Source organism: Antechinus flavipes, chromosome 2, assembly GCF_016432865.1.
Source record: "Antechinus flavipes isolate AdamAnt ecotype Samford, QLD, Australia chromosome 2, AdamAnt_v2, whole genome shotgun sequence".
NCBI classification, from domain to species: domain Eukaryota; kingdom Metazoa; phylum Chordata; class Mammalia; order Dasyuromorphia; family Dasyuridae; genus Antechinus; species Antechinus flavipes.
The window spans coordinates 18,660,600-18,894,326 of NC_067399.1; the positions used below are offsets into that span (position 1 = coordinate 18,660,600).

At 36.2% G+C, this 233,727-nt stretch overlaps 2 protein-coding genes across 3 annotated transcripts; both read right to left on the reverse strand.

Annotated features, from left to right (window-relative positions):
* Positions 1-16,054: 16,054 nt before the first annotated feature.
* Positions 16,055-146,405, reverse strand: ADAM7 (ADAM metallopeptidase domain 7). Its single transcript, XM_051973505.1, has 25 exons — positions 146,286-146,405; positions 142,324-142,444; positions 136,865-136,968; positions 127,421-127,497; positions 124,935-125,013; positions 120,405-120,481; positions 118,735-118,921; positions 116,132-116,170; positions 109,307-109,378; positions 104,795-104,964; positions 103,815-103,899; positions 100,544-100,674; positions 96,670-96,844; positions 94,490-94,579; positions 91,001-91,196; positions 88,279-88,381; positions 85,600-85,786; positions 80,448-80,528; positions 79,534-79,612; positions 78,232-78,337; positions 78,010-78,103; positions 75,458-75,523; positions 74,748-74,804; positions 73,751-73,845; positions 16,055-16,199 (listed from the first exon to the last, which is right to left on the reverse strand). Exons 1-25 carry the CDS (start codon positions 146,403-146,405, stop codon positions 16,055-16,057), a joined length of 2,736 nt encoding a protein of 911 aa, XP_051829465.1.
* A 29,962-nt stretch (positions 146,406-176,367) lies between these two features.
* On the reverse strand, positions 176,368-209,538 carry ADAMDEC1 (ADAM like decysin 1). 2 transcript variants are annotated; one of them, XM_051974165.1, is made up of 14 exons: positions 209,378-209,533; positions 203,845-203,963; positions 202,020-202,096; positions 200,298-200,376; positions 198,338-198,414; positions 196,986-197,166; positions 196,672-196,728; positions 194,196-194,267; positions 192,088-192,251; positions 189,850-189,931; positions 188,517-188,647; positions 186,792-186,969; positions 185,595-185,680; positions 176,368-176,880 (listed from the first exon to the last, which is right to left on the reverse strand). In XM_051974165.1, exons 1-14 carry the CDS (start codon positions 209,427-209,429, stop codon positions 176,877-176,879), a joined length of 1,359 nt encoding a protein of 452 aa, XP_051830125.1. In that variant the 5' UTR covers positions 209,430-209,533; the 3' UTR covers positions 176,368-176,876. The 2 variants fall into 2 exon arrangements, with proteins under 2 accessions (XP_051830125.1, XP_051830126.1); XM_051974166.1 differs by lacking the exon at positions 176,368-176,880 and adding an exon at positions 183,195-185,491 and having other exon boundaries at positions 209,378-209,538.
* Between the last annotated feature and the right edge of the window lie 24,189 nt (positions 209,539-233,727).

The window sequence follows — 233,727 nt, forward strand, 5'->3', positions numbered from 1 at the left end:
AGTGGTGGTAGAGCTGTATGAGTGGAGGAAATTTCTATTCTGGGAATTTCACATTCATGCCTAGGAGATTACTGATTACAGATCTGAACTACAAAGACAACAACCACCCAGTTCTCGCTTGTCTGGCTCTACAATTTTATCTGTTTGGGGTAAATCCTGAATAGGAAAAGGCCTCCTTCAGTGGAGATTACATTGTTGGAGAGTTGGCGAGTCTGAGAAGTTAAAGGTCACCTTGTTACCATTCAACTACCCTGTGTTCAACTTTGAAGTTGAATGCAGATTTTCCTGTTGCCAAGGCCAGTCCTCTGTCCATGGTGATCACTGTGTCTCAAGACTGTAACCTAAAATTCCCTATTTGGGAAAGATCTAGGGGATCTTCTAATCTAACTCTTCATTTTACAAAAAAGATAACTGAGGGGTAGACATGAGGATCCCTTGCCTGAGATCCTTTGTAATATTGCATAGTATACTTTTTGAAACATCATCTTGAGAAGAGCCCATAGGCTCCATCACATTGCTTCCAAAGGATCTGTTACACAAGATTAAGAAGCCCCACAGAGGATCATGTTACCTGCAATGAACAAGATACCCACTGGGATTACCCTTCACTCTCACATATTCCAACCTACAACAATTATAATCTCTTCCTTCTCCTTCATTTTGCCTTTGAATCTCATGAAGCACCAAAATCAACCCATTCATGGATTCACCGTGGAATCTTTTGCTGCATTTATGTCTCTGTCACATCCCTCTAGGGCATTTAGGGGGCACAGCGGTTAGAGTGCCAGGCTGGAGTCAGAAAACCTGAGATCAAATCTGGCCTCAAACACTAGCCATGTAACACTGAGCAAGACACTTCAGTTCTGCTTGCCTGAGTTCCCTCATCTGTAAAATGGGGATAATAATAGAACCTACCTCACAAGGCTGTTTTGAAGATCAAATGATAGTTACAAAGTATTTGGCACAGTGTCTTGCATGTAGTAAGTGCTCAATAAGTACATATTGCCTTTTTTCTCTTTTAAAATTCTTTTTGTTAAGGCAAATAAATATTTTATTTAACTTTCTTTTAAATTTTCTTTACCTCCTTGAACCAGGTCCTCATTGACTTTGGAATTCAGCTATTATAATGACTCACTAACTCATGTTCTCTGCCATTTATTGCCCTTCCAAACTATGTTTCATTCTCCTGATAGAATCACTTTCCCCCCTCACATATAAGTAAGTTCCTTTCATTCTTCTCCTCAGAACCTTTCAATGGCTACCACAGTCTGGCTAAAAAAGAAAAAAAATATACAATAAAATCAACTTAAATTAGTAACTCAATTCAAAGTCCTTTCTAATATGGATCGAATTTCTCTTTTTAGCCTAATCTCACATTTCTTTCCTGTATATCTTTTACTCTCTGGAGATAATGAACCAAGCATCCTTCCCTGAGTATACTGCCTGCTTTCCTATCTGGGGAATTTTTCTCTTCCTGGTTCCTATCTATGAAGTTGATGGATGCTCTTGCACTGGTGGTATTTAGCAGCAGACAATTTGTTTTCTTTTCTTTGTGTTGGGCAAAGAGAAAGAAAATCCATCCCTTTTTCAAAGCCAGAAATGTTGATCACTTTTGGAATGTTTTATAAATTTGTTTGGGGGTATAGAGTGGATACTTGAGCTTTTTTTCAACTCAGAGATTGATGACTCTATGAAGGTCAACTCTTGTCTGCTACCTTCTTTATTTCTTGCCATTTCTCTCACCTTTACAAGGGATAAAGAGTCAGCTTTACTAGACTATTTTCACTTATACAACTTCCTTTTTTTCTAATGTACTGATTCCAATTCGTAATATATTAGGGGGTGTGTGTGTGTGTGTGTGTGTGTGTGTGTGTGTGCAAATCCTATCTATCTTGGCAATTTCTTGAGTACATTACATATACCAGACATAAAATACATTAAAGGATAGATGACTTGATGTATTAATTAACTTTCTTTAGAAACTATAATGAATTTTCCTAAATGATTTCATTTCTTTATGTAAGTTTGATTTTGAAGATAAGTGCAATTTAATGATACTGCAATTAATGCAAACAATTTTTTTGGCCAAAAACAAAAACTGGTTTTCTGATTTTGAAAATAATTTCTAAATTCTGAAAGTGTTTAGTGTATTAACAATTTGCTGAAACAAATATGCAGCCTTCTATTGATACCAGCCTATTTTTAGAGATATTGATTCTTCTTCTTCTTTTAGTAGCATTAAACAATTGTTCTCATTTTGTTCTATCAGAGAAGTCATGTTTAAAATGAACAAACAAAACAATACCACCGTACATATTTGCCTTTAATACTTGGTCCTGATCATGTTGGATACATTATCCTTTTGAACATCTCAGTAACAATAATAATTTTTATAATAATAAAGAGACCTGAGTTTCAATTGATAAATGACAGACAAAACATATGTGGAGATTTGGAAGAGGGATGACTTTAGGAGGGAAGATAAAGTACTTTTATTTTTTATGTGTTGAGGTTTTGGTTATATCTAGATGAAGATGTCTAGCAGGTAGTTAGCAATGTGGGACTGAAACTCCGGAGAGAGATTGAAGACAGATATATAGATTTGGATATCTTCTGTACAGAAATGATAACTGAAACTAAAGAATATAGTAAACTCATTAATGATAAAAGTATAGAGAGAGAAGATCAGATTAGAGCTTTGGAGATGCCCACAAATGATGAGAATGAATATGGAGAAGATCTAACAAGGGGTCAGAAAAGGAGTGATCAGATAAGTAGAAGAAAAAACAAATGAGAATATGATATTTAGAAGCTCAGAGAAAAAATATCCTAAATTGTGGCTCTCAACTTTTGTTCTAGAATCTTTTTATACTTTTAAAATTTCTTGAAGATCTGCCCAAGAGTTTTTGTTTATATGGGTTATATTTATGGATATTAGAAATAAAAGCCAAGTTTCAATTTGTAGATCCTCTGAAATGGTTTCAGGGACCTCTGGGATTTTCTGGACTACACTTTGAGAACCACTATCCTAGATAATGAGCTATTTGACATTGTCACAACCAGGGAGACATGAAGTAGAATCAGGACTGAAAAAAGTGACTGGACAACTCCTACTCTAAAATACAATTAAATAAGAATACTATTATTCAAAAAGGCAAAAAAAAAGATAATATATTTAAAACTATGAAGACACTTGGAGATTTTTGGCTCAAAGGTTCCTATTTTATAGATGGATACATTTGAGACTCGATCTTAACTTGATTTACCCAGGTATTGCTAACTTTGAATCTGTAATGTTATATGTTTCACCATATTGTCTTCTGGCTATATATAGAACAAAAATATAGAGAGAGGGTGAATAAATTAGAGCAAATTAGAAAATCAACAAGCAAAATAGAGGGACAAATGGTTTGAGCATTCAAAAGGAATATCTATAATCAATAAGGGAAAGAGTGGATAAAGTCCTGGATTCATAATCAGAAAAACCTGGGTTCAAATCTGGCCTTCAACACTTATTAGCTGTATGATCTTGGGTAAGTCACTTAAATACTATATGTCTCAGTTTCCTCATCTGTAAAAACAGAAGTAATAATACCAACCACATCCTAGAAAAATGTTATGATATCAAATAAGAAAAATAAAGTGCTTTGTAAACTTTATCATATAAAATATTAATTATTTGTTGCTTAGAGTGAAAAAATCCCCAGACTCTAAACATATCTGAGTGAACAAGGAAAATGTAAGTTGGTTCTCCACTTGCAAAAGTGGATCACACCTTGAATTTAAGTCATCCCTTAAAGATGTTGCTTATTTAGAGGTTTGATGTGTTGGAAAGACATGTTTTTAGAGTTAGAAATCCTAGGTTATAATCATAGTTTTACGCCTATGGACATCATATTATTTTCTTTCAGTGTTTCCTACAAGAGATAACTCCCTGGTTAGAGGGAATGGGAGGAATTTATTTGTCAAAGAGGGCAATTTTAAAGCAAAGATAATAAAACAATTAAATAAATGAAAAAAAAAAAAAAAAAAAAAAAAAAAAAAAAAAAAAAAAAAAAAAAAAAAAAAAAAAAAAAAAAAAAAAAAAAAAAAAAAAAAAAAAAAAAAAAAAAAAAAAAAAAAAAAAAAAAAAAAAAAAAAAAAAAAAAAAAAAAAAAAAAAAAAAAAAAAAAAAAAAAAAAAAAAAAAAAAAAAAAAAAAAAAAAAAAAAAAAAAAAAAAAAAAAAAAAAAAAAAAAAAAAAAAAAAAAAAAAAAAAAAAAAAAAAAAAAAAAAAAAAAAAAAAAAAAAAAAAAAAAAAAAAAAAAAAAAAAAAAAAAAAAAAAAAAAAAAAAAAAAAAAAAAAAAAAAAAAAAAAAAAAAAAAAAAAAAAAAAAAAAAAAAAAAAAAAAAAAAAAAAAAAAAAAAAAAAAAAAAAAAAAAAAAAAAAAGCAAACATATATTGTATCTAGGATATACTGCAACATATCCAACATATAAAGGACTGCTTGCCATCTAGGGGAGGGGGTGGAGGGAGGGAGGGGAAAAAAATCGGAACAGAAACGAGTGTCAATATAAAGTAATTACTAAATAAAAAATTTAAAAATAATAATAATAATTATAGATAATATTAATATGCCACTTGAAGGTTTACAACATATATTACACATAGTATCACATTTGATCTTCACAGAAATCCTGGGAAATAGGTGTACTACCTGCATTTTAGAATTGTGGAAACTGAGGCAAACAGAGGTCAAGTGACTCTCAGAATAACATGGCTGGTAAATGTCTGAAGCAAGATTTGCACTAAGATCATGCTGACTCCAAGTAGAGGACCCAACTCACTGCATCACTTAGCTACATCTAATTAGGGTAGTTGGACATGGCCTTTTCCCAAGGAAAATGACCTTCAGATTTAACAAATGCATTACTACACTAGTTAGAATATAGGAGAGTAATTAATCTTCCTTCTGCTCAACTGAATCTATCTTAATTACTTCTTGAATTATTTTCACAACATGAATTATAAACATGACTTGCAGGTGCATTTCATGTTGCTCGCCCCAGGCACCAAATTTGTTATTTATGGCTCTGCTCCTAAAAACCTACTGAAGAAAGTTGGGTCTGCATTATTGTCCTAATGTTACAGAGGAAGTAGCTACATGACCTAAAGTTACAGAACTAATAAATAACAAAGACAGGACTGGACAGATCCTCTGGGTCCAAGTCTAGCTCAGAATCTAGCAGCAGAAATGATGCATTTGTACAAACTGAATTAATTGAGAGTGAGATGATGCATAAGCAAATACCCAGTACCTTTCCAGAATAAACCCAAGACAGATCAGTTTGGATTAGTTTCCCTTATTTAGAAAGAAGTAGTCTCTCTTTGCATTCCTATTAATTAATCCACAATCAATTATTAAGCATCCACAATTCAGAAGTCACATAACAAAATAAAATTCGATAGACAGAATCTTGAAATCCTGGATTCAAATCCTCTTTCACACTTGTTAGATTTATAACCACTGACAAAGTTACTTAACCTCTGCATGCCTCAGTTTCTTCATCTGTAAAAACAGAAGTAATAATACCAACCACATCCTAGAAAAATGTTATGATATCAAATAAGAAAAATAAAGTGCTTTGTAAACTTTATCATATAAAATATTAATTATTTGTTGCTTAGAGTGAAAAAATCCCCAGACTCTAAACATATCTGAGTGAACAAGGAAAATGTAAGTTGGTTCTCCACTTGCAAAAGTGAATCACACCTTGAATTTAAGTCATCCCTTAAAGATGTTGCTTATTTAGGGGTTTGATGTGTTGGAAAGACATGTTTTTAGAGTTAGAAATCCTAGGTTATAATCATAGTTTTACGCCTATGGACATCATATTATTTTCTTTCAGTGACTACAGATTTCAATCACTGGTAAATGAAAGGAGTGGATTGGATATCTCTTAAGGTCACTTTAATATAGCGCAAAGACAAACATCTCTTAGACACTGGTTAGCAAGCATATTCTTCTCTGTATTACTGGCAACTGGAGATTTTGAAAACAGGTACCTTTGGGCTACAGCAGAATTTTCTGGAGTGAAAAATCATGTTGGTGGAGGAGGAATAGTATGTACAGGGAGAAAGTGGGTTCTCTTTCAGATTTATTGAGTTAAGAAAATTGAGTGCCCTTACAAAAAGTCAAAGTAAAAGGATCATTTTACTCCATTACTTTGCCTCCCCATCATCTTGGTTTGGTTTCCTACATCCTTGATGTTCCCAGAGTACCCTGGTACTCCTTTGTTTAAAAAAAAAAATCTCTACAAATGCACTAGTCTGGATAGAGAGCTGACTTCATGCAGGTTTATTAAATTTAATGGAAATGATCAAAACCTCTCAATATAATTCCTGCATGTATTTTAAAAATCAATACCATTGTCCTTCATCCAACCCCAAGACAGATTGAGTTATTCTATACACTTTATATGAATTGGCAGGATGCTCTGACACAAATTAAAGGTTTTTTTGGTTTAAAAGTATACTCTTGCAATGAAAAAATAGGTTCATTCTATACCTCCTCCTATTTTCCCCCTATAAGCTGATTATTTGATAAATCAGAGCTTGAGCTTGGGATTGTTATTCACTGCAGGAGGCTTTTCTGTCCTGGAGTTCCTCTCTTGAATCACCAGTGTTCTCTTAGACATTATCTTTCCAATTGTCTCAGGAACAATCATCTTCAACTCTCATATTCCATAGCCAATCATAGAATACAGGATGGATTCAAAAAGGGAAGGAGTCTTCCTTTTTCAGATATGAAAACTGAGATTGGGGGCTGATGACACTAATATTTGGTATGGATAGCAAGGAGAAGACTCTGGACTTGAACCCAGATCCTTTAACTCTGGGAAAACTAGGTAGAATAATGGATAGAGCAGTGGGATTGGGATCAGGAATAGTCTTGTTCCAAAGTTTGAATCTAGCCGCAAACATGCCAACTGTGTGACTCTGAGTAAGTCACTTAACCCAATTTGCCTCAATTTCGTTACCTGTAAAATGAGCTGGAGAAGAAAATGGTAAACCAGTCCAATATCTTTGCCAAGAAACTCCACATCCCCCCAAAAAGCACAAAGAGTCAGACATGACTGAAAAACAGCCAAACAACAAATATCAGTGGGGCACTCAATCATTCTTGGTAATGTTACTTGTTTCTCTCCTTGGATTGTCAGTTTACTTCTCTCTGTATTTCTTTCCTCAAACTCCCAAATCATCCCTGTGTTGTGACTCTTTGTGAACCTCCTTTTTGGGGCTGTTTCTTGGCAAAGATACTGGAGTGGTTTGCCATTCCCATCTCCAGCTCATTTTTACTGATGAGGAAACTGAGGCAAATTGAGTTAAGTGACTTGCCCAGGATCAAATAGCTAGTGAATGTCTGAGGATGGATTTGAACTCAGACCTTTCTGACTCCAGACCTGGTACTTTATCCACTGTATCACTTATCTGATATTATACATTATAATTTATAGAAAGGTATGCGAATAAGCATGTATTAAACACAGACTATGTGCCAGACACTGTGTTAAATGCTTTATAAATATTTTGTTTGAGCCTCATGAGATATCGGTGCTATTATTATCTTCATTACATAGTTAAGAGAACTGAAATATACAAATATACAAAGTGGCTTGGCAAAGGTCACACAGCTAATAAAGCATCTGAAGATAGCTTCCTGACTCCAGGAAAACAGTGGTGCTTTCCCCATTTTTCCATATAGCTGCCTCATGTGATACATGATTCACTCAGATTTTTTTTAATTGCCTCACTTTTTATGTAACCTTAGGCAAGTTACCCGAATTTGCCTCAGTTTCCTTATCTGTAAAATGAACTGCGGAGGAAATGGCAAACCACTCCAGTATCTGCTGAGGAAATTCTAGATAGAGTTAGAGTCAAATAGGAGTGAAATAACTGAACAACAATAGTTATTTTAAATGAACTCTTTCTGCTAGATTTTATTTTTAATAATATATAGAAGTGCTAATTATTTATTGAGTTTATTTTATTTACAACTTGAGGAAATTGCTAAATTAATTTTTAATTGACTCAGGTTTCCTAAGTATTTTTAAGTAAAATGTTCTAAATATTTTATGTAAAAGATGATCGTTTTCTTTCATTTTTGCCTATGCTTATTCCCTCTTAGACAACATTCAGTTAAGCTCTTGCATGGGTATGTGGCTGGACAATATGTTTGTTGACTTGGAGTTGCAACAATTAGTCAGGCTTTGTATTGTAAAATACAGTATGGTAAAAGCAAGAATAGAGAAGATAGAGATTACACATATTTGAGGAAGATTAGATGAGAGAGCTTAAGGCATAGAGGAAGACAGTTAAAAAATGGAAGGAAGTTATAGTTCCTGAATCACTTAAATGAATGGTCATGGAAGTCAAGACTGAGTCTGGAAATGATAGACCTTGGGTCCAGAAAGATGTTCTCTAGCAGAATCTCTGAGTTGAATGAGACCTCAGAGTTGGATGAGACATCAGAGAATATATATAAGGAGTATGTATGTGTGTATGTATATATTTATATATACATATATATATAAACATATATCTATATATATATATATATACATATAGATATAAACATACATACATATAGATATAGATAGATAGATAGATATAGATATAAACATATAGATATAAACATATATACATAAACATGAATCCTTAGCACCTTAGACATCTAGAAAAAAGGAAAAACATTACTCCCTAATTCAGATCAACTGCTGTCTATCTCTACCTCCCTCATTATGTCCATGTGTAAGCCTTTATCAAGTGTAAGCCTTTATCTTTATTGGATTTCAGCTGATTCAATTTGGCTCATTATTCTGGCTTGCCAAGATCTTTTTGAAACGTTTATCTGAACTATTCGTTCTCCCAGATTTGTGTTGTGCACTACTTTAATAAGCATTAGATTTATATCTTTATCTAAGTCATGTGTGTGTCCAGACATAATGACTCCTTCTCTTGATACCAACTACAATTCATCTTACTGTTTGCCCTTTGTTTCCATGACATCACAGGACAATATCTTGATTTTTGAGTGAACGGATTTAAGTGAGGCAGAGTTGCACTAAATCATAAGCCATATGTTCTTTTCTAAAATCATCACAGGATAAAAGTCAAGATGAGAAGGTCCAGGATGTAATGGATGACCTTGGAGTCTTTGGTGTCTACCTGAACACTAAGCTTTCCATATTGTCTGCTTCTGATATTTTCCTGGATGTTGGAATAAATTGTGCTTATCTGTCCATTCATAGGGAAAATCTTCATATGTTTGGATAGACACCCCTCAATCTCACCAATGAGTTTAAGGGCTATGGGTTATCCTCAAACTGGTTTAATCTGTTTTTCAGGATAATTTTATCAGAAGATGGCTGCTGTGCATATTACAGCTTCTTGGAGCCAGAGGTGAGAACTGGGTAACAGGTAGACACCAAAGGAAAATGAGCAGTGCTGAAAAGGACTCAGCTAGCCCTCATACCAGGCAAGCTAATCCACTCTGAACACCCCTAACATCTCAATTGATTTTGAGAATTGGGGACTTAAGTGAATTGTTCATGGTCACACAGCTGATATACATAAGAAAAATAAAAAGAACTTAGAACCCAAAACCTTTCTGAATACATATACAATCATGTATTCAATACAGCATAGCTCAGGGCATAGGAAGATCACTGGGTCTTTCACTATTGTCTTTCAATTTTACATTAAAACAATCAATTACTTCCTTATGTACTTTGCTATTCAACCAACCTCAATACTAGTGCTTTTTTGAATAATAGCATCTTCTTTTCAAAATGCTTGCAAAAATACTTTTCAACATTCACCCTTGCAAAACCTTGTATTCTGTGTTTTTCTCCTTCCACTCCCCCACCTCCTCCCCTAGACAGCAAGCAAACCAATAAAGGTTAAACATGTGCAATTCTTCTAAATATATTTCTATATTTATCATCCTGCACAAGAAAAGTCACATCAAAAAGGAAAAAAATGAGAAAGAAAAAAGCAAGCCAGCAAACAGTAACAACAACAAAGGTGAAAATACTATGTTTTGATCCATATTTAGTCCCCATAAGTCCTCTCTCTGGATGTGGATCACTTTCTCTATCACAAGTCTATTGAAATTGGCCTGAATTACCTCATTATTAAAAAGGGCCAAGTCTATCAATGTTGATCATCATAAAATCTTGTTGTTGCTTTAATATTACTTTTTTTTTTAAATAAACCTCAAGTACCAAGGTCTCACTCATCTTGTGTACAAGAAGACATTAATAACTTTGTCAACTGCTTTGCTAACAGATCTGCTAATTACATATAAGCAGAAATCTCCTGATCTTTGAGTCTGGTTGTTTTATTAAAATTTTTGAGGTCAAAATTGACACCCGAAAGAGCAGTGAATAGGGTTAGTGTGATGACAGTATGAGATGGTAGAAGACACTGTTCTCTTTTTTCCCCTTTTTTATTAAAGCTTTTTATTTTTAAAATATATGCATAGAATATGTTTGACGTTCACCCTTACAAAATCTTGTGTTCCAAAGTTTTTCCCTCCCTTCCCCCCACCCTCTCTCCTAGACAGCAAGTAATCCAATATATGTTAAACATGCAATTCTTCTATACATATCTCTGCAATTATCCTGCTGCTCAAGAAAAATCAAAAGAAAAAGGAAAAAAATGAGAAAGAAAATGCAGTGCAAGCAAACAACAACAAAATAGTAAAAAATAGGATGTTGTGACTCACACTCAGTCCCCACAGTTCTTCTAGGTTCAGATGGCTCTTGTCCATCACAAGACCATTGGAACTCACCTGAATCTCCTTGCTGTTGATAAGAGCTATGTCCATCACAACTGATCATAGTATAATCTTGCTATTGCTGTGTACAATGTTTTCCTGGTTCTATTCACTTCACTTAATATCAATTCATGTAAGTCTTTGCAGGCTTTTCTGAAATCATCCTGCTGATCATTTCTCATAGAGCAATAATATTTCATAACATTCATATACTATAATATTCCCCAACTGATGGGGAGTTTCTAGTTTCTTGTCATGACAAAAAGGCCTGTTGCAAACATTTCTGCACATGTGCATCCTTTTCCCTCTTTTATGGGAATATGGGAATGTATCTTTGGGATACAAGTCCAGTAGATACACCGCTGGATCAAAGTGCATGCACACTTTGAAAAGCCTTTGGACAAAGTTCCAAATTGGAAGGGAGTGCTCTCTAGTAATTATTCTTAGATTCATTTCCAGTTCAGAATCTGAGAAACATAATCTGCTGATCTTATCTAGGGGGCAAACTTCCTGATCAATGGCTTAAGAGAAGTAGAACTTGAAGTCAGGACTTTGAGAAAAGTGATGAATAGGGAGGCTATGCTATTAGGAGAGTCATCAACATAGAATATTAAAGGATGATGGAACTCAGGGACTCAGTAGCTAGATCACCGAGCCTGAAGTCAACAAAAACTTGGATTCAAATCTTGTCTCAGACACTTGCCAGCTTTTTGAATCTAGGCAAGTCATATAACTCTTATTAATCTCAATTTACTCATATATAAAACAGGGATATAGTAGCACCTACTTCCCAGAATGGTGGTAAGGAATAAATGAAATAGTATTTATTAAAAAAACACAGCATAATGCCTGGCCTATTTAGTAGGTATTATAAAAAACTTATTCCCTTTTTTTCTTCTCTCCTCCCCCCCATCTCCTTCATTCACTTTACAGATGAGAACACAGATTTAAATGATTTACCTCAAATCATCCATTGCCATTGATAATGAATGCATAACTGAAAGAATGACACAAAATCAATAAGTCAACAAATAGCTATTGACATAAAACGGAAGCCAAAAATCTGGGGAAAGGCTGAAAAGGGTAGGACATTAAGGGATTATGGAAGAGAAAGTTTGGAGAGCTTGGTATGAAGCCTAGAGAGGAATGAAAACATGGTTGGCCTGGCCATTTATTTTAAAATGGTGTTTCTTTTTTTTTTTTTTTTTTTGTTCTCTCTCTTTTTTTTTTTATTTAATAATTACATTATATTGACACTCAATTCTGTTCCGATTTTTTTTCCCCTCCCTCCCTCCACCCCTTCCCCTAGATGGCAAGCAGTCCTTTATATGTTGGATATGTTGCAGTATATCCTAGATACAATATATGTTTGCAGAACCGAACAGTTCTCTTGTTGCGTAGGGAGAATTGGATTCAGAAGGTATAAATAATCCGGAAGAAAAACAAAAATGCAGATAGTTCACATTCGTTTCCCAGTGTTCTTTCTTTGGGTGTAGCTGCTTTTGTCCGTCATTTATCAATTGAAACTCAGGTCTCTTTGTCAAAGAAATCCACTTCCATCAAAATATGTCCTCATACAATATCGTTGTCGAAGTGTATAATGATCTCCTGGTTCTGCTCATTTCACTTAGCATCAGTTCATGTAGGTCTCTCCAAGCCTCTCTGTATTCATCCTGCTGGTCATTTCTTACAGAACAATAATATTCCATAACATTCATATACCACAATTTACCCAGCCATTCTCCAATTGATAAATGGTGTTTCTTGAAGGAACCAACCAAAAAGCTCCAAAAGGAGCCACAAGGACATGCTATTGTTACATCTTTACCAAAAAAGTTAGTGATTTTCATTTTCTGATGTGTACCCCAAATTTTGGGAGAATGCAGATTTCAGAGCTTTCATAGGTACCATGGATTTTAAAAATTCTACACGGGCAGTCTTTTTAGGAGAGATGAAAAATTCTCAAAGATGAAGGTTCAAATACACAAAGGGAAATTCACCTAATGAAGAAGAAAAATAAAAATTATATGAAGATATGGATGTGGAGGCAAAGAGAATTCATTAGGCAACACGGGTTAAAAAGATGAAAGTGAATGCATTTAAAAAGAATGAATAACATGACAGAAAAAAATGGATATGGCCTGAATGTTACCATTAAAATTGCTAACCACTAAGTGGTCATCATTTAAAAAAATAGAGAATTAGATTAGTTACTTTTTTCACAGATACCATTAAAGGGAGAGTTCTTAATCAAAGAAGGTAGAAAGGTGGTCACAGAAAAAAAAATCTTTTTAATTGTGTGAAATCGAAAAGCATTTTAATGAACAATGTCAATACAACTTGAATACTAAAGGAAGCTTTTGATTGAGAGCTCAATTTTCTATCAAGGATCTAAGGAGATAATGCTAAGTACCTGAAATACAAAATGTATAGGAGACTAATAGAAAAATATAAGACTAAAAGTTATCCCCTAGTGGATAAGTGGTAAAAGGACAGGAACAAAGACTTAACAAAAAGAACAATTGCATGCCTAACAAGTTGACAAAGATAAAAAAAAGATTGGAAAAGTTAATATTGGAGCCTCCATGCAAAAAAGAATTCTGTTAAAGTATCATTTTCAGAACTGTGAGGTTTGATCTTAATGAAAGTAATTTGGGACTGTACTAAGGAAATGATTGAAATGTTCATGCATTTTGACTCAGTAGATTTCTATATACTAGGCATAAACCCCCCAAAAAGTCAACAATAGAGAGAAAGATACCGCATATATCAAAATATTCATAGAAGTGCATTTTGTAGCTGCAAAGAACTAGAAATGAAGCAAATGTCATTGGGTTGACTAAATAAATTTTGCAACAGTAATGAAAGGAACTGTATCAGAAATGTTGACTATGAAGAATTTAGAAAATCATAGCTGTCTAACTCTGGCCAAGTCACTTCATCCTGCTTGCCTCAGTTTCCTTATGTATTAAATAAGCTAGAGAAGAGAATAAATAGCAGTATGCTCCAGTATGTTTGGCAAGAAAACTCCAAATGGGATGAAGGATAAGAAATGACTGAAACAATTGAACAGCAACACTCTTGTGAAATGATGGAAAATGAAGAAGAATTTTGAAAATAGTACACATAAAGGTATTAAAAGTGCAAATAGAAAGAACAGTGAAAACTATTAAAAGAAATGAAGCAAATGTCATTTGGTTGACTAAATAAATTTTGCAACAGTCTGATATTGAATGAAGAAAAGCAAAAATCACCTCCCAACTTTATTTTAGGGTTGGTGAACAATAATGGCGTAACTGTGATTATTATCAGATTTCATTGTTGTGCTTCTAATATTGTTGAGCTGCTCTTTTTTTTTCTTTTTTTTCTTTTCAGTGTTTCCTACAAGAGATAACTCCCTGGTTAGAGGGAATGGGAGGAATTTATTTGTCAAAGAGGGCAATTTTAAAGCAAAGATAATAAAACAATTAAATAAATGAAAATAAATACAATTTATTTATATAATTTATGTTATATAAATTATATAACTATACTTATATGTTATTATATAAATTATTAAAATACATAAACAAAATAAAAACAATTAAAATAAATGAAAATAGAATAAAATAGAATAGAATCCTGGCTATATTTCCTCTCAACTGCAAGATTAAGATTCTAGAAATGGATGCTATTGAAGTGATTATTCCCATTGCTCTCATCCTTAATCTTCTGAGGAGTTTTTGTCCTGGTCTTGGGACCAATAGATGAGCTAAATTTTCTCAATGGACTACTATGTCTCCTGCTTTTGACTTAAGAGAAGAAATTAAGAAACCACAATGGCCAGAGCAGGCATAAAGCAGCACCATGGAGTCATCCATGAGGGGTAGATGGGAGGTACCATTGCCAGGTTTATTGACACCTAGACAGTGTAAGACACACTATACGTGAACCACTCTTGGAGCATTATTGAATTCTATTTTGGTGGCAGATATAATCCATTCTGCATTGGCCTGCCTTTTTATTCCTATAGGGGAAAATGCCCCTTCAGAACCTAATGTCTCCTTTCAAAGCCTTAGGAAATGTTAATTTCACACTTTAAAGCTTTATTTACCCTTTCAAAGTTTGTTCTCCCCTTCCATCCCCAAGACATCCTTTCCACTAAGCCTGTAAATGAAATAAATATATCTGTTTATTAATGAATTCCTAAACTATCTATGCTATTACTGAATGCTACACTAGGCAATTGGAATTGTCATGGAAAGGAAGATGGGAAAACTTTAACTTTGGTTTTTGTTAGAGTAAAATTTCTGGGTGGGGCTTCAGGGTGAGAAATAGGCCTGCATTTCATTGTACAACTTTGAACCAGAGAGAATCCATTCACCTGCATTTTGCTGAGTAAATGAGGAAGCAACAATTACTGCTCAGTTGGCTAGTTGGCTTAATCATGAGGCAGACACTCAATGCCCTGGTTTCAGAAGAACACCTTCTTCCAAGGTGAGAGATGGAAGGAGGAGCACCTGGAGAGATGGCCAGGCCCCAATGGGTAAAGGAATGTTCTTCTTGGAGAAGAGAAGACTTGGGGGAAAAGAGGCAGCAGCACACCCCCTGCTTTTGAGACTTTTAATTTTTTTTTCTATTTAGCCTTGGAAGGCAGAAGTGGGGACAATGGATGGAAGGCACGATTAGCCTTCATGTCAAGAAAACAAAAGACAGACAGACAGAAATACAGAGAGAGAGAGAGAGAGAGAGAGAGAGAGTGCAGTTTCCTAACAGAGCATTACAAAATGGAAATCAGTTCCTGCAAAAGTGTATGAGAAATCCCCTTCCTTGGACAGCTTCAAGCAGAGGCTAGATGTTGTTAGATATGTTATAGTAAAGACTGCATTCAGATAAAAGACAAGTAAGAAGGCTATTGAGCTTTCTTTCACATCTTAAATTGTGGGATTTTGTGATTCTCTGATTTGTATAGAAATAAAAGACGATTCACCATTGTACTATTAAGATCCCAGCCAGTGACCTGAGCAATGTCTGAAAACAGTGCTATTGGTCTTGAGAAAGGCATCTTTGTTTCCCTGCAACTCAGGCCAGGCTGGTGGATCAGGGAAGTAATAAGATTCTCTTTGATTATGGTGTCAAGGGCATTGAGATGCTAGAGTCAAAGAGCCTCCTTCAGAGGGAAATTCGATTGGGGTCCCAAAATAGAAACCTATTATGGAAATGGGAAATCCACAGCCCTCCCCAGCAAGAGCAAATCTAACTGACCAGGCTGCATTCCCTGCAGATGGGAAAGGAGGAGGGGTGATTGCTGCCTCCAAGAGTCAGAGACGGCAGCTGCAGCTCTTTTGGCCATGATTCCTGCATAGCCAATGGGGTTACTGTGTCAGCGTCTGCAATATACCTGCAGGATCCAGAAAAGAAAGCATTAATTAAAACAAACTAACCCCAAAGACAGGCAAAAAGGGGAGCATAACATTCAGGTCTCTTGACATCCGACTGTTCCTTTATGTTTGTGAACAGCCTTTTGAAGGGCTTCTCTCTGCTTCCAACTACCCCTTGGTAACAGGGCACAATGACCTAATGAATAGAGGAACAGAGTCAGAAACAGAGTTTCCAAACCTGCCTTTCACACTGTATGACCATAAGCAAGAGACTAGGTTACCCTGGGCAAGACAATTAAAGTCTGTCACCTTCAGTTTCCTCAATTATCTAAAATATCTTGTTGCTATTTGTGAGATGGGGCAGCATCTTGGGGGAAAAAAACATACTAAAAGACAGAAATCACCAAAGATCAGACTTACACACATTATCTATCTATCCATGTGTCGATGTATCTGTGTACATATCTATGTATCTTTTTATGTGTCTATGTATCTATCTGTCTATGTATCTATCTATGTATCTGTCTGTCTTTGTCTATATATCCATGTATCTATCTTTGTATCTATCTGTCTGAATGTGTAGATATATATCTGCCTATCTTTGTATCTGTCTTAATGTGCATCTATGTATCTATGCATCTATTTTCTGTTTGTCTCCTATCTGTCTATTGTGTGTGGAGAGACAGAAGGATATAAATGGAGAGATAAATGTGTATCTACGCACATATATGTATACTATATACACACATATATTATATAATGTATATTATTTCTATATATTCATACATACATTATATGCTACATATTGTAAAATGTATTTGTTTGTATCCACATATATATGCATGTTTTGTATTATATATTATAGATGCACATATAGGACTTTAACATCTCCACAAATACACACAGATACAATATCTATACACATATATGCCATTCTCAGTTCCTGGCTTCTACTAACTTCTGTTAGATATTGCAGAAATAGTTGTCATTTGATCATGGAGTTCTGACATGTAAAGACTCTTGGAAAATTACTTAACCTATATCAGCCTCAGTTTGCACCTACCTCCCAGTATGGTTGTAAGAATAAAATGAAATGATAAATACAAAGTGTTTGTGCCAATTATTGACTCCTTGAGGTTATCCATACATCTGTCTTGAAAAGGTGGTTTTGAGGGAGAATGAACAAGGTTGATGTAGATTGGCGCAAAGAAGATCGCATTTGGAAAATCAAAGTCATTCCTCTCCATCTGTTCCTAGAAACTTAATCTGTTCCCAGAAAATACCAGCCCATCCATTTAACAGAGTTATTCTACTGGACATTATGCCGCATGGACATTAATCTTGGTCTACCACCATCTTTGAAGAATAGTAATTGCTTGTGACTCAAAGGGCAATAGAGAGATTCATGGTGGGTCCATGAAAGTTGTGGCACATTACCAAGGGCTATTTGTGTTCAGGACAAGTAATACACTATATCATCATGACTTCATAGGCCTGGAACTATGATGATATATTATGGTGAATTGGTCATACAGCATGAGTAAGAAACAACTGATGAGTAGTTGAGTGTTGTACTGAATAAGGGAAAGAGAAATACTAAAACCATAACAAATACAACTTGGAGAGAAATACCACCAAGAGTCATAGTTGGATTCTCAGGGGAAAATTAACTTTTTTTTAAAAAGTAGAACAAACCTCATTGGCGATAGAGAAGTTGCAATAGGCACAGGTGAAAGTGGCATTCAAAAAATGAATCATGAGCCCATTGCAACTTGGAAGCCATCATCCTTTACATTGCTGTTATGAGGAGTATGCATAGTTTCCAGTGTATTCTACAGAAAGTTTGGACAGACATGACCCCCATTGTGGCACACTAACTACAGATAACAAGATATTGGCAACTTGCTTGATGTTTTCAGCTTTACTCTAGACAAACTGTTTTCAAAAAAAGAATCTTGACTTCTTATTGGCCTGCAAGCTCAATTTGATTCAGCTCTGTGATATAGAAGCCAAGAAAGAGGTTGGGGACTTTCAAAAGTCATAGTGGCCAGGATGAGGGAGGTAGTGGTGATCCCATCCAGCAGGATGTCTGGAGAGTTGTATTCACTTTGGGGCACCATATTTAGAAAGGAAAGTGACATATGTTAGAGAATATCCAGTGTAAAACATTCAAAATGATGAAGGGTCTTAAAAATCATTTATAGGAACTAGGATATTCACAAAGAAAAAGAAAGAATCATAGTAGACATGATAAATGCTGGCAAGTATTCAAAGAGTTATCATGTGGATAAAGGACTAGATTTGGTTCCAAAGGGGGCAGTGGCAATAAAAGCAATGGTCAATTGTTGCCAAAAAAACATGAATTTAGATTTGATTTAAGGGAAACTTCTCAACCATCAGAACTGTAAGAAGTTGAATGGGTTGTTTGGAAAGAGAGTGGTTTTGCTCTCACCAAAAGTCTTCAATCAAAAACCAGATTTCACTAGTTTGGAAATATTTTCAAGTATATTTTGGATTGGATGGCCTGTGAAATCCCTCCCAACTCTGAAATTCTGTGATTTTCTGGGTTAAAAAATTAATTCATAATAATTGTAATTTAACAATAATATTTACTATGTGAATCTGATTTGGGGACATTATTTTCCAGGATCTGAATTCAATGAATTCAATTGAATTGAAGAAATATTTATTAAGTACCAACTGTATATAGTATTTTCCCGCTAATCCTCATGCTAACCACTGCCATCTTGAGTGATGTACCATGAATTTCAACTCTACTCAGCCCCTCCACTGCCCTGCCACCTTCCATTTTCCTGTCTCAGGGAAATGTGATTGATCGGAGCCATCTACATCATTTGAATGCGGGAGGAAGAGGTACTAAAAATGAAAACCAAAGGCTTGGCAGACAAAGAGGGCTGTATAAATGCTAAACATAGTAATAACCACTCTGGTCTTCTGAGGGATGTGGTGATTGGACTCTTTCTTGGATGCTAAAGCTTTTTTCTTCTTTTTCTTTCCCCATATGAGTCAATTCTGTTAGAAGGAAATTGTTGGGGGGGAGGTAGAAGTTGTGGGGTTGAGAAAAATTGATTCCTACTTTGGGGGAACAAATGAGGCTTATTTCTATAAGGAGTTAATGTGCCTGATTACATGTGAGGCCATGGATTTAAATTTTATTTGTGACATTTATTACCTTTGTAATTTTGGACAAGTTGGATAAGTTTGAAATTCAGTTTCCTCATCTATAAAAAGGTAGGAGGTCTTGAACTATATTGTTTTCCAGGCTTAGCTCTTTCTCTAGTAAGTCAAATGACTTACTAGATTTTTAGCACCCCCCCATTACAAAATAAGCCCAGACAATACATATATTTGTCTTGCCTATACATACATATATTTACATACACATATTCCTGGTTCAAAGAAGAAATAGCAGATGAACTCATTTGAATATAGAATATATGTGTTTTGCCTAAAATGGAAACTTTTCTGTCTTAACTGGACTTCTTTGAAAAACTTCTTAAAGCAAACAAAAACTCAAAAACTCAGAGGAGTTTCCATGAAGTTGAATAAAAGGTGATCCCAGATGAGAAGTCTTAGATGATGCTCACACAGTATGGTCTTCAGGGAACATCCCTTAACCTCTCTGAGACTCAGCTTGCCCATCTGCAAAATAAAAATAAAATAAAGATAATATTGCTATCGAATATGGAATCTTGTTATGAGGAAAATGCTTTGGAACTCTTAAATAATGTGAAATTATGTAAAAATCTTACCCAGCTCTTAATTTGAAGGTAGTTGTGGAAGTAGCCCTGAAGAAGTTTGAACTTCTGACTCTCCATATGTCTAGTGGGGCAGAGACCAATTCTTCTTGAGAGTTCTTACTCCTCTGATTTACGAAGGACATATTGGAACATACATGAAAACAGTTGAAACTATAGGTTTCAACCAAAACAACTTGATCTCTTAGGTTCTTTATTTGAGTTTTCCAAAAAATCTACTATTTCATCAGTGTAAGTCATCCTTTATGTAGGTTACAGTGTCTCTGTGACTTAGTAGGTGGTCTTTAAGAATTACAATGAAAAAAAAAATTTTTGGATAGATAGACAACAGCTAAAATTATGTCTCTTGCCTTACCTCAAGTTGTTCCTTTGGGTCCTAATGGTCTTTAAGAATTACAATGAAAAAAAAATTTTGGATAGATAGACAACAGCTAAAATTATGTCTCTTGCCTTATCTCAAGTTGTTCCTTTGGGTCCTAATGTTCATATCCCCTAAGTTGTATTTCATTATCCCAAACTCTGCATAGGTCATAGGAGGTACACATTAAAATGGAGGTACTTTTCCACACTCAGTCTATTATTATAAGATCTCATGAGCAAAAGTAGACATGTTCTTGGGCAGTAGTGTCAAGGAAGTCAGATATTAAAGGCAAGTCTTGACAGTGTAATTGTGAAAACTTGTATAAGTTAATGCAGAATGAAGTAAGTAAAACAAAAAAAAATGTACAATGATATCAGCCTTGTAAAAAGAAGGAACCAAGATTACATCACTATGTTGGCATCAGGGTACAGAGTATCCAAACTGCAGCTGATCAAACAAAAAAAGGATTTGGAAGGCTCTAGGCCCAAATAATCCATATGAACATTTGGAGTGAAAATGCCTCTAAATTTGTGCATTGCATATTTCTTTTGAACCACTACAAGTCTGTTTCTTCCAAAGAGCACAATTCCTTCTTTGTTGCATGTGTACCATGCTGGGTAAGTCCTGTGCTAGTATCTCCAATCTCACAATTAATTCCAAAATCCTTCAGAGAGATTCTGAGAGTGTCCTTGCATCATTCTTCTGGACTACATGTGAGGACTTACTTTGTGTGAGTTCTTCATTATATAGTCTTTAAGGCAAAATTACATTTGGCATTTGAACAATATGGCCAGCCCGTTGGAACTGCACTTTTGGCAACAGTTCACTTAGCAGCTCATTTTGAGAAAGGACTTTGGTGTCTTATACCTTATCTTGACAGAGAATCATCAGAATCTTACTAAAATAATTCAAATGGAAGTGATTCAGTTTCCCAAAATGGTGCTGGTAGACTATCCAGGTTGTACAGTCATACAACAATGAGGTCAGCACAATAGCTCCAAAGACTTTCAGTTTGGTAGGCAGTTTCTTCTCTCCCACACTTTCCTGCAGAGCATCCAAAACACTGAGCTAACTCTGCCAAAGTGTGTGTCAACCTCACTTTTTATGTGTATATGCCTAGAAAGTATACTGCTAAGGTAAACGAACTTATTACCCACAACATTCGAAATCTCTTAATTTGTTGTAACCAATGATCCCTTCCTTCCCTCCTTTTCTTCTTCCCTCCCTCCCTTCCTTTTCCTTCCCTCCTCCCTCCCTTCCTCCCTCCTTACTTTCTTCCTTCTATGCTTCATAATTTTTAAATCATATTTTAAAATACAGTTGCAGGGATACTTCCAAATACATTTATGAATGTATTTTCATTTATTGCCCATATATTTTTTGTGTTGAGTTTGGTTTACACATTATGTTCTCCATTAGTAGAATGTAAGCTCTTTGAGGACAAGGGATACTTCTCTTTCGTTGTTCATGGCCTCATATGGAATGACTAACAATCAAGGCATCTGCCTGGGTTATGGTCCTGGTCCTGGCTCTGCTAAAATGATCCAAGTGACTTAAAAAATTCCAATTTCCTACTATTGAAAGCTACAATCTAGCTAGTTCAACTACATTTTTCCCAGACAAGGAAACTAAGAATAAGTGAAAAAAATGTCTTGCCCAAAGTCATAGAAATCAAAGTAGCCAACCTGAAATTCCAATTCATCTCCTCTGACTCCACAGCCTTGTAACATTCCCTCCAAGGAGGAAACTTTCATTTCCTTTTCTATAAAATGATAGAGTTGGACTAAAAGATCTACCAGTATCCCTCCACATGGCCTTTTATGTTGTAGTGTTCTTTCTAGTTCTAATATACTTTCAAACTTTGACAATTTAAGCCCTAAATTTCTTCCCAGATCTGACATCCCATGCTCCTTCCCGATTTAGTCATTGTATGTTCTAATGTACCTTTCATCTCCAACATTATGCATTTTCATTTCTATATGATACAATGAGTTCTAAGGTCCCTGTCAGGTCTATTTTCTTTTGTTCTAAGCTCCCACCTAATAATGACATTTTGCAGTTTAAAATTTCTTATAGTTCTGATATTTCAAAGTCTTTAGGCTCTCCTGGCTCTAACATTCTATGTTTCAAGGTCTCCTTATTTCTGACATTCTGAAATTCTAAAAAAAGATGTCTTACAAGACCTAAGGATACATCCAAACAACAGGTTCTTCTGAGAGCTTGTCTCCAACTTTAAAGGTTGCTGGGCCTTTGACAATCAAATCTTTCTTTGCCCTACACTGCAGTAGTTCTCTTATAACAAATGAAACAACAAACAGTCACCAGTGCACAGTGCACCTCATTTTCCAACTTCTGCTAGTCTGCCCAGAGATGAAAATATGGGCAGCTTTCCTGCATAGCAACTAATCTAGGTACCAGGGACAGCTCCTTCTATGGAGATCTATGGGCCCTGAAAGTGCTGCAGACTCCTGGGGTGCTGCATCCTCCACCACCATCCATCTTTTTTGTCATCTCTCTCCTGCTGAGTGCGGCTCCAGCAAAGTGCCACTGAGCTTTATCAGAGCCCCTGAGTTCTGCTAATAATGGCTGGAGTTTATTGAATCCTTTTTAAAATAATTCATCTAAATCATCTCATTTGCTGTTCACTAGAACTCTTTGATGATCACTCAGTCATTCCTACTTTAGGAATATGGAAACTGAGGTGAAGAAAAATCACAGAATCCTCGATCCTAGAAGAGATCTCAGAAGTCATATAGTCCACCTCCCTCATTTTAAGATGAGGAAAGTGAAACCTAGAAAATGAAAATAATTATAGATTTGGAGACAGAAGGGACCTTAGATGCTATTTACTCAACCCTCTCATGTTATAGATGAGGAATTGAGAACAAAAGAGAATCAGCTTCAATAAATTAAAAATCCAGTAAATGGAAGAGGTGGGATTTTAACTCAAGTTCTCTTGCTCCAGAAAAGATGAGAGAATACGACTATATCTATATGGGATTTTGGGGAAGAATCTCACTAGTGAACTCCTTTGACCCACTTGAGGATATTGATCAGGTCTGGTGGGATCTGGAGATTCAAACTATTATAGATACCATTTCATGGAACACACTGCCAAAGCTAGAATAAAATATCAGTGATCATCTGTCCACAACCTCATTTTACAGATGAGGAAACTGAGGTCCAGAGTAGAGGAGGGATTTGCATAAGGAAATAGAAGTCCTGGGCTTTTTCCATTCCACTATAGATTTCTCTCAAATTGTTTTTAAATTTTTAATGACTTCCTCACAAAATCTGATCTTGTATGACTGCCATTCAAAATCCTCAAAAATCTGTACTACCCATCAAATCTTATGCTTCACTGTTTTATAATACTGACATCTATAACAATGAGATGATGGGGCTTTCTCTAGCACATAATAGTAGTAATAATAATTATTATTATGACTTTTAGTTCTTATACAGAACTTTATGGTTGCTATAGCACTTCACAAATTTTATCTTATTTTTTTCCTTACTACAATGCTGAGGTGGGTGCCATTATCATCCTCATTTTACAGATAAAGAAACCGAGGTAAAAAATTAGCAAGCTAGTAAGTATGTATGTAAGGCTGAAATTGAACAAAGGCACCCTGATTCCAGGTCTAGAGTCTTAGGAACTTGAAGAATATTTCTTGAGTTGATTTGAATGCCAGCTTCTATTTCTTCATGTGGGCTATTCCCTTTTTCTAGTACACCTTTCCCATGTTACAATGCTGTCATGCTCACTTTTATTAATAACTATTGTCAGGAATAATAGCTGATGTTCACAGAGGCACTGAGACATAGGGACAAGAATGACAGTCTCAGAGTCAGGAATTCATGGGCCCGAATCTAGCCTCTAGTCTGGCCGTGAGGCCCTGATCAAGTCACTTAGCCTCTTAGGGTGACCATAAAAATCCCTCATGCTCTCAGTTTCCTTCCCTGTAAAAATGAGGTGCTTAGCTTAGATGGCTTTTTGACTTGAAATCTATTATCTTAGGGCACTCCTCTTCCCTGACCCTACCTGAAGAGGAAAAAAGGAAATATTTCTAAATATGATTGCAGTTGTGCTCCAGAAATACTGACTGTGATAGAAGAGACTTCAGAGAACATCTAAGTGAGTAGCATGAAGGACCTGGAGTTCAAATCCAGCCTTTGACACTTAGTAACTATATTACCCTGGACAAATCACTTAACCTTTGTGTGTCCCAGTTTTTTCATCTATAAAATTGAGGTAATAACAGCATTTACCTTTCAGTTATTTTGAGAATCAAATGATTTAATAATCATAAAGCATTTTGCAAACCTTAAAGAACTCTAGATAGTAAATTCTAGGCTATTATTATAATAATTGTGTATGGATATTCAGGGAGATTTAGTACTCCTGATGTGAGAACTTGCCCAAAAGAACCATTTTTCTATCTTTGGTGTCTATCTATTACCCAACTCTCACCTATAGATCCAAGAAGCTGTAGCATGCATAGTGCCATATGTCAATAAAACGGATATAGCAGATGGGTTAAAGCAGGGAGAGGGTAACTGACAGCCTTCAAACCGGTTGGTGAGTCACAGAGATGTCTGCCCAAGTGTAAAAAGATTTCCCTCTGGGAAACAGGAAGATTAAAGCAATTTGTTCCACCCACATAGGCAAAAATGTTTGTGGCAGCCCTTTTTCTAGTGGCAAGGAACTGGAAACTGAGTGAATTCCTATCAGTTGGAGAATGGCTGAATAAGTTTGATATGTTAATGTTATGGGATATTATTTTTCTACAAGAAATGATCAGCAAGATGATTTTAGAGAGTCCTGGAGAGACTTAACATGAACTGGTGCAGTGCGAAATGAACACAATAGGAGGTTAATATACACAGCAACAAGAAGATTATACAATGATCAATTCTGATGGACGTGCCTCTTATCAACAATGAGATGATTCAGGCCAGTTCCAATGATCTTGTGATGATGAGAGCCATTTATACCCAGAGAGAGAACTGTGGGAACTTAGTGTGGATCACAATGTAGCATTTTCACTTTTTTTCTTTGTTGTGGTTTGCTTGAATTTTATTTTCTTTCTTTTTTTATTTTTTGATCTGATTTTTCTTGTGCAGCAAAATAATTGTATAAATATGTATGTGTATATTGGATTTAACATATATATTTTACCATGTCTAACATCTCTTGGATTACTTGCCATTTGGGGGGGGGACGATGGGAAGAATTGGAAAACAAGGTTTTTCTTTGGTTAATATTTAAAAATTATCCTTACATATGTTTTGAAAATTAAAAAAAAAAAAAACCTTCAATAAAAAATAAATTAAATAAAACAATTTGCTCCAATGTCCATGAAAGTGGCTGAAGCAGGTGATATGGGAGCTTAGAACTTGGTCAGACACCAAGGGCACTCCCTGAATCCTGGGTAATTGCCAGTTATTTTGGCTGATTCTGGAGGAGAGTGAAACTGACAACTTTGCACAGCTCTGTTTCATTTAAATCTATTTCACTTGAAAGTTGAAGCATCCCCCAGTTATGTCATTGGTTGTCTTCAGAAATGAAGGACAAATGACAAGAACTAATAACTCCATTGTCATCATGTTGAATGAGACTTCTCTCTACAAAATACATGACAAAAAGACAACTCTCATCACCATCATCATCATAACATCTAAAAAACTTAAATGAGAATTCACTTTACAAAATATATGCCAAATGGTCATCCAGTCTTTGTTTAAAAAGATCATTTCAGATGATCATGTATACATTTGTTTCTGCATATATATATATCTTCTCATTAGAAAGAAAATTCTATGAAGGCAGAGTCTGTGTACCTTCTTTTGCCCAGTGGCAACATGGTAATGGAGGGACTGGTTATCTAGCCTCAGAACCAATAAGATTTTGGGTTCATATCTAATATACCTGAGTCCTAGCAGTAGATACTGACTAACAAGCTTCTCAACACTTTATAGTCCAGAGCTTCCTTACTTGTGTTCTATGGACCCCCAAGGAGTTTTATAGGGATATGTATAACTAGAACTTTTATATTTTGATAAGTGCATTTCAAAGTAATCCTAAGTATTATATTTTATTTATTTTAAAACATTATCCTAAGAAATAATGGATAGACTTCACCAAAAGGGTCCACAACACAGAAAAATGGAACAAACTCTGCTCTTACCAAATCTTTAAGACTTTAATGTGTAAAAAATACACTGACCTGAATTGGTAGAGGGAGTTATTTCATTTTAGGATCCCAAATCCAATTCTCTATCCTTACCTTCTTCACCACTTCTCAGAAAACTATCTTCTAGGGAGTGATTGCTCATTGCATTGTACATATTTTTTGCCATATCTTTTTGTCATACCTGAGGCCAGATTTGAATTCAGGAAGATGAATCAAAGTAGTTAACTCCAGATATCATTCCTTCACCAAGGGAAGCTGAGACAAACTTTGTTTTGCCGTATCTTCTTTATCAATTAAACAATAAACATCTGTTTAGCTTTTATTATGGGCCAGGCACTGTGCTAGGCACTGGGAATGGGCAATCCAAAATATGAAATTAGTTTTAAATTTTATTTATTGATTTAAATGTTTTATTTAAAAAATTCAAATACATTTATTCAGTACATATATACATATATACATATATACACATACACAAAACCAACACTTCTCTGGCCCCTTTCTCAGTCTCACACCTAGCACAGTGCTGAACTCTTGGGAGGTGACTTTGCAGAAATTTCCAAGTGAGCCCTCATTATCAGCAGATATGACCAGTCAGAAAGATCTGCCATCTTTCAGAAGCCTAGAAGTTCCCGTAATTGCTTCTGGGGGCTGGGAAGGGCTGTCATTGCTGTAAACCATTGCCTCAATATCCTCATCGGGAAGTGGCTCATAGATTTCACTTGGAGAAGTAAAACTGTCACTCTTGCTCTATCTGGGTCATGTTCTCAGAGTTAAGTGCTTTAGGATAACATGGCCAGCAAAGTGTAAAAATTATCTCCTTATCCCAGATGCCAAACTTGCAAAAAAGTTCCAGAAAAGAGCATTATTATTGAAGTTAGGAGCTGTTCAATAGCAGGACGTCTGTTTCTGTCAGTCTTCAAGTGAGAATTTGTGGTTGTTCAACAAACATCATTAACTGCTGCTTATGTTCCAGGACCCAGGCTAATCCCGGCCAGACAAGGAAAGGCAAAAATACAGTCCCTCCGAGGGCTCACATTCTGATGTGGGACAAAACCTTCTACATGCAAGCTGTCATCAATTTATCCAAAGATAATTTTGTTTCCTGGGTCAGAATTAGGTAATGATAAACTCAGAAAAATGAAGGTACTTACTCTGTAGCTATCATAGGAAAGTAACTTAGAGATTACTCCATTTTATACTATCATTTTACAAATGAGGAAACTGAGTCTCAGCTATGATAAATGGCTCATCTAAGGCAACTAGCAATCACACATGTCTTATATATTAAGAGATATTCAATAAAAATTAAACTAGGGGACCTGCTGAGCTGAAAATAATTATGAAAGTAAGCTAACTCTGAAAACCACCTCCAACTTGGAGAGCCAGTTCTAACTTTGCTGGCTGATACCCAACTCTTTTCAGCATGCTGATACAGATAATTACCCTAGCAATTAAAGGAATAATTGCTAAATGACCTACCAAATATTCCAATAGAATAAAAGATATTTTAAGCTCCATCTCTAATTGCAAAAAATAAATCAGATTTTTTTAAAGAAATAAAGAAATAAAAAAAATGCCATACCAAGTCCTTTCTGAAGTTTGAAACACCATGGTTTCCTATAGGGTTCTATACATAGCCTACAAATCCTTAGAACCCCAAAAGGCAGATCTTCTGTAAGGTAACACTTCCTATGAACTTGATTGTGATATCCGTGAAATGCTTCAGTCTGTTGATCAAGGTTTGTCTCAGCTTCCCTTAGCAAGGGAATGACATTTGGAGGAAACTACTGTGATTTATCTTCCTGAATTAAAATCCGGTCTCAGATACTTACTGGATGTGTGATCCTGGGCAAATCATTTAAGCTTGTTTGGGTGGGTGGGTCACAAAGAGTTGGACAGGATGGAAATGACTGACACCAACACAGTGAACAGAGACTGATCTAAAGACAAGAAATGAATTCATATCTAAGCCTCTTATAAGTACATATAATTTGTTCTGCCATGTGCTTCTGCTGCAAATCACCAATATCTTAGGATATGGAAACTGGATGGGTATAGTCTCTGCCCCATACTCCCAGTTCAAGTCTGCTCAGTTACTCTCTAGTCTATTTTCAACAGCAACAACAAGCATTTATTTAGCAATTTAAATTTTGCAAAATACATTACAAACATTATCTCTAATACTGAAAACATCTCATTTAGTCCTTCTAGCAATTCTGAGAGGTAGGTACCATTATTATCCCCATTTTTTATAGATGAGGAAAGCAGACATAGGTTCAGACTTGCCCCGGCTCACTTAGCTAGTGTCTGAAGCACAATTTTAATTCAAGTCCTTTCTAACTTCAGCTCTAGCACCTCTATACATGGGGCCATATGAGTACCTTTTTTATGAAAACAAAATATTGAGGGAGAGGAAGCTTGGAAAGGGAAAAGGAGATAGACGGAGTATGTGTATGAGACACACAGAGAGAGACAGAGAGGGAGAAAAAGAGAGAGAGAGAGAGAGAGAAGGAAGGAGACAGGGAGGGAGGGAGAGAGATAGACAGACAGATAGATAGACAGAGACAGACAGAGAAAGACAGACCAACAGAAACAAAAACACAGAGAGTAAACTTTTCTGGCTTATAAACTAGGAGAGAGTAAAGCTCCTCAGATAAGAATTTATCATCCATCCATCTCCAATAAACCACTTAGTTTGTGTTCCCCGTGCCCTTATCAGCTAGAAGGCAGGCCCACATTTCATGGAGTCCCCAAGGTGACTCCATATAAAGACGCACAGTCTGTAATTTCATCAAAAGAAAGTTGATAGGGAGATTTCATTAAATTGTTCTGCCCTTCTCCTTACACAATCATGCAGAAATTAGATCGCAAATCTCCGACCCAAGGAGACACAAAATCCCAGGATAGGATTAAGAAGAAAACTGGCCATAAGCTGAAAGTTTGGATACTATTAGAGTGTACCCAGGCCCTTTCCTTGCTTTAAATCAGATTGAGTTTTCTAACCATCAAAAAATAAAAAAAATCAGATGCCTTGGAATTACAGCTTGTGGGAAAGGAAATTCTCTCCTCCTTCCATGTCCTGCCTTTCTCTCCAATTGTGCAGTATGGGGAGGATGCAAAGGGCCAAAGAAGGCAATTAACAGCTGGCATTGGATTGTTATCATTTTCATTGTGTATTACTCTCCATAAATCCACTTAGAATTTTCTTGACAAAGATAGTGAACGGGTTTGCCATTTCCTTCTTCAGTTCTTTTGACAGATGAGGAAACTGAGGCAAACAAGATTAAATTACTTGCCCATAGTCACACTGCTAGTAAGTGTCAGACTGGATTTGAGCTCAGATCTTCATCCAGGATCAGTGCTCTCTCCACTATGCCACCTAGCTACCTACATAGGTTAGAAGCAAATCTGAACCCAGGCTTTTCCCAGTACAAGTGCTTTTATCCTTCCACTGAGTTCTATGCTTCTCTACCTTTAAACATAATGGTTAAGGTGTTGGATTATCTGTTAAGAGATCTTGAATTCAAATTCTCCCTCTGAGATTTATAAGTTTTACCACCACAAGCAAATCACTTAACCTTTATGAGAATCAGTTTTATCATCTGTGAAATGGGAATAAAAATATCTGTAGCGCCTTACCCTGGAATGTGGCGTAAAAAGATTTTACACACACACTCACACACACACACACACATACATACATATACACATATGTGTATATGTATCCATATGTCTATGTACCTACATATTTATCTATTTATTGATCTATCTACGTATCTATGATCTATCTATAATATTATGAAAATGTCCGTTAATAGAGAGTCACATGCTTTTCTTGATATCTAGTCAGAGAGATATTTCCTTTGAAATCACAATTAACAATTGAGTATTTCCCTCTTTAAATGTGCTTTTAGACCTAGGGGAGAGCTGAGGTCATCTTGTTCATGTCCATTGTTTTGACAGCTGCATAAACTGAGACCCCATGACACTAAGTAATTTTTGTCAGGTCAAAAAAAGAAGGAAGTCTTCACAGTAAGAACTTGAACTTACATCTGCTGACTTGAGAGCCTGATTTCTCTCTTCTGTCCATGTCTGATTCACTGGTTTTAGAAAAGTCGAACAACTAGGTTTATTTGTCCCAGGTTAAACAAGCACAAGCAAAAAAGGACAGAAAAATAAATAAACAAAACCTTGTCTTTAAATGGACCTTTCTTTCAATAGACTGAGCACTCTTACCTGACAAGTAAAGAGAAACAGACCCTCATGTGGACTCGGCTGTCAACCTCTCAGCCAGAAAGAAAAATCAGAATAAGGAAAACAAAACTCACAGTATCGGCAAGGGAAAAACGTCATTAGGAATCTGACATTTGGGCCTTTCATCTGCCAATTATCTTGTGAGTGTTCAAAACAACTATTTTTTCTTCTGACATAACACGGATGCTGATGAGGATTATTTGTTATAGATCCACTTTCTATCTGTCTGGTCAATTCAACAACCATTAATTAATTCCAAGGCCTTCTTCCAGGGATATGAAAAAAAATGAAAACAATACACAGAGCCTTCCCTCAAGGAGCTTATATTCCATGGTTGGGGGGAGGGGGACACACTTTGTGCCTATGGAGGTGGGAAATAGAATGTAGAGCTTGGAGAAAGGCTATATCATCAATTGCCCTCAAATAGGGTATAAAGGGACTAATGACAATAAAGGCTGGACTAGGGGAGATTGAATGTCAGATTTGGAGTCAAAACTAAGTAATGGTACTGACTATAAAATAGCTTATGGTTTGCAAAGCCTTGAAGGAATACGCTATTATTATTATTATTATTTTATTCCCATTTTATAGGCGAGGAAACTGAAATGGACACAAGTTAAATAACTTCCAAAGGGTCACAAAGTCCATACATATCTGAGACAGGATTTGAACTCAGACCTTCATGATTCCGGATACCAGATTTTATCTATTGTACTACCCACTTGTGTGAATTTATGAGCTGCCTCAGGATCACCAAGTTCAAATCTTTCCTCAGAAATTTACTAGCTGTAGAATCCAAAATAAGTAACTTATCCTCTCTCTACCTCAGCTTTTGCTCTATAAAATGGGAATAATAATAGTACTTACTTGACAAAGATTTTGTGAGCAATTATCATATGTGAAACACTTTGCAATCCTCAAAGCACTGTGTGTATCTATTATTATTATTACCTACTTTTTTAGCTTTTATTCCTTCATTCATTTGAATTTATTTATAACTATTATTATTATTATTATCTGTCCTTCCTCTGACATTCTTTATTGTAGATTTTCCTAACTTTGATATTATGATTCTATAGAAAAAATATAGAAATATATTTTTGAGGAGGGGAGCACAACAGTTTACTGGTAAAAAGGAAAAAAAAACACAAGTACATATGTTCTGTTGGACAAAAATGTTTCCCCAATTTGAATAAATCTCAATCTCTCTCTCTCTCTCTCTCTCTCTCTCTCTCTCTCTCTCTCTCTCTCTCTCTCTCTCTCTGTCTCTGTCTCTCTGTCTCTCTCTCTCACTTTCTCTCTCTCTATCTCTGTACTCTACACAGGATACTATACCTTGATTGCCCAGCCCCTGTTTCTTACCACCTTATGGAGGTTTAAGGCTCTTAGACATTGCCCCTGGATCAGAAAGAGGTCTGTTATTACCACATCTCTACCATAGAAATGAGCCAGTTTCCTTAGTTTCCCTATCTATAAAGCACATTACCAGTCTCACTGATGTGTTAAATACTTTGTCAATCATAAACTTCAAGAGAAGCAATCAATTTCCTTTGTTATTGGAAGCAATACAGAATATCTCTGGGAAATGAACAGTGCAAATTGAATTGACATTGCAACCAATGTGAGAATGAGAAACTCTAGATCCTGAAATGGTGACCAGGAAGAAATGAAGCTTTGTTTTAGACAAGTGATCAGATAATGCAAGACACATCAGTTTTTTGATTTACAAATTGTCTCATAGTGAAAGTCCATATATCGAGTTCCTGTAGGAGGAGGAAGAGATGGATTGATGGCCCTGGGTGAAGGTCTATCAGCATGTACAAATGGAGCTGCATAATGAGTGGACTTCTCCCAGCAGGACAGCTCTGGCCTAGTTCTACATGATGCAGAGTGGGTATCATTTTCAAATGCCTCAAGTATATGGGATTTAGCTCTGTTTTGCCAGTTCCAGCCCAGATCCACCACCATCTGCTGAAGAGGAAGTTATTATCAGAAACTCCAAGTTCAACTCCCAGCATTCTTACTTGGTTGTTTGAATAATCCACGACTTACTTTTACAGATGGGTTTCCTAAGCCACAAAATGAGAGGGTTGGATTATATGATCTCCAGAGTCCTTTCTACCAATGAAAGCTTTGATTCTTGAGCTTTGGGGGATCCCAGTCTCTGCCCTCTCCCAGGGCTTTCCAGATGCCATTCCCCAAACCAGTATTTCTTTCCACTCACATCAATACTTTTTCAGCCTCCTCCTGACAATTTCTGTTTCTTTGTCAGACTTTTCTGCCTTTATCTTCTGTGAATGGAGCTTCCCAGGCCTTAGAGAACATAACCCACTAGTTTTTATGCCATGACTTTCACTTTATCACTCAACTGAAACTACTCTCTCTGAAGTTACCAGAGATCTCATAAATAGTACATTTAATGACCTTTTGGCAATCCTCTCCCATCTGACACCTCTACAGCTTCAATACTCTTCAGTTGCCCTTTTAAAAAAATTCTTTTCACCTTAAGATTTCTGTGACACTTCTCTCTCTTGATTCTTCTCTCACAGTCTAGTCAGTTCTTTTCAGCTTTGTGTGTGTGTGTGTGTGTGTGTGTGTGTGTGTGTGTGTGTGTGTGCTGAATCTTTATCCAGGTCACATTTTTCATGAATATCTCCATGGCTCTGCGTTCAGTCCTCTTCTATTTTTGTCCTATACTGCCTGGCTTAGTGATCTCATTAGCTCCTATGGGTTCAATGAGCATTTCTCTGCAGATGATTTCCAGAGCTATTTCTCTTGCCCTAACCTCCTTTCCTCAGAAGTCCCATCCTATATCACCAACTATCTTTTGAGCATCTTGAATTGGATGAATTAGACATTCTTTAGGGTTGCAAAACCAAAACTATCCAAAACAAAACATTTTCTTCCAAAATTCTCTTCTCTTCTTGAACTTCTTATTACTGTTGATTCTTATTACTATTATTACTATTGTTATTACTATATCTATCACTAATATCACTAATCTTCACTAGCAAAATTTATGTCATTCTTGACTTTTCACTCATACAGCCCACACATTTCACTTACTACCAACTCTTGTTATTTTTATACTATTTGACAGTATTTCTCATGTCTATCTATTTGTCTCTTTCCAAATGGCCTCCACCTTAGTTCAGTCCCCCTCACCCCTCACTTCTGGACTATTATAACAGTTTACTGCTTAGTCTTCTATGTTGGCATTCAACATTTGCTTCCATTATCTGCTAAACCTGCCAAAGTGTTCTTACTATTGTGCAGGTTTGCACATCACCATGACTATCCCACCATTTAATAAACTTCATTGCCCCCTTCTATGACTCTAAGGATCAAATGTAAAGTTTTCCTTGTAGATTTACTTGAAGATTGTTTTTCCTGTGAAAGAATTTTAAAGTATTCACAAACATAATTTTAAAATTCTAAATCACCAATAGGAGAAATGAAAATAAAAACAATCTTGAGATTTCACCTCAAATCCTGCAAATTGGCAAAATGATTTAAAATAGCAATACTTAGTGTTGCAGTAGTGGTAGAACTGTAGGTATACTGAGACATTGTTGGTGGAGCTGTGAACTGATACTACCATTTTGGAAAGTTATTTGTAATTATGCAAACACAATGACTAAAACATTCATATATTTTGAACTAGAGACTCATTTACTGCTCTTATAATCCAAGAAAGCCATCAAAAAGAAAAAAAAAAGTCCCTGTATGCTCCAAAATGTTTATAGCAGTACTTTTTGTGTTAGCAAAGAGTTGGAAATAATGTAAATGTTCATTAGTTGGGGAGTGGCTAAACCAATTTTTGTACATTAATGTAATGGAATATTACTTTGCTATAAAGAATGATATGAATGATGAATACAGAGTAGCATGTAATGATCTACATGACCTGATCTAGAGTGAAATAAGCAGAGGCAAGAAAATTATTTACAATAATAATATAAATAGGAAAAAATGACATCCTAAAAATAAAAAGTAAGTTTAAGAAAATTATGATGATCAAGTAGAACTTGAAAGTGAAAATAGGAGAGAAGACGTCTCACAGACTACTACTTCATGGAGATGAGATCTCTAAGGGATAATTCATTATACATCTTTTCAGAGTTTTTCAATATTTTGATCAGTTTTGCTGACTTTTTTCCTTTCTAAAATGTTATTTGTCATATGAGATGACTCTTGACGATAAGAAAGGAAAGAGGAAAGGAGAGAGGAAGGGATACATAGAATGCTATGATGACTTAAAAAACAGAAAATGTTCATAAAAACATATTTAAAATATTTTTCTATTGTATTATTCCATTAAAATATTTTAACAAATAATTGTCCTTCTCACAGGAAGTCCCATTGCCTATTATACACTTGATTTGCCTGTCTGGAATTATCTCCATGCTAACCTCTAACTGAACTTTTCTGGCTTCCTTCAAAGCCAGGCTCAATCTTCACCTTTTTTAGGATTTTTTTTTTCTATTTTCCCCTACCAAAAATTCTGCTGGTCTCTTCCTTTTAAAAATTACTTCCCAGGAAGAAACTCCAAACTGAGTGGATGCCCATCAATTGGAGAATGGCTGAATACATTATCATATATGAATGTTATGGAATGTTATTGGTCTGTAAGAAACAACCAATAGGATGATTTCAGAGAGGCCTGGAGAGACTTACATGAACTGATGCCAAGCGAAATGAGCAAAACTAAGAGATCATTATACATGCCAAGACTATATGATGATGAATTCTGATGGACATGACTCTCTTCAACAATGAGATAATTCATAAACTAGGAAACCATTTTTACAGTCAAAGGTTCGTATAAAGGCCTCATTTTTAAAATAGAGAATTGACTCTTATTTATAAGCAATAAAGCCATTCTCTAGTTGATAAATGGTCAAAGATATGAACAGACAATTTTCAGATCAAGAAATTGAAACTATTTCTAGTCAATATAACCAGTCAAGCTCACCAACGCCAGCTAATTGTGCATCCTAGGATCGAGCATAAATGTAGGACCTGCCAGGAAGAGAGTATAATGGTTCTGATGAGGTTTGGTCTTGGGTTCCCTCCCTTTCTGTAACCATCACAATGGAAGTGAGGGAAAATCAAGTTGAAGGGTGTCTATTTCCATCAGAATCCCAATCTAGGCTTCAATGTTGTACTTGGACTTAGGAAGACCTTAATTAAAATTCTGCCTGAGACATTTAGTATTTAGCCATATAACTGAGGGTAAGTCACTTAACCTTTCTCAGCCTCAGTTTTCTCATCTAATCTCATAAATTCAAATGATTGTTTGATAATCAAATCAATGCTATATAATCAATTATATAATTATATTATAATATTATATATGATATATCATATTTAATCATATGATATATAATATTATATTTATATAATCAATTTGATAATATATGCAAAGAACTGCATAAAATTTAGCTATTAAAAGTAACAACAGCAATAATCTGGGCAAACTACATGAGATACATACATACATATATACATATATATGGAGAGAGATTAGAGAGACAGCGTGAGAGGCAGAAACAGACAGAAAGAGAAAAGGAGAGAGAGAGGGAGAAAGACAAAGAGAAAAACAAAGAGAGAGAAAGAAAGAAAAAAAACAAAGAGAGAGAGAAAGAGAGAGAGAGAGAGAGAGAGAGAGAGAGACCCTCTCTCCAAGGGGCTTACATTCCAATAAAATGATGCACCATGTATATATACAATCATTTGAGAAGCAAGACAGTAATGAGAAAGTCTTCTTATGCTGAACTTTTAATGAAGTGAGAAGTCATGATTCACATATTCCCAGAGGACACAAGCAGGATGTCCAATTATCAAAGTCAGCACAAAAGTTACTAGAAGAAAGTAAGTTCTTTGAGGTTACAGAATGCTCCATGTTTCCAATACTTGGGATGTTCCAATGCATGTGACACAGTAAAATTAAGCATTGGTGGAGTTTTGGTGACATCCAGCCTAACCCTACATGTTAGTATCAGTGGTGATAACTTACAGTTTCCCATTCCTAGAAAATGTTGGCAGAACTGCATTGAACATGCATGATGTATGTCCCATAACAGCATGAAATCAGTGGCTGAATGAATCTTCCCAAGGAATAGTCATTCTAATGAGGAAATCCAAGCCTCAACCTATCACTACATAGATTATATATATATATATATATATATATATATATATATATATATATATATATATATATATATACTGTCCTTCTCTTAGAATACTTGAGTAATTTCCTTGAATTTGAGTCTACTAGTCACTTGAAAGTGCCAAACTCTCAATGACTGCATCATTCCCTGATTTCTATCAATTACACTGGCCAGAAAATTTGAAAATTATTAATGTTGGATTTTGAGAGTCCTTTGAATTTTGTGCTGATATGCCTGTGACAGTGAGCAGTAGTTTAGAATATAGAGGGACATAATTTTCCCTGTCTTCAGTTACCTAGTCTTTTCAGTTTGAAAGATTCTGAGTCAAAAATACTGGACACACAGTAGGTCCTGAATCTAAATTCAGATTCTATGATTCCCAAGGTCAACATTCACTTCATCAACAACACTGCATGATACTGGTTGTGTTTTGTGATTTAGGGACATGTCTACGTATGTATTTGCAAAATGTTTAATAACTAGCTCTCTATCTCTTGCTTTCTGTATGTGTGTATGTATATGTAGATATATATACACATAGACACACATATATGCATACAAATGTGAATGCCTTACACACTTTTAAATGTAATTTCATTTTTAAGTTTTCTCCATCATTTTCTTAAACCTTGATAAACAGAACAATAAATTAAGCCCTGATTTGTAGCAGTTGCCCATTTATATATGCTCATGCTCAATTTTTAATAATCATCACTCTCTAACCCTAGGAACAAGTTTCAAAACACCCTTGGAAATAACTCATCAGAAGAATAATGGTGATGAAAATGGGCCATTATTTCAGGGAAAAGACTGGTGTCATGAAAAGAATTTTGCATTTTGAAAGGCAATCTACCCCATTATCTTCCTCCTATTAAATTCTGAATTATTAAATTGTTCAAAAAGAGAAATGTTTGAGTTAAGAGTCTAAAATTTAATATCATTATCTCTATCATGATATTAATCTTGGTACATATATATGTTTATACATATACATTTAGATAACTGCTTTAATATGCTTTTCTTGTGCTTCTAGATATTTAATTGAGTGAATTTAATTTCTTCTGAAAAAGGATCCATAGTTTTCACCAGATTGTCAAAGGAGTCCCTGCTACAAAACAATTAATAAAATATATAATCTATATGTACACATATGTATGCATGCACATATGTTGAGTGACTATGTGAATTGTGCACATATGTGTTTGCAAGTGCAATTTCTTGGTTTCTCTTCTTTGTCACATCATAGACACATAATGAGCTCAATTGTCTTTGTATTCTGCAAAGATTTAAGGATTCCATAAGGATCCCAAGCCCCATATGCCATATTTTCATATGCCAGGGGGGACAAGTGCTCTATCTCTAGGGTAAAAACCTTCCACCCTTTTAGAATCAAAGAAAAAATGTGTGTTATTGATGCCAATCTGACAGGGATCTCTCCAATTACACTCCTTTGCTCTCCAATGACTTGGAGGTCTTCCTGATCCATAATCTCAGGGCTCACCCTTTGAAATTCTATCTGTGCCATGGGGCTCACTTAGTATTCTGGTTTTGTTTAAGTTTAGCCAAAGTTCAGGACAGTGTGAGATGCAACTAAACATATCTATAGATGTCATTCAAAAGGCCCAAAAATCAATGGAAAGTGAGACAGTTTTCCAGCCTTTCTACAGTGATCCCATCTGATGATTGATAACAATGAAGAGTCATATTGCATGATTTGCTTGTGATATTCTACTTGGGAAACTCATGATAAGGTATACGAAATTCTACTTGAGGTAATGATTTTTCTAATGTGTAGTTTCTGAGGTTCTATACCTTTCTCAGTAATGTATGTAAGGTGATGGTTTAGCTTAGGATTTTTATAACTGCAGGTATCATCTTTGTCAATTTAGGAAATGTTAATAAATTGACATCACTCATTATTGGAAAAACACATGCATACACACTTATATTTCAGACTTCACCATCATCCTACTTTACACTTTCTTTGAATCTTTGTGAATTGGGAGTATATATCCCTTGCTTTATGGACTGCCAGGTGGCATAGGAATAAAATGTTGGGCCTGGGTCAGGAAGACCTTAGTGCATATGAGATCTCAAATACATATTAGCTATGTGACCTTAAATAGGTCATTTCACCTTTGTTTACTTCAATTTCCTCAACTGTAAAATATGGATGGTAACAAATCTATTCCCCCCACCTAAATTTGTGAGGATCACATGAGATAATAACTATAAGATACCTAGCACATAGTAGATGTCATATAAATCCTTATGTTTTCCCTTTCCCTCTCTATTTCCCTATGCAATCTTAATTAGCATCTCAAGTAAGAAAGTCATAAGTCCTTCTCTAAGACTTTCATTTCTCTCTTAAGAAACTAACCAATTTTCTGGCATTTTTCTTAAACTCACTGGGAAGATTCAGACCTATATCAATCATCAATTATTTTGAGAATCTTAATTGTTACATCTTTTAATTTTTGCACATTTATAAGGCACATATCTATAGATAGATATATAAAAATTTATTTAAAAATCAATTAACAAGCATTTATTTTCTTTCTCTGTCTCTTACTTTTATTTCCTCTTCATAGTTGCATGTGGATAAAAAGAAAGTACATTTGATATGTATGCACAGTTAAATGAAAGCAGTTTCCACATTGACCACATCAAAAATATAAGTCTAATTTTACATCTCATACCAATCACTTCTGTATTACGTGTTGAAACATAATGCAATAGTATTGGCTCTTTGGTACCATGGTTGTAGTTCTTATCAAATTCATCAGTTTCTTAAGTCTTTCAGCATCATTTGTCGTTGGAATGTTTCCCTCTTCTTATTTTATTATGAAAACTATGAAAGAAAGTCTCCTTCTATTCCCAGAATTAATTTCATATTCCATAGCATTTATTATTATAAGTGTGATGTTCCCTAGTGTCCTTTTTGGTTAGCCTCTAGACCAATGTTCTAACTTCTATGCCCCTTAATTGCCATATTCAGCTATCATCTCTACTATTCCCAGCTTTTGACTTGGCTGAAATTCTGGCCTTTTTATACGACCATTTGATGTTTGTAGTCTTGTTTTTTGTTTGAACATATTTAAAAATGGCTTTATGCTGAGCCATGCTTTGTGCAAAGGTGCAGTTGTAGCAGATGACATGGTTTTGTGAAAAACAGCAAGAATGCAAAGATCAAATCTAAAGAGACCCAAAGAGATGGAGCTTGCTAATAACTAGTAATAGAATGGGAAGGTAGTAGGAGAGGTAATATCTGAGCAAACCTCCAAGAAAGATAAGAATTCCCCAAGAGTTCAAAAGTAATTCTGTTCCAACCATGTAAAATGATGTAGGCAAATGTTCAATAGCAAGAAATACAGATCTGACTTTGAATAAAGACAAGTAATACAAGTTTGGCTATAACAGAATACACAAGGCCAAGTTGGATAGGGAAAGTTGGGAAGAGCTTTCAACAATAGAAGATCAATGAATGTTTTACTTTAACCTTGAGACAATTTGCTCATCCCTTGTTAAATACAATGAGATTTTTTTTCAGAGAATAATTGCAAATGGCCTCTCTTATCTACCAGATCCTAAACAGCTACTAAATAATGACCATCAATTTCACCTACAAATTTCCCGAACTCATTTCTCATTTATAGATCTAAATAGAGATCCCAGACAATTCCCTTGGCTTATCACCCAGGATCATGTCTTCCTCTTATTACATTTGTATTCCTGTATATCTTTACTTTCCCTTATAATCACCATCTCCAATTGGAAACCATCAGGCTAAAGACATACAACCTCTATTATCTTTTCTGCACCAATGTTAATTATATCACAATCACCTTAGTTCCAGGCAGACTAGTTTTCCTTTCAATCAATCTACATATGATTTTTTGGGAGTTTTGATACATATTTTAGTTATCCATTGTGAAAGAGAAAAAAATTCTGGATTCAATAGACATCCCAGTTAAATTCAATAGTCATTCAGTTAGCAAACATTTATTAAGCTTATATTATGTGTCAAGTGCTCTCCTAGGTGCTGTCCTAAGTACTGGAAGTAATAGTAAAACAAGATATTCCTGTTCTCAAGAAGCTTATAGTCCAATGGGAAAACAATATGCAAACAACTATGTATAAACAAGATATATGTTAGAAAATTGGAGGTAATTTCTGAAGGAAGGCACTAGGATTGAGGAGGAATGGGGGAAAGCTTCTTGCAGGAGATAGCTTTTTTGGTGGTATTTGAATGAAGTCAGAGAAGCCAGAAGATGACAGTGAGGAGAGAGAGAATTCTGGACATCATGGATATTCAATGAAAATTTCTGGAGTCAATTGATGAAGTATATTCTTTGAGAAAACACAAAGAAACCAAGAATTAAGGGATGAATAGTATATGAGAAGAATTAAAGGTCATTGAATGTTCAATAGTGACTTTTATATTTTATCCTGGAGTTGAAAAACTACATGGGACATGTGATGTGATGTGCCTAAGGAAGATCAGTTTGGCAGTTGAGTAAAGGCTGGACTGGAATCGAGATAGACTAGAGGCAAGAAAACTCACAAAAATACTTTTTCTATCCTATGTTTGAAGTGCTAAGAACCTTGACCTCAACATGTAATAGAATAGAAATAATACAAGATTGGAAATCATGAAATGATTAACTAACTGTTTAATCCTAAACATTTTACTTTTTGTCTGTGTGCCTCAGTTTCTGTATAGGAAATAGACAATTTAATAATGAACTTAAGAATCTCATAAAATTATCATAAAGGTCAGAAGAGATATTGTTTGTGAAAGTGATTTTTAAAAAGACAATGCTATGGAAATAAAGATTTTTACTATTAAGTTATGGTGGAGCCAGGATCAGTCTGTGTCCTCCTCATGGGGCTATAGAATCAGTAGTGACTTCATGCTATCTCTTTTAGTCATCTCATACATTTTGATGGATTTAGCTATTCCTTCCAAGCAAATGTCCAATATATGCCTTCATCCCTAACTTCTCTGAGCTCCAAGTCCACAATTCCAACCAATTCTTGGACAACTTTTCTTAAATACTCTACTCATTAGGCAAAACTTTTGAGTTTATTTTGGCATCTTCATCTATGGTTATTGTTTAGGCTCACCCCAACTTTTTTTTCTGGATTTATGTTCTGTTCTTTATCTTTCTGTTGGAGATCTCAATAGCTTCCAAGAATTCAGGGGTTAATCGGAATATGTAATATCCAGATCCATTGGAGCAGCACTAATCTCCTGATCTCTAATCACACAAAACAACTGCTTTATGGATGTCTGTTAGACACCTCTATCTATCTCAGTTTACTCAAACTGGAACACATTATTACTTGTCTCTGAATCCTTCCCTCCTAAAATTTTCAACTGTTGTCTTGAATAAATCATTATTCTTCTAATCATCCAAGTTGTGAACCTTGTAGTCATCCATATGCTTCCTTTCACTTCCTCTTATATCTTCCATTGCCTTATATCTTTAAGCCTACATCTAAATATCTCTCATCCACTACTCCCAGAACTCTGGGAGATGACTATGAACCACTACATAGAATTCCCAGTCCCTCTATTTTTGTCCATCTGCATTTTTGATTTCCTTCACAGTCTAATTGTACACTATTCCAAAGTGTGATTCTCTTTGTACAGGAAAATAGCTGTATGGACATGCATGCTTATATTGTATTTAACTTATACTTTAACATATTTAACATGTATTGGTCAATCTGCCATCTGGATGGTGATAGAAGAAGGAGGGGAAAAATTGGAACAAAAGGTTTTGCAAATGTCAATGCTGAAAAATGACCCATGCATATATCTTATAAATAAAAACTATAATAATAATAATAATAATAAAAGAACTGGATTCAGATTTTTACCAGTTCTGTGATCCTAAGTCTGTAACTGGGGATAATAAAGACATATTTCTCCTTTTTAGGAAGTGTTGGGAGGACAAAAGGAAATAGATAATATCTTCAAATCTTGAAGTGCTACTTAAATGCTTGTTATTGTTATTATTATTTTACAAATTATAAAAATACAAACTCTCTAGCTTGGAATTTAATGATCTCCAAAATCTCTTATCCACCTATATTTCTAACTTTATTTCATTCTATTTTCCTTTATACACTCTACCTGCCAGTCCAGATGGATCATTTGCAATTAGGTGACAGAGAGGATAGAGGGATGGATTTGCTGTCTGAAGATCTAACTTCAATTCTGTCTCAGAAACTCACTAGACATGTGATCCCGAGCAAATCACTTACACTCTCTTAGGTTTCTCTATAAAATGGAGATAATAATAACAATACCTAACTTTCAGGGCTTTTGTGAGGAAAAATTGAATTAATTTATGTAAATTGTTTTGTAGACATTAAAGCACTCTGTAAGTGTTAAATAGCACCATCACTACCAAATGTCCCTACTACTACTACTACTACTACTATTACTACTACTACAACTACTACTACTACTATTACAATACTACAACTACTACTATTAAACTACCATGACCACCATTATTGCTATTGATACTACTATTATTGCTACTGCTATTTGTGCTACATCTCTCTACATCTCAGTTTACAATAACAAGTATTGTGAAATATTAAATATTTTGAAATATTAAAGCTCTAACTCCCTAATGTGCTTATCATAATATATCACACATTATTGTTAACTGTAAATTTGATATCACCTCTTGTTAGACATTAATGCCTATAACCACAGAGTCGTGCTTTACGTAAATTATGTCCCCCCCACAATGTTCAGCACAGTCAAGATTTAACAAATTTCCCTTATTATTTTTGTTTATGACAAAAATACAGAAAAGAGGTGAAAATAGAGCAAACAACAAATAGAGCAAAATCACTGGTATATGGATGATTCAAATTTAAATCTCCTCTAAGATAATTATTAACTATATGTCCCTAAGCAAATTCTTTTAACCTTTATTTGCATAAGTTTCCTTATCTATAAAATGGGTATAATAGCACCTACCTATCAGGCTTTTTTTGAAGATCAAATGAGAAAATAATCGAATCGTAAAGCACTCAGCACAATGCCCAAACATAGTCAGTACTACAGAAATATTACAGTTACTACTATTATTAATTACTGAAAGAGAAAATGTTCAATTTCAAGAGACAATGCTTCCAATGTTGAAATGCTACTTATAGGACATAGGGAATTTTTGTTTGTGAGCACGTTGGACTTGGGAGCCCACAAGCTATCAACTCTGAATATGTGTGATTCCACACATTCCAAACAGAAATCTATACCCTGGGTAAACTTAAGAAATCCCAAACTAGTGATTTTTCAGTTTCATAATGAAATATGAACTCATGAAATCAAAGGTTTTAAGGCTCATTGAATTCAATCTCCATCTTTGAAGCAAGAGGGAACCAAAGCCCAGAGCACAAATGAACATTCCCAACAGGAAAATGAGATCCTGGACTTGTGTCCTGGATGGACCTATGTATGCTGTGAAATTTTCTTCCATTTTGCAGTCTAAGTGACAAGCAGGCAGGAGGCTAATCTCAGGTCAGTGTGAGTTTGATCAAGTGTTGAGATTATGATATCGGACAAGAACATTTATTTTGTGTAAAGGAAGATGAGAAGAGGTGTTAGGGGACTCAGGTCTCTGTGACTAAGTGGTCTGAGTGAGTGATTTCTCCAGCTCTTCAAAGGAGCTAACCTAGGAGGGTGGACAGCTCCTTCAATGATGTTCCAGCTGGGATTTGGGCTGTAATCATTGAACTTGTTCTTCCTCTTCATAAATTTCACAACCTTTCTTGGCAATTACATTTTGTACTCTGGCATGCTGGGCACTTCATTAGGAATTAACTACTTGGGATAATTTCAGACGAGACACAGCCACCTTGAATCACAATTAATGAAGGGAAGAACATTTGGCTTCAGTACAAAATGCCCCGAGACAAAGCATTATTTATTTTATTCATCATCAGCTTTGGGGACCAAGTTGATACTCATTAGTGGGGAGAATAGTTGGGAAATTTGGGACCAATTTGCTCTGTAACCCTAGACAAATGATAATCTCCCTAGGGCATAATTTTCTGATTGGCATCTGGTAGAATTATAAGTCTCATTGGACAATTAATAGAGAGCTGGTCAGGATCTTATGAGTTGTCTGGCTTATTCATTTTACAGCTAAAGGAGCTGAAACCCAAAAGGGGAAAAACTTGCCTATAGTCATAAAGATAGTTGCACAATTGGAGTTTGACCCCAAGTCCTGTGATTGTAGACCTGTTTTGCTCCCCTGCATGATTGTTGTTATGTATTTCTCCATGATAATTATCTGTATTTTTTCTCTTCTTCCTCCACCCCAATTAGATCATAAAATCTTAAAGAACAAGACCTGAGGAGTTTAAATCTTTGTATCTTTTGCACCAAGCAATGGCTCTTGCCTTTGGAAATGTCATGTTAAGAACCCTAAATTTGAAGTTAGAAGAAGCATCAAATCTTGTTTTTACATGCTTTCCAAACAAGTCCAACTTCTACAGGAAACCTTTCCCAACCTTCTTAATTCCATCACCTTTTCTCTATTATTTCTTATTTATTATGAATGTAGATTTTTGTATACATTTATTTAAATGCTTCCTCTTCTATTGGGTTGTAAGCTTGTTGAGAGCAGACACTGCCTTTTGTTAGTTTTCTGATCCCCAGTGCTTAGTACAGTGACTAGCATAGAGTAGGCATTTAATAATGATAATTCAATTGGATTAAATTGTGTGATATTGAAGAAGTTAAATGTGTTTCCATACTCTAGTTTTCTGATCTGTCAAATGTTAAAACCATATTCCAAATAATGATTAAAATAATATATTAACTATGTTATACAATATATACATATATAATATATTATTCCATTACATATAATTTATATTAAAAATAATTTCTATGATCACTTCCATTGCCTCCATCCTATCTTTATCAATTACTTCTACTGCCAAAGTATTCAAATATATATGGTTTATAATAGCACCTACTTCCCAGGGTTATTGTCAGGATAACAAGAGATAATATTTGCAAAGTGTTTTATAAACCTTAAAAAGTAATGTATACACTATCTCTTTTTATTATTATATAAACCAGAAGAAAACAAAAATAAGAGGAAAAAAAATACTAACCCAATTTTCCTTCCTTCCTTCCTTCCTCTCTTCTTTCCTTCTCTCCTTTCCTCTCTTCCTTCCTCCCTCTCTCCCTTCTTTCCTTCCCCTCTTTCCTTCTTTCCTTCTTCTCTCTCTCCTTCCCTACCTCCATTTTTCCCTTCCTCCTTTCCTCTATTCCTCCCTCCCTCCTTTCTTTCCTTCCTTCCTTCCTTTCATTTTTCCCTCCTTCCTTTCCTTCTTTCCTGCTTTTTAAAGTAATTCTAAAAATATTCTTGTAATTTTTTAAATAAATAACATTTCTTTCCTCCACCCTAGCTTTTGATAATATCCCTGTTATAATCCAGTGATAAGACAGTGAGGTCAAATGATATAAACTTAAAACAACAACAACAACAACAACAACAACAACAACAACAACAACAACAACAATTCACAACATTTCCAGCAGTGTATTATTCTGTCAAAAAATTAAGTAAATAAATACATACTTTATTCAAAATATTTTACTATCATTTCCAATTTGATGGAATATTTTTATTTCTGTTTATAGATTAAGATTTTGACCTTGTTTCTATGTGATTTTCAACAATTTGCACTTCTTTTGAGACCTATCAGTTTATACTTTGAAAATGTATCTCCTAAAAATACTTAAATTCATAAATATCTGTGAGTTTTCTAATTATTCCTTCTCGATGCTTTTCATTTTTCTTACATAATACCTTATTTATTTGTATATAATCAAATTAATCTAATACATTATCATGTGTTATAAATTTAATGTTTTAGGTTCTTAGCTTTCAAATTCTATAAATCTAATACAAAGGAGCTAATAAAAACAAATTTTTGCTTATAAAATTGATAAAAAAATTGATATATCAGCCATGGAAGTAAGTACATACAGATTCATAAAGAACTGGAAGGGATCTTAGAAGCCTTTTAGTCCAGAATCCCTTAACTTGGGATCCACAAGTTTGTTTATTCTTAAAATTCTTATAATTATATTTATTATAATTACATAATTCCTTTCATAAGCATCATATTTTATCTTATATATTTTCTTTTTTTTTCTTTCATGTATTTTCAATGCCTTCTTCTAAGAAGTACTCCATAGGCATCACCCCATTCACTCTGACATTCAAAAGGTGTAGAGCTTCTTATCTAGTCCAACTCATTAATTTATAGAGAACAAAATAGGGACTTAGCTAGATTAAGGGGCTCATCCAAGGCCACATAATAAGTGTGAGAAATGGTATTACAGGGACCATGTCCTTTAACTTAAAATCCAGTATAATTTTTATTGCCTCTTCTATGTATTACTAAAATATCTATTAATCCATTAAGGATTTCCTTATAATACTTCTTTATGTGTGTGTTCATAATGTTCAATTAAAGATTGATTTAATTGTGAAAGAGGAAAAAAAAGGAATGATAAGGAAGCCAGGAAAAAAAATACAGCATTTAGTTTAAAAAATACAAAACAGCTAAACGAAATGAGGTGTTGCATTGTGCTCGAAGGGAGAAACAGTCCATAAATCTCATCCATTTAATAAACACTGCAGTGATTTTCATGTGTTAAGCAAAACCAAGGTCAGGTATTTGTGACATGGGCTGTCTTCCCAGACTTTTAGAAGTTTATTTTAAGCAGATGATAATTTAAAGGATTTTCCCTTTATCTTTCCTCTGCAGAATATGCGTACATGGGCACACATATAAACATGTATGCATATGTAGACATGTATGTATGTTTCCCTTTCCTTTTAATGAGACAGAAGACTATAAAATCACATCTATGACGTAGAAGGGACAATATAGGTCATCTGTCATAGTGGAGGAAAAAGAGCTATGACTCTAATCAGAAAAATCAGGTTCAAATCCCACATCTGGTGTTAATCCCTGTAGGAGGTCAAACACATTATGTAACCTCTGAATTATGGCTGCCTCTTTTCTAATGAGAAGAATTACAGAATGACTTCTGTCCCTTTGCCTCCAGATTTATTCGCCTATCTAAAAGCACAGATCCTACTCAAAGCATCCCCAACAAATGGATTTTCCATCTTATTGAAATGTTGATTTGATACTTCTCAAGGCAGCAGACAATGTTTGTATGTCTCAGAATACTTTTTCATATGTTAAGCCAAAATGTGTCTTCTTCAGTATGTCTTATATACAAAGTTGATTGAATTTTTCTTCTATATATCAATTTTTCCAGCCTTGTCTCTTTTTGCCCTTTACCTGGAATCTCTTCTGTACTCCAGTCTAAAAATGTTTGCTTCCCCAAATCAATCATAATGTAATTCAATTTTTTTGTTGTTCTTTAGTAGTACTCAATTATTTGTGAACCCATTTGGAATTTTCTTGGCAAAGATGCTGGAGTGGGTTAACATTCCCTTCTCCAGCTCATTTTGCAGAGGGAGAACTTAGATAGGCTTAAGTGACTTGCCTAGGATCACACAATGAGTAAGTTTCTGAGACCAGATTTAAACTCACATCTTCTTGACTCCAGACCCAGTGCTCTAACCTCTGTACCATCTAGATTCCTAAATATAATTTTTCTTCATCTTCTTTTTAACCTTTTAGGTTCATGAGCTTTCTGAGAACAAGAGATTATGTATCATGTATGACACACTTTCACAGAAGAATCTCTCTTGTATTCATGGTTGATCTTCCCACCCCAATAAATTTTGTGCTTTCAAAAGTCTAGGCAAGAATAAAACCCTTAGTTCCTGAATTCTAAATTGTAGCCTAGTAATGGTTATAAAAACATTGCTCTGGATTATTAAAATCACAAATTAGCTCTAGAAAATGATACTCTATTTGGTAATTTATCTAAATTAATCTTGATCCTTTATGTCTATATTATACAGAAAATTATATTCCTGTGACTACTTAGTTTATTTCACAGAGCAAAGACACAAGAGAAAATGATTTAGCACTTCTATATGAAGATCCTTCCTCCCCCACAGGTTATGGAAATGGGAGATAAAGGATTCCATGCTAGTGTCCAAGGGTTGGCTCTTGTTCCTGGAATGATATCAGGATAAAACTAGGATATGGGATAGCAAGATGAGAAGTGTCAAAAAGGTGAACAAATATATCATATCTGTGGTAGCTGGAAGCAAATCAAGGTATTACGAGAGGAGAAACCAAGTCAGTGACATTTAAAGGAGTCCTCTCCAACCTTTTCAATTAAATAATCAATGAACAAGTTTCATTAAGTTCTTCTTGTGTGACAGGCACAAAGATAATCTCTGGAGATCCAAAAAAAGGACAAAAATTATCCCTAGCCTCAGGGAGGCATAGAAAACATTTAAATGATGATATAAACACAAGTCACACTCAGAGTTGATGCTGGTTGACCTTAGAACCACTTATGAAAGGTCTTCTGCAGTTGATGATACTAGAAATGAGATCTGAATGAAATTGGAGAATCTAAGAGATATAAGCATGCAGAGGGAAAGCCCAGACACAAGATAAACAGGTGTAAAGAAGCTGTAGTAGAAAAATGGTTCAAGATTTGTTCAATGGATATTGTGTTGATAGCATACAATGCACAGGTTTTTCTAAGATTCCTTTATTTGTCACTTCATCTGGAATCATTTCTTTGAGAACTTCTAGGTTCCTAATCTCCAGGCATATCGCCCCCTGTTTCAGTTTCTTGTCCACTCTCAACTCAAGAGTGGAGCAGCAAGATGCTCCTATAGCTCTCAAGTGTGAGTATTATATGGCAAAATGGCAAGTAATATCTTTCCCCTTAGCATTCTCCAGAAAGAAATGACCAACAACCTTTTCGTCTCCAGGGCAAAGGAATAAATTGAAAGCATAACCACAGTAAATGGGGTCATCTGCTTGTAAAACAATCTACCTCATCCCTTTTTTTCCCCTCATGTAGCATCATCCTTGTATCTCAGTGCAGCTCTTCTTCCAATGGCTCACTGACTCGGTTTCTCCTCTTATATACCTTAGGGCTCCTCCAACTATTGCAGATATGATCTAAAATGCATGAGTTTGCTACACTTAAGTTCTCAGTATCTACCAGAGATATTGGACATGGAATGCCCCTAATAAATGTTCATATGTGCTTTGCTCTGAATGTGATACAGTTTGCTAATTATTGGTAGCATTGTTTTTATTTTGATCTAAATCCGTGGGTTCATTGGGGTAGAAAATTCCCTGCTCTAAGCCATAAAATGTTTGGTCTTTCTTTTCTTTATTCATTAGGAGCTGTTCTATAAGTTACAATCTCTTAGAATAGCCAACGATTATAAGAGCTTATGTCATCTACCCAGAGTCATACAGCCAGCAATTAGGAATGGAGACAGCACTGGACCTAAGGTCAAGAAGTCCTGAGTGCAAATCCAGTCTCAAGCAGTTATCTGTGTGATTGAGAGTGAGCCATTTAATTGCTGTCTGTCTAATTTTCCTCATTTGTAAAATGACAGTATTGCTGTAAGGATAAAATATGATAATGTTAATAAAGTGCTTTAGGAAACTTAAAGTGCCATAAATACTAATTATGTTGTTGGTGGTGGTAGTGGTTGTGGCAAGGTTGTTGGTGGTGGTGATGATGATGATGATGTTTCAGTCAGTGTTAGAGATTGTTATGACTTGGAGATTTACCCTGGATCCCTTGCCTCATGCTAAGGCTCAACTTGTCAACATGGATAGGGATAGAGACTGGATTATGATTCAAATGATGGAAGGATAGCTCAAAGGAGGAAACTCCTTCCTTCAATGCAGGTCATCACTTTCAGTTTTCAGTCATAGAGAGTTGCCTAGGGACCACTGAGGGGTTAAAATACTTGTCCATGGTCACATAATCAGTATATGTCAAAGGCAAGACTTGAACTCAAGATTTGGGGTTTGAGATCAGTTCTTTTTCCATGCAACCTCTTAGTGTCTATACACTTCTTAAAATATTGCATTTAGAAAGAAATTCAATAGTCCATGGTGAGTACCAAGAGGCTTTCAGGAATATATAGTATTTCTCTGAACATTTTCACCCAGATGAAATCATATGAAAATGATATCAAGAGAAACCCAGAAGGGGAAAGGAATTAAATGGGAGCATGTAACTATAATAATGAGGTTGGAATAGTGGGGCCAGGAGATTACTTACAGGCTGATTGAATACTGCTGAGATTTATTTCTTTTAGCTCTAGCATTGCTATCTCCTTGGATCATGAAAAGATCTTTTAAGTTCAGGGATGGCGGATAAATTAGCTATCAATCTCAGGGTAGTTTTTGCTGGACCATGATAATCCCTCTGGACACAGTCAATGGCGGGAGTTTAAACTGACTTTTAGCTTTAAAAATCTTTTGGTGGAAAATTGTATTTCTCTTCATCAGCCTTGTTTCCTTAGGGAGCTTCTCCTATTCAGAGCAGAGTCAGTGGTGTTCAGATGAATGGATGAGAATAATCCATTGGGATTAGAACAAAGACAGATTTTTTTTTCTTTAAACATGTCGGTCCTTTTAAGTAATTTCAAAAGGAATGGAACATTGTGAAAAATCCCAGAAGACAATCTTGTTCTTTTTCATATCTTTTGGTGATTCTTTCAATTTAATAAAATGTGCATTTATTTAATGCTTACTGTATACCATTTACTGGATTCAACCTCTACTTTCTACATAAAGCCCTTCTTGATTCTCCCAGCTGCTGGTGTCCTGCCTCCCCACTAACCCTGTGTGTTGTTTTGTATTTATATTTCTATGTATTTGTATTTCTATGGATGTATGTGTCTTCCTTATTAGGGTCAATCGATTATTTAATCAATAAGCATTTTTCAGCAGCCAATTAAGAATCAGACATTGTTGTAAATGCAGGGAATACAAAGAGAAATAAAAAAAATTAATAGTGGTCCTAACTGAGCTTCCATTCTAATGAGAGGAACAGCCTAGATAGTTGTATGGAAGATATGTGGAGAGGAATGTTAAGGTAGCCATAGAAGGCAGACTCTAGCAACTGATGTGGGGATAGGGGACACAAATAAAAGCCTTTATTAATGTGAGGCATTTGAACTTAGTCTTTAAGAAATCAGGAGTTTTAAGAGTTGGTGGTAAGAAAAAAAGAGAATCTTATTTGCAGAGTGAACACAGTGATATGGCATGGAAATCATTTGAAGACAAAGACTTCCATTTTTGTCATTTCCCCAATACATAGCTCAGTGTCTGACACATAATAAGCACATGACAAATTTCCATTCCTTGTCTGATTATTAAACATAAAAGTAAGTAACAAATGAATAAAATAAAACATTGGTACCTGTCTTTAGAGAGCTTACAATCCACTGGATGGATCCACAAAACAGGTTTAGATTTATAGAAATCATAATAGCCAGAGGAGGAGAGAACAATAAAATTTAGTGGAATCAGGGAATCCATCCACATGATCCTTAAGGGATAAGAGGATTACAACAAAAGAACATGAAGGTGATCACAGTGAAGAAATGGTGATGGTAGGGTGGGGTGAGGGACTCTGCAGAGGGACAGAGGTGGGGCAGTCAACACTACTAAGTCTCTTTACTGGGATACTGAGGATATGGAGGAAAATAATTTTAAAAATGGGGCAGGACAAAGAGGTAGGAGGAGGGAGAGAGTCCAAATCAATGATTTGACATGAAGAATGACGATTGATTTTTTCAGTTAGAAGTAATTGGAATTTTGGCAGCTACAGCTTGGAAATCAGCCCAAGTTCATTAATATCTTTGCTTTGTGATACAAGTATACTTTTTCCTTGTAATTCTCTTGTCTTTTTCCCAATAGAATTGACAACTTGGGAATCAATTTGGGGAAGTTAGTATGACATAGAGGGCAGAACACTGGCTGGGGGAAGTTAGTCAGACATGGAGGGCAGAACACTAGCTAGGGAGAACGTGGGAGGAGAACGTAGTTCTTTTCAGATCTCTGTTGCTACCTTGCTGTGAGATCTTGTAATAATTAACTTCACAGACTGGTGGATTCTAAGTGTTGGAAGGGAACGCAAGCATTGTCTAGGCTGATGGTAAACTATAGTTCAATTGATTGTTTTTATAAGGCTTACAAACTGGCTGGCAAGGTTCTATTTGAATATATTTGTAACTTTTTGTTGTATCCTCAGCTGTTAGAAAAGACCCTTGTCAATCAATTCTGACTTCTGAGAAAGGAAAGGGATCTTAAGAATGATCTCATTCATTGGTTACCAGAAACATAGATTTGACCCAGACACTGTTTGGATCAAAGTTGCTTCCCATTGCCTCCTGAACAAAGTACAGCATCAAAGTCCCTCTATAATGGAGTAGCACCCTTCCCTTCAATCTCCATCTCCCAGCACACACACACACACACACACACACACCCCTCCTATCCATACACTTCCAGGCAAACCAGATCACTCTCTTTACTATGAAAACACAGTTTATGTTCACAGCTCTCTTGCTTTCATCAGCTGTAAAATAAGATTGGACACCTAGATGGCACAGTGGATAGAGTGCTGTGCCTAAAGTCAAGAGGACCTGAATCTAGCCTCAGATGCTTATAGCTGTGTGAACCTGAGCAAGTCACTTAACCCTGTTTGTCTGTTTCATTATATATAAAACGATTTTTTAAAATGGCAAACCACTCTGATAACTTTGTGAAGAAAATCCCAAATAAGGTCACAAAGAGTCAGGTACAACTGAAATAATTAAACAATAAAATAAGATTGGATGAAATAGTCTCTAAGGTCTCCTTGAGCTCTGTGGGTGTGTAAATTATCTAAAACTTGAAATTAAGCAATTTGACTTTTCCTGCTGGCATGTGCTTTAGAGCGTTCATACCTTGACAATGATCGGTGTATCATCAGTAAACTAATATGTAGCTATAGAGTTCAAAGGCAATGACTTCTCTTAAAGTGATAATTCCCAAGTCACACATGAACTGAATGACACAACTGAAAGGCCTTAGAAAGTAGAATTTCAGAATAGAAGAGAACATTAAAACTAGAAGGGGCCTTAGAATATAGAATGCAGAGCAGTAAAAGGGCTTAGACCTTGGAAAATAGAATATCAGAGTTGGAAGGGATATTGGAACATAGAGTATTAGAATAAAATATGAAATGTCACGGGTGAGAGGGACTTTCCAATACATGCCAGAACTATGGAGACACTTAGAAAATAGACTACCAGAGGTAGAAAGGCCTTAGAGATCACCTAGTCTTATCTCTTTCCGTCATAATGATTATATTCATGATGATTCTTGATCCTTGAATAATTCAACTTTTGACAAAGGAAATAAACTGACTGAAGAGAGGTGAGAATTCTTTTTGAATTTCAGGATTGTGTTTCACAACCCTAACTCCCTAGAATTTAATAATCTTACATACATATGCAAGATAATGGTTCAAAGTGGAATTGATTGACACAGGCAGAGTTGTTAAAGCATTTCACTAATGCTGAAGTCTGACATCGAATTAATCAATACCATTGATGTGATTTGAATTTCCCCCTCAAACTTTGAAATTCAAAATTGATCAATTTTCCAGGCTGGTTTCCAAGAACCTTACCAATCAGTCTTTCATTTAACAAGTATTTATTGGATGCCCTTTATGTGATAAGTATTTTGCTCAGTAATTTGGAAATATTCCAATATTTAATCAGTAGAGATATTTATTCCAAAGATGCAAATTGCAACTCATTCTTTCCCATTCTGTGAAATTTTTATCAATGTCCTTCCACGTTTCATTACAAAAGTTCTCACTAACATTCTCCCAGTACTGAGAGAATACCTGCTTATCACAAAGGCCAATCTTTGGTAATTCCTTTTCCATGTAAATTGACTAGGCCATCTTAATCTCCCTTCAAAAATTATAAATACTTTGACGTGCTCTTTTATTATGGTTTTTGTAGTTCATTATTAGTTGTCAGAGCACGTTGTGCTCAGATTGATGTTGGAGGATAATCACCATAATTCATATTTCTACAATATGTTGTCTCAAAAAATATTTTTCTTGACATAACCTTGTTACCATATATTGATCTCTAATTCACTGATGAAGAACTTGAAAGTCTAAGAAAGGAAGTGATTTAGATGAGTTTTTCAAGTTCTCAGTCATGGCACTGGGTAGGTCAAGGGCGTGATCATCATGATTGAGCAGCTCACATTTTGACAAGGAAGACAAGAAATGCAGCATGGTACTATATGGAAAAAAAAAAACTTTGCAAACTTCAAAGTACTATAGGACAGTGGAAAAAAATAATGAGCACAACCAAAGGTTATAGGAAACTCTCTGTCTTTTTTGAGATTTACTGTTCAATCAATTGTCCAATAGATATGCATTTCTTAAGTTGCTTATTTTGAGCAAGGCACTCAGGAAGCAAAAAAGAAAAGAAGGAGAAAAAGAAACCATGCAAAGTAAGGAGGGAGAGAATGAGGAATTAAAAAAGAAAGAGACAAAGAGAGGAAAGAGAAAAGAGCAAAAGAGGGAAGAGGGAAGGAAGGAAAGAAAGAACGAAGAGACGGAGGGAGGACAGAAAGAAGAAGGAAGAGAGGAAAAGGGAGGGAGGAAGGAAGGGAAGAAGGAAAAAGGTAGTGAGGAAAGCAGGTAGGAGGAAGAGAGAAGGGAAGAAGAGAGTAAGAAAGGAATGAAGGCAAGGAGGAAATATGGGCAGAAGAAAGGAAGAATGGAAGGGGAAGAGAGCAAAAAGAAAGAAGTTTTAAAAATGCCAAAATGAAAGATACAAAAAAGAAAAGAAAAGAAGTAAAGAAAGAAAAGTGAAGAAAAGATGATATAAGAAAATCATTTCAACCCTCAATTAATTTACATTTTAGTCAGGGGATACAATATACAGCTATATAATTTAAAAGCAGTGTAGGTTCGAATAGCTGGGGTGAGGAAAGGTCAGAAAAGGCACGTGTAGATGGTACTGATTGAGTTCAACTTGGAAGGAAACTAGGGATTCCAAGAGGCTGGAGTAAGGGCAGCTGTTACAAAAGCTTGGAGGTGGAAAAGTATTATAAATGAGCAATAATAATAATAAAGACAGGAAGGGGATTATTGTGCACATAAAGGAAACTAAGGCAAAATGTTCTTCAAATTGAAGAGCTAGAAGGACTTTTGGGGGTCAGCTCATCTAATACATTTCCTTGACTCTTTCATTTGACAGATGGAAAAAGGAAAGATGCAGAAATTAAGTGATTTGTGCAAAGTCACACAGAAAATGAGTGACAGAGCTAGGATAATAATAATGAAGAAAAAAGGAGGAACAGATGAGGAGGAGGAGGAGGAGGAGAAAGAGGAAAAGGAGGAGAAAGAAGGTAAAGGAGGAAGAGAAGGAAAAAAGGAGCAGAATAAGGAGAAGGAGAAGGAATAAAAAACAGGAGCAGGAAAAGGGAGATTTTCATATTGCTTTAAGCTTCTCATATATACCATTAGACATATCTTCTAATTTTATATTCATAATAATCCCAGAAGGCATATGTTATTGTGATCCATTTTATAGATAAAGAAATTGAGGTACAGAAAAATTATAAAAGTTGTTCTGGGTCACACTGCTGGGAAGATGTGAGGCAGAATTAGAACTCAAGATCATCCTGATTGCAAATTTAGTTCACTATTTCGAACCACTTGTCTAAGCACCGTAAAGCCAACACAGATACTCTTTTTCCTAATGGAGGCTCATTGAACTGCCTTCCCTATTTTCAAATGGGGAGAACTTTGAGGAGGATTATACCCTGTCCCTGTTTCCCTCTGCTTATCAGCCAATAGAGTTCCCTCCTGAAGATCTTTTTTTTTAAAAAATTAATTAATTAATTTTTAAAAATTTAATTTAATTTAATTTTATAATAACTTTATATTGACAGAATCCATGCGAGGGTAATTTTTTTACATTATCCTTTGCACTCGCTTCTGTTCCGATTTTTCCCTTTCCTCCCTCCACCCCCTCCCCTAGATGGCAAGCAGTCCTATATATGTTAAATATGTTGCAGTATATCCTAGATACAATATATGTTTGCAGAACTGAACAGTTCTCTTGTTACACAGGGAGAATTGGATTTAGAAGGTAAAAACAACTCGGAAAGAAAAACAAAAATGCAAATAGTTCACATTCGTTTCCCAGTGTTTTCTTTGGCTGTAGCTGCTTCTGTCCATCATTTATCAATTGAATTGAGTCTTTGTCAAAGAAATCCACTTCCATCAGAATACATCCCCATACAATATTGTTGTCGAAGTGTAGTGATCTCCTGGTTCTGCTCATTTCACTTAGCATCAGTTCATGTAAGTCTCTCCAAGCCTCTCTGTATTCATCCTGCTGGTCATTTCTTACAGAACAATAATAGTCCATAACATTCATATACCACAATTTACCCAGCCATTCTCCAATGGATGGGCATCCATTCAATTTCCAGTTTCTAGCCACTACAAACAGGGCTGCCACAAACATTTTGGCACATACAGGTCCCTTTCCCTTCTTTAGTATTTCTTTGGGATATAAGCTGGATTAAAGAGTATGCACAATTTGGTAACTTTTTGGGCATAATTCCAGATTGCTCTCTAGAATGGTTGGATTCATTCACAGTCCAACCAACAATGCATCAGTGTCCCAGTTTTCCCGCATCCCCTCCAACATTCATCATTATTTTTTCCTGTCATCTTAGCCAATCTGACAGGTGTGTAGTGGTATCTCAGAGTTGTCTTAATTTGCATTTCTCTGATCAATAATGATATGGAACACTCTTTCATATGAGTGGTTATAGTTTCAATTTCATCCTCTGAAAATTGTCTGTTCATATCCTTTGACCATTTATCAATTGGAGAATGGCTTGATTTCTTATAAATTTGAGTCAGTTCTCTATATATTTTGGAAATGAGGCCTTTATCAGAACCTTTAACTGTGAAGATGTTTTCCCAGTTTATTGCTTCCCTTCTAATCTTGTTTGCATTAGTTTTGTTTGTACAAAGGCCTTTTAATTTGATATAATCAAAATTTTCTATTTTGTGATCAGTAATGGTCTCTAGTTTATCTTTGGTCACAAATTTCTTTCTCCTCCACAAGTCTGAGAGATAAACTATCCTATGTTCCTCCAATTTATTTATAATCTCGTTCTTTATGCCTAAGTCATGGACCCATTTCGATCTTATCTTGGTATATGGTGTTAAGTGTGGGTCCATGCCTAATTTCTGCCATACTAATTTCCAGTTATCCCAGCAGTTTTTATCGAATAATGAATTCTTATCCCAAAAGTTAGGATCTTTGAGTTTGTCAAACACTAGATAGCTATAGTTGACTATTCTGTCTTGTGAACCTAACCTTTTCCACTGATCCACTAATCTATTTCTTAGCCAATACCAAATAGTTTTGGTGACTGCTGCCTCCTGAAGGTCTTAAGATTTTTAGACAATCTGAGGCTTCCGAAGAAAAGTAGTAATAGGAAGAGCTTGGAAGAGACTCCCAGGCAGGTCTCTCAGTGAGAATTCCCTCCTCCTCAACCCAAAATCACCCATCCTCTCCGCTGCCTAGATCTTGCTTTCTTCCCCTTAATTTGTTATGGTGCTGGAAATTTACCAATTAGAGATTCATTTAGGTTAACAATTACCTTCTGAGAGAATTAAGGGATCTCTATAATTAGCTCCATAGAATATTAGCTGTGGAGAGTACCTTAGAGAACATTTTGCAAAAAAATCAGGAAACAACATGGTACTCAGAGAACTCAGAGAACGACTTCTCAGACAGCAGAATTTGGGTACTGGCAGAGCCAAGGTGAGAAATCAGGTGTCCCTGCTCCCAGCCATGATGATCAAATGCCCAGATCAGGACAGATGCTTAGACCATATGGGTATCACCTAGCAGGTTTCCAATTCAACAACAATTTTTTACAGATATGTTCTATGCCAGGCTTGTTTTAAGTGCTGGGGCTACAAATCAAAAGGTGAAAAGAGCCCTTGGAGTTTCTTACATTCTCTAAATATATATATATATATATATGTATATATATATGTATGTATATATATGTATATATACACATATATACATACTCATACATATATGTATATATGTATAACTCAATTTTATTATATTTATTAATTAATATATATTTATATAGTGTATATATAGTATGTAAAATAAATAATATATATAATTAAAATAAATTAAATGTTATTTTATTAATTTATTATGTTACAGTTTGTATTATATATAATTAATGATTTGTTAATTAAATTAAATTACAATTATTTATAACAATATATAATTTTCTTTATGATTTAATATATTTATACATAAACATATATTTTTAATTATATGAGAAGTTACATATAATTATTTTAAAAATAATAATAATAATAATAACTATTTTTATAATCCAAATATTTTATTTTATATATTAAAAACATTATTCCAAGAAGAGATCCATAGATTTCACCAGTCTATGAAGGGGTCCATGACAAAAAGAACTCACTGATCTTCGTTTTCTCTGGTCTCATGTGATTTGACAAAATCCCAAAGAACTCCATTGCTAGCTGTCCTACAGTCATGGCTTTAAAGTTGGAAGATTATAATTAGCCCATTCTACTTATATACTGAGTAGGAGACCAGTCTAATAAGGTTGAATAATTTACTCAAATTCACAATCTAATTAATGTCTCAGATGAGATTCAAAGATGAGATTCCAAGAGCATGGCTCTAACCACTAGACTGTGTGAGCTCCATGTTGCATATCTTGAAGGAGCTGCCAATATTTCAAGAAGCAATGTAGATGTCTGCAGTTTTCGGTTGTGGGTAATGAAGATTCAGACCCCTTTTGACTCGTCCTCTCCCTGTATTTTCCGAGTCTCTTGCTTCTTTCTCAGCTGACGGGGCCAAGAGGAGCACATGGTATACCCACTACTGACTTACGCAGCCAACCCATAATTCATCCCCACAGGCGAATTGTTGAATCACGCAATGTCCGGCCCTTGATGCTTTTAGCTCAGGCGGGCGCTAAATCACCAACCGGCATTAACCAAAGCTCCTGGGATTGATTTATTCTTCATCTAAACGGCGTTGGTGTGGTCTTGCTCCAGTCAGCCAATTTGCTCACTGCGGTACTTAGAAGATTATTTATCTCCCCCTCCCCTCTTTGCTCCTCAGCTCTCGCAATCCCATTGCCAGCCATAATATCATGTACTTTTAAAATGCCATTCTCCTAGGCGACCGTAGGATTTCAGCAAATTTGATCAGATTAATCTTTGGCACCTTGCAAGCGGAAGGCCACGGGAAGGAAATGGCCTTCCCCAATGTCATTTAATGCTCTGTAATTGAGACAAAAACCTAAGTTTCGTGTATCCCAGCCTGCCACTCCAGTTAAGTAACTGAGGCTGCCTCTCTCCTTAATTGGAACTTTTATATCAGGGAGCTGATGTTAGTAATGAGAAGCTAAGGAGTCCTTTAGGATAGGCTGTGAAGGATTTTAAACACTAAAACTGTCAGGAAATCTTGTTTTCTGCCAGGTAGTTGTAAGATTTCTCTCTCTGGTCTACTGTGAGTATAACGTTGTGTTTTAGATTTTTCCATTTCTTTCTCATTTTTGCTCTCAACATTTCAGTTCCAAAAAGTGGGAAATATTATTAGGCACATTATTCCAAGGGGGTTAAAGACCCATAGAGAGAAAAATATACAGTGCAATTCTTGTTATTATTACTATTTAGAGGAATAAAGAATGGAAACTAAGTGGCCAATTATTAAGGAATAGTTAAAAATATATGACCTATAAATTACTAGATTATTATTGCTAAAAAGAAATGGTGGCTTTGAAGAATTCAGAGAGATGTGGGAAAGAATTGTCTAAATTGATGTGTAGTGAGGTGTTCAACCGTGGAGAGATGATCTAAACTGACTATAGCAAGTCTTGGAGATCTCAAAAACCCCAAACTGAAAGCTGTGTGATTCTAATGGACACATTTACCCCTAAAGAGAGGCAGTGTGCCATAGTGGGAAGAAGAAAAGTGCCCTATTCAAATGATCTGGGTTCAAACCCACTTGCTGATATTTACTAATTCTGGGACATTTGGGTAATTCAGTTGACAAACATTTACTTTATTTGTCTCAGCTGTAAAATGGGAAGTTTAGACTAGGAAGCTGCTTCCAAATCTAAGATTCCATGGACACAGAAGGCAGTGGAGGATACCACATTATGATCTAGATCCTTTCAATAAATTGATCTCTGTACAGTATGACTTATATTTCTATGGTATCATTGTGTCATAAATTGAAAGATGGAAGAAATCTTAGCTGTCATGCAGTCTACCCCCTCCTCATTTTACAAAAGGAGCAACTGAAGCCCATAAAGGTCAAGTTACTTCCTTAAGGAAACACAGGTAATAAGCAACAGATGTTACTGTAACACCTCCAAACATCATTGGTGAGCCCGGGAATTGAGATCATTGCTGAAGAGTCTGGCTAGTTCCCTGGCTGTGAAAGGGGAGCATCCCGGTTTTGATAAAGCTCTGATCCTTCCTAGTTTTGTGTATCCTTGGCTAGATCCTTGCCTATTCTTAGTCTTTTTTCTCCTCCTCCTCCTCCTCTTCCTCCTTCTCCTCCTCCTCCTCCTCCTCCTTCTCCTCCTCCTCCTCCTTTTCTTCCTCCTCCTCCTCCTCCTCTTCCTCTACTTCCTTTTCTTCCTCCTCCTCTTCCTCCTCCTCCTCCTTCTCCTCCTCTTTCTCCTCCTTCTTCCTTCTTCGTCTAAGCTTTATGATCCCATGTCACTCAGTAGTGAGAAGTGAGAAGCAGACTGTCTCAGTGTATATCCCTCATCTTTGGGGATCCCATTTATGTGCCATTTCCCATCTGCAGAAATGATATTTTTACAAGAAAGTCCTTAGAAATGCAGAGAAAAATTAAGAGATTTGAATTCATTTCTCAAGACTTGTCTTATTCCTGTTTAGTTGGGGGTAACCCTTTCCTCCCCAGGCTTTTATTACTCCTCCCTCACTTCAAAGACTTCTGAGAGCTTAAAGTCCCCATCTCACCTCCCGCCCTGTTTTATATCAATCAATATCCATTACAACTCCCTGTCATTTAGACCATTTTCCTGAGTAGAGTTATTACTTAACTCTCGACAGTGACAGCTTCCATTTCTTCTGTAGACAACTGCTCTTGGATTTCCTAAGAGCTAGGAGTAAGCTGAGGGACTCTTGGTCCGTCAGGCACCAGGAAGCTTCCAATAAAAGCCTACGAGCCTAATCAATGGCCCCTCACCACTGGGTGAGGAGTGATTGATTGCTATTGACAGTGAATCTCTAAGTCATTGGAGTGACAAGGGCCTCTGTCCTCTCATCACATCTATAATCCATGAGACCGCTCTTGAGACAAAAGGAACAGCTGCGGATTTTTGATGGTCACTTTTGCAGGGGAAAGATCCATTGATTAGTCAGTCTGGCAAAATCAGATAAAATATGGGGCAGCCAAAAATGTTTGGGAGTCTTTCGGTACTGAGGGAAATGAGAAAGAGGACACTTGGGGTGGGAAAGAATATTAATAGTCATGTAGATCTGGGTTTTGTCACTTACGCAGTAGCTGGGTGACCGTGAACAAGTAACTTAGGGCGTGTGGGTCTCAGTTTCCTCTATTGGATAATGAAAACTTACATGGACTCAATGATCTTTAACATCCCTCCTGTGACCCTGTCAGCTTCAAGAGCTAAAAACAGATGAAACTGTGTGATGTTCTCTTCCCCTCTCCCCACCTCCCAGTATAGTATGACTATAGCACAAGTAAAAGGATGTCAGCCTTGCTGTGCTCTTCCCTGATGCTATCGATCAGGGAGCTGGTGCCTGTTTGTCTGGGGAGTACAGGCATGAGATGTCTGGGGTGAGGAAAGGAGGGGAGATGCTGTCTGGGTAGGAAGACATTAGCTGCTGGGTCTGTTGACCCCGTGTGTGGACAGGGAAGAGGGAGTTAGTGTAGTCATGGCAACCGCAGCCAAAGCTTGCTGGGAGTCTCGAGGGTCTGGGGATGATGAATTGTCATCTTATGAAACCCACTGGAAGCCAGGGTCAAGAAGCCCCTATAGAGAATACAAAAGCTGGCTCCAGCTTTTGTGGCAGTTCAATGGGGAGTTCAAGGAGATTTGGTTAGCTAGCCTGCCATCTAGTGGTCATGATACTTACTACAATGAGACGTTAGATGCAGGGCCTCTGAATACAGCGTTCACTCCCTGCTCTAACAATATTTGCCTTGAAATCTCATCCGTCCTTTGGCCTTTAAAATTAAGTCATTTCTCGTCCTCACTCGTCTTAGTCTGTTTTCTCCTCCTCCTCTTCTCCTTTTTCTTCTCCTTTTTCTCCTCTTCCTCCTCCTGCCCCCCTCCTCCTTCTCCTCCTCCTCCTCTTCCTCTTCCTCCTCTTCCTCCTCCTCCTTTTCCTCCTCTTCCTCCTCCTTCTTCCTTCTTCGTCTAAGCTTTATGATCCCATGTCACTCAGTAGTGAGAAGTGAGAAGCAGACTGTCTCAGTGTATATCCCTCATCTTTGGGGATCCCTTTTATGTACCATTTCCCATCTGCTCGAGTTGGATAGATAGCTTTGTTTTGTTTTATTTTTTTCAGTAAAGACTCTTTTCTCATTATTTTGTAGTTATTGTTTTGTTTGTTATTATTTTGTTATTGTTGACTGAAGTAGTGTTCAACTCTTTATGACTCCATTGGAGATTTGCCTGACAGAGATACTGGAGTGGTTTGAGATTTCCTTCTCCGGATCATTTTACATATAAAGAAGGGGTGGCAAACCAGGTTAAGTGACTTGCCCAGGATCACACATCCAATATGTATCTGAAGCTGTTTTTGAACTCAAGTTTTGCTGACTCTAGGCCTGTCACCCACCTAGCTGTCTCTTTTTCAATTTCGGAGTTGAGAATCCAAGATGGAAGGGAACTCAGAAGCCATAAATTCCAAGCCCTTATTTCACAAGAAAGCCCTTACATTCGCTAGAGAAAAATTAAGAGATTTGGATTCGCTTATCAAGGCTTGTCTTGTTCCTGTTCCTGGGGAAACTGAGGCCCAGCACTATTTAACAGCTTGTCCAGGGTCATCCAGCTAGTATGTGACTCAGACTACAGGAATAGGAACATAATAAAGAGCTCAGAATCCATACTGACGTTCGTAACTTTTTTCATATTATGAATACCTTTAGCAATCTGACAAAGCCTCTGATTGCCTTCTCAGAAGAAAGTTGGTAAAATAATGAAATAACAAAACACAGAATTACCCCAAAAATCCAAAAGGATGTGGAAATAACAATGCATTTTCCCCCTCCAAGTTCACAGACCTCCCTGTGTTGACATCTACCACATAATCTAGATTAACATCCAATTGTTTGACAAAGCATTTCATATTATTGGTTTTTAAAAAAATGAAGACTGAGAGAGAAAAGTTAGATTATACAGATAAGGATGAGGTAGAGTCAAGATTTGAACCCCCCTCCTCTGGCCCTAAATCAGTATAGTCATCTCTAGATTACAGTATTTCTTTCTATAGAGCAATATAACACAACTAAGACTGGGGGTCAGGAGACCTAGAGTTCAGTCCTATGTTGTGAATTTATTGTAAGATCTTACTGCATTTTGTAATAAGATGTAATTGGGCTCAGTGATCTCAATAATGTTTTCAGTCTTGAATGACCATAATTACAGAGCAGAAAAGCTGAATGAAAATAAAAAATTACAATAAAAATAACATTAATAATAGTAGTAAATATTTATTAAGTATTAATTATATTTTAAGTACTTAGTGAAGTGCTGGGGAAAGAAAGAAAAGACTAATCCCTTACTCTCTTCTTTGGATCACATATTTGAAGGGGGCAGACAGCATTTAAATAACTGTAAACACTAGATTTATGGAGTAACTAAATGGCACCATAGTGGATGGGCTTAAAGCCAAAAAGGCTCATCTTCCTGACATCAAATCTCATTTCAGACACTTACAAGCTGTGTGACTCTAGCAAATCATTTATCTTTACCTCCGTTTCCTCATTTGTAAAATAAGCTAGAGAAGGAAATGGCAAACTATTCCAGTATCTTTCCCAAGAAAACTATGCACGGGGTTACAAAGATTCATGCAAGGTTGAAAATGACTCAACAATGAAAATAAGAGATATACAGTAGAATGAAGCTGTGTTTAGAGGAACAAGCATCTGAAAGCCAGCATTAAAGGCTCCCAGCAGTCTGAACTGAGTCTTGAAGGAAGAAAGTAAGACAGAGGCAGAGGTGGAAAGGGTATGGGAGACAACCCATGAAAAGACAAGAAATAGAATGTTTTATATGAGGAAGTACAATTAGTAAAGAGTATCAAAGCCATAACTAAGTTGTGGCAACTGGCATTTTGCGCCAAGATGGGGATTATATGTTTACGTGTTATTGCTGTTTTTTCTCTAATACAATTTAAGATACTCAAGGACAACAGATTTCATTTTTATCATTGTTTCTTCACATTTTGAAAAGACAAGAAATAGAATGTGTTATAAGAGGAAGTGCAACTGGTGAAAAGTATCAAAGCCATAACTAAATTGTGGCAAATGGGGTTTTACACCAAGATGGAGATTATATGTTTATGTGTTATTGCTCTATTTAAGATCCTCAAGGACAACAAATTTCATTTTTATTGTTGTTTCCTCAAAACCTAGCACCGTATTTGAAACATAAGAAATAATATATTTTCACTCTATTGCTGGACTAAAGTCCATAAATTGATGAATTTGGCCCAGGGCACAGAAAATTTTTTCAAAAAAGGTTTCTGACTGATTTCCTTCTAGGGAAGGAAAAACTAGTAGGGAAAAGCTTAGTGTGAAGATGGAACTTGGGTAGTGTGTGTGGATGGGGACCAGCTAATGACAGGAAGGTCAGGATGGGATCAGAGGACACATCCACTCCAGCTGGGGAAGGAGTTTCACTCCTTCACTGGGGGCAGGAAGGGCTGAAATCCAGGATCTCAGAACATGACTTCCAGACAGGCCAAGGTTAGGGAGGGAACCTGGCATTTTAAGTAAGTCTCCTAATACCAATGTGAAGTTCAGGTGCCATATTGTAGCAAATTTCCCTCCTACTCATCTGTCTGGCAATCTGACCCTATTTTACTTCCAAGTTTAATTCTTGCCTTGAGACAAATCCAGACCAGAGAAAGAGAACTAAAGTTCTCTATGCAGGAAGGACTCAAAGTAGGGGAAGGAAGACCAGGATGGAAGTATAATATACTTCTAAGCTAAAAGGGAGCTTTCTAGGGCCTTATCCCTTGGCAGATATACCTAATGTAGCAGAGAAATGTTTTCCCAGGTCTAGGGATTCTCAGCACTTCTACCTGGAAGAAAGACAAGAGAAATTTCAGGCAGGGCAGAAAGGAAAGTACACAAGCACTTCAGTTCTGAATTATGGGGTCTTTTTATCTTTTCTCTTTTTCCAGCTTTATGCATGGGATAGATTTGGGTGAACTTGAGTATAGGGTTAACCTGGAAGGCTTAGGGACCTTCTCCCTCATCATCTGCTCATCAAGAATTTTGATAATGAGACACTTGGCCCAGAGGTTTGTGCAGAATGATAGATTTTGATCATTTGGAGGAACACAAAAGAGCCTACATATGAAATTTGGGCTAGAAGCCTTTTTACCCATAGTACCTTTTGGCCTCTATTTCCTTTTATATGAAGACATTGAACAAATTGGTCTCTGAAGTGCTTCCATCTTGAGGCACTTGATTGACTCCATTACCATTGAGCCTCAAAGTCAGGAAGACTTAAGTGAAGCCTCCTCCATGACCTTGTATAGCTCCCTTTACTCTGTGACCTCAATTTCCCCTGTGCCTTGACTCTTGAATTTTATTCTGTAGACAAGGGGAAATCCACTAAGAGCTTCTACTATTGTGTCTTGAAATCTCTAGGGTCTAGCACAGTTCCTGGAACACAGTAGGCCTTTCATAAATGCATCAAGTTGAATTGCATTTGTTGAAATTGAGTCGATTAATTATCAAAATTATGATCCCAAGTGGTAGGGTGTTTTCTCCTAATTCTTCCTTCATACACTGTCACTACTGCAGATTATTTTGATTGCCTTCCTGTTTCCAGTTTATTTTACATCCTGGCCCCTGCTGCCAGTTAAATCTTCCTAAAACATTGTTTGATTGATGTTATTATGCTAAGACATCTCCAATGGATTTCCTAATGCCTACAAATGTTCTAAGGATGGAAATCAAAGAAAATCTAATTTTGAGAAACTTGTAGTACAATGGCTAGAGCACTTGGTCTAGTGTTAGACCTTATTGACCTCAGACACTGCCCAGCTGTGTGTCTTAACCATGCTTGCCTCAGTTTCCCCAACTGTAAAATGAGAAGAATAATAGAATCTGCCTCCCAGGGTTATGGTGAAGACCAAATAAGATAATATTTGTGGAAAAAATCACTTAGCATAGTGCCTGACACAGAAGAGATGCTATATAAGTGCTCATCCCTCCTCCTTCTTGCTTCTTTAGAAGGATGGGTGATTAGATTGGAATTAGTCTAGGCCCTGAAGTCAGAGAACCTTGAGTGTAATTCTACCTCTGATGTTTACTGCTTCTGTGTCCTTGGATAAATCATTTGCTCTTCCTGATCCCCAGGCTTCTCTTCTGTAAAAATAAAGGAGTTAGACTGAATGACCTCAAAGTCTATTTCAACTCTAGAACACTGATTTTATCATCTTTGGGTGATAATCCTTGACTTAGGGTTGTATCTTCTTCATGGAAAGGAACTAGTTAGGAAAATCTGACAGAATGTGATCAAGTTGGTGAGACCTTCCTTTGGCTAATGGGATGCTTGTCTTGGGCTCTATAGGAGACCATGCTTGCTAAGACATGGCCCTGTGATTTTCTCCCAGAAGAAGGCCTTCTGCCTCCTTTGCATGAATTTCCATTCCCCACATAATTAGGACTTTGTCCTTTGGATTGAGTATAATGATAGGATCACTAAATGATCATATCTATCAATCAATCAAATATTGATTTGAACCCACTCTCCCATTCAACTAACTCTAAATGCTTATTGCACTAGCAAATCAAATTCACCTTCTAAAGGATTTAGAACTAAGTTGAGGGGCAGCTAAATGACACAGTGGTTAGGGTACCATCCTGGAGTCAAGAGGACTAGAGTTCAAGTTTCATCTCAGATACATACACAGATACTAGCTGTGTGACCTTGAGGAATTCATTTAATGCCAATTGCTTCCAAAAAGAAAAGAAAAATAATTTAATGAACAGTGGAAAAAATCACAGAAGCAAAGTCTACCTTTATTCATTTTCAAGTTCTAGCTAATTGGATTGACTCTATTTGCCCCATGTTGCATTCATCTTTCCTTTCAATACATGTTTAAACATAGTCATAAAATTTGCATGTTTATAAAGAGGAATGATATTTTTTATACAGATTCAAAAAAGAGGATAGAAGAATAGTGAGATATAAAAAATGTATATATACATGCATCTACATATATGTACTTATACACAGACACACACGTATATACATATATATGTATATATTGATTGTTGATTGTTGATTTTATTTTTAGTTATGTCCCACTCTTTGTGAGTGCTGGAGTGGTTTGCCATTTCCTTCTCTAGCTCATATTACTTGTGAAGAAACTGAGGCAAATAGCATTAAGTGCCTTGTCCAGGGACACACAGCTAGTAAGTGTTTGAGATCAGACTTGAATTCAGGAAAATGAATCTTTCTGACTCTAGGCCCAATTATCTATCTAATGGACTACCTATTTGTCTGTGAGTCCGTGTGTGTGTGTGTGTGTGTGTGTGTGTGTGTGTGTGTGTGTGTATGCGTGTATGTGTATCTTTAGATATATAAAACTTCTGCAAGGAACTAGGGAAATTGATAGTTGTTGAAGGATATAAGCAGATACTTTTTGGAAGATAAATCATAAACTATTAACAACTATATAAGAAAGACTGCTGCAAATGACCATTGGTTATAGAAATGCAAATCCAAACAATACTGAAATTTCATCTCACACTGCAAATTGACAACAATGGCAAAAGATAGAAAGGGTTGCTGTTGGAGGGATTATGAAAAGATGAGAAAACGAATACATCATTGGTGGAATTGTTTAAAATGTCCCATTTATTCCATTAAGAAATTAAAAATTATGACCAAAAAATCTAAACTAAAATGTCTTAGATATCCCATATCCCACTGGGGGTATAAAGCCCCAGAGAGGGCAAAGATATCATTCACAAAAATACTAAAAGCATTATTTTTTCTAATAGCAAATAGCTAGAAACAAAGTTCATGACCATTGTTTGGGGAATGATTAAACAAACTGTGACACATAAATACAATGGAAAATTGGTGGGTCATAAAAAACAATGAAATAAATATAAAGAATACAGAGAAGCATGGAAAATGTATAATTTGAACATGGAAAGTGTATAATTTGATGCAGTAAGGACTAAATCACCAAAATATTATAAACAATGAAAAAGGAAATAACAAAAAAAAAAATTAAGTTGAATACTGTCTAATTAAAATCAGACTTTTCCAAAGTAGAGAGAAGAAAATATACCCATGTTCCATGATTGAAGAAGTTGGAAAATATGTGTGCGGAACAATACATTCTATCTACTAGGAATGATGCATTGGCTAGTCTATGAACCTACTGTCTTTTGTCCCTCTCTCTTTTTCACTCACATAATGGTTTTCTGGTAAGGGGCGACATAATTAGACACCAAATAGGTGTCTGTTTAAAATATATGTCATTTAAAAAATATATAAGTCAAATGAGTTCCAGGCAAGTTTAAATTATATATGTGATAGGTTTGAAGGGAGTCGTAAAACTATAATCTTAGAACATTGTCATTGTGAATGCTTACCATTCAAATGTTTAAGAATTTGAGAAGTCTTTGTCAATAAATTACAAAGGTCATTTGTGCCAGAGCATAAATCAGAAGGTCCTTAAAAATTCTGGTTGAAGTCAGGTTTTTTCACCTCCAGCTTTCAGTAGAAATTATGGGAGAAAAAGTAATGTTGGCTAAAGAAGGATGCTCATAGAAATGCAGAGCGAATGGGAAAAGGCTAGAAATAAATGCTACAGAAAGATTTTTTGAAGGAATAACCAACTATTATAAGGAAAAGAAACCATAGAGGTGGGAAGTGATTGAGTTACAACATGTGAGACACGAGATAAATGATTATTTCTCTTTCATATCAATAGCTAATTATTAAAACTGGGAAAACCCCAGCTTTCTTCTCTTGTCCTATTCCCTTGTCAAATCTTTTCAGGACAAGGCAGATAAAAGAGAGGATTAATGGTTGTCCACCTTCTCAGTATTGCTTCTTCACCCAATGAGATCAGACTTGTAATCTAAGATGAAATTCCTGACCCACTGTCTTTGACTCAGGTTTTGATGGGAGATAGAGATTCTTTGTTTAGATTGCTCAAGACTGGGATAACTTAGAAATAAATGACATAATAAAAGTTCATTAGAATAGTTCCACTGGCTCATTGTAATATTCATTCTCTCATTACTTATTAACCAATCAAAGTTGATTGTCATTCTCTGGAACACCCATTTTCCAAGACCATAAAAGACTTGAGTTTGCTGCCATGAAGGTCTTTGGCATTCAAGAGTGCTATTGACCTATTTTAGGATTGTTAATAAAATGACCCAGAAATTATCTGTTGCACTCTTTAAACACCACAGTCATACAAGACCATGAATGCCATAAAGTCCAAAAATCTTCCCTAAAATGTTCCCAAACATTGGCCATCTTGTTTTTACTTAAATGCCTCTAGTAACAGGGAATTCACTACCCTTCAAGGTAGTCAATTCTAATTTTGAATATTTTTACTTGTTAGAAAGATCATTCATATGTCAAACTGCCATCTGCTGTCCTCCAACTTCTACCTGCAGCTTTGCACTCTGTTGTTTGTGACAAAAGAAAAAAATCATCTTTTCCCCTCCACACAAAAGTCCCTTAGCAGATAGAACAGACAAAACCTGAGTCAAATCCTGTCTCAGACTTTACTAGTCACCCTGGGATCTTAGCCTTTCTGTGCTTCAATTTCCTCATCTATGAAATGAAGATATTAATAGTATCTAACTAGAATGTTGTGGGCATCAATTGAGTTTACATAGCTAAAATGTTTTACCGATCTTAAAAGCACTATATCAATGCTATTATTCTTCAAAATTGGCAATCATGTCCCCTAAGTCTTCTCTTTTCCAGTCTAAACTTTCAGGGTTCTTTGAATTATCCTCATTTGGCATGAATTCAAGACTTTCTCTTTTCTTTTTTTCTGGATGCTCTCCAAGTTTTCCTTTTCCTTTCTAAAATATATCACTCGTGACTCAAAAAAGCATTTCAGATGTGGTGTGGTAAGGTCAAAATACAATGAAATGATTGCTTTCCTTATTTCAAACATCTCTTAATAAGGCTTAAGATTATACATATTTTGGAGTGATTAAGTGATTCTGAACTTCAAATTATATATAAACTTCTGTCTACCCATACTCTCTCATCTCATATTCTTGACATTAAGTTTTTGAACCTATGTAAGACTTTGTATTCATCCCTTTCATTTATTTGTATGAGTCCATCCCTCTAAAGATTTCTTTCAAGTGTCTTTTAGGTCCTGATGCCATTACCCAATGTGTTTGCTATCTATCCCAACTATATGATATGGGCACACTTATTACATCAAAAAACACACATCATGTCTCTACTTATATAAATTGATATTGCTATTAATTTGTCACTACCAGTTGTTATTGATTTTAAAAATGGTACACAGCACAGGAACAATGCTTAATGATCTCCCTCCAAACTGATAATGATCCATTAATTACTTCTCTAGCTAGCACAGAGCCCAACTGACTGCAGAATTTTGTAGCATCTGGCTTTCCATCATTCTCGTAAAGATAAAAGGGACAGGGATCTCACCACTAGTCTCTTATGCTATCATTATCTGATAGTTATCTGCAATATTTAAAAATATATATTGAATTAATATATTGTAAGCTTCTTGAGGATAGGAACTTTTTTGTATCCCCACAGCTTAATATAGTGGCTGGCATATAGTAGAAACTTAATACATGTTGGATGATTGATCAATTACCATTTGGAAGGCTATCTTATGAAAAGGGAATTCTAATTATTTTTCATGCTGTAGAGGGGGAGGTGGGAAGCAATGAGTTTAATGTGAAGAAAAGCAGATTTTAGTCTCATATTAGAAAGATAAAAAACAAACAACTTCCTCACAGTTAAAGATATCTAAAAAAATTGAATGAGGTGTTTAAGGAAGTAATAAATTCCTCATCCTGGGATTTTTTAGGTAGAAACCAGAGGATCAATTTGGAGTCATAATATAGAGGAGTTTACTGTGGCCATTGGTTTGGATGACTTCACAGGTCATTTTAACTCTGTGAATTCTATGATTCTTTCAGTTCTGAAAATTCTGAAACATGATATTTCTAACTAGTTGTTCAGTAGTGGCTCCCATTAATCATTTCTGACAACTTTGCTGAAATGTATGACTGCTGCCTAATGTTCCCATTGAATAAAACAAAGCAAATCAGAACAGTAGCATATTTGTTTTCTAAAGAATGAAGAGAGATTGATACATGACAATACTGATCTAGCACTGACCATGGATACCTTGGCCAACCTATCACCTTTCAAATTAGTATGGGCCTAGTTGTATTCAAGGCACAGTTTTCAGATGAAAAGAAGTTTCTTGGCTCCCTCATTAGGTAGAGAGTGTCCTATCCTTCCTCTGAAAATTCTAATTTATTATCTTGATGTATTAGCATTAACTTGATCACAGAGACTCAGTCGTTGTCCAGTCTCATAAAAGGAACTTACGAGAATGTACATTGAAACAGTGAATCTCAGACAATATGATATTGTTAAAAAAAAAAAAAAAACAACTTGTCTCATCGGTTTCATGACTGAAGAATGGTTAAAAATTCAGTAGCATGTAGCTTTTGTAGCTCCTGAAGCTCTCACATCCATCCAGAATTCTCAACTTAGCCTGGTAGAGCTGTTTTGGACTTCGGATTTCAGCCCCTAGACAGAAAGAAATTGTTAGAATGGGTTGCTTCCTACCAGTGGTCTAAGAATACAATATTTCCATAGCTGGTCAAAATGACTGATTAAAATGAATTATCTAGATGAGCATTCATGCTCTCCCAACCTTCTTATCATTACAGAGCTAGAAATTCCCAAGATGATACAGAGGTAACTCAATGATTTTGCTCATAAAGCTGGGATACCTCTTTACTCCACTTCCATCCAGATGGCGTGCTGAACACATCAGGACTCTGCTGTGGTATTAAAAACACACACACACACACAAAAAAAATGTAGGTCAGAGAGCCTTGAGTTAGAATCCTAACTCATTAGACTCATTGCTCTTTAACTTCCTCATTTGTAAAAAGAAAGTGAGTGGAAGATGATATCTAAAGTTACATTAAGTTCTAAAATCATTTTGTTCTATAGAAGCAAATCTGTAATTTTCTGGATATAGTAGCAATACTTGACTGAAAGTTTTCCTTTTTAAACTTGAGTAGATTCAATTCAGTTCAGTCCAATTCAATTTATGAAGTAGACTGGACCAAATTAAATAGGTTTCGATTGGACTAGCCTGGATTGGATTGGATTGAACCGGATTGGATTGGCCTGAACTGGAATGAACAAAATTGGACTGAACTGGACTGCGCTGGATTAAATAAACATCTACCCACCTGGGGAGAGAAAGGTGGTGCCATGGTAGGGATTGGTGGTGGAGGAATCCTTGGCTTTGCAGGTGGCTGGGGAGAAGACAGAAACCAAGTAAATGTTATGGCTAAGAATAAGGCTTAGAGGGAAACAGGCCCCTTAAGAACATGGAAGGTTATCTTTGGGCTTTTATTCTACTGGACATTAATGTCAATCATGGAGGTAGAACCATGATCTGTACTGGCCAAACTTGGACTTGCAAATTGTCTGCTTATTCTGACCTCCAGTAGATATGCTGAATTCAGGAGTAGCTATTTCAGGAACCTCAAATTGAATAAAGGCTTTCAGAATTTCTAAGAGATGAGCCCTTGAATCCAGAATATTTTTTGAATCTCACAATGAGAGATGGTGCAGTGTAATGGAAAATATTCCTGTTGAAAAATTTGGGCTTGAACCTAGGCTGCCTCATTTACATGACTTTGGTCAGGACATTTCTCCTCTGTGAGTCTCAATTTCTTTCTTTGTAAAATTTATGGTTTGGAATATTTGGTATCCCAAATCCCTTTTGGTTCTAGAGACTTATCTAATTAATCCACTTTTATGATTTACAGTAATAATGTTTCATAAAGTCCTGATTATGATATTGCAAGTTGCAGGACTCTTTAACATAAGACATAAGGATACTTTAAGCAGTCATCAATAAAGAAAAAAGTAAGCTATGATTAACAAAGCATTCTATCTTTGTTCTATAATTAGCAAAGATTCTGACACTATTGAGTTATGGTTTCAACCCTTGGGCTTTCTAGTATTAATGAGTCCATGACAGATTGCATCAGGAGCCTTTGTGTATCAATATAACTAATTCCAGCCAATCTCTGTAGCCATGGCTAGAAAATATCAATCAACAAAATATCAATGTGTGATGAGCACAGAATGTGATTAATGTGGTTTAGGAAACTTTGTCACTACTACCTTCTATGCACAAGATACTTACCATTCTGACATTTTGGTTGGATACTGGAACTACTCTGGATTCCTTACCAGTCGATTTCTAAAGCAAACCAGTTAAATCTTATTAGACTCCACTGACCCATTTCTCTCTCTCTCTCTTTCTCTCTCTCTCTGTCTATATATATATATATATATATGTATATATTTCCCTCCTTTCCTCTCTCCCTCTTTTTTTTGTTCCCCCTTTCTCCCTTCCTGTCTCCCTCTCTGTCTCTGTCTCTTTCTCTGCATATCTCTCTCTCCCACAAAGATTTAACTCTAAAAACCCAGAATTGAGGGCTCAAATATTCTTATGACTAATCTCCACTGATCCATTAAAAAAAAAACTAAAACTAATTCTCTATCTGGATTTGCTTTCTCGAACTATCCCATTTTCAGGAAATTTAATTCAGGGGAAAATGAATGAATCGTTCCAGTTGGTTGAACCCAATCACCCCTACCTTTGCTGCATCTATAATATGAACAATGGGAAACCTCTGATTATACATATTCTCCCTAAAGTTTTGAAATCTATTGAGCTTGTATCCCTAACCCTTTGCTCTTTAGGTCAGAACACCTGGCCTTCACCCTTTAGTATTGATCTGTGTTTAAGAAAATCTCCTGCTAAGATGATGTGAGGACATAGCAGAGGCACTTGGGACATGGAGGGATGAAAGAAATCCATTCTTCAAAGAGAAGAGGAAAACTGCTTACCATGGTAATGTACTGAGGACTGGAATAACCAGCAGGGATATCCTCAAAGGTGTCTGAAGCATTTTGCTGATAGAAAAATACATGATGATGGATAACCTCAGATTACTGTAGATATTCAAGGCAATGTGAAAACTTTTCAAACCAAGAAAATAAATTCCCTGAGTTCAACTCCAGACCTCTTCTTAAATAATATATAGACAATAGAATAAACCATGGCAGCCTTATTTTCCCTTATGTTCTCTAAGGTTAATAATTGCTTATGTGGAAATCTGATGACATTCTCACCTCAAACACAAATCAGGTAAGCTTATGATATACATAATGTTTATGATATACATGATGTACCCTAATGGCACTAATCAGCCCCATTACATGACAGGTACATTAACAAATCAGTGACCTACAATTTTTTGCTTGATATTGCCTTCATAATACAAATCCTCTGTGCCTTAGGAAAATGTTTTTAAAAGCTGCTGTTCTCCAAACTACATCTTTCTGTGGCCAACCTGGTGATGAGACTCCCTGAGTTGAGCTAGATAAAGGGCAAGCACAATCTGATTGTGGATTCATATTTAATGCATGTCTAGCTCACACTAGTAGGACATGATAATGTTTCCACATTGCTTTCAAGCATTCATGCTTTTCTTCCTCATTTCTACTTCTCAGCTTCTTTTCTAGTCCCAATTAAAATTCCATTTTGACAGGAAGCCGGTCTCGTTCTTTCTTCCCTCTGTTGATAATTGCTGATTTATCATGTTTTTAGCTTGTTTCTACATAGTTTCTTGCTTGTTGCTTCCATCATTAGACCATAAGCTCTTTAAGAGAAGGGACTGTCTTTTATCTTTCTTAATATTCCCAGAATGCATAGCAGTTAATGTGTGCCACATAGTAAGCATATGTTTATTAACCAACTGACCAGTATAATATCACCTCATGTCATATATGTATAGCTTATTTCAATAATAATAATAATAATATAATAATAATAAATAGCTAATGTTTATATAATGTTTGCAAAGGTTTTTAAGTGAATTATCTCATTCAGGGATAAGAACAAGTCAGTGAGCTAGGAGCCACCATTTTTCTCTTTTAAATACGAGGAAATTGAAACCCACAGATTTTTTCCAGCAACCCATACTTACTAAGTACCTGAGTAAACCTAACAACAAGTATAATAATAACGAAAATTTTAATAATCATACAGGATATCCCAAAAGTTTTAGTTCAGCTTTAAGCTTTAGTACCTGATGGTTTTATTTAATGATTTTGCATATATGCATATTTATGTCTAATAGTAACCATCTTTGGAGGGAAAGGGAAAAATAGGAGAAAAAATAAATTTACAGGATAGCTTTATTACATAATTGAAAAGAATAGCAAGTTATACATAATAGATTGGCAGTTTCAAGTGCAATCATCTTATTATGTCTTATCTTTTATGGGAATGCTTGTATTATTCCATTAGTTAAAAATAAAATAATTAAATTTAAAACAGTATTTAGTACCTTAAAACTTCACAAAGACTTGGGACATCCCATATAGTACTTCAAGGTGTTTTATAAATAACTACATATTACATATTTACAAAGAACTTTTCACATGTTTTCTTGTATCCTTACAACAATCCTGTGAGATAGATGTTGTTATAACCTTTTTCCAGATGAGAAAACTAAAACTGATAGCGATCAGTCTAGGATCATACAACTAATAAATGGCTTGTGGCAGGATTACCACTGAAGTCTTATTAGTTGATAAGAATGCATATCTTCCTGACTCTATTTTACAAAGTTGTTTCCTTAATTGCATTGGAATTGACTAAGCCAAGGTAGTATAGAGAAGTGAGTAGTGAGTACTGGTCTTGGGGTTAAATTTATACTAACTCTGTGACTTTGAGATCTTACCCATTTAATTTTCTCAATCTTAGTTTTCTCAAACATAAAATGGGAAAAAATTAATAACATCTACTTGCTAAGTTGTGGTGAAGATCAAGATATTTGCAAATTCTAATTATTACCACTACTACTATTCCTACCACTGCTACTACCATCACCACTAATACAATCACTGCCACTAATACTACCACCATTGCCACCACCACAACCGCCATCATCACCACTACTACTATTATTCCTCCTCTTCCTCTTTCACCTCTTCCTTCTCTTCCTCCTTTTTCTCCTCCTTCTCCTCCTCACCCTACAATTATTATTGAGAAGTCAAAAACTTTCAGTGTCTTCTGGAAAGTTAGTAAAACTATAAATTGCCTTTTCATAGCAGGCATTTAATAAATGCTTGTTAATTAGTAAATGTGTTGTGGTTCAGGTTAATTTTTAGAATATAGACTTTTCTCATTGGGAGCTGTCTATACTAAGGAAATTAAAAGTTCATATATAACTCAAAATTAAAAAAACAACAACAACACTAAACATTGTTAAGCATCTCATGGAAAGGAATGTAAATTATACTATCTTTATATTAGACTGCACCTAGGACAGTGCTAGGCAAGTGACATACTCAGAAATAATAACTGGCTCCAGTAAATTCCAGTTCCTTACATTTTGGGTGCAAACAACTGGCTCAGTTCTGGTCTGTTGTTGCTCTTCATTTGAGTGTCCTTGATTGTCCACTGCAGGTGTGGTAGAGGAAGGGCTGGTGAAGGAAAGTGTCAGATTTGTCCTTTAAAGTCCCTTAAATTAAGCCACCTTTCCCATGTTTGACTTGTTTGACTGTGGACCCAGATATTTCCCTCTACCCCATCTAAAAAAAAAGTGCTTTACCTATGAACTTGTTTCTGCTTACTGGCCTTTTGGCGGTGGACAAACAACACAGAGATCACAACTGTGGCCAGGACCATGGTCAGCACTCCAGCCACAATGGAGACATCTGCAACATGGAAGGCATGGGCAGTAGTACTCTGCAAAGAACCTAGTAGAGCTAAATGTTAACAAAGTAAGTCCTTGGCCCTGTATGACTTAGCTCTAACTTATGATATCCCTGCCACTTCTTATCTCAAGGGCTTTCATTTTTGAAATAGCTTTGCCTTATTACTATTGAAGCTAAAGCCTGCACAAGACTTCTTTCCATTAGTAGCTGGGACTATGCCCACAGTTCCATTATACCCAGCAAAAACACAATTCAAGCAAAGTTTTGCTTGGCAGCAATTAACTGAGTAGCTATAAAACCCATTTTATTGTGAATTCTTGGAGAACTGAAGCCAGATTAAGTTAGAAGAATTATTCCAACAAGGGACATTTATTCTAAAACTTTTTTAAAATCTTGGTAGGAGAAGGGAAATAGGAGATGTCTTAGGTTTAGAAAAAAATAGCATAATTAAACAAATATTTATATGCACATGTAGAAGTACAGAAAACTAGTTATCAAAGGATTAAAGAGTTGGGGTTCAAAGGGACCTTATTTTACTCATATGAGAACTAAGTCTTGGGGTTTGGCCAGAGTTTCATAGATGATAAATACTAGAGCTGAGATTTGAATCTACATTCTCTCTTTCAAATCCATAGTCATTATATTATACCAACATTTTGTTTTAGAAGGAACCAGTATGATTATAATTATATTGTTAATTATAATTCTTTATTAAATGCATAACCATATTACAGTTATATTATCATAAAGTATATTACAATTTATAATTTCATAATGGGCAGTATTACTAATGTAAATAGCACTTTAAGATTTACAAAAATGCTTTACAAATATTACTTCATTTTATCCTCAGAACAGCTCTGGAAGTTATATTATTATTATTCCCATTTTAAAGATAAGGAAACTGAGGCAAGGGTTAAGCAATTTGTTCAGCATCATGCTCTAACGACTGTCTGAGCAGAATTTGAATTTAGATCATCCCAATTCTAAGTCCAGTGTTCTATCTATTGAGTAATCTGACTGCTTCTGCTTAATAGAACTTGCCTCTCTTCCCACTTTTATCCTTGCTCTCCACAATTATAAGTGAGTAATCTCAGGTATGTATAGTAATTGATCAGATCAGGAGAATAAGGGACCAAAGTTCAAATAGATGAGCCTTTGGATATTCATGATATGTCATGAACCATGCTACTCACTGGTAGTAAATGTGGTATCATCACAGTTAGGATGTGTCAGCCCTTCTTCACATTGACACTGGAGTTCATGGTCACATACCTGGAGGAGCAGAGAGTCTTATAATGGTTCAAATGTCTAGGAAGCATTGTCATATTTTCTTTAGACCTAAACATAAGGCATTTGGGGAATTGTTTTTTTTTTAATCTTTTGTGTTTCAGTCTGATAATTTATAGTCAGAGACAAAATTCTAGCTACCTTTGGTAATGCTGACATTAGGCAAAGAAGTAGATCAAGAATAAACATTTTTTTCCAAAATGACAGTAGTTGGTTTACTAAGTGTCCTAAAAGGATGAGATAGATGATAGAGATAGAGATTGGTATATTAATAAACAGATATTCTGATTGCAAATAATTATAGGTATCTAATTCATTATAATCAATACCAAAATTTATATTTTTCTAAAGATCTTTTGCCTAGTGTTGATATTTGCTAGTCTTTGAACTTGAATTGGGCCATTTTCTTGAATGGTATGAATTCCAAATCCAAGCCTTTTGCCATAGGATTATAGATTTATACAAGTGGGAGGTATTTTAGAAGCAACTCTGTTGTTTTACAAGTAAAGAAATCTTAGCAAAGAAAGGTTAAGTCACACACACACACACACACACACACACACATATCAAATAGCAGATGGTCAGAATTGATGTCTTTTGATTATGGATATATGTATATACCTGGAAGATTAAAGAGTCTTATAATGGTTCAAATGTCATAATCAAAAGACATCAGTTCTGATCATCTGATATTTAATCACAATCCAGATCAATTTAGTGACATCTTTAAAATGACATACCTACACAGGAAGACATCTAAAAAAATTAGACATTTTTTATCATATAAAACTGTTAAAAAAAAAAAAACTTGAGCCCTTACAGCATTTCCTGGGCAGTGGGAAGAGCAATTGGTGGAGTCATAGACTGTCTCAATATTCACACATTCGCCATTTTTGCACACCTGGAAGTGATAGACAAAGGTGAGGAGGCATTATCTTGCCACTCTGACTCATTAGATATGGAATTGTTCAATTCAAGCCATTTAACAAACATTTATTACTTACCTACTATGTGCCAAGCACCATATTTGATAGTGGAGATAGAAAGAAAAACACAAATTGGCCATTGGCTTCAAGTGGCTCACCTTCTTCTTGTGGATATCATATATACACAAAGATAAGCACATCACAAGTACTTTGAGCAGGAAAAGGATGCTAATTATGTTGACTGGTTATATCATATCCCTTTATCCAGAAAAGGAAAAGTAATGAGGAGCTTTGGGTTGAGATCAAGAAAAAAAATTCCTAACAACTAGAGCTGTACAAAAATGAAATGAGCTACTTTTGGAGGTCATAGATTCTCCCTCCTTTGAGATTTTCAAGCAGAGGCTTGGGCTTATTTGTAATGGGGATCCTTTTCATGTATGAATTGAACTAAAAAAAATCATTAAAGTCTCAGATTCTGTATGATTGTGAAGTAAACACAGCAACTATTACTGTGAATAGCCATTAATTGAGGCTCTGACTCTCAAGCCATTCTAAAATCCCCATGTTTAGATTATCTGATCTATTCATGTTTGAACTCTTCAAGCAGGTCTGGGATTTGGGACATTCTACACTGGAATACTTAATTCCCTTTGTCTACCTTAGCAGAAGGCAGAGGAGGAAACTAAAAGATTTTAAGATCTATATAACACTTTCTAGTAATTGCCCAAAACTAATCACTGGAGACTAGTTACAGTATATATTAAACTTTATTGTACTTTGGTCAGATAAAACTTGGGAGCCATGAGGTAATAATAAAATGGATCAAGGAATGCATGTGTTTTCTTGTAACTTTTATAAGGGAACAATAATGGCTCTGCCATTTACAAACCATTCAATGGATTTGGGGTGAATTCTTTTTTTATGTTTCTTGAAAAGTTGAATCTGATAAAATTAACTAATGGAAATGGGGAGAGATAATTCAACTCAATTTCCCACATTTCCCCCTCTCTGAATATTGAATTATTAAAATGACATTGAAAAGCAGTCTTCATTTACTTATGAATTGTCTTCCCAACTGGATTTTCCCACCTGTCTCTTTGAAGATAAGATTTGCATTCTTTCCTAGACCATCTGCTTCCAGGAGCCATAGACGATGTTTTATATTTCTTTGTGTCTCTGGGAGCACTTGCATTGTATTTTGAATATCCCTGGTGCTAATTAATTACTTATATCTTGGTGATACTAAGAGAATAATGAGTTCTCCCCCTACTACCATACCAGGACATTGAGTGTAACATATGTATGAAATAATAGGAGAAAGTGGATTCCAGATAGCATAGATAGGGCTAGCTCCGATGGGTTGTGAATTACATGAGTCATAGGATCACAGATGAGATAATGTGACAAATGATTTCCTAGATTATCTGGAAAAAAGGTCTATGCCTAAGTGCCATCCACATTAAAAGTCCAGTACTGGAAGTCTGGCTATTTAACAAACTGTTAAAAAAAATAACAATACCCAAGCCCTTAGCAGATGGGTGCATTGCTGAGGTGTGGGGTTTCAGAGCCAATAATCATGAATCTCTGCTTGACAGCTGTGGCTTTAAAGTTTCAGACTCTCAGGTCTGAGAGCAGTTCCATCTATCAATGCTGCCAGGCTATTCCTGCTCCCTTTGGTTTCATTGCGGCAGAGCTTAGATCAGATAGGATGCCTCCAAGATGAGATTGAAGAACAGAATTAATATTCTGAGACTGGGCCAGATGGAAGATGATACCAAACTTTTAATACTTTTAGGTACCCCTGAAAGATATCATTTGATTTAGTGCGCAAAGATTTAAACAAAAACCAAAGACAACCTAAAGAAGTAAATTGATTTTTTTTTCTTAAAACCACTTAGTTCACACTCCCATTTTTTCCTGTGTGCCCATCAGCCACACAATCAGATTGTTTTGATTTTTTTTTTATTTTCAATTTGAACAGGACCAGAAATATCGTCTTTTCCTGTTTGTAGTATTGGGATTTTTTGTTTGCCTTTTCCAGTCAGTCAGAAGAATTATGAAATAAGAGAATGTTAGAACTGGAAAGGATCTTAATTAGTCCTAGCCCAGAAAGGTTAATTGATTTCTGCCTTGTCCTGTAGTTACCCAGTGGACATCCCCTCTTCCACCCAACCCCCTTAAAAGAACATGGAGGTATTAAATCATTCAAGGAACAATGGTGGTTTGTCCTTTAATTAGCCAGAGAAAAAGGCTACCCATATAGCTAATTGCTCATAATTTCAGGTCTCCGCCAGTACTAATTAACACCCAAGAGAACTGGGACTAGAACCCAACTTTCTTAATTCCCTTGGGCTTCCCTTCCTCCGATTTATCTTTCAGACTGACAAGCAGACACTATGGCAGGAGATGCATACATTAAGAAACCTTTAGAGAAAACATAATTAAAAATAACTGTTTACTTTAAGATTGTGGAAATATATACATTTATGCATAACATATTTCCATATATGTATATGCAAATATACATATCTATATTTGTCCATGTCTATTTATCTATCTACATGCTATGAATCTATTCCCCACTTATATCCTGAGTATTTTTAGCCTTAGATTCAATTTTCTCTTACAACTTAAGAGATAAGTTGTTACCTAATAATAGGTAATAATAATAGGTATGTTACTTCACATTTAATATATGAATTTGTGTGTATATATGTCTCAATGGCTGTTATACTTTATTTTACAAAGCAAAATGTGTATGATTACATATATACATACAGCCATGCATGTGTATATATACATGTGTGTCTATACATATAGACACACATGTATCTCTCACTTTACACTCACATGTGATATAGAATATAGAAGTGCATTTCTATGTGTACATTAATGCATGTGTTTCAGATTTTTGATCATGCTTGTATTGTATGTGTATGGGCATGTGTGTTCTGGAAGAGAATGTTTATAATTCAGTATGTTCATTGGTATAGGGACCTTCTGGCAGGGTAACTCTTGCTACCAATATAGAATTTAGCAAGTAGCCTGGGATAAATAGAGATAAAATGACACACATGATGACACTGCCAGCTGGTCCGAGGCAGGGATTGAATTCAGATCTTCTTGATTCCAAGACTAATTGTCTTTATGACTCTACACTTGTAATATTTCTGTGGTTTATTCATCTTCAATGGAAAGCTTCCTTTGTCTACTATAGGATAAAATTCATGCATTAATATTATATCCATTTTATGTGAGAAAGAACTGAACCTTAAGTGGGTGTTCACCTGTTCAAAGTAAAGTGAATGTGCATTTATTAAACATCTACTATGTGCCAGCTGAGGCAGCTAGGCACCATTCCTGTAGTCAGGAACGTGATTCTGGACAAGTACTTGATCCTGTTTGCTTCAGTTTCCCCATTTGTAAATTGAGCTCAAGAGGAACATGTAAAACCATTCCACTACCCTTGCCAAGAATATCACAAATGACATCATGAAGAGACAGACACAAAATGAAATGATGAAAAGAAACATGTGCCAGCGCCTGTACTCAATGCTGGGGATTAAAAGAAAGGCCAGAACTAGTCCCTACTCTTAAGAGGCACAGCTAGGTGGAGAAGAAGGAGGAGGAGGAGAAGGAGGAGGAAGAGGAAAAGGAAGAGGAGGAGGAGGAGGAGGAGGGGGAAAAGGAGAAGGAGGAGGAAGAGGAAAAGGAAGAGGAGAAGGAGGAGAAGGAGGAGGAAAAGGAGAAGGAGGAGGAAGAGGAAGAGGAAGAAGAGGAGGAGGAGGAAGAGGAGGAGGAGGAGGAGGAGGAGGAGGAAGAGGAGGAGGAGGAGGAGGAGGAGGAGGAGGAGGAGGAGGAGGAAAAGTTTACTCACACAAACAACTAGGTATGAATAAGGTATAAATAAAATAAATATGAAATAGCCAATGGGAGGTGGCTACTGGATTTAAAGGGATTGGAAAAGGTTTCCTGTTGAAGATAGCATTGTAGTTATTCCTTGAGATACCAGGAAGATAGGTGACAGAGATGAGGAGAGAGAGAGAATTATAGATGCAGGAGGCAAGCCAGTAAAAATGCCCAGAGTCAAGTGGAGTTCTGTGGGGGAAGAACCGATACATAAAATAAAAATATAGAAGGAAATTTCAAAAACAAATCTTCCAGATTTGAAGTGAAGACTCTATTCCCTTGACCTATGACCATGACAAGACTCTCATACTTTCCTTTTCAGAGAAAATTGATTTTAAGACTAACATACAAGGATGGACTTGAAAAGAATCAGAGCTGAATGTAACCTGAAAAGAATCTAGAGTTATGTGCTGTTTTTTGTATTGCAAGACACAAGAATTATATTGTCAAAAATCTCATTACAGAAAAGAATTCATGGGAAAAAAAAGATGGAGATGTGGCAGGATTAAGGACTGACTAATGGGTGCTCAAATGCTCCATACACTGTCAATAAATCTAGAGAAAGGGGCTGTGGTGGATGTTTTAGAATGAGTTCAGAAAAGACATAATGGAGCATGGTATCAGCAGGCATGCATAGGCTGCAATCTGCACCATTGAGGGAATGTCCACCTCAGTGAAATTTCAGAGCATGAGAATAGATGAAATAATCTTGAGAGACTGACTCAAAAACAGTGTCTACTTTTAAAAGTGCTGGATAAGCACACTCATAACAAGTTCATTTTATTATCAGTTGCAGCTGATTCCATTTAGTTAATGGAAGTTTATTTGGTACCCTGGACAGCTCAGGACAAATTCTAGTGTATCCTACTTCTTAACACACAAGTCCCTTTGGAGCCAATTATATGATTTTTTTTTTTCTTAAGGAAATGGTCAAGTCACATTAAAATTTTGAACAAAGGAAAAAATAAAGCAGAGAGGAGGTGGGAAGACAAGAAAGGAAAGAAGCAGGGAAAGGAGAGGGAAAGGAGGAAAAGAAGGAAGGAGGGAGACAAAAAAAGGAAAGAGGGGAGGAAGGAGAAATAAAAGAAAAGAGGGAAGGAGGGAGAAAGAAAAATAATAAACAACTTTTAAACTCACCTTGCCATCCCCACATTTTGTTCCTGAAGCAACCATGCCTAGATCTTCTGTGTACTGGAATGGGAAAAATGCTTTGCATTCCACTGTAATATTCTGCTCTGGAACCTTAAGATGGTAAGTTTTGTCCTCCCCATAAGATGGAAAGTACTGGCCTCCAGTGCAGTATATCTTCCCACATTTCAGATCTCTGTAAAGATATAAGAATATTCTCATATCATTGGACAATCAAAAAAAAATTAATGGACCCTAGAGATGCAAAAACAAGAGCCAATTGTTTCTTCCCTAGAGAAGCTTGAATTTGGGAAGAAGGACAGAGGAAATGTTCTTTTCTTGAATTCTCTAGGTGGATACTCCCAATGTCATCTTTGGTTTCACATGTAAATATATTTGTATCAAAACAAAAAAAAGTAAGTAAAAGAAACAAGTATATCACCAATTAGCCCACCCTCTTTCCTTTATAATATATATTTATCAACAGCGAAATCTGATTTCTTTGGTGCTATTTTCATTTTTTACTTAAAAAAACAAGAAAACTTGCACATCGAGTTTTTAGGATCTATGAAAAATATAAACCCAGTAATTTAAGGAGGCAGTGCTAGCAGATGGAGAATTCAAGAAAAATCTCTAGAAAGAAAATTCAGCACAGCCTTGAAGGGAGTTGGGGAGAGACTATTTCAGGCATGATAGACAAACCAGTGCAGACAAGGAGATGGAAAATGGGAAATAGGAAATAGTGAATGATGAAAGATCATAAGACAGCTTGAACTAGGATTCAATGTATGAAGGGTAGTCTGCTGGAAACATAGACTGAGTCGACTCTTTGAGGGCATTAAAAGTCACAAAGAAGTTTTATTTTAGTCTTAAATCAATGTCAAGACACTGAAATTTATAGCATGGGACTGAGATGGTCATATGCATGCTTTGGAAATATCAATTTGACATTCATTTCAAGATGAAACCATGTAGATATCTAGAAGTTGGGACATATGTCAATGGCCTCTTAGCCAGATCTGATAGATCTAGAATTGGATCCATAAATCCTACTTTTCTGGACCCTTTTTTTCTTTTCTTCTTTCTACTCTGTTTTCTCTTCTGCTCCCACCTCACTCTATGGTTCTCTGAAAGAAATTACTTTTTGTCGAATGCATCATTTTAAAGATGAAGAAGGTGAGATCCAGAGAAGTTTAGAGAGCATATATTTTTGATACTATACTGCTCAGTGAAAAGAGCATTGAATTTGATGCCAGAAGACCAAGATTTGAATTCTAGTTTTGCCATTTGCTAATGTTGTGTCCTTGCATATGTCACTTCACTGGATGAATCTTACCTTTCTGAGTTATAACATGAAAATGATCTATTATATGAACTTTATAGCTCATCTAATTCTGGGTGAAGTGTTTAGAACCAGGAGAACATTGTGCACAGCAACAATAAGATTATGTGATGGTGAGTTCTGATGGATGTGGCTTTTTTCAACAATGAAGTGTTCAGGCCAATTCCATTAGTCTTGTGAGGAAGAGAGCCATTTGTATGCAGAAGGAGGACTATGGGGACTGAATATGGATCACAATACAGTATTTTCACCTTTTTGTTGTTTACTTGATTTTTTTTTCTTTCTCATTATTTTTCCCTTTTGATCTAATTTTTCTTGCGCAGCATAATAAGTGTAGAAATATGTTTATAAGGATTGCTCGTGTTTGGCATATACTGGATTGCTTGCTATCTGAGGGTGAAAAGGGGAAAAAAGAGAAGGGAGAATTTGGAGCATATGGTTTTGCAGAGGTAAATGGGGCTGTCTTTGCATGTATTTTGAGGATGGGAGGCTAATATTAAAAAAAAAAAGCTCTTCTAAACCTAGAACCTATATCACCCTTTTTCTTTTCTTCTTTCTTGCCCTTTCCTCTTTTCCTCTACTATTATTTTGCCTCTTTTTTTTATTTTAAAAAGAACAAGTTTAATTTTATTTTTAAAGGTTTTTTTTTAATTTTAAAAACATATGCATAGATAATTTTCAGCATTCAACATTGTAAAACCTTGTGTTCCAAACTTTCCCTCTCTTCCTTCCACCCTCTGCCCTAGATGGAAAGTAATCCAATGTATGTTAAACATGTGGAATTCTTCTATGCCTATTTTCACAATTATCATGTGGCGCACACACACACACACACACATACACAACAGAACAAAAAAGGGAGAAAATGAGAAAAAAACAAAATGCAAGCAAACAATAATACAAAAAGTTGTGATCCACACTCAGTCCCCACAGAACTTTGGGTACAGATGACTCTCTTCATCACAAGACCATTAGAACTGGCCTGAATCACCTCACTGTTGAAAAGAGCCATGTCCATCAGAATTGATCATAGCATAATCTTGCTATTGTTGTGTACAGTGTTCTCCTGGTTCTCACATCACATCATCAGTTCATATAAGTCGTTACCATCTTCTTTTCCTCTTGTGTACTCTTAGCCTTGCCTCTTCATCTCTGGTGTACTTGAGTTGATGAATGAAGCCTATGCTTCTGAGTTGACTAACAAGAGCAAGGGCTTCCCCTTCCCTTAACTGTCAAGTGTAAGATGAGTCAAGAGCTTCTGCCTCATTCTGCTTGGGACATGATCACCAGGCTGACTTTGGAATATGTCATTGGTAGGCTCGGATTTCTATCCACAGGACACTTACTTGTCATCGCAGGGAATAAACCGCTTGTCCACCTTTTTGCAGTAACCAAATTTATGTCCTCCTTTATTTCTTTCATAACAGATATCATGGCTGCCTTTAGCCTCTAGGAAGATGGATGAAAAACCAATAAAAATGTCAAGTAGAGACAAAGAAAGACATAAAAAGAACAAACTATAAAATGGGATTCAGTATGTCATTTAAAAAAAAAAAACATTTCCTAAGAACACTGTGTAGAAAACACTGCGGGAAATACAAGCTCAAGACACTGTAACTCTGGCCTTCATGAACTTTCCATTCTAGAGATGGAGATCCATTAGACAGTTCAATGTCATTTACGGTGGCCACCATCAATCTACAAGTGTTGAAGTGGTTTGTAAGAAATAGAAATAGAAACTGGCTGAGTGGACAAAATGATAATTACTAAATAGAATAAGCATACTTATTACTTCTGGGCAAGACATTAATAAGGATGTGTAAGTAGAACAAGGAGTCAAACACTGGCTATCTTTTAATCTTCTCCCTACTATGTGATTTTAACTAAGTCATTTCCCTGATTTGGGCCTCAGTTATATCATATATAAAATGAAAAAAATTTAAATAGATTACTTCTAAGGTTATTTTTAGCTCAAAATCTATGAACGTGATATTTTCTTTATAGAACAAAATAGTATAATGAAAAGAACTTGGGATTTAGAATTAAAAGGCCTCCATTCAATATCCTGCCTCTTTCCAATTTGCTCTTTACCAGCTGGATGATCTAGAACAGATGTTTGTACATTTCTGGTCTTTAGTTTCTTGAGCTGCAAAATGAGTTGGAAGGACTGAAAAGATATCTGAGTTGGTCAAGTGTGTTCTAAGTCTCTTTAGCTCTGTCTTGGTAGAACCCAGTGTTTTAAAGTTCTCTCTCATCATCCCAGACAGTCTGTGATCTAAGGTCCCTCCCATTCTTGACATTCTATGATTTAGGTTCTCTCACAGAATTGACTTTCCCTCTTGTAAGTCTCTCCCTCTCGTTTCTGACATTCCCTGTTCATATAAGGAATTCTATTGAAAAACTTCAGTGGATAAACTCATGGTGAACATGCTCAAAGTGGCACATTTTTTGAATCTATATATCTGTATTTATCTAGATATCTCTATATAAATATCTCTCTTGACATATCTGTAGCCATATCTATATATCATATATATATATATATATCCATATATTTATATCTATCATCTATATATAGGTATCCCTATATCCATATTATATCTATCTATAGATAGATGATAAATGGTAGATAGTAGAGAGATGCAGATAGATGGAAAGATAAATTAGTAGAAAGGTAGAGATACATGGTGCAATAAATGGAGCAATGGACTTGGAATCAGGGAGATAAATCTTCCTGACTTCAAATCCAGTCTCAGATACTTAGTAAGATATTAACTTTGTGACCCTGGGCAAGTCACTTGATTGATGTCTCGCTCTGTTTCCTCATGTGTAACATGAGCTAGAAAAGAAAATGGCACATCACTCTAGGATTTCTGCCAAACAAACCCCGAACTGGATTGGGGACATTAGGATAGGATTAAGACAAGTCAGCAGAATGTATCTTGGGAAATATTACCTGTAAGTTCAAAGATTCTAGGTAATACTTCAAGAAATCCTGCATTCATCTGGTGCAGTGAGCATTTTCCATCACCAAACTCACTCCTATCTCTAGTAAATATTTTAAAGAATCGTCCTAGTTTTAAAAACAACACAATTCCCACTGACACCTTCCAACAATTAGCTTTCTGGTGCTGAGTATCTAAAACATCAGCTAAATAAGTCCTGCAATGGTAGACACACCTGAGGAGCTTTTGTGTCTTGGGATACCTGCCCCAGCTTTTGCTTCTCTAACATGCCATTCTGACCACCAGTCTGACACCAGATGAGGTCTTAGGGAAAATAAATCACAGACTCAAAGACTTAAAGTTGGACAAGATTTTAGAAACTATTTAGTTATTTTAAATGTGACAAAACTAAGGCCCAAGATTTATACAGTCACACAGCTAAGTGGCTCACTGGATAGAGTAATGGATCTAGAATCAAGAAAATCTGAGTTCAAATTCAGTGTCAGACACTTGCTTACTTTGTGACCCTGAAAAAGCCATTTCATTGTTGTCTATCTCAGTTGCCTCTACTGTAATGGGGGTAAATAATTAACATCTCCCTCAGAGAGCATTAAAGTTGCGCATAGTAGGCACTTAACAATCTCTTTTCTCTCTCCCAAGTCTTTTTTCCCTCATACATAGCTACTAAGCTAAAGAGTTAAAATAGGAATTAGGCAATTTCAAATTTCAAAGTCAGTGGCCATTCCATGGAACTTCTTTGTTCATTGTGAACAGGAGCCATGATTTCATTGGTGGGGGATTATCCTGGTGAGCAAATTTCCTTGACAAACCAGATTAAAACTTGCTCTGACATTTACTGCCTTGGAGAATCTCCTGGGGACAGCAAGACATTAAGTGACTAACCCAGGATCACACAGCCAAAAAGTATAAGTAGGACTTCAGCACTCTCAACCTTGTCCTTCTATCACTAATCCCAGTTGCCTCCTTTCTTTGCATGGTAATGTTAATAAGGATGGTCACAAATGATGAGAATCTCCAAAGCCAGGATCTCCCTTGCCATTGGAAGGACCACGGCAGATAAGATGATTTCTTTCTTTACATATTATACTTAGTTGCCTCTTACCATCCTTAAACATCTCAGAACACTGATTGTCTCTTGTGGGGCACTTCCCCATGAAACAATAGCCTTCGGAGTTCTGGCAAGGGAATCCATTCACTCGAAATCGATCCACAGGACACTTAGGGGAGAAGCCATCACATAACTCAGGCAGATCACACTCATCTTTGGCTGTTCTGCACAGAATCCCAGCTTTCTTGATCTGCAGAAGGAAAAGGAGATCAAGACATAAAATATGACCTTTATTCAGTGAGACAAAACTCAGTACATGGGGAGAAATGAGATGGTTTTGCTTCATTGGATGGTGATAGAAATTAAGAACATTTTGGAGAATCACACCTCAGAACTGGGAGAAATCTTAGCGACCCTCTCCTCCAAATTATCCCTGAAAAAGAAATCCTACTAGAGTAGCCACCAGTGACCAGCCAGTCTTCACTGAAAGACCACAAGTTAGGGGGAATTAATTGCAGTAGGTCTTCACCAATCAATTCTGTTGTCGATGTCTTTCCCTTCAAGGGAAAGCCTCCCATCTACTGCCTATAATTTGTACTTGCTTATTTATATTTAATCAGCAGCTAGATATTGCAGTGGCTAGACCACTGGGCTTGGAATCAGGAAAACTCATCTTTGTGAATTCAAATCTGGCCTCAGACACTTCCTAGCTGTGTGACCCCCTGCAAGTCTATTCTCTCTTATCTAGTCTTATCTAGTTACTCATAACTAGTCTGGCAATAGTAACAATAGTTAGCATTTGAAGAGTAGCAAAACACTGCTTTGATTCTCATAAGTACTCAGGTAAATGAAATGATTATCCCCATTTCATAGACAGAGGGTTACAATGACTGGGCTCAGAGTCATACAGTTACTAGGTGTCAGAGGAAGATTTTTAAGCTCAGGCTTTCTCCAATGTACTCTCAGATGCTCCTTTGCATACTCAGTGGTATATAGATGTGGACCATTCATCCTAATATTCTATTGTTTTGATACATTTGTTGATTTTATTAGTGCTTCCTCCTTACCACCCCTCTCTCTCATTTGGCTTTCTGATTGGGAGTAAGATGAATAAAGACAGTAGGGAGGAAAGAGGAGAGGAAAAGAATCTAAGTATGTTAGAAAATATAACTAGTATCTATCTAAGAAACCAAAAAAACTTTTTTTTAGTTTGTAGGTGACCTTCATTCTTGAAGAGGACTAAAATGACATCACTATGTTAGTCAAAGAGTGTGTCTGACTGTGGCTAATCAGATCAATACAAGCTCAGAATGTTCTGCCACAGATCAGACACAAATAATCCCCATGAACATTTGGGGTGGACTCTCTAACTTTGTGCATCTTGTGTTCCTCTTAATCTATTTCAAGTTCTACTCTTTTCAAAGAGCATGGCATCTTCTCTGATGAGGGCACGCTAGGCTGGGCAGTCCTGTGACAGTGTTTCCCATATCATACAATCAATTCTAAGGTTCTTAAGAGAGATCTTGAGACTGTCCTTGTACAACTTTTTCTGACCACCTTGTGAGCACCTGCCTTGTTCTCCATAAAATCATCTTTTTGGCAAGTGTATATTTGGCATTCAAATAATGTGTCCAGGCCAATGCTCACTGCAATATAGTTTGAGTGTTGGGCAGTTTAGTTTAAGAAAGAACTTTAGTGAAGTCACTAAGTGATGCAGTTGATAGAGCATCAGCCCTGAAGTGAGAAGGACCTGAGTTCAAATGTGGTCTAAGACACTCACACTGCCTAGTTGTGTGACCTTGGGCAAGCTACTTAATCCCAATTGCCTCAGCAAGAGAGAGAGAGAGAGAGAGAGAGAGAGAGAGAGAGAGAGAGAGAGAGAGAGAGAGAGAGAGAGACAAAGAGAGAGACAGACAGACAGAGAGACAGAGAGACAGAGAAACATGAAAGAAAGAACCTTAGTGTCTGATATCTTATCCTGCCTTGTGATTTTCAGAATCTCCCTAAGACAATTCAAATGGAAGCCTGGCATGGCTCTGCCCAGGTTTCCCAGGTATACAACAACGAAGTCAGCCATTGACCATTCACCTCACATTAAAATCAATCAGTCTCTAGCTGTAACTCCAACTAAATAAGAGGTTTTGAAGGCTATTAGGCTACTTTCTTGTGGTAAAGCACCTGGTGTTGATTCTATTCCATTGGAGACTTACAAGGCAGGGAAGAGGTCCATTTCTCATATAAAAGCTGACTGAAATTTTCCAGATTATTTAACAAGAGCAAGTCATACCCCAGGAATTCAAGGATGTCCCCATGCTCCATCTCTATAAAGGTAAAGGAAATAGATTGTCCTGTGACCATCACAGGGGGTGTGTTTCTCTTAGTCATTGTTGGCAAGATTCTCCTTAATAGACTGGTCCTACACCTTTTGGAAGAAGGTCATCGAGAGCCAGTTATCTTCTGAAGGGGCTGAGGAAAGGTGATATGGTGTTTACTGCCTAACAACTTCAGGAGAAAGGCCAGGAGCACAACAGAGATCTGTATATAACATTTGTAGATCTGACCAAGAGTTTTGATTCTGTCAGTTGTGATGGCTTATGGGAAATTATGTCCAAATTTGGTTGCCCAGAGAAGTTCATCAGTATAGAAAGTCAGTTTCATGTTGGCATTCTTGTCTGGATTCTGGATAATGGACAACGAGTTTTCCCAGTCACTGATGGAGTGAAATAAGGCTGGGTGCTTGTTCCTATGTTTTCAGGCATGGTATCAAATGTCTTCGATGAGAACAAACATGGGATCAAAGTCAGCTACTGCACTGATGGTAAATTCCTCAATTTGAAAAGACAACAAACCAAAACTAAAGTAGAGGGAGTGCTGGTGCCTGATTTTTTATTTGCAGATGATTGTGCACTCAATGCAGTCTCTGAAGCTGAGATCCAAGGTACAGATCGATTTTCTGCTGCTTGTGCTAATTTTGGCCTAAGAATTAACACCATGAAAACACATATCCTCCATCAGCCAGCACCGCGTCATTCATATGTGTCTATCACTTACACAAATGGTGAAGCTTTGAATGAGGTGGATAACTTCACTTTCCCTGGCAGTATACTTTCCAGGGATGTCCATATTGTTCATGAGACTGATATCTGCATTACCATAAATAGCTCAGTGTTTGGGAGATTCCAGAGGAAATTATGGGAGAATACAGGTATTAGACAGACTACCAGAGCTGTTTATTGACCTCATTGTTGCATTCATAGGAAACGTGCACAATCTACCAGCATCATGCCAGGAAACCGAATTGCTTCCATTTGAATTGTCTTAAGATTTTGAAGATCACCTGGCAGGATAAGACATAAGACACTGAGGTCCTTTCTCAGACTAAACTGCTGACCTGATTGTTGTTTGTCTGTGAAAGCTGGATATATCTACTGATATCCCACATCCAATGAAGCAATCAGGAAAAGGGGGTGTTCTATGACTTCCTGTATCTGTCTGAAATCAGCCAAAGACAAGACAATGATAAGGTGGAAGAGGACATCCTACCTTACAAGCCTCACAACATTCTCCCCCTCCACAGGCACTTCCCGGCTTCAGGACGCACTTATTCGCCTCACAGCAAACATTGGTACAATCCTTGATGAGGAAAGAAACAGGAAAAGGTCAGAAGGCATATCATAAGTTGGTCCCTGTTTGGGACAGTTCACGACTTCTTACCGCTCCAATATATTTTCAACACATCTATGAAATAATTCTTATAAAGCACAAATGGATGGGGAATGAACAATTATATTGTGTCAACTACATGCCAGGCACCGTGCTAAGCATTTTGTACATGTATCGTTTGATCCTTCTGGCAACTCTGGATACTATTATTTTCCTTATTTTATATCTGAGGAAACTTAGGCAGATAAAAGTTGAGTAACTTGTCCAGAATCCCATGGCTAGTAAGTATCTAGGGCTAGATTTAAACTCATCTCCCTGACTCCAGACTCAGAGCTCTATGCAGAATGGTACTCCCTAGCTGCTTGTGATCCAGTGTGAGCAAGTGGATCCCTAATTCAAGAGTACTTAGGGTAAGTTAACCCCAGGAAGTTGTTTTTTAAAACAACTAGTGGGACCACTCTGTGTGGGGAAGGGTGATTGTCAGAAAGCTAAGAAAGTAGCCTACCTATAGGGAGCAATGGCAAGCTATCTTGGAGCTTCATATTTTAATTAATGAAATAGATAGGTACTATTAAACTTTGTCAAAAAGTTGAAAATATTATTGGGTCCCCCTCCAATTTCATCCATAGGGCAAAGTCCCAGTTGTCCTACCCTATTCTGTAAAATTATAACTAGAAAAGACTCTAAGGGCTATTGTTCATTTTGCAGGAGAGGAAACTGAGGTCTGGGAAGATAAAGTGACTGGAGTTATATCAGGGGATATATCCTGAAGGGTCTTCTATAGGAGTTTATAGGCTCTTTTTCACATACTCATGTTCCCTTTGAGAAGGTTGAGGAAAGGGACAGGCTTCCTTTATAAAGTCATTATAATAATTATGAAGGGAATAATTTTAGATCACGGAATCCAAGGGTTAGAATTTTCAAAGTGATCAAGTCCCAATCCTTCATCGTATAGGTGACTTTATAGATACTTGTTGGCTTGAGGAAGTGCAAATACAAGGATTTTTTTGACTCCAGGTCCAACACCCTGTCATGTCAATACATACTTCCTCCTCAGGACAGCCAGATGGGGAAAGGCTTCAAAACAAGGAGATGTGAGGTCCTGGGAACTGGGAATGTTTTGCCTAGAGAAGGATCAGAGGAGACACGATATTGACCTTAAATCCAAGGTGTCCCAAAAATCTTAGTGCCTTCTTAAGCTCCACCCTGACTTTTGGGAGACCCTATATTTAAATGAAATGGAAAGTAGAATGATTCTACTTGGCTTCAAAGTGTAAATTTAGAGTAATTACCGAAGGAGCACGGAGGCAGATTTTTAGCTCAACGAAACGAGGAACATTTTAACTGCTAGAGTTGTTCATAAATGAAAATTGCTGCTTTGGGAAACAATTAAATCCCTGTCACAGAAAGTCTTCAAACCAAGGTGGGAGAACATTTGCCATTTTCATTCCCTTCCCCTGCTGTGTTTCTGCTTTTGGGGATTTCTCTGTCATGACTCAGCTGCCTCCTCACCTTGGCATGTGTCTGTGCCATGTCACCTCCCTTTTTCCACTAAATCTTCAAGGTCTCCATGTGGGGTATGGTCCTGGGCCCTGCTGTGCTTCTGACTCAATGGACTTGGCCTTCATGGCCCTAGCAGGGATCCCATTAGTTCCCCTTTATAATACAGTCATCTCTAATACACTCTAAAAGCCTTCCCTCATTAGAAAGTTAAGATCCTGGAAGGCAGAAGTTGTTGAATCTTAGGGATCAGCACAGTGTGTGATACACAGGTGTTGTCTGCCTGTCATTTGGAGCAGGAGTTCTGGTGTTAGGACAGACATTAGGCTGGGTGACCTCTAAGGTTCTAATGGGGAGGTATTAAAAACTAGAAACCAGAGCTCTATTTGTATGAGTCATGATTCATTGATAATAACACAGGGCCTGACAGGAGCTCTGCTGAATTTTAAGACTGAATTCAAATTTAATTGCCATCGTTTGTTTGCTAACTTGTCAGGATTCTGAATTTCTGCCTTCCTGGCGTAGCTGATCACCAATAAACACCCACTCCTTCTAAGTACCTCCAAGCTGCCACAATCACACTCTTCTCCCACTTCTAATATCTGGTTCCCACACTTTGGGAATGTAATGATGTCTTTGGAAAGCGGGACGTTAAGGATGCACATGGGCTTGTAATCCAGGAGATATTGACGGTATTGGTTGCGGTTGCATTTGCTGAATCCTTGGGAGGGGATGCTGGGGATGAAAAAGCAAAAAAAAAAAAAAAAAAAGAGAAAGATTAGTAGTTGAAGACAGGAAAGTACAATGGTTGGGCTAATGGTGTGCTCCAGAAGGACACAGTCATCTCTAATACACATGAGAAGCCTTTTTGTTATTCTTACTCAGACTCTTCGAGTTCCCAATTTGGAACTGCATTTAAATACTTCTAAAAAAATTTTTTTTATCAAAAGAGATCTTTTACATACTATATGAAAAATCAATAATTCCATCAACATGCATTTATTATGCACTTACTGTGTGATAGCCACTGTGCTAGATAATAGGTTACAAGCACAAACAACAGAGCAATTTCTATTCACAAGAAGCACACATTTTACTGAGCAAGACAGTGAAAATAAATTGACATATATCTTCATGCATACATATTTGTACATATGTATGGGTTTGTAATATAAACATGTATGCAGGGTGTATGTATGTGTATGTTTCTATGAATGAATATGCACATATATGCATGTGTATGTATGTGATATGTATATTTATGCATATCGTTATTTATCTATATCTTAAAATACAAAGCAATTAAATCTAGGTAGGGATGGGGAAAAACTTCAGGCAGAAATTGGTGCCTGAACTCTATGTTAAAGAAGAACATGTTTCCATGAAGCAGAGACAAAGCAGGGAGTGTGTTCTAGGTATGGGTCATGATCAGTGCAAAGATATTAATGCCCTTCAGCCCTCTTTTCTCTAGGTTAAATATTCTCACTCTTTCAGCTGTTCTGTCCTTCAGTATTATCTGAATAGCCTGCAGCTTCTCTTTCCAAAATGTGGGCCCCCAAACCTAAGACAATGCTGTTCAAATGTATGATGTCTTCCTCTTCTCTAGTGATCCTACTCTTATTGATGGATTCTGATGGTTGCCCCCAGCCCAAATATGCCCTCATCCCAGAACCCTACAGAAATAACCATGGTTCTCAGTGGAACAATGAGTGGGTGGGCAAATTCTGTAACCACATCACCAGGTTACCACATGACTGTTACTCCAAAACGTAATACAAATCAACCAATAAGAAAGGAGCACCAGCAGAATGCACAACAGGACATTGAACTGCAAACCTCAATAAATCTTTCTCTGACATGGCACCTATGCAGGGCCCCTTGTTTGCTGTCTTTGGGTGAACCAATGCTAGTAATAATACCATTGCTATACATTGCTACCTCCTAAGTGGGTTTTTCCATATGAGTTCTAGGTAACCACATGCACATTTCCACCAAGACTTTAGGACCTCTCCATGTTAATACATTGCTCCTAAAAGCTGAATTTTTACATATTTTGTGATGCAGTCAGCACCATTTCCTCCCTAAAAATCCTTGTCTTGTGGCTCTTTCCAACAATGAGATGATTCAGATCAGTCCCAATAATCTTGTGATGGAGAGAGCCATTTACATCCAGAGAGAGACTGTGGGGACTGAGTGTGGCCCACAACAGAGAGCATTTTCACTCTCTCTGTTGTTGTTTGCTTGCATTTTGTTTTCTCTCAGTTTTTTTCCCTTCTTGACCCAATGTTTCTCATGCAACAAGATGATTGTATATGTATACATATATATACATATATATGTGTGTGTGTGTTTTAACATATATTTTAACATATTTAACATGCATTGAATTACTTGCCATCTAGGAGAAGGGAAAAAGGAGAGGAGAATTTGGAATACAAGGTTTTGCAAGGGTCAATGTTTAAAAATTATCCAGGCATACATTTTGAAAATAAAAAGCTTTCATTAAAAAAAAAAATCCTTGTCTTGCTTTGCTGGGCTACTGACTCCTTAGGAAAACTTGGCCCACCCACTGAGTGTGTAAACCTCATCAAAACACCTTGACTTGGGTTGCATACTGTCTGAGCCTAATTTTTTTCAGAGGCAACACCATGGTGCATACCTGATACCTCAACATTACTATTGTTCAGGATAGATCATAGGTCTCACCCCTTCTATAAAATTTCCTCTGATCATTCATACCCATACTAATCTTCTTTTCTTGAATTTCTAAAGCACTTGATGTCTGCACTCCAGGAAGAGGCAATGTGGTATAGTGTATAGAGCTTTAGAGAAAGGAAGACTTAGGGTCAAGTCTGACCACTAATGCACATGTGCTGTGTCACTCACTCTCTGAATTATGGGTAACTCTCTAAAATGATCAGCTGCAGGGTTGACCTGTATGTAGAAGTTTCCTTATTTGGAAGTTCTCAAGGGCCCAGTTCCTATCCCTATCTTACAAATTCGCTCTCAGTCATGTTCTGCCATATTTCTCTTTTTACCTCTGGGATGGAATACAAACCATAACCAACCATACATTCATGTATTCATGCACTATCTCTGCCATTAGAATATAATCTCTCTCTCAGTAGGAACAATTTTGCTTGTTTTTCTTTCTTTCTCTAGCAATTAACTTAATGACTAGCATGTGTTCAACTGGCACATAGTCATCTGGCACATTGCAAATTTATAATCATTTCCTTCAAAAACCTAAACTACCTTTCCAGCTCAGTTCTATATTACTCCCTACATACTTTATTTGAATTGATCTGCTCTTTGTATTTCTCATCATACACAACCTTCTTTCTTTCATCTCTATGACTTTTTATAGGCTGTCTTTCATGACTTCTCATCTTCAGCTCTTTAGAGCCTCTTATCTTCTTCAAGACCCAGCTTGAATGTTACCTTCTACCTAAGAACTGCCCCCCCAGGTAATAGCATCCTCCCTTCTTCAAACCACCCAGTGTCTATTTGGTGACTATTCTGATATATACATTGCATTCCTTATAGAATGTAGGCACCTCGAGAGAAGAGACTAATTCAAGTCTCTGTGCCTCATATTTTATAGATGCTGAATGTATTCTTTCTGATAGATTAGTTTATTGATGTATGAGCATTAGCTTGGTTTATCTAATAAGGTAATTTCTTGAGGTCCAATGCCATGAATCTCCATCTATTATGACCTCATTGGAAAGAAATAAACATTGGAAACTTCTCAGATGTTTAACAAAATTAAGTGGATGGGCACTGAGATTCATACGTAGAATTCCCATGTGAATCCAATGCCAGAATGACAATTTTCCAAATCCTTAGTGTCCTTTGCTTAAGAGGTCCAGGCTTTGGCTGTGAGGAGAGTTCTGGTCATGATTAACCTATGGGAGTCTCCTTCAATATTCCAGAGCAGTTCCTGGGAATCCTTTTCAGAGTAACATCCTTCCCATCTGAGCTCAAGAAGAAACTAGTTCCAGAAATTGGGAGATCTTCTGCATGATCTTATTGATTTACAGATCACTAATTACAGGGAATCAATTGGTCCTCTTGGATCACTGGGATCAGGCTAGGAATACAGGAGACTGTTCCAGAGCAGCTCCAAGTTCAAACTAATTGGGACTTGTGTCTATGGGCACTGATCCTGAATTTTTGAATGATTACCCTAATGAGTAATTATATAGAATTTTCAATTACATATTGTCATATTTTTTTGAGTAGGACCTTATCCTAAGCTATTTGTTCATGAGTAGAAGACAAATTAAGGTGGAGAAATACAAGAAACATTCGCTTCCTCAGGACAATAACATAGAGGCACTAAAGCAAATCGAGACCTGAAGTTATTTGGAGAAATGCCACATGTGTTCCTCTCCTCCTCATCCTCTCCCCCACCAAAAGCAAGAGTCTCACCTTCCTCCTCCATCCATTACACATCGTCCGTAGGTGCAGGCACAAGGATAGGTGTCATGCTGCATTCCAAGGCTATGAGCCAGCTCATGAGCCATTTTGTCAGCCACCATGTTGGTGTCATGTAAGTGATCCTGGTGCCATAAATGTGTATTAGTGACATCTAGCATACAATGGGTAGAGCAGAAATATAACTGATGTAGAAGGCATGAGGCACGGGACACTATGCTGAATATGATACTTACTGACCAGTGACCTTGGGCAACTGACCTCTTTTTGAAAATGAGAACAGGATAATTTGACTGACTAATTCTTAAGACTCTGCAAATTTTCATATATTGAAGTCACTTCTATCCTTGACATTCAATGTTCTGATATTTGTTTTTACAGCCCTTCCGATTTTTATGTTCTCTGTTCTAAGGTTCCTCCCACCTCTGATATTGCAGATTCTAATGTCTCTCCTGTTTCTAATTTTTTTTGCTTTAAAAACTTCCCCACTCTGGCATTTTCTGTTCTAAGTTGTCATATTCTCTTTCATAGGATAATTCCAACTCCAATATTCTCTGGTCTCAAGTCCTTCCTACTCATAATTTGTTTTGTTTTGCTTTAAGATATCTCCCAACTCTCACATTCTATGTTATAAGATTCCTCCATATTTTGGCGTTATCTATTCTAAAGTCCCTTCACTTCTTACAGTCTGTGAATTGATTCATCAATGATCTTCATGACAGCAAGAAATGATTTAATCTAACTTTCTTTTCTGTAAAATGAGGGATTGAACTAGATTTCTAAAGCATATCTTAGATTTCTTTTGTTCTATACTCTAAAATCACTTCTAAAGTCCATCCTATGTTCCAAGGTCTTTCTCAGTTCTCACAGTTTCTATTCTAAGGTCCCTCCAAATTTTGATATTCTATCTTCTGGGGGCTTTCCAGCTCTTACATTCTCTGATATTAGACTTTGTCCATTTGGTATAATGGTATTCTTTTGTATTCATAAACGGTTGCATCAAATAGCTTGCTGCTCTCTTTTTATCCTTATAATTGATTTTTGAACAGTCTACGTTCCTATCATGTACAAGATATTGTGGTGTTTACAAAGATAAAGAATGATCTTATCCCAGAAGCAGATTAACTACCTTTGAGTTGGAAAGGAGGAAGTGGAGGCTGAGAAGGTTGGGAAATATGACTGGAAAATCCAGGAAGGAGTATAGAAGCCTCAATTGACAAACCAAAGTGGAAAAGAAAGAAATTGTGTGACCAGTATTAGTGCTATCTTTATACTTTCAACTCAGGGGACTCCTTTCTAGATTCAAGTGGATGTGTCAAATGTCTACAATTTCAAGAATAATAATAACCAAAACATATAATACCTCCTATGTGAAGGTACTATAAAGTAAATTGTAAAGTACTTAGATATTTTACAGTTATCTGACTTGATCCTCACAACAACCTTGGGAAGGTGGTACTATTATTATAAGGTCATGGATCTCCTGATAGAAGCATTCTCTTCATCAAAAAAAAAATTGATGACTTGTAAGATAAATCTTAGGGAACTATCTAAATAATATACAGGCCAGGTGACATGCCCAAGAATAGAATTCAAGTGATATCTGTTTTAATATAGGGATAAATCCCAGCTAGGACATCTGATGACCTGAAAGTTGGTCCTCTGATTCTTCTGCCTTGGGAATGCTGCAATCTAGTCTATAGATCCCATATCATTAGATGATCATGCTAAATATCATAGTGAGAACAATCCAGACTATATTGTCCTGTGTTTATGATGCAAAAATTTTGGCAGTGAAATGTCACAGTGAAAAAAATAAATAAAGCCACGGACCCTTTACATGGCTGTGTTTATAAAGCCAATGTCAAGGGGATCAAGATAGTAAAATGGGACAATTTGGGCCTTGGCTTAGAGAAAAATAATCTAAACTATTTTTCCCACCTTTATTTTCTCTAGGGATCTGCATAGGGAAGTTTGGAAGTGCAGATTTTCTACCGTGTCCTTGCCAAAATAGGAGGTTCAAGTAAGAAAGGGTCCTTTGGCTTGAAAGAAATAAGAGCAAGCAAGATCCCCCAGGAATAAAATAGGAACTTAGAAATTCTGCGCGCCTCTAGCTTTCTGGCAAGTGTTTGGATGGATGTCTGAGCATGATGTATGAAGTTGTTTACACTGTATTTTCTCATCAGAAAGAAGGACGCCTTCTTTCTTTGCAGCATCAGTGATCAAGTCCCATATAAAGTATTAATAAATAATTACCATTTATGGGTACGTGACATTTTATAGTCTTGATATTTTGCCTTCATGGATCATTTATTATTATTTTTTTAAATTTTGAACTTATTCTAACTGCTTTTATTTCACCACCTTTACTAAAGTAACCTGTGAAACATTCATTCCATATTTTCCAAGAAAGAAAAGGCCAGGGCTTGCTTATTTTGAAGGGCATTTCACAAACTTTGAGCAGGAAAAAACCACAAAGGCCACTTAATACACCACATATCTGATGAGTAATCTTCTAGTCTCTACTCCATAACTTCCAATAATGGAAAACTCACTAATCTCCTAGGGGCATTCCATAGCACTATGTGTTAATCCTAATAGGATTTTATTTTTAAAGGCATATTTAAATAATAGCATTTAGAATTGGAAGGATTTTTAATAATCATTTAGTCTAAGCCCCTCATTTTAGAGAAAAGAAACTCAAATTCAGATACATTCTATGATGTGCCTAATGTTAAAGAAATAATAAGGGTCTGGGTGCAGCTAGGTGCTTCCACAGCACAGAGCACTAGGCCTGGAGCCAAAAGGACTCCTCTCCCTCAGTTCAAATCCATCCTCAGACACTTACTAGCTATGTGATCCTGGGCAAGTCACTTAACCCTGTTTGACTCAGTTTCCTCATCTGTAAAATAAATTGGAGAAGGAAATGGAAAATCACTCCAGAATCTTTGTGAAGAAAATATCAGATAGGGTCATGAAGAATCTGACATACCTGAAAATGACTGAACAACGAAAGTATCTGAGACATGATTCAAATCTAGGTCTTTTCTGAAATCAAAACTACTCTCTGTTCTGTAATGGATATCATCTTCCTTTTCTGACTTAAATCCCAAATCTGCCTCTGCACATTAGATTCATTAATTGCCCATAGGTCAACCCATAGGAAGAAATGACCAAATATATGCCATGTCTCTTCCTGAGGTGACTCTCTACAAAGTAGAATCTTTGGTTTACACCATCCTTGATCATTTTAAACAGTTCCCACCTTCACAATACTGGAGGAATGATAGGGCACGCACATCCCCCAGGGATAGGCTGTTCCTTGAGCAGTCTGTGAGAGCCAATTTCCACTGTAAGTAAGAGAGAGAAATATATTCTTCACGATGACACAAGGAATTCTTGAACCAGCATTGTTGTTGGTATGAAAATATCAATCATAGATATTATATGGTATGTTGTCTGGCAAATTACTATATGATCTGATCCTCACAACAACCTTGTGAAGCTGGGGTGATCAAAAGCCCAACTGGCTGACTTGCCATTTCCAATGAAGAGCATCCCATCTCTCACCTCTATGTCTTTGCACAGCCTCGTGCCTGGAAAATATTTCTTCCTTATCTCTGCCTCTTGCTTTTAAAAAGGGGGTCACAACAATAATTTTGAAGCTATAGATCTGGCTTCAGTTTCCCCATTTTGATGTTTTCTATCTGTATGACCTTGGATAAATCCTTTAAACTCCCTTAAAATGGATTTCTTCATTTGTATCAAGAGTTTTTATTAGATATTCTCTAAGATTCCATCCCATATCCAGTCATTTTTGATTCTCAGGTGCCATCCAAGTAGAGATAAGTACAACTAGGGCTGGTTCATAGGACCCTGATGCCTACATAATGAGCACAGGCCATAGATAAAGAGAAGAGGTGTTGAGAAATAAGGGAAACTCAGAGGAATTTTTCCTTCTTATTTCACTTGGTCAAACTAAAATAAATTCCAACGTCAGTGTCATTTTATCTATTATTCATCAGAGTTTGGAAGAAAAAAATTACTTTAATAAAAAATAACAAAAGAGAACATTGGGAAATTCACAGTGACTCAATGCAGTGTACTAAACTATGACACTGTCCCCACCCCCACAAATCCAAATGGATTTCCTCCCAGAAATATTTGTCTGCAGAGCAGAGAGGAAGGACTCCCAGCCCATAGATATCCTGTCCAATGTCAAGGGAAAAGAGGAAGATCACCCACCTGAGTAGTTGAGCATGATCAAAATTCTTTCTTTTTTTCAAGGTTGTTTCCTGCCAGCCACCAAAGTAAAGAAGGGTAGTGCCCAGGTTTGAATTGACTTCTATTTTATCTCCGTTTGTCCACATCTCAAGACCAACCAAGATCACTTGAATATTCAAGGTCTTATAAAGCTGTCCAAAGGAAAAACAACAATAACAACAATTTTGTGTCAAACTCCTTCCTTCCTTCCTTCCTTCCTTTACTCTGTTTCTCTTCCTTTCCTTCCTTCCCTCATTTCCTCCGCTTCCCTTCCCTCCCTCCCTTCCTCCCTTTCTTCCTTTCTTCCTTCCTTCTTTCCTCCCTTCTTCCTTTCCTCTCTTCCTTTGACACTTGTTAATTTTCTTCAATAATTATATTATATATTAGGAACATAAAGATAAAAGTGAAATATTCCTTGACCTAAAATATATTATATTATGCTGGAATCAAAAATGTTTTTTGAAGAAAAGAACACCCAGAGTTATCAGTTTTAGTATTTTCTAGGACCTGCAAACTCTTTCTGGGACATTTCTCTGCCATATTTCTGTGAAAGCTGACCCCTCTTTCCCTTTCATTCATCTTTATGTATTATTGTCTTTTCCCATTAGAATGTAAGCTCCTTGGGGTTAGGTATCCTACATTTTTAAAATGAATATTGCTAGAACTTAACACAGTAACTTGCACATAGTATGATATTACATGAAAAAGCATTTATTAAATATTTCTTAGATTTCAGACACTGTGCTAAGTACTAAGGAAACATTAAAAGTAGACAAGTAGATGGTGCCATCTCAAAGAGCTGGAAAGATAATCTATTTCTCTCTCTCCTCTCTCTCTCTCTCTCTCTCTCTCTCTCTCTCTCTCTCTCTCTCTCTCACACACACACACACACACACACACACACACATATATATGTATACATGTGTATATATATATATATATATATATATATATATACACACACATATATATGTGAGTATATCCACAAACCTACAAATACATACATACATAAGTGCATACATAAAGAGAAACAGCAAGAAAGAAACACATTGAAAGAGAATCTGTTTTTGTGTTTCCTGTGCTATAGAGGCAAAGATAGGCAAAAATAATCCCTGTTCAAGAAGAACTCATAGAGGCAGGTAGGTGATGTCATAGTACATAGAGTGCTTGACTTGGAATCAAAAAGACTCATCTTCCTGAATTCAAATTTGCCCTTAGACATTTATTAGTTAAGTGACCCTGAGCAAGTCATTTAACTCTGTTTTCTCCCTCTGGAAAACTAGCTGGAGAAGGAAATGGTAAACACTCCACTAACTTTTTTCCCAAATGGTGGCACAAAGAGTTAATCACGATTAACAACATCAAAAGAGGAGTCTGTAGTTTAATGAAGGAATCAACATGCAAAGAAATATGTACAAACAATAATATTGGGTAAATTGGAAATAATTGATAGAAGAAAGGTACCAGGATTAAAGGAGACTGGGTAAGACTTCTTATAGGCAGAAGTATTTTATCTGGAACTTGAAGTGAGCCAACTAGTAGAACTGAAGAGGGAGAATACTCCAAAATCGATAGAATATCTTTTTAGGGAGTAGGAAAGAGCCAACAGAGAAAGTGTGAGTGTGTTTGAGTGGGGAGAAGGCAGCATAGGTTTTAAGAAGACTGAACAACTTATGAAGATATTTGAATGCTACACAGAAGACTTTCTATGAGAAAAAAAGAGAGGAGAGGAGAGGAGAGAAGAGGAGAGGAGAAGGGAGGAGAAGAGAGGGGAAGAGAGGGAAGCAGAAGAGATAGTTTGTGTGTGAGAGAGAAAGAGAGAGAAAGAGAAACTGTCAGATAGCTTCTAGCCTCAGGATAGTCCCCAGACCAAACTCCTGAGACAGTTGTGATAATCTTTTCAGTAATAACCAAATTCTGGAGACTACTCCTGAGCCATATAATTAGCATGTCAATGATTGAAAGCTGGATAAATGTATCTCCTTGCTTCTGTCTTTCTGCTGAATTCTCTTAGAATTGACTCCACTTGTAATAAGATTATAATTACAATAAACTTTGTCTCTTGGCAAGGAGAGAGAGAGAGAGAGAGAGAGAGAGAGAGAGAGAGAGAGAGAGAGAGAGAGAGAGAGAGAGAGAGATACAGAGACAGAGACAGAGACAGAGACACAAAGCAAAAGAGAGAGAGGCATTGGAGTTTGTTGAGTAGATGATTAAGAGTGTCAGACCAAAGCTTTAGGAAGATCACTTTGAAAGCTGAGTGCAGAATATACTGGAATGAGAAAAAAACTCATGGTAGGAAGCTCAACCAGTAGGCCACTGCAAAAGTATGGGCGTGAGGTTATAAGGACTTGTGCCTTGGGTGATGATAATATCACAGAAGAAAAGAAGTTATATTCAAGAGATGTTATAAAGATAAAATCTCCTGGTGTTGACTTTGGGTTGAATACGGTGATGAATTGAGGTGAAGATGAGTGCAGAATTGAGTATGACCCCAAGAGCTGCAAGCCTTTGTGATTGGGAATAAGATGGTGCCCCCAGTAGTACTAGGGAAGTTTGGAAGAATAGATGGCTTTGCAGAAAAGTGTATTCTTGTACTTGTTCAGTTTCAGCTGCCTACAGGGCATGCAGTTCAAAATATCCAATAAACAATTGGAGATATGAGACTAGAGAGCGAGAAGAATATTAGGGCTGGGAAAATCAATTTATGAATCATCAGCACAGAAGTATTTACTGAAGCCATAGGAGGGCAGCTGTAGTGGGCCCAATATGCATAGTTCCATGAGAAATTTTTTCAGCTCTATTCAGCAGAACCTGAGTAGGAAGGAAGGAGGCAGATGATGGAATAAATCAGGGTTTCATTTTGGCAAGAGATGAGTGGCAATAGGGCAAAAGGCATGAGATTCAAGAATAGAGAGTACTGTAGATTTGGACTGATTCATTAAATGATAAAGAATGGGAAGATAAAACAGTAAAGACAGAGCAGTAGTTGAGGCCTGAAACCTCCATTGGACTCTATTTGGGATTTTCTTGGTAAAGATCTTGCAGTGGTTTGCCATTTCATTCACCAACTCATTTTACAGAAGAGGAAACTGAGGCAAACAGGGTTAGTGACTTCCTCAGGGTCACACAACTAGGAAATGTCTGAGGCCAGATTTGAACTCAGAAAGATGAGTCTTCCTGATTGTAAGTCTAAGACTTTGTGCACTATAGCACCCTCTACTTGCCTTCTAGCCCCTCAGAAAGGTAGAGAACTATTCAATGAAAGTACTGGAAGTCAAGATAATTTATCATTTTCATGAACATGGATTTGAAATCAGGAAGACAATTTTTGATTGGGACAAATCCTTTAGGCAATCTCTACCTTATTAACTTTAACCATAAAAGAAAGAGATAGGGTAACATTCTCAGCCACCATTTGCTCTAAATCTTTTCTCCCATAATGCCTTCTTTCTAAAACAATCTTCATTCTTCAGTATCTATTTACATGTGAGAAACAGCATGGTGTCATGATAGTGAGCTAATCTGAAAACCTGGGAAATCTGGGGGTGAGTCCTGTGAGAAACACATTCTTACCATTTTACCGTGAAACCTTGACAGTAACTCCTGCACCTTCGTGAGCCAGGAAGCTCTCTAAGACTGTAGCAGAAAATGTGATGACAGTATTGGTAAAGGATCTTTTTTTTGCCTGAGAGTTCCTTCCAAATCAGCAAAAGCACAAATCTAGTCTTTATTCTCCTTTTACTAATAGTATATTTATATGTTCCCTATGATAGCTAGCATTCTGTATTTTTTTGTCATAATGCCAGGCACATAGTAGGTGCTCAATATATGCTTAATGATCTATTATGAGTCAAACATATAATTTATACTTAATAAACACATCATGATTAATATGACTGAGCATAGTTTATTCATCTGTAAAATTCAGATGATGAGCACGGTAGATAAAGGGCCAGGCTTAGAGTCAGGGAGACCTGAGTTCATTTCTGACCTAAGATACTTACTAGATGTATGATCTTAGGCAAATCACTTAAATCCTTTTGCCTCAGTTTGCTCATCTGTAAAATGACCAAGAGAAGGAAATGGCAAACCCCTCCAATATGTCTGCCAAGAAAACCCCAAAGGTGGTCACAAAAGACCTGAAATTACTGAACAACAGCAAAACTAAGATAATCATATTTATGACAACAGATATTATTGGCAAATTGTTCTAAATAAGCCTACTTTCATTTATGTGTAGAAATAAAGGAAGAATTTAATTTTGGAACCTGGGGACTCCTGGCATAGAATATTGCTCTATTAAGGCCGTTTTCAACCCATCTGGTCCTAGGGAGTTGCCTGAGATAATTATTTATAATGAGATCAAGAAATAATGAACACAATTAATGAGCAGAATTTGTCTTGTAGATGCTTCTACATTAGTGTTGTTCCAGCAAACCCAGGACCTCTCCATGGTACTTGAGCTTCAGTCACACTGAAATGTATCTTACTTACCATGTTGACGAAATTAACCATGCCGAAAATCCGGGTCCTCAGCCATTTCTGCAGATGATTGTGTCTTCGGTACTGGAAATACAATTTTGGGAAGCCTCTGTTAGACACAAAAAGAAAAGCTCTAGAAAAGAGCTTATACATTTCAAGATGACCCAACACACTAATGGCTCTGGGATCTTATCAATGTAGCTGTTTCTATCATTGATGTGGGTAACAATCCATTCATGCCTATAGCCAAGAAAAAATCCAATAGTGGAATAATGGAAGAAAAAGTTGTTTTTCCTCCTCTTATAGTGACTTTTAATCAATTCCTGAAAAAATTCTGGCCTTGTAATCAGAAATGAGTCATAGATTCTTCAAACATGATATAGTGCAATGTCTATTTGAACAAAATCCTTATAGATTATATATAATATATAATATTTATATATATAAGTATATAATTTATAAATCATATAATATAATCCTTATAAATTATAAATTATTAAACCTTAGTTTAAAAATCCCTGGGGCACCCAGATGGTATTGGATATAGGGCACAGAGTGCCTAGAGTCAGAAAACTCTTCTTCCTGAGTCCAGATCTGACCTTAAACACTAATTATGTGATCCTGTGAAAGTCACTTAATTCTATTCACCTCAGTTTCCTCATCCATAAAATGAGTTGGCAGAGAAAATGACAAACTGCTCCAAGAAAGTCCCGAGGGGAATAACAGAAGAAATGTTAGAAAGGTGTTCCTGACATCAAGCTTAAATCATCTTTGCAACTTCTATGCATTCTTCTGCCTTCTGGGGGGAAATGTAATCTAATACATCCTTAAGATGACAGTCCTTTAGTACTTGAATATAGCTTTGAAATCCTCCCTGAGTCCTCTGTTCTCCAGGTTAAACATCCCCTTTCCTCAAACTAAAATTATTTAGCACCCATCACCATTGTGTTATTCATCTCCATTAACTCTCTAGCTTTGCAATGATCTTCTTTTTTGACTGTCATGCTCATCTGAACACAAAGCTCCAGAGGAGGTTGGATGAACAAAAAATATGGCTAAACTACCACTTCCTTATCCTTAGAAGATAACCCCTACTGCTACATAGTCACTGAACCATTAATAACATCAGTTTGAGTATAATCATATAACCAATTCTGAATCTATTTAATTGTATTATCTAGTGCCCATCTCTCCATTTTCTCAATGAAAATGGTATCGGGGGCAGCTAAGTGGTACAGTGGATAGAGCACTAGCCCTGAAGTCAGAAGGACCTGAGTTCAAATCTGGTCTCAGACACTTAACACTTCCTAGCAGTGTGACCCTGGGCAAGTCAAATAACTTCAAATGCCTCAGCAAAAAAACCAAATGGTATTAGATATAAGATACTTTATTAAAATTGCTAAAATCCAAGTAAACGATATCCCTAAATTTTCTTCATTGCTTAATTTAGAATCTTGTCAAAAAAGGAAATAACTATTGTCTAACATGACCTGATTGGAATGAAATTGTGCTGGTCCTTGTAATTATTGCTTCCTTTTCTAGGTGTTTAGCAATAATCCCTTTAATGATGTAGTCTATTATTCTCCTAGGAGTCAAAGTCAACCATTCTATTCTATTGTTGTTTTTTTCTCCTTTTTTTTTTAAATAAGATTAACATTTGCTGTTTAGCTATAAAGGACCTTGTTGTTGGTTTATTTTAGTTGTGTCTGACTTTCCATGATCCCATTTGAGGTTTTCTTTGCAAAGATAGTGCAGTGGTTTGTCACTTCTTTTCCCATTTCATTTTACAGATGAGGAAATTGAGGAAGAGAATTGCCCAATATTACACAGTTAGTATATATCTGAGACTAAATTTGAACTCAGATCCTTTGGATTCCAAGATAGGCACTCTATTCTTATACTGCCTACCTGTCCAGAAAGGACTTTGGGGATCACATAATACATTTCTTCATTCCACAGAATAGCAAATAGAGGTCTAAATTTTAAAAAACAACATATATTTTGAAGTCATACAGTATGGTTATGGCAAAGCATGAAGTAGAAGTCAGGACTGCTGACTGTCTCCAGTACCCTTTATGCTAATATCTTTCTATGATTTGAGAGACATAGAACCATAGTATTTGTATTGAAAAAGAGCTTAGAAACCCAAAGGATGAGGAAGCTATGTTGAAAAGATTTGCCTTATTTACTAAAGCCTGCTGGTCTCTTTTTCCTCATCTATTACATGAGTAGACTACAACTAATATGCGTGTTTCTGGATAGGATGGAAAGAATTATCAACTGAAGAGTAATGGAATAAGTATTGATTAAGCACTGGTCCAGCTCTGGTTAAGTACTTTTCAAATATTATCCCATTTGATCTTCCTAACAACTATGTGAAGTAGATAATATTATTGACCCTACTTAGCAATTGAGAAAACTGAGACAGGTAGAGTAAGTAACTTCCCCAAGATCACACAACCAATAAATATCTAAGGCTGGACATGAACTCAGATTTAATGACTACAGATCCAGCCCCCTGTCCACTGTGCCACCCCTAAGAAAACAAGCCTAGATAATTAGAACTCTTTAAGTGATCTAATTCACAATTCTTTTGAGATCTGATATTACAGATCCTTCCTTTTCCTTCATTTATTTCTAATCTTGTCTTGTTTAATGTTTACTTTTGGCATATTAATTTATTTTCTTATAATTTATTTTTTCAAACCAAATTTCTTTTGTTTTTCCTTTTTTTTTTTTGCTTTTTTATTTTTAATTTTTTGTTTGTTTTGGAGGCAATCAAGATTAACTGAATTGGCCCAAGGTCACATAGTTAACAAGAATCTAAAGCAGGATTGGAACTCAGGTTCTCCTGACTTTAAGGCCAGTGCTTTATCCACTGTGTCATCCAACTACCTCTCCTTTTTTTGCTGCTATTAATGTGCTTTTAGGGATCTGTCATTGCCTCTTTATGCTAATTACAAGAGATGGTATCACAGAGGAGAGTCATCCTTAGATTCAGGAAGACGTATTCAAATCCAATTTCAGACATATATTAGTCATATGATCAGCTAAACTTTTAATTCTTAAGGAAACTCTCTACGAGTAATTATTGGTGTTTTTTGCATTCATATCACAATTATTTCCAGAAGTATTCCATGATCCCTTCTCCATTGATCAAAGATCCACTTTCATTGAAGCAGTTTTTTCCCCCTATTATAATGAAAATACCAGTGTAATTTTAAGAAATATATATATATATATATCTCATAGAGACAAAACTGAAAGATTAAATTGTGAGTTCTTTGAGGCAAGGAACTTTCTTTTTTGTTTCTATTTGTATCCCTAGTCTTTAACACAGTGCCTGATACTTAGTAGATATGCAATAAATGTTTATTGACTGATTAGAAGACGTGTTAGAAGCCACCTAATCTGACTCCATTTTACAGATGAAGAAACTGAAGCTTCCATCAGCAGTGAGATTTTCTCAAGTTATCATAAGTAGTATCAAGCCCAGCTCATGCCCCTGCTCCATGAGGCCTCCCATGAATCCCACACGTATTGATGTGGTACAATTCTACCATAATTATTTTTCATAAAAGTTGTTGCTATTTCTGTAATGTGATTTTTCATTGTCAGTATTATTCTACAAGTTATTTAAGTCTTCCAATAATTGTGAAAGGCTATCTGAAAATGGATAAAAACAGAAAATTTGATTAAAGACAACAGATTAGATAACTGAAAATTAGAATCAAACTGTCCCCTCCCTCCATCACTTGTGTTTATTTAGTATCTCATGCACTTATTTCTGAACATGTCACATCCTCCCCTTAAAATTTAAAGTATTTGAAAGTAGGGAGTGTTTCATTCCTGTAAAATGCATTAAAAAGATCCATATATATTATATACAATGTCATAAATCACAAGAGAAAGAACAGTTGGGAGTTCCTCAAGAGCATAGCCTTTTGCCTTTGTATACCCACCATATACAGTGTCTGGTTCATAGAAAACACTTAATAAATGTTTATTGACCAATTATTTAATTTTTAAGTGTCCATAAAGTTTGATGGTAACAAAGTGAAAAAATGGGATCAGGCCCATTATATGTGCATGTATATGTATGTATGTGTACATATATACACACATATGTGTATATACACATATGTGTACATGTGGTGTATTATACATGTATCGGTGTCATATACATACTATATACACATATGTATATGTGTGTATATGTGTATAAAATGCTACATGCATTATACAAATATATGCACAGCATTTTGAGAGAGAAGGAAATGAGAAAGGAATATGGTAATCTAGAAAGGGTTTATTTTGAATATGTATCTCAAAATCTTTAGCTAGAAGATGTACCTATTATGACCATAGCTTTAAAAATCAAAGAGAAGGAAGGTGGAATGTTGAGGAAAGATGGTATTGGGACAAGCTAAGAGGTATAAGCTCTGATTGCTATCCATGAAGATGACATTTAAAGAGATCAGAGAAAAGAAAAATCAAAATGGATGGACTTCTTACTTTTGAATTGTCAAGTGTTATTTTATGAGGAAATCCTAAAAAGATAGACATATGAGAAGTCTTTAAAGAGCCTTAAGTAAGCTGGAAGATTCTTTCCTGTGATTATTGAAGAGAAGACTGATTTTTAGAAAGAACACAAAATACTCAAAAAGACTTTAATCAGTATTTGTAATGATTGAATGAAGTAAGAGGTTCCAGAGAAATAAAAAGGAGTCCTCTACTGTTATAATGAAGGTTTGAGGGGACTCTGGTGGTTATGCTGGTTATAGCAAAAATATCATATATAACTACATATGTCTTCATGCTTTTAATGCTGTTGTTCATTTATAAATGTCATGCACCAAAAAATTGTAATGTCTAATTATACACAAACAAGAATAACTATATTTGGGGAAATTTTCTCCATTTTATTAAATGAATTTGAGCTGAGACAATCTGGCTAATTAACTTGGTTACAAGATTATTAATGAGAAATAGGTTATCACACTATACTCCTAGATTACTATGGATCTTCAGAAGATAAGATGAAATATGTAGAAAAAATGCAATACATGCATATAAATACACATATGTACTCTACTACAAACAAAGGGTCATGGGATCATATCTAACCTGCTAGATAGATAGATAGATAGATAAATAAATGGATGCATGGATGGATGAATAGACAGATACTTAATGTGTTGAATGATCTAAATAGAAACATCATACGAAATCAAAAAACACTAAAATATTTATCCCAATTGTAGAGACTTGGAAAATTCTAAAATATTCATCAAATAAAATGGAAACTATAGAATGGATTACTTTTAGCATATAAAAGATTTTTCACAACAAAAGGAATGAATCCAGAACATTCTTTAAAAAAAAGAAAGGCATTTTAAAAAAAATAACATCACTGCGATAAAGCTCTCTGATAAATATCTGAAAACCAAAATTTTGAAGGAATCGAAGCAAATTAATGATAATGATCATATTGATAATAATTAGCATTTATATGTATTTTAAGACTTGCAAAGTTATTTATGCATATAATCTCATTTGATCTTCACAGTAACTCCCAGAATGAGCACCATTATTATCCCTATTTTACACAAGAGGAAACTGAAACTGAGAGGTTCATGACTTGCCCAAGAACACACAAGCTACTATTTTGAGGCCAAACTTGAACTCAGGTCTTCCCAACTCTAGATCCAGTGTTCTATGCATAATGATACCACCTAGCTGTAAAAACAATAAAATTGAAATCTATTTCCAAATTGACAAATGTCAGAGGCCAAAAATAGGTAGTATTTGTCAAAAGAAGCAAACCTGGAATAGCAATATGGATCTTGGAATGAGAAAAAAACTTAATTTGATTCCCACTCTCAACACTTCCAAGCCTCCATGGGCAAATCATTCACCCTCTCTAAGACACAGTTTTCTCATCTGTAAAATAGTGATAGTAATCTATTGTTAGACTTTAAAAAATTAATAGATGAAGAAAGCATTAAAAATTCAGGAAGTCATAATGTGCACATTACAGAGTATTTGTTTCTTCTCTCCTCAACCTTCTATCCCATCCCTTCATCTCTACTGATTAACTGAAGACCTAAATTTAGCAACAGAAGCTATCACCAGTCTCTTCTCCCTAAATTTATACCTCAAGTCCTTTCAGGAGGTGGTAATCCTTGCTAACACTAGCTCCTCTATTTAAAGAAAACAATTTTTGGTGCCATGTATTTGTATCGCTATAATTTCTGGAAATACTCCAAAACCCCTTCCCTATTTATTAAGGGAAAAAATACCTGATTGATTAACTCTTCTGACAATGTACCATATCTTGTAAGGAGAAAATTTGCCCCTTACTTTCTTTCAAGCTAACATCATAGGTCTCTTCTCCCTTTCATAGCAAAATCCAAGGAGAAGAGGCAGAGGAGAACTATTGACATTTGCTGCTTCCAGTCATTTACTTCTCATACTCTCCTCAGCCTTTTTCAACAGTTCCTGGCCTCATTACTGACTGAAATTGGATCACCAGTTTCCTCCTTGGTGTTATAAGACCACTTTCTAAAATATATAATCCTCCACAAAAGCAAGTTGATGTTTTTTTTTTTTATTCTTCCAGATCTTAATCCTATAGTCCTATAGAACTCTGAAAACACAGAGTAAACACCCATCACAGAGACACCCATCACAGAGACCCTCCAGGTGGAATTCACATTGGAACTCTTCAGTCAAAACTCCAAGAGGACCCACTCCAATATTGTTCAATCTCCAAGAGCTATAAGTACATTTACAGAACTGTTGGATGACCAATAGTCCATTCCTCTGAAAACTTACCAAGGCATGATCAGCAACAATGAAGAGTTCAATGTACTTCTTTTCTTTTAGGTACAGCTGCATCTTTATGAGAGATTAAAAGGAAACCATTAATATGTCCCTTTTTGTCGATGCTTTTCATCTAAATAATTCCACAACATGGAGAAATCAGTTAATTAAGATTTTACAGATAAAGCAAAGGAAGCAGAAAGGGGCATAGTTGAAGAAATGGAGAGTAATATCTACAATATAAATATGACTCACTTTTCTGACTCATTTCTCTATTTCTCTATCATTTTTTTTGCCTCTCTGACACTCTCAGTGTCTCTCCCTTCTGTTTCCCTTCATTCTCACCTCTTCTCTTTTCTCTCTCCTCTTCTTTGATATCTTCTCTCTCACTTCCTTTTTCATCTATAAGTCTTTCTATGTTTTTCTCTCTCATGCCTATCTTTTTAAAATTGTTGAATTGTTTTAATTTTTCTGGTTATGCATGACCATTAACTTTTTAAAATGCATATTTCTTTATGAATAATTTTGGGAGAGAAAACTCAGGACAAAAGGGAAAAATCACGAGAGAAAAAAAAAGAGATGTGAACACAGCATGTGCTGATTTACATTCACTCACCATAGTTCTTTTTCTGGATGCAGATGGTATGTTCTTTTGTTTTTTATCATTCCTTTTTAATTAAAGTTTTTATTTTCAAAACATATGCATATATAATTTTTAACATTCATCTCTGCAAAACTTTGTGTTCCAAATTTTTACTTCATTCCCCTATCCCTTTCCCTAGATGGCAAGTAAGCCAATATATGTTGAACGTGTGCAATTCTTCTACATACATGTCCACAATTATCTTGCTGCACAAGAAAAATGAGATCAAAAAAGGGGAAAAAATGAGAAAGAAAAAATGCAAGCAAACAACAACAAAAAATGAAAATAATATGTTGTGATTCACTCTCAGTTCCCACAGTCCTCTCTCTGAGTGCAGATGGCTCTCTTCCTCACAAGACTATTGGAACTGGCTTAAATCACCTCATTGATGAAAAAAGCCATGTCCGTCAGAACTGATCATTGTATAATCTTGCTGTTGCTGTGTACAATGTTCTCTTGGTTCTGCTGATTTCACTTAGCATCAGTTCATTTAAGTCTCTTCAGGCCTCTATGAAATCAATCTGCTGATCATTTCTTATAGATCAATAATATTCCATAACTTTCATATGCCATAACTTCTTCATTCATTCCCCAATTGATGGGCATCTAATTATTTTCTAATTCTCTGCTACCATCAAAAAGCTGCTACAAATATCTTTGCACACATTTGCTAGCCCTTTGGGTAAAGTTCTAAATTGCTCTCCGGATTGGTTTGATCAGTTCCTAACTCTACCACTAATGCATTAGTGTCCCAGTTTTCCCACCTCCCCTCAAATATTCATCATTATCATTTCCTGTCAGTAGATGACATTTTTTATTCAAAGTGTTTTGGGACTGCTTTGGATCACTGAAGCACTGAGAAGAATCAAATCTTTCAGGGTATTGCACATCTTGCTATTACTGTGTACACTATATTCCTGGTTCTGCTTCTTTCGTTCAGCACCAGTTCATGTAAATCTTTCCAGGCCTTTCTAAAATCAGGTTGCTGATCATTTTATAGACCAATAATATTCCATTACCTTCATATACCACAACTTATTCAGCCATTCCCCAATTGATGGGCATCTATTCATTTTCCAATTAGTTGCTAGCACAGAGCTGCTATAAACATTTTTGCACATGTGGGTACTTTTCTCTGTATCCCTTGGGATACAGATCCAGTAATGGCACTGCTGGGTCAAAGGTTGTACAAGTTTGATAGCTCTTTGGGCATAGTTTCAAATTACTCACCAGAATTTCACAACTCCAGTGATACATTACAGTTTCCTACATCCCTTCCAACACTTATCATTACCTTATTCTGTCATCTTAGCCAATAGGAGAGATGTCAGGTAGTACTTGAATTGTTTTAAATCTGCATTTCTCTAATCAATAGTGTTTTAGAGCATTTTTCATATGATTATCTATGGCTTTAATTTCATCATCTGGAAAAGGTCTGTTCATATTCTTAATCACTTGTCTATCTTTCTTTTATTTCTTTCCTCATTTTTTTCCATTTTTCACTTTTTCTATTAACTTTTTCATCTATTACTCTTACTCATCTGTATTCTTTTTCCTTTTTCTCTTTATCTAATTCTCACTCTCTTCTTTTTTCTCCCTTATCTGTCTCTTTTTTCATCCCCCTTCTCTCTCCCCACCTATTTTTATTTCTCTTTTCCTGTTTCACTTTTCTCTTTATATCTCTTGTTTTTCTTTGTGTGTGTGTCTTGCTCTTTCTGTCTCTGTCTCTATGTTTCTTTCTGTTTTTCTCTCTGTGTGTCTTTGTCTCTGTTTCTCTATCTCTGTCTGTTTTTCTGCCTCTTTTCTATTCCCCCCTATTTCTCTGAATTGATTTATAAAGCAAAATATTTTTTCTCCACCATGAAAGCTGAAAAAAACAAGCAGTTATTTAGTGTTTAATATGTGCCAAGCACCATAGTATATGCTACAAATGAACAAAACAAACAAGTAAAAACATTAAAAGTTTACTCACTTCCAAACTGAGGCCAGATCTGGAGCCTTGAGTGATGGCCTCTCTCTTGGAAAAGTTATACACCACGCAGCTCCCGTTGTTTGTGTCTTGGATCTTGTGCTCATACTTGAAGATGGCATGCTCTCCCTGATCACTGTGCTCTAGAGGTTCGATGAGATACCTTTGGTCATGCTTCCTGATGTATCCCCTGTGGAGCATGAAAATGCAGACCATCTATCTGCCCAGGGATTATGGAGAGAGGACCATATTCCATTCCTGGAGCTTTAAGTGCTTCAACTCAAAAAGAGTGATATGTAATAACAAGAAGAGGAACTATTTATTCCTTATACAGTTGGAGAATGGGAAAGATATGGGAAATGTTCGTTTTTTTTTTTCAAAGTGACTTGCCTAGGTTCATATGACTAGTAAGTATATGAGACCAGATTTGAATTCAGGTCTTCCTGACTGAGTTCCATTCACTTTGCTTCCTAGAAATATGTTTATCTCAAAAATCCCTAATTCCCAGCCAAGCTGAGATGCTGGGTAATTCTTTCTGAAGGCTCATAGGCAGAAGTCTGGCTGCCATCCCTAATTCTGTCTTTTCTCTGGGTCCAGGATGCAGGAAAAAAAGGAAATCCTAAATGCCCAGCACAAACTTCCTGTTGTTGCTCTTGGGAACAAATATTTAGAACTAGAAATAATTTCTCTAGCAGATCATGTAATCTGATTGTCATTTTACAAATGAAGAAGCTCAAGTTCAGAGTTGTTAAAGATCACACAGAGTAGATGGCAGAATCTTTTCATCATATCCCAGTCCTTTCTTGCCATTCTTTCTTTCCTCTCAAAATCACAATAGTACCTACTGGTATCTAAGGTCTATAATTCAGGGATCCTCAAACTACGGCCCATGGGCCAGATGCAGCAGCTGAGAATGTTTATTCCCCTCACCCAGGGCTATGAACTTTCTTTATTAAAGGCCCACAAAACAAAGTGTTTGTTTTTACTATAGTCTGGCCCTCCAACAGTCTGAGGGACAGTGAACTGGCCCCCTATTTAAAAAGTTTGAGAACCCCTGGACTCTATATGATGAGACCTTAAAGCTGTAAGTGAGTTTGGGCTCCAGAAGATTTTTGATAGTAGAAGTCAGTGTGCCCTCTAACAAGGGGCTGATAATCAATATATGCTGGAAGGAGCACTGGACTGGGAGCCAGAAGCCAAGCTTCTTCACATCATGATTTCTTAAATGAATCACTTGCCTTTAACTAAATCTAGGTTTCCTTATAAAACATTCATATCCCCTCTAGCTCTGATTATCTACGGCCTCTTGCCGCAATTTTTCCCCATGAACTTTGTTTTCCAATTTTGACAAAGCCAGGCCATCCTCATTATCTCTCCAGAATCAACCTTTAAATTTCACAGATTGGAGAATAAAGGAGGCCCATGAATCATTTCTCCGGTGCTGGTGTGCTGCCAAGGAATGCCATGTCAGTTTATTGATTCATTTTCCCTGAAATATCCATATTTCTCATGAATCACAAAAGAGTCCAAAACTATCCCACCCCCACGATTCAAGCTGGCCTATTCTAATTAGATCTTGAACACTCTCGGGTCCATTAGAAGTCACAAAGACTCACCATTTGTTGTCAGTTAAGCTTAGTCACTGGTTGGAGTATTGAAGTTCTGGTTCTTACCTTAAGCCATCACAGATACTGAGGCTAACAGCAGAGTCCTTTTCATGAAGGACGTGCCCTTGGTAATAACAATGATCCTATAGGAAATGTAAGAGGGGGAAGGGAAGGGGAGAGGGGAAAAGATAGACAGATAGGAAAAAAGGGAAAGACAGGCAGAGATAAAAAGGGAGAAACACAGAAAGACAGAGAAAGAGAAAGAGAGACAGAAAAACAGATAAACAGATAAATACAAAGAGAGAGACAGACAGAGGCAGAGATGGGGAAAAAAAGAAGGGAGGGAAAGAAAAAAGAGAGAAATGTATGGAGAAATATGATAATTATGTATATAGGAGTTTTCAGATTTACATGTTATCTCATTTGATCCTCTCAACTACCCCAGGAGGTAGTTAATATTATTGTTCTCTTTCCATGGATTAAAAAAACCAAACTCCGAATCTGAGAAATGTAAGTGGATATTCCAGAGCCAGACATCTAATAAATTTCCTAATCAGGATTTAAACTCAGGCTTTCCTAATTCAAATGCAGAGTTCTATGCTGATCTATATATCATCTAACTAATATGTGTGTATATCTAGGTGTGTATATATATATGTGTGTTTTTACATATACATATATGTAAATAGCTATCAATTCCAATTTCTATATCTATAACTTCATGTACATACATATGTACTTGTATACACAAATATATATGCATATGTACATATAGACATACATATAAGTATATGCCTGCCTACATATCAATTTATTCACATATACAAAAAAAATTAAATAAATAAACATACAACGATGTATGTATGTGTGTTTGTGTGTATAAATCATAGGAGCTGGCCAGGAGCCAATGTTTAAGAACATATAGAGAGAGGTTCAGCTGATGAAATCCCCAAGTGAACGATGAAGGCACAAGCAATCCATCTTTGGTTCCATTTTGCTGATTACATAATGAAACAAAACCTCTTTGATTGGCTCTGGGCCAGAATTGGAGTCCCATGGCACCAATCTACTTAGGTCTCACTCCTGTCAGTTTGACTTTTTCCGCCACCTGGTTCTGGTGAGCCAAAAGAGTCTATGAAATAAGGGAAGAGGGCTGGGCCTTCCTAATATGAGGCTGATGTGTGGCCTGGGAGTGAGGATGGCTGCTTTCTGACTCTTTGGGTTTGTTCTGGCTGATTTTAGTTTATTAGAGATGGCTATTGATCTGTTGAGCTTTTAGAAATCATAAGAGTGAGCCAATGTGAGGCACCAACATGATTTCTAAGTGAAGAATATAGAGTCCATTCAACATTGAACTCCAGTTCTTTAAAGGGGCTTTTTGTTTTCATTTTCTTTTTTTCACTTCCTGAAACATATTGGCTAACTGAAGCCTGTTGCTGGTTAATATTAACTCAACTGAGCTAAAATCTGATTCCTGGATTGATAATATTAAGGAAAGTTTTTCTTTGTGTGTTTGTTATTTTGTTATTGTTTTTTACATTCTTCAGATAAAAAGTCAAAGGAAAATTTAGCTTCCCAAGATTCTCACTTTTTTTGGTGAAAGAATTATCCTGTCCCAGAGTCTTTTAATTTTCTTTGTAACGTGTACATTTTTTCTTCAGTCAGCCCACAGTGAACCTTTTAAATGTAGTTTAATCTGTAACCTAGGTTGATTCCTTATAGTCTATTTAACTAGGTTTTTTAGGGGATATATGAGATTTATGAATTTCTGTAGGCTAGATTTTTATATTCAAATCTCTCTTTTTTCCCTCTCTCACTCACTTTTTTCTCTCTCTTTGTTTTTTGTTCATAAAAAAAAAACCTGTTAGAAGCCTGATTTTTGTTCTATTGACTTTTTTTTTAATTCTGAATTTCTGCATAGGGTAATAAAACATAATTTTTTACTTCTATATTTTTTACATTGTAGCAGATTTATTCAACAACAGTAACTTACCACATAAACTCAAAGAGGAGATATTTATTCTATAGAATCCCCACTTCACCAGAGTCCATTTTGGGGAAACATCCTTGTTGTAATCTGCTTAAAGACTCATCCAGCATCAGTGTCACATTTGAATTCAAATTTGGCAGAACCAATGCTACATCAAAAGTGTAAGCAAGGCTGAGCTCAATCTGTCAAGCCATTTAATGCTATTGTGAAGAATAGCTCCCCAACACACACACACACACACACACACACACACACACACACACACTCCTTTTCTTCCAGTGATTTAGGAAAAATGCTATATGTTTGAAGTAAAACTTAGTTGATGGTCAGCTAGATGGTTCAGTTGTAACCCAATCAGGTAATCAGAAGGACCAGAGTTCAAATCCAACCTCAGAAACTTATTAGCTGAGCAAATTACTTAACTCTGATTGCCTCAAAAAATTATATTGAATAGTTAAGTAGAATGAGAAATCTAATTGCCTAAGTTAATAGTCAGAAAGAATACATAGGAATGGCAACTGAATGGATTCCATAGTATTAGAGAAGAGATACCCTATCCCTAGAACTTCAAGGAGGATATATAGCCATCCTAACTCTGGGAGATTGAGGTCAGGGCAATCGAGAGAGGAAACAGGGAGAGACAGACACAGAGAATGACTTATGGATGGACAGAAAAACAGACAGGAAGAAATTATGCTGCTTTTAAAATTTTTATTCTCAGAATCCAGTTGGAAAACCATGAATACATGAGAACCAGAAGAGCAAACAAACCTAGTTAGATGCTCTGCCCATAGCCTGAGGCTCTTCATACAATTTTAAATCCTTTGTTTTTGCAAGATTCATCTCAAGTCCTAACCACATGAAGTTTTTCTTGGCCACATTTCAACTCAAATCTGCTCAATAAACAAGTAGGAATGAATACCTGCTTTTTCTATCTATAACATAAATGTGTTTTAGATTCTTAATTACTTTCCTGTTAAAATGGCAATTTCATAGAATTATAGATTTCTTAAGGAAGAGACTTTTAAAATTCATCTTGTCCAATCCCTCTGTTTTATAGATGAGCAAAATGAGTTCTAGTAAAATTAAATGACTTGGCCAAGATCATATAGGAAATAAAATTCAGAGGTGGGATTTTAATGTAAATAATAGTATGTCCATAGATTCAGGGTTAGAGAAGGGATACCAAAGTATAGAAAAGAAAATTGAGGCCCAGAAAAATTAAACAAACTTGCTCAAGGTCACAAAGGTAATCAGCATCAGAGGCAGAGGGATTGAACTTGGCTCTTATGATTCCACAGTGAGTATTCTTTCCCCTATGCCAGGGCTGCCTCCCCAGAGCATCCACTCAAAACTCTTCTTTTAGAGATGAGGACCAGCAGTGGAGTTTGGTTGTATAGCATGGAGACATTCTACATAAAGCATTTGTTCTAAGGAAAGAGCCTGAATTCAGGGACTAATGATTTCACAGAAGAACCAGTTGAAGAGTCTACTTGCTAGACTAACATTCTAGAATTAATAAATGCATGTTTTTCAAAACTTTGAATATTACAAAGAATTTGTTACTCAAGAGAATAGAAAATTCCCTTTGTATCCCAGGCCTTTAGCACAGCAGTATCTATTAGGCAATTAATAAATTCTTGATGACTAAATTAAATAAGCAATGCAGTTATTATTGTCTATCCTTTTCTGATGCAGAAATTAAAAGTTTATTAGGATAATTTTCTTATGAGAGAAAATTAAATATTGATTCTGTATTACATGTGGTTCCATTTTGAAATTGATTCAATTCTGAAATCTTACTCACTTTTACCTAAAATCCCAAGTCTTTTTCTTTGTCTCTCGGTGATGAAGCTCATTAGTTCAAAAAGTCTGTCTTCCTTTTTCCTAGTTAAAGGTTTACTTTCTCTTCTGATGACTTATAATTAAAAAAAAAACCTCTGAACTAAGTTTAGAAGGTCAATATTCTCATAAAACACTGTAATTCTGATGGAATTGGTATCTCAGCTCTACCTACAAATCACCTATTCCAAGGACACTCATTATCCCCCATAATGTCATGTCTTTAAGATTCCAAGACATGTGTATGTTCTCCTGGAGAGCATGCAAGTTGCCATCTTTGTTTTTGTCTAATTAAAGATGACTTTATTCACCCCCAGCAGCAATGAGTCTATTATCCTTAATAGCCTCAGAATACATCTGTGTCCCCCAAACCCATAAAACATTCTACTAAGAACAAGATGGGTGGTCTTGGTTCCACAAGTGAATATAAGTCCCATCCTTTAAAGTAATGATGCCCTTATCCCCATGACGCTGCCAACCCTAACTTGCATTATTTCCTCACCTACCCTGTTATGCTTTTTTTTTTGTTCTATGCTTATGAAAAGAAGTTGCAACTGCAATTCTTGGTCTTAAAACTGAGGCAGCCATCAATCTGCTTTATTAATAGATTTGTACCTCCTTAATAAAATATCATATTGCTTAGAATAAATTGCGTCAATCTACCTTTGTTGAATGTCACCGATGTTATGTCTTAAAGGACATCCAATGATGAAATCCAAGTCTATCATGTATAATACCCACTGCCCCCACAAAGTGTCTCCTACCTTGAACTGAGGTTTTGTGGTGATCTCCTCCCCAATTTGGGAATAATGTGTTTCACTGTAGTTTGGGGCCACAAGGTCCCTGGAAAGGAATAAAAAGATAGTTACTTTTTCTTCTAAGACCAATAAGAAAGGCTTTCATGGGACAGTTCCCCCAACTGTTCTCTTTACTTTGTGAAGTTCTTTTTCTTCTTCTCAGAGAAGATGCTGAACCTCATATAATGTTTTAAGAGATCTGAAGAGATGAAAATATAACTGATTGGCTGAGCAGCTGGTCATTTGTTCTTTGGGTAAATAACATCATCCTGGAACCTCAACTAACTAATCTTTAAAATGGGGATAATAATTTCCGAATATGATCCAATGGAGAGGTCCAATATATAACGCGTGAAGGGGCGATGTAAGTATCTGGGGAACATTCCATTTCAGCAGAATTATGGAGGAAACCTGATGATATTGGGAGACAATTAGAGTAATTCAATCAAGAGATTGTTTTGAGAGCTCATGCTGGGTCGGTGATCGTGGGAATGGGAAAGGGAGGGGGGATGAAAGGGATGTAGAGGGGGAAGCACTGACGGGACATAGTAAGGGCTTGCAAATGGGATCTGAGGAAGAGACAAAAATGACACGTGCTTGAGGTTGTATATCTGCATGGGGAGATGTTGATATCTGTAACAAGAGGGGGAAATGCGAGGGAGGGCAGGATTATGGAAGGAAGGTTTATAAGCATCTGGGGAACCTGGAGGTAACAAGGAGTGAGCTCATCCAAACTCAGAGACTTAGTACTATGTAACTTTGGCCAAGCCACTTACTCCCTTTCAGCGTCAGTTTTCTCATCTGTACAATGGGAACTATAATGACACCTTGCAGGGTTGTGAGGATCAAATAAGATATTTGTAAAGTACTTAGCATAGTGTCTGGAAAAAAAGTGGATCCTATGCAAATGTTCACTATTTGTCAAGAGCATTATTAAGAGAATACGATCACCTTGTGGACACACTATCTTTTTGTACTACTCTATTATTTTCTCTCCCTCTCCCTCCCTCTTTTCCTCCCTCCATCTCTTTCTCTCCTTCCTCTCTCTCTCTCTCTTACCCCTTTCCTTCCCTCACCAATTTCTCTCTTTTTCTCTTTCTGACTTTATCTCTCTCTTTCTTTTTGTCTCTCTCTGACTCTCTTGCTCTTTCTCATTCTCTCTGACTCTCTTGCTATTCTCATATTCTAGAACGTGTGATGTAAGCCACTTGATTATCTCCTCCTCATAACCTCTTCCCTTTCAGAGATATTTTCTACCTAGCCACTGAAGTGATGTCACTTCCCTGGTCAAAAAGCTCCAATGACTCCCTATTGCTTTTCCAATCAAAGCCAAACTTCTTTTTTTGGCATCCCAAACTCTTCCTACTCTGGTAGTAGTCTATTTTACTAAGCACATCACACGTTAATACCTGCCACTCCTTTTAGATTTTAGTCAAACTGCTCGGTTCATAATTTCTGACATTTATTCTCTCCTCCTTCTATCTTTGTACAGGTTTTCCCCAATGGCTGGAACATCTTCCTCTCAGGCTTTCAGAATCCTTAGATCCCTTCAAAGCTTATCTCTAGAGTCATTTCCTATCTGACTCCTTCCAGATTCACTTAGAAGCTAGTGCTCCCTCTCCATGACTTTGTAAAAATTCTATTTATTTGTACATATTATATAGATATAGATATAGATATATATGTGTGTGTATATATATATATATGTATATACACACACATGTATCATGTCTTCCAATTGAATCAATATAAGCTGCTTGAGGACAAGAAACACTATTATTGTCTTTGTATTTTCAGTGCCACACAATAAGTACTTTAAAGGAGCTTGTGACATGGGGGATAGAGTACTGCATTGAAGTCAAGAAATGCTAGTTTTAAATACTAGCTTAGCTGTGTGACCTTGACTAGACTGAAGTCCTCTGCACCTTCCATGTGTTCATTGGGGCTCAGTGGCCTCTAAGGCCTCTTCCAGCCCTGGATCAATAATAGGGGTAGAGATCTTAAAATCATTAATTTTTTAATGTGATCACAACTCCTTGATGGACTAATTGGCCTTAGAAGGAAGAAGTAAAAGCAATTGCGGATTGTGGGAGAGAAATGGAAATTAAAAAGATGAGAATTTATCCTTGATTTCAGGAAAATCTTCCTATTAATTAGAGTATTCTAGAAACAGAATTGGCTGCTATAGGATCTATTGGGTACCCCACTCAACTGCTCAATTTTTAAATAGGGCTGATTAAAAGGCATAAGATGGGCCAGAAACTAGTCAACCTAGCTAACTTCTAAGGTCTCTTGGTACTTGTGAGAGTCTATAAATCTATGAATCAATCACAAAGAAAATTTCCCTAATAGAAAAAAAAGATTTGGATTTTTTATTTACCAGAGACAATTTAAACAAAATTTGGATAATTCCACATAAGTTTATTTATAATTTTAAATACTCTGCAACTCACTCTGTTTTTTTCAAGTGAAGTACCATTTGTGTACCATGAAGAATCATCTCATAGAGAACCTCTGAATCATATTTTTCCTGGAAGAAAAACATATTCCAATTAGTTCAAGATAATTAGGACAATCTGAACCATTGTAACTTACATATAATAAGCACTTAATCAATGTTTATTGAGATTAATTCAATTTTCTCTGTTTCTTTCTTTCTCTTCCACAACTAAACATAGGTTGACACCAAATGCTAACTCACAATTCAGGAAATGAATAAATTGAGGTAAGTATTATAGAGAGAAAAAACAGTGAAGTTTTCTAATTTAACTATAATAAAAAAGAAAGCAAAAATAATTCATCTGAATAAGAAAGAAAACGTTATAGAACATATGAGGATTCCAAGGAACATCTGTGAGATATTGATGATAAGGAAAGAAACAACTGGTAGTCTCAGCTATCCCAAGCTCACAGTACAACCTACGTGTCAGAGGCACTTACATGACAAATGCTTGAGCGATCTCTCATCTCTCTGCCTCTTCCCCAGACAACCCAGGAAATATTTTTGTTGTTAAAATAAAAGATAGACTACAGTGACCATTTTCTTTCACAAGCAGAGAATTCATAATGTCCAAACATGATTTTACTGAGAGTTTGGTGAAGCAGGAGAAAGTGTGGGATTTGGGTTAGAAGTTCTAGATGTCAAATCCTGGCTTTGCTCATTATTACCTGGATGGTATGTGATCTTGGACAAATCAATTAATCCAGACCTCAGTTTCTGCATTTATAATAGATGCTCAATGAGTACAAAGGACTTTTAAAGGTCTAAGTCTATGGCAGCTTCAGAGCATAGTGAATAAACTATAGTAACATGGAGCCAGCAAGACTAGGTGATCTTCGGCAAGTCATTTAACCTCTCCCAGTCTCAATTCCTTCATCTGAATTCTATTGATTTCATCACTCATAAGTCCATTTTTGATCAGTTATCATTTATTATGCTCCACAGTATATCAGGCACTGTGCTAAGTCCCAAAGATATAAAGAAAAACAAAAGAGTCACAGCTTTCAAAGAGCTCACAGTCACCCCATGAGGGGCAGACAACATAAAATCTAATATGTATGAGAAAGCCACATATAGGATAAAATGGAAATACTCAACAGAGGGAGGGCACCAGCATTGAGTGGATTAGGAAAGTTTCCCTGGAGAAGATGGGATTTTAGCTGGAACCTGAAGGAAGCCAGGCAAATCCAGAGATGGCAATCACCGGAAGAATTTGGGACAGCCATAAAAGTAGTCTGAAGATAGAATGTTTTTATGAAAAGAATGATAAAGTCCCTTTATTACATTTATTTTTCCTAGAAAATAGACATTGCTTAAGAGATTAAATGAAATGGTATAGTGAGAAAAAGACAAACAAATCCCCCCTTTCCCCTATTATACCATAAACCTGGGATACTCTTTCTGATAAAAATACATGTCACAACAAAGGATATGTCTGGGGAATATCAATGAAGATGCTATTACACATAGAGAAGATGTGGCTAGGTGCTCCTAGAGAATGACAAAATTAGAAATTTGGAAACGATCTTATCAGCTAAGTCACACTCACACCCAGAGGAATCCCCACTATTACATATCGGCTAGGTCATGACTTCATATGGAGTTGTGTGATTAAATTTGAGGGTCATGAAAAATTTGGAAAGCATAAAATTAATTCAAAATCAAATGCGTAATGAATCCAATGTGCTTCTGGCAGCACTCGTCTATGGTGCATTCTGTGCAACTTCACTCCAGCCTTGGTTCTGAACATGAAACTTGTGTTCTTTATACTGCACATGCATAAAAAACTGCCAGAAGCACCTTGCTCAGATTGGAGATGGAGTTATGTAAAAATTTCTCAAGTAAAAACGAGTCATGAGTGGGGAAAGTTTAAGAAGCTCTGGTCTAGTTGCTACTCAGTAATGGAGATAGAAGCCTTCGCATGCCCAGACAGCACATTCTATCTTTGAACAGCTCTAATTATTGGGTCATCCTCCCCAACATCAGGACCAATTCTTCCACTTCACAGTGTCTCCTCAATGTTCTGATCTATCTCCTGAGATCAAGCAGAGAAAGGGAAATTCTTTTTCATATTCTTCAAAACAACTTCCATGTCAACCTAAAATGTTCTCCAGGAAAAAAAAAAAACAAACAAACTTATCTTCTTCAGATAATATGATGTATCATGGAATTAAGGCATCTCACCATGATGGCTACTCCATTCTAGATTATCTATCTAGAGAATGTCTTTCTTTTTCTTTTTCTTGTTTTTTTTTTCTTTTTGCTTTGGTTAAGGCAATTGGAGTTAAGTGACTTGCCCAGGATCACAACCTAGGAAGTGTTTCTGAGATCAGATTTGAATCCAGGTCCTCCTGATTTCAGGGCTGATGTTCTATCCATCCAGCCACCTAGCTGTCCCAGAGTGTCTTTCTTCTATGTCAGTATCTTTCTTAAATGGTGGCACCCACAACTCAGTCTAATATCCCAATTGTATTCTGACTAGGCAAGAAGACACGGGAACTGTTATTTCTTATTCAGAGAAGCCTGTCTGTCAAAATTCTGTCTATGATTCCATTTCAGCTGCAGACTCCCATCACATACTGCTGATCGATATTGAACTTGCCATCATGATAACAGTAGGGTGCATACTAGATGAACATGTGAGTGAAGCACAGCCATGCAGAAGATGTGTGTGTCCAGGGCATACATAGGGACAGTCACTTCTGCACAGTTGCTAATGTTATTAAGTATTGTCAATGTGCTGCTTTCTTTTGTTGGTCCGATGAGGACTCTTCAACAATTGGTTTACCAAAAAAGAAAATACCCAAAAGGATGGGGGAGAGATGAGAAAGAAAAAAGAAACAACCAAAAAAAGTGAAAATACTATGCTTAGATTCACATTACGTCTCCATAGTTCTATCTCTGGGATGTAGATAGCATTTTCTACCATAAGTCTGTTGGATTTGTCTTGGATCCCAGTTATTACTGGGAAAAGCTAAGTCTTTCCTAGTTGATGATCCCACAATCTTACTGCAACTGTGTATAATGTTCTTCTGGTTCTGCTCACTTCACTCACCATCAGTTCCAAAAAGTCTTGCTAGCCTTTTCTGAAATCACTCTATTGAGCTCTGTTTGCTCAAGATAAGCTGAGAACAGGGCACTCTAACATATCATGCACCCCTCTTTAGGGTATTATTTTTTCACAACATAATAAATATGGAAATATGCTTTAAAAGATTATATATGTTTTCTTTAACCTATATTAGATCACTTGCTATCATGGGGAAAGGGGAGGGAAGTGAGGAAGGGAGAGAAACTTGGGAAACAAAGTTTTATAAAAATGAATTTTGAAAACTATCTTTACAAGTATTTGGAGAAATAATACACTATTTCTCAATAGTATATTATTAAGAAAACCAAACCAAACAAACAAACAAACAAGAAAATAAAACAGAGCTCAAAGTTGTTGCATTTTCTTTCTCCTCAGTCCCAGCCCACTCAGACATCATCATAAAGAACTGGAGGTCTAGATGACTCTTACATCCAATTTGTATGTCAATGTTCCTCTATCGTTTCCCCCTTTTGATTCAACACCACCATTCCCTCCCCCAAATCCTTTTTCCAGTAGAAATGATTCCCCAACTACAATTCAATCCCACACTTTACAGTGCTGATGAGCTGTACCACTTTAGGACCTCTATCCAGAGGAATGGACATAGTTACTCACATGAGTTGTCTGACCTGGGAGTGACCAACTAGAATGCTTCCATAAGATTATAGTCTTAAAATCTATCCTGTTGCTTTGCCCTCCATAGCCTCAATAGGAACAGCTGACCTACCCACACATTCTAAGATTTTCATGTCATTATCATAAGCTCTAAAAAAGTTCCTTAGGATTTGGGAGTTTTCTTTTTTTTTTCCCAAGACAGAACCCTCCTTTATGTATTGTCTCTCTGAATTAGAGTGTGAACTTCTTGAAATCAAGGATTACCTTTCTTTTCTATTTATATCTCATTCAGAACATTAACAAACTTTAGAATTGAAGAATTGGGTAAAAATGAGGAAATTCAGAAATTATTAAATGAAAAATGAAAACTTCACAGTTAGTAGGACAATTCATCTGTCTCTTAGAAAGCGGTACTAAATTCTATCAAAGGTAAAAGGGGAGCAAGGCTTAGAGAGATGCAGGATTTTTGGCTCAGTGAGTTTTATGCTGATAAAGCAACACAAAACATTTTCATCATCTCTTAAAAGCTATTTATGGATCAAAGACCTATGGTGCATCTCAGCTACTCAGTTCTGATGGGGCCACATTTATTGAAAAGGACATCATCCTGGAGAGATGGACTAAATATTTCCAGAATATTCTCAACAGACCATCATCAACCAATTCTGAAGTCATCATCTACATATGTCATGTTGAAGTTAATTTCTCTCTAGCTGAACTTCCAACTGAAGAAGAGGTTTTGAATGTATTAAGTTCCTTTCATGCAGCAAAGTGCCTGGTGATGATTCTATTCAACTGAGATTTACAAGGTTTATACAAAAACTGACTGAGATCTTGTGAGTTCATGACAGGAGGAGATTATCTCTCCAGCAGCTCTAGGCTGTTTCTATTGCCCATCCATATGAAGGGAAAGGAAATAAATTGTCCTGTGACAATCACAGAGTGGCCTGTCTCTTAGTCATTGCCAGCAAAATTGTTCCCAAGTCCTCTCTAATAGAATAATCCTTCACTTTGAAGATGGTCATCTACATGAGAACCAATGTAGTTTCGGGAAGGGTTGAAGGATGGTTAATATATGTTTGTTGCCCAACAACTCTAGCAGAAATGCCAAGAACAGAAAAGAGGTCTGTACACAGTGTTCACTGATCTGACCAAGGCCTTTGATGCTGTCAGTTGTGAAGGTTTATGAGAGATCGTGGCAAAATTAGATTGCCCATGATGCCATTCTTGCTTAGGTTCTGAATAATGAATGATTGCTCTCATACATTCCCAGTCACCAATAGAATAGAGCAAGGCTGTGCACTTGCTCTCATATTTTTAGCATGATATTTTAGTGATATTGTTGGACACCTTCAATGAGGATGAAAAAATAACATTGAGGTCATTTACTACAATATAGGTAAATTATTTAATTTGAAAAATCTGTAAGCCCAGACAAAAGGAGGAGAATTGGTCTACAACTTATTGTTTTCAGATGGTTGTGCATTGAATGCAGCCTCTGAGGCTGAGATGCTGCTGCTCATGCTGAATTTGTTCTGACATCAACGTCAAGAAACCCAGAGGTTCTCCACCAGCCAGCACGACACCATCCCATATGTGGAACCATCAATCATAGCAAATGGAGACATTTTGATTGCTGTGGATAAGCTTACTTACCTTGGCAGAATACTATCCAAGGATGCACACATAGATGATGAGATTGATGCACATATTGCCAGGGCTAGCTCAATAAAGGAAAGTGTGGGGAAGAAGAGGTATTAGACTGATTACCTAAATGAGAGTTTATGTTGTTGTAAGCCTGTGAAACTTGAGCAGTGCTAGGAAAATGAATCACTCCCACTTGAATTATCTTTGGAAGATTCTAAGGATCATTCCACAAGACAAGGTACCAGACAATGAAGGCTTTCTCTTAGCTGAACTGCCCAGTTTTCAAACTCTACTGCAGAGAACACAATTCTGATTGGCTAACAATATTGTTCCAAAGTATTTTAGGTAGAATTCACCCGAGGAAAGGGCTCAGATGGTAGTCAGAAGAAGACAAATAAAGACAGTCTCAAGATCTCTCTGAAGAACTTTGGCTTCTTGTGAAATGTATTCAAACTTTACTGCAGAGAGCATCATTCTGACTGGCTAACAACATTGTGCCAAAGACTATTTTAGGGAGAATTCACACCAGGAAGGGGCTCAGATGGTAGTCAGAAGAAGAGAAACAAAGACATTCTTAAGATCTCTCTGAAGAACTTTGGCTTCAATTTTAAACTATGGGAGACACTGGCACAGGGCCACCCAGATGCCTACATCTAATTTAAAGGAGGCTTTGTGCTCTATGACCAAAGCAGAGTTGCAGTCACTCAAAATAAATCTGAGATGCACAAATTTAGAATGATCTTTATCCCAAACGTTTATACTGATTATGTGTGCTTGACCTATAGTAAAGCCTTGCAAGTTCATATTGGTCTGATCAGCCCAAGTCAGACACACTGTACATTGACCCGGCCAACACAGTAATACCATTTCAATCCTCTTCGAGCACAAAAGACAACACTGTGCCATAATTCTTGGCACAAATTTAGTCTCTACCAATTACAAATACCTACCAAGGCACAACCTGGTGACCAGAATTAAATGTCAAGTGAAGCTTTCTTTCAGAACCCAAGACAAGTCCATGTTTATACATACACACTTCAAAATATCCTTAAAAACTCAATATATAAACTATACTGAGACTGGACACAGACAAAGCTGCTGCCTGCAATCACTCAGGAATAATATTGAACATTAAAATTTAATATAATGCTTTTAACCCATGTTGACATACCAAATGATCACAACCTACAAAGTCTGTGGAATAAAAAAAGCTTCTAAATATAGAGTTCTAGCAGAAAAACATTCAAATCCATGAAAGAACCAGATGGAGTACATGTTATCCCTGGTTTTTTAACTGCTGTTGGGATTGTCCTCAAGATGCTTCCAATGAGCTTAAGAAAGATGGGATCACTTGGATACCTTTATTCATGTGTGCAATAATTTGAAGAATTTTAAATATAAAGGAAGAAAGATAAATTATTCTAGTGCATTTTCTCTTGAAAAGTAAGAAAAAAATGAGTTAATTATAATCAATAACAAAATTATGGTACTATATAAAGCATTTATATTTATCTGCAAAAACTTCTCCAGAACATTAAAGATAATAAAAAAAAGAATGGAAGAATATTAATCCATCCCTGTGCTACTTCCAAAAATTAAAAATAAGAACAAGATGATAATAAACAAAAACAAAAGCCTTAAAAATAAACAAATAAAAAAGAAATACTTGTGATCTACCAGTCTAGACAAATACTTTCCAAATGGTAGAATGAATCCTAACTGATTTGGAAAAAGGTCTTTTAAAAAATCTGTAATAATATTTTAAAGATAAATTTTATTGATATTTTATATCATCTAAATTGTATTGAACTCCTTCAAAATGAGTATAATTTCATATATGAAATAATAAAATGAAGATAAGAAATTATATCAGTTAATTACTTCTTAATTTGCTTTACTGATTGAAGCATCGAACAAAATGTAAAGGAACCTTCGAGGGGAAATCCTATTTCAGTCCTGCTATAAATATGTTACAATTATTATTATGAAAGCAAATAAGACTCAGGTGGAAGACTTAAAACTTGTAAATTGAAGTGACCTGAAGACTTAAAGAAAGTCAGTGAGCTTGTTTAATGAAAAGTCACAAGAGGATATAATCCTTGCAGAAACCAAAGACCCTGATCCAATATTTTGTAAACTATTTGGGAAAATAGATAAAGAAGGAATTTGACAGGATACCTTCTATGTCACAAATATGGCACTGATACCTAAATCAGGAAGAGCCAAAACAGAGAAAGAAAATTACAGTAATCTCCCTAAATGAATATTGATGCAAAATTTTAAAATGAAATATTAGAAAAAATTACAGCAATTTATCAACAGGATAATATACTGATATTATTGGTATAAATGCCAACCACTTTATTTATACCAATAATTTATACCAAGTTATTTATACCAGGTATGCAGCACTGATTCAATATCAGGAAAACTATTACCATAATCGACCATATCAATAACAAAACCAACAGAAATCATATGGTAATTTCAATAGATGCAGAAAAAGTTGACAAAATACAGCATCCATTCTAAAAACACTAGGGAGCATAGAAATAAAAGGGGCTTTCCTTAAAATAATAAGCAATATATATCTAAAACCTATAGCAAGAATTATTTGTAATCAAAAGAAGTTGGATTCATTCCCAAAAAGATCAGGAGTGAAACAAGGATGCCCATTATCACCACTATTATTCAACATTGCATTAGAAATGTTGGGTTTAGCAATAATAAAAGAAAAATAAATTAAAGCAATTAGAATAGGCAATGAGGACATAAAGCTATCATTCTTTGTAGATAATATAATGATATACTTAGAAAATCCTAGAAAATCATCCTTTAGAATTTAGAAAATATCCTTAAAACAATACATAGCTTTAGCAAAGCTGCAAGACATAAAATAAACCCCCACAAATTATCAGCATCTCTATATATTACTGACAAAGCCCTGCAAGAAATAGAAAGAGAAATACCATTTAAAATTACTGTAGACAAAATAAAATACTTGGGAGTCTACCTGCTGAGGCAGACATAAAAACTATATGGACACAATTATTTCTCATACAAATAAAGTCAGATCTAAACAATTGGAAAAACATCAATTTTTTTTACAACTGATCCAAGCCAATATAATAAAAAAAAATGACAATTCTACCTAAATTGTTCTACTTGTTTAGTGCCAAATCAAACTTGTTCAATTACCAAACTGCCAAAACATTGTTTTACAGAACTAGAAAAAATAATAACAAAATTCATTTGGAAGAAGAAATGATCAAGAATATCAGGAAAACTAATGAAAAAATTGCAAAGGATGATAGCTTAGCAGTACCAAACCTAAAACTATTATAAAGCAGTAGTCATCAAAACCATTTGGTATTGGCTAAGAAATAGAGTGGTGGATCAGTGGAAGACATTAGATACACATGACACAATAATCAAAGCCTATAACAATCTAGTATTTAATAAATTCCCAAATTCCAGCCTAGTTTCTGCCATACTAATTACCAACTTTCCCACCAGTTTTTGTCAACTAGTGAGTTATTACCTCATAAGCCGAGGTCTTTGAGTTGTCAAACACTAGATTAATATAGTCATTGACTATTTTGTCCTATTAATCCAACATATTCCATTGATCAACTACTCTATTTCTTAGCCAATACCAAATGCTTTTTATGACTGCTGTGTTATAATATATTTTTATTATACAGCTAGGCTACCTTCATTTGCTTTTTTTCCTTTAATTCCCTTGAACTTCTTCACTTTTTATTGTTCCAGATGAACCTTTTTATTATTTTTTTTAAGATCTCTAAAATAATTTCTTGAGAGTTTAATTGGTATGGCCTTGGATAAGTAGATTAATTGATCTACTCATGAATACTTGATATTTTCCCAATTTATTAGACCTGACTTTATATGTGTGCATGGTGTTTTGTTATTGTGTTCATAAAATGTGTGTCATTTTTTTTCACATCTTCAGCACTTAGCATAGTACATGATACACAGTAGGTACTTAATAATTGTTCATGATTGACTAAAGAGAAATCATACCTGTGGGCCATGCTTTTGATTTTTCTCAGTATCTCTTTTATGAAGCACTGGGAGCTTTTGAGGATAAACCATTTCATAGGCCTTTTTCCTGAGGTCCTCAGTTGCTAGAAGAGAAAAGAAGGAAAGAAAATATTTAACATCTACTATGTCCCTCCCCCCAGAAGAAAAAGGATGAATAGAATTAGGGGTTTGTTGTATCCCTGGGTTTATTTGTGAGAATACAGGAAACCTTAAGGAAAATAGCAAAAACTAAAAAAATCTATTCAGGCCTTTTCTCAATTATTTTCCTCCTTTGATATTATTATTAATTACACTCTTCTTGATACTTTTCTATCTAGCTTTTCATGACATTGCTCTCTCCTGATATCCCTCCAACCTATCCTTTTTCTCCTTTGCTGGATCTCTATTCAGATAATGCTCATCAATCCTAGGTACCCTCCCCCCCAAGATCTTTCTCTTTTTCTATTATACTACTTCACTTGGTGATCCTATCAGCTCCCACAGATTCTCTCTGCTTTCAGATTGGCTAAAAGGAAGCATGTTTAGTGGAATAAGAGCTAGTCTGGGAGTCAGGAAGAATGGAATTAAACCATAGCCTCAAAGAAATACTGGCTATGTTATCCTTGGCAAGTTCTTGACCTCTCTGACCCCAACAAATATAACCAATTAACCAAGCAACAACCATTTATTAAGTGTTAAGTGCTTACTTTATGTTGTTATTCAGTCATTTTTTAGTTGTGTCTGACTATTCATGATCCCATTCGGGATTTTGTTGGCAGAGATACTGGCATGCTTTGTCTTTTCCTTCTCCAGCTCATTTTATAGATGAAGAAACTGAGGCAAACATGGTGACATAGCTACTTAGTGTCTGAAGCTGGATTTAAACTGCAAAACTAGCTGCTGAAGAGCTTATTACAAGGATACAAAGAAAAGCAAAACATGGTCTTGAACCTTAAGGAATTAATAATCTATTATGGAGCTATAATAAAAATTTTTAAAAAGAAAGTAAAAGGGGAAGGAAAAATGTGATGATCAACTCTGATGGATGTAGTATAGGCATACTATAAATATATAAAATTATGCATTTGTCTGCGCACACATATAGTATAGGCATACTATAAATATATAAAATTATGTATTTTTTCTGTTCAGTCATGGCCCACTCTTTGTGATGCCATTTGGAGTTTTCTCAGCAGAGATACTAGAGTGATTTGCCATATTAGAGTGGTAACTCATTTTGCAGATGAGGAGAACGAGACAAACAAAATGAAGAGACTCACAGCTGGCAAATCCCTTAGGCCAGAATTGAACTTGGGAAGATGAGTTTTCTTGCCTTCAACTCTGCCATTCATTCTCTCGATTACATCGCTAAGATGTACCCACAATTAAATATACATATATGTATAGATGTAAGCATACATATATATTTATATAACATATGTATACATATATATTTTCTATGAAATGGGAAATTATCTCAAAGGGAACATATTGAATGAGCTTCTTGTAACAGATAAGAAATGGGCAGTCATATTTTGAAAAAGATATACCATTTTTCTTGGACAGAAGAAATATTCTCATCTGGATTATTAAATTTAAGATACTTAAACTCCATATGGAGATCTCATAACTGAATGAGACTCATGAAATTATAATTTGTTAGCAGGAAATATTTGATTCACATACCTATTTTATATATCTTTATACTCAGGGCTGCATAAAATTTCTTGGACAAAGCTTAAGAAACCATCCTTATAACAGTGAAACTATAGGCCTAGTTTATATCTGTATCCTGAAAGATAAGAGAGGTTGAATGGGTCCAAAAAATGAATGCCTATAGTCTCTCCCTTGTAACTTCATTAGTACCTGTGGTTTTATTTATCATTTCTATACAAATGACCCCCAGCCCAAATTGCCTTTGTGAGCTCAAACTACCATCAATAAATGTTTTGAGTCATTTTGTACAAATACCTCCAAAGGTATCTCAAACCCAGTACGCTTAACATAGAACTAATTATTTTTGTCCCAAGTCTACCCTCTTTCCAGCCTCCTTTCCCTCTTTTGATTTAGGGAAACATTATCCCCACAATTACCCACTTTTATTTGATTCCTCATCCCACATATTTAATGTTTATATATATATATATATCTTGTTCCTATCCCCATAGCAACTCTTGGAGATATTCCATCCTCACCACCTCCTTCAACACCAGCCCATAATTTAAGTTCTTATAATCATCTATAACCTGGACTATTGTGATGACCACTTTCTATATGAAACCTTTTGTGGTTCCATCCCTACAATGACTCATGTCTTCCTTTCCCAGAATTATATTTGCTACATATCTGGATATATATATATACATATATATATATATGCATATATAATATATTCACATGAATTAATACATGCATGAATGTTTTATTTTGTCTCAATAGTTAATAGGTGAGCTCCTTAAAGACAGAAACTTTTTTTTTCAATTTGTTAGGCTCCTAGCAAAGTGCCTATGACATACTAGGGGCATAATAAATGATTATTGACTGATTGATTGAAATCTGAAATCAGTAAATCTGGATTTGAATATTGGTTCTCATATGTAATAATACAACTTTCTCTCCCCTATTATCACATCAATTCTGAGCTGTTTAGAGTAAATGATCTCTTTTTATTTCTAACGTGTTGTGGGTACATTTATTTATTACCAAGTTGTATTTATCAGGGGAACAAAAATGCTACCATGTTAAAAAGTAATTATCATAATTAATTGTATTTTTTATATCCACCAAGCAGCATCAATTCTGAAGTCAGGAGAATTTGAGTTCAAATCTGGCCTTAGACATTTTACACTTCCTATCTGTGTGACCCTGGGTAAGTCACTTAATACCAATTGTCTCAGTTAAAAAAAAAAATCCACAGGCACAAGATAATCTCAATGGCATGTTTTGAAGGGTATATAAACCATGTGTAGCTGCCAGGATTGACTCTAAGAGAGAAACCCAAATGACATTCCTTTTATTAATACTCTGCTGCCCTGATGCGAAGTGAAATGAGCAGAACCAGGAGATCATTATATACCTCAACAATGATACTGTTTGGGGATGTATTCTGATGGAAGTGGATCTCTTCGATAAAGAGAGCTAATTCAGTTTCAATTGATCAAAGATGGACAGAAGCAGCTACGCCCAAAGAAAGAACAATGGGAAATGAATATAAACTGCTTGCATTTTTGTTTATCTTCCTGGATTATTTCTACCTTCTGAATCCAATTCTTGCTGTGCAACAAGAAAACTGTTCTGTTCTGCACACATATATTGTATCTAGGATATATTGTGACCTATTTAACATATAAAGGACTGCTTGCCATCTTGGGGAGGGGGTGGAGGGAAGGAGGGGAAAAATTGGAACAGAAGTGAGTGCAAGAGATAATGCTGTAAAAAATTACCCTGGCATGAGTTCTGTCAATAAAAAGTTATTTTTAAAAAAATTAATACTCTGCTGCCTTATTAATACAATGATTAGATAATCCAGAAATAATGTCTCTCAAATCCTTTTAAATGTCATATTACAAATTTTCTTCTTGGAGTATATGCACAATGGTGGAATCTCTAGTTTGAGTATGGGTATATTGATTATTTTGCTTGAATAATTAATTCCATATTGCTCTCCAAAATTACAATTATACACAGAGGATTTGATGAGGATCACAGTTAGTAAGTGTATAAGACTGGATTTGAACTCATATCTTCTTGACTCCTAGTTCAGAACTCTATCTATTGTGCCATCTATTGCCTTTATGAAATATTATCATGTTGTAAAAAAAAGTTGTGAATGTAATGAATTCAGTGAACCATGAAAAATGAATGGATGCAAAGCAGAACCAAGAAACCTACATTGATTTTGACTAAAACAACACAAACAGAAATAACAACCATGAAAAAAAAAGTCAAAGCCAGTGTTTCAGATAATGACATTTTTACTTTCCTGGTTCCTGGTCCACCCTCATACAATTGTTGGTACTGAATCCCTCTTGAAATTACTTTGCATTTAGTTTATATACATTTTACATTTATTATTATATTTATTATAATATTTATCATATATAATAATGTATATTATATATATTTACTTATAAATTATGTTATTTATCATTATGTTTGTATTATATATTTATTATTATAAAATGTAAATACTTTTATATTACACTAATCAGTATACATACTTCTCCACCAGTAGAATGGAAAGTCCTTGAGGACAAGGATTATTTTTGTTTTCTCTTGTTATCCAATATAATTGATAAAATATATGACATGGAGCAGATATTTAATATAAGTGAGAGAAATTATTATTTCTCTCTTATATTAATGACCAATTCTTGAATTAGGACCAGGTTTTTCAGAGTGCTGGTTGTTGTTCAGTATCTGAATGAATCCTGGTTGCTCAAATCCATCTTTGGTGGCAGTTGTTGCACCATTCAACTACAAAACCTTCAAAGAATTTAATTTAAGGTGAATTCCATTCTTAAGTGTTCCATTAAACAAGGTCTGAGAAGAAGCGAATTCCCTTTCTGCCTAGATTGCTCAAAGTGAAGTAGACTGGGTTAGAAATAAGTCCCTTTGTACAAGATTGAATGAGCAGTCATAACCCTCAGCTCCTCATTAGAATAGGTCAATCTCTCACTATAATATTCATTCTTCTTACTAATTGTTAATCAATCAGGATTGATTGCCATCCTCAACAACACCTACTCTTCCAAGGGCATATAAAACATGGAGTGGGTTCCATGAGGGGTCTTTGACATTTGAGATTGTCACTGATGACTTTTATAAATTATTACTTGCATCATTAATGAAATGATTCATTAGCTAGAAACTCTTTCTCTTGAACTTTGTATCCCTCACAAATACTTATCAAATTAAATTGTTTAGTAGAAGAAGAGAAGAGAAGAATATTATTATTATTTTTAACACAAATTCAAAAAGCTCTACAACAGAACTTAGCAGCGATCTTGCCCAATTCTTTCACATTATAGATGAGAAAATTAGGACCCCTATAGAAAAAAGTGACTTGTTGAAAGTCACATAGCCAAAGGACAAGACTATACTGGAGTGTGTCTTTATGTTATGAATGCATTTTGGCCCTTTGAAAATATTATCTTCATGGTACAAATCACAAGAGGAATTTGAATGTTCCACATGGATTACTTCCATTTCTCAGGTCCCAGACTCTGACATGTCAAGAATTACATTTGTCCCCGGCAATCTTTGGGTTTGTTAAAGAACAGCAACTAGCCATGTTTCTAGTTTTTTCTAGCCATGATCCAATCAATGGAAGTGTGGAAAATTTAGTGATCGGAGCTCAATCCTATTTAGAAATCACACCCAAGGAGGGTGAGTGCAAGCCTTTTTCAGATCTTTGATAATTTCCAAATTAAAAGGAGTGTATTTTCTTTTTTCTTGACCTGAAAAGTCAAACTCTTCAGGAACTGTGTGGTATGTTGGCTCACTGCCTCCAGTAGGTTCTTCTGCAATGTGTGGGAGGCTGGACTGGGTCCGTTCAACACAAAAACATTTACTGAGCAACTGTTATCAACATAAAAACATTTACTGAGCACCTGTTACAGGCAAAACACGGTGCTGGATAGCTAGAGAGAGAAGAGCTAGAGAGACAAAAAGTTCCGATAAGACATGGCACCTTTCTGTATCAAATTCCCAGGATTCAGTACAAGCACAGAACAGCATAAGAGAAATCCTTAATGCATGATTATTATGTCATATATGTACAGAAATCATAAATCATGAAAGAGGTATGGAAAGTGCCACAGGAAGCTCAAAGATGAAGCTTTGAGTGCTCATTCAGCACTGAATAACTTGGCTTGGAAAACTTCATGGAGTTGGCGCAAGTTGGGCCAGGCTTTAAAGCTGGTGATTTCAGCTACTGAAGAGGAGGAGAAGGAAAGAGTCTAAAGTTAAAAAAAGAGAGAGAGAGGAGAGTCTAGGCACTGTTCGGGTTCAAGAGATAGAGAATAGTTCATTTTGACCAGAGTGTAGACTACATGAAGGCAATAGCATGCAGAGATTCCCTAGTAAAGAGTGCATCTGATGTCAGAAGCTGGGATCAGTCCTCAGCTCTGGGTAGTCTTGGACAAGTCTCTTTGTTACTCTTCTATTCAATGGCCTTATCTATAAAACAAACGGGTTAGATTAAGTACCATCCAGCCTTTCTACCATGCTAGAAATCTAAGGCAGCCCCATATTACCTATGGCCTTGAATGCCAGGCAAGAAAAGTTTGAAACAACAGTAAAAAGTAAAAGGAAGAAGAAGAAGAGTGAGAAAAACAGCTCTCTGTGTATATGAGTCCTCCAACTCTAAGTTTCAAAGATTTTCTGAAGGTTTTTTTTTTTCAATCTAAAGTAACCCCTGGATTAGAGAGACCCATGAATCTGGATTTTTGAAACTTCCATAGAACAAATGATACGTGCCTTTATTATGTAGTGTCCTGGTTGTGAAAGACAAAACTTTTTTTTTACATTTCCTGGGAGACAAAGCAGGTCATCTGGACTTCTGCATCCCATCAAGAGTAGTGGGAAAGAAATGGGGGAAATGGGAGATCAGGGATCAGAAGTTCCAGACTCTGACACATATTAATTTTATGTCTTAGAACAAATCACAGAAATTCCATGAGCTTCACCTGTCAAATTGGAGGATTAGGATTTTTTTTCCTCTAAATTACATTACAGCTTGAAATCTGTGATTCCATGACCCTCTGGAAGCACTGGACCCCAACAACATCTGCATTGCCACAGCAAGAAGACATAGCTCCCAGGTCTAGTTTCAAAACCAGGGAGACCACCTTTGCTGTAGAAATAGTTGGAGTCTTCACATGGGCATGGCAGAAGCACATTTTAAATTTCATTTCCCTTATTGCTTTAATTAAAACATGGTAGTCATCCAAGAAAAAGTTAGACACTCCCTTCTTACCTGAAGTAGCCTCCAACAACTTTCATTTATTTATTTTCTCCTCAGAGTCAGCTCAATCTCTAGAGCATTCAACATTTAATATGCTGTGAGTAATGGTGTTTGAGGTACTATATAGATTAAGGCAGGAAGTGATAGTATCTGACATCCATAAGCATTTTAATATTCATAATGACTGAAAAGGAAAGGGAGGAAGGGAAGAGGGGAAGGACAGAGGAAGGGAAATAAAGGAAAGAAGGAAGGAAGGAAGGAAAAGAGGGAGGGAGGGAGGGAGGACGGAAGGCAGGAAGGAAGAGAGGGAGGAGGGGAGAAAGATGGGGGAAAGGAGAAAGAGGGGGAAGAGAGGAGGGAAGGAAGGAGGGAGGGAGAAAGGGAGGGAGGGAGAAAGTAGGGAAGGAGGGAGGGATTGAGGGAAGGAGGGAGGGGGAGGGAGAAAGTAGGGAAGGAGAGAGGGAGTAAGGGAAGAAGGAAGGAAAAGAGGAGGGAGGGAGGGAAGGAAAAGAGGAAGGGAGTGGGGGAAGAGGGAGGGAAGAAAGGAAGAGGAAGGGAAGAAAGGAAGAGAAAGGAAAGGAGGGAGGGAGAGAGGGAGGGAAGGAAGGAGGGAGGAGGGAAGGAGAAGAGAGGAAGGAGGAAGGAAAAGGGAATAAGGGAGGGAGAAGGGAGGAAGAAGGAAGGAGGAAAAGAGGGAGGGAGAGAGGGAGGGAAGGAGCAATTGCATCATCTAACTGAAACTATCCAGTTTGGTCCTCAGTAAGGCAACTAATACTACTTACATCTCACAGGTTGTTTCTTGATCTTCCATCTTGAAGAGGACCATGATATCAGGAAAGATATGTCATGAATTGTAAATAAATTGGATTTAAGTGAGGGAAAGCTGCACAAAGTCACCAGCCTCTCTCTCAGATACGAAGTAGCTGAGGAAGTTACTTTCAAGGAAGTAACATGACACAGGGGCAAGATCAATAGCTCCGAATTCAGAGGTTCTGAATTCAAATCCTGCCTCAGATGTTCATTACCTGGGTCACTTTGGCCAAGTCACTTAAACTCCCTTGGACTCTGAGGTCCCTTTGCATCCCAGATCTGTGGTGCTGTGATCAAGTAGCTGTTGGCACAGTGGGTAGAGCTCTGGTCTGGAGACCTGAGTTCCGATCTGGCCTCAGACACCCACTAACTGTGCATCCTGGAGCAAGCCCCTTCATTCTACTTGCCTCACTTCCTCATCTCCAAAATAATTTAGAGAAGGAAATGGAAAACTGCTCCAGTGTCTTTGCCAAGAAAGTCCCAAATGGAGTCACAAAGAGTTGGACTAGACCGAACAGCAATGATCCTTTGATCATTTTATGAGGATATTATGGTCCTCTTTTTACACACAAAGAAACTGAAGCTTGGAAAGCCTTAATGACTTAAATATAGCTAATAAGCATCCGAGGCAGAATTTAACCCAAGTCTCATGTTTTGTCCATTATACCAGACTGCGTTTTAAGTAAGCTAGCTCATTAGAAAGAATCACGATCCCATGAAGCTTGGATTGTTGCCTCAAGGACTTTCCATTTAACCACAGATAATGAAAAAAAAATAAATTCACTCAAATACCATAAGTTTGTTATTTGGTTTTGCCTAAATGGTTTTCTTTTCTTCATGGGAAGGATTCAATGATAAATCAGGAAACAACTATTAAAAAAGTTATAAATAAAATGTTTTAAAAGTAAAAAGAAAAATAAATTAACAAGCATTTGGTCACCAAAGCTCTCCTGCACATTCTTCATCTTGTTGCTAGTATATTGTTTTGTTTTACCTTTTTTTTTTAACTTCTATAATCATAATCATAATCAAGGTCATGTTTACCATTTGAATGACTTCTTTTTTTATTCATGTCTTTATTCCTACATTAACCTTGACGTTTTGTTCAATTCAGCTAAATGGAGATTTCTGCCATCACTGATGAACAGAAGCAGCTGAGAAGGTTCTTGAAACTGCTAATTCCAGGCCAGCCATGATATACTGGTGAGGAGCTGATTATAGCTCCCTTCCCTCAAAAACAACCTTGGATTTATTTTATATGGATATTGTAGCTATTTATATTATATTCCTTTCCAGATCATAAGTTCTTTGACAGAGGAACCATCCCATTGTTGGTTTTGTACTCCCAGCATAATGCCTGACATATAACTGGCAATTGATATATATAGGCTGGCTGGTTGATTGATTACTTGATTTCCTGAATAGTTCATTCCCAAAGTCGTGAGACTCCATAGGAGACATCCAATCAAAAGCAAAGACATAGGCAGAAACCACTGATAATGAGCTGAAATCCTACCTTTAGTCTGAGAAATGAGCAGAAATATCCACAGGAGAAAGCCCAAGACCATGCTGGAGACGCTGACAGAGGGAGAGAAGCCAAGAGAAGCTGAAGAAGGGCTCTGTGTACTCTGTCCTTTGGCTTACCTTGTACTGTGAGCCAAAGTGGGGGTGGCTGGTGGGAGAAGAACCAGAAAGATATGGGATGTTCTTGTCTGGGCACACGGAAGTGTTCCTGAAATCATTACACAACTTTCGAGGAGCCATCCTAACGGGGCTGGCCGGAGCCATTGCCTTTGTGCTCCCAACCCCAGACTCCCAATTGTTGAATAATTTTTCCTTTTCCCAGAATTTGCCTTAAAACTTCTCTCCAGGCTAGGGGGACTGCCATCTTCCAGACAGTAAGAAAACCAAGTTTTCATTTGGTCCAGAACATGGAAGACAAGCATTCTGAGCTGGGCAAACTTCTTTCACAAGCTTGTTTCCGATGTTTTTTCATTCTTTCTATTTTCTTTCTTTTATCTGGTATATAAATTGAGGTCTGGGAGGGAAGAAATGAAAGGGAAAAAAATGTAGGGTTATCCAAGTGAGATCTGGAAGCAGTCTTGGACCACTAAGGGGATTATTGACAGCAATTCTGGGCATTCTGACTCACTTACCTGAACACTCTCCCCCTCCTTCCCTCTTTCTCTCTTTCTCTCTGCCTCCCTCTCTTATTCTCTCTCTCTCTCTCTCTCTCTCTCTCTCTCTCTCTCTCTCTCTCTCTCTCTCTCTCTCTCTATGTATCTGTCTCTGTCTCATGATTTTCCTGTCTCTTTCTCTGTCTCTCTGTCTGTGTGCATGTATGTGTCTCTTTTTGTATGTCTCTCTATGTGTGTCTGTCTGTCTCTCTGTCTTTCTCTCTCTCTTTTGTCTCTTTCTCTTTGCATGTCTCAGTCTCTATGTGTCTCTCTATTTGTCTCTCTATATGTCTCTGTCTCTCTGTGTGCGACTCTGTGTGTTGTATTCATCTCTCTGTTTTATATCTGTCTATCACTCTAAAGGAGATCAGTGTGCTGTAAAAACTGCTCTGGGATCCAGGAGATGAATTGAATTCCCTCCTCTGACACAGACCAGCTTTGTGATCCTGGACAAATCACTTAATTTCTAGGAAATGTTCTAGCAACATTCCTGTTCTAGGAAACTCTAAAAAAGTGTACATTTCAAAGAAGCTGTGAACACATAAATATGTGTATATCTATAGATTAAACATGTAGATGGCTATACGTGTAGAGGTGCATATATTATACTGCATATGTTTATATAGAAATCTCCTTTAACTTCCCCCTACTCTTCCTAGTTATGTCCTCTGGCATCAGGAAGAAAAAGTCAAGGGTCATCTTGCTATTATCTTTAAACTAGAAGACTGACTAAACTATGCAGAGGTCCAAATTGGGGTATATATTTACTCTTCATGCTTCACCCCCTAAGTCACAAATTACAAATTCAGAGGCAAACCTGGCCTGGAGATGAGATCATTTCCCATTTGTATCTTTTCCTCTGTAGTGCAGCCCATTATCAATTCCTGAAGAAAAGGAAATCTTTCCATTTCTTGATAGCCAAGAAAGAGGGGTGCAGCTATCACAAGAAAGAGGAGAAAGACTCTTCCTTTTGACCTTTCTTTTTAGAATCCCAAACTTCATTTAAAGCTCAGCTCTAAGACCATTTCTGACAGAACACTAGGTTCCTCTGTACACATTAAAAATTGCCATGTGTATGTATATCTATATGTATTTCTACACAGATATACATATGTGCAAATACAAGTTATATATCACACATATGTGTCTATCTGTGTGTATAAATATACATATATATATGCATTCATACATAATTTCCTTATACAGAGATTTGTATTCATGCTGTTTTCTCTAACAACACACAAACTCTTTGGTAACAAAGGCTTTTTCATTGCTGTCTGTATCTCTAAGACTAAACATAGTGATTTGTTCATAATCTATGCTTAGTGCTTTCCTTTTGGTTTTGTTTACTGAAGTCACTCTTGAAGGTTTAAGAATGAATAAGACTATCCCTCTTCTTAAAGTGATTCAATTCTATCTAACTAGGTTGAAAGCTTTAGAGTCAAAGAAACCTTTAAGTCTCTAGATTGCTCTACATCCTGACACTTTATTTTTTTTATTATAGCTTTTTAATTTTCAAGAGATAAGCATGGGTAATTTTTCATCATTAATACTTGCAAAACTTTGTGCTCCAATTTTTCCCATTTCCCCCAACCCCATCCCCTAGATAGCAAATAATTCAAAATATGTTAAACATGGTAAAAATATATCACACCTCGATGTTTTAAGGATGAAGTAATTGAGGATCCCAGAAGGTACCTCTCCCTTTCACTATTCTTCATTCCACTTACAAAATTTTGGCTGAAGGGACACTAGACTTCCAGATCTGTTCATTTGGCTTCCCTCATTGCTCACCTTGGTTCAGTTGCCAAATCCTATTAGTTATGGCCACACCAAATCTCTCCCCCTCTTCTTCTTCTTTTTTTTTTTTGAGGCAACAGGGGTTAAGTGACTTGCCATCAATGTTAAATGTCTGAGACCAGATTTGAACTCAGGTCTCCCTGACTTCAGGGATGGTGCTCTATCCACTGCACTACCTAACTGCTTCTCTCCCCCTCTTCTTTGTGCACATTGCTGTTATCTTAGCTGAAAGTTCAGAAGAAGGGTTGAAATATAGGGAAGAACTTCTAAATTGTTACTAAGGAGACTTGGTCATAAACATTGGGCATATTCCAAGTGAAGGAGAAAAATAATTCACAACAAAGAGATGGCAATGGTTGACTTCAATTCTCTCTTTACTCTTTGGGCTTTTTTCTCCTCCATATACCTAAGGGATATCTACCCCCTCATTCACACTCACTTTTCTACATCATTTTATATATTGTCCACACCTAATAGAATGGAATCCTCAAGGGCAATCAAGGACTGACTGTATAAATTGAAGTCTATGACTTCATAAGTCAGAAGACTCTCAAGATCTCTCTTAAGAACTTTGGAATTGACTGCATAACATGGGCAATGAGGAAAAAGGATGGTGTAAATCATCAGAGTATGGACAGTGCTCTATATATAATCCAACAATTGAAGCAGCTAAAAAGAAAAATGACATATGCAAATTTACAGAATCCACCCACAATGGGCAAGGACATGACATGGACAACTTGTGCCTGATCTGTGGTAGAGCATTCTGAGCTCCTGTTGGTCTCATCAATCACAGCTTAACACACTGTAACTTGCCTCTCACATGGAGATGTTATCTTGGTCCTCTTTGAGAATGAGAGCCAGCAACCAGTCAACCAATCATGGGCAGATAGAACATGAGACAGACGGACAAACCGACAACTGGACATACAGTCGGAGATCCTATGACAATATGATTTTGTGGCAAGAGAGCCAGTCTTGGAGAAGGGAATCCTGAATTCAAGACTCATGTTGGCTATGTAACTTGGACCTTCATCTCTTCAGGCTTCAGTTTCTTTATCTGTACACTGGAGGTGTATAATAACTGGAATCTCTACTTCCCTTCCTCCATCGATGAGGTGAGTTCTTCCTAGAGTCTCATTATTTTTTTTTCCTCAGTACTTATTTGTCCCTAATTACATAAAAATCAATTTTATTTGTTTTTAAACATCAAGTTCTAAGTTTTCTCCTACTCTCCTTCCCAACCCCTTTCCCCAAGAAGGCAAGAAAACCAATAAAGGTTATTCATATGGTATCATGCAAAATATAATTTCATATCAGTCACATTGTGAAAGAAAATATAGACCATAAAAAACCTTCAAGAAAAAATGAGAGAGTAGAAAAAGTATGCTTCAATCTGTATTTTGATACCATCAGTACTTTCTATGGAGATAGACAAAATTTTTATCATAAATCCTGAATTGTCTTGGATCATTGTATTGCTGAGAATAGCCAAGTCATTTATAGCTGAACATCTTATAATATTCCTATTACATTATTACATTGTACACAGCCCATTTCACTTTGAATCAGCTCATGTAAGTTTTTGCAGGGTTTTCTGAGAGCATTATGCTCATCATTTCTCATAGCATGATGGTATTCTCTAATAATCACATCTGTTTGTTCAACCACTCCCCAGTTGATGGGCATCCCCTCAATTGCCAATTCTTTAACATCAAAAAAAAAATCTGCTACAGATATTTTTTGTATGTATGGGCCCTTTTTCTTTTTTATCTTATTTTGATAAGAATCTAGTAATATTGCTAGGTCAAAGAATAAATGTGGTTTTATATCCCTTTGGATATAGCTGGAATCTCATTCTTGAGGAAGAACCTAGACCATTCTTCATCTTCCATGTTCTCACTCTCCTTTCCACTTGATTCTTCTTTAATGTAGTGTCTCCTTAAATTAGAGCGTAATCTCTGTAAGGGCAGTCATTGCCTTTGTATCTGGATATATCTGGATCCCCTGCAATTAGCAAAGTGCCTGACCCATACAAGTGATTAACAAATGCTTGTTGACTGACATATAGGGTTATTTCAGGATCAGATGAGATAATATATGCATACAGCCTCACAAAGTTTGAAGTGCTTTATAAATATCATTTGTTGCAATGAATAAATTATGGAGTGGCCATGACTTTCCTAGTAGAAAAGAAAACCATACTAATGAACCACTTTTACAGGAATGTGAAAATTCACTTATTCTTAAATCATAATTAAAATATGTTGTTTCATCCCACCCAAGATGGACAAATTAGTTTATCTAATTTAGGAAATTATTCATTTTGGAAGAAGAACATTGAAAATTTCTGAGTGGCTAGTTTGATCTTTAAAAAAATAATAATAATGCACCTAAGTTTTGTCATTTTTATGAGCCAAGTTTTCTTATATCTAAAAACTGGCCTCAGCCAGGTTAGGAATCCAATTCCTTCCCCAGGTGAATTTCCATTTGCTTGACCAGCTCTTGGTGGAAGGCGATCGCTTTGCTAAAATACATGACCTGGCTCATTCTCAGGAATAAGATGTGCTTTTAGAAAAAGTTGAACTGGGACTCTGATTTCAATATCAAAAGGGCCGGGCAGAGAGAGACCATCAGACCAAAGGCTGATTTCCGAGACAGATTAGCCAGAGAAGAAGATGTACGGTCCTTTTGTTCTCTGTTCCTTCCTCTGCAGTGGACAGATGGCAGCTCCTTCCACAGTAGGCTTGCTTCCAGAACTGAGCTGCACTTCTTTGAGGATCTCAGCCTCAGAAGGCCAGTGCAGCATCACCAAGGAGTGCTCTGGCAGAATTGTAAGGTTGTGCTCTTAAAAATTGACATTTCTATAGAGTTTTAGAGATTGGTAGTGTCTCTTACAGGTATTACCCTATCTGAGTCTCAATCTTCCAACTGAAGCTCTTGATTATAAGCTTTAAAGTCCTCATTTTACAAGAGGGGAAACTATCAGAGACAGAATTTGAATCCAGTTCTTTTGGACTCCCAGTCTAAATTCCACACATGATGGGGCACTGCCACTGAATCATGTGATAGCAGGTAACATGTTGAAACTAGAGGGAGCTATATCAGTGTAGGTTCTGGCTATCAGATGCATTACATGCTGAGCACAGTATCCTTGTATCCTACTCAGTCCTGATTTAATCCCTGCTGTTTCATTACTCCCTCTGATCTACCCAGTAACTAGTTCTCCCCAGTTGACTTCACATCACCATCTGACTTGCCACAACACCCAGGGGTTCCTAGGGTTTTGCCATCTGTCTTGAGCTAAAAGTAGTTGGGTGGTGGCACAATGGATAACACTCTAGGTCTGAAGTCAGAAAAACTTGAGTTCAGAGCCAATCTCCAACTTTTATCTAGAATTTATCAGGAAGTCATCTGAACATCATCTGCCTCAGTTTCCTCATCTGTAAAATAGCAATAACATTAACATTTACTTCCCAGAGTTGAAATCAGGATTAAATGAGATAATATTTATAAAGTCCTTAGCATAGGACCTGGAACAGTAGGTGCTTTAAAAAATGCTTGTTTTTTTTTTTTTTCCTTTTCTGAAGTTGCACCATGAAAACTTTCCTTCTGCCCTGATCCGGAACCCTTTCGCATATGTTATTCTTGATCTTGATTAGACTAAGAGCTTTTTGAAAATAGAGATTTTCTTTTTCTTGGTATTTCCAGTGCTTATCACATTCCATGGTACATAGTAGGTACTTAATAAAAGCTTTTTTATATATACATTCAGCCCATCCCTCCCTGGGGAAATTTATTGTGATGGCTGGTATAAATTAAGTGTTTAATAAATGCTTATTGTTTGACTGGAAATACTGCCCTGTCTCCACACAACCAAGTTTATATAAATGTTAATTTTAGCTATGCATATTGTATATATATATATATATATATATATATATATATATATTATATATATATATATATATATATATATATATTTAACTTCCATTTTTCTCCTAGGAGCAAATTTGTATTTATTTTTTTCTTTAAATTTCTAAGGATGTGCAACATTTTTAAAAGTTCATAGACCTAGAGCTGGAAAAGAACAAGTACCAGTCATGTTCGAGTCTAAACCCTCTCATCAATCCTTTAAGTAGCATTTATTTGTTTATTTGCATTGCCTATTTTTTTCCCTTTCTTTTATTCATTTTTTTTGAGGGGGGAGGGAAATTAAGTTAAATATCTCGCCTACGGCCACACAATGTGTAATTGCATTTGAATTCAAGTCCTCCGGACTTCATGTCCAAAACTCTATCCACTGTGCAATGCTCTCTATTTATTTTACAGAAATAACAGAATAATTTCTGTTTCTCAGTCAACTGTTTTCCTATATAATAAAGGAAAATCTATTAAATCGTATCATATTATCATATGACCTTTTAAAAATTAATTACTATCAAGATGTATACCTTTTTGCTATAGACAAACAAAGGTATATATGGTATATATAGCAAGATTGGTTCAGGAATTATAATTACCTAGGTACAAAATAGTATGTTTTTAATTTATTTCAAGACTTTTAAATTTTATTTTTATTTCATTAAACACTTCCCAATTGCATGTAAAAATATTTAATACTCATTTTTAAAAAATTTTGAGTTCTAAATATTCTTTCTGTATCCTGCTTCTCTACCCTCTTTGAGCATGAAAACAATTTGATATTGTTTGATATGTGTATGTATGTAGTGATGCAAAACATTATTTCCTTATCAGCTATGTTGTGGAAATAAAAAAACAAAATAAAGCAAGAAAAATAAAGTGGGGGGAAAATGTGTGCTCCATTCTGCTTCAGAATTCATCAGTTCTCTCTCTAAAGTTAGATAGTATTTTCATTGTGGATCCTTTGGGTTTGTCTTGGATCATTGTATTGATCAGAATAGCTAAGCCTTTCACTGTTGACCATCATTATTATGTTGTTGTTACTGTGTCCAGTGCTCTCCTATGTGTACCCATTTCACTTTGCATTAGTATATAACTCTTCCCAGATTTCTCTGAAACTATCCTGTTGGTCCTTTTTTATAGCACAATAGTATTCCATCACAATCATATACCACTAGTTCAACATTCCCCAATTAATAAGTATTGCCTCAATTTCCAATTCTTTGCCACCCCAAAAAAGAGGTGCATTAAATATTTTTCACAAATTGGTGTATATATATATATATATATATATATATATTTCTCGTTTTCTTTTATCTCTTTTAAGTACAGACCTATTAGTAATATCACTGGTTCAAAGACTATGTACAGTTTTATAGCTCTTGTTAACTACATATTATTGGATATTGGTTTCTAATCCATTCAGATATCTGTTTTCATTTTATGGGTGAGTTCTTCCCATTCACATCCATAACTTTGATTACTAACTGTGCATTTCCCTTCATCTTTTTTTCTTCTTTTTATTCTTCTTTGTCTTTATATGTCCTTTACCTCTTCTAAAATCTGTTTTGCTTCTGAATATTGAATTATTTTATCTGCCATTCCTTTTATTTTTCTCTCATCCTCTTCCTTTTCTACTTCTCTGGTGGGTAAGATAGATTTATATTTTCAATTGAGTATCTATTTTTGTCACACAAAGTACTCATGTGCATTTCTATAAAATGCAACATGTAACACATGTTTGATATGTATATACATGTACACATTTACATGTATTCAATACATATATGTGTGTGTGTATATATATGTGTATATATATATATATATATATATATATATACATTATATATGTATGCATATCTTTGAACCTGATGAAAATGAGATCAGGTATTACCTCAAGCACATACACTGAACCACAAACTTTCCATTCCACTATAAAAGTGTTTCTTTATGTGCCTTTTTTATGAAATATATTTCCCATTCTTCCTCTCCCTTCCCCCTTCTAGGGGATTTTTTTCTTTTTTCTCCTTTTTTACCCCAAATCACTAGAATCTAATCCACTCATTCCTTCTCTTTCAATCCCAAATAATGATAAAATTCTTAGAAGATATGTGGATCATCTTCCCACATAGAGAAGTAAACAGTTTAACCTTATTGAGTGCTTTATTATCCTTTCATACTTACCTTTTTATGCTTCTTTTAAGTCTTATATTTGAAAGGCAAATTTTCTATTCAAGTCTAATCTTTTATCAGGAATGCTTAAAAGTACTCTATTTCATTAAATATTTATATTTCCCTTGAAAGACTATATTCCATTTTGCTTGGTAAGTTATTTTTTTGTAATCTCAGCTCTTTTGACTCCCAGAATAAAATATTTCAAACTCTCTGCTCCTTTAATGTCACTGCTAAATCAGGTGTGATCATAACTGTGGCTTCATGGTGTTGGATAGATTTCTCTTTAACTGATTGAAGTATTTTCTCTTTGACTTGAGAGCTTTGAAATTTGGCTGTGATATTTCTTGAAGGTTTCATTTTGGGATCTCTCTGAGGTGCAAATCAGTGAATTCTTTCCATTTCTATTTTACCCTCTGCTTATTTGGGAAGTATTCTTTGACTATTTTTCAAAATATGATATTGAGGCTATTTCTTTGATCTTGTCTTTCAGGTAATCCAATAATTTTAAATTATCTTTCTACAATCTATTTTTTCCAGGCAGTTGTTTTACTTATGGAATATTTCATTTTTTTCTGTTTTTTTATTCTTTTAACTTTTTTGATGTCTCATGGAGGCATTAGCTTCCACTTGCCTGATTCTAATTTTTAAGAAATTATTTTCTTGTAAAAAATTTTTAACATTTAAATTTTTCTGGTTGTACATGTATATTAATTTTTTAAAATAGCATTACTTTATGAATCATGTTGAAAGACAAAAATCAAAGCAAAAGAGGTAAAACCATAGGAAAAAAACAAACAAACAAAGAAAAAGAAATGAAAATAACATGTGTTGGTTTACATTCAATCTCCATAATTCCTTTTCTGGATTCAAATGGCATTTTTAATCCAAAGTTTATTGAAATTACCTTCAATCACTGAGAAGAACCAAGCCTTTCATAGTTGATCATCTCACAATCTTGCTGTTACTGTATACAATGTATTTCTGGTTCTGCTTGTTTCACTTAGCATCAGTTCGTGTAAATCTGCTCAGGCTTTTCTAAAATCAGCTTGTTCATAATTTTTTTTATAAAATGATAATATTCCATTATTTTCATACACCACAGCTTATTCAACCAAGGAATTATTTTAGTTAGTGAGCTTATGTATCTATTTTTAAATGGCAATTATTCTTTTTAAAGAGTTATTTTTAGCAGTGCATTTTTGTACTTTCCTCCCTATTTGTCCAATTCTGATTTTTAAGATGTTATTTTCTTTAATTTTTTGTGTCTCTTTTACCAAGCTATTTATTGTCTTTTTATCATTCTCTTTTCTTACTTTCATTTTTTTTCCTAATTTTCCCTTGGGCACTGTTATTTGAGTTTGAAAATAATTTTTAATTCTTCAAGGAAATTTTACTGGACTTGAATAAAATTTCCTTACTTTGACTTGATTGTTTTCTTTTAACTTTGTGTCCTGATCTTCCCTGTCACCACAATAGTTTTTTTTAATAGTCAGCTTCTTTTTTGTTGTTTTTTGTTCATTTTCCACCTTATTTCTTGATTTAGAACTTTATGTTAATGTTGGGTTCTATTCCTGGTGGGGGGTAAGCTTGATAAGTATGATTGGGGGGTACTAATTTAAACTTCAGGCTTTTTCACACTGCTTTTTTGCAGTTCATTCTGAGATTTTGGAACTTTTTGATGCTTCCAAGGAGGTGTGATCTAAGGAGAAGTATCACCGATTTCCTGATGCTTGATTCCTTGGGATGACAATAGATACTTATCCTCATGATCCCTGTTGTTGCTTCTGTCTCCTCCATCTAGTCCCACCACTGGTGTTTCAGACACACAGACAGCCTCTTTCCCCATGTCACAGATTTCTCTTTCCAACCTCCCATGCTGTCTTGGGCTGGATTAATGTTCCACTTTGATCTTTTGTTGTCTCTGTCACTCCAGAGTTTGATTTGAAGTAGTTTTAAAGTTGTTTGGAGGGAAATCTTTTCTATTCCACCAGCTTGACTCTGCCAAGAGAATTTATCAAACACCTGTTTTGTTCCAGGTACTATGCTGAAGAGGAAACTGAAGTGAAGGGAGGTTCAGGGACTTAGAGTACTAGGCCTGAAGTCATGAACTCAGATACTTTCCAATTGTGTATGAGCCTGGGCAAGTCACTTAATTTCTCTTTGTCTCAGTTTCCTCATCTGTAAAATGCAGATAATAATCACAATGACCTCTCAGGGTCATTGGCAGCATCAAATAAGATAATAATTGTAAAGTACTTAGCACAATATCTGGCACATAGTAAGCACTATGGTATTATTGGGGTTATAGGATGCTATTATATTATAGTATTATAGGATCAAAATCCTACAGTTGGAAACTATCTCAAAGGCCATATATTCCCACTCTTTCATTTTCAGAGGAATGGACTGGAATGCCCTCAGGTGACGTGACTTGTCCAGAGTCACACATGTAACTCAAATGTGGGTTAAGTCTAGGTCTTCTGACTCCCCTGTCTGTGTTCTTCCCATTTTAAGTGGCCTTCTACTTCACAGTTGAGTTTTCAAGCAGCAGTCAAAGCTAATAGCCAAGGAATGGCATTTATCCCAGCCAGCAAGCTAAAGTCTTATCCTTTTTGCATAGTCTCAGCATATTATTTTTAAAAAGAAAAAAAAAAAAACATCAGCAGTAACATGATCCTGCCAGAATCCTTTTGTGCCAACTGAACCATAGGGGCTGGACTTGGAGCACCCCAGTGCCTCTTGGTGCTTTCATTGGGCACACCTGTGTAAGAGAACCCTCCCAGCCTTCTTCCCTTTAATCTTCCCACGCTGGAGTCTTCAGTGTTTCATCAGGGTTGACTGAACAGTACTTGGAGGTCATCTGCCAGTCCTTTGTTCTGAAACCAGTTTGTTGCTTCCAAACCCCTCCAACACCCACCCTAAACTAAATTGCTCTCTCTACTTTAAAAAAAAACTTCCCCCTCTGTCTTTCACATACCCAACTCCTCCTGCCCAAACCTCTGAGGTCCAGCTGAAATATCCCTTTCTTTTATTGGAGGAAAAAAAAAAGAGAAAGACTAAGATCTCCCTGGCCCTCAAATTTTGTCACCACAAGGCAGTCTCTGCCTTCCTTGCATGTAAAATTAATTCTGCAGGCTCCCTGATGATGATCTCATGCAGCTGTGCAGGGTGACTCTCAGTCCCTAAGTAAATAGGCCATTCTGTAACTTTCCTAAGCAGTTAAAATTCTGATCATGGATGATTACTGCTACTACAACCAATAACCTTTTACATGTCTCATCTGATCTTCTAACAAATATTCTGAGATAGGTCTTATTGTCCCTATTTTACAGATGAGGAAACCAAGGCTGAGGGGACAAGGGCTTTGTCCAAGACTGACCCATGTATTAAGTGTCTTAGGTAGGACTCAAACTCAGGTCTTCTTGACTTCCAGTCCAATGCTATCTATTGCACCACCTAACTCCATTAACAAATACTTATGCACAGGCTTCTATAGTCAAGTCCCCTGCAAGTTGCAAAGTATGCAAAGACAAAGAAAGGCAGAATATGTGGAAACTTAAGTTGTGTTTGTACAAAGAATCCCTTGGCCTTATTTTTTGTCTTCTCAAACTCAAAGAGTCCTTTGAAACACTTTCTCATGGACCTACTAAATCCTCAGGGATGATGGTAAGTCTATCGTCACCTTCATCTGTTGTCATGGTGGTTTGATCCAATACTATTTCATCAATTATAAAACAGACATACACATTAGGCCTTAATTCCTGGTAAGTGATTCAAAAGGCCAATATGTCCATGTGTCAAAAGGCCTTCCTTAGTTTCTACAAAATGTGGGGATCATTTTCCAGTAAATAAGTAGTCAAAGAACATGAACAGATAGTTTTCAAAGGAGAAATCCAAGCTATCAGCAATCATGTCTTTAAAAAAATCTAAATCACTAATAAATAGAAAATTGCAAAGTAAAGGAACTCTGGTGTTCCATCTCCCACCCTTTGTTTCAGAACAAAGAACAAGAATAAATGTTGGAGGGGCTGTAGAAAGCAGGTATCCTTGTGCACAGTTGGTAAAGCTGTGCATTGGGTCAGCAGAGCCAGAATGCAATATGGAGCTATTTCCACAAAGTTACTAATTATGCATAGTCTTAGACCTGGGACACCTCCTCCCAGAGCTATACCTTAAAGAGACAAAGAAAGAGAAAAACTAATATATACAAAATATGTATAGTAGTTTCTTTCATAATGGGCAACAATTAGAAATTAAAAGGTGTCCTCCTATTGGGAAATGGCAAAATAAACGATATTATATGAATGTAATATGATTATTATTCCAAATTATGGCAAAAGAAATGTTGAAATGGGCAGTTTCAGGAGAAAAAAGGGAAGGTTATTCAGAAGAATTGCAATGTGAGGTAAGCAGAACTAGAAGGATAATTTATGTAATGATAACAATAAACTAGAGAAAACAATTTTGAAATACTTTATTTATTACTCTGATCAATGCAGTGATCAAACACAAATTCAGAAGAAATCGCCTTCTATCAAGAGGGATGCACTTAAAATGCAGTGGTATACATTGGCAGGTACGAGGGATTTGTTTTGCTCGATTCTATATGTTTATGTTGATATTTCTGTTTATCTTTTTTTGGTGTTATAATTCATGAAAGTGGGGGCAATGGAAGTGACAGAATATAAGTCACAGCATATGTGAACAAATTTATTTTAAAAATATATTATAATAAATTTTGACCATTGAAGAAGATGAAGAGAGGTCAATATGGTCTCATAATTCCCTCTTTTTTATCTCTAATGGTGGGATTTATAATGGCCAAGCATTAAAGCTTTAAGAAGCCTTGGAATGCCAAATATTATATAATGGAATAAAGAATGACAAGTATGAAAACACTCTTAATGTTTATCTGGTCCAAAGACTTCATTATTCAGAAATTGAAGCCTATAAATTTTAAGTGACTTGCACTAGATCACATGGGTCATGTGTTACAGTGGAAAGAACATTGATGACGGAGTTAGGAGACTTGGGTTTAAATTTGACCTTTGACATAAATTAGCTATATGATTTTGGCAAGACATAATTTTTTTCTATTCCCTAGTTTCCTCCTCTGTAAAGAGCAGAAGCAGGCTAAAAGGATTCTGAGGTTTTCCCAGATTCCCTCAGATCTCAACTTTTGACCCAATTCTTTAATGTTTAATATTGGAAAAGCAGAGGGGAGAAGGAGAGAACAGAAACATAGAGCCTCAGTTCATTCAGCTGTATAATGGGGAAATTGTGTTAGCTGTTCTTTGAGCTACTTCAAGGTCTCAATCTTTGATTATCCCTTGTTTTTTTTAAGACTTTATAGAGGTAAAATTCTCTTTCACAATATTCCTTTAGGAAGGGAGTAAATGACAGGAGATTTTCCTCAATTTCAGTGGTCTTAATCTTTTCATCATACCCCCCATAACAATAGACCCAAACAAGAATAGACCAGTATCTATTGAATAAAAAAATTCATAGCTGGCCAGAGCAGTCTCCTAATAATTTAAAGAAATATCCTTGGGGAAGACCATTTATCCTGGCATAGACAACTTACAAGGTGAAGCTTCTCTCAAAATCTCTGGGTTTGTACAGGTAGGGAAAAATAATAAAACTCAGTTATTTTAGTGATCAAGAATATTTAGTTTTTCCAAATAAATAGCTGCAGTTTACATACATCTGTTAGCTTCACAAAAATAAAGGAGATCGAAGGGTGGCTTGTCCTCTCTAAATATGTATAAATAGAGTTGCCTAAATCTTCAAGGCTGAGTGAAATATTAGTCATACAAACATGGCAGGCCTGTTAGTTTTACCTTGAGATTAAATTTCCCTACTGGAGCAGGAAAAGAATTCAGGGCTGCTAGAGAGCCAGTCTCTTCCCTGAATCCTGCCCAAAGGCTCTCTATGAACCCTGAATTAAGTCCAGCATTTTTAGGTGAAGTGATTTGCCCAGGGTCATCCAGCCACTGAATGTCAGAGGCAAGATTTGAACCCATATCTTTCTGACTCTAGTGCCAGCTCTCTATTCATTATTTCACATTGTTCTTTTTCCCAAAGAACAAGAATAATTTCTACTCATCCTGAAATATGAGAACTGACCACCAGGTAGATAATGATGCTAAGACTTATTAGTGGTAAATCAATCAGCATTTATTAAACACAGTATTTCGGAAAGGTGGGGTTTGGGTTCTTCATCTAAGGTTTCCACATTTCCTGGACTGAAGCAACTCAGTTTTTGTTGTTGTTGTTGTTGTTGTTTGTTTGTTTGTTTGTTTGCTTGTTTGTTTGGTTTGGTTTGGCCCAAGAACTTTGTTTTTCTATTTTCTCTACTCCATTGTTTTGTGCTGCACACTGAAATAAAACAAACCCTAGGGGGAAAAAAAGTAAAGCAAAACTCCATTTAGAAATACAAAAAATTAATCAAGACCAATTCTCAAATTGTTCTTGACTAAAAAACCATCCTGGACTTGCACACCTTTCCAGAACTAGGTAAGCATGGACACCTAGCAACTGTGATCATTCCTTTTCGGATAAAATCAAAAGCCCTTAATTTAGATGGTAATGGAATAATCACTGATAAGTGCTGCAAATTAAGTAAGGGGGCACTCCAGATGGGCCCTCTTGTGCTCAAGAGCCAGAAATAACTCCAAACACAACCAGCTGAAATCATCTCACAATTTACAAAACATTTACTGTTTGTAGGGGGGTCTTTTGGAGAACTGTGACCCTTGAAATGACAAAATTACATTCTTTCTGAATCCCTACCAGTTAACACAGTTCTTGGAACATAATATTTATTTAAGAAACATTTTTTTAAAATCTGTTTTGACATGATTAAGGAGGTATACTTTACAGCAATCATAGAAATAAGTGTCTAACCAAAGATTGGCTCTTTATTTATATACCTGGGAAATGGATTGATTAGATTAATCAAATTAATTAGTGAATCAAAATTAAAACAAAAAAAATTAATTAAAATGGGAGTTCTTTGAAGGCAGGGACAGTATTGTTGCCTTTTCTGGAATCCCCACTCCAGTGCTCAGCAAAACCTCAAACACAAAAAAGTGTTTAATAAATGCTGATTGATTTACCACCTTATTATAAGTCTTAGCATCATTATCTACCTGGTGACCTCTACTGATATTTTAAGATGAATAGAAATTACTCTTGTCCTTTAGGAAAGAGAAACAATGTGAAATAATGAATAGAGAGCTGGCATTAGAGTCAGAAAGGTATGGATTCAAGTCTTGCCTCTGACATTCAGTGATGGGCAAATCACTTAACCTAAAAGTTCTGGACTTAACTAAGTAAATGCTGGTTTTCATTTTCTGAGGAAATTGGAAATTTTTTCATCTTAGAATTCTTTATGTAATTGAAATTGAAATTCTACCTTTATCCATTATTCTCCATGGTAAGCCTTGAAACTCAAACTTTGGGTTTGACAACTCATTTTGCTATTCTTTTTTTTTTTTGTGTGTGTGTGTGTGTGTGTGTGTGCGCATATTCTTTTCCTTTTACTTCCCCTTCCTCCAAAGTAATGGGAGTGGAGATATCTTTAGATGATATCACTAGGTTTTGAGAGAGAGATTCAAATTGCTTTTAGGAGTGGTTGAATCATTTCACAATTCCACCAAAACTATATCAATGTACTTTTTTCTCACTGCCATTCCATCATTTGTTATTTTCCACACTAGTAAACTTTGTCAATCAGGAGAGAAAGGAAAGGGATGGAGGGTGGGGCGTGGGGAGAGAGGTAAGGAAGGAGAAAAGGAGGAAGAGAGAGAGGAAGCCATAGAGTGACTTTAATTTGCATTTCTGTAATTATTAGGCACTTGAAGCTTTTGTTTCACATATTTGTTGTTAGAACACTCATTTTCTGACATCTCTCTGAACATGCAGGGGATCACATGCTGAAGGGCATGTCCTCATGAATTTCCTTGTGGGAACAGGTTCGACTATGACATTGGTAAAAGGGGAAGATGTGGGAAAGCACCCAGGATCCTCCTTAGAGACCGGTCCTCTGACTAAGGTAAGAACATTGCTCATTTTTTAAAAAAAAGGAACAGTCCAATCCAATGAACTTAACTCCCCTCTCCAGTGACATAGTTGGCACACTGATTTCAGATAGGTTGGAGAGATTTTTACAGAATCTAGACTCCCACAAAATTAGGTGATAACCAAATTCTATGCTTCCTCATGTTTGAAAACAGACTGTGGGGAGATGGAGAAGCCACGAAAATGGAATGGGTGACTTTGAACTAGATGATCTGTGTTGGCCTTTTAGATTTTTAAAAAATTTCTTTTCTTTTCTTTTTAATACACATTTCTTTATGAATCATGTTGGGAGAGAAAAATCAGAACAGAAAGGAAAAACCACAGAAGAGAAAAAAAATAGAAAAATGAAGTGAATATAGCATATCTTGATTTACAATCAATATCCATAGTTCTTTTTCTGGATGCAGATGGCATTTTCTGTCCAAAGTCTGTTGGGATTGCTTTGGATCAATGAACCACTGAGAAGTACTGAGTCTTTCATAGTTGATCATTTTGCAGTTTTGCTGTTATTGTGTACAATGTATTCCTGTTTCTGCTTGTTTCATTCAGTATCAGTTTATGTAAATCTTTCCAGGCCTTTCTAAAATCAGCTTCTTCATCATTTTTATAGGACAATAATATTTCATTACCTTCATGTACAACAACTTACTCAGACATTCCCCTATTGATAGACATCTGCTCATTTTCCAATTCTTTACCACCACAAAAAGAGCTGCTACAAATATGTTTGCACCTATGGGTCCTTTTTCCTCCTTTATGATTTCCTCGAGCTATAGATCCAGGAGTGGCACTGCTGGGTCAAAGGATGCACAAAGTTTTATTACCCTTTAGGTATAGTTCCAAATTGCTCTCAGAATAGTTGGACAATTCTACCAACAATGCATCAGTGTCCCGGTTTTCCCACATCCCCTCCAACATTCATCATTATCTTTTTTCTGTATCTTAGCCAACCTGAGAGGTATGAGGTGATACCTCAGAGTTTTCATTTGCAATTCTTTAATCAATAGTGATAAAAAACATATTTTCATATAACTATAGATGGCTTTAATTTCATAATCTGAAAATTGTTCATATCCTTTGACCATTTATCAATTCAGTAATGACTTGTAGTCTTATAAATTTGGCACAGTTCTTTATATATTTTAGAAATGAGATCTTTATCAGAGACACTGTAAAAAAAAAAATTCCCAGCTTTGTACTTCCCTTTTAATCTTGTTTCTATTAGTTTTGTTTATGCAAAACTTTTTAAATTTAATGTAATCAAAGTTGTCCATTTTGCATTTCATAATGTTCTCTAGTTCTTCTATGGCTTTTTAAGGCCTTAATATGGTTAAGGTCCTTTCAGCTGTCACTTTCTCTCTTTACAAGTTCAATTCCTTCTCGAAGTTTAAAGGGACCCCAGAGCCTGCAACAAGAACCCCCTGCAACTCTTGAAAAAGAATCTCCTCCCCTCTGCATTTCTGACCAAGGATTATCCAGTGGAAACCTTTTCAGGCAGCCTTGCCCTCCCAGCCAAGATGAAAATCTGCCCCTCTTATTTCCTGGAAAAACTCCAAGTCTTGCCTTGGAGATGGCAAAATCTTTCTCATGATATTTCCCCCTGATCTCCAACATAAAGTTCAATGTTCTAATATTCTCTGCTTTAAGGACTTTCTCAGTTTTTATTTTGTCTATTCTAATGTTCCTTTCAATCCTTATTCTAAGGTCCTTCACAGGACTGACATCCTGGGTTTTTGATCCATTGTTCTGATGCTGTTTGTTCTGTGACCTTTTCCACATATGACTCTATATTGAAGTCTTTCCCAGGGCTGACCTTCTATGTTCTAAGGTTTCTCTCTAGTCTAACATTTTCTCCTCTAAAGGCTTTCCCATCTCTGAGATTCTATTTTCAAATGCTTCACCTACCTCTACCACTTTAGATTTTAAAGACTCTTTGTTCTAAGAGATCTCCCCAGTTCTTAAAGATGTTTATAATATCCCTTCTAATTTAGACATATACAATATAATCTGTTTATCTGTTTACTTTTTTTGCTGAGGCAATTGGGGTTAAGTGACTTGCCCAGGATCACACAGCTAGGAAGTGTTAAGTATCTCAGGTCACATTTGAACTCAGGTCCTCCGGACTTCAGGGCTGGTTTTCTATCCACTACCCCAACTAGCTGCCCCAATCTATTTACTTTAAAACAATTTCAAGTCTGTAGTTTTGCCAGGTAATAGCAGAGTCCTTTGGATCCTGGATGCTTGGTACAAGTGAGGCAGGGCACTCACCAGCTTGTGGGATTTGAAAAGTTTAATCTTATTTTCAGTCCTCCATCTTGGATTTCTTCTTTTGGGGGAAAAAAGGTGGGGGTGTGTTGCCTGCAGAATAAGAAAGAAGTTAAATTAGATTCAACTCAATGAGAAAAGGGACTTGCTTACCTCCATCAGTTTCACTATTATGGAAACTTATCCTTGAACAAGAAATCCATTTGCAATAGAACAAGCTAATTATCTACTTATGAGTACAGTTCAATCTCCCATTCCATGGGAAGCACTTGGGAAAACAGACTAAATCATCTCTCAGACATCGGTTGCTGTTGTAGTTGTAATTGTGCGTGTGATACCTCAAGGATATTTATTCTTGCTTCTTACTCTTCAAATTGCTCCCTTAAGAATCACCTAAATGAAAAACCGAATAGAAGTAGAATGAATAAAAAGGGAAACAGAAAGACTAAGACAGCAGAATATTTCACACACTCACTCACACGTATACACGTAATATAATAAATTGCCTGATTCTTATTATTTCTTGGGGTTATCTTCCTTTCAAACTTGTCTGTTGTTCATTTCAGAATTCTGATATGAAATTAATAGCTCACGATTCTATATTCCAAGACAATTTGCAACGTGTACAGCTTATAACAATACTTTAAAGGCCAGGGTAAGGAGAAGGGGAAAGGTAGCTAGAATTATCCCCATTTTGAAGATGAGGAAGTTGGGGTTATTGAAACTGCATGATCACACAGATTAAGTGATAGAAAGGGAAATCAAAACACAATCCATTTCCAGGTAAAATGGATAGAACTTTCTTAATCACACACTGAAGAATCCTAGAATCTAGGTTTAATTAAGGAGCCAGATGGGCAGCACCCAAGATTGGTTAAAGCTTCAAAGCCATACATGTCATAGAAAGAAGTTGAGCATGTAATTTTCAGGCAATATGGAAAATCTGACTCAAAGTCCATTAATATGAGTCTCTCTCCTCATTAGGAGAGACCAATGCCCTGCATTTTTTTAGAAGAAAGAAATATAAGTTATTATAAAGGTTTAAAGCTTTTTTTTAATAATAATGTTTTTAAATAATAACTTACATTTCTTTTTTAATAATAAAATCTTATTTTTAAAAGATTTAAAGGCTTGTAGTTACATAGGTTATAATGGGCTCTAAAAGTCATGTGACCTTTAAGTCATTTTCCTTTTCTGGAGAGACAACAAGTTTGACTAATAAGTAGCTCCCTAAAAGCCATTATAGTGTTAACCTGCTCTGTGCATAGAGTCCTGGACCTGGCATCAAGAAACTCTGAATCCAAATCCAGTCTCAGAAGCTTTCTAACTGTGGGACTTTTTCTGTACAAATTTCTTAATCACTCTCTGCTTCAGTTTTCTCACTAGTAAAAAGAGGCCATCAAATGGCATTGTAGACAAGAGTGTTGGGCCTGGAGTCAAGAAGACCTGATCCCAAATACTTCCTAGCTGTGTGATTCTCAGCAAGTCACCTCATCTTGTTTGCCTCAGTTGCCTCATCTGTAAAAAGAGCTGGAAAAGGAAATGGCAAACGACTCTTGTATCTTTGTCAAGAGAAGCTGAAATGTTTCATATGAGAGTCAGATATGGCTGAACAACGACACAGCTTCCAAAGGGAGATAATTATAAACTAAGAAAAGCCTAAATTCAAATGGGAGATCTATCCCTCCCCCCCCCCAAAAAAAAAAAAAAAAAAAAACAAAAAAACATGGTGGAGATGCACTTGGCCAAATCATCATGAACAATGTAGATTTCTTCCTTATTTTGAAGGGACCATTGCTCCAGCTTCGAGCCCCACCTAGTGGTTAATTAATATTTAGCATCTTGCAGCAATTTCTTCAAGCTCCAATTCCTAGTGAAAAATGGGGAGATTGGTGGGTAATTTCACCCTAGAAATAAAAATGGCCAACAAAAGGTGCTGTCCTAAATTATACTTCCACCCACTCACCAGGCTGGAATCTCAAAGGGCTGTAACAGATAACCAAATCTAATGACACAAAATAAATAGAGATACATATTTAGTTCAACTTGGACAAAAAAACAAAATGACTGTGTGAACATTGGGTCAGGGTAACATTTCTAGATTCTTATTCATGTGAGGGGAAAAAATAATTTACGGGGCAAACTTCATAATTCAATCTAAGGAAATATTTGCATTTAGGTAAATTTTTATTGATCTTTATTTTTTTTTAATTATCTCCATTTCCACTGTGTATAGCAAGATGTTGCAGTAGATAAAGCATTGACTTGGAATCAGGAAGATTCATTTTTCTGAGTTCAAATCTGACTTAAGATAGTTCCTCGTTGTTTGATCCTGGATAAATCACTTAACTCTGTTTGCCTCAGTTTCCTCATCTACAAAATGAGTTGGAAAATGAAAAGACAAAACACTCCAGTATGTTTGCCAAGAAAATCCCAAATGGGGTCACAAAAATTGGACACAACTGAAAAATGACTTAAGAATAACACATTTCTTATTGTATCCCTATTTCTCCTCCTCTTCCCAGATAACTAAAGACATTATTTATAATGAAGAATAAAAAAGGACAGCAATTTGGCATAACACAGATCCTGAAGTCAGGAGGCCCTGAGTTCAAATGAAACCTCAGACTCCTAGCTGTGTGACCTTGGATAAGGCTCTTAATTCCAATTGCCCCATAAATAAAGTGTATCTTTTTTTTTTTCTGAAGCAATTGGGGTTAAGTGAGTTGCTCAGGGTCGCACAGCTGGGAAATGTTAAGTGTCTGAGACCAGATTTGAACTCAGGTGCTCCTGACTCTAGGGCTGGTATTCTATCCCCTGAGCCACCTACCTGCCCCAATAAATAACATTTTTTTAAAAAATTAAAAGGGAAAATAACAATTTGGCAAAAGTAAACAACATATTGAGAATGACTGACATTATAGAGTGTTCCATACCCTACCCTACCATCTGCAAAAATCGAAAGCCAAGTTATTTTTCATCTCTCTTTTTTAGAGTTGTTTACAAATTACAATTACATAGTATTCGATTTCATTTTATAATTGTTTTTTTTTTTTCCATTTTCACTGTTATTATGGTATGGTAGTAAATTGTTATGGAGTTTTTTTTTTTTTTTGGTTTTGTATTTTGGGGGATTTTTAAATCTATTATTCCATCAATGAACTTCCAGTGTGGAAATTTCTTCACCTCCTTCCAGATAGGCAACTGTTTGTAACCTTGATGGCCGTCTGAGGCCCAGAGAGATTAGTTGATTTGCCCAGTGGCATACAGCCATAGTGTATAGAGATGGAGTTTAAATCTAGGGCTTTCTGGCACTGAAGTGACCCACATCCTTATGTACTCTACCAAGCTTCCTGACACAGCATATAATTGATGGTAATGGCAATGCAGATGGTGATGCTAGAAGTAATAATAAAAGCGATATTCAATTCAAGAAGCAATTCTTTGTGATCTGTGTAATGGGCAGCTAGACAATTCAATGACTAGAGTACTGAATACAGAGTCAAAAAGATTTCTCTTCCTAATTCAAATCAGGTTTCAGACACTTACTAGCTGAGTGATCCTGCAAAAGTCACTTAACCCTTTTTGTCTCAGCTTTCTTATCTGTAAAATGAGCTGGAAAAGGAAAAGGAAACGATAAACCACTCTCATATCATTGCCAAAAAAAAAAATCCCAATTGGGATCACAGAGAGTCGAACATGAGTGAAAAACAATCAAACATTCGATAAGAATTGGTATCAGGTTGCGTCGGGGAGGAATAGTAATTGAGAATGTGAAGTTAAGATGGCACCAAGAGTTCCAAGATGGGTGATCGCGAAGATGATGATGACCTAGAAAGCCACAGATGAGTTAGGGAGAAGAGAGGGTTTGGAAGGATCTGTTTCTTTTTGGCCACGTTAAGTTTGAGAGCTCTATGAGACATCCAGTTTGAAATGTCCAATAAGCAATTAGTGATATAGAAGGATAACAGAGATGGTGCAATAGATAGAGCATGGGCCTAGGACCAGGAAGATCCATCATCCTGAGTTCAAACCTGTCCCTAAATATTTCCTGACTCTGTGAGGCTGGCAAGTCATTTAACCCTATTTGCCTCAGTTCTCTTAGATGTCAGATGAGGTGGAGAAGGAAACAGAAAACTACTTAAATATCTTTGCCCCAAAACTCCAGAGTAAGGAGTCAGACACAAATGAATATCAATATAAAAGTTTGAGGAAAAAGATTAGAACTTAATAGTCAGATCTAGGAATTGTCCTCCTGGAGAAGATAACAATCTAAAAGAACTGTTAAGATCATCAAAAGGAAACAGTGCAGAAAGAGAAAGGGATCTGGGAAAGAGCCTTAGAGAGCAACCACAGTGAGCTGGAAGAAGATCCAGCAAAAGACATGACAGATAGATAGGAAAAGATAATAATAATTATTATTATTATTATCACAAATAATACTGAGGTAAGAGATATTGATAACACTAATCCCTTTTTACAAATAACAAAATAAAGATGAGATAACTTTAAGTCAAATGCCCCAAGGCAAGGTTTTTAGTTTATGTTAATAAACTCATTGCAGGCAAAAATGGTCTCATAGTTTTTTTGCCTTCCTTCCAACATCTCTTGGGGAATTGTTGGCAATATTATGTATGACATTTTTGATGGATATTGACAAACTGAATTGAACTGAGTATAAGATGGCCATGATGGTCTGGTTACTATGAAGAATTAACTTTCCTTCTCTGAGACTCAGTTTCTTCATCTACAAAATGGGTATGGTACTAAAACAGTCCTCACATAGTGACTGAGAAAGAACTCAGTGTGGTAGACGGCAGACCAGGTCAAATGTGTGTTTAAAAAGAATATTTCTGACTTCAAAACTGTGGGATTATTAAACTTTAGAGTGACCTACTATATGGAGATTTGGAACCTTCCTAAATTGGACCCCTTCTTGCCAGGGCACAAATGTTAGAAATTATAATAAATCATAACAGCTGATGTTTTTAGAAGCCTTTAAAATTGGTACTGGCTCATACATTATTTCCACAGGATCTTTGATCTAAAGACTTCAGGGACCATTTATTCCAGTCCTCTTGTCTTATAGATAAGGAAACTGAAGCCTAGGGAGGGGATCATTTGTGAAATGTGGTTTCAAGTACTTTGACTTGGGAATCCCACAATAGTTCTGGAAGCTAATTAGTGAAGCTTTTGGGATGTTTGTTTTGTAAATGATAAAATAGAAAATAAGAGGGCTATGACTCAAACTAATACCAGAGGCAGCATATTTCTTTACATCTCACTGCCTTTCAAGATCAATGTACTTCCTAATCAATAATAATAATAATAAATAATACCCTACCTTTACATAGCTCTTACTATATATGAGGTACTCTGTTAAGCACTTTGCAATTATTATCTCATTTATTCCTTACCTATCCCTGGAAGATAATTTACAGTTCAGGAAACCGAGGCAGACAGGGTTTAAGTGACTTGCCTAGTATCACACTGAGTTCAGAGCTTGAATTTGAACTCAGGTTTTCTTTAGGCCTGGACTTCATCATTGAGCTGCCCAATAAAATCAATAAAGTTACAAGATACTAGGTTAGAAGCTATTCCAGAGGCTATGTTGTCAAACTCCCCCATTTTACAGATGAAGAAAATGAAGGCAGGGAGATAAACTTGCTCATACTTCTAGTCAACAAATAAGAGACTGAACTTGGTCCCAGTTCTCTGAATCTCAAGCCCCTTCCCTTTCCACTAGATTAAGCTGACTCTGGGATGCAATCTGAAATAATGGCTTTTATGAGAAGATGGATTCACAGAAAGGTGAATCCCTCTAGAAATGAATCAGACTGCCGACCAGGTGCATTGCCTGTTCTGATGACTGGACAAAAGCTGTCACTGGCACTGCAGTGGTGGAGAATGGGAAGGGCGTGGGCTCTAGAGTCAGAGGAATTGGGTTCAAATGTCTCCTCTGCTACTTATTAATTGTAAGACATTAGGGAAGTTATTCAGTGTCAGTTTCCTCATATGTTAAATGTGTGGGTTGGACTTGATGGTCTTTACAGTAGATCCCTTCCAGATCTAGAGCTCTAACTTGTGTTCCCTTGGATGGTCATTGCCTACAGCTACGGCATCTGGCTAAAATTTTAGCCACCTAGTGACCAGTGGGCAAAAGCATGAAGCATCGGGATGCTTGGCACACAGTTGGCACCCGGGACAGTTCTGTCCTTTGTCTGAGGCTTGCACTCCTGCCCCTCCCTAGAGTTGCCTCTAAAAAGGTAGAATGTCTCTCTGTAGGAACTGTCTCCTAAAGTATGGCTTGCCCCCATGAGCCTTCACCATCCAAGGAGGATAAACGCAGCCAAATTGAATTGGGTGAGATGCATTACCAGCCTTCAGACAGCAGGGGGTACAATTGCCTAAGACAAAGATATTGCTGCCATGTTTGTGGGCATAGAAGGACAAGAGATGCAAGTGTAAATCTCCAAAATCCTAGCAGAGGGTCTGAGGAGAAGGGACTCGGGACCAGGAGGGATTTCTGAGGCAGCAAACCCAACCCTGTCATTTTTGCTCATGGACATCAGGCTTCTTCCTTTCTCTAGGGCTGTCCAAGGTTGGACTCCATGGTCCCCTAGACACCTGAAGCTCTTGGATGATGGGTTCTTTCACTCTGTGCTGTGGGAAGCCAGGTGGTATGCCAAGTGGTCCTGACCTGCAGACAGCAGAGAACTGGATATGAACACACTGGCAAAAGGCTCTTTGGCTGCCTGTGAGATATATCTCCTGTGAGCCTCACTTCCCTCATTTGTAAAAGTGAAAGAAACTTAATATATCCATGGGGTTGTTGTTGAGAAAATGCTTGCTTTCAGATCCTTCTCCACCAGAAGGAGGTGAGACAAGAACAAGATTGAGAGATTCTGGCAGATGACCCTCCACTTTGACCTGACATTTTCCCCTGCATGGGAACAAACCTTCACCTGGAATCTTTCTGCTAGGTGTTGTGCATGTAGTAGAGGTAGAGTGGCAGCTGAAACTCTCCTGGACTCTGGGACAGAGATACTACCAGAGGGCCTCCAGGCTGGGAAAGATCCTGCCAAAGGTCATGCACTTAATCCATAAGTGGTGATGAGCCAGGCTGAGATATTTCTCATTCCTTTCTTGGCCAACCTCCATTATCATCTGGGCTGACATTGCTATGGCTGACCCATTTTTCTTTCAGGGGAGGGTGTTGGGCTAAAGACTTCCAGGTCACTATGGAGAAGGTGTAGAAGTTGCCAATATCAGATCCCCCAAAGCTGATCCCCCACATCCCCAGTGAACTTCACTTCAAAGGACTGGAGATTCAGAAAATGGGCTGAAACCCATCCCATGTGGTCCAAGACACAGTGGTGATCCCCACAGTCCACAAATAGATGGAAAAGACACTCGCTGCCATTTTGTATCTTGTTCATTGGCAATAGATGAGATCCTCTCATCCCTGTACACTCTTGAGGGCTCACAGAGGTAGAAGTCCAAGTGCTTGCAGATCACAAGGGTGTTGGCACTCTGTCAGGGGCACTGGCTGGTGAAGGAGGTGTCTTCCAGGGATCCCCTTTCCTCTTTGCTGCCAACTTGGATATCCCCACAGTTCAAACTCCAGACCACTTTCCTAATCTAAGCAATACTCTAGTAAAGTAGAAAAGGCAGATATTAAAAAATCTGGCTATTGCTCAGACTTGTGATTTCATCAATGTGGAAAAGTTCCATTCATTGATACAGTTATTAACTAACTCAGAAAATTGAGCTACTAAGAGGTTAATTTATCGCCTTGCTAGGGGAAACATTGTTTATATGTGTCTACTTGAACACAAGTCTTCAGGATGCCAAGATTGACCCTCTAACCATTAGGTGCTACTCCTATCCTCATTATAAAGAAGTAATGGAGGCTTGAGGACATAAAATGATTCTCTCAATATTTTGTAGACAGTCAGTGAACTCTAACTTTAGCCTCAGACAGGTATGGGAATTCTGTATTCTTTCCACAATACTATATACTCCCTTACTCTAATGTCAACAAAGTTCTCTCCATAGTATGAAATATTCTGCTCAAATGCCTTTTATTACTTATTCTAGATCTTTTTTTGACTTTTGTAAAATTGTTTTTTAGCAACTTTATTTCTGTGCTTATCTTAAATGAGGAATGGGCCTGTAATTTTATCGATATAGGGAACTACTAGATGAGGAAAAGCCCTTGACCATTGCGGGTAGGCACCTTTGCTGTAACCAATGGAAGTTCTCTACATTTAGCCCAACATGAATCCTGAGATGCTGTTCTCCAGCCGTGCTCATGTGCTTGCCACCATATGTGCAACCCCTTCCCAACTTCTACCCCTAGCTCTGGGAACAATCATTGAATCAACAGGACCATTCTTAGAAAGAATACAATAATCAATTGCTCTGTGGCTCCAATCACCAACCCCTCTACCTTCCCTGTCCAAATCACTCCTCCTTGGTTGTCACTTACCTTTATATGTTGACTTCCCCCCATTAGAAGAAAAGTTTCTTGGGAGCAGACACAGTCTTGGTGTTATACATACACATACACATGTGTATGTGTATTTATATAACCACATGTATATGTACATTTAACCATATATATGTGCATCTGTGCATGCATACATACAACATGTATATTCATATATAAAACCATATGTATATGTACCTATAACCATGTATGTGTACACATATACATATGTGCACACATGTATATTATAGTTATATGCCCGTAACCATATGTACATACACATATAACCATATATAATCATATATGTGTATATACATATATATACATGCACACTTCTTAGAGCCTGAGAGTAAAGTAAATATCACAGTGCTTAGTGAATGCATGTACCTGCTTGATCTAATGGCAGTGAGTACTAGCAAATGCTTTTTTCATTCATCTTCTCATTCCAGTCATGCTTTCACAAATTACTTTATTCATTATCATTTTGACTATAGAAGGATAGATTTTTTAAATTGTTTTATTTTTTCTAGTTCTATATGTGTATTAACTTTTTAAGGACACATTTCTTTATGAATCATGTGGGATGACATTTTTGTGAATGATGAGACCATCCACACTGATGGCAATCAGATCATGAACTATGGTAGTGATGAGTATAGTATAGAGCACAAAGAGGCTCTAGCATTTGTTCCATCATTGGAACAAAAGGTCGCAGGCCCTTCTCTTCTCTCCCCCATCCATAACAGCTGAATGAGATAATGAGATTGTGTGTCAGTTGTTCCCATGGTGAAAAGCACTAATTTTCAAGCCAGAAGACCTGAGTTCAAATTCTGATACTGCTGTCATTTCCCAAGTGTGACTGGATAGATCTTGCTTCTTTTTTTTTTTTTTTTGCCCTCAGTTTCTCTTTCCTCACCTTAGGAGTGGACTTGGCAAGATCTTTTTCAGTGCATCTCTTTCCCTTAAGTTTACCATTCTTCACTCTGTTTTATCCTCTAGATATTATCTTCCACCAAAAGTATGATCTCCTTAAGCTTGGACACTGTTTTTAATTCTCTTTCTATCCCTCTCGGTACTTAGCATAAATCCTGGCACACAGTAAGTACTTAATAAATGCTTATTGATTTAGTGATAGATGAATTTATTTCAACTTTGAATTTATGATCCTAGATTTCATTTCTCCCTTCACTTTTTGCCATTACTTTTTTTTTTTTTTTTTTTAGCTGAAGCAGTTAGGGTTAATGATTTGTCCAGAGTCACACAGCTAGGAAATGTCAAGTGTCTGAGACCAGATTTGAACTCAGGTCCTCCTGACTTCAGAGCTGGTGCTCTATCCATTGCACCACCTAGCTGCCCCTCTCCCTTCACTTCTTAAGAAAAACTTTATCACTTTTTAAAAAGTGTGTGTATACATGTGAATGTATCTAACCCTTCTTAGTCCGTGCCTTGGATGACAGACTTCTAAGACACCATAATGGACATCACCTGCATGTGGAAAGCTGAAAGTGACCTATTCCAGCTCTGAGTTCCTATAATCCTGACACAGGATAAAAAATTGATCCATTCACTCCATAAATTATCAATATTTATCTTGAGTATCTTGCATATTTTGGTCTTCTATTTGATGTAGGTAGTTGGCTAATTTTTCAAGTGATACATATGATCTTTCTTATTTTTATTTATTTTTATGCATATGATCTATCAACATGAGTATAAACTCTTGGGATACAGCATCTTTGTCTTATTTCACCATTGTATTTCCCTCTCTCCCAGCTGACTGCTTTGTTCAGGTTTTCATGCTGGTGGTGTATGAGTCACGTTTGATTCTTAGTGCTTTCATTTGGCTTTTTCTTGGCAAAGATAGAGTTTGCCATTCCTTTTCCCAACTCATTTTTACAGAAGAGCTAGGTAACTTTATGAGAGCCACATAGCTTATAAGTGTCTAAGGCCATATTTGAAGTCAGGCAGATGAGTATCCCTTACTCCACACCCAGTGCTCTATTTTCATCAACTAGCTACCTTACAGTAAAGTACCCAGTAAATATCACAGTGCTTAATGAATGCTTGTTGAACAACTGATTGATGACTTTACCTACCTAGCAAGTGCCAAAGGATAGTAACAGCAATGTATAAGTTCCATGTGGTTGCAACTTAAATATAAAGATGGCTGACATGTGTGGCCCTGATATCTAATCTGAGATCCGGCTCATCCCTGTCCAAATGAAACTAATTTTTGTCCTTCTTGTGTTCCTAGCACTTAGAAAATGCATGAGATATGATAGTAATTCCATATCTTTCATGTAACTTTCTACAAATACATACAACCACCATTACACAATTAGGTATGAGAAATGCCTTTGTAACATTGATTTTTTTTTTAAGGTGAGATGGGCATTTTTTGTTTAATTTTTTCCCCTCAGAAAACAGTCCTGTGTTTCATGTCATATTATCAAGCAGAAATATGATTCTGACTGGATTATATATATATATGTGTGTGTGTGTGTGTGTGTGTGTACATAATATACATATATTATATAATATATATATACATATAATATATCCAAAATCACACAAATAATAAGTATCAAAAGTAGAATTTAAATCAGGAAGACGATATTTGTACTTGTTATATCTATAATTTTTTGATTTTTTTTTTAAGTTTATTCTCTATAGGATGAGCTTTAAACATCCAGAGCTGGAAAAGATGTCAGGACTCATATAGTCTAACCCTTTAGTTTTACAGATAAGAAAACAGAGGACCTGAAATAGTAAATAATATATCCAAAATCACAACAATAATAAGTATCAAAGGTAGAATTTAAACTAGGAAGATAGATGTTTTTATTTGTTACAATTATAATGTTTTGTTTTTATTTTTAGTTTATTCTCTAAATGATGAGCTTTATGTAATCAGATTAAGAAGAAATAGATGGAGGAAAACTCCTCACCCCCAAAGACACTTAATAGTCACATAAAAACGTTCACAGTTCACATGTAATCAACACAGACCTAGCATTATAAGGGATTATAAAAGACATAAAAGACATGCATAAATTGCATTGCAATCACAAGAAATAGGAGCATTTTATATATGGGAAAATATTAAATGTACATTTGTGGAGACCCATCATTATGCTCTAAAGAGGAAAGAGAAGCAAGAGCAACTCAAAAACTCCTCTTCCTCACTCAAAACAGAAGCCATAACATAGTAGAGACAGCATTGGACTTAGAAGAAATTGCATTCTCATCTGGGATCATCTTCTCTATAGATTCTATGCTTTAGACAGATTGGTCCCTTGAGTTCATTGAGCTTTAGTTGCATCATCTAGAAAATAAGGATGAGAATATCAGAACTTTACTCCCTGGCTATCTCAATGCCAGTTGTCTTCTTGTTTAGGTCACAGAAAATACTTTAGAGGACCTAACTTCCTCTGATTAGAATTCCAACTCTTCCTACCAAACTTTCAGTCAGTTGACAAATATTTCTTTAGCTCTTCCCATTTACCAAACAGTGTGCTAAGAGCTGAGGATATGAAGATATGAAGAAAGGGGGGAAAACACACACACACACACACACACACACACACACACACACACTCATAGACACTTATCTCACAACAGTCCCTACCCTTAAGGAGCTCACATTCTTGTTGAGAAAACAATATTTAAATAATTGAGTAAAATATATATATATATATATATATATGTATATATATATTATATTATATATGTTTTATATAATATATATTATTTACTTTGTGCGTGCGTGTGTGTATATACATATACATATATATACACACACACACAAGTAAATGGAAAACACTCTGGTAGGAAAAGGTACTAGAAGTAGCAGCTTCTGAAATTGGAAAACGTCTCCTGTTTGAGCTAAGTCCATACAAGGATCCAATTCCATCCATTATTCCCATCCCTGCCTCCCACTTACTCACCTGTTCAGGAACCATGATCAAATCCAGGTTTGCCCTGAATCTGTTCCTCTAGCTCTAATACCAGCTGGGCAGCTTTCCAAACCAATACCCCTGCTTGGTTGTCAGCATTCCCCCTTTTGTTTCCTACCCCTCATCCCCATTACAATTAAAACTCCTTGAGAACCAGGGCTATCTTTGCTCTAATGGCCATACTTTACTCTTGGCACAGTACATAATTCATTGTTAAGTGCTTATTAAATTCATTTTATTTATTTTTCTACTTCTCGAGGAGTTATGGTCAAATTCAATTCTGTGAAAGTGACAAAGGGGCAGCTAGGTGATAGAGCACCAGCCCTGAAGTCAGGAGGACCTGAGTTCAAATCTGGTCTCAGATACTTAGCACTTCCTAGCTGTGTGACCCTGGGCAAGTCACTTAACCCCAATTGCCTCAGAAAAAAAAAAAGTGTCAGGGAAGGAAAACTGCCAAACCCCCAATGGACCTCAAGTGAAGGAAAATGCATTCAAATCCTGCCTACAACACTTACAGGATTGGTGAGTTGGACAAGTCATGTAAATAGTCTTGGTGAATGAATAAATGCATAAATGAACAAATGAATGGGAACATTCTATTAAGTGTTCACTATGTTCCAAACAATGTGCTAAGTACTGGGATACAAACAAACAAAAAAACAACAACAACAACAACAAGATAACCTTTTTTTTCTTTTGAAGGAGGGCAAAGACAATCATATAAGTATGTTGAGTGATTGTAAGAAACTACAAAATATAATTGGACACTGTATTTGCAAGGATGGATGGAGTTTTCACACTATGTTTTCTTAACACAGATCTATATCAAAACAAGCCATGATACTAAAGGTCTTAGGATAAAAGAGAGTGTTGAACTCAGGAAGTCAGGAAGAATTGACTTCTCACAGTGATCCTGACAGTTGGATAATTCACTTTATTTCTCCATAACTCAGTTTCCTCATCTGCAAATGAATGTTAATAAAGCATCTACCTTGTATGTTTGTATCTCCAGTGAAACCATGTATGCAAAGCATTGTGTGACTGAAAATACTAAATAGACAAAGGAGCAGAGGATAGAGTCAGAAAGACTCATCTTCTGATTTCAAATCTGGCCTCAGACACATACTAGTTACCTGGACAAGTCAATTTACTGACTCAATTTCCTCATTGTAAAATAAGCTCAAAAAAAAAAAAAAATCCAGTATCTTTGCCAAGAAAATCACAAATGGGGTCATGAAGAATTGAAATTGAAAATAACTCACTAGCCGCATATATTTATTTTTATTATTGTCAAAATGGTTGTTATTGAAATGGTGGTTAATTGAATGAATAACGAATTTGGCATGGGATCCGATGCTCTTTGCTTATGATTAAGATGTTTATGCTATGCTTGCTATTGTTGCTGCTAGTGAGGCTGCTGCTGCTGATGGTGGTGGTGGAAATGAAGATAATTCTCTTTGGGTATCAGATGTCATTTTCATGGAAACTAAAATGCATCATAAAAATGACCTAATCTATGCCCTCCAGGATTGTACAATCTAATAAAAGGGACAAGGGACATCCATGAATAAATATGAAACCAGAAAGTGATGAGATATTCATATGAAGTACCATGAGGAAGATAGGAGAGAGGGGTGACTTCTTAGTTTTGGGGAACAGGGAAAATTTTATAATGCCTAAGGGCATATGTGGTCATAGGTACTAATATATCTGAAATGACTTTAGAAATTACCTATTCCAATCCCATCACTGTGGCAAGTCAGGAAAAGAACAAGGAACTATTCTAGAAATTGACAAGTTCAAAGCTTAATAGAAATTCTGTTTTCAATAATCAAAATTCCCACCCCCCCTCCATTCTCTATGTCTGGGATGGAGGGACAGAGACAAGAAAACTCCTGTAACCAATGAACATAGTCAAAGAAAATAAATTCTGTCATTGTCCCTGGTATTGAATAGGGGGTGAAGGGCAGTGATGAACCAATAGTTACATGCAGAATTTGAACCTGAATAGACCAGGAGACTTGGTACCATCAAAAGAAATGTGGATTTTGAGATGAGGGAAAGCCTTCAAGAGGGAGGTACAGAATTCTTTTTTGTACCTTATGAGTTTGAGGGATCATTAGAGCTTACATTGGGCAAATGAATGTGGGGCTGATGGGTTATAGGGATAGATATAGGAGTCTGTAAGTCACCTGTATAGAGATAATAATTTATCATGGGGAAATTGAAGACATCATTGGGAGAGGGGATTGAGAACAAAGAAAAGAAGACACAGGACAGACTTAAAGGATATTCCAACTTAGGGAATGGAAATTGGAAAATTCACCTTCAAAGGAGCCAAAGAAGGACTTAGAATGTAGAGTGGCAAACAATCAGAGACCCCTACATTAGAGAAGCGAAAAGAGTAAACAGTTTCCAGAAAGATGGAGATGGCTTTATCCATGCATATAACTTATAAATAACTTATAAATAAAAAGCTATAATAATAATAATAATAATAATAAAGATGGAGATGGTTGATAGATGAGGTAGAAAATTCAAAAGGATGAGAATTGAGGGGAAAAAAAAAAAACAACTATTGGGTTTGTCACTTAGATCATTGGTGATGTTGGGAGAGACCAGTTTGAGCAAATTCATCCAGATAGAAGACTGTTTGCTAAGAAGAGGCAAATGGAGAAAAAAACTGAGTATGCAAAGGGTGTCTATTTTTTTAGAAGTGAAAAGGAGGGGAGAGATAAGATGGCACTACCAGGGGATGGCATTTTAAGAAGAAGAATGTTCTTGACATTTGATTTTAAAAGAGAAGAGACCTGGACATGCTTTCATTCTTTTTTGTTTGTGTCTTTGAATTGGTCAAAAAGTTGATTGTAGAAAAGAATTTTGAAGCAAGTTTCTATGACAACCTTATTTCTCAAACATAGAAGGAACTGAGTCAAATTTATTAAAAAAAAAAAAAAAGACTCATGCCCCAATTGATAAGTGATGAAAACATATGATCTATTCCCAAAGGGCTATAAATTTATGCATATCTTTTGATCTAACAATATCATTATTAGGTGTGAATACCAAAAAAAAAAAAATTAAAGGGGGGGGAATAACTATATGTACAAAAAATAGTTGTACTAACTCTCTTCTGAGGAAAAAAATTAGAAATTGAGATGTCCATCTATTAAAGAATAGTTGAATAAATGTGATATGCAATTGTCAAGGAATATTGTTGAATTATGGGAAGTGAGAAACAGGACGTGCTTGGGGGGGGAAAGCACCTGGAAAGTCTTTCAAGCAAAGAGAAATATACTATATACAAAGTTAATAGCAATATTCTGGAATAATCAGCTATAAATGACTTTGCTATTCTCGCAATGATCCACAACTACTCTGAAGGACTTATAATGAAAAATCTTAACCATATCCAGAGAAGAAACTGAATGTGTCTGAATAGATATTGACCTCTCCTTTTTCTCTCCTTTCCTCTCTCTTTATTTCTCCCTCTCTCTCACTCTCTCCTCCCATTATCCCTGTCCTTAACCCCCTCTCTTCCATTTAACTTCATTTTTCTTAATGATTTTTAAAATAGGCTATATCTATGTTTTCTTTCACAACATGACTTTAATGGAAATGTTTTGCATAGACACATGTGGTTTCCTAATGGAACTGTGGATGGGGATAAAGGAGTATATATGTAACTCAAAAGTAAAAAAAAAAGAAGAAGAAGAAGAAGAAGAAGAAGAAATGTAACTGGGTATATTGATAAATGATCAAAGGATATGAATAGAAATTTTTCAGATAAAGAAATTGGAACTATTTGTAGCCACATGAAAAGATGCTCCAAATCACTGTTGATCAGAGAAGTGCAAATTAAGACAACTCTGAGATACCACTATATACTTGTCAGATTGGCTAAGATGTCAGGAAAAGATAATGACGAATGTTGGAGGGAATGTGGGAAAACTGGAACACTGATACATTGTTGGTGAAACTATGAACAGATCCAACCATTCTGGAGAGCAATTTGAAACTATGCTTAAAAAGTTATAAAACTGTGCATACCTTTTTTACATACAGCGGTGTTTCTACTGGGCTTATATCCCAAAGAGATTCTAACCAAGGGAAAGGGACCATCATGTACAAAAATGTTTGTGGCAGCCCTGTTTGTAGTGGGAAGAAACTGGAAACTGAGTGGATGCCCATCAGTTGGAGAATGGCTGAATAATTTATGGTATATGAATGTTATGGAATATTATTGTTCTATAAGAAATGATCAAGAGGATGACTTCAGAAAGGCCTGGAGAGAATTACATGAACTGATGCTGAGTGAAATGAACAGAACCAAAAGATCATTATATATGGCAACAACAAGACTATATGGTGATCAATTTTTATGGACATTGAAGAGAACCTCTTCAACATTGAGATGATTTGGGCCATTTCACTTGTGCAATGATGAAGAGAGCTATCTACAACCAGAGAGAGAACCATGGGAACAGAGTGTGGGGCATAACATAGCATTCTCACTCTCTCTGTTGTTATTGGCTTGCATTTTGTTTTCTTTCTCAGTTTTTCTTTTTCTTCCTTCTTGATCTGATTTTTCTTGCACAACAAGATAACTGTATAAATACGTATACATGTATTGGATCTAGCATGTGTTACAACATATTTAACATGTATTAAATTGCCTGCCAGATCGGGAACGGGGCGGGGAAAGGAGGGGAAAATTTGTAACAAAAGTTTATGCAATGGTCAGTGTTGGAAAAATCGCCCATGCATATGCTTTGTAAGTAAAAAGTGTTAATAAAATTTTTTTAAAATAAAATAAAATTAAAAAATAAAAATGTAACTAGATAAATATTGAATATTAAACAAATAAAATATTTTAAGGAAGGAGCTAATTAGAGGAGAGATAAGTGATTAGAAAGACATGAAACAAATATTTGCCTCCAAAATTGCTCATAACACTTTGAAAAGAATCTTTCCTTTACACATAAATTGCTCTCTACTATGATGGAAATGTGGGCTTCCATTTTCTTCCCTCTACAATAATTACCAACCTACTGCCTCACTAAGCCCATTGAGAGTAGCATCTGATACATATTTGTTCCTGTAACTTTAGTATCTGGCCTAATGCCTAGCAGAACACAAATGTTTAATATGTTTTTTGGTTGGTTGGACATGTCAATGGGATTAGTAATGGCATGAAATCGCAGAGAAAGTAGAAGATAAATGATACAAATAAAGGTACATGTTTACCTTGGCAAGGAGGCAGAACAATTCATTCTCTGAAAATTAAAGAGAAGCCAGAGAAGCTGGGTAGAGTTAGAAATATTTGGGGTTCCAGGAGGAGGAACATACATTTTTAATGAACTATGAGGCAAAGTCATTTACTATAAAGTAGCAAAAAGACCTGGAGTTAAGGGACTAAGAAAAGTGCAGATATTTTAAATTATTAATATGATTAATAGTAATAATAACAAACATTTATATTTAGTTTTAAGATTTGAAAAACTTAGAACTAGACCTATAGGAAATTCAATTAGAATAATAACAATAAGAAATTCAATTAAAGATGGATAAGTATCTTGATGCTTACTGGTTTTAAATGTAACTGGGTAAATTGAGAAATGGTCAAAGGATGACAATAACATATTCATACCATGCAAATATTAGTTAGAATTAGTCAGAGAAGTATTATATTGTTTTTAACATGCTTTTATTAAGTAATTATCACATATCAGCTACAGTGTTAGACTAGAGGGATACAATTTTTTTTTTAAATGGTTCCTGCCCTCAGAGAGCTTACATTCTCCCAGTGATAAAACAATATAGACAGAGATGATTTGATTCAAAATATATCCAAAGTCATTTAAAATTGGAAGGATTAAGAAAAGGCTCATGGAATAATTAGCTCTTGAGCTGAGTTTTGAAGGGAGTTAATTGAGATTCCAAGAAGCAGTTTAGGAAAAAGGGTAGACAGGTAAGGGACACAGCTTATGCAAAAGTATAATAACGATACATATAATACAGAAAATACTAAGTAGATCAATGTTTGAAATGTAGAGTGAGTTAGGAAGAATAATGTGAGAAAGTGGTGCAATTCCACCTTCTTTCCAATGTATTCATTTGTTTAATTGTGTGCATTTTGGTGGCAATTTAATGGGGGTGATGAGTGTATACAAAAATGCATTTAAAAATTGAAAGTGGTAGAGGCAGAGGGGTAGTATAAACAAAGTCCTTTGGAAGGTCAACTCACAAAAGCAAAAAGGAAAGTAATTTTACACCTTAAAAGGCTAATCAAGGAAAGTTTCACTTGTGAGTCATTTGCGTTGAGCCTTAGGGGATGAGCAACATTCCATCCCTCCCATAGAGAAAGTGGGACAGACAAAGGCAGAAATTCAGGAAGCTTTGCAACATATCCATGAAAGAGTAAGTAGAGTAGTTTGCCTGGATTGTTGAGAAAATGAAAGGGAGAATGATGAGACCAAAAGTCAGTCCTGACTCTGGAAAGCCTTGAACATCATTCTAAGGATTTTGAAGCTTATTCAATCAACAATAGAGAAGCATTGAAAGGTTTTAAGCAAAGAAGTGCCATAAACTGATGTTACTTTAGGGAGAATTATTCTAGCAGCAAAATAGAGGATGGATTGGAGGGAGCCAAGACTAGAGGGCAGGAGATCAGTGAGGAAGCCATAGCATTAGTCCAGATGGGACTTTGTAGTTCAAAGTTTTCATAACCTAGACCCTTTCTCTAACACAACACACTTTCCCAATCTTCTTCTTCCTTCCATTCCTCCTGTATTCTCTTCTATTAAGAGACCTTGTCCTCCTGGCTGTTCCATAAACACGTCTCAGTTCTGGACATCTGCCCAGGATATCGCTCACACCTGAAACATTCTTCTTCCTCACTTCCACCTCCAGGCTTCCTCCAATTTTCAGCTAAAACCCCATCCTCCAAAGGAAGCTCTTCCTGACCTCTTTTGATTCTGTGCCTTCTTTTTCTTGATTATTTCCTATTTATCCTGTCTATAGCATTTTCATATTTGCTGTTTGCATGTTGCTTCCCTATTAGAACAAAAGCTCCTTAAGGGCAAGAACCATCACTTGCCTTTTTTTTGTCCCCAACCATTAACTCAATCCCTGGACTGTTCATCTTGACTGACTGATCTAAGGATTTGCACAAAGTGATGGTACTAGGAATACAAACAATGGAATAGAATGCTAAAACTGGGGAAATGATTGGAAAATGGGAGATGAGAGAATAAGAAGAATCAAAACTATCCCTAAACTTGTGACAATCAAAATTATCCCTAAACTTGTGACTCTTGGTGGTTTGGCAGATGATGGCACCAATTACAGAAAGTGTCCTCATCCATTACAATCCAGTCCATTCCAAATGCATGTGCTTTAATTAAGAACCTAAAATATATAAAATCATTCTTGGGGAAATGAAGGTTAAATAAAACTCACTACCTGTCCTTAATCCAACAATTCAATTCAACAAATATCTGGATTGGGTTCTGGGGGGACAAAGGGGGAAAAAAATCATATCCTCATGGAGCTTATATCTTGTTTCAGAAATTTGGAAACTAAAGAGAAAGGTAGAGCTAACATTTATATCGGCTTTAGAGCAAAGATTTAACATTAGTATCATTGTTATATTCATCATCATTATCTCCTTTAATCCTGTGAGGTAGCTGCTAAGATTATCCTCACTTTACAGATGAGAAGACTGAGGTCAGGAGCGGTCAAGATACTTTTCCAGGGTCATACAATAAGCAAAAACCTCAGGTGGAATGTGAACTCAGATTTTTCCTGCAATTCCAAGTCTAGTGGCTTCTTGTTTCTGCCATGTGGTTTCAGACCTGGCCATATCTAACTAAGAGAATGAAAGACACAGGTCCGAGCAAAATGTTTAGGAAGTATTCTGGGACAGAGCAGCTTCTTCCGTTTGAAAAAATCTGAGAGAAGGCCTCACTTGAGTTGGATCTTGAAGAAAGGGAAGGATCAGAATGATAGTTTGACTTTATCCACAACTTGTTGATCAGCAGAAAGTTAAAGAAAAAGGGAGTGAATAAGGAGATGGTCTTACCTTGGACTCATTGCAGTGTCTCTTTCACATGGGACTCCGGGCTTCCATTTGCACGTCTGGGCATCGCAGCAAGAATTTGTGCATTCCTTGGACAAATACACAAACACACCAGAAATTAGATTAATTAGACATAATTCTTCTGTTTGGGTTCTGTTAGAACCATTGGATTAGAAAATAAGAGATGAAAAGGACCTCGGGGATCACCTAGTTCAACACTGTCATTTGATAAAGTAAACTGAGGCCCAGCGACTTGCCCAATTGATTACATAGGTAGCTAAGTATCAAGTGGGATTTGAACCATTCATGCTTTACTAAAAAAAAAAAAAAAAAAAAAAAAAAAAATCATATTGCTCATATATTTTCCTTGACTATCTTTCTTTACAGCTAGGACTCTGCCTAGGTTTCTAGTCTTCTTATAATTCACTCATCTCCATGAAAATTCTGTGATCCCATTACATGAGCTTATCACTATTCTTTCTAAGTGATATTCCATTTCTCAGCTCCTTGCCTTTGAATTGCTTATTCCCCATGCCCAGAATGCTCTCCTTCACCTACATCTGCTAATTTCTCTGATTTCCTTCAAGACTCATCTGAAATAAGACACTAGAAATCTTTTCCAATTTCCCCCTCTCTTCTTCTTTTCTCTCTTTTTTCTCTTCCCTTCTTTTTCTCTTCCTTCATTTCTCTTTCCCCTTCCCTCACTTCTTATTCCCCTTCCCTCTCCTTCCCTTCCCCCCCATTTCTCCTATTCCTCCCTTTTCCTTTCCTCTCTTCTCTTCTCCTCCCTCCCCTCTTCTCCCCCACTTTTCTTTTTCTTCCCCTCATTTCTCTTTCCCTTCTCTCCCTTCTCCTCACTTATACTACCCCTGAGATCAGCTTTCATTTATACCATCATATAGCTTCCATGTATATAGTTTATATATTATGTATACATATAAAACTATGTATAAATCCTGCATGTACAATGTATATATTATGTATATGTATATATGTATATACATACAATTATGTATATATTTTCCCTCTTTAGAATGTAAACTCATTGATGATGAAAATGGTGTTTTTGCTTTCTTTGTATTCTCAGATTTATATTATCATAATGAAATTCGATGCCATCATCCCCCAGCATAATTATTAAAGTCTTTTGCAGAGCCAAATTAGACTTAAGAAAAATGGGAGGAAAAAAATGGGAGATACCTTGGATTTCCCACAGTCACAGTCTTCCCCTACTTCCAGGAGTTTATTCCCACAGACTGGATTGGTTATTATATCTTCTGGGGCTGGAGCTTGCAGTAGACACATTGGTTTTCGAGATGAGAGGTAATTGTGAAATTCTTTGCGGGAGTTTGCATTGAAATCTTTTGGGAATTTAGATCTGTGGATAAAGGAGATATTAAAAAAAAAAAAAAAAGCTGAGTGGGGATTTAGGATGTATCTCACCTGGCTTTTGGGTATAAGCAGTCAGCCATGATTAGTCATGGAAAAGAAAGCCCTTGGAATTTTGTACTTTGTGGGCCAAGATTTCTTCATGGGCTCAAAGAGACAAGATTCCTCTTGGGATCTGAATCTTTCCAAAGTGGTCAATGTAGTTACAATAATAATAGTCCAAATAAGAAGATCAAAGTAATCTGGAAGAGATTTGAGTAAAGCTGAAAGAGACTTCATAAACCACCTAGTCCAACTTCCTTATTTTAGAGATAAAGAAACTTAGGTCTAGGGAAGTTAATTAATTTGCCCAACTAAAAAGGGCCAAAAGGAGGATGTAAACTCAAGTCAATGACTTCTTTGTCCATACTGATGGGAACTGAGATGTCATATCTATTCCATCATCAGAAATCTCTAGCCATCCATAGAGAACTTTTGAGAATCAAGGGATACCTCAAGTATGATAAGAAATTGGAGTAAGATTTGGGGGATCCCAAAGAGTTTACATTTACAGCCATTAGTTTCAGCCAGTGCATGAAATTACCTTAACTTTACAGACTGGTCCACAGATCTGAGATTTACTTCCTCCAACTTAGAGGATCCTCAGCTCCTATAAAGATTCACCACAACTCCCATCTTCTATAAAATGTCTATCTTGCTCCAACTAACTCCAGATTCCTTTTATTCATATCTTCCTCTCTTTAAAATAACTTTGTATATTCACTGTATATTATATGAGAGGTAGCAGTAGAGCAATGGCTGGAGGATTTGCTTCACAGTCAATAAGACCTGTGTCTAAGTTCTGATATAAACAGATTGTGTGAATATGTTGAGTCACAATCTCTCAGGGTTCCAGGAAATCCTCTAAAAATGTAAGTTTGGGCAGCAGGTGTTAGTCTGCAAGGAAGGGAATTTCTTGGGAGTTCCTTAAAGCAGTGAAATTAAAAGTCTAAAATAAAAGTCAAAAATACATGGAGAACAACCTAGATCTCTGCATACAACCCTAAATTAGCATGCATCATTCTACCATATCTCTGGCATGCTGCCCCACCTCAACCCCAAGAGAAGTAAGTTACTTTAGGACAAGCAGAGTTTGATTTTTATGTTTTGATCTTCAAAGTATAGCATGGGGTTTGGTACATAGGAAGTATTTAGGAAATGCTTTTTGAGTGGTTTGATGAATGGATAGAAGGATGAATGAACAAATGAATAAATGAATGATCTTGGAATCCTAGACTTCAAGTTTAGAGAGCCTAAAGATCACCCAGGTTATTATCTAAATCCTTCTTTGTAGAAAAGAGAAGACTGGTGTTGTCTATGAGAGACTGGTGGAGAAGAGAAGAGTGGGATATAATTGGCTTACCTGTGCATGTGTGTACACACACACACACACACACACACACACACACACACACACACACGTACACAAGCATCACCACCTCCCTTTACTGATTGTTTTTTTTTTCTCTCCTTTGTCAGGTAGTGAGGCTGACTCACGTCAGGTATTCGTTCATCACACAGCTCCCAGAGGGGCATTTGGTAGAATGTTTCACATCAGACATCCCAAGGACATGGCCCAACTCATGAGACATTACTCCTGCTAGTGTCACACTGTTTTTCCGTGAAGCCTAGATTTAAAAAGAAGAAGAAGAAGAAGAAGAAAAAGAAGAAGAAGAAGAAGCAGAAGAAGAAGAAGAAGAAGAAGAAGAAGAAGAAGAAGAAGAAGAAGAAGAAGAAGAAGAAGAAGAAGAGATCTATTAATTCTTAATTGCCCAAGTTAATCCAAGGAGTAAGACAAATGTAGATGTGAACATCGATTTTCTCACCATACTCTTCCCTCTACCAAGCTGTCCCTATTTGAGGCAATTAAATAATCACTGAGCATCTATAAAGTCAGGTACCAAGAGGGAAGTAGAAGCAAAGCAGTAACTGGTCTTAGGAGCTCATCATTCTCTTTGAAATTAGTCCAAACTAAAGTGATCTCTTCTCTTCATTGTCATCTAAGAAGGGTCAAATGACTGAGTCCCAGAGAACTCAGATGTCAACATACTGCTCCAGCCTAATTGGATCTGTATCTGCCATGGATGCTGAACCAAGCCCAAGCCCTTTAGAACAGCAAAATCATTGTAGAGTATACTTTGAAAGGCAATATGATGCTAAGAGTAAGTTCCCCAGGTTCAAATACTGCTGAGGGTATTTGTCAGCTATGGAGATCAAGGGTAAGTGACTTAAACTGTTTAGAGACTCAGTTTCCTCCATTATAAAATGAGCTTTCAATACCTGAACCACCTACTTTGCAGAGTTATTGTGACTTGATCACTTTCTAAAAGTGTAATTTTTTTTTAACTTGAACTTCCTATTCCACAGGAAGTGCTACTTCCTTCCATAATCCTGACTAGTAACAACTCTCTCCTTGTTTTGTTTTGTAATTTTTAATGTTCTTATCATGCATTATTGAAGTAATAATGATAGGATCTCCCCTTTTGCTTAATCTTCTTTTCTATGTCATTCCTACATCAAACTATTCCAAAACTTAGGCTTAGGCTAAGGCATCTTTTTTTCCTTTTCTCTTTCCTTGTTTCCTTCCTTCTTTCCTCCTCTCTTCTCTTCTCTCCTTTCCTCTTCTTTTCCTTTGTTTTTTCTTTCTTCCTTTCTTCCTTCCTCCCACCTTCCTTCCCTTCTATCATCTTTTTCTCCTTCCTCCCTCACTTCCTTCGTTCCTTTCCTCCTTCCTTCCTTCCCCTAATATTTACTGAGCACCTACTGTTTGCAGAACATTTCTCAGATAGTGAATATAATAAAAAGCCACTGGGATTCCCATTATACAAACCTCAATCACTGCAACAGAATTTGGATTGCACATGGAGTTTTGGGCTGTAAACCCTACACGCTTGTTGTTGAAACCCATTCCACTGTGTAAAAAAGAGACAGATGTGCACATGACCATTCTTGATTCTTGGACTTTTTACATATTTCAAGCTTATTTGAGCAGATTCTAGGCATGAAGGTAACATGAAGCTATTTTACAGAGGGAAAAGTATTCCCAAATAGGAAATGTTAGCTTTAAGGTATATGTGTACATGCACACACAATATTTATTTATACATATAAATATATACATTCATATAATCATACATACACATGCATGTGTATATGTATAAATATATCCATGTGTAAATATATCCACCACATGTTATTAGTAGAAGGAAGAGGAGGAAAAGGAAGAACAACAATAGCAACAGCAATAATGACATTCTAAAGGTCTAAATATCTGGCTCCATTTCTTCATGTTCATGTTCAAAGGGACTGTTTTTTCTGTTCTCATCTTTAGGGCTCATTACATACCCCTGACTGATAGATTAGATCACAGATCTGCCACTTATTATATATGATATTAGGTCAGTCCGTTCATCCAGTCCATCTCCCTTCCTTCTTCAAAGGGAGGAAAAAGGAAGAAAGGAGGGAAGGAAGGAAGGAAGGAAGGAAGGAAGGAAGGAAGGAAGGAAGGAAGGAAGGAAGGAAGGAAGGAAAAAAGAAAAGAAAAGGAAGGAAGGAAGGAAGGAAAGAAAGAAAAAGAAAGAAGAAGAAAGAAGAAGAAAGAAAGAAAGGAAAGAAAGAAAGAAAGAAGAAAAAGAAAGAAAAAGAAAAAGAAAGAAAGAAAAGAAAAGAAAGAAAGAAAGAAAAAGAAAAAGAAAGAAAGAAAGAAAGAGAAAAAGAAAGAAAGAAAGAGAAAAAGAAAGAAAGAAAGAAAGAAAGAAAGAAAGAAAGAAAGAAAGAAAGAAAGAAAGAAAGAAAGAAAGAAAGAGGAAGGAAGGAAGGAAATAAAGATGTATAAATATAGATATATGTGTTTCATCTACAATTGCTCCTATTTCTGAAAACTCTAAGGTTTACCAAGTGCTTTTTGTTCCCAAAAGCCAAGTGCTATAAATTGTATAGTTATACTTAGTTAAAATTTACAGATGATAAAACTGAGTCTTACAGAAATTAAATAATGTGCACAAAGCCCAGTTAGTCACAGAGCCCAGATCTCTGGTATCTTCTGTTCTTGCTCCTATACAATACTGACCTTAAGAGCCTGTAACTAGATGGCACAGTGGATAGAGCACTAGGTCTAGAATCCGGAAGTCCTGAGTTTAATAGAACCTCAAACAGTTACTAGCTGTGTGACCCTCATCAAGTCACTTATACCTCTGTTTGTCTCACTTGTCTCATCTACCAAATGGAGATAATAGTAGCCTTCACTCACTAGGGATGTTATGAGGATCAAATGAGATAATGACTCATCCAATCCATCTCCCTCCCTTCTTCAAAGGGAGGAAAAAGGAAGAAAGGAGGGAAGGAAGGGCCCCAGTGCCCTAACATATAGATGCTATATACATGCTAGCTAGGATGATTATGATGAGGATAAGGATGATGATAATGACGATGAGGAGGAGGAGGAGGAGAAGAAGAGAAGGAAGAGGAGAAAACAGCTGTGACCAAGCAAATTTAAGTGACTTAATTATCACAAAGCTAACAATCATCAGAGATAAGAATGGAAACCAGATTCCATAATTCCCTATTAAATATGTTTTCCCCTATTCCTCCATGTCCCCATGGAGTTATTGATCAGTCAACGTGGATGTAATGGAAGAGCATTAGCTCTGGAATCATGGGACCTGGGTTCAAATCCTACTTCTGTTTATTATTTCCAATATAACTTTAAGCAAGTCACTGAACCACCCTGGATCTCAGTCTCTTTATCTAGGATTTTATAACCCTGCAGCAAGGTCTAGTCACATTTAGGACCCTCCTGTTCTTTGAGCTCAAGAATTAAGAGTCATGGTAACCTCAGAAGACTAGTACCCAGGAGTTCCACTTTAATGCTCATGTTCGAGGCTTCCTGGGATCTTACATCTGAGGAAGGTAATATCTCTTCCCCGTTCTTTACACTACAAAGTCTTGTATACCCAGAGATGAACACCAACTGTCAGAATAATTGGCTTTGTGAAGAGTTAAAGAGAAGTCCTTTTGGGGGTGAGGCTGATTGCTGTCACTGAGCAGCCCTGACACACTCACTCCTCACCTGAGCAGCTGAGCGTGGTTATGCTTCCTTCCCTTCCAGGTGCGGTGCCAGTTCAAGAATGCATTGTAGGTGGTCCCTATATCTGGTTCCACTCTGATCTTATTGGTGTCTGACCAGATCTCCATTCCCACCAAGGCCACATGAACATCCAAGGTGTTATAGATCTATGGAGAGAGCAATGATCTCTGTGACTGAAAATGTCTGGGAAAACTGGGAACTCTGGGTACTTCACTTCTTCCCACAGATCTCGATATCCACAGGTCATGGGCAATGTCTCACTGAAAAAAAAAAGTCAGGTTATTTGGGAAGGTTGCCTTCAATCAGCAAGGGATGACTGGCTTCCTGTCTCCAAGTGGGCAGAGATGCTGAAAATGCTGAATTGACTTGTTGGATTCTTATCTTTTTTTATTGTTTTGGGCAGATCCCAGTAATTTCTCTCCATCTCTGTCTGCTTTTTCTTTGCTGTCCATCTCTCTCTTTCTCCCCAGCCTTCACCCAAGTCCTTAGTTTGTTTGTTTGGGTTTTTTTTTTTCTGTTCCTTACACAGGACACGCTATCTTCTATCCTCAAGTTTTTGGACCCATCTCCCTGAAGTGTACTCCCTCTTTCCTTTCATTATCCAACTCAAATAGTATCTTGTAAGTGCAGGCTTGTGTGATTCCCCCACTGCTTGTGTCCTTCTTCCCAAGCTCTGTTGTATTTAACTCCTTTGGTTAGAGTTGGATTTATTAGCTATAATCATACAGCATCTTTGGTCTAGCTATTTCTTTTATTTCCCATTAGAAAAAAATATTATTTTGTTTCCATCCCTACAATCTAGCATAGCTGTGGCACACAGTAGGGATGTAACATATAATTGTGGATTGATTGAACAAAACTACCCAGAAAGCTTTGTGTTGGGTGTCACAGTTACAAAGATAAAACAGGAACAAAAATAAATTAAAACAGTAACAAGGATCAGATCTTGCTTCCAAGAGTGAACCTTCTGCTAGGGGTGGGGGTAAAGGGAGAGACACTTATACACATTAGTACATATAGAGACATTTGAAGAGATGGAACACTTTGGGGGTGATGTTTCTGGACAAATGGCTGGCCTCCAAAGCTGCTGCTGTGGGAATCAGGTAAGAAAGAGAAGGAATCTACAGTGTTTAGTAAAGCACGAATTGCTATGAAAAAAGAGCATATCATTGTTTATTAAACATATATTTAATACATTATTAATGGTTGTAATGAATAATGAAATTAGGTGAATGGGGAATGCTCTTGGTCATGGGTGTGTATGAGTCATGGAGGGGTGGTGCTCACACTATTGAGACCATTGAGAGTAGGGACTGTTTTCATCATTTGAATGAAGAAAAGTGGTACAGTAGAGTACAGGCCTGCATGCAGGAAGACCAGGGTTCAAATTTATCTTCAGACATTTATTATCTTTCTAATTCTGGGCAAGTCAGTTAAGCTCTTTTTGCCTCAATTTTCTTATCTGTGAAATGGTGATATCAAAAGCACCTGCCACCAGGCTGATTTTGAAGATCAAAGGGGATAATATTTACAAAGTCCTCAGTGCAGGGCTTGGCACAAAGTAAGTGCTTAAGAAGTTCTTGTTTTCTCCTTTATTTACTTGTTTGTTTGTTTGGTTAGTTCATTATCTATTTATTGATTTGTTTGTTTTTTTGCCCAGGCAATTAGGGTTAAGTGACTTGCCCAGGGTCACACAGCCAGGAAATCTTGAGTGTCTGAGGTCACATTTGAACTCAGGTCCTCTTGAATACAGGACTGGTGCTCTCTCCACTACACCAACTAGCCACCCCTCCTCCTTTCTTTTTTACATGTATATTCCCATTGTATATCACGCTGCAAGACATGATATAGGTATTCATTAAAGGCTTGTTGATATATTAAGTGATGTAACCATTGAAATATTAAAGTAAAAGTGAACAATATCTTCTGCATTTTTTTCCAAGAAGAATTATTTCAAAATTCCCTGGATGGGTGATAGGAGACCGAGACAGACACCCTTCTTCTTGGGTTCTCCCTCCTTGGTCAGATACTTACCAGAAAATTCCAAAACCCCAAATGGACACAACTTACCTGGGGGAAAGGATACTCACCACATTGAGGAAGTTGATCACTTCAAAAAGAAAATTTCTTATTAACGTTTGATTTCCATTGTACCTATTATACTAAAAAGAAAATAGCAAAAAATCATGATTAAAACAATAATAAGGAGAAGAACACTGGAGGAGAGGGAGGGATGCAATTGGACTACAGCTTCCAATTTTCTCCCAAATCAAATTTCTGCTCGGGATTCAGGGCTTTTCACAGTCTGGCTTCATCTCATCCATTAGATGCCATGGGTCATGGCTTTTTGTTGTTCAATTTTTCAGTCATGGCCACCTCTTTGTGATCCTATTTGAGGTTTTCTTTGTGGAGATACTGGAATGGTTCTCTAGCTCACAGATGAGGAACTGAGACAGAGTTAAGTGGCTTGTCCAGGGTCACACAGATGGTAAGTATCTGAAGTCATATATGACCCCATGCCCAGTGCTTTATCCATTGTGCCATCTAGCTGCCCTCAGATCTTAGGTTATAGGATCATAGATTTAGACATAGAAGGCACAGAAGGATTAGTAAATCCAACTCCTTCCTACCTTCCAATTTTTGCAAATGATGAAACTAAGTGACAGAGAAATTGACTTGACTTGTCCAGACTCAGAGAGCTATGAAGGAAAGAGCAAGGGGATGGTACAATGGATAGGCCTGAAGGTAGGAGCTCTTTCTGAGTTCAAATCTGATCTCAGACTAGTCATGTGACCCTGAGAAAGCCACTTTGCCCTCTTTGCCTCAGTTTCCTCATCTGTAAAAGGAACTGGAGAAAGAAATGGCAAAACATTCCAGAATCTTCCAAGAAAACTCTGATTGGGGTTACAAAGATCCAGACACCAAATCCAATCTCTATTCTGGATTATTCTCTGTCCTGGAACTAATGTGCTCTAGCACCCCCATGTCTCTATTGAGCTGCAGAATGAGTTCCCTTACCCATAACTCCAAGCAAAACCTCCTCCAAGGAAATCTTCCTATTTTTTTCTGTTTTCAATGACTTTTCTCTTCAAACATCACCAAGAATTTCTGAGGATTGTTCTCCTTAATTAGCTAAAATGATGAACTTTATATCCCCCCCTTGCCCTAGCATAGCCTCCTACCCCCAGTAAGTTCTTAATAATAAATTGTGGGTGAACTTTTTAATACATAGGACTCTTGATCTAATGAGATTTAACCTTCCAAGTAATCACAGTTTTCATCTATCAAACTGGGAATTAAGAATAATGTAAATGTCTCTTTTAACCCAACCTCTTTGTATGAGGAATGGTTATATTATAAAATCATTAATATTAGAAAGAGGACATGTTTTCATATATTTGAAAACTCAGAGGTGAAAGAACTATAATTACTCTTCTCCCTATTGCAAAATTCATCAATTAGCTTATACTGTCTACTCCCATACTCCTCATTATAGAGATTGATTTCTGTAGCTCTCTTGAAGTCTGGAAACAGTTAAAACTTTACCTTTTAGTATCAGAAAGCTGAAATTGCAAAAAAAAAAAAAAAAAAACCTTTTGATTTTATATTTCCAAAGGAGAGAACATGATTTTTAATAATAGTTCAAATAATGATAATTATTTTCAACTGAGAATTGAAACATTGTAGAATCATATAATCTCAATTAGATGGGACTTTGGAGACATCTAGCCCAATCCAAAAATAAAGTAAAATCTTCCTACAAAGCATTTGACAAAAAATCATCCGAGTTCTAACTAAAGACTTCCAAAAAAGACGATCCCATCATCCTTTGGGCACTCCATGACATTTATCCAGTCTAATTGTTTGAAGCTGGTGACATCTAGCCTAAATTGACTAAATAGACATCCTCTGCTCCTGGTGCTGCTTCTCTGCAGCCAGCCAAGCTGGACCAATCTAATGTATCTCTTACACGATAGTATTCATGTCTCTTTTCCCTTCTTCTCCAGGTTAAACCTCCCCAGTTCTTTCAATTGATCCTCATATTGAAAAAACCACAGCCCCTTCCTCATCCTCAGAGCTCTCTGCCAGAATCTACTCAGTTTGACCATGTCCTTCCTAGATTTGAGAATGAGAATGCAAATCAGCACTCTGATATATTCTGAGCAGAGCAGAGTAGTCCTGGACTATAATTTCCTGGGGCTGTGATGCCCTATAACAAATAAAGAGCTGATTGTATCCAGAAAGATTCACACTCAAGTATTAACTATGAGATGTTCAAGCTGTAGCACCCTGGGTAAGGCACTTAACCTATTAAAGCTTTGGGAAGCTCTCAGACAATATAGATTAAGAGTCAAGATGCCAGTTTGCATTGATAAATAGTCTCCTCATCTGGGAGTTCTCTTTACCAAAGAAATCAGTCTTTATCTTGGTAATCTTCTCACTCTGTTCCACTATTCTTTTATATATATTAAAACATTAGCTCTTTTGATCACTATATATCACATCGTTAATTCTTAATGAGGATGCTGGTCAAAGTTGGCTAAAAACATTGATCTTTATACTTACAAAAGCTTTATCCATGACCAAGAGAAGGCTGATATATTTTGGAGATGTACGAAAATTCTGTTGATATTAAAAACAAATTAAAAATTATGGATTATTTTTATTATAAATATCTCTTTTGATATTAAATGGAAAGGGATTCTGAGAAACTGAAAATAAGTCGAGGCATAATAGCCCCCATAATTCAAATAATATTCAGATAATTTGCATTTCAAATAATTACCATCTGGATTGTTAAAAAATAAAATAAAATAAAACAATGCTGAAGAAGTCATTGTAGGAAAGTGGTGAAAGGGACATATGAAAGGTGGGCTCACTTTGGGGCTGGAGACTGCTCTAATATTCCGGGTTAGGATGTGCTTCTGGTCTGAGCTCTCTAATCCACAGGTCTGGTTTGCAGGATCCAGATCCTCATATTTCAAGATAGCATGTGCCTGTTGGTCACCATCTTTCAAAGGTTCTATTAGGTACCTTTGATTATGGTGCTTGAAGAAACCTCTGTGAAATAAGACAGGAAAGAATACAATAGTGACTTTTTTAACAGAGCTGGAAATGACAAGCCTAGAAACCAAGATAAACCATCATATCACATGCTGGTTGCAAATAGGACAGAGGGTCCCTCGGGTCATGTTTTAAAAATGAATTCATTTTAGGAGGAAAAGGGTAAAGAATTCAAAACCTGGGGTACAAGGTTTCAGGGAGAGAGACACTTTAAGGCTCTTTTTAAAGGAGGCTCCTGCTGGGAGAATATTGGACTGAGCCGGGAATGACTTACTAGGTTTGTGATCAGCACTGGAAGGAAACATCAAATGGGAGGGATATGTCCCTCCTGGTGCTTCCTATTTTAGCAAATGATTCATAATAAGCTTAGTTGTTTCTACTGATTTGAAGGAACATTGGATTATTATCTATTGTACTTTCTAAATTCTATTGTCTAAGGCTGTCCAACCTAGGTAATAGCCAGAGCCTTTAAGAGGATGTTAATAAATCTCCTTAATTGGGGCCCTGTCTATGCACCCCGATGGAAAACTGAAAGTTACATTAGTAAATGACATAAAATAAATAAACTATGTCATATATACACATATCGTGATTCTATACTGTTATATATATTATGATATATGTATAAATGTTGTGCATGTATAACATAACATTATAATTACATATAATATTATGCATACTATACATTACATTATATATAATTCTGCTATGGATAATATAACATTATATGTGTTTGTATTTTGTCACATACATATATATATATGCATCAAACATATATGAGGCATACATATATAATATATATCTGTTTATCTGTGTCTATGATTCATGTATTGTAACCCAACTCCCTTTTTTTCCTGATTTAATCATCAATCAATAAACATTTATTAAGCACCTCCTTTGTGCTAACCACTGGGAATATGATGGTTAAAAAAATGAAAGTCTGAGCTTAGAGAGTTTGCATTGTATTAAGGGAGATAAACTAAAAGGCAATTTTAAAAATTAGATGCCAGCAGTTTTTGAAAGATCAAGATTGCTTTTTTTTAAACTCATAATGCCTTTCACATGATAGGTGTTCAATAAATGCTCATTGCTTGGATTGGGGCTTGCAGCAATGCTGAATCTAACTGTTAGAACTCAATACTATTGTTATCAACAAAACTGTTCTCACCTCAATCCCTCACACAGGCTGAGGCTGGCAACTGAGTCCTCCTCGTTCAGGATGTGACCTTGGTAATAGCAGTGTTTCTAGAAAGGACAGAAGTAAAATGGGTTATGAAAGAAAGTATTGCAGGAAACCACAAATGTGCAATGGTGGCCCAAGCTCCTGTCTTTATCTTGTCACACAGAGTTGATACTGACACTCTCACAACTACTGTTACTACTTCACTTAATGGAAAGCCTGTGTCTCATGCCTATGGGGACCACAGAAAATTCCCCAAAGTTGCAGCAGGTCAGAATGACTGGGGGCATTCTAATTTTTTGCTGATGTTCCATAATGAAAATGAATTGTTCCAATGAAAATTGGAAAATTTAACATGAAAATTCATGTTAAAGATACAAGATTTTAGAATTGGACCCTTGAATCTAGAACTAAGAAGCTGGATGGTCTAGTGGATGGAGAACCAGGGTCCATGTCCTGCTTCTGACAAAGATTAAAACTGTGACTCTGGATGAGTCCCTCTCACTACTCTGGGCAGTAATTTTTAGTCATCAACTACAGAGAAAGTTCCATTACAATTTCCTACCCTCTGCTCTATCCTCTAGTTTCATGGGTCTCCAAGACCATTCATCCAAGACACAGAAATATCTGTGTAAAGGAGATTCCCAAGACTCTAACAAATACATAATTTCAAAGGAAAACATGTTCATTTTTGGTTAGGTTTTCCAAAAGTTGATTCCTATATGTTAAACTACATAATCAGTAAGAATTGTAGAGCCCGTTTCTGTGTCTCACACTCCTCAGAATCCCATCACTCATTCCCAGCTCCTAGGCAATTGTCCCTCCTTTGTTCTTTTCCATTCTTATCATATATAACAAATTGTTAAGCAATCTGGGCTCAGGACCCACATTCAGTACTTTCTACATTGAACATTACTCATCCAGGAGATGATGCATGGGATCCCAAGACCGTAGAAAGTAAGGATGTTTGATTTTCTTGTATTTGCACTCATCATTTATCAGAGTACTTGACACATAGTAAGTACTTCATAAATGCTTATTGGTTTATTGACTGGTAGAGCTATTGGAATATGAGTGGTATAATGAATGGCTCCTCCTGCATCATCTTATTTTTGGAAAATGGTCTTTAAAGTTCCTTGATTGAGTCATAAGAGACTTTGCCTTGAGAATGACAATTTGATTTTACTAAATGTTTATTTTTGGCTCCTTGGCCCATTCTCCCTTGATCAAGTAATCATAAGAAAGAGTTGGAAGAGGCCTGAGAAACCAGTGTCTAAATACCTCATTAAAAAAAGTCAAGTACTAACAAAAGTTTATTGGGAGTAAGGGAAGAAAATAAACATTTATGTAGCACTTAATGTCCAAAAAGCCTTTTTACAAATATTAGCTCACTTAATACTTGCAACAATCCTGGGAGTTAGGGATTATTATTATCTCATTTTGCAGTTGAAGAAACTGAGGCAAACATCAGTTAAGTGATTTGTCCATAGTTCCACATCTAGTAAATATAAAGTTTTGAACTCAATTTTTTCTGATTCCATATCCAGAGTTCTAACCACGTTCTACCTCACTGCCTTACATTTGTCCGTTGATTACAAAGTTGTTTTTCCTTAGGGGGCTATCAAAATGGCATAAATTGTATCAAAGACAGAAGGTATTTAATAAATGCTAATGGAATCAATTTGATAGTGAAGGATAGTGAAAGACTCCCAAAAACCAGTCCCTTGTTTAACTTCTCTATGATTCTTTTTTTTTTCATCTTTATAATGAGGGAGGTTGGACTCCAAATCCCTTTCAGATCTCAATCTACAATCCAATGAGTCAAGGTCTCAGTCCTTGGATGGATGGCCAAGTCTATCCAAGGCATGTGTGCCCTATACAGCATGCAAATGACTGTCAACAAAGTCCAAGAAATCCCAGAAGTTGCTTAGGTAAACCCCATCACTACCATCATCTGAGGACTGGTGGTGATCTTCTTTCCATCAGATAAGTAATATGTTTCTGTGTAGTCCGGAGACAGGAGGTCACTGAGGAGAAAAAGTAGGCACTAGTTATACATGATAAAGTCAAAATCAGGATTAAGCAAGGAAAAATCTGTTCATGACTTGTCTCTATGTAGTTTTTATAGAAACTACAGAGCCTTAGAGTTGGATGGAGGGAAATCCAATGATCAGCTAGTCTAGTCTTTACCCAAATGAAGAATTCTTGCTGTCATCCATCACAGAAGTGAGTATGAAGACATGACTCCAAATCCCACCTCTCCATATGCAGGTCCTTTCTGAATCTTAGGACCCTCTAGCCATAAAATTAAGAATCTGGGCTCTTAAATGTTTTCAACCTTGAATTTCTATCCCCTTGAAATCTTAACTCTTGCTAACAGCCTGTCCATCATATCTTTTTCATCTTCTTTTCCCTCTGTCCACAACTACTAAACTCATTTCTTTTCAACTGGATTATTGTAATAACCTCCTCCTAACTGGTTTTCCTGTTTCCAATTTCTGCCTCCTCATGCACTATCACATAGCTGGGAAATTGATATTACTAAAGCACAGGTCCAGCCAAACTTCTCTCATTATCACAAAGTTTCATTAAATTCTTATTGCTCTGAGGATAGAATGCAAGTTCCTCTATTAAATACTTAAAAATCCTTACAATCAGATTATAATTAATCTTTCCAGACTGGTTTCTCATCGCTTCCCCCCAATACACTGGATTACTTACTGTTATTCATATGTAATCTATATCCTACCTCCATGTCCCTCTATGAGTTTGCAAAGGTTGCACAAGTCACCCATGCCTAGAATATACACTCATAGTTTTTTGTCTCTCAGAGTCCCCAGCTCCCTCCGATGTGTTGTTCAGGGGTGATCTATAAAAGGACTTTTAGGATCCTCTGGATTATTAAAGGCAGTTATTTTATAGGCAAAGAAACTCCCTTGGCTCTAAGTCAAAACTACCCTTTTTTCCAACATCTTGATGACAATTGAGGCCGAGAATTAATCAAATTACATCTGCTTGCTATTCCTTTGTTTTGGTCACACAAAATCCTACTCAGATTCCCTCAACTAGGCATCTGATTCTATTCCCCTCCTTTTGGCTACTCTTCTTCCCCTATTCCCATTTCTCTTCCCCTTTCTTTAGAATCCATACTATTTCCTCAGGTCCTGTGTTTCTTTTAATTCTGTTCCTCAGTCAAATTCACAATAATTTTAATAATTAGAAATTGAAATTTGTATATTAATTTAAAGTTTACAAAACATGTATCATCCTTCTTGAGTACTCTGACATGTTTTAGATATAGATACTATATCTATATCTACTTCCCATTTTATAGACAAAAAACCTGAAGGTCAGAGATATTGGGACTTTCCCATTGTAGCATAGATAGTAAGAGACAGAAATAAGATTTGAATCTGAATCTTCGTGATTCTCTTAAAATATCAGAATTCCCATCAAGGCTATCCTTCACTTCTGCTATTAGAAGGCTAGTGGCTCTCCAGGGATATCTAAGTCCTCCTCTCTCCTTAGAAAAGATCATCATGAAAAACAAAAGTGAAGGTATATTTGCCATTCATTTTACAGAAGTTCCTCCATCTTCAGTTTGAAGGCATGTGTTCGGAAATCCAAAATGGATTTTAAAAAAAAGTTTAGGTTAGACAACAAGACTCACTTGTTTTGGTGTAGTTGAAAGATCACATTTTCCCCATTTAATATAATTTGATATTGCACTTCCAATTCATATTCTTCCTAAAAACAAAAAGTCATAATTAGCAATCAAACCAAAGCTTATTAATTGGTTTTTTATTTATTTTTTAGTCTTCTAAGTTGATTAATGATACTCTAAGCTGGAATAAACCTCAGAGAATAGTGCAGATATGATTAACCCATTTTCAGGAAGGAGTAATGATTAAATCAGTCTAGCAAAGCCCTAGTGTAGAAACACCATCCCTCCCATGGAGATCGTAACCCTTCAGCAATTTCATACAGAAGTTCTAGGGCAGGAATTTTTAAACTGGCCACAGAGAGGTTCTATGAATTTTTAATGGGAAAAGTCACTGTTGCTTGATTGAAAACTGTATTTAAATATAATGGGTGTGGCAAGGGATTTTTACTATTTCATTAAGATAGTAAGTCATCAATTTGCTAGTCTATAATATGAAGTTGAGCTATTACTTACAACTCTGGAGCTTTCTACTGCTCTCTCTGTTTGCAAAACAGCAGCTTGAGATATCAGCTTTCCTTTGGGTATTTGCTGATCAGTTTATTATTTTACCTAATATAGATCTCCCCCTTCTGCTATCAGTTCTTTCTTTCTTCCCCTTTGCCTTCAGTAATTCAATAAAAGTTCTAGTTTTGTTCAACCTACCTTGTCCTATTTAGGAATCTTTCAAATGCTACTTGTAGTCTATTGGCTTTTATGCACCAGAAGACTGAGCTTTAAGCATTAAATGAGCCAATTATTAAAATGTCTCTCTATTGAAAAGCATGACTATAGGCAATACCTAGCAACAAAGCCCTGAATTATTTTTATAGGATTTATTGCCTTTAAGATTCTATGTATTTATTTTGTTCATTCAAAAACATTGTGAATAGGAGGGGGTCCATAGTCTACACTAACACTCAAAGGAGTCTATATACCAAAAAGCTTACAAGCCCTTGTGCTAGGACATTATCTGAGGGGTTAAACGACACATTTATGGACTTTGGGTAAGCTCAAATGCAAAAGACTAAAGGTGGATGTCTTTTGACTACCTAAAAATGGCGGAGGGTGTCTAATGAAGCTCTAGACATGATTGTTGCTCATTGTTGTAACATGACAATCTAATTATATTTGGGCAAAGCCTCGTGAGCTGACCCATGTAGTTAGGTTCCATCACTCATGCTGAGGCACCTACCTCAAGTGAAAACATGGCACGTCAAAGTAGATAATGACCTCCTGAGAAAGTCTGGGTTCTTTGGGGGGTGATGGATTAAAGAACTTTAGGAAGACTTAATTCCTAATTTTTTCTCAATAACTTATAAATTATGTGATGCTGGGAAAATTACCTAACCCCTCTCAGCCTCATTTTTCTCATCTGTAAAGTGGAGATAATAATAGCATCTACCTCATAGGTCTGCCGCAGGCACAAAATGAAACAGATATGTAAATATGAGAAAAAATTGTAAAAGATGAGACAAATATTATGCAAAATGTAAATATGAGGCAAATCTGTAAAATGAGACAAATATTACACAAAATATAAAATAATTTGAAGAGCTTGATGAACTAGATCAATGCAAGCCAATTTTTTTTTTTTTTTTTTTTGCAATTTCATGGACCTGCTCACTATATGAGAGTGGGCTATAGTGAAATGGGGCAGTGTGAATGGGACAGACATTTGGGGTATGGGATCAAGCTGTGAGATTTTATTCATCCCAGAAAATTTGATTTGGGAAGGGCTACATTCAATCCCTGGCCGAGATGACTACCCCATAAGGGCATCTGCAGTGGTTACCTCCTTGCCATTAGGCTCTGTTCGATTTTCTTGGATCTCTCTTTTTTGCACGACATGTAGTTTTTGAGGATAAACCACTTCATATTGCTTGAATTCTTGTGGTTTATTTATAATCATTGCTAGAAAGGAAGAAGAGACATTGAATTAAGGATGTGGGGACCAACTTCCTTCTGAAGAATGAGGAAACTGAAATACATCACAATCTGAAGTCCTTGCAAAATTACAGGCAATTTCATATCCTTTCTTTCATTTAATCCTTCCAAAGAATCTCAAAATTTCAGATGGAAGAGGCTTCAAAAATCATATAATCTAATTTCTACTGGTAATTTGAACACTCTCAAACAGGCTTTAAGATTTAATGACCTTTATAGGTCAGAAACAAGAGGAGGCAAGGAGCTTTGTTATCCTTGCAGGTATAATCATTAAAGAACTCTTTTTATTGAAGCTCAATGTCTTCCTGCCTTAGTAGGGCAGTTTATTGGAAGAAGTAGGCTAAAAATCAACTCAAATCACCTAGTGTTCTTTAAGTGCCTACTATGTGCCAGACACTATAATAAATACTGGAATAACAACAACAACAACAAAAAAAAAAAACTTAAAGGTCTGTATTTCCCAAACTATTTATAACATATATTTTTTAAATAGCACTAATTTTCACCTTTTACTATGACTCCATAGCATTTAACATCATTGATAACTTTCTCTTCAATAATTGTAAATCTAACCCTGAGTGTCTCACAAGTCTCTGCCTGATCGCTTTCTCTTCTTCCTCTCTATTGTCTCTTTTCTCATCATCTCCCATCAAGTTTGATGATCATCTCCATGCAGATTCTCCCCAAATCTGCCCCTGATCATTCACCTAAACTATAGTCATATATCATTAATTGTACCCAGGACAACTCAAACTGGATCTCCTGTAGACATCTTAAACAGAACTCAATCCCGCCTCCAGATGATTTTCTTTTTTCAACATCATTCTCCTCCAAAAAACTCAAAAGTTTGATGTCATCCTTGAATTCTCACACACACTCTCCAAATAGTCAATCTGTTGATGAGTCCTGTCCTTCCTTCACATGTCATGTGAAGCATCCTCTTCTCTTCTGTCCCTCAGTCAAAACCCTTTTTAAGCTTTCATCATCTGATTCTTTGATTCTATTGATTATGCCAATAATTTGTCTCTGCCTCAAGTATCTCCCTCACTCAAACTATCATATACTCAACTGCCAGAATGATTTTTTCTCAAGTTTGGATGTTACCATAAGACTTCACTTCTTGATGAGCTCCCCCAGCTTCATAACTTGGCCTTTGCTTTTTACCTTAGTCTTCTAATATTTTAATTCTCTATGTATTCTATGACATAGATACATGAACTTCTTTCAGTTCCTTAAATGTGACCTTCCATCTGTATTCTCATGTCTCCATTGGCTGATTTATTATTTTATTTGTTCAATTTCTTCAAATTGTTGTTATTCTTTAGACACCTTTTTAAAATCTTGTCTGACACTTTGTGACCCTGTTTGATGTTTTCTTGGCAAAGACACTAGAGTGGTTTGTGATTTCCTTTTCTAGCCCATTTTATGGATGAGGAAACTAGGCAAATAGGGTAAAAGGACTTACCCAGGGTCACACTGTAATACCAGAGAAATTGAGGCAAGATAGAGATTGGTTTTTAATATTTTAATGTGGAGAGTCCCAACTAGCTGGCCAGATGGGACTCTTGTCCAAAGCATTTGGCACAGATAAACCGAGGCAGAGAATGTGTATATGGTTTTAGCTAGTGAGGGTTTAACAAAGACAGATGAGGGGACCAAGGATGTTGGGAGGCATAATTCCAGAAAAGGATCATAAATTAATCCTGATAGGATACGGGCCAAGATAAGAAGGACACAGACAGAAGACAGAGAGTTGAGGGGCAATACTCCAAACAAGGGGGAATTATCCTAGCAAGGATTGAGATAAAGCTCCTGGAGTTTATGACTCAATGGTATGTAAGGGTGGTCAGTGCTCCAAGGTTTTCAATTTCAATTCAATTCAAGAGGAAGGGAGGCAGACATATATGTGTCTGCCTCCCTTCCTCTTGTATATGTATATGTATAAAAATATGTATATATTTATATATACATATATGACTATATATATAATTCAGGGCATAACAAAACAACTAGTAAATGACTAAGGCCAGATTCTGAACTCAGGTCTTCCTAATTACAAGTCTGGCATTCCATCCACTGCACCACCTAGCTGGTGCCATTCCTATAAGATTCAAATCAAAATCAGTCTTCTAAAGGAGGACTCTCTACCTACCCAGCTGGCAATGCTTTCTCCTCTAAGATTACTTTACCTATTGACAAGTATCACTTCCATCTTTTTGTTCAATGCAGCTTCCAGATTTAAGTTCAAAGCCTTCATTTTCTATCTTTTCTTGGTGAGACATGAGGAATACTATACTTATCGGGTTCAAATGGCATTTTGATGTAATTGGGAAAAAAAAAAACTTCTGCAAGATAGGAGAGCCATGTAATGTTTTACTGATAGAACATTTTGAATCTTGCCACCAAATGGATATTAACAATTTGATGTCATCTGTGAATATCAGGTGATTAATAAACATTTTGATTTGACTCTGATTTTATTTCATAGAGATAGAGATGCATTTAATACTAGAAACTATCCCACTGAAGTAGCTAGGCGGCACAAGGGATAGAGTATTGAGCCTGAAGGTAGGAAGACCTGAGTTCAAATGTAACCCACATGACCCTGAGCAAGTCACTTGCTTAATCTCTCAGTGCCATGGCTGCTTCAATTACAAAATGGGCATATTAATAGCATGTGCTTTCCAGAGTTGTGAGGATTAAATAAAATAATATTTATGTTTATTTATAATGAAATAATACTTATAAATATTTATAAAATTTATAAAATTCATAGAACATAGCAGGTGCTTAATAAATACTTATTCTATTCCCCTCCATCCCATTTGCTATATATACAATATATATTTGTTCCATGTGGATATTTACATATTTACTAATTCCCTTCCCCCTGAGTAAATTACATCATTGTTATTGTTTTTGCTCCTACTTATATATAATACAATAATGCTTATATATATTATGTAGTATATATATTGTATATATTATATATATATAACATATACGATATATAATATACTTATTTATAATAGGACAGAAGCAGTTCATGTCCCAGATTGGACCTTAGAAGTCATGAAAGAATAAGAGAATTGGCAATTCATGGGAAGATTCACCTCCAGAGTCAATTCAAGAAACATTTGGTCACAGTCTACTTTGTGTTGGGAATATGAAGGAAGAAAAAGCAATTCTGGCCCTCAAGAAACTTATGTTCTTCTGTAGAGAGTGGGCAAGATGTACCCAAATAAAAAAATCTAATGTGTTCTAGGCTTTTCTGGAAACTTCTGAGAACTATGAGGCAAAGTGACTCGATATTTGAGTATATTTGGGCAATGTAGCCTTCCTAACTTTGTCTAACATCTGCCTGAGGTTAAAGGCACAAATGCGAATAAGACTGAAAATTCAGAAAATTCCCTTAGCTGTACCAGGCTTAGAACTCCCACTTCATTAGCACCTTCTGTCTCTGAGGCCCCTTTGATTGGAGGGCGGAGCACTTAAGAGCATCCAGGCCAACTATCTCTACATTTCCTACCTGACTAGCTTTCCTTTGAACCTGTCCATCATGGCCCTCCCTTAAGAGCCTTTCCACCTCCTTCCTTTTCAGCTTCCTTTTGTGCATTGCCTTCCTCTGTTGGATTGTAAGCTCTCTGAGGGCAGTATTTAGCATTGTATCTGGAAATCCTTAATAAATCTTTTTTTTTTTTTAACTGATAGTGGTAGAGAGACAAATGTCAACTAAAAAGAGAAACTGCTTCCATCTGGCTCTCTCTTCCTTTGATCTCTCAGGAAATATCATGAAACTCCAAGACTTTGGATGAAGGGTGGCAGCCGAGGCTGGCCCTTTCTAGTAAGGCATCTTGTTGACTGCTGTCACATGGCAGGAGAATAAAGAAGTTTATGTTCCCGGGCCTCTGGCTACCTTTTCTGCTATTTCCTTTTTCTGAGTAGCTGACTGATGATTGACCTTGATGATAATCGACAATGATGAGTGAACGTGTCCACCATTGCAAGTGACTTTGTGAGTTATAGAGGTCTTGATGGAGTGGAAGGAAGGGGAAAGCTTATTCACTAGAGAAGATAATCATCACAAGGTAGAGATGGAACCCTAGCCCAGCTTATTAGAAGATAAAGATTTTGAAGGAGACAAAACCAAACTGAGGAGAAATAGAAATGCCTCAGAAGTCTTGCAAGCTGCTTTATGTTCTGATGAAAATAAAGTATCGGTTTCCCTTTGGATTATAAGTTGTTACTGATTCCGCTTTTATATCGTCCTTTCAATATACATCGTTAATCTTTTATGTTTAGTATTTATTTTGTGTATATGGAGTAAAATACCTGTCCCGTACTCTCTTCATGTATAACTTTACGTAGGATATTGAGTACTTTTCTATTCTCCTCTTCAGGAAGACAGACACGAACCCAAAGTTTATAAAAGCAAAAATAAAACAAACCTAAGCTTTAAATATTTGCTTCTGGTGGAGTTTCAGGAACCAAAGTATGTGAGAAAAGGAAGCTTATCATTGCCCCTCTGCCCCCTCAGAAGCCAAAGCCCCTCTAGGAATAAACCTGCCCTAGATCATATAAGCCTGAGATTTGAAGAGAGGAGAGCTTTAGGCAAAGGGAATGGACACAGTAACTCCCACACCATTCAGTAATCTGCTATTAAGTATGAATTATAATATGATACAATATAATACAATTAAATATAATGCTGTATAAGATACCATGAAATGATATCACACAACTTAATATAATGTAGCATAATATAACATAACATGATAAAATATAATACACTACCACTATCCAGAACCTCCAAGTTTCCTAATTGAAATCTGACCTTAGACCTTTAATAGCTCTATTACTCTGGGCAAGTCACTTAACTCTATTTGCCTCAGTTTCCTCATCTGCAAAATGAGCTAGAGAAAGAAATCACTCCAATATCTTGGTTAAGAAAGCCCCAGACTGGATCGTGAAGAGTTGGATACAACTGGCCAACACTTCTTTTTTCTCCAATTTTGGCACCAAGAGTTAAGCACAATATCCCACAAGATAAGATCTGATCAGGGCAGAAGACAACTGGGCCTTTCTATTCTGCCTCTTTTAATGTGGCCCAAACTCCCATAATTGTTTTGTTTGTTTGTTTGCTTGCTTGTTTTAATTACCACATCATATTGCTATTCTATATTCAATCCACTAAAACTTTCAGATCTTTTTTTTCAGAAAAACAAAATCTGCTTTCTCAATACGCTTCCCCACTTCTGTACTAGTGAAATGGATTCTTTATCGCCACATGCAAAACTTTCTATTTGTCCTTAAAGTTCATTTTCTTATTTCAGTCCAGGATTTTCCCACTAAATAGGCTAGCCAACAACCGAGAAGCTTACCTTGAGTCAGCACCACAAACCCCAGTGCAGAAAACAGAAGGCCTAGAGACATGGTGGCGGGGGAATGAGAAGTGAGATCTACTCTTACCAATGCTGCAGCCTTGAGAGCACCCCGCCTTTATATCTTCCTAGCTTCTCCTTCTAAACAAAAAAGTTCAACTCAGAATCTTTTCCCCAACCCTTAAATGCTACAGAGTTTCGTAATGGAGCCCTTTAGCTGCCTGTAAACAGCTGGGGTGTCACTGAGCAATTTCCTGACTCGAGAGAGGACCACAAAGCTGGAGAGCTTTACGCAGAACTTTGAATCCAATTACTAGTTTGCTACAGAGAAGGAAACTGAGGTTAGAGGGGAGAAGATAAGAGGGATGGCTTTAGGAAAATTAGGCTTCTTCTGAAAGTTACCAGGTCCCTAGGATTTCCACACTGACACACTATGAGCATGACGGAAGGATCTAGTTCTCATTAATTTTGCTAGTGTTTCAGAGAAGCTTTCTCTTTCTCTTCACTGAAAACCAGGTGTCTTGGACTCCATATGATAATATAAGTATATTAAGCATTTTCAATGGGTTAAGTCCTGTGTTAGGTTCTGAGGATAGAAAAACAAAACAAACACACAAAAATAAAAATAAACTCTGTATTTCAGTAAAGTATATTTGAATTGATTCAGCAAAAAATGTATTAAGTATTTATTATAGGAACCACTGACGATCCCAGAAAAGGAAAGAAGGGGAAAAAAGAAGAAAGGAAGGAAGGAAGGAAGGAGGAAAGGAAGGAAGGAGGGAGGGAGGGATGAAGAGAAAGAGGGAAAAAAGAAGAGAAGAATGAAGGGAGGAAAAAAGATAGGGAAAAAAGGAGGAAGGGGAGGGAGGACACAAGGGAGAAGGAAAAAAGGAAAGAAGGAAGGAAAAAGAAAGGAAGGAAGGAAGGAAGGAGGAGGGCAGGAGGGAGAGAAGTTTACATTTTGAAAAAGAAAAAATAAACATATAGACTGATAAATGGGCAGATAGTATTGAAGTCTTTTATTGTTTTATTTTTTAAATTTACCAATATATTGAGAACAATTTCATATAACAATGATTTTTAAAGATATTGAGAGGAAACATATTTCAACAAAAATTAATCAATATATATATATATGTAACTCAACTTACTGAATGCCCCAGGCAACTCTCTTAAATAATAAATTGTAACTAAGGTATAGATAAGCATTGTTAAAGAAAATTTCCTTGACAATGATTTTTTTAATCTATACCTCTATATCCATATCTGTGAGTATATGTATTGCGTGTTTGTATATGTGGTAGCATGTGCATATGGATATGTTCATTTATGTATATAATACATATGTATTCATGTATGTGCACATGTTATAGGTGTGCCTGTACATATATACATGTATATCACATAAATCACAGCTCTGGTTCCTCATCAGCCCTGTGATGGTAAGTAACCTGTCTAATAAAATTACAAAGCATAGTTTTAACTTTCTTTGTTTTGGTGCTTGTTCTGATCATTTGTTTCCTTCTAATTTTCTGTGATCCCATTTTGGATTTTTTTTTTTTAGGAAAGATACTAAAGTGGATTGTTATTTCCTTCTTATTCCAAATCACAGAGCTTCTTAGTATCTGAGACCTGATTTGAACTCAAGTCTTTCTGACACCGATCTTAGCAGTCAACCACTGTGTCACCTCCCCACTTTGTTGAGGATACAGATGGATAACAATTTAGTTAGAGAGTTAGAGAGTTGAAGTAGAGGACAGCTAGGTGATACAGTAGATAGAAGGCTAATACTGAAGTGAGCATGACTCATGTTCCTCAATTCAAATCTAGCTTCTAATAATTTACTGTCACTTAGCCCACTTTGCCTCAGTTTCCTCATTTTTAAAATGAGCTGGAGAAGAAAATGGCAAAAAACTCCAGTTTCTTTGCCAAGGAAAATTCCTCTAGGATTCACAAAGAGTAGGACATGACTGAAAATGTCTGAACTGAAATGACCCGGGAGGAAGAGAAAAAGAGGCTTTTTTTTTTTATGCAGAATTATTTTTGTGACCTCAAGTTTCTCATAAAGCCAAAAACCATATACTGACTACAACCACATTCCTTCCCCAAGTATGATTGTCAAAAATGTCTTTTTCTTCAAGAATCAGCTGACATTTTGCCTCTTTTTGTAGCTTTCTATGATCTCTGCCTTTGTCTCAGACAAGGAATCTCAGTCTCCTACATTAAGCTCTTTATTGAATCATCTTGGATCCTTTGTTTTATTTTTTAACCTAATTAATGCTTTTTCATTTAAAAAACTTACATTTTCTTTCCCTTTTATACCCCAAACTCCCCTAAGTGGGAAAGTGAAAAAGAATCTTGCAACTAATAAACACAGTCAAGACAAACATTGTCCATTGGTCATGTCTAAAAACATGTATCTAATTTGGCAATTGAGGAGATGACATGTCTCATCACATCATGACTGGGCATTGATCCACCTTCTTAAGTCTTTCAAAATTGTTGTGTTTATGATATTGTTATTGTTGCACTACTTTTTTCTCTTGGTTCTTATCATGTTACTCTGTATCAGTTTAAACTGTCTTCCTAGACTTTTCTGAAAACATCTTCTTTGTCTTTTTTATAGGAAGATTTTATTCCATTACCTTCATATGCCATAAATTGTCCAGTCATTCTACAATTGTTAGAATCTCATTTTATTATACCTTAGATCATACTAATCTGTTACATGTTGCATCAGTGCCCCCCTTCACACATACATATCTGCAGATATAAATATATATAGAATAGAAACTGTTTGAGGGTCTATTCCCCCTTCCTTGGTTCCCCAGTCTTGCAGAAAGTCTTTTTCCTAATGATTTTTGTCTACTAAAAAAGACATGAAATCAAAGGTGGAAGATAGAATATAGACACCAAGATAAATTAAACAGTTTGTCTATCAGACAATCAATAGCCAATAAGCATTTACTAAGTGTTTAGTATGTTCCAGGTCCTTTGCTAAGCACTGGAGATACTAAAAAAGGCAAACTAGCGGAGCTCTCAAGGAGCTCCCAGTCTAATGATGGAGAAACACAAAAAATATTCACATGCTATACAGTATAAATTGAGGAAATCCCAGAGGGAAGGCAATAGAAGAGATTCGGATAGGGAGTTTGAAAATCTGGCCAGGATGTGAACATCTGGCCAGTAGAATAAGATAACCTTATTCTGCTTGGTCTGTCTCAGAAGTTTTTCTAACTAAGAATAATGACTATCTAAGTTTCAGAAAGCAAATTATGGCTTTCTATAAGAAAATCTCCCTAGCAGAGCAATCCCACAATATTGAAATATGAGAAAATTGAATAGATGAGTAGATATAATTATTTCCATGAATATTGGAAATTTTTACTAAACACGGAATAGGCTACTTCCAAAGCCAAGTCAAATCAAAAAGCATTTATTAATCATTTACTGTTTGCCAGGCATTGGAAAAGGTTTTTGAGTTTTTCAGTTGGAGTCTACACAACAAAATATCTGAGAGAGCTTTAGAGAAGAGCCAGTTCAGATAGAGGTTGTATGAAATGGCATGATATTATCCATCCATACTAATCAACTTCTAATTCTTCACTGAGAAATCTATCTTATCCCATCTTTATTTCTTTACATTGGCTGTTTCTCCATGCCTGGAATGCTCTCCTTCCACATCTACTTCCTTGGAATCTTTGGTGGAAAGTGCCACATTCTTTCCTAGTCCCTTACCCACTAAGTGCCATCCATTTCCAAGATTACCTTTATTTTTACTCTCATATGTTTGCTAGACCAACAGTCAAAGGTCTCATCCCTTATTCTAAGTGATTAATTGATAGCATGTAAGCTCCCTTCTGATTCTGAGATTCAGTGATTCTATGAAATCTTAAATCATCTTGCAAGGCTCTGGAAAACCCTCAGCAGACATCAGTTTATATGAATTCAAGCATGAGCATGAGAAGTGTGGCAATATTTGGGGAGAGCTTGTTTGTCTCCTGATCCATCTGGAGGAAATAAGAAACAGCCAGAATGTAAATGTTCCATTGAATATACAAATGAGCTACAAGAGCTAAACTGAGGACTGGAATGGTGGTCATGAAATGACTGTAATTTCTGACCACAAATATTTTACCCCGCAGAGTCCTAATCCTCCCTCTGCCCCAGGCAACCTGGGTCATGGAGTAGTGTACAAGCAGAGAAGAAATATTGCCACTCGGTCTACTTGGAAAGTCAGCAGAGCAGTGCACTGTGGCCATTCCTGGCTAGTGAGATGTAAACATAGATAACGATGGCAAATGTCAACTTCAGAGAATCCCTGAAAGGGGCCAGATGCTGAGTGAAAAAATCAGCATCAGCAAAGATCAGCACTGGACGGTGGCGCTTCTCCCCCATAGCAAAAAAAAAGGGAAAATGTGGGCAATAAACTTTGTTAAGGACACTGAGTTGAATTTGAGGAGACCTGACTCAAAACCCAAAAAAAGGAAATGAGATAGGCATTAGTATCTGTGATAGAAAATGCAATATTCAATATATACAAAACAGAACTTGTCAGCATCCACCAAAGCTTATCCCACCATTACCTCTCTATTTTTGTGAAAAGCAACACCTTCCTTCTAATTATTCAGGGTTACAGCTTTTATATTTACATCCTTGGAAGACTGACCTTTAAAATATGCACTATATTCCCCAGAGAGGGTGTTTTTTCGAACTACTCTAAAACTTTATTTTAAAAAGAATAGATTGTTTTTATCATTAGTTTTTGTGACCTATATTTTCTCCCTATTATTTTCTCTTTCCCAGAGATTCATCCCTTATAACAAATAATTATTTTGTAAAACAAATAAAAAGAGGAAAAAGAAAAAAAAATCAGTGAAATCAATCAACACATTGAAAAATAATAGATGTCATTTGCTGTATTCAACATTCATCTGAAAAAAAAAAAACCAAGAGGAGATGTATTCTGAAATCTAGGGTCATTCCAAAGTAATACTGATAGGGATAGGAAGCCTAAATAAGTCCTGTCCACAAGGCAATGGAAGTTGGAATATCATGAAGAAGACACAAGCAGAAGTCCATTGAGACAAGATCATAGAATGCAAAATAAATACATGATTTAAAAAAAAATCATTTGCACTTATATTGGGATTGGTTTAAAATAACAAATAGAGAATTTTTTCCTTCTCTACCTTCTTGCAGTGTAGACTATAACAGGAGATAATCACAGAGAATTTCAAAGTAGAACAATTCTTTTCTTCCTTGTAACATCCTAATGACAGGCCCCAGAAATCCTTATCTCCCTGTTGATCCTGCTGCTCATCCCCTTCCTAGACTACTCTTCCCCAGACTATACTGCAGCTTTCTCTTCTTTACTTTTCTAGCATTAGACCTTGCAAGGAACAAACAGAATGATGGAGTAGAAGAAAAATGACTTGAAATCAGGAGAACGCTGGATTCAGCTGCTGCTTCTCAACTTATTAACTGTGGGACCCTGGGCAATTTTTTAAGAATCTGGGTCTCAATTTTCTCATCTATAAAATTACGATAATAATAAATTTAATACCTATCTTTTTTTGTTTATTGGGGGAGCACAAATCAATCAATCAATGAACATTTATGAAGCACCTAATGTTTTCTGGGAGCCAGTACTAAGTGCTTGGCATATAAAGAAAGGCAAAATCATAGTCCTTGCCCTCAAGAAGGTCACAGTGTAATGGAATTGTTTGATTTCCCCAAGAGGACAGAACTGAGAACAATGAACTTGTTTTAAAGAGGCAAATTTAGACTCAATGTAAAAAACTAAAACATCATCCCAACAATCTATCCAAAATCAGAATGAACTGTTTTGAGAAATGATAGGTTCCCCATCGGTGCACAGAGTACTGAGACTAGAATCAGGAAGACCTGAGTTCAAATCTAACCTCAGATATGAGCTGTGTGACCCAGAGCAAGACACTTTATTCTGTTTGTCTCAGTTTCTTCAATTACAAAATGAGTTGGCGGCTTACATGGAAAGTCTCCATTTTCTTGATAAAGATATGGGAAGTACTCCAGATCTTTTCCAAGAAAATCCTAAATGAGGTCTTGAAGAGTCAGATGTGACTGAAGCAATTGAACAACAACAACAAATATGTTTGTTTATATATATTCAGATGTGTGCTTTACATGAAAACATCTACAGATTAAATCTACTTTATGAAAAGTCTCTTGTAATGAAATAAAATAATGAAGCAAATGTTAAGGGACAAGTCAATTCTCCGAGAGCTTCCACAGCTGTGGATCACAGCATCTGAAAGAGTTGCAGGGCAGCCTTTGCTGGCACAGGTGTTGCAGACTGGGAATGAGATAAATTGGAGGCAGAGGGAAGAGGAGAAAGGTGGGACAATGCAACGGCCTCTCAGTCAAAGAGGTCAGAGAACAGCAACTGCTTCTCAGTCTCCTTGTATCATCCTCTCACAAGAAGAGATCCATTCTGGGCTGGATCTCCAGCAGCTGCTGTTAGGTGGCTCCCATATATTCCAACAGCTCTCCTGTGTATCCCAACAAGCAAAACTAACCTGACCTGAAAGCTCATGTAGCATTTCACACCTTAGTACTCTCTTTCTATTTTTAAGTTGTTTTTAATAAATAGAAATGTAATTTTTTTAGCTTCCACCCTGTAGAACCCAGAGAGAAAATTTATAAAAAATTCCTTGTAAAAAGAATGGTGTATGAGTAAATAGGTAGATAGTCATCTTTATAATTTTGTTGTTACAGTAAAAATTGTGGTTTTTTTTTTTTTTGGGGGGGGTTCTGCTTGTTTCATTTTCTGTACTCTGTACAGGTTTTTCCATGCTACTGAAATCATCAATTTTTCTCATTTTTTACAGATACTTTTACAGGTTTTTTTTCATTTTTATAGATATCTACATATATTTTTACAATATTTACAATATATTTACAATATTACAATATTCATATTCAACCTCTGTTAGTCATTTCTCAATTAATAGGCAATCTTTAGGTTCCACCCTTTTAAATTTTGCAGTGGTTGTTGTTGCTCTTGTTTTTAACACAACATAGAAAGGCTTCTATAAATATATTTGTACAAACAGAACTTTTTATTAGTTCTTTGATCTTGTTTGGGTATAGTCCCAGCAGTGGTATAGCTGAGGTAAAAGGAATAAACCTATTTGGTTTCTGACTTTTTGTGTATAATTCCAAATAGATTTCCACAATCGTTATACCCATTCTTGAATCCACCAACAGTTCATCAATGTACCTTTCTTCCCATAATCTCTTGAATACTTGCCATTTTCCTTTTTTGTCTTTGCCAATTTGATGAATGTGAATTTCAGAATTGCTTTAATTTTTCTAGCTATTAGTGATCTAGATAATTTTTCCTATAGTGATAGACTTAGTGTCTTGCCTTGAGAACGGCCTCTTCATATACCTAAACTATTTGTCAATTGGAGAATAACTCTTTTTCTTATAAATCTGGGTTAGGTCATTATATATATTGGAACTGAGACCTTTATCAGAGAAACAATGGATTTTTCAGTGAATTGTTAGTTTCTAATGTTAACTTTATTAGATTTATTTTATAAAAATTTTTGTAATACAAGTTATTTATTTTATGTTCTGTGATCCTCTCTGTCCTTTGTTTGTTCACAAACATTTCCCCTCAAGAGATCTGAAAAGTATTTTTCCCACGTTTCTCTAATTTATTTAGGATTTAACCTTTTATTTATATGTCACAAATCTACTGGGAACTAATCTTGTTAGACGGCATGAAATGTAAGTCAAAATCTAATTTTTTTTCCATGTTACTGTCCGATTTCAGATTGATACCTAATCAGGTTCCCCAGAATAATACCTAAGAAGTACACTATCTTTCATCAACTAATAGATGACAAAGTCCAGCAGTACAAATGGAATCATCCCCTCTAAAAAATTCTAATTTCATGTTAGCACATATTTCACTGCATCATATTGCCTCTTATAAGTATAGTATTAATTAATATTTTAAATTGAGTTTAAATAAATTGATACAAATACATTAAATTGAATTGCTATTTTCAAATGAAGGAAACAATCATTTGTTAAGAACCTTGTATGTGCCAGTCAATTTGCAAACCACTTTACAAGTACCATGTCATTTGATCTTTATAATAAATCTAGAAGGTACATACTATCACTGTGGTTTTTTTTTTAATGGTTATGGAAACTGAGGCAGATGGAGTTTAAGTGATACACGTAAGTAAGTTAGTAAGTGTCTAAGGCTGCATTTAAACTCAGATTTTCCTGATTCCAAACTAAGCACACTATCCATTGCACCAGTTGGATTCCTCTAAAGGCTGTCTGTCCTGCCTGTCCTGGCTGAACAGTTGTTATCTTTAAAGGACTTTTATGCCAATAGGACTTCAGACCTTCTCAGAATGGTTGCTTCATTTACCTCACCCCACTGGATAGTTGTTGTCTGCTTTAAATGGACAGATACCTGCTTTGGCCCTCAGCTAGAACATATCAAAAATTATGAATATTTGTATAGCGCTCTAATTTTTGCCAAGTGCTCTATGTTCATTATCTCATTTAAACTTCCCCCTAACCCTATGAAATAAAAGTTGTTATTTCCCCAACTTTCGAGATGAGAAATGAGGCAAAGATTAAACTATTTGCCCATAGTCACACAGCTGGTAAGTGTCAGAGTAAGATTCTAATTCACTTTTCCTAAATTCAGGTCCAATACTCCAATCCCAGCACCCTCTAGAATCTCTTAATAACAGACCACCATTTTCTCTGTCTTCATTATCTCATTCATCTCTTTTGTGGCGGGGGAGGGAGGGAGTGGAGACCCCAGACTTAAGAGATCTTGCCTGCATTTTCAATTGCTCCTACTTCACTTTTTCATGTCACTTGTCAAAGCAGCATCTGAGGAGACTCCATAGATGGATTTCATTCTTGGAAACGAGTCTCCAGAGCCAGCTGCCAAGTTTATGTTGTGGTAACACTGGCGGTTTTCATGGTTCCTCATAGGATCTTTGCTGAACACATATCACTGTCGCTTGATTTTATAGCCCTTCTAAATCACTGTGTGTTTGTATATTTTATTGAGCTGTATTCCTGGAAGGAACATCACGAAACACAACACTCCCCAGGATCAGAGCTGGTGAAAAAGAAAAGTGTTTATTCTAAGAAAACTGCATGCTGAGTGCAGCCGACTGTCCTAAATAGTGGGATACTCTTGATTGCCATTCCCAAATTACAAACCCAGAGAACGGTGAGTCAGGGACATTGCCAACCAAGAGAATAGCTCAAGTGCAAGCAGCAAGAATAAGAAGTCAAAAGATCCCCTAACCACTCACTGGATAATAAGACTATGTGTAATTGAGATTGGACTCATTTTGAAAATTCAACTTCAAAGAAGTAAATTTCAGTGATGGGAGGGAATATCATGTCTTACCTTAACTGAAGCATAAATTCTTGCCAGGTGTATAGTAAGAGCTTAATTGGCTCTGCTTTGTTGCCCATAATATTCCTCCACAATATTTATGGGCAACTTAAAGAATTCCTAGTGACTGAGATCTCATTATCTATCAAGTTTTTCCATTCTGGCATCACAGATCTCTTATTAGTAAGATGCGATACCGAGCTAAAATACACTTACTCTGTCACTTCGATCCATTGGTCCTGAACATGTACTCTAAAAACCAGAATATTCAGTAAAACTACAGCTCAGATTGTGATTATATTTTTTCCTAACCTTTCCCTTCTTAAGGGTAAACACCCCTAGTCCCTTCAACGGAAACTCTTATAATATTGTTTCTGTTTGTACATTGGCTCCCAATGATAATTATAATAACATTGGCATCAAGGCAAAGAATTATAGATTGGCCGATTGTTGTCCTTTATTATTGGAGAGGCCTAAAATGACATCATTATGTCGGATCAATGGTCATTGACTTTGGCCAATCAGATCAATTTGAACTCAAAAGCTCTACCATAGGTTTGGCACAAGTAGTCAAAAGATAGATAGATGACAGATAAATAGATACATAAATGATAGCTACATAAATACATAGATAGATGATAGATAGATAGATAGATAGATAGATAGATAGATAGATAGAGATGATAGCTACATAAATACATAGATGATAGATAGATAGATGGCTGGATAGGCAAATGGTGTCTCTTTTGCTCCTCATCATGGCCCTATGGGGTGGATATCATTATTATACCTCTTATTTAAAGGAAGTGAATTTAACAAATAAATTTATTAAATGAAAAATTAAAGGAATTTAAAAGAAGCTGAAGATCAGAAAAACTAAATTAGTTATCATAGACCCTGTATAGTGAATATTGGGTAAAAGATTTGAACCCAGGACTTTCTAAACTCTCTTTTTGCCTATTTAGTCATTTTCTTTTGGGATAGGATGAGGGCCATCTGTCTGAGGAAAGAGGGGAATTTGAAAGGCACATTCATATATCAAAGAAAAGAAATAAAGAGAATTTCTTAATACACTGAGAATTACATACTTGCTGGATAGTTTAAATTTAAGCATATTTAAGAAAAGAAGCATTTATGTAGATATAAATAATTGACTGTTAAGTTAGAAATTTCATTATTGTAAAAAAGAATGACAGTACAGCTCCTGCAAGGACAATGATAGCTCAGAGGGAAAGGAAAGATGACAGAGAGAAGGATTATAGTAAAGTTGAGATTTCTTATGTGGTCTCAGAAATTGTCAAATTATTCAAATCAATCTATGATCTCAGAGCTGTAACTGCCACAACCAATAATTTAATCTTCTCATGTTTTACCACCTTATATGACTCATTCCAAATCTTCCACAAGCTAACTGGAAAAGGTCTATTAGGTTAGCCAAAAAAAGGGAGGATCTTCCTCACTTTTTGTATATTTCTCAAAGATACCAATTTAACACATGGACTGTCCTGTGTTATCCTTGCTGCTGTATTTGTCATAAACATCATTGTTGCTGTTATTGATATTTAGGTCATCTCCCAGTTATCCCTTAAACTCCCAATGTGAATTGTTCATATCTATCTTACTTTTAATCAAACATGCCCGTTATGATTAGTATATGATGTACTTTCCTTGTTAAGTGGCTAGAGAGCTAGTCATATGGGTTCCATGAAGACCAAGTTTCAAATTCTAATTTTAACACATACTGACTTTGTAACCAAAGAGAGTCACTTAATCCCTGAGTGCTCTAAGCAATTAAGAATTTAATTACACTGAGGAGACTGAGCCAAGATGGCAGAGTAAAAGCAGGAACTTGCTCAACTTCTCCCCCAAATTGCTCCAAATTCCTTTAAATAATGATTCTAAACAAAATTTAGAGCATCAGAACTCCCCAAAAATAGAATAGAACATTTTCCAGCCAAAGGCCACTTAGAAGCTCGGCAGAAAAGATCAGTGAGACAAGAGTGGGAGTCTTGAGGCAGAATACTCCAGGGCAACCCCATCCAGTTGCAGCTGGACCCAGCCTCACTGGACAGTACTGGTGGCTTCTAGACCTCTCAGTCCAGAGACACCAAAAAGGACCTAGAAGGTCAGCAGAAAAGATCTGTGGAACCATGGTGGGACTCCAGCAAAATCAGACTTGTCCCAGGCCCTAGTGTCAACAAGGTGGATTTAGGGGAAGGGATTAAAGATTTTCCACATCACCCACATCAGTTTAGTGCCAAACCCACATCATATCTCCTATATTACACCATGACATCCTTAAGAAGAAGCATTTTGGGGCATTTTAATATTGATACGTCTTATCATAGCACATGGTGCTTAATACTTGCTTATTGATTGACTAAATAACTACTTAATAAGCCTGAGAGTGACTCTGTGTTGTGTGTGATTAATTCTTGTTGTGTTGGTGTCATCATTTATATTTTGGATTTGTTTAAAAAGTAAAGTGACTTCCTGAAGATCCTAGATGCAGACTTAGAGGTTTTGTTTTGTTTTGTTTTTAATTTGGGTTCTAGTAAGCTCTCTACTATGCTTGTCTACATAAGAGCACATTTTCACTAGCCACATTCTTCTTTTTCTTTTGCTTCTACTCCCCCATTATTCTTCCTTTTCTATGTTTTTCTATATATCTTTGCATTCTCTGTTTAATTCAACAATCTATACATTTAATAATCAATATGTGAAAATCACTATACTTAGTAGTAAAATGATAAAGCCTCCCTTATAGCAATGTCCTGAAGGACACAAGTTGATACATCAATTCAAAAACAAACATTTGGTAAGCCCTTTATACACATACCAGGGTAAACATCGAGAATATGAATACAAATAGAAAGAAACCTGAGATTCCAATACAGGAAGACATGCTGCATATTAAAAAAATTGTGGAAATAGAATTGATAAGTAAAGAACCATAGATTTCTTATTAACTTCCTACATATTTGGAGGTCATCTTTTATCAAATATATCAAAATGCTTTTAACATCCTCATTTTTTTCCTTGTTCCAGATTCATATTTTTTCAAATGCTTAATGCAGTCAGAATTGTCTTTATTTCTTTCTCATAGTGAGCAGTTATTGATGGATTCATTAATTATCATTTCCTTTCTTACATGATTGGTAAAGAATTCACTCCCAATTTATAGCCATAAAAAGAGATAGTCTTATTCTCCTTCTTTATTCCTATTAGTTTTCATCATCCTTGATGTTCTAGACTTAAAAACAATTCTTCCATATGTATTTTGATATTTTTTATAATTCTCAAAAACAATTTCTGGGAATTTTAATGAATATAGCATTACATCTATAAATTAATTGAGGTGGCAATGCCATTTCTAATATATTAGCCTGTCCCAGTCATGAACACTGAATTCACTTTATTATTTTGTTCTTCATATTGCTTCACTGGGGGTTGAAATTTTTGCAGCTGTAAACATAAATGTAACCTGAATGCCATGTTAAATTAATGCCAAGCTACTTACTACATTATGCTGTTAATTTAAGTGTTATTTTTCTGTCTGTTCATTTTCTTCTTTTATTACATGGAAATACTGATGATTTGTAGGTTTGTTTTATGTTCTACTTTGTTGGAGCTATTTATTATCTTAATTAGTTTTTTTGTTGATTCTCTGGAGTTTTGAAAAGACATGATATCATCTGCACAGATATTTAACCCTCCTTTTTGCCAATGTTTGTTGCTTTAATTTATTTTTCTTATTTTATTATTACACTTATAATTTCTAGAATTACATAAAATAATCATGTGAATAGTGGTTAGTTTTGCTTTATCCTATTATAACAATAGAGAGGGTCTACTGCTTCTCCATTAAAATAAGGCTAAATCTTGGTTTTAGATAAATGCTTCTGATAATATTGAGATGTTGTTTTAATTTCTCTCAGGGCTATTTTTAACATAAATAAGTGCTGGTGTGTTGAAGACATTTTTTCCCTTTATCTACTGATTTGATCTTTTGTTTTATTGTTTTGTTATCATTTATGGGTTCCTTGAAGTTGGAGCTGGTTTTTATTTTGTTTTGTTTTTGACTTTCTTTGTATCACCAGTCCTTAAACATCTTGCTTGGTATGGAATAGTCACCTAATAAATGTTGGTTAAATGAATGCTAAAAATATCATTAATATTGAAACATCTTTGCATTTTTTAATTCAATTTATGTATAATTTTCATTCTATTACTGCTGTATATTTTTATTTCATTTCTTGGCTATATTGATATGTGGTTTTCTTTCTCTGATGATCCTTCAATGATTTTGGTATTCAGACTAAATATCTCTTGATTATAGGAATTGGGTAGAACTCCTTCACTTTCTTCCTTGTGAAAATAATGTTTATACCTTGAATCAGAAGCAGGATTGGTACTCCTGTTTTGATGAGTTCTAGGGTATCTCTAGAGACACTATTTGGGTTCCAGATCACTTAAGGTTGCCCTGCACCAGACAATTCTCAATGATGAGAAGCTCCATAGAAGATAGTAATCTGCATTGGTGGAGAAAGTTTCTTCTTTTGGTAGTACCCTCTATCAGTGAAATAATAGGCCTAGTCTCCAACCCCTATAATATATCATCAAATTATTTGTCTTCCTATTACTGAATAGAAGTCAGTGATGAAGCTCTCTGGACCTGGAGCTCACCTTTCCATTCTCCTATCGCAAGTCTTTTATGATATATTTATTTTAACTTTCTGATATTGTTTCTTTATGTTAGCAGTGAGCTTTTCTACCTCCTTTCCCGGTTGTGCACTTTTGCTTTTTAAGGTATTCTTCTGCTCATTAGTTTTTTTTTGTTTTTTTGTTTTTTTTTTTTATATTTCCTTTTACACCTCTCACAATTCTCTCCCTATTTTTTCCTCTCTCTCTCTCTTACTTGGTTTTCAAAGTCTATTTTGAGCTTTTTTTTTCTTGGAGGCTTCGGATGTAGGAGCTTTGACTTTATTATCATTTTCTGAGTGTGTATTTTGATCTTCCTCATCACCATAATAACTTTCAATGGTCAGAAACTTTTTTTTTGTTTTTTTTGGGGGGTTTTTTTGCTTATTTTCCTACCCTATTACTGGACTTTTAAATATTTATTAAAGTAGGGCTGTCTTTCCAGGGTGGAGGATGCACTGTCCCAAGTTCCTAGGGTTTATGCAATTGTTTTCAGAAATCCTTCTAGGAATCTTACCACAAGCACTCTTTACTGCCTTGGAGATGTTAGGTATGTCCTCGCTTCCCTGGAGATGAAAAATCTAGGGTGCTGGCAGGGCCTGGGGCTCTGCTTAGCCAGGCTGCACTGGGACTCCCCCCTGATTGCCACAGACCTTCTCCATTATCTTCTGAGTTATCCCTGGTGTGTCCAGGCTGAGAGGTCCAGAAGCCTCCAGCACTGCTGCTGATTCACCAGATGATGGTAGGCACCAGAAATTGGGATCTGGTCACATGAAAGATTCACAATGATCATTCTCTTTGGCAAAAAGATAAATTGGGGAATTACAGATTACAGAGAAAATTAAGAAATACAATAGATACCAGGAATGGTAAACATGAATTAGAGTGGAGAGCATATGACAGACAAGTTTTTCAGTGAAATTCATAATTATCCAGTAGAAAGGGAAGACATCATGAGGTTGAGGCATGTCCTTGGCAGGCAGGCTAAATTCTGAAAGGAACTTGGCACCCTAAATGAGTTAGCTGCAAGGAAGAAAAGTGAGTTTAAGAAGCATAATAGAGTTTTGGGAGAAATCACATGGCATAGGGGAGGGGTAAGAGAAAAGTCATCAAGAGGCAAAGTGCCATGGCAGATTGACCCAAAGGAGGGCAGCAGCCATAGAATGGCCCATAAGTATATTTTATAGGGAAAATTTAACCTCAGAATCCTGACTGGGATTTCCAACAGGACATGGCAAGGTAAGACAGCTGGGGACTTGTACAGCAATTAGATCTGAGGGTTTTGACATAACTTGGATAACTTGGACTGAATGACCTCCCCAGAGGGTGGGACCATGAAACTAAAAGTGATTTCTATCCGTGCCTTCCCCATGCTTGCTTCAGGGATCAATTTTTTTCTTTCTCTCTCTCTCTCTCTCTGTCTCTGTCTCTCTGTCTGTCTGTCTCTGTCTGTCTCTCTGTCTCTGTCTCTGTCTCTGTCTCTGTGTATACATATACACAATATATATAACATATATATAGATATATATATTATGTATATATATGCAATAAATTAGAGTTAATCCCAGAGGAAGGTACTAGAATTAAGAATGATTAAAAGAATCTTCTTGCGAAAATGTAAGATTTTTATTGGGACTTGAAGGAAGCCAGGAAAGCCACAAGGCAAAGGTAAGAAGGAAGAGCATTACTGAAATGTGTAGTATCCAGTGGAAATGTCCTGAGGGAAAAGAAAGAATGTCTTGTTTGCAGAATAGGAGGAAGGCCAATGTCACCAGATCACCTTATCTTCCATGATCCCTACTCCTAACCACATACAAAAAAAAAAAATCCTAAGGACTAATATGTTTTCAACTAATTAATATAAAAAATATATAATAATTAAATGACCTCTGAGATTCCTTATAACTATAAATCTGTGAACTTTTGTCCTAGGATTTGGGTTCAAATTTCATCTCTGTGTGATATTAGACAAGATACTTAACCTCTGGCTATCATTTTTCTCATCTGTAAATGTTTGGAAAGTTCTCTGTCAACTTGGAATCACCATCAAAAATCCTGTCATCATTGGTATCAAGCTGTGGCAAAGCAGATGGCAAACACAACCGGACAATAGACATTTTAAAGTTGATGAACTTGGTGTCGATTGCTTTCATCTACCAGTCAATATTTGGTGGGAGATTACATGCACACTCAGGCAAAAACATTTTTTATGACATTGTACTTAATGGTTTACAAGACTGATGTTTTTGTTTATTTTATTTTATGATGTGTTTTATTTGGGGGTTTGCTGTTTTGTTTTTAATTCAATTTTGTTGTTGATTTTGCTTTTCTTTATTTGGAACGAGATGAACATAGAATCCTTTGATTGTGTCAGCAAAGGTTACAGGGATAAGGGGGATGAAGCAAAGGGAAGTAGAATCTCTTAACTAACATTGATCATAACCTGACTATGAGTTTCATTCATTCATGCAAGCATGGAAGAGGCACCTATTACCAAACAAGGTACTATGCTTATTTCACAAGATACAAGGGTCATAGAATGGTATGATTATAAACCTAAAGCCAGAAGTGACCTCAGAGTCCATCTAGTCTAACTCCCTTATTTAACAAATTAGGAAAGTAAAGCCTCAGAGATAATGTGACTTTCTTAATGTCACACAGAAATTTTTTGAACTGGTTTTTGAATCTCAGTTCTCTGATTTCCTAAATGTTTGTGTCCAAAGAAGTTAAAACAAAATGTATTAATTAAAATGCCAAAAAAACACACAAAAAAATAAAACTTCCAGTGCCAAGATGACAAAGGAAGGAAGGAATACTCTTGAGATCCACCCAAATTCCCCTCCAAACAACTAAAATAATACCTCAGAATTGATCTAGAAGCTGACTAGTCCAGGAGGAAAGGTCTCTCTCACTGGGATGGGAAGACAATGAGGTCCAAGAGCAGTAGCAGCAGCAGCAGCAGCAGGGAATCTGCAGCAGGGCTCCAAACCTGGGGCAATCCATCAGTCAGCTTCACCCTCTTGCAAACCTGCTGTGCTTTAGGCAAATGAGCAGACTGTGCAAGGCAGCAAGACCCCACCCCAGTAATCCCATCTCCAGCACAAGGGAAAGGTAATATAAGCATACCAGATCTCAAACTATATTATAAAGTGCTAACTATCAAAACAAACTGGTACTGATGAAGAAAAAGAGTGGTAGGTTAGAGGAATATATTAGGCACAAATTACATTATAGCAAATCACCATAGTAATTTTGTAAATGATAAACCCAAAGATCCAAGTTTTTGAAACAAAAACTGCTGGGAAAACTAAAAAAACAGTAGGGCAGAAATTAAATATAGATCAACATCTCATACCATATACTCAGATAAGCAAAGTTGATACATGGTTTATGTGTAAAGAGTGATACATAAGCAAATTAGGGGAGTATAGTTTATCTGTCAGATTTATGAATAAAGAGGGATTTAGAACCAAAGAAGATATGGAAGGCATTACAAAATATAAAATAAATAATTCTGGTTAAATAAAATTTAAAAGTTTTTGCACAAACAAAATCAATGTAACCAAGCCCATGTGGAAAGGAGAAAAATGGGGAATTTTTTGGCAACAAGTATTTTTTATAAAGTGTTCATTTCAAATATTTAGAGAACTGAGTTAGATTTATAAAAAAAATATAATTCTCCAACTGATAAATTGTCAAAGGATATAAACAGGCAGACAAAGAAATCAAAGCTATCCAATAGTTATGTGAAAAAATATTCTAAATTATTATTGATTAGAGAAATGAAAATTAAAACAACTCTGAGGTGCCATTTCACAACTATCAGAGTGTCTAACATGACAAGAATGGAAAATGTTGGATGTTGAAGGGATGTGGAAAAACTGGGATATTAATGCAATATTGGTGAAGTTGTGAACTGGTCCAACCATTCTGGATAGCAGTTTGGAACTATGCCCAAGGTGCTATAAAGTTGTGCATACCTTTCAATCCAGCAATAAAACTGCTAGGTCTATATTCCAAAGATATTCAAAAAAAGAGAAAAGGATCTATTTGTACAAGAAGTTTTTATAGCTGCTCTTTTTTGGTGACTAAGAATTGGAAATCAAAGGGAATGCCATCAAATAACTAAATAGGCTGTAGTATATGGTTCTAGTGAACTATTATTGTGCTATAAGAAATGGCAAGCAGGATGATTTCAAAAAAACCTGGAAAGACTTACATTAACTGATGCATACTGAAGTGGACAGAACCAGGAAAATGTCGTACACATGAATAGCCATATTTTTAAATGAATGACTTGGCTATTCTCAGCAGTACAACAATCCAAGACAATTCCAAGGATTAATGATGAAGCATGCTATCCACCTCCAGAGAAAGAATTGACATTGATTGAATACAAACTGAAGCATATTATTTTTCACTTTCTTTCTTTTTCCTTTTATTAATTTTTTCTTATACAAAATGACTAATAGATAAATGTTTTACATGATTGCACATGGATACCCCATATCTGATTCCTTACAATTTCAGGAGGGAGAGGTAGGCAAGGGACAGAGAGAAAAAATATGGAACTCAAAACTTCAAATAAAAGTCATAAACATTGGGGGGGCGTTAATTAGGGGAGCATGTAAAACCTGTCATATCCATGGATAAGGGATGAGTTTCTGTCCAAACTAGAGATAAAAGCATTTATGTGAAGTAAAATAGATAATTTTGATTAGATGAAATTAAAAAAAAAAACTTTTGCACTAATAAAACTGCAAAAGAACAAAAGAAAAGAAAAGGGAAAGAAATGTCTATATTAGAATCTAAATCCCTTGAGGGCAGGTATTTCATTTTTGTTTTTGCATCCCCAGAACTCAATAAAATGCTGAACAGAGTAGGAGTGGAATACATGCTTATTGATAAATTGCTTAATTGCTTAAATATGAATTAGACTAAATGTCTCCAATTAGGAGAATTCCTAATTCTTGTCTATTGCTTTGCACAGTGCCTGACAATAGTAGGGGCTTAATAAGTGTTTATCAATTTGACTGACTGACTTTGCTCAAAAAAAATTAAAGATAGAGCAACTAATAGGATATGGTTCCTGGTCTCATAGAGTTATTATCTAGTAGATAGACCTCTAGTTAAATAGAGTTCTGCAGGACTGCCTCCATCAATGTTGCTGGAAGGTATTAGTATTATCCCCTTTCTCATTTCTCACAAGTATGTGATGTCATGATGTTGGCAAACCATTTCATCTCATTTGGGGCTCTAAATAGCCTTAGGAAGAAGATAAGGCAATTTTTGTTAGCAGTGTTAGAATTGGCAACATGGGAAAAAGCCTTGGATCTGGAGTCAGGGAAACTGGTTATCAAATATTTCCTTAAATGCTAACAAGTTCAGGGATCCTATACAGGTCACTTTATCTTGGATGGGTAGATGGATGTCAGATAGATGGTTGGATAGATGGATGGATAGATAAGAGATAGGTAGGTAGTGACAGCTCAGGATTACAAAGCAGAGCTGTATGGTATAAAGAATGATGAGCTTATAATCAAGAAAAACACATATTTGAACCTTGTTTCACAGTCATTCCAACTATGGATCCAACAACTGACAAGCCACTTATCCTTCCTCAGCCTCATTTTCCTCATCTGCAAAATGAGGACAAACAATTCTTGTGCCTTCCTCACAGCCTTGGTGAGTTGCTCAAATGAGATTAAGTGCTTTGTAAACATTAAATAAATGTATACACATGCAAAATTCCTCTTTGATTCCTCCTTGGAGTGCAAAGTTGATCTTGGATCATTGAAATGTCACCGGAACATTTGATTTGATAGGTCCTACTCATGTGAAATATTGGCACAACAATGCACTCTGAGTACACTATAGAAAGTCAGTCCAGCTAGGCTCAGAGTCCTGTCAGTGAGTTGGCTGCAGGATTGTAAATTACTTGGCCATAATCCCTTCTCATGAGCTCTACTTCTCCTGAAGGGGGGATGTGAACACAAAATCTCTGACTTTAGATTCAATGCTATTTCCAAGAATGCTTAGAGAAACTTTTTTCTGTGTACCGAAATATTCAACTGAATTGTGACATGTTTTCCTCAATGATGAGAGTCTCCACATTTCCAGAATCATTGATCCTCAGACTACTGAAAACTTGCAGGAAGAGTATCCATCTAACAGGAATGTTGTTTAGCTCTGTAGCATAAATGGAATGAGGGTAGATATTTTTCATGTTTTTATTATCATTTATTATGTTTATTTATGGAATAAATAGCATAATATAATAATATAAATAACAATATAATAAAAAGATGATTGCACAAAGAAATGTAAATCTATTGTGCACAACTTGCTATTTCTTTTTAAATTCATAATAAAGTTATATGTATTTTGTTTTTCTCCCCTTTACCCTAGAGACAGCTAGTATTAGACACTAATAGGGTGTGTGTATGTGTGTGTATGTGTGAAAATATTTGATACACACATCTGTTTATTAGTTCTTTCTCTAGAACACAAAGCAAAAAGCCAAGAATCTAGATATGTATCAACCTCAGTGGAAAGAAAAATTTGGATCTTGCTCATTATATATTTTTCTTTATATTAATCTAATATTTAGATAAGAGAGGAGTGACATTCCCACATTCTAGTTCCCTACCACTGTTCTGTGGTTTTGAATCATCACCTCTACTTCTGTAGTTCAAAGTTTCCAGAATTGCTAGACTGACTCTTACCCCATCAAGATTATGTAAGATGTCTGGGAAAGACTCAGAAAGCAGAACTGAACTTGGAGCCCATGGAAAAGCATTAGAAAATCTGGCCTTGTCTCTAAAGCATTAAGGATGTCACCATCCCACAAAGTCAAAGGTGTCCATTTCATGCTCAAAGGTCATCTGATTTTTCTCCAAAATTAGGGTTCAGCTTTGGGTTATTACTGATGTGAAACTTCTATTCAAGGATTCACTAGTCAGAAGGCTTTAGTCAGGAATTGGAATCCATTGTGAAATCAAATCAGTTTGCAACTTCACCATTCAGTGACCAGCATTTATGGGTTATCTCTTAAAAGTCAACCTAGACCCTGGAAAAAACAAAATCTGGCTTGATTTCAGGGGGAGAGGGAGATGCAACATGTACAGAGAGGAATAAATGCAAAGTAATGTCAATGTGGAAAAGACAGCGGGAGGATCTGGTTCTAGTCTTCTCCTGTCAACTAATTTACCTTATAGCAAGACAGTTCAACTCTCTGGTAATTATTTCCTCATCTAGAAATAATAATAAAAATGGGATTGGATAAATTGACCTTAAAATAATCAATATTAGAGCCAGAATGTCCCTAGAGTACTTAACTTGGAGTCATAAAAGCATAATTTCAAATTTGGTCTTAAATACTTATTAGCCTTGTGATTCTGGGAAAGCCTCGATTCATATATGCCTCGATTTCCCCATGTAGCACAGTACCTACCTCTGCATGTTTGCATGAAAAGGGTTTGGCAAACTAGAAAGGGATGTATTTTCTTGGTTCTGATTTATTATTTCATCAATATACCGAATATCTAGTTAGGAAATTCCTTCTATCAATAGAATGAAAAAGAATGCCAAACTTTATGGTTTGAAGAGCATCTCATTTGGTCCTTACAAATAACTGTGCTATCCCCATTTTACAAATGAGGAAAATGAGGTAAACAGAGGTTAAGTTATTTATGCAGGGTCACACAGTTGGTAAGTTTCTGAAGTCTTATTTTAACTCACCTTCCTGACATTAATCCCAGAACTATGTCCATCATACCGCTTAGCTTCCTCTACAGTTTTTGATTGACAAATTTAAGTTATAATTCTAAACTATCTGGTCCTTTAACCTCATCTTATAGATGGAGAACATACAGTCCAGTGATAATAAATAACTTGTTTAAGATTCTATAGCTAGGAACTAACTGTTGAGATTTGAATTTAAACCTATGGCTCCATTGATCTGTTCTTTCAGTGGAACATCTTGGGATCTATGATTTTTTTCATAAGGTAAATTGATCTAGAAAATATAAATTAACTTCACACAACTCCAGTTTCTAACCTCTCTGCAAAGAGTTAATTCAGAATTTCTAACTGTTGGGTATTTCTGCATGGGTATTCTACTAACATTGCAAATTCAATCAATCACTCATCAATCTCTTCCCAATTGTGTGCTCCCTCACCAGTTCCCAATTCCATTATTCTTGTTAATGGTGCCCATAATTCAGCCACCTGTGCACCTTAAAGGTCCATGAGTTGTCGGTCTCCTTAGTCACTTTTCCCCACATTCAGTGATTCACCAAGATATATAGATTACTCACAATAGTCCAAATTTAGGTCTTCATCATTTTTCTCATCAACTACCACAATAGGAAGAATTTTAATTAATTTTCATGTTACAGTCACTAGGTACTGCAATCCAACATACAGATCTTCCCAATGTACATCTCTGATCATGTCATTTCCTTTCATGGGATGCTCATTGAACATGAAATAAATGGAAATTTTGTTTAATACAAATGGAAGTTTTGTTTGTTTAAGTACAATCTGACTTCAACATATTTTCCAGTGTCATTTCACACAGTTCACTTTCCCTTCAATGAAACTGGAAATTTTTGTTTGCTTCAGTTTCTTCAAATATATCCCCAGACTTTTTTGAGGATCGATTGAAATAATAATTGTAAATGCCTAGCACAGTGCCTGACACATAGTGAGTGCTATATAAATGTTAGTATTATTATTTTGTGTGAGTTGTTTGCACAGGCGAATGAAAAACAAGACTATCAGAGAGACTAACTATCCCCAAAGAGCCAGATGAGCCCTGCCAAAAGCCATGACCCCCCTGAGAGCTTTCCTAAACCACAAATTCCATTATCTCTGACATGTACTAGGAAGAATAAACAAAGATTAGTTCCTCTAAATTGTTCAGCCTTTCACAATCATCAAAGCCAAGTTTTCTAGGCATAAATACTTCACAAGTGCCTACTAAGCGCTTCAAAGTTTTTATTTACTCTTTGAAACTCAAGCCATAGTTCACTTGACATTTAGATTACTAATATAACCACCTCCCATTTAGAAAGGGTCACAATTTAAAACAAATTTGTTGTTGTTTTGTTATTTTTCAGTTGTTTGGGACTCTTTATGACCCTATTAGGAGTATTCCTGGCAAAAATGCTGGAAGGGTTTGCCATTCCTTCTCCAGATCATTTTACAGATGAGGAAACTGAGGTACACAGGACTAAGTCACACAACTGATAAATTTCTGAGGCCAGATTGGAACTCAGGAAGATGAACCTTCCTAATTTCAGAACCAGTACTCTATCTACTAAACCACCTGGTTGCTCTCTTTTCAAAATTTGTGCCAAATGATGAGAAGCAATAGGATTTGGAGGGGACCAAGGGACAAACTTTTAGGCAGGCAGCACAGTGTAGCTGAGAAAAGAGCACTTAGAATCTATTTTAGATATACTTTCTCTGCACAAGCAACAGTCCCAGTTACAGCGGAATAAGAGGCAGATCACGAGGCTTTTAGTTGCCAAACAGAAGGATTTTTATTTTATCCTCAAGGCAATTGGATATTAAAGAAACTTCATAGGAAAGGGAGTGAAAGGACATAACTACTTTAGGACTAGCAGTTTGATTAGCTATATGAAAGATGTCTTTGAGACAGGAAAGACTGAAAGCAATGAGACCACTTAGGAAGTCATTTCAATAGTCCAGGTAAAAAGTGAGCAACTCATTTTGGATGACAATCATGTCAGTGAAGAGAAGGGTAGAACTTGATTGGATTGGATGGATTGACTGGAGATGGAGACTGATGGGAGAGTGAGGAATTGTAGACTCTGAGAACCAGAAGGTATATCTACTGTCAGTAGGCCCCACAAACATCAGTGAATCTCCATGATACCACAGTTTAACCCTCAGCTTGAAGCTGCCCCAACTCTTAGTCAATCCATTCCACTTTGGATAGTTCTAATTGTTAAAAAGTTTTGCTTATTTTATTTTGCCTTAAGCTCTTCTGGCATCCAGACTCAGTTTTATCCATTTCTTTTTGTACTGCTCTAGGGGGTCAAGCAGAACACTGCCTGACACTTCCTCTGAATGATAGCCCCTCAAAGGCCTCTGGATTGCTCATAGGTCTGCTCCCTCTAAGCCTAGTTTTTTTTTTTTTAATATCTAGGCTAAGGATCCTGCTTCTCCAACTAACCTTTCTGTAAGG

Coding starts and splice junctions, on each gene's coding strand:
- ADAM7 (XM_051973505.1), bottom strand. CDS start 146,405: ATGGCTCCTCGAAAGTTGTGTAATGATTTCAGGAACACTTCCGTGTGC. Junction 142,445..146,285: donor ACTTTGGCTCACAGTACAAG/GTAAGCCAAAGG, acceptor TGTTGATAACAG/TTGCTCAGTAAATGTTTTTG. Junction 103,900..104,794: donor GATCATGCTCAACTACTCAG/GTGGGTGATCTT, acceptor TCTTACTTACAG/TGGAAATTGGCTCTCACAGA.
- ADAMDEC1 (XM_051974166.1), bottom strand. CDS start 209,429: ATGTCTCTAGGCCTTCTGTTTTCTGCACTGGGGTTTGTGGTGCTGACT. Junction 198,415..200,297: donor CCACCAGTCCTCAGATGATG/GTAGTGATGGGG, acceptor TGTCCTTTCTAG/AAACACTGCTATTACCAAGG. Junction 188,648..189,849: donor ATTCTGTTGCAGTGATTGAG/GTTTGTATAATG, acceptor TTTTAAATCTAG/GCTTCACGGAAAAACAGTGT.